The 221016-nt window shown below is 58.1% G+C and overlaps 5 protein-coding genes, 1 long non-coding RNA gene and 1 other non-coding gene across 20 annotated transcripts; 4 read left to right on the top strand and 3 right to left on the bottom strand.

Moving 5' to 3' along the window:
- Positions 1–5550: 5550 nt before the first annotated feature.
- LOC118519890 (uncharacterized) lies at positions 5551–6317 on the bottom strand. Its single transcript, XR_004909385.2, has 2 exons — positions 6254–6317; positions 5551–5907 (listed from the first exon to the last, which is right to left on the bottom strand). It is a non-coding gene; the product is annotated as an uncharacterized LOC118519890 (long non-coding RNA).
- A 1046-nt stretch (positions 6318–7363) lies between these two features.
- CIB2 (calcium and integrin binding family member 2) lies at positions 7364–24387 on the top strand. Of its 8 annotated transcripts, none has more exons than XM_036067618.2 (7): positions 7371–7667; positions 8054–8380; positions 11990–12024; positions 19788–19899; positions 21369–21516; positions 23379–23574; positions 23740–24387. In XM_036067618.2, exons 4-7 carry the CDS (start codon positions 19831–19833, stop codon positions 23759–23761), a joined length of 435 nt encoding a protein of 144 aa, XP_035923511.1. In that variant the 5' UTR covers positions 7371–7667; positions 8054–8380; positions 11990–12024; positions 19788–19830; the 3' UTR covers positions 23762–24387. The 8 variants fall into 8 exon arrangements, with proteins under 8 accessions (XP_035923507.1, XP_077934913.1, XP_035923515.1 ...); XM_036067616.2 differs by having other exon boundaries at positions 8054–8229; XM_078078787.1 differs by lacking the exon at positions 8054–8380 and having other exon boundaries at positions 7368–7667.
- A 106-nt stretch (positions 24388–24493) lies between these two features.
- Positions 24494–39517, bottom strand: SH2D7 (SH2 domain containing 7). Its single transcript, XM_078078767.1, has 8 exons — positions 39511–39517; positions 34738–34900; positions 32536–32625; positions 29794–29959; positions 28858–29061; positions 26994–27680; positions 25654–25733; positions 24494–25286 (listed from the first exon to the last, which is right to left on the bottom strand). Exons 1-7 carry the CDS (start codon positions 39515–39517, stop codon positions 25683–25685), a joined length of 1368 nt encoding a protein of 455 aa, XP_077934893.1. The 3' UTR covers positions 24494–25286; positions 25654–25682.
- A 3833-nt stretch (positions 39518–43350) lies between these two features.
- Positions 43351–109299, top strand: TBC1D2B (TBC1 domain family member 2B). 4 transcript variants are annotated; one of them, XM_036067595.2, is made up of 13 exons: positions 43351–43698; positions 58467–58620; positions 68821–68986; positions 83772–83935; positions 86420–86652; positions 87241–87630; positions 91551–91661; positions 92558–92742; positions 94968–95462; positions 97631–97748; positions 103027–103212; positions 103379–103500; positions 106617–109299. In XM_036067595.2, the coding sequence occupies exons 1-13, from the start codon at positions 43369–43371 to the stop codon at positions 106810–106812; spliced, it is 2850 nt and encodes a 949-aa protein (XP_035923488.1). In that variant the 5' UTR covers positions 43351–43368; the 3' UTR covers positions 106813–109299. The 4 variants fall into 4 exon arrangements, with proteins under 4 accessions (XP_035923488.1, XP_077934916.1, XP_077934915.1 ...); XM_078078790.1 differs by having other exon boundaries at positions 86471–86652; XM_078078789.1 differs by having other exon boundaries at positions 43351–43665.
- Positions 109300–111287: 1988 nt separating this feature from the next.
- ADAMTS7 (ADAM metallopeptidase with thrombospondin type 1 motif 7) lies at positions 111288–156228 on the bottom strand. The gene is made up of 24 exons (XM_078078792.1): positions 155992–156228; positions 148864–149219; positions 147113–147278; positions 145957–146153; positions 140996–141079; positions 140575–140699; positions 139469–139618; positions 138185–138328; positions 128634–128778; positions 127877–127969; positions 127398–127543; positions 126093–126262; positions 125797–125930; positions 124809–124929; positions 123674–123918; positions 123313–123454; positions 121395–121521; positions 120834–121047; positions 119163–120527; positions 118140–118292; positions 117586–117759; positions 117348–117494; positions 116256–116418; positions 111288–111664 (listed from the first exon to the last, which is right to left on the bottom strand). The coding sequence occupies exons 1-24, from the start codon at positions 156116–156118 to the stop codon at positions 111507–111509; spliced, it is 5046 nt and encodes a 1681-aa protein (XP_077934918.1). The 5' UTR covers positions 156119–156228; the 3' UTR covers positions 111288–111506.
- Positions 156229–179504: 23276 nt separating this feature from the next.
- TRNAK-CUU (transfer RNA lysine (anticodon CUU)) lies at positions 179505–179577 on the top strand. The gene has a single exon. It is a non-coding gene; the product is annotated as a tRNA-Lys (tRNA).
- Positions 179578–184418: 4841 nt separating this feature from the next.
- On the top strand, positions 184419–207112 carry MORF4L1 (mortality factor 4 like 1). Of its 4 annotated transcripts, XM_036068679.2 has the most exons (13): positions 185062–185214; positions 190212–190258; positions 191894–191961; positions 195049–195165; positions 196214–196300; positions 196724–196804; positions 200690–200715; positions 201189–201277; positions 202459–202560; positions 203927–204015; positions 204520–204692; positions 205165–205249; positions 206854–207112. In XM_036068679.2, exons 1-13 carry the CDS (start codon positions 185175–185177, stop codon positions 206936–206938), a joined length of 1089 nt encoding a protein of 362 aa, XP_035924572.1. In that variant the 5' UTR covers positions 185062–185174; the 3' UTR covers positions 206939–207112. The 4 variants fall into 4 exon arrangements, with proteins under 4 accessions (XP_077934920.1, XP_035924572.1, XP_035924574.1 ...); XM_078078794.1 differs by lacking the exons at positions 185062–185214; positions 195049–195165 and adding an exon at positions 184419–184437; XM_036068681.2 differs by lacking the exon at positions 195049–195165.
- Positions 207113–221016: the final 13904 nt, after the last annotated feature.

Here is a 221016-nt window from a genome sequence, read left to right on the forward strand (position 1 = left end):
CCTCGTCCGGGGGGGGTGTCCGGGGAAGCCTCGTCCCGGGGGACCCGGGGGCCGCGGCGACTTAGAGTAGGCCTCCCCTGCCCGCCGTGCAAGGTGATGGTTAGGTGAGAAATGACGCCCAAGGCCTTCGTGAGATAAAACAACCAACCGCAGCAACGCCTGGCTGTCGTTGGGTCTGGCCGTCGGGCCTTGAAGGGTCCACAGACCCTCTCCCTCCGTCCCCTCCAGGCGCGCCCTGCCCTGTCCCCACCAGCCCTCCTCTCCTCTGACAGGACCACCCTGGCTCCCGAACTCCCGGCTCTCTCTCGCGGTCACCTCTCACCAATGTATATTTTCAGCCATATTCCTGCCCCTCCTTCCAGCCCCACAGTCCTGGAGCGCCAGCCAAGTAGGACTGCTGGCCAGCCCCCAAATGCTTCCCATGTTTGACTCGCGCCACAGTCGTGCCATTCCCTCTGCCTGACTGCCCTTTCATCCCCTTCCCACCTGCTGAAATTCCAGCCACCTGTTAAGACAGCTGGGGTGTTGGTTCCTTCGGGGAAACCCCCAAGACCTGCCCACCTATCCCTGCTCCCTACTCAGAGCTCCCCAGCACTTGATTCCCACCTCCCCTGGGGAACCTTACGTTCTTTCCTGCTGTGTACCTTTGAGATCTTCCTCCAGCTGTCTTTGCTTCTGGAACAGAAACCAGCATGTTTTCTGCTCAGTGACTATAAAACGAAGACCGAGTGACTTTCTCCAATCTCTGTTGAATCTCCACAATAACCCCATGAGGAAACTGAGGTACAGCGGGATGCAGTGGTGCTGCATTATACTGGGAAACATAACTACTGAGAGGTCATCGGTTCAACAAGGCCTCCCAAGAGGAGGAGTCCTATCAGGTGCACTGTGAGGAGGAGAAACGAGTAAGCCCCAGCCCTACCATCCAGGTCTACTGAGGGAGAAACCCAGACACTGAGACAGTGATGGGTGTTTGAAGGGTTGTGAACAGGGTGGGGATGGTTGGGGAAGATGCCACTGTGAAGATGGAATTTAAAGCAGTCCTTGGAGAGCTAAGAAGTCAGCAGCCTGAGATGGGGTCAGGAGAAGGGACCAGTGCCAGCAAAGACTTGGAGGCAAGAACGTCAAATTTTCAGAAGCCCGGGTGCTGAGGACTGAAACAGACCTCGGAGGTTTCCCAGTCCAGCTCCCACAACAAGGTGCTCCATGCCTCCTGAGCATCTGCAGGGACATCGGGGAGACAAAAAGCTGCCTCAGCCCCAGCTGGGAGCTGTTCCCTGGACCAGGCCACAGGCTCCAGAACCCCTCGGACATTCTTGAGCTCCTCCAACATGCAGGTCACTCGCCTCTGGACACGCCCCTGTGTCCTGTCCTTGCACTTTGTAGCATCCAGAGATGCCATTAACAGTGTTTGCCACTCAGGAGAAGGATCTAGAAGGTGTGCCCTTGTTTAGGACTACAGCACTACCCAATCCAAGTATGTTTTATTCTAGACAATGTTTTTAATTGAGACAGCATTCTTAATAAATCAGCAAAATACACATACCAAATGCTTCTTTTTACTTTTTATAAAAAGAGCACAAATTTATTTCAATAGGGTTTCCCTAATTTATTTTCCTAAATATTAGAACTTTAGTAAGTAAATGGGCAAGGGACCTGAACAATCAGTTCACAGCCAAAGAAACACAAACTTTTAAAATGTCCAACGTAGGGGCCCCTGGGAGGCTCAGTCGGTTAAGTATCCGACTCTTGATTTCAGCTCAGGTCTTGATCTCAGGGTCATGAGCTCAGGCCTGCACTGGAATTTAACATAACATATCTGGGCAGGAAACATGACATCAGGGCTCCAAGCCGACAGCCAAGAAAGAATTCTTAAGACGGTCTTTGGTGCAAAATGGTGGTTTTATTAAAGCACAGGGACAGGACCCCTGGGCAGAAAGAGCTGCTGCCCCGGGATTGTGAGGGGTGACTGATAATATACTATGGGGTTGGGGAGGTAAGGAAAAGGGAGGTTTCAAAAGAACTTTGATATGCTAAAGAGGACCTACAGGATACTGGAGGCCTTGCATTGTCAAGTTTAGGTGGTTTTTCTCCTCTAGCGAGGTATTAACATTACGATAGTTGGGAGATTCCTGGAAGAAAATCACACAGGTCCCACGCAGGTGGGGGGAGGTTGCAGGGGGTCAGCTTGTGCTTTGTCTTCAGCCGGCCTTCTGCTCCCTTATCAGTCTCTTCTGTGCTCTGCTATGACTGCTTTCTATATGTGAGCAAAAGCTAGCAGGGAACCTGCTCCCCGACTCAGTCTCCCGCTCAGTGAACTCCAACTCCAGTCTCCCTGTTGCTCAAGTCAGAAGACTTGAGGGTCAGCTCTATTTTTACAAGTGATCTAGAATTAGATACTTCCCACCTGCACTGCTCCCTCCCTGGTCTAAAGTCCTCTCTGGGCAGAAAATGCCAAACTTCTGATCATGGCTGCTGGCTTTCTCATGACCAGATCCCCTCCAGGAGCCCACCTGGGGGTCACCTCATTAGAATGAAGGACGCTCCTGTCAGGAGGATACAAAGGGTTCAGGGGCCCTGTGTCAGAACCAGGGGCAAAGCTGTTATATTGTCTTTAAACATTTCAGTTGAAATAATGTGATGTGTTAAGGGCTTGAACCCATCACTACAGAAACCCATAACTACAGAAAACTACAGCCCATGGACAAGCTTTGGCCCAATGCCTCCTTTTGGACAGCTAAGAATTGTTTTTACACTTACACTTTTAAATGGCTCATAAAAATCAAAAGATAATGCTTTGAGGGGCGTCAATTATATAAAATTCAGGTTGCAGCGCTGATACGTAACGACTAGCTGGAACACAGCCAAGCCCACGTGCCTGGTATGGCAGCTTTCAGAGCAGAGGCAGGTGGAGCACAGACCGTGATGGGGTGTCCTGCAGAGCTGAAACTCTCCCATCTGGCCCGAACAGAGAAAGCTTGCTGAACCACAGAGTGATGGTGTTCAGACATTTTAGTCTTAAGACTATTTCTCACTCTTAAAATTTGAGGCCCCGAACTTTGTTAATACAGATTATTCATGTTTATCCTAAGTTAAAATTGCAAATGACCCCTATGGCTGTGTTAAAATGTGTGTTGTTTTTTTTTTAAAGATTTTTATTTATTTATTTAACAGAGATAGAGAGCACAAGTAGGCAGAGCGGCAGACAGAGGGAGAGGGAGAAGCAGGCCTCCCGCTGAGCAGGGAGCCCGATGTGGGGCTCGATCCCAGGACCCTGGGATCATGACCTGAGCCGACGGCAGCCGCTTAACCGACTGAGCCACCCAGGCGCCCCTTAAAATGTGTTTTAAATAACTATAACAATAACACCACTATATGTTAGCTGAGTTCAAGTATATTTTCAAAGACAATAAACATTTAGTGAGAAGAGTGTCAGTCCTGGAGACTCCACTCTGCACTCCTGAGAATTATATTTTTTATTATGGAGATAATACTGTGGACCTCACAGACCCTCTGAAAGGGTCCCGGGGACCGTGCTTGGAGAAGGGCTGCCTGAGGCAGTGAGGACTCTCCGCAGAAGCCCACACTCCAGAGGCTCTTCCTCCAAAGCCTCCACGGCGGGAGAGCATCTGGGCAGCAGGGGATCTGCTCGTGAGCACACAGATGCTCCAGTGGCGGAGTTCCCGCACATGAGGTGCCGCCCAAGGGCCTCTGCTCTTGCACGGACAGCGCACGAGGCTCGGTGGGCCCTGGGTCTTAGATGTCCGTCTGGCCTCAGGTTCAAGCTGCTGAGGACGCCATCATCTGATCCCGAATTGCAGGCTGGCTGGATCTCGTTCCTCAAATATTGTTGCTTCTGCTTTGGACTAAATCTTTGAACAAGGAAGCTTGTGACAACACCTAAAAGGACAGGTCTTCAGCCCTCCGTGTGCTCACAGAGCAGGTTCTGTGATTGCAGAGGACCTCCTTGCTAGTAAGTGATGGTCCATGGCCCACAGTCCAGTCTGCTTGCAATGACCCCCCCAATAGCAAGATTTGTGCATGTACCACTCACCACTGGAGATAACTCAGATCTACAGCAAAATTGAACCCAGTGGTAAATGACCTGCCTTGGTCATTTCCTGACAGACATCCCCCAGTGATCCAGGAGAGCTGAGGGGCTTGGGCCAAAGTGATGGGGGTACAGTGCTAGAGGCAGGGGCACTCTGGCTAGAGCAGCCTATGCTGATGGGTGAGTATGGGGTGAGGGAAGGAGGGGGTCACGCCTCCGAGGATTTTAAAGGCACCTGGAAGGGTGGATGGGATGGTTTGCAGGGGAGGCTGAGCCTCCTCCCTCAACAACAGGACTGTCCCCATTGGCTTGGTCCCATTCTAGGCCACTGGGAACTTGGCACATCCAGAATGGCTTTTGGGGGAGGGCCCAGAACAGGCCCACAGGGGCCACTCAGGGAGAAGGTGGGCTCACCTTTTTTGCTTTGTACTAAAGGGCTTGGTCACTTGACCCTCCAGGAGCAGTGACTTGATTCAACGTGTGAACAAGTCCAGAAAATGTATTCTTTTAAGAAATGTTGATTCAGTGTTTACCAAGACCTTGTCCTAGACCCTGGGGATAGAGCCCAATAGGATGTGGTGCGCCCTCCTGAGCCCTAGCGTTTAGAGGACATAACACCTGCCCCCTTCAAAAGAGATAGCCCCAGACGGTATGTTCACTCATCCACAAATATGAAGATCTGTGTGTAAAATGCTGGAGATTACAGGAAAATGAGCAGACAGACTGTCCAATGCTAGGGATGGAGATTTAGTGGGCGGTTGCAGGGGACCCAGTAACTGCTCACAGATTCCAGCAGCTCTTGGGGAGAGGCCAAGATGACCAGTGCGCTGGGAACAGAGATAAGACTTCAGGGAGGAATGAGGTTTGGATTGCCCCTAAGATCGAGAAGAGTCAGGGCGCCTGGGTGGCTCAGTTGGTTAAGCGACTGCCTTCGGCTCGGGTCATGATCCTGGAGTCCCGGGATCGAGTCCCACATCGGGCTCCCTGCTCAGCAGGGGGTCTGCTTCTCCCTCTGCCCTCTTCCCTCTTGTGCTCTCTGTCTCTCATTCTCTCTCTCTCAAATAAATAAATAAAATCTTTAAAAAAAAAAAAAAAAAAAAGATCGAGAAGAGTCAGATAAGGTAGGACATTCCAGGAGGGACCCTGACGCTGGTAAAAGTCACGAGAGATAGGGCAGTGAAGGACAAAGGACAGGTCTGCAGGGAGCATCTCTACTTTAGAAGATGTCCCGCCTTGGCCTCGGGCCCAGGACACTCCATCTCCACCATAAAGATCCCCTCAGACTCTAAGTCTTAGAAGAACTTCTTGCAGATCAAGGACATTTCGTCACAAAGAATAATAGCTAGTCAAGGAGGAAGGACGGGAAAAGGAAAGAGATTAACGTTTTATTGTATTCACTCAGACCCTTTACCTCCTATCAAGTTCACTCCTTGGGTTTTCCGTAGCATTGATCCCTCCTGTTTTCCTTCCAAATTTTAAAATAAACTTTATGGACTGAGTCAGAAATGAAAAAGCTAACGTTTAATGAGTGCTCACAAGTGTCAGGCACCACTGTGGGATCCTCACCTCGAACACCGGAGAGAATCTCACACACGCTCTGGGCTCTAAAATGTCACCTTCTCTGAATTTCTGCTCACATACCCTGCAGCCTTTCCACCGTGGAGGCCATCACACGTGTCCAATACACGTGAAGGCTGCCCAGCAATCCCGACTTCTGAATTGCTTCCCGCCCTTCTCACAGCAACGGATTATGCCTCATGACTCTTGGGATTTGAACAGGGCAGCTTGTCTGCTTAGCCCATGGTTGCTGTTCTCACCTGAAAGTGGCAAGATGTTGAGAAACCCCAAACAGGAACCTCAGGTATAAAAGGAAAATGTAAAAACATCAGGGATTCTGTCAAAGAGGGAGGGACCCGGGCTCCCAGCGGAACCCCTAACCTCCAGCAGTGATTCTCAAAGTGGCGTCCAGGGCCAGCAGCACCTGGGACCTTGTTAGCCCCCCACATTCTGGGCCACCCCAGACCTACTAAATCAGAAACCCTGGGAGTGGAGCCTCCCAAGTGGTTAAAGAAACAAACCACCTATTTTAAAGCGTAACGTCCTGAGCTCATGGAAGTCCAGGTGCGGCACAGCCCAGGTCCTGCCACTTCCCCGCGGTGGGACCCGGGGCGAATGACCGACCGGCTCAGCCTGTTTGCTCACCTGTACAATGCGGAGAATACCAGTAGAATCAGCTGTGCGGGTTAGCAATAACACATGTTTGGGCTGGACCCCTGAAAGGACTTAGCGGTGACTTTATTTGCTGCGGGCTCTGGCATTTGCTTCCAAGTCCCAGAAAACTTCCTGGCCTTTGTCCCACTTCTCTGGACACCGTAAGTCCTATAAATCCTCCCCAGCCGCACGTGTGTACCCAGGGATGCAAAGAAAGGCCAGCCAATCCTGCCGCCTCCCTAAGAGACCCGGAGGGCCCGAGATGCCCTGCCCAGGCAGTGGCCAGAGGCCGGATGGGTCTCCAGCTCATTGACCCCTCCTGTGCCCCGGAGGGCCGGCCCTGGGTCGCGCCGCGAGACCTGGATGCCGGTACCCAGGCCAGGGCTCGCCTTGCGGACGCCCCCCGCCCGGGTGAAGGGGCGCCAGGCTTACTGGCCCCTCCCTACCCCTGCGCCGCGGAGTCTTCCGGGCCGCCCGGCCGGAAGTCTTGGCCCCTCCCGGCCTGAGGTCCTGGCCCCGCCCCGCTGGTGGTCCAGGCCCCCCGGCCGGAAGTCTCCGCTCCTCCCGGCCTGAGGTCCTGGCCCCGCCCCGCTGGTGGTCCAGGCCCCCCCGGCCGGAAGTCTTGGCCCCTCCCGGCCTGAGGTCCTGGCCCCGCCCCGCTGGTGGTCCAGGCCCCCCGGCCGGAAGTCTTGTCTCCTCCCGGCCTGAGGTCCTGGCCCCGCCCCGCTGGTGGTCCAGGCCCCGCCCATCTGGTGGTCCAGGCCCCGCCCGGCCGGAAGTCTTGGCTCCTCCCGGCCTGAGGTCCTGGCCCCGCCCCGCTGGTGGCCCAGGCCCCGCCCATCTGGTGGTCCAGGCCCCGCCCGGCCGGAAGTCTTGGCTCCTCCCGGCCTGAGGTCCTGGCCCCGCCCCGCTGGTTGTCCAGGCCCTGCCCATCTGGTGGTCCAGGCCCCGCCCGGCCGGAAGTCTTGGCTGCTCCCGGCCTGAGGTCCTGGCCCCGCCCCGCTGGTGGCCCAGGCCCCGCCCATCCGGTGGTCCAGGCCCCGCCCGGCCGGTAGTCTTGGCTCCTCCCGGCCTGAGGTTCTGGCCCCGCCCCGCTGGTGGTCCTGGCACCATCCGGCCGGAAGTCCCGGTCGCGCCCGGCCGGAGGAGGGAAGAGGCCGGGCAGCACCTCCCGCGGCGGGAAGGGGCTGCCCCTGACGGGGTGGGTGCGCCGCACCTCGGGGCGGGGTCGCGCGGCCTCCCCCCGCCCGGCTCCCGGTCGCGCTCCCGCCTCCGGGTGGCCGCGGGGCTGCGGGGCGGGTCCGGGTGCCGCGAGCTCGGGCTCCGGCGCCCGGGCGACAGCGCAGCGGCCGCTATGGGCAACAAGCAGACCATCTTCACGGAGGAGCAGCTGGACAACTACCAGGTGAGCCGGCGCCCGCCCTCCCCTGCTTTCCGCGCCGCGTGCCGGCTGCAGACCCTGCCCCTGCCTTCAGCTCGAAGCGTGACCTTGGGCCTCAGTTTCCCCACCCTTGCGTTGAGAGCGCTTTCCAGTGGGGAGATACTCGCCGGCGCGCCTCACCCGCCTTCAGGCTCCTTGCTCTCGGCCCCAGGCTGGACGCGACCCCCTCCCCAGCCACCTGCCCCAGCGCCCACCTCGGCACGGAGTTGGCGGGTCATTAAACGCCGGCTGGAGGGAGGGTCCCCTATCCCAGAAAGCAGCCCAGGAGAGTGGGGTCCTGTCTGGGTCGGGAGTGAGGTGCATCCCCCCCAAATGCAGTTCTAAGTTGGGGGTGTCTTGTTTATCCGTAGGGGTCTCTCCCTCTGGCCCCAGCATGGAAATACTTGGAGCAAGGAGGAGGCCAGAGACCAGTCCACATCTCCTGGTCCCTGAGTCCCCCAGCAGCCACCCCCTAAGACCCTTCTAGGACCTCCTGCCTCCAGAGCCACGAAACTGTCCAGACCAGAGGTCCAAAGCCCTCCCGCCGGTGGGTGCAGGCCACGGGTGCAGGGTGAAGCCCCAGGCCAGGCCCGCGGGGGCTCTGGCCCGCCTCCCAGGCTCCTGCCCTGCCCTGTGCACTGCAGCCACCCCCGACTGTCTACAGCAACCTGGACGTTCTTCCTCCTCCAAGGCCCGAGGTGATGCCTGTCCCCCCACTCCCCCGGGCAGGGCGCCCTGATTGTGCTGTGGGAGCCACGAGGCCGCCGGCTGCCTTCCCCAGTAGTTATTTTGGTAACGGGCTGGACATGGGAGCCCTCTGATGTGGGCAGACGTAAAATACAGGCCCCTTCTCAGAAACCCTGACTGTCATTAATAGTTGTCAGCTCCACGTGAGGCCCTGAGAAGGCGCAGGGAGCCACAGTCACGGGGCACCTGCTGTGGTCCCAGGCTCTGGAACGGGGGCCCTCACAGTGGGGTGGTTTTCAGCCCCATTTCACAGAGGAGTAAACAAAGGCTGAGGCGCCAGTCAGGGCTCAAGCCCAAGGCTCTCTGCATTTGTTTGGGGGCGCGGCCTGTGTGTGCTCTTGGTCTTGGGGGCCGGCCAGCCTTCTGAGAGGCCAGCAGTGTGGCGTGCTCTAGGGGAGGGCCCCTAGTGGGCCAGGGAACAACAGGAGGGAATGGGGGGCTTTTGCTTTGCAAGGATCGGAGACAGTGGAGCCCTCGAGCGGGCCTAGAAGGAGGCATTCCAGGGGACCACGTGGGCACAGGCAAACAGGTAGACCATGCTCAGAAGTGAAGAGTGGCCCCGTGGGGCTGGGAGCCTGGGTTTCCACTCAGACCAGCCCGGCATTGGGTTACGCTTCGGGGCCAGGCCCAGGGTTGGGTTGTGATCCTCCCGCCAGAGCCAGGCAGACTGGGAGAAATGAGAGCTGAAGAGACCTGAGAGCCCCAGTCCCCCTCCCTCTGCTGTCCAGCCAGTCAGGGCCCCAGTTACAGCCACCTACCCCCCCCCCCGCCCCCATCCACAGGAAACCTGAGAGCCCCAGTCCTCCTCCCTCTGCTGTCCAGCCAGCTCCTGGCCAGCCAGGGCCCCGGTTACAGCCTCCTCCCCTTTCCCCCTCCCCCCTCCACAGGTGCCAATGGTTCCCAAGTTCATGTTTCTCTCCAGACTTCTCTGCCTTCCTGATCAATCGATCCACCTCCCAGACCCCTCCATCTGCAGAGCAGGGCTCCCTGCCTTCCCCAGAACCCACCACTGCTGCTCTGGCCCTGCTCTGCTCGTGCTCAGGCAGCCCACATTTTCAGCTATGAGCAAGTCCCGTAACTCACTTGGGGACTCCCCTCTTCTATCTCCACCTAAGGATCCAAAGCAAGACAAGAATTTGGGAATGTGACTAAAAACACCAGCAGGCTCCTCAGAACCCTGAGAAGCTTTTAAGGTTCCTGCCATATTCATCCCCCATGAGCTACTTTTCTGCAATGAGCTCTAGGCAAATAAGTCAACAGCAGAAAAAGCAAACCATCAGTTGATGAGCAGGTTCACAGCAGCTTTGTTGGTGCTCAGAGAGAGGAGAGACATTAGGTGAGGCAGGGTCAGCGTCTTCACGGACACCTTCTGCAGCCTGTGGGAGGTTTATGTGCAGAGGCCTGGCTCCTCGGGCCACCTGCGCATATTGAGCATCGCGGTGTGCGAGGTATCGCGATACACAACAGCAGCAGGACGTGGTCGTGTGCCGTGCTCACGGGTGGACTCTGTTCACAGCCAGCGGACCATGGGCAAGAAGCACAGAGGCCTGGCTTGCAGTCAGCCCTTCTGGGCTGTACGTGCAGCTAAGAGCAAGCTACCAGTGTCACTGACCTCAGTTTTCCCATCTATAGAATGGGGAGATACTGCGTGCCCCCTCCCCTCCATAGGCTAGTGATGAGGACTGAACAAAATTGGATAATCAGAGCCCCCACAGACCAGGCCTGGTCGAGGTGTGGTTCTCAGCCTGGGCTGTACGTTGCAGTCATCAGAGTAGCTTTGAAAACTCTGATGCCTGGCTCCAGACTCAGGGATTCTGCTTTAATGGATCTGGTTCGTGCTGGTGCTGGGGCTGCTGGGGCTGGGGCTGCTGGTAGAGGGCACAGGAGGTTTAAACAGCTCCCCAGGTGATTCTGCCCTAGAGCCGAGGCCCTCACCTTAGCAAGCATCGGCATCACTGGAGGTGGTAGATCTAAAGACACAGATTCCTGGCCCCCACCCCCAGAGTTTGTGATGCAGTAGGTCTGGAGTGGAGCCTGAGAATCGGGTGCTGCCCGTCCAGGAACCACGCCTTGAGGACCATTGACGTGGACAGATGTAAGTGGTTTTGATAAGGGACGAGGGTCATGTGAGAAACTTGTGTATCTTTGCTTGTAGGACCCTTGGTCAGGACCCAGATACTTTTCAACCCAGGGCAGAGGAGAGAGGAGAGGAAGCGAGGATAGGCCAGGAGGACAGAGAGCAGAAGCCAGGGCCTCTCCCCATTGGTGGTGATGCTGACACCCCCACCAGGCTGGGTGGGAGACCCTGGCCCTTCTGCTGAGCACCTTCAGGCCATAGAGCCAGCCCTGGGGCCGAGGGAGCTCTGTACCGGGAAGACTCAGCTGGGCCGCCTTTGGGGCCTGCTCCAGGGATCTGGGGACTTGAGGAAATCAGTCCGCACAATTGCCACCTGAGTCTTAGGCCTGTAGGGCAGAGCGTTCTCTGTCCATGCTGGGGGGGGAGGTGGGGCAGAGGAGCTATGGCCTACAGCAAAGCCTAGCCCTCCAGGAGAAGCCCCTAGGTTTCTAGAAGGCCAAGGCCACGTGAGGGCTCTTAGTCCAACCCCTGGGTAGCAGCATGTGGCTCAGAAGGACAGACTGACTACATGGGGCCGGCTCCCCCTCCTCAGGTCTCCCACAGGTGCCCAGTGGGACCCTGCTCAGTGTGCGGTCCAGCTGCCCCGGTGCCCGGTGGCTTCAGGTCCTGTCCAGGGCAGCAGCCGCAAGCGCTCGTCAGGGCCGGCTCTGCTCATGCCCCAGGAGGCTCGGGCTCTGCAGAGCCTAAGGTGCCGCCTGCTCTCACGGGGCAGCAGTGGGCAAAGGCAGAGGGGCCAGGCAGCAGGGATGAGAACAAAAGCCTTCCGCTGCTGGGATCTTTTCACCTCCATACTTCCCACCGTGGCCTTGCATCCAGACAAGGGCAGGACATCTGAGATGAGTTTATGACTGGGCGACCTTAGGACGTGCATGCTGGCCCCACCCTGAGAAACACCTGCCTGGGGGTCCCTAGCAGCCTCCGCCCTTCCTCTGGCCAGATGCCACCAGTCCCTCCCTGCCCGCCTGCCCCACACTCCTAGCCTCCAGGGCCTCCCTGTGTGACCTCATCTGTGCGTGAGGCTTCAGAGGCCGGGTAGATGCAGGTGTTCCCCAGCCTGTGGACCTGGGGCTCTCCGTCTCTGCGCACAGCCACCCGCACACACAGCCCCCAGAGCCACCCGGCTCGCAGTGTGGATGGCACGCCCCTGCAGCTGAGGCCCTGCAGCCCTTGTCCCTCAGGGCAGTCTGCAGTGGCATCCACCTCTGACCTCTCCATCTGCCCGTAAATGCCCTCCCCAACGCCATGCACACAGTCCCCAGCCAGGTCAGAAGCTTCAGGAAGCAGCGGCTCTTGGCCAGGGGCGGGGCGGGGCGATGGGGGAGCGGGGGCGGGGGGCGGGGCAGGAGTGAGCCTTCTGTGAGGTCCCCAGGGAGAAAGGAGCCAGGGACTTGTAAGGGACTGTGTGTGTGTTTTCCCTTTGCAGGACTGCACCTTCTTCAATAAGAAGGACATCCTCAAGTAAGTGTGGCTTCTGTTCACCCTTTGGAGCTGGGACGGGGGCAGGGGCTGGGACCCCCGCCTGGGCTGTGTGAGCCAGCTGGAACTGAGGAAGAGCATCTGCGAGCGCAGGCCGCCGTGAACTTGAGAACGTGCCCCCCCCCCCCCGAAGCCCACATCCCTCTGCCAGGAATTGGGCCTCTCCGTCCTGGGCGCCAGGCGCTGTGGTGGGTGGTTTCAGACACTCATTTAATCCTCACTGTGACCTTGTAACAGGAGAATCCTTTTATCCCCACTTTGCAGGTGGGGCTTAGCAGTTGGCCAGAGTCATGGAAGACCTGGCCTCTGACTGCAGGCCCCTTGCTATCACCGTGTCCTCGGATCTGTCAGACTAGGGGCTCCCTGTCTGATAGACTAGCGGGCCCTCAGGGCCCTCTGGCTCCAGCTCCAATGCCCTCCTGCTCCTGGGAGGTCAGAAGTCAAGGCCATGGCCTGCATGCCCACGCCACCCCTGAGCTGCCCACCAGGTGCTCTTCCCTTTCCAGGACAACCCCTTTCTTTGGGCTTTGATGGAAGAGATGAAGGGTTGGCAGCTTAGAGCCCCAGGACCAGACAGTGGGCCAGGAAACCTGGCCCCAGCTCCCAGGTGGCATTAAAAGCCAGCAGGGTCACAGGACTGCTTTCCCTGGAGGTCGATGGGCAGGCTGGGGTAGAGCCTGGAACAGCTTCCCGGGCCTGCTGTGCTTTGTCACTGTCCTGACCACTCTGTTCAGACGGGCAGTGTCCTTTCTCCTCTGCCCAGGCTGCTCTTCCAGCCTGTCCGTTGGGTAGCTGGGGACACCCACATCCACCACCCTGGAGAGGCAGGGTGGGGGGCACAGGCCCCAGGCTGTGGCATCTGCAGACCAGGGCTGCTCCCACTTGCCAGCTCTGTGGCCTTGGGCAAGCTGGGAGCCTCGCCGAGCCTCCGTCTCTCCTGTAAAGTGGGGACCATGATGCATGCCTCGCCGCGTGGCTGACAGGCAGGAACACCAGGGAGTGGTGTTTGGAACACGGGATTTGGTCTGTGGCTTGAGTGATGCGTGGGGTGGGGTCCCCATCTGGACAGGACGGCACTCAGAACTGCAACAGCAGCCGTTGCCGGTGGCATCGCTGTGGCACGTCTTGGCACGGACCCTCCCGGAAGCCTCGTCGCATCGGTTCTCTGTGTGGGGAGCCCCCACCGCCGCAGTGGCCACACCCGGGCTAAGCTTCGGAGGCCCATGCCTGTTTCCGCTCTGGCAGCAAGAGCTTGTCCCCCCCGCCTGGCATCCGCTTCTCCACCTCCTCCACCCACCACATTCCTGCACCCCGTTCATGCCCACCGCCACCTGCTCCGTGAGCGCCCCCCAACCCCACCAGCCCCACACTCCTGCTGCTGCTCTCCCGGCGTCCTGCGGGCTCAGGTGCCCGGCTCCCTGCGAAGTTGCAGTCGGCCAGGACCCAGGTTCCCCGCGCTGTCACTGGGTGCAGTATGTTAGCCCCCAGTGAGCGCCGGAAGATCGCATGGCTGAGGACCCATTGAGTTGCCCTGAGAGAACGTTCCCGGCTCGGAGCTGCAGGGCCAAGGACACAGGCCTGCTTCACTCCACCCCCACTTCCAGTGGTCTTCCTGGGAGCAGCGAGGCTGCCCGTGGGGACAGGGTGGTACAAAGGCCAGGCCAGGGATTAGACTAAACCTGGTATGTCTTTGGGGGTGTCCCTTGTCCCTTGGCAGATGGGGGGACCTCCCTACCCACAGCCCTGGGCTGCCCAAATCTGAGCCCTCTGAACCCTTCAGCAGCCCAGCCGCTGTAGCTCCACCCAAGCCCAGACCGGGCCTGGGGTGCAAATGGGGAGAGGACCCCCCCTCACCCTCCGGCAGCTGGATGGCCCTTCCTGATGCAGCTTGCTCTGGTTAATTCAGCTCTGCCACAGTGTTCGCACTCACTGGGGTGTTTGCACTCACTGGGTGTTCGCACACACTGGGGTGTTCGCACTCACTGGGGTGTTCGCGCTCACTGGGGCATTTGCACTCACTGGGTGTTCACACTAGGTGTTCACACTGGTGTGTTTGCACTCACTGGGTGTTTGCACTCACTGGGTGTTCACACTGGTGTGTTTGCACTCACTGGGGTGTTCGCACTCACTGGGTGTTCACACTCACTGGGTGTTCACACTGGGGTGTTTGCACTCACTGGGGTGTTCGCACTCACTGGGTGTTCACATTCACTGGGATGTTCGCATTCACTGTGTGTTCACACTCACTGGGGTGTTCGCACTCACTGCGTGTTCGCACACACTGGGTGTTCACACTCACTGGATGTTTGCACTGTGTTCACACTGGGTGTTTGCACTCACTGCGTATTCACACTCACTGGGGTGTTCACACTCACTGGGTGTTCGCACTCACTGCATGTTCACACTCACCGGGGTGTTCACACTCACTGCGTGTTCGTACTCACTGGCTGTTCACACTCACTGCATGTTCACACTCACCGGGGTGTTCACACTCACTGTATGTTCACACTCACTGGAGTGTTTGCACTGTGTGTTCACACTCACCGGGGTATTTGCACTCACTGTGTGTTCGCACTCACTGCGTGTTCACACTCACTGCATGTTCACGCTCACTGGGTGTTCGCACTCACAGTGCTTCCTCTGCAGAGTGGTCTTGTCAGGAGGAAGACCTCTATGCCGGGAGCCCTGGGGTCTGCTGGGGGGCACTGTGGAGATGGCAGTGCTCCCTGGAGCGGTCGCCCCCCGCCCCGGGCCCCTGTGGCTGGGAGGGCCAGGGCGACCGTGGTGGTCAGCACAACACAGGGCTGCCTGTGGCCTTGTGGCCCACCCGCGTGCCCGCAGGAAGGGTGGTGAGACCAGGCAGCGCATGGGATTAATGTCTCTGGAGAAAGCACGATAGCTCTGTTCCGGTTTTGACCCCTTCACTTTTGTCCAGCCTTCTCTCTGGGCCCCAGCAAGGGCCAGCAGGACGTACCAGGGCCCACCTACCCTTGCCAGGGGGGCCCTCTCCACTGGTCAAATCTCAGGGCCAGGCAGGGCACCTGAAGCCAGAGCCCAGAGAGGGCAAGGAGCAAGGACCAGCTCAGCAGTGCGCACAGCAGGTCAGCAGCAGAGCTAGGCCCCAGAGCCAGGGCCCCTCCCAAGGACCTTCCAGTGCCGCTCCCCCCGGGCCCGCCACACCTGCTGAGCTGCACCCCAAGTACTGACCAGATGGCGGGGAGGTAACCTGAGGAGCAGTGGTTCTTTGCAGCCTGGGGCCCAGCCCTCTGGCAGCCATGGCTCATAGATAACCTCTGGGCAGGTCCCGCCCCGGCCCCCGCCCCCGGTGGACCCAGGGCACAGCTCTCCCACCCCCACACTGAGCCTGAGCGGGCAGCGCCCCCCCCCCCAGCTCTCTTCCTACAGGTGTGAGGATGTGCTCTGACTCCCCTCTGCCCCAGTGAGCCTGTCTCCCCAGTACGGGGTGCCCCGGGGTGCTCGCCTGCACGTGACTTTATTGTGCCATGGCTTCTCCGCCTTGGACAGACCCTGTATGGTCTGCCTTAGTTACTTAGATGTTCTATGTTCTGTGACACATGACGGCACAGGGAAGTTCGAAAACAGAGCCAGTCAAGGGAAGAGAAAACACGAGCTGTAATGCCGCCCCTCGGAGATCATAACCATGACCCTTTCTGTGGATAGAACCTTGTGCCGTCTGTCAGACCAGTATTGTTCCTTCGTGTGTGTTTATCAAAAATTCGTACCGTGTTGCTTTATAATTTGCTTAAAATTGCTCTTCCTTAGGCAAACTGTAATAACAGGTGAGAAGAATGATCTCGCCACGTCCTTAGTTCATGTAGTTGGACACCAGGTGTTCACGCCGCCCTTAGAGTTAGTGCTGCAGCGAGTGGAACCCACAGCTCTGGGACCATTTCTTTCTTTTTTTTTTTTTAAGATTTTATTTGACAGAGACAGCGAGAGAAGGAACACAAGCAGGGGGAGTGGGAGAGGGAGAAGCAGGCTTCCCGCTGAGCAGGGAGCCCGATGTGGGGCTCGATCCCAGGACCCCGGGATCATGACCTGAGCTGAAGGCAGACGCTTAACGACTGAGCCACCCAGGTGCCCCTGGGATCATTTCTTTGGGATGCATTTCCAACAGGTTTCTGGATCAAAGGGATAGACATATTTAAGGCTTTAGATTTTTACTGCTGACGCCCCCCCACCCTGCCCGCGTCCGCACCGCCAGCCGCCCCGTCACACTGGCTGGTGTATCATTGTCTTCTGTCCCCCGATTGTGCACTGACGGTCCCAGTCGGGCCACACGCGCTGTAAATAATGGAGCCCCCGTCGGTGGGGTCGCTCCCAGGTCCTGTGGGGACTGCTCCAGCGGCTCGTTGCCTTGGGCGGATCCAGCTTCTTGCAGTGTTTTAATTTGTACATTTTGGCAACTACAGTTTGGATTACTGTTTTAATTTAATCATTGTTACGCGCAAGCTGGGCCCAAATGTGGACCGCCAACCAGTGCGCGACTTCCAGAAGAATCCGTTCCTCCCGGTGATTTCCAGTGCCCTGTCACGGACCACCCTCCCTCACACGTGCGCCTGTCTGTGCCCCAAGGTGACCTGCTGTGCCTTCCAGCTGTTCCCACACCCGAGGGGCCGACACCCCAGAGGCTCTGGCTTCAGGGCCGTCCCCACTCTCCTGCCTTTATTCTGCCACGCGGACTTCTGAGTCAGGTCGGCAAGTTCTCAAATGAACCCGTTGCAGGTTGCGGTGAAGGTTGTGTTCATTGTGCACAAAAGTGAAGCCGTGGTTGTCACCACTCCGGGATTCCAATCAGGAAGATAGCGGCACTTACCCCACCCCCTGAACGCTTCCTGTCCGTTTACACACTTGGAGTTTATTTTATACTTTGTTGTTTTGGGGCGTCTTGGTGGCGGATGCTGGTACATAGAAAACTATCTGGTGCAGAAGGGCTGCTGAGCCCTTTCTCATCCAGATGGTTTTTAAACTGCTTAAGCTTAGTTTTGGCGAACAGTTTGCCCCCTCCTTTCCAGCATTTCCCTACGCCGCCTGTTTCCCTCGCTGGCACGGTGACCAGCACTCCCGGGCGTCCCGCGTTTCTGGGGTCTCTGGTAGGCGCGTTTAAGTGTGCTGCTGGGTGTGGGTGTGGGATATGCAGCCTTTTGCTTCCGTTCTACTAAGGATTTTAGGCTTTATGACCGATAAAAATTAATACTTTAAAAATGCGTATTTCTGTTAATAAATACTCCAAAAATGCAAGCAGTCGGGCAGTGGGTGAAGGAGGAAGTGTCAGCCAGCCCCTCTCCTCACTCCTGTCTGCCCCCACCTGCGGGCGCCGTGCTTTGGGCGCCATGGCGTGCATGCTTTGGGGGGGGTTTTCCTGTGTTCGTACAACCATCCAGTCATAAGTGCAGCTACCAAGTTAATAAAAATATTTTTTTACCTATTGATACGACGTGTAGTCACAGATTCCCGAACATCCTCGTATTCCTAGTGGAAATCCTGCGTGGTCTGAATGCGTTCATCTTCCGGTACCGTTGGACCTGACGTACCCGTGTCGTATGAGCTGCTGGCACCTGTGTGTGTAGGTGCTGCCGGTCCGTTTTGGATGCTGCCCGTTGGGTTCAGCCGGCAGGGTTCTTGCTAACTTTCTGAAATAAGCGGGCAGGCTCTTACCTGTCTGCCCCGTGCACTGGGGTCAGCCCTGCTCCCAGGCCTGAGGGCGGGACCGACGGCGGGACCGACGGCCTCCGTGAACTCAGCGGGGCCCTGCGCTGGGAGGGGGTAGCAGGGACGCAGTTCCTTGTTTGGAGTTTCTCCCACAGTGATTCAGACTTCCAAATTCTCTTCAAGTTTTCCTAAAAAGAAAAAAAAAAATGGTCATGTCAGTTGGTCCTAGAGTCAGGGCAGAAGTTGGCCTCCCCACCCCAGGGACACGCCAACCTGCCAGCCCTACGCCCCTCTCCCCAGCCCCCCTGGCGGGGTGCCCCTGACGGGCAGGCAGCTGAGGGCCGGGTCGCTTTCGTAGCACCACCCTCTTGGACCCCACACGTGAGGACAGTAGGGGGGAAGGGAAGTTGACTCGCCCGTGGGTCAGCCCACCAGTGAGCGAGGTGCGGGCTCAGCCGCCACCTGACTTGACCCCACGGGACCTTGGAGGGGTCGGGCGATGCCCAGGAGCACGCAGCATAGGTCGGGGGGGGGGGCAGTGTAACAGTTGGAGGTTGAACACACCCATCAAGGACACGACACCGGTTGCATAAATTGTGATATGGAAGCCCGGTTCTGGTTCTGTGTTTGGGGACAGTAACGCAGAAAGCGAGAGCAAAGAACGCCCTTGACTGCCCCCTGGTGGGGAGTCCGGCTTGGTCCCGTCACCCCGCGCTCTGTTCACCCGCTCCCGCCCAGGGCACGGGCTTCCGCTTGTTTCCCCTCCAGCTCTGTTTCTAAGCCACGGAGCTTTCTTGTGATTTCAGGACGTTTACGGGAATCTGTGGCCGACAGAGCGTGCTCGCGGCACTTTGGCACTTTGCTCTGAGCCAGGTGTCCATGGGCTGGGAGGAGGGGCCAAATGGTTGGAACCCGGAGAGTCTTGGGTTCGAGTCCCAGCCCCACCGCTCACTGGCTGGTGTGCTGGGGCAGGCACTTAACCCTCGGAGCCTCAGTTTCCTCCCCTGAGACAGTGGAGAGGGTGACACCCGCGTCTCAGGGTGGTGTGGGGGTGACACCGAGTCGCCCACACGGGGCACTGGCCCAGAGCGGGGCACAGGTGAGCACTCAGTAGACGGGTCTCTTGTCACCTGCGTGAGCCAGGCACGTACCTCCACGCTCCGCTGGAGAGGGCTGGGTGGCTGTGCTGACGGGCCTGCCACAGGGTCGGCCACTTGCAAGAAGACCAGGCTCTGGCGGAGCAGGGCAGGTGGGGCCCGGAGCTCTGGGTCCACTTTGAGGCCATCCCCGACAGTCCTGGGCCTCACCTGGGGCCTCACCTTGGGCCAGGAACCCGCCTCAGCCCCTGCTCCGTGCCCCTCCTAAGTTGAACTTGTCTGGGGCTGGGAGTTGGCGCTCTTGTCTGGGCTGTTAGGGGTGTGGTCCCAGGGACACGGGCAGAAGAGGCCTGGATAGCCGGGACGGCTGGGCGCCCAGAGAGGTGGGAGGGGCTGGGGACGGGCCCAGGGCCCAGGGGCCGTTCACAGGGGCTTCCTGTGGGTGTGAGTGGGGGCGGGGGGGACAGGGCAGCAGACGGCCCCGGGCTTCGGCAGCCTTAGGCCTGGGCGGAGTGGTGAAGAGCTCCTGCTCTGGACTCCAGGCCTTCGCTCCCGCCACCGACCCCGATGGCTGTAGTAGGGTGGTCCTAGACAAATGGCTCCTAGCCTCCTCAGGCCCCGGTTTGCTGAGCTGTGTATCTGCGCCCCCACGGGGAGCATTAAATGAGGTGACATGCCTAGCACATAGAAGGCCCTTACGGGAGCCCAAAGGGGGACACAAAAGGTCTGGTTGCAGACCCCTGCAGGTGGGGGCCGGCCTGGTGGGGGTGGTGCGAAGGGCCAGGACGCGACCTGCTTATCAGCACGGGGTCCGGGCAGAAGCGGCCTCCCTCACAGGTCCCACACCCTGTGGGCAGAGCAAGGGCCCGTTGGGGGGGTGCTGGGTAGGAGGCCGGGGTGCAGGTGGGGCGGCATCGGCAGCTGGGGGCTCCGGGGCTGCACCCCCTCCACCCTTCCCCTCTGCCTCCCTCGCAGGCTCCACGCACGATTCTACGAGCTGGCCCCCAACCTCGTCCCCATGGACTACAGGAAGAGTCCCATCGTCCACGTGCCCATGAGCCTCATCATCCAGATGCCGGAGCTCCGGGTACGAGAGAGGCCGCTGCTGCCGGGCAGGTGGGCTGGGGGGCTGGCAGCAGACGCCCCCAGACGCGGGTTGAGGCCGGCTCCACCCTCCGAGGCTCACTGAGCCTGTCTGTGCCTGCTCGCTCCCCTGAGCTCTCTGAACACGTGAGCTGCGCCGCGGGGGCTGCCTGGGGGGCTGTGCTCGCCCGCTCGCCCCTTTGTGGAATGGCCAGTCGGCTCTGCGTGGCGGAACTTGTCTGCTTTTTTTTTTTAAGATTTTATTTATTTACTTGAGAGGGAGAGAGCGAGTCAGGGGGAGGAGCAGAGGGAGAGGGACAAGCAGATGCTGAGCACGGAGCCCGACGTGGGGCTCGATCTTACGACCCTGAGATCATGATCCGAGCCAAGTCCAAGAGTCCCACACTGAACCGACCGAGCCCCCCAGGCGCCCGCTTGTGTCTGCCTTTTCAGATGATTCTCTGTCTCCGCCTTGTCTGGCTTTCGCCTGTCACCTCAGGCCATCCCCACCAGCCCTTCTCAGACCTGCCGATCTTGTCAGAATGCCGCTCGGGGTCAGCAGGTCTGGGTGGGAGGGGCCGAGATTGTTTTCCAGCTGACGCTGCTGGACCTCACAGCACATGTATGTTCGACAGGAAAGTTTCCCTTCATGAGTTCCTTGCCCACAATGCGTCCAGTGCCCGCCAGGGGTAAGGAAGACCGGCGTTCGGGGCACAACTGCATCCCGCTGTGGGACTTGGCCAGGAGCCTTTCGCCAGGCCTTGGATGTGTGACTCGGGGTCAGGGCACCACGTGGCGTCCTTTCGGGCCCATGTCCCGGCTTGACCTCCATCCCCAGGGACAGTGAGGCCCAGGCTTAGCCCTGGCACGTGCCCGCCAGCCTAGAGAAGGGCCTGAGCTGTGGCCTGGAGGTCGATGCAGGGGCATGGGGCCCTCTGGCAGTCGCCACGCAGGTGGTTTCTGAGCCTTCTTGGCTCGGCACGGAGTGGGGGTGGCCAAGTCCAGTTGGGGTGGGGACTCTAGGAAGAGTGAGCCCTGAGAGACCTGGGACGAGAGGACGGAGTCGGGGGTGCAGCTCCCGGAGCAGGAGGCCCCGAGCGGGCTGATGATGGCCTGGGCTCTGACTGGCCCTCCGAGTCTTGCTGCTTGTCCCGGCCCCTTTCTCCAAGCCTTGGGGGCCCCACTTCTGCCTCCCACGACCCTGGCCTGACCTGGCTTAGCCCAGGGCTGCCCATGCATCCCTCTGGGCAGCAGGGTGGCGCCAGCTCTGCTCGTAACCGGGGAGCCCCGCGCCCGGCCTTGCGCCCCCCAGCCGTCCCCTCCCCACCCGCCCCAGCCAGGCAGGCCCAGCTCTCATTCCCGCTGCGCGGGCCGCCGTGGGGGCTCAGAGGGCTTAGCTCACTCGTCCGAGGCCTCTGTCCCGTGCTCTCGGTCACCCGGCACCCACACCACCGCTGTGGCTGTTTCCTGCAGGAGAACCCCTTCAAGGAAAGGATCGTGGAGGCTTTTTCTGAGGACGGCCAGGGGAACCTCACCTTCAACGACTTCGTGGACATGTTCTCTGTGCTGTGCGAGTCGGCTCCCCGGGAGCTCAAGGCAAACTATGCCTTCAAGATCTACGGTAGGGGCCTGGAGGGCACCTGCGGGGGGTCCTGGGAGTGGGGGGGTCCGTGGACACCACAGTGGGGGTGGGCGTGCCCCGTGGAGAGAGCAGCAAGGAGGTGCCAGGCTTCCACGGGGTGAGACACCAGCGCTGTGAGCCCAGGGGGGTTGCAGGTCAGGCTGCGAGGAGCCAGCCGAGGAGCTTGGACCGGGTGCCCGGGGCTCCGGGGGGGCAGGGCAGTTCCGGGTCTGGACGCGTGAGCCAGAGGCCGGGGGCTGGAGAGGGCGCCTGGGCCGGGCAGCAGGGCTCCCAGGGCCACGGTCACGCCGGCCCCAGAGGAGAGAACTCCACGCGGCTGGCCTGCCCTCCCATGGGGACACCGAGTTCCAGGGAGAGCCGGGCCGGTGCTAGCAGAAGAGCCACGCAGACCTGCTTGTCCCAGCACCTCTGACCAGCCCGTGGCTGCGGGCCTCTCCAGCTGTTTCATTTTGTAGCGGCCATGCCCCTTTCGGAGGCCTGGTCTGGGCGCACGCGGCACCCCCTTGTGCGTGTGCATCAGGGATGGTGGCAGTGGGCCCACCGTCCATGACCTGCGCCCCACTGCACCCATCACCCTCCAGCCTCGGACCCCTGGCATCGCGCGTGGGGCATCGCGCGTGGGGCATCGCGCGTGGGGCATCGCGCGTGGGGCATCGCGCGTGGAGCAGGCTGTCGTCTGCAGCGAGGGGCGTGGGGGCAGGCGGGGACAGGTATGGGGGCACCCAGGCTCCCTGCTGCCCCAGCTGTGGAACAGCGGGAAAGGCAACTGGGACACGGGGTTTGGTGCTGGGGAGAGTCGCGGCCTGACTCGCAGCAAGGGTCACCCCCTTCCTGGGCCTCAGCTCCTTCCCATCAAAGGGGCCCAGGAATCCAGCCGGCCAGTCAGCCGGCACATCTCCGCAAAGCGTCCTGGCACCCCTGCGGGGGTGGAGGTCAGTCCCACCGGGCCTGTCCCAGAGGCAACCGCGGGCCGGTGCCGAGGTGGGCCGTGCGGGTACCTGCCAAGGGGCTGGCTCTGGGGTCCAGCCCCGACCAGGGGTGTCCCTTCGGGTCACGTGCCTCTGCAGGACCCTGTTTCTTCATCCGTGTATGAACCTGGACCTACTGCTCGGCTTGTGTAGGCGGTGCCGCGAGGCAGAGCGCGTGCCGTTCGGCCGGCCGCCACGCTCTCCATCACTCCCGCGCGTGCCGGGGTGTGGCCCGCCGTGGGGGCTCGGCGGTGGGGGGCGGAGGGCTGAAAGCCCCCCGGAGGTGGTGTTTGATCTGAAACTTGGAGGACGAATGGGCATTTGCTGGCCCGACGGGTGGGAGGGGCGGAGATCTGGGAGCTGAGCTGCAAGCAGTGGGCAGCGTGTTGTGTCACCGCCGCGAGCCGTGTGGCCGTGCTTCAGGCAGTGTGGTGCCTTCTGCCAAGTGGGATCAGACCACGCAGCTGCTCTGTGCACGGAGACCGGCCTGGGCCTCCTTCCCAGGGCTTCCGAGTCTCCTGACCACCGCCGCGCCTGGCGGGGGGCTGCGAGTGCAGTTGAGAGAACGTGGCCGTGGGGGGTGAGCGCTTAGTGGCAAACAGGCCCGGTCAGCATCCTGGCTCCCCCTCCGAGCAGCCCTCTGACCTTGATTCAGTGGCTTGGCCTCCTGGGCCTGTTTCCTCCACTCCAGAGGGAACATAGGGCCCACCGCGGGCTGTGGCCAGGAGGGCCAGGTTTGGACCTGTGACCATCATGGGGTCTTACGGGGGTGAGTGTTGGCTCATCAGATGTGCTATTCATCCTGGGCCGGGGCACCGGGGGCAGGATGTCAGGGGGAGCCCCGGCCTGAGCACCCCCTGTCCCCGCCCGCAGACTTCAACACGGACAACTTCATCTGTAAGGAGGACCTGGAGCGCACGCTGGCGCGGCTCACCAAGTCGGAGCTGGACGAGGACGAGGTGGTGCTCGTGTGTGAAAAGGTCATCGAGGAGGCCGACCTGGACGGCGACGGCAAACTGGGCTTCGCGGACTTTGAGGACATGATTGCCAAGGCCCCCGACTTCCTCAGGTGCGGCCCCGCGGCTGGGGCTGGGCTCCCTGGGGACAGCTGGGCCCACCGCCTGCCCTCCCTGCCAGAGGAGGTCAGCTGTGTCCTCCGCGTCCTCCTAGGGGACTGTGCCCTGGGCTGGGGGCCAGTGGGCTTTCTGCTGAGGGGCCCTTCTTCTCTTTCCAGCACCTTCCACATCCGGATATGAGGACACTGGCGAGGGCGCAGGGGCCCTGAGGCCAACCATCTGGGTCTGCTGTCTACACGAGTGTGACCTCTGAGCTGTCCAGAAAAGAGGCTGCGGCCTCTGGGGTTAGACCCACCAACATTTTCTTGGCCCTTTCAGCAAAAAATCCTTAACCAGGGAAGGCGGGTGTGGGGAGCAGGGCCCTTCCCAGGCCCCGCCACAGGCCCTCCCTCTGTGCCGCCGAGCCCCCCAGACCGCAGTCCTCTCCCTGTCAGAGACGGCCCCACTGGGAGGGGAAGGCAGAGACCTCACGGGGCAGGGGATACGGACGTGTCCCAAGTGCTGGGCAGGCGTCCTGATGGCCCAGGGCAAAGTGAAAAGGGAAAGAGGACAAGGTTTCACGAGCTATGCAGTCTTTCTCCAAAACCCACAGCTGGGCTGCCCCCCAGCCCCACCTGGTCCCCTTCGCCCCCGACCCCCCCCAATGTGAAGCTGTGTGCACAGTGGGCCAAGGGCTCTGTCCCTGTCCCTGGCTCTGAGGCCTGGGCACCACACCCCCTGCCCCCCCAAGATGTGGAATTCTCACTGGTGCGTGCTGTCCACACATTTGTGAATTCCCAGTAGTAAAGCACTTGGACGTCCCCGTGCTCTGTCTGCTGACATTAGGACGTGCTCAATGGTCCCTTGCTCTTGCTCCTTGAAATCCCATCACTAGTGGGTCACCTCTGGGTCACCTCTGGGTCAAGCGTCGCCTTCCTGTTTTGGGCACTAACGTTTATTTCGATGCTTATGCTTTTAAGAGGGAGACACATTGGCACCCCGAATCTCCAGGTGAGCCCCACAGGGGACGTTAGGTGAGAACCGTGCCCATTTCCCTCATGACAGTGGTGATTGTGGTGAGAATCTACGGAGCACTAGGCCCGAGTCAGACACGGGGCTGCTCGCCCTGCTCTCAGTCCTACGAGGCCCCTGGGAGGCAGGCGCTCTCCCTCGCTCTTCAGGGGGAGGCTGCTAGGGGAGATGCCCCCACAGGTGTGAGCCGGGCCAGGGGACAGGGCGGGAGGGGTGGGGGCCCCGGCGCTCTCTGGGGACGCTCAGTCTGTGTTGCACCTCCAGTGCTGGAGGCCCGGGCGGGAGCCGCACGCCAGCTGCTCCCCCAGCCACAGGTGGGGACGCGCGGGGAAGAGGGGAAGTGGGACCAAGCAGGAAGGACCCTGGGGGACGGGAATCCAGGGAGAGCGGACACGTGAGTGCCCGTGTCCAGAGCTGCTGTGTGGGCCTCATGGGAGCGGTCTGAGAGCTGCCCCTCGGGGCAAGACTGGCGGAGGCAGAGGGCAGGGAGAGTGACCTGGTCATACAGCGATGGGCAGTCCGTGCCCACCGGCTGGCCCCAGAAACGCCCCGGAGTGCGTCCCAGGCGGACCCCAGGCAGCCAGGCTTGGGGTGTGTGCTCAGGCGCTGACCGTGACCCCAGGCGGCTCGCTCCTCTGTGGGCCTTGGTCTCCCCGTCTGCCGCGCAGAGGGGCTGGATGAGGGCCTGGCCAGCCTGTGTGGCAAAGCTGTGATAAGGCAGGGGGCAGAGGAGGGCCAAGGGGCCTGCTCCTGGGAGCCCCGCGCCTCCGGGCAGGAACTCTTGCCTCAGAGGTCTCTGCCCCCCGCGGTTGGGAGGGCCGCCCGGTCGGGAGATGACTCAGGTCTCAGTCCGCCCTAGCCCGGCGTCGGCCATGTGCTCCGTAGGTGACCAGGGAGCCCAGGCCTCAGAAGTTCGTCTTGGGGATGGGGGTGCTGACCCTGCCTGTGGTCAGTCCCCCGCCCCTCCAGCCCTGACCCCCACCCCCCCGGGGGAGAGTGAGGGGCACTGGGGAAGCAGGGGTGCCTTCATGGGGGGCACAGCCGGGTCCCAGGAAGCCCACCGGTGAGCTGCTGGGAGGAAGCCCGGCGCTCAGGACTTGTGCTTCTTGTCAGTGAAGAAGATCCTCCGGAACTTGTCAGGCTGCAAAGAGGGAGGACATACTGGAGCCTGGAGGCTCTGGACAGAGAGAGGCCCAGCATTGGTTGGAGGCTGGGGCCCATGCCCGGAAAGGCCAGCTTGGAGTATTGCTGGTTGTTCACGAGCCTCACGGTGCCAGAAGTTCCACGTCCAGCCCCCCCACCCCCACCCCATTCTGAATGAAGGACCTGACTCTTCTGAGAAGGCTAACGGGAGGAGGCCGAAGGGGTGGAGAAGCAAGCCCCAGCCCCTCCTTCCCTCACTGGAGGGCCCCAGGGTCCCCTAACTCCCAGAGCTCTCTGGTGCAGCAGGGCCCTAGGCGGGTGGGAGTGGGCTGGTCCCTGGCGGCGTCGGACCAGAGAGGATGTGGGGCTTTGCAGCCGGGGCATGTGGCTTCGGGGTTCTGCGAGGGCCTGCCTTCGGGCGGGGCCTCTGGTCCCAGGAGAGCCAGGACCTCAGTGGCTGCACCACACCGGGTAAACGCCCCGTCCTGGGATGTGCGGGAAGGCCTTTCAGCTGGGAACTTGGGTTTCACTGCCCAGACCTCGAGAGGGTCTGCATGTGCCGAGATCCGAGGCCATCCCCATGGAGAACGGACCCTCCCTGCTCACTGGCTCAGGGTGCAGGCAGAGTGTGCTGGGGCTGAGGGTGCCTGGGCCCCGTGGGAGCCCCTGACCACCTCCCTCCGCCCTCCTGACCTCCACTTCTCCTGTCCTCCCTCCTGTCAGAGACCCCCCGAAATGGCAGCTCTGTTCAGTGTCTCTGGGCGGTGTCCTGAGCACAGGAGCATGTCTAGTGTTGCCCTTTGGGCAGACTCTTAGCGATGAAGAAAGGGAGGTCCTGGTCAGTTGCTAAATGAGAATACGGGATGCCCAGTGAAATCTGAATTTCAGATAAATGAGGAGTAATCGCAGTATTTGGGACACACTCTTGGGGAGAGTTGTTGCCAGGGAAACTGGGGGGTGGCTGAGCCATGACGAGGGCCAGGGCAAGTATGGCCTGGAGCCAGGGTCCCTTGTCCACCTGTCACAGTGGCCAGGAGAGGGCAGGAAAACCTGGTCTGCAGAGAAAGCCCCCAGAAGGGCCTAGAAGCCCCTACCTTACATCCAAGCTGAGCAACAGCCCCTCCCACCACCTCCAAGCATATGTTACTTCTGGAAAATTCTGGGCCCCTCGGGACAGCAGCAGTGACCTGGCCTGCTTGTGCATGAGGGCCACTGATCCCTCCTACCAGCGGCCACCCCCGCCCACTGTGGAGCCCACCTTGTGTGTCCGTCCAGTCTCCTTGCTCCTGGCTGCTGGGGTTTGTTCATAGGTGTTCCTGGGCTCGGGGAGCTCCGGGGCCCCTGAGAGCCTCTCATAGCTGTGGTCTGTGGGTCCTGGCGGCTTGCTAGATGGAGGACTGGTCCCGGGACCCGAGGGCCTGGCTGGGCCCCCCCAGCGCACTGGGACCTCCGCATAGGCACTGCCTTCTTGGTCTGGCACGTCCCTGGGCTCTGATGGGGGACCTGCTGTCTGCAGGAACTCAGAAGTGTCTGCAGAGCTGCCCTGGGAGCAGGGCTGAGCCCTGTGGCTCAGCTTCAGAGACCCCTGGCTCCAGGGGGCAGCCGAGGATCCCAGGGCCTCAGAAGCAGCGGGCAGGAGGTGGCCCCAGGGCATGGGAGGCCCCGTAGGACCCTGCTCGGGGCTCACCTCAGAGAGGGCAGGCCCTGGGCCATCAGGCCTGTTCTGGCCTCCAGCCGAGAGTGTCCTCCGCGGCTCCTTGCCTGGGGACCTGGGCTGGCTGCCAGCTGGGGCTGGCCCGGGCCTGCCGGATGCCTCTGCGCCCAGGCCCAGCCGTGCCTGGTTCACCTTCCTCAGGTCTGAGTAGATGGTGTTGCTGGAGCTTCCGAAGGACTCGCTCAGAGCGGAGGCGCTCCTCTCAGGGAGGGGAGGCACCCTGACGGGGACCTGGGGAGACAGAGGCAGAACCTCCAGAAGGCCCCCCCGTCGCTAAGATGCCCTCAGGTAAACACAGGCTCTCGGCACGCCGCGGCCCCGTCGTGGCTCTGTTTACCTCACTGTCGCGTGTGAGGGTCCCCGCCAGGCCCCACGCTCCCCGAGTCTAGTCTGTCCTTGGCATTCGAGGCCAGCGGGAACCACCCAAGCTCATCCTGCTCTGTCCTCCCTCCAGAGTGGTCCACTGGCCCCTCAGGGCCCCCCGAGCCCACCCGCTCACGGCCCCCCTTCAGAATAGGCCATCGCCCCCAGGCTGTCATTTCTGTGTTATTCCCTAAACGTCTGCTGGGCACCAGCTGCGTGCCAGACACTGTCCTGCGTGGCGAGGACTCGATGGGCCGCAAGGCCAACTCTGGACGTCTCCCTTCTAACCTGGGACCTGGGCAACAGACCAGTCTGCTGCATGGGTTCGTGTGCCTACAGACCCACGATAGCATGTCACAAGATGGTGAACGGTCCGGTGGTGATCGGTACCATGAAGAGGAGCAAAGCAGGGCAACGGGACAGACAGAATGACAGGTGGGGAGGGGTCTTTCCTGCAGCCTTGGTGGCCCTTCTGGAGAGATGACACGCAAGCAGAGAAAGGAGTACGAGCCGCTAGCTGGTAGGAAGAGCATTGCAGCAAAGACACAGCAAGTGCAAAGGCCCTGGGGTGGGAGCAAGGTTGGTGTGTTCTGGGAAGATGACAGTGAGGCTGGAGAAGAGTGAGCAGAGGGGAGGTAGCAGGGCCCCTGGTGAGGCCCCCCGTGGACCCCGGGGAAGGCCTCAGGTTGTTTCTAAACGTGAGGAGAGGCCTCGGCCTGCTGTGATCTACTGTATAGGAGGAAAATCTCTCTGAGCCCCTCCCAGGAGGTGCCGTGGACGGAAAATATCAACTCACAGGCCCCCCCCCCACCATAGTTTAGAGCAATTTCAGGCATTTCTTACCCATTTTCTCATTCAAGCCTCAGAGGAACCGTAGGAATGGTAAACTGAGGCACACAGCTGGAAAGGCCCAGCGGGGGCTAGAGCACACCCAGCTGGCCAGACGCAGGCCCTGGGGTGGGTGAGCCCGCACCTTTCTGGGCCTGGTGCTCCCACCCCGCAGCCTGGCGCGGCCCCGACCCGAGGGGCCCAGAATGCTGCTCACCGCCTCCTCAGAGAAGCTGCAGGAACTCGCATCCGGACTCTTCTTGGTGTGGAGGGAGGGGACCTGCGACTTCAGGCAGGGCCAGGGGCTGGCAGCCTTGTCTGGGGCCACCAGGGGCGATGCTGAGGCAGGTGGATTTTCCAGGCCCAGACTGGTGTGCTGGAGGCCCAGGGAGATGGCATCATATAGATCGTTGTCCTCCGGCTGGGGGCGGGGGGTGGGTGCACAGTGGGTGTGTGGTCATGCACCCCACTCTGGCCTCCATGGCCTGCCAGTGACGGCCGGCCAGGGACCCACACACGCCCCCCAGGTCCCCGACCCCAGGGAAGGGCCCACACACGCCCGCCACGTCCCCGACCCCAGGGAAGGGCCCACACACGCCCCCCACGTCCCCGACCCCAGGGAAGGGCCCACACACGCCCCCCACGTCCCCGACCCCAGGGAAGGGCCCACACACGCCCCCCAGGTCCCCGACCCCAGGGAAGGGCCCACACACGCCCCCCAGGTCCCCGACCCCAGGGAAGGGCCCACACACGCCCCCCAGGTCCCCGACCCCAGGGAAGGGCCCACACACGCCCCCCAGGTCCCCGACCCCAGGGAAGGGCCCACACACGCCCCCCAGGTCCCCGACCCCAGGGAAGGGCCCACACACGCCCCCCAGGTCCCTGACCCCAGCGAAGGGCCGACACAGGCCCCCCACGTCCCCGACCCCAGGGAAGGGCCCACACACGCCCCCCAGGTCCCCGACCCCAGGGAAGGGCCCACACACGCCCCCCAGGTCCCCGACCCCAGCGAAGGGCCGACACGTGCTGCCTCAGTCTCCCCTCTTCAAATAGGGACCATGACCCCGCACAGAGTGCCCGGATGGCAGTCGTGTGCCCGAGCGGCCTCGGCACCCTGCCCCACCCCCGCACACGGGAGAACAGGGGTGCCTACCCGAGGGCAGGCAGCAGACAGGATCTCCCCAAAGGGCTCAAACTGCACCTCCTGGTAATGACGCACGAGGTCAGCCAGGGTGTCGTGGCTGCAGGTGTCTCCCGAGACCAGGTAGCGCCGGTCCCGCTGCTGGTTGATGACAAAGTGCCGACAGCGGTCACTGCCCCTGCAACACAAGCCGGTGTGGCCGTGGGCGGTCCTGCTCGCCCGCCCGTGCAGCCCTGCTCCGGGTGTTCCTCTGTTACGGGGCCTGAAGCTCCCGAGCCCAGCCCGGCACAGCCCAGCCTCGTGCGGGGTCGGGAGCCGGGGGTGGCTTTCAAGTCACCCGCCCCCAGCCCCAGGGAAGTCCCTAACCTGCCCCAGTGGGGCGAGGGAGGCACCCAGCGGGCCGCCAAATTCAGAGGGGCACCACAAAACTCGGCAACGAAAATAACCAGCAGGGCAGTATTTTAGAAAATCAAAATCAATTACCCAAACGTCCATGATGAACAAAATACCAACATCTTAAACCACAAGGAGGTCCAACCCTGCACTTACTCGGCGCCCCTCGGCCCGCCCTAAACGCCTGGAGTTCCAGCCCCGCCCGCAGCCCGCGGGTAAACCCCTGCCCTCCCGGGGTCCTGTCCTCCTCCACCGACCAACAACCTTTCTGCACCAGAGCGCCCGCGGCCCGAGTGTGGTGCGCGCAGGGACGGGGTCCCGCAGAGGCGCCCTCCCGGGAGCCACCCCCAGGCGAAGCAGGCGCGTTTCCCGCGCCGGAGACTCCCGCCCGCCCCCGTGCGGCTGTGGACGTCACATGATGGAATCACAGTTTCCGTGTCTGGCTTCCCTCAGCGCAGCTTTGACATTGATTCGTGTCTGCGCACAGTGAGCTCCCGACCCCGATGGGTAGAATCCACTGAAGGAAGACATCCACGATTCGCCCTCTTTGTTGCTGGACGTTTAGGTCATTTCCAGATCTGGGCTGCTAGAAATAAAGCTGCCGTGGACATCCCGGCACGCGTTTGCGGCGACCGGCCGTGCACATCTCTGATGGGAACAGACCAGGAGTAGCACCGGGGCTCGGGGTTTGCCTCTGTTTAGCTCGGAAGATTCTGGCAAATCGTTTTCTGAAATCGTTGTGAGGTAGGAGCCTTCCAGGTGTCCCCACATCCCCACCAACTCCTCGGTATCCTCTGTCTTCCCATTCTCGCCACGCATTGCGGGTTGCATTTGTATTTCACCGATTACTAATGCTGCTGAACACCAAACCATTGTTGCCCTTTGGTCAGATCCTTTTATGAAGTGGCTGTTCGAGTCTTTCCCCTTTATTGATCATGTCGTCTCTGTCTTAGTGATTTGCGGGAGCTCTTCGTATATTCTGGCAGGAGCCCTTTGTTAGATACATGTATTACAATACAAAACTTCTCCCAAGACTCTGGTTTGTCCTTTTATTCACTCACTGGTATCTTTTGATTAACAAAAAGTCTTAATTTTAAAGAAATCCAGTGTATCCACCTTCTCTTTTATGGTTAGTAGGTTTGTGTCTTTAGAAGTCTTCGTCTTTCTCGAAGCCTTGAAAATTTTTCCTGTTTTCTTTTAGAAATGTCCTGCTTTGCTCTTCTCACTCGTGTCTATGATCCTTCTAGAATTAATTCATTTTTTCTGTATGATGTGAGGTGGGGGTCATTGTTTTCCATCTGGATATCCGATTGCTCCCACGCCCCTTACTGGGAAGACCTGCCTTTCTGCACGGAACGGCTGTGAAGCAGGTAACCACACGTGTGGGTTGTGTCTGGGCCCCATGGTGCTCCACGGGCCCATCTACCCACCAGGCACCTCTGAGCAATTTTGTAAGTTGGCATTCCACCTAAGACCATGTTTGGAAAGAAGGGCCCTCATGCTAAAAAGACATTTGGAAGCTGCTGAGCTCACATATTTCAAAGTGCTTAGCAGGGTACCTGGCACATAGAATAACAATGACCATTTTAATAGTGACTGATGTTTATTTGGTCCTTATAATGTTCCAGCCACTGTGCCAAGCACTTTTCAATGTATAAACCCATCCAACCCATTCAGCAATCCTACGACGTCGGTACTACGAGGGTCCCGTCCTACAGGTGAAGTGACAGAGGCACAGGGAAGCCCATGCTCGAGGTCAGGACTTGAACTGGGGTGGTCTGAGCAGGAGGTAACTTTGAATCTGATCTGAGTCTTCTGAGGTTTGCCCGGGAGCCCTGGCCTCACCTCCTGACGGGAAGGGGCTTCTCCCTTCCTCCGCCTTCCCCAGCCCAGCCTCCTCTCCAGCCCGGGCCTGATGTCACCACCTCGGCTTCATCCTGGCCGTCCTGCCCCCTGTCCTGTACTGTAGCCTCCCCATTTCACGGGTCCCCACGGGCCTCACACGTCCTGCCTCTGTCTTTAGGTCCTCCGTCCACAGCCCGCTTGAAGGACCCTGACCAAATGGCCCTCCCCGGCCTACAGAAGTCGCCCCACACTCCTGTGCAGGCACTCCCTCCCCAGGAACCTGCTGTCCCCAGCCTCTGGCAGCTCCCCCAGGGCCCCCAGCCCACCCCCTCTGAAGGCTGGGGCTGCGTCCCGTGGCCAGTGCTGCTCAGGAACCGTGCGCTGAGCATGGGATGGATGGAGGCGGGGTGGGGGAGCCAGCGCCCAGGGAAAGCCAGGCCGTTCGGGCTGCGGGGGCGCCTGTCTCATCTGCGAGGCGGGCTGCGGGGGGGCCTCACAGACGGCTCCCTCCCCTACCTGTAGGACAGGATGTAGCTGGTGGTCCGGTCGCTGAGGCGGATGAGGAAGGAGCCGAGAGCTTTGTCCCCAAGCAGCTGCTCCGTCTGCCTGGGCAGAGGACATACAGTTAGCGGGGGGCCCGTGCCCATGTGGCAGCAGGAGCGGGCCGACTCCGACCCGCCTCGGAGTCCCTGCTGGCCGCGCCCTTGGGTGCCAGACCCAGCGCGCAGATCTGCAGCCCTCCACGGGGGCCTCTCTCAGACCCGCGGCTGCGATTGGTCCGTGTGCGCTCGGTCCGGCAAACTCGGGACTCAGGCTCGGGCTGGGTCGGAGTCCCGAGGCTCCACGTGCACCACCCTCCACCGCAGCTCACCGGCCCGCACAACAGCCACTGACCCCCCCGAGCGTCTGTAATAAGAAGGAATCCCTACAGCCAGAGAGGTTTAGGTTTGGGGAGGTCCCCGCCTCAGGGCCAGCACCGTACAGGCTGTGCACCACACAAGAGTTTCTTCCGGGAGGAGGTGCTGCTTTGTCTGGAGCCCGAGCACAAGAGCAGCTCCTAGGCTCTCATCCCCTACATGTCCCTTCCAGCCCGAGGCAGCTACGGATACTTCTGAACGGTGCCAAGTACTTTGGAGACGTGGAGGGAAATTGCGGCCCCCTTCTGGTTCGGCACCGCTGGCTCGCCAAGCACTCACTGAGCGCCTGCTCCGTGCACGTCAGCGGCAGATTTTGCACAGCCCCGTACTACGTGGAAGTGCGGAGCCCCTCATTCAAAAAGTAAGGATTTCAAGACGGGGACAGCAGAGCCATAAACTGAGCGCGGCCAGTCCCGGTTCACGGCCGGCGCCGAGCCGGGGGCGCCGGGCTGGGGGTCCTGCTCCCTCGTCTCGTGCTCTGGCCGCTCGCAGGTCCAGCGCCATCCAAGCGCCGGCTCCCACATCGCAGCCTCTATCGCGGGGGAGCGCACGGCCGGCCGGCCCGGGGCGATCCCACTCAAAGCAGCTCTCACCCTCCCCATGAATAGTGTCCGGTTTGGACGACAGAGGTGATGGCCCTCCGGTCGCTCGTCCGGTTCTCGGGCGGGTCCCGCCGCACGGGCGCCTGCACTCGTCTCTCTTCTAGGCCTTCGCTCAGCGTGGGGGCCGGTGCGTCGCCCAGCCTGCCCACAGGAGCGGCCACGAGAGAGCGAGGCGCCCCGCAGTCTGCTCCCTGCCTAGCCCGGGGCGGCAGCGGGGGCCAGTCTTCTGCCGGGGTCCCCAGACCATTCTCTCGGCCCCCAGGGCCCCCGCGGGGCACGTGGACGGGGCAGCCTTACTGGCGAGTAACGAATCCGTGAAACCAGGGGGGCAGGGCTCCGTCCTGCAGGATGAGGGGCGCCTGCGTCCGCATGAACCACGTCAGGGCCAACTCCCGCAGCTTGGCAAGCGCCTGGCTGTCCCCCGCCTCCTCGGGCCCCCTCCGCAGGCTGCCCTCCATGCTGGCCAGCGCTAAATGGAAGCAGAGGGCAGACCACTCACACGCCTCTATATCTGTGTGCGCCCTGCTCATTTGCCTGAGTCCGTGCCCGCCCCAACCCCCGGCCGCCAAGCCCACAGAAGCCCTATTGTCACCTCTCCTTCCTGACTCTGGGGCGGACACCTTGTGTGGCTGGAGACGCTGGGGGGAGGGTCCTATTAGCAGCCGGGTTGGGGGGGCTGGATAGGGCAGGAGACCCTGGACTTCCTGGCCCCTTTCCCCCAACCCCCAGCCTCCGCCACAGCTGGAGACCAGGCCCTGGCTAAGGTCCTCAGCCCAGCTGCCATTAGCAAAGCAGCGGGGTTAAATTCTATTTGTCCTCGTGGACGCCACTTGTATTTTGGTAAAGTTCTGTGCTAATTAATCTCCTTCCACTCCAGATGGATTGAGTGCCTACTGTGTGTCCCGTGCCCTGGGCTGTGGGAATCACGGACACAGACGATTGGTAAGTCCATGTACAGAACTTGGTGTCAAGGGGGAGGGAGAAGAGGGCGTGGCTCCCATCACTTAGACAGGGGTGGTGTCAGGGGTTAGGGGTCGAGGGGGGTCTGGCCCAGGAGGCCAGACTGGAGCAGGCAGGTGCCCGGGGAGAAGCGATGCTGCTCGCCTGCAGAGGGATGAGGTGGGTCTTTGCTAGAGATCCGGGAGAACAACCCAGAATTCGGTGGAGCTGATAAAGACACACACCGTATTCCTACTCACGAGTATTTTGAGAGCCCTCTTCCAGTGTACTTGATCTCCGCCGGAACGCCCCGTATTTTATTGTGTGCAATTCCAAGAAGTCCGTGGGCGTCACCAGACCCCAGAGGGGGAGCTGGGGAAGCTGGGGTCTGACGCAGAGTCGGTCTGCTGCCAGACTGAGGTCCTGCACATATTCAAATGCAAAGAAATGTGTTTTTATGATTTTCCATGAGGCACTCTCTCCCCACGTCCCTTTCAGGCACTGCTCTCCGAGGGCAGAACCTGGTCATTTGCATAGGAAGACAAAGGCGTTTTGTGCTAGAGGGGCCAGGCTGAGGATGCCGGGTGGGGCCAGCAGCCCGGAGTCTGTGTCTGTGCTCAGAGAACGGGTGAGGCCCAGGTCTGGGACATCAGGGCCTCCTACAGGAGGGTGGCCCCCAACAGCGCCGCCCACCGCGCCGCTCGGTCCCCACCGTGGTCACCTGGGGGGACACTGGTGGGGTGGCCGTGCCCCTTTGATTCCCCTCCCCGGGGCGCCCTGGCCCCCGTTGGCTGGCTCTGCGGTAGGTCCTAAACCTCACCACCTCTCCGTGCCCTCGTCTATACAAACGGAGGGGAGAAACCGCCCTGGCGGGGTTTGGGGCGTCAGAAGCCCGTGCAGGCGGTCGGGCAGCTACAAGAAACCTCAGCCCCGCTCCAGGTCCCCGGCGGCTGGGGAGTCTTCCGAAGCCAAGTGTGTCTGTCGGATCGACACCTCCTCGTGCTGGGTCCTCCTCCCCAAGTCATGCTCCTCCTGTGGGACCCACGCGGGGCAGCGGGCCATCCCACAGGGGCTCCCGCCTGAGGGCGCCCCACCCCCGAGGTCTGTCCAGCCACCCTGACCGGGGACCCGGCCCCAGCCCCCCGCGCCTCCTTTCCTGAACCCATGCGGTGGCAGTGGGAGGCCAACGTGGCCTCTTCAGCGAATTCCAGTGCTTGTCGTTGTTTGTGGACACGATGTTTTCACACCTTTCGTCGTTCTGTTCGTGGGCGGGGATTTGCTCCCTGGAGAACGAGCGAGCCGACTTCTTTTCTCTCACGTCGTCTGCCTCATTCTCTCCTCTGTCCTGTGCCTAGGACAGTGCTTGGTTCAGTTAGATGCTCAACAGGCACATTTAATTTAACTTAAATTATTTACTTACTTAGGTTTTATTTAAATTCAAGTTAGTTAACATACAGTGTACTATTAGTTTCAGGGGTAGAGTTTAGCGATTCATCACTTGCATGAAACACCCAGCGCTCATTCAATAGGCATATTTTAAATTATTATTCAGATAGATGATACACCCACATGGTGCTTAAAAATAAAAAATATAAAAAAGTATCCGTAACAATATTTTCCGTCCAAGCATTAAATCCCACACACCCAGGTCCTTGTCACTCCACGGGGACCCACAGCCGCTCCTTCCCTGAATGTCCTTCCTGGGTTTCTCTATGCACAACCAAGTCCAAACGTATATTCTCATTCGAAGGGCGGAATACTATACGGTGTTCTGTACTTGCACAGTGTCTCACTTTGTAAAACAATCCATCCTGGAGCTCTGCCCGTAGGAGGACGCCTGGGGCGCCGTGCGGGCCGTGGCAAAGGTACCTTCCCGCCATGGCTGCACCGTGGGCTTTGTGACCAGCCCCCCGTGGGAGGTCACTGAGTCGTTCCTAATGTTCCCCTATTTCCAACAACGTGGCAGTGGATGGCCTCACACGCACGCGACCGTGCACAAGCGCGAGATCACCCACAGAACACGGTCCCCCAAGTGGGAGCCCTGCACTCAAAGGGTGCTTGCGTCTGTGGTTTTGATAGATGTTGCCAAATTGCCTTCCTTTGGGGTTGGATCCAATTGCGCTCAGTAAATATTGGAGGAGTAGGCGGATGGATGGGCAATATTTTCAAGCTCAGTCATTTTGGGGCCTCCCGTTTGCAAGAAAAACCAGGGGAGGGGCTGACATTGGTCGGGAGAGGTCACCAGTTTCGCTATGACTGTTTTGGCCCCTAAGTGCTGCTGAGCAAGTTTGTTTCTGCATAGCTGCTGGGGTGCAGGGGGTTCCCGGGAGACGCCCTCGGGCCTCCCACCCCGTGCACCCAGCTCTGTTGTGGCCACAGGACCGCGGCCAGGTCCTGGGAACTCGATGAGGGCCTGCAAGAATGTGTTGGACCCGAGCGAGGAAACACCCCCCAACTCACACCAGTGTGGGCTCCAAAATCCAAAAAGAGAAAACTATAAAATCACTATGAGTAAGTGCGTATGCACATGTCTATACAATGGAATATTGCATCAACTTTATTGAGCATTCATAAAAGATTCATCACATCTGAAAATGGTTTGGAGGTCAGATGGTTCCCCCCCCCGCAGGACCCCCAAGGGTCGCAAGAAAACTGCCAAGAAATTATCACCAACCGCCAATTAAATGAATTCTCAAAGCCAAATCATTCCAAAGCAAAATCATAAAAATAATATTTTCCCGGGGCTCCTGGGTGGTTCAGTTGGTTAAGCGACTGCCTTCGGCTCAGGTCATGATCCTGGAGTCCCGGGATCGAGTCCCGCATCGGGCTACGTGCTCAGCAGGGAGTCTGCTTCTCCCTCTCCCGCTCCCCCCTCTTGTGCTCTCTCTCTCTCACTCTCTCTCTCTCTCAAATAAATAAATAAAATCTTTAAAAAAAAAAAAATTTTCCCAAAAGTTCAAAGCAAAAAAATGTATATATATGCACACATTTTTAATAATGTAAAATGGGACTGTCATTTCAGAATTATATATATTCGATATGAAGTGAAATGGGGTCTCCAAAGAGTGTCTTGGACCTACCATGGTCTTAAAAACACCGCCAGCCCCACCTGCTCCACGGAGCACCCCTGCCCGGGGCCAGTGGGCTCCCGAGCACCGTGGAGGGAAGGGAAACCACCTGTCAGACCAGCGGGCCTCCCCGTCCGCCACCTCTCAGTCTTAGTGTCAAGAACAAGTGAACTTCTCCATAGATTATCTGGCCTCAGCAGTGACTAGTTCTGAGTCCGGGCAAAACTGAAAGCCCGCAGTGTTGCAGGACATGTGCTCGTGAGGCCGGAAGGACGGGCAGCCATGGAGAGGTCAGCTTCGGGCACACTGGGAAGATCGGGGTCAAAGACCGTACGTTAAGAACCCTGTTCTACAGCTTCTCGGAGGCCAGATGGCTGCCCCGGGCCTGGCGCACCCGACAGCCTGCACGGTGGCCCGGGGTGCCCCCCAGCCCCGACAGCCAGGAGCATGGACCCGACCACGGCAGGTCCGCGATGATGCGCCAGGCACTTCAAATACACTCCATTTCCTCTCATCCTCATCCCCAGCACAGTGGTGTGACTGCGCCCGCGTGTCCCCACCGCAGAGACGGGAAACAGACTCAGGGCTGGAAAAGGCCCGGCCTGCCTCAGACCAAGCAGGACGCGGTGGCAGGGCCTCCCCACGGGCGTGTGGCACCGTGGCTTCGCTCCTTCCATTCCCCCGGCTAGGGGCGCCTTTCCCTGCTACGCAAATTCTGTACCTACCTTCCAAATGCACCGAATCAAACTTAGTAGCTATTTAGCCATATATTCAAACTTCAAAATACAAAAGAAACTCCAAAACAGACTCCGAATGGGGCCAGGGCTGGGTGCCAGGCAGGTGAGGGCTGCACAGGAGTTCGGGGGAGCCCCAGGGCCCAGGGAGCGGGTGAGGCCTGGGCCCCGGAGCAGGCAGCGGGCCCGCAGCTGCAGAGGCCCTGGGTCCTTTCCGCTCCCCGTGCTGCTCCTCAGCCGGGCACTCTGCCCAGTACAGCAGCCCACCTGCCTTGAGGGCTCCCCTCCCCGGGCCCCCTGCCCTCAGGTTCCTGCCCCTCCGCAGCTCCCCTGCGAGGCCCGTCTGGGCGCTGGGGGCGTTTCAACTCACTGTGTGGAGAGGGGCTGTGCTAATGGCAGAGTTGGGGCAGCATCCTGGCTGGGCGAGGGGGTCTCAAAAGGAGCAAAGGAGGGGAGCAAAGGAGTTCTCTTGCTGAGTGTCCTCACGTCCCGAGCCCTCCTTCGGGGGTCTCCCCCCTCCAGCTCTGCTCCCCTCATTACTCGGCCTGCGTCAGCACCCCTTACGCTCCTTTTGAGGCAGGTGGGCTGCTGTACTGGGCACAGTGCCCGGCTGAGGAGCAGCACGGGGAGCGGAAAGGACCCAGGGCCTCTGCAGCCGCGGGCCCGCTGCCTGCCCCGGGGCCCAGGCCTCACCCGCTCCCTGGGCCCTGGGGCTCCCCCGAACTCCTGTGCAGCCCTCACTCGCCTGGCACCCAGCCCTGCCCACCCTCTGTGCTCCGTCAGTTCCCTGGGGCAGCCTCTGCCTGTCCGAGCCCTGGAGCCCTGGCCCCCGGGGCTGGGAGGGTGGCCAGCACTCAGGTGACCTCCCTCTAGGAAAGGCAACCACAAGGTGTGGAGATTTGCCTGCACGTTTGGTAGGGAAATGAGGCTTTCTGGAAGCCAGAGTCTGCAAATCCAGGCCGAGAGGGTCTGTGGGGGTGGGGGTGGGGTGGGGTGCTCCTGTCTCTGCAGCTGCCCCGCCTGCCCAGGCCGCTTCCCGCAGCGGGGGCCAGGCCTGGGCCCTCCTGAGACTCAGCGGCACAGAGCCCAGACTCACACAGCCCCTCTCTTCCCTTGGCCCCCTCCCACGACCCCGTCAGGGCAGGAGGCGCGGCGCAGGGCTGTGTGGACGTGCGCGTGGAGGGCCCTCTCCCTGCAGTTGCTGGTGGGGCCTCCCCGTGGGGCTGCTCACTGGGCATCGCAGCCTCAGCTCTGACGTCAGCCCGGCTCCCCGTTCCCTCTCCGGCACCGCACCCTGAACTCCAACCCCCTCCCATCCAGGCCAACTTCCTCTGCACGTGCTCCGGGGTCAGCAAGGCCCTCCCAAGATCCCCGTGTCCCTGAGCTCCGGATCCTGTGCTCTCTGCCTCATGCACAGGAGGGATCCATCCGTGCCATCTGGCCGGGGCGGGGGCGGGGGGCTGTGGTTAGGGCCGCTTCCCAGCAGGACCCAGGGAAGACAGAGACGTGTGACCCCCCAGGGGGAATGCTTGCACTGACCATAGAGCCCAGGATGGAAGAGAGCCCCAAAGGGAGGGATCGGTTGGCTGTAACGCTTGAAACACTCAAGAGGCTGGAAAGAGGAGCCTCCACTGAGCCCAGGAGCTGCAGGAAGAAGGCCCCCAGGCCTTACAGCCGGGCCTCGCCTGGCCGCCCATCCCCTCGCCGTACAGGCGGGAAGCAGCAGCCCAGAGAGGGCACAGACACGTGTGAGGACACGCGGCACAGCCGGTGGTGAGGTCCCTCCTCTCTGGAGTCCCCGCAGGACTGCGGGCTCCTCCTTTGTCAGGATGGCGACCCGGCCGGCTCGTCTCCCTGGGGTCTGAGAAGGGTAGAGGCTGTGCGTGGCCGGGCCTCTCACCCCATCCCTCTTGGGGGAAACTGGCCCAGGATGAGTCACTGGCTCTGTGTCCCTGGGGCTTGCCCGGAGGCTGGCCACGTGGGAGCAAGCTCACTGCCCAAATTTCCCCTTTCGGGTAAACAGTAGCCACTTCCTCCCGGGTTGGCCACTTCCTTCTGGTCACTGGGCTCCAAGAGGCTAGAGGGGGCAGACCCAGTAGCCCCAAGCAGGCCTGTCCTAGACACGGCGGGGGTGGGGGGCTACACAGGCTGCGTAAAGCTGGCCCCTGACCACGGGACGCGGACATTCAGCTCGGAGACTTGGGGACCAGCAGAGTGTCCATGAGCCACGGAAGAAGGGCCATGAGGGAGGACCCAGGAGCCGGCAGAGTTCCGGTGTAGGAGGGCCCTGAGCCGGGGGTCTGGCTGGAAAGGAACTGAAGCTGCATTTGTTCAGCATTTTACATAATCGACTAAACTTGTCCGAATGGAGGGTGGGGGAAGGGCAGCAGGGGACGAGAGAAAGCGCCATCCTGCAGCCCCTTGAGGGCATGGCCCTCGGGACCCAGGCATGACACAATGCAGGGTTTGTTCCGGGAAAACCAGCGGCCTGGACTGGCCTTGAGGGAGTGGGCAGGGCTGGCAGCCTGGGAGATGTCTGGGGGGTCGGGACGGGGGCGGGGTCTGTCCTGGAGGCTCAGGCCCCTTCTGCTCGGCGGGACTGGGGGGACAGGGACTTGGATGACAGGTTGTGGCCACTTTGACCGGCTCACTGGGGTCTCAGGGCCTGCGGCTGAGCAGCCTGCTCAGAGGGCCGCATTCTGCGCCTGGCCAGGCGGTCTGTTCCTTAGCTGCTGTAGGCCCGGCGCCCCTCTCTGCCAGCTCGCAAGGGGCCGACAGGGTGTCTGTAGCCTAAGACAGATACACTCGGGCTCCGAAGCCTGAGAAAAAGCAAAATCTACATTAATACGCATTTAATTAGATGTCAAGTGTAACATTATGTCAATGTCATAGTAATCATAAAAACCTCACTCCCTTTAGGGGCGCCCGGCTGGCTCAGTCAGTAGAGCGTGCGACTCTTGACCTTGGGGTCATGAGTTCGAGCCCCACGTTGGGCGTACAGGTCACTTAAAAATAAATAAACTTTAAAAAGAAATGTCAGTCCCTTTGAAAACAATGCGTAGGCTGGATTTCTCTCACTCGGCCAGGGTGCCCACACAGACCTGACGATTGCCAAGAAACTGTCAGCCAAACATAAATTAAAATGAATTCCTCACAGTCAGATAATATCAGGATCATAATTCTAGAAATGCCTTCAAACAGTTTTAGAGCAATGTTTACCATAGGATGTGGGGCATTTTAACATGTTGGATAGGATGTGGGGTGTGGCCCCGGCCCAAGGAGGACGGCGGCAGAGGTGGCCTCCTCCTCTGCCAGGAGGGGTGGGGGACGGAGAGCCAGCTCCGGTGCAGGAGGGTCAGGCTGGGGGCCCAGCTTGTCTGTCGAGAAGCACAGACATCAGCCATGGAGGGACAGGGACGGTAGTGGTCCTTTGTCCAGTCCCATCTGCCCAGGCTGGGGGCTCAGCCCTGTGCCTTCCTGACACTTAGCAGATCTTGGTCTCTGCAAGGTGGACCGGGCTCAGTTCTGTCCTCTGGGACCACAGGCCTCAGCCACCCCCACTTTTGAACAACTGGCTGACAGAGCCAAGGACAGTGGGCTGTCCCCTGCTCCTCCCTGGCCTCCAGTGCGCATCTGGCACAGAGCTTCGGCTACACGGATCCAGTGCTCCCAGCTGTTCCCCTTTCCACGGGATTTCCCAGTCACATCCCACCCTGGCTGCCTCACCCCGCAAGCCCATTAGTCACTGCCCCTGTCACCCACAGGGCGAGGCCCAAATCGACCTCGGTTCCCTCTCTCCTGAGGGCGGCCCACCCCACTCCTGCAGGCGCTCTCAGGCCTCCCCTGTGTGGGGGCTGGTCCCCTGCTGGATCGCCCCTCTCAGAAGCTGCCGGCTGAGGACGACATCTGTGTTAACTGTACGGGACTGGTAGGGACCGCCTGCCGAGCACGTTCACGAGCACTGCTCCTGGAAGTCTCCCGAGAACAATGGCGTGAGTGGTATGATCCCCAGTCCACGGGTGACGAGGCTGAGGCTCAGAGAGGTCCAATGACCTGCCCAAGGTCACAGCTGTGGTGCGTGGCAGAGCTCGGGGACAAATCCCATCCACCTGGCTCCAGAGCCCACCCTCCACACCGTGTGTTTGGTGCTCAAAGAGCACCGGGACCCGAGGGTGGGGGCACCCTCGCTGTGCCCACCCGCGGGACTGCTGGTGGCCACGGGAGGGGGTGCCCGAGGGGCAGCTGAGGCAGGGCCCGTGTGCGGCGGGCTGGCTGGCGTGTCTGAAGTCGGCAGACTCCTGGGGTGGCCTGTCCCTCCCAGAAGGCTCTTTCCAGCTTTCACGAGCCGTGTGAGAACAGGCGGAAGGAGGACCGGCTCTCTGCTCTGATGTGGCCCTTGCAGAAACAAAGCTAGAACCTTCTTTCCTGCTTTCCTTCCGTGCAGGTGTAGTGGACACGCGGTGTCACTCAGTTCCAGGTGTCCGACGCAGCGGTCGGCAGGCCCAGCTCCCGCCGCTCCCCCGCTCCGCGGACCTCCGCACCGCGCCCCTGCAGGCCCCGACCTCCCGCCGCCCCACCTGCCCACCGCCAAGGTCCACTTTCTCCTCGCACTGAAGGCCCTGCTTCCGCTGTGCCGGTGTGTCTGTCTTCCCTAGTCCACGCACAGGTGAAATCGTGCGGGCTCCGTCCTTCTCCGGCGGACTTCGCTCAGCACCCCGGCCTTGGGCCCACGTGGCCGCGTCGGGCTCGGTCCCGTCCTTCCCCGCGCTTCCTCTTTCGGGCGACGGCCAGTTTCGCACGGTCGTGGCCGCTGCTGGGCCGCCCGCCGTCTGTGGCGGGTCCTTGCGTCCCTCGAGGAGGGGCGCCCCGCGCAGGTGCTGCGGGCCCTGGGCTGCAGGTGCGCCAAGCGCGAGCTTCCCGCCCGCTCGGGCCGTGACCGCGGGACTACAAGTCCCAGGCTGCCTTGCGCGCCCGCGGGCCGTGCGCAGCGGCGGGGCGGGGCGGGGCGGGGCGGGGCGCGCGGGGGCGGCGCGGGGGCGCGCGGGCGGGGGCGCGCAGGGCCGGGGCGGCGGCGGCGGCGGCGGCGGCGATGCCGGGGCCCGGGGCGCGGGCCGAGGAGGAGGAGCGGGAGGGCGCGGCGGCGGGCCCGGCGCGGGAGCCGGCGCGGCTGTGCGGCTACCTGCAGAAGCTGTCGGGCAAGGGCCCGCTGCGCGGCTACCGCAGCCGCTGGTTCGTGTTCGACGCGCGCCGCTGCTACCTCTACTACTTCAAGAGCCCGCAGGACGCGCTGCCCCTCGGCCACCTGGACATCGCGGACGCCTGCTTCAGCTACCACGGTCCCGACGAGGCGGCCGAGGCCGGCGCCGAGCCGCCCGCGCACTTCCAGGTGCACAGCGCGGGCGCCGTCACGGTGCTCAAGGTGGGGAGCCCGCACCTGGCGCCCCTCCCCGCCTCTCCCCCGCCGCCGCCCTGCCGGCCCCCTGTCCCCGCGCGCCTCCCGCCTCGGGCCGGCGCACCGGGCCTGTCCCCCCCCGGGGCTGCGGGCTGAGCGCTGCCGGCCCCCTCCTCCGCCCCTCACCTGGGCTCCCCCCCGCGCAGCCGTCCCGGCCGTTGGCGCCTGCGGGCTTCTGGACCTGCCTAGGTTACGGCCCCTTCGTGCTTCCGCTGCCGCTTCTGTAACGGGGCGGGGGGGGCGGCCGCGGACCCCTGGTGGGGGTGGGTCGGAGGGGGCAGGGCCTTCCCCGGTGATGCCCTGCAGCCGGGGCCCTGGGGCAGGGGCGCTCAGCGAGGGTCGCACAGCCTGCAAGTGGCCAGGCCTGGTCCCTGGCTCCTCACTTTGCTGGGAGACGTGGGAGGGGGTTCCTTCAGCCGGTTCTGCCTTGCCCGTGCCAGGCTTCCTGCACCTGTGGCGAGAAGCCCCGCGGGGAAGATCGGTGGAGAGTCCTGGTGCTGGTGCCCGCGGGCCTCCCCTGGCCTGGGGGTCCCCCTCTCCCCGGGGCCCTCGGGGCCCTCATGCTGGAGCTCACACCTCTCTCCCGGCCTGGCTCCCTGCCTGGGGGCTCTGAGCCCCCACCCTCAGTCCTCAGGCTGGGCTCCCCCCCGGGCAGAGGGCTGGGCTGGCCTGTTCGAGCGCTCTCCCGGACCAAGTGCAGAGCAGGGTGGGCTGTGCCTGCTTCCCGGGCCGGGCGAGCCCAGCACTGTTCCCGGGCCTCCAGAGCACGCAGCAGCTGGGGCTGCTGCCCGAGGTCACCTCAGAGCCATGTCAGCTCAGCTGCTGCCATTCAGGCAGGCTGATTCCTGGGTGCTTTCCGGCCCCTCCGCGCCGTCTGAGTGGGTGCAGACAGCCTGCTTCTGCAGGGGAAGCCAAGCAGGGTTGCAGTACGACTCCGGCTGACTTGGAGACCGTTTGTATAAGCTTGGGAATGACTCCAGGGACCTGTGCCAGGAACGGGCTTGTCCTCACTGTGCATGCGGGCAGTCTGTGTCAGATGGATTTCCTGTCGAATTGTTTGTTAACAAAGAAAGCGGAGCATCCTGTTTCAGGTTTTCTCAGCTGACTTTGGAGCCCTCGGTCCGTTTTCTCATGGAGAGAAATGTGAGTCATGGAGGTTCGTCCCTCCATGGGGCTTGGAGGCTCAGGTGAAGACGGTGGCCGCAGAGCCGAGTGGCCTGAACTCGCGTGGGTGTGCCACGCACGTGTGTTGGGCAGCGAGGCCCCCTGTGTGTCCCAGCCCCCTCTGGTCTAGTGGGACGCTCACCTTCCTCCTTAGGGGGTTGTGAGCATTCTGGAAATGTGGTGGGGACGTCTGGCAGAGCGTAGGCCCTGCGTGGCAGCCGTACGAAATGACGAGTAGCATCTGGGGCCAGGTGTGCGGCATGTCCGTGTAAAGGAATGTTCATACAGCAGTGAGCGTGAAGAGGAGACAGCTGAAGCGTGAGCTCGCATAAAACGGGGCAAGAAGATGGTCCAGAGCGATTGCGTACGGACAGCACTGTTGATGGAAGGTTATGGAGCTCACGCGGCTGTCTGCCGTGTCGTGAGTGCCGAGCGGCGGGGGGTGATGAGGCCTGGATTCGGGACGGCCTTGCTGCGTGGGAAGATGAGGCCGGCGTCCAGTGTGTTTGCAAGTGTTTATTTCCAGGACTGGGTGGTGGGTGCCCCAGGGCGCTTTATAGCATTCTGTCCATCTTGTTCTATGTTCAGAATATTTTTAAAAAAAGGAAATCACTTTTCATGTGGATTCCTGACTGAGGAATATGGAAAGTTGACTAGTCGCTGAGGGTCTGCTTTACAGAAACAGTGGGAATGGGAACACAGGCAAGGCTTCCCAAAAGAAGGGAGTGGTGGAGACGTGGGCTTCCGGAGTAGGGGCACGCCTTGAGAAGGATGGTGTAGGGGATTCCTTTTGAGCTGTGGGAGTAAAACTTTCGTGGTGGTAAGGGGGGGATCAGCCGTTTATCTTCCTTGTCACCCGTCAGGGCCTGGAAGCGTCCTCGGCCAGCGGGGAGCCCCTGATTTGCAGGGAGGATCTTAGGCTACTGAGGACTAAGCCCTGCTCAGGCTTCAGCTGGTTGCATATCATTCTACAGATACCATCTCCCTGGACAGATGACTTAGAAAGAAAAGAAAAATCAGCAATTTGCTTGTTGCATTATCATGTGTTTCTTGTTTTAAAGCGTCTTTTCAGCCCTCCCTGGCAAAGCTGTGGTTTTGTTGGGCTTTTTCGAAATGTTTTACTGCTTGAGTCTTAATGAAAACTGATATTGGAATTTCTTGCTAAGCTTCTCTGTTGCTGAACTCAGGGATCTGGTCCAGCGCCTTGTTTTACAGACGAGGGAACAGAGGCCAGAGAGGGGCTGGGATTTGCCGGAGATCGGGAAGCTAGACTGAGACCCCCTCTGAAAGTCGACACTCCGGGAATAGCGAGTGTCCGAGATGCAGAGTGTGTAATTGTGTTAGGACGTCAGTGCTTTGGGATGAGATAAGGTGTAGCGCTTTTCCCTTTACTGCATTTGATTTCTGTCCTTTTCACGTCGTGAGAAAGCAGCAGGGGCATTTTACATTTGGAAGCTGCTACGGCCATCAGGCAGAGGCCAGTGGTGCCGGGGCGGGTGAGGAGAGTGTGCTGCTCACCGGGCTTTCCGGGGCTGTGAGGAGCAGGGGACAGCTCTGGAGGGAGGCCAGCGTGTGACTGATGGGGGGGCGGGTAAAGCGTGAGCGGGAACCAGCCTCCTCTGCCGGGCCTCTGCAGGCCCTGGAACAAGGGGCAGCGTCCGCCTGTCAAGGACCAATTCTCCGCCCTCCACCCCTTTCTTGGGGCCGTTTGGTGCTCAAATGGACAAGGGGTCGGTTTCTGAGTCACACGTAACTACCCAGTCATGAACCCACTTTCCTGGGAAGGATGCACATTCTCTGGTGTTGAAACTGCTCGCAGCTTAATGACAAACATTTGTCAGCCTGGGTAGTCATCGTGTGTCCCACGCAGAAGAGACGCTGGGAACTCTGCCTTCCTGGCGCCACTAAGCTGTCCTGCCCGAGGGCATCCACTCGGGTCTCAAAGTGTTACTTAGATCTTTGGTCCAGACTTCGCTTTTCAGGGTTTGTCAGGGCGGCCCAGCTAGGACACTCCTTAAAGGCAGGTATGGTGTCCTAATATCCCGTTATTCTAGAAATGACTCTCTGGGGGAGGGGTTTAGATTAGGAACTGTCATTTCTCTTAGAGATTGAGGCAGTCGGGTCTGAATGACACTGGAGTGGGTGGTGTTGGCCTACTTCCTGTCGGGTGTGGGCCTCAGCTGGGCTTAACCATAACCCCCAGTGGCTAGACCATAACCCCCAGTGGCTTGCCCAGTCCTGCCGCCTGGCGCGGTGCTCCTTATGGTGTGGTCCGCACCCCGCTCCTGAAGTTTGCATCCTGACCTTCTGAGCGGTGCCCGTGGGTATGTGTGCAGTGAGAGCACACAGGGTGGTCGCCCAGCAAGCACTGGTTTGGGGAGGGCTTCGGCCCTCTGGGAGGGTGAGCCAGATCCCCCAGTGTATCCAGTGACGCTCTCCCTTGCGGCATGCTGTGAGCGCCCACTGAATACGACAGGCATGAGCTACGCAGAGAGGGTGCGGCCCACCCAGAGCACAGCCAGTCCTGATTTTCGGGCTCTGGTGTTTCACGCCCCTGGCTGGACACCCCTGTAGCCGTGGGTGAGTGTTTTAAGTCCAGGGCCGCATGGAAAATATTTTAGGTCTTGCCACCACACCGTGTGACTCCTCTGCTGTCATGATCCAGAAACAGCCATAAAATGAGTGTAACAGTGTTTCTGTAATTTTTACTTATGGACTACGAAATTTGAATTTCATGTGATTTTCACGTGTCACAAAATACTGTTCTTTCAATTTTTTTTTCAACCATTTAAAAGCATAAAAACCATTCCTGGCGTGTAGGCGTATACACAGGCGATGGGCTGGATATGGCCCGGGACTGTGGTTCAGGGACTCACATGTTTCGGGGGGCCTGGGGCCCCTCTCACCCTCTCACCCTGCGCTTAGGCACTGGGCGTGCAGGCCGAACGACATGAGCCAGTTCCTGCCTGGCGGGGCTTTCGGTAACGTGGGGAGACAGACGGTCACAGCAACGGGCGCCGTGCAGCGTGGGAGGAACGAGGTGTGAGCATGTGTGACGGGGGACCCGATCTAGTTCGCAGGGGAGGGCTGGGAGAGACTTGCAGAGGTGTGAAGGTTGGGTTGGTGTTGACCACAGGGGAGAGGGGGAGGGGGCCTGGCGGGAGCAGAGGTGCGTAGGCGGGAGTGCTGGTCGCGTGTGGGGCTCTGGGAGTTCCAGGGGGCAGCCAGGGAGAAGGGGGCACAGCCTTTGGAGGGGGAGGCCTTTGGGGCCAGAGTGCAGGGATCAGCAGAGTTTTCAGTGGGGGTTGAGGGTTTTTTTTTCTCTCTTCCAAATGGGTGGGTGGGTCACGCCCAGTACTCGCATCTAACCGCCTGGAGGACTGTCCAGCCTGTGTATGAAGGGTTGACGTATGTATGTGACAGCCTGGCAGAAAGGTTTCAAAGGAAACAAACGTGAAGGTAAAGATACTGTGGCCTCTTGCTTCTTAGGCAGCACGGTTTCGGGGGGAGCGGGGTCTGGGAGGCCGCCTGGGGGGGCTTGTGTGTGGGGCCTGCCCTGCGGGGTGGACTGCCCATCCCAGAACATTCCTCGTGACCACCTTCACCAGACGCTTGCCTCTTCCACCCGCTTTGCTCAAATGCACGTTGCCAACTTCCTTCCCCTTTGGAGGCAACCGTTTCTTAAGAAATGGGGGGAGCCACATGCATTTGGGGTTGAGGTGTGAACACCACCTGCCACCTCCCTGAGGCTCCTGAGGGCTGGACAGGTGTCCTTGTTCAGGTGCCTTTACCCATCAGCCACTGGGGTACAGCCTTGCTGCGCGGTCAGAAGTCAGACCATAACCTTCCTTCCAAGAACAGAAGAGATCCCGTTATTCTAGAAATGACTCTCTGGGGGAGGGGTTTAGATTAGGAACTGTCATTTCTCTTAGAGATTGAGGCAGTCGGGTCTGAATGACCCTGGAGTGGGTGGTGTTGGCCTCCTTCCTGTCGGGTGTGGGCCTCGGCTGGGCTTGCTTGCTGTCCCAGAGGGAGCGCAGTATGGGTTCGGGAATTAGGGAGCCGCGGGGCTCCTAACCCGCCACCTGCTGCGCACCCCCCGACGCGGCAGAGATGCTCCCTGGGGAGCCCGCGGATCCCACACTTGCCCCATAAGCAGTGGCCCACCAGGCCACTCAGGAAACCCACGTACACAGGCCGCCCCCTGAAGTGGGTCCAGTCCTGTCCGGGTATGTGAGCGGGTCCAGCGAGGGCGCACGCAGCCCGAGGACAGATTGTCTGCAGCTCAGCGCTGCGTCCCCGGCGCGTAGGGGACGGTCAGGCAGGTAGTCGGCGCTCGGGGCACCCTGGCCGGCTGACCGAACGCTCCTGTTGCACAGAGGAGGTTCCCGGTGTCTGTTCATCCATTAGCACCTGCCACCGTGTAAGCGTTACGCTTTTTCTGCAGATACAGCAGTAATTTTCCCACTCGCTTAAGAAACTGCAGCACAAAGACTTTAAAAATACATCAGCACCTGATGGCTCTGGAGAACCTTTGCAGGAAATCGTATTTGTCTGTCGCCGTCAGTGTGGGGCGTGAATATCTGAGGCCTGCCCGCGTCCTGACCCTGGGGGAGGTGTGGCATATTTCCACAGTGATGAAGGAGGGAGGCCTGTATGTAAAGGACTGATTTGGACGTGGCCCGGGGCCAGAAGGCTGTGGTCGGTGTGATCGTTGCAGAATTGGAGAGGCCTGCGTGGTGACTGTCCAAAGTGCTCCCTGGAGAAGGCGGGCTGGGGAGCGGTCAGGTTTGGGTGGAACCGTAGCTGCTCAAAGACTGAGAGCCTCGTGCGCCCGCGGACATGTCCCCGGTCAGACGGGAGTCCGTGTCTTCATTCGCTGACCTTTCTCAGGTTGACCGCGTGGGGGACCTGGACCCTGGTGGGGAGGGGTCCCAAGCTGCGTCCTTGGGACTGTTCTCCGGGGCCAGCCTCCGGGAAGGAGCGCGTTCTCGTGCAGTGTGCCCCTCGGACGAGAACCTGTCTGAGTGTCGGGTGGCAGGCCTGGCGGTGGACGGGGCGGGCAGGCCCTGCCATCGGAGATGTCGATCTTGGATTAGAGGGGTTATTTCGTTTCCCCTGCAGCTCTGTGATGTCCAGGGAAGACTGCTGGCAGACAGGTTGGCCTGACTGTCCTGGGCACGGTGCGACCAGTCAGCCCTTCGCCTGGCCAGTTCTGTGGCGTGAGGCCCTGGCGGGCACCCGGCGGGAGTCAGCCATTGCCTCTGGCCTCGGGGAGCTTGCCCAGCCTGTTCTGGGCTGTGACTGGGGCGTTGTCGTTAAGCGGCTCGGTGACTTGGAGGGAGTCCTTACGCGCTTTTGCTCCAGGGGTCACTGCCCCCGAGTCGGAACTGGAGGGGCCGTGACCCAGGGCGCCAGCACAAGGGAACAGGCCTTCAGTGGGGTGGTGGTGGATACGCGAACCGTGTGTCCTGTTCACCCAGCAGCTCGGTGATGTTTGCTTTGTGTTCCCGCTCTAGGCCGTGGGTAGGCAGTCCGGCTCATGCGGGGTCAGTGGTGGATAGGCACCTAAACTGGGCATTTGCCCGTTTTCTGCTGCAGTGTAGCTTCAAGATGGCGAGTCGCGTGGGGATTGGACGTGAGCGGTGTAGACGGTCTGCTTCCAGGAGGGGTTGGCTTAGCGGGAAGCGCGCATCCCGTCGGGAGCCTTCTCTCAGGCGGCATGTGCCAGAGGGGGACAGGCCCCCGGCAGCTGGGGTGTCCCGTGAGCTGTGCCCGCTCGCCCGGCGTCCGGGTTCACACTGCGCCCACACACTTCCTGTCCCGGGCGACGTGCTGACAGAGCGCTCGCGGCTGGCTGCCGTTCGGAGGAAGCGTGCTGTTCAGAGCCGTGGTTCTCAGCTGTAGGAGAAAGGCCTGTGGAGAATGCACACGGCGGGCTCGCCCCAGCGACCCTGATGCGGTCGGTAGGCGGGGTGTGCCCCGGGGAGCGGCACGCTTACCAGCCCGACCCTCCGGCCGCAGGTGTGCATGCCTGCTTCTGGGAGCCACCGCTGCCCTGGACCGTGAGCGACCGCTCCCTCCGCGGCGAGCACAGAGGGCCTGTCCGGGGACGGCCTTCTGTGTGGACTGGAAATAGCTCGGCCGCGTGGGCGGAGGCCAGGGGGGCGTGAGCCCCTTGTCCTTGGGCCAACGCTCTGTGGTTTCTGTCTGTGTATCTGCTTTGCATTCTGAGTTTCTACAGCACTGGTTTGGGGCTTGTCACCCTCTCCCCGATCCCCCGAGGCCCTGAGGTTTGCGTCTCCCGCGCCGGCCGCACGGTCCTGGGCGGCACCGCGTGCTGGTGCCCCTCCAGGGCCGTTGGTGGGCATCCTGGGGGTATTTCCGGGAGAGCGTCGTCATGGCCACCCCCGCGTAGCTGGTCAGGACTTGGAGGGCCCCCAGATTTCGCCCAGCCAAGGGTGAATTACAGAATGACGCCGAGGACCTGTTCCTGAGACGCCAGCTCGGCCCGAGAGACGGTTGGAGACCAGGTGCCCCCCAGACACCCCGCAGACTCGCTTGAAGGGCAGCGGATCTCTGCGGCCACACTCCCCTGCCCCCGGTCTCTGGCTCGTGGAGTCTGGGACCCCAGTTCCTAAACCTTCATACGAAGTCCTTCCTGTGTCCTGCGTCTGAGTAAAACGCATCACGCGGGAGCAGGGCAGCGTCGCGTGGTGTGTGGGAACCGTCAGGGCGGGGGGTCGGGGTGCGGACCGTCCCGCGGCTGCTGCAGCTTTTATTCCCCCGAGCTCACAGGGCCCTGGCTCTCCCCGACTGTTCAACAGCAGGGCTGATAGGGAGCCACGGGAATGCAGCCGGGGTTTGCCGGGGGCCACGTGCCCCCGTTGTGTCGCCGGGCTTACGCACTTCCTGCAGGGAGAGGAGAGCCAGAGTCACCCGATTCTGTCACCTGGCCCAGCCCCCCACACCCCTTGTCTTTGGGGCCCCTTTCCTGCGAACGTGCTTCACCTTGTTCTGTGTCTGGATCCCCTCCTCCCCGTCCTCACCTTTGCTTGCTGGTCTCTGTGACATCCGTTAATGCTGGGAAGGTGTCAGGACAGATGAGTTTGTGTCAGCGTATTTGCTTTTAAAAAGAGGGTGCTTGAGTGATAAATGGGAGCCCCCCCACCGACTTCCGCCTCCCGCACGCGTGGCGGGTGGGGCACCTCCCCTGGGGTCTGGGTTCTTGCTCAGCCTTTGGAAAGGATTGAGATTACAATTGTGTAACTATTTTGATAGAGTATATGAAAATGCCGATTTTAAGATAGTTTGAAAAGAGAAGAGGTAAGAGCTCGTGGCACCCGCCGGAGGAACGGAGCGCTGTGCGGATGCTCCCCACTCTGCCGGGCCTGGAGGTCCTGCCTGGGTTCCCTTCCCGGCATCTGCCGCTGGCTCAGACACAGGACTTCCCGTCTGTTTCGTTGGTTCGGGGCCAGATCTCATGAGATTCTTTCCAGGCTCGTGATTTTGAAACATTCAAAAGAAAATTTGGAACCTAAAGTTATTTATCAGATCTGCTTGTGGTCTGTTTTTCATCAGAGTGTTGTATCCTCAGGCTGCTTACGATATTCTTGTGCTTTTATTGCTTAGATGCGTCTTGGGAATCCAGATGTCCTCCTTCAGATTTAAGAAACAAAATTCCGTGCCCATGAGCAGCCATCGCGTCCTGTTAAGCAGCGCGCCGAGTGAGGTGCGCACGGAGCCCGCCCCGCGTGCACCCTCCTTTCTGTAACCCTGCTGTGAACGTGGTCGTGCTGTTCTTCGTAGACGTGGGGGCCGGGCCTCTGGGGAGGAGCCCAGAGCCTGGACGACTGGAGTGCTGTCCTCACACGGCAGGATCGGGTTGGGGGTGTTTGGACTGGGCAGCGAGGGGGAGTTTGCAGGCGGTTGCTGGTGCGGCAGGGGCTGTGGAGGCTGAGCCGGCCTCCGTGTGCGCGCGAGCACGCGTGTGGGGGCGCGGGCGCGGCGGGGCCCAGAGCATGCGGGTCGCACGGCCGCGGACGCCGTCAGGGAGCCTGGGAGCCTGGGGCGCGCGTGGCTTCGCTGCGTCTGGAGGGGGACGCCGAGGGCGGCAGGCCCGTCAGCTTGCTGCTGTGGGGCCCGAGGGGGTGTGCCGGGAGAACCCCAGGGAGCGCGAGTGGAGAGACGGGCGGGGTCCTCGCCTTGGTGGCTGGCGACTCCTGCGGGCTGGAGCACGGCTTCCCTGCCGTCTGTCTGTGAGAAATGTCTTCAGCGCGGGATCGTGGGGCCCCCGTGGACCACGGCGGCGCTCTCTGACCCGGCGCAGCGGTGTGCACCCCGCGGTGTGTCCCGAGGGCCGCCGGCACTGGCGGGGAGACCAGCGGTCCTCGCCGAGGACCCCGCACGCCCACAGGGGCTCACGGTCAGCCTCCTGGCGCTCAAGGAAAACCGTGCGGAGCTTGAGTCCTGCGGGGATGCGGGAAGACGGGCGTGCGCCCCTCCCGCCTCCTCCGTGTGACAGCAAGGAACCCAGACCCCGGTCTGAATCTCCACGGAGCCACTCCGGCCGTGAGGTCGCAGGTGATGGTGGAGACGCGATCGCCGCGCCCAGGGGGACGCGCCCTGTGAGCTGACTTGACCCTCGGAGCCGCGGCTGCAGGTCTGTTGCTGTTGTCACTCATGCCCTCCCGGGGGCATCGGACCCCCGCTCACGGCACCCGGGGCGTGAGCCCAGACGTCCGGCTCCCAGCCCCGGTGCCTACCCCGGGGCACGCGGGTACCGCCGTCTGGGCGGTCGTGCGCTTCCGGTGACGGTGTGTGCCCGCGTTCAGTCCGCCGCCACCCGTGGTGATGGCACCCTGCTGGGGCCTGGCGCTGCTGCGGGCGTGGGGACGCGTCACAGCCGGTGTTCGTGCTCGGTTGTGTGAAGGGAAGCGGACGGGTGTCTGGGGACGGGAGAATGTTTGGAAGGACTGCCCGCGAAGTGTGCATGACGTCATGTCTGGTGACGGGCTTGCGGTCAGTTTCTCTTTTTTCTGCCTTTTGCAGAGTTTGCACAGCAAACGTAGTTGTTACTATTGTTTGAAATAAAAGTCTACAATATGCTGTGGCATTTGTTAAGGAAGGTGAGCGGGAGCTCCCAGGCAGGCAGGGGTCCTCGGCGAGTGCGGGCTGCGTGCACCTCCGCCCCCGGCAGGTCGTTTGCTCTCTGTCTCCGTTTGTCATTTGTCATTTCGTTCTGCGTGGTGTGGTGGAGTTTTTGGACAGACAGACATTTTCTCTACTGCCTTGCTTTTTGGGATTAGAAAGGTCTTTCCGTTCCGAGAGAATAGGACTGTGTGCAGTAGCAACTTCCCCTTTGTTTCTGGGGAGAATAATCAGCCCCGTGAAACCCACACCTCCTGCCCGGAGCCGGCTCCCGGGGGGCCGCGTGCGGGAAACAGCCCTCGAAGGTCAGGCCGTCTGGCCTTCAGTCTGGGGCTCAGCCTCGGAAGAGCGCTTGGCCTTGCCAGGTGCACGCGGCCCTGGAGCTCATCTCTCTGCTGGAAGCTTCTGTGTGGATTGCGTCTGCCGCACGGCGGGTTTAAAGTCCAGAGTCAGACCCGCTTGCGCACCTTTGAAAAGCGCGGAAATCTACACGGCTGTTGTGGGATGCAGAAGAGACAGAAACTTAATTATGTAGGCATTTTCTTTGGGCGCTTTAAATGATCTTTATGCACATTCAAATCTGGAATCAAATTTGAATTCATTTTATTTTTATTTTTATTTTTTTTAAGATTTTATTTATTTGCGAGAGAGAGAACGAGAGACAGAGAGCATGAGAGGGAGTGAGAGGGAGGAGGGTCAGAGGGAGAAGCAGACTCCCTGCCGAGCAGGGAGCCCGATGTGGGACTCGATCCCGGGACTCCAGGATCATGACCTGAGCCGAAGGCAGTTGCTTAACCAACTGAGCCACCCAGGCGCCCCAAATTTGAATTCATTTTAATGCAAATTTCTAACCAGTTGTCCTAAGGCCATTGTTTAATAATGACTACTTCTCCTGATCTCGTTTGGGATGCTGCATTTGACTCGGCTCAGCTCTGGACTCCCCGCCCGCACACCGGGCCGGTCGCGCCTTCCTCACGGCCTCCCTGCTCGGAAGGGCAGAGCCCCACGCCTCCTTTGTTTTGTCCAGAGCTCTTGAAGGTTAAAGTTTAGATGAGTTTTCCTTTAGAATGTTGACTGGATTTTTGGAAAGTTTCCGTAACGTACAAGGGTTTCTTAGGCCAGGCATTTTGTATTTTGGTTGTAATTAGGAATGTGTTTCTAGCTGTTTATTGCTGTTGGAAAGGAAACCGTTTGCTCACTGGGTGTGGCTGAGGCAAGAATCGACCCGGTCTCACCCAGTTCTGTGTCCCCGGTGTGGACGGCGGCTCTTGGCCTAAGTTAGGCGCTTGGTAAATATTTGCCAAGCGAACGGACAAACATTTTTGTGTATGTGGCATTTTTCCCTTTTCCTTCTTTTGGATTACTTCAGATAGATGCCCAGGAATGACGTTGCGTCGAAGGGGACGAGCTTTGTGCGGCTTCTACCGTGTGCTGAGGTTCCGTGGGTGGAGGTTCCTTCCCCCAGGGCTGGAGACCCCGGGGTGCAGAGCTTGGCCCAGGGGGTCGCGTGGTGGGAATGTGGGTAGGGGACAGCGCCCAACTCCCGTGATGCTGCTCGGTCACTGCACCAGCCCCTCCCCCAGGAACACGCCCACCTGCTGGGAGTGGGCCCGGAATGAACTCACTTGTGACCAGATGACCTTATTACAGGACTTTTCTGCGCCCCGGGGAGAGAGCCAGGCTTGGGGGAATGTCCAGGGGAAGGGCAGGGGCTGGGGCGCTTCTCCCCAGGTGTGGGCTTCTGGGTTTGGGGCCAGTGGAGGTCTGGGGACCGAGTCTGTGGGAGCAGCTGGGGCACCGTGCGGTTCTTCTCAGCCACTGAGGACTCAAGTCCACGTCCGCCTGGATGTGGGCGGCCTGGTTTTCATTCTCTGGCCTGACCTGACATGGCACCTAAATGCAGCGGGTGTCTCAGATCAGTGCAAGTCTGTCCCCTGGTCTGCAGCTCGGATGGCTGGGTAGGGACAACCAGAATAGCTTTCTGAGATGCTCTGTGTGGCTCTGTTGGGACTGGGATTAGCAGTCTTGGGGCAGTGGGAGCAGCTAGACACGAGGGGAGAGTCGGATACCTGAATGCGTCAGGCATCTTGGACGGCGTTGAGAGCAGCAGGTCTGACGTCTGCCTTCAGGGAACTCAGGCTAATGAGGGGCACATGAGGCGTGTCCCTCCCTCCGTGGGAAACTGACCTGGGGTACGCGGTGTCATCCTGCTCAGAGGATAGAGAGAACATGGCAGGCTCAGGTCAGAGAAACCTCCTCTGGAGGTAACATTTGCATTGGGCTTTGAAGGATGTATAGGAGTTGGGGAGACAGTGTTCAGGGAGACCTAGGATACGGCCGTCGCGAGTCTTCAGACGGCAGATACTGGCACCTGGCCTCTTGCTGGACACTTACCTCCCACAGGCACCTGCTGAGCTGAGCCTTGCTTCTGCCCCTTCCAGCATGATTGGAGTGCCCATCTGGCTCTCCAGAATTTGGGATTAGAGCATTGTAAATTGGGGGTAGGGGGCAGATCCTGTCTCCCAGTCCTGCTGCCCATCCATCTGGCTGGCAGGTGCCGGGCAGATACGGTGTGGTGGTGATAGGCTTCAGCTGGGCTGGGGCTCAGTGGAGGGCACTCCTGGTGATGGGCTCATGGAGGTGTTCCATGATGTCAGATTGCTTGAGGGTCCTACTTGCCCCGTTGGAGAAGGGCAGAGGGGGTATTGAAACTGTGAGCCATCAGCCAGACTAGCCGGACTCGTCGTTGGTCCCTAAAGAGCGTTGGCATCTCCACGGTTAAAGGACGGAGAAGTCACCTTGAGTCCTACAGTCCTGTGGGAGGGGAGAAGTGGAGGCTGCCCCACACCCCAGGAACCTGATGCCCTTGGCCTCCGCTTCGATCCCCAAGGCCGCTTCCCACCCGGTCGCCTTCCCACCAACCCTGGCTCCCAAAATGGACTGCATTTATCATCACAGTCTAGAGTAGGACAGTTGAGACACACACAGTATGAACCATGATATACCTGCTTTAAGCTTTCTTTTTTTTTTTTTTTTTTAAGATTTTATTTGTCAGAGAGAGCGCGCGAGCACAAGCAGGGGGAGCAGCAGGCCAGAGGTGGAAGCAGGTTCCCCGTTGAGCAGAGAGCCCGATGCGGGGCTCGATCCCAGGACCCTGGGATCATGACCTGAGCCAGAGGCAGATGCTTAACGACTGAGCCACCCAGGTGCCCCCGTGCTTTAAGTTTTCAAGTGTAGGTGAGATAATGCGATGCATCCGGAGTATTCCGTCGTGTGGCGCCCGCCGCATTTCCCATGCTCTGTGGCCTCGTGTGTCCAATGGAGGCTGTGCTGTGCTGGGCAGATCTGGAGGAACTTTCCGTGTTGAACCCAGACTGAACCCGGGGCGACCGAGAGCCTCGTTAGTGATTGTGATCTAATCAGGTCGGGGCGAGGTCGGCTCTCAGCTCCGCCCCCCCTCCGTGCAGAGCTGCCGAGGGAACACACGGAGGCTGGCTGGACGTCCACTGATGGGCCGCCTGGCGCGGTGGGTGCCGCCCTGCCTCGCAGTCCCTGCGTGTCTGTCCAGGGGTCTCGGCTCGGACAGCGCGAGCCCCGGAGCCTTTCACTAGCTGCTTGGGATCGACGTCGACAAGCTTTCAGCGCTTTCCGGATTTTTAAAAAGGGAAGGAACCCCAGTTAATCATTGCCTCAAGGCGGTTTTCCCTGCTGTATTGACCAGATTTCTGTAACATGAATAATAGGTCAGACATTGAAAGCATGTGACTTTAATGTTTGTTTTTGCCCGGGGAATTTAGTGAGAGAGGATCACGAGGTTGCTAACTGTTCCCCAGCCAGATTTCCCGCTTTAAACCGAGGATTCCCGTTCAAGCAGATCTGTCGCGGTGCCCGCCATGCGGGGGCAGTGGGAGAGGTTCTCGACAGGGCCCACTGCCCGGCACCCTTCCCGGCACTTGGTGTTGTCAGTTTTAAAAAGTTTTACCCATCCGACGCGCTCTCTGGTTTCCAGCCTGCCGTGTCTGTTGGTGCCCTCCCAGAGGCTAACAGGTGGAAATACGGTTATTTGACGCGGCGCGGCCGGGACGCCACCCTAGACTGAGCGAGGCGTGAGCTCTCTATCTCTAGATGGGCATCGTGCGTGTGCCGCGTGCAGGGTCAGCGAGAACATCAGCCGTCCTGAAACCGTCTGCGGACGGTGTTCTGTGGTCCTGGAATTCCAGGTCCCACAGGCAGGAGGATTTCTCCTCGGGGCTGAATTCCCGCTGTCCTTGCTGTTTGCTCCGCCCGCTTGCATGAGCAGCGGCTGCCTGTCCCGATGGTGAAGTCTGACCTGTGCTTCCCACCAGCGCCGTCCACGGGGCAGGGTGCTTCCGCCCGTCCCGCGTGTGGCCGTAACGCTCTCTCTGCTTCCGTCTCTGCAGGCCCCTAACCGTCAGCTCATGACCTACTGGCTGCAGGAGCTCCAGCAGAGGCGGTGGGAGTACTGCAGCGGTCTGGACATGGTGAAGTGGGACAGCAGGGCCTCCCCGACCCCGGGGGATTGCTCTAAGGGTCTTGTAGCCAGAGATAACTCAGGTAAGTCACAGGTGGGGGGACCCGCGTCCGTTCCTCGTGCACAGCCGTTTGCCACGGCAGGTCAGCTGGATGGATGTTCCGAACCAAAGTAGTGATGATCCCTTTCCAAAGGTGGCGTTCCGTACTTTCCGGGGGCTTCCATGTACGGAGTCGTATTCAAGCCTGATGATGACCCCTATGTTGCCTGCATGTGCCCCCCCCTTAAGGTGACGCACCCGCCCCCCCGCCGATACGTTCACAGACGTTTGTACGCGCTTTGTTCTCAAAGCCTGTGCTCCCGACATCTCCCCAAGGAGACTTTAACCGATTCCATTTTATTCTAGGTTTTTGTGGCATTTCAACAACTCTTGCTAATTCCCAGACAGTCTCAGTGTAGAGATAATGGGGCTTTTTGTTTGAATATTGAGACCGTGAAACGCCACGGCGTCCTCATGACGGGTTCTGTTGAGCAGCACTTGCTTGCTGACCGTCCGTGCCGGGGCTCCTGCCTTCCTCACGGGAGAGGGCAGGCCACGGAGGCCTGAAGCCAAGCGTGACAGGTGCACACGCCAGGGTCCAGCCAGGGAGGGCTGGTTCTCTCGCCTACAAAGAGGTGAGGTCTGCACTTCCTGACGCCCGTGGGACCTTCTGCTCCTCAGAGCATGGGCTCCGTCAAGTTCCCTGCAAGCCACAGCCTCCTTGTTCCAGAAGCAGATGCCCCCAGAGCCCCACCCCTGCAGGCCCCTGCTGCCCTGCCCACTGTGTGCTCGACAGCCACAGCAGGGTCTGCGGCCAGACCCCGCGGTCAGTGACATGGTCACACCTGTCCACACGCACTCCCGTGAGGTCCTCACGTCGTTCTCAGGGGCGCCCACACCCTGAGGGCACCAAGAGCCGAGGGGGCACCTCTGTGTTCCGTGCACAGTTCCTCTGGGTGTTTGAAAGCCGCTCTCCTAGGGGTTTTGACCAGAAGCAGCTCCGTGACCCTGCTGGTGCCTCAGGGGTGGGGCTCACACCGTCTGTCTGTTCCTTTAGTCTTAAAGTTTAGTGGTTTATAATCTCCATGCCCAACGTGGGGTTCAGCCTCGAGATGGAGGGGTACACACTCTAGCGACCAAGCCAGCGTGACGCCCTGGTTCCTTTATTCTGAGGACGGAGTACGTCTGACAGACCCAGGGCGCTAGACCGAAGGGTGTTTGTAACTCAGATTTGTATTAAAAATAAAGCTTTCCTCGTCTTCTGACCTCGTTGCCCCTTGTTCGGGGCATTCTCATTTTCGTCCCACGCTGTCGCGCCAGCACCCGCGGCCCTGACATCGCGAGAATGAACAGCTCTGGTGGGCAGGTGGTTGTGCGTCCTGGGAGGAAGCTCCATCGGCCGAAGCGGCCCTGGGGCCCCGAGCTGAAAGTACGTACTACCACCTGGGCCGCCAGCAAGTCTGCCGAGCCCTGCTCCACTGCCCCGGCACGTCTGTCTGTCTGAGCCGCGGTCTGCTCATCAGCGGGATGGAGAGCATGCCCTGCTCCAGTGTGTGGTCTGGGCGGTGGGATCTAAGGACCGAGAAGTCACAGTCCGTGCTCTTGAGGAGCGGGTGAGGGGCCCAGGCCGGTGCAGGCAGCTGTGAGAGGCAGTCTGAGGAGCGCGGCGCAGCGTGAGCCCGGCCGGCCTCGGGGTGCAGAAGGAGGTCCAGCGGGAGCGAGAGGCCAGAGAGGAGGCTGGATGGATGGTCAGGGGCCAGACCTGGGGGTGCATCACCAGACAAGGGAGAGCAGGGTGAGCGACGGCTGGGACGTGCTGAGTGCTGGGGAAGGCACCGGTCAGCGGGATGGGGCTGGGATGGGGCTGGGATGGGGCTGGAAGCCGTGGTGGCCACAGCTCTGGCAGGGAGGGTGGTGGAAGGAGGTGGGCGGGGGGGGCAGGGGCGAGGTGGAAGGGCTGGAGGATTTGGAGGTGGGTCAGGTGGGAGGGAGGGGAGGCCCGGCAGGGGGCTGGAACGCGAACCACCTGTCCACCCCTCGCAGTGCTGTCATGAGGGGCAGATGGGCGACTGCATTACGTGTAAAAGTACATTGAAATTCGGAGTTGGTGAGGATTACATTCAGCTGCGGTCGGCGGGAACCTGACTCACAGGGATGTGTTTGTCTCGTGAGGCGCCGTTCGCGGTCCGTAGTGGGTCAGCTTTCCCAGTCCGCTGCTGCCGGGGCCACGGGGGTCGGAAAGGAGGCGGCTCTCCCCGGAGCCCTCGGTCTTGCCCTCGGTCTTGCCTCCTTCGCGGGGGGGGGGGGGGGGGTGCCGTGTGGCCGTCCCCGAGCCGGGGAGGGAGCGGGGAGGCAGGGTTCTGAGCTGAGCGCACGGCCACCGTCCACAGCAGCGTCTGTGAGGAAGGAAGGGCTGCGGGGAGCCCTGGAGCAGCGCCGTCACCCGCTGGCCTACGGAACATTCCTTCTCCAGAGTTCACGTTCTCCGCATAGGAATCTGTTGTCCCGTGACTGGGATTTGCAGCTTGACATTCGTCAGGCTGCACAGGAGGAATGGCTTGGCTGTGTCTGTCTGCTCCGCCCGCCTGCACCCCGCAGCCCGGCCCCCGCGGGAGCACTGTGCCGCACGCACGCGGACCCCGCACGTCCCCGCCTGGCTGCACCCCGCGGGAGCGCTGTGCCGCACGCACACGGACCCCGCACGTCCCCGCCTGGCTGCACCCCGCGGGAGCGCTGTGCCAGATGCACACGGACCCCGCACGTCCCCGCCTGGCTGTACCCCGCAGGAGCGCTGTGCCGCACGCACACGGACCCCGCACGTCCCCGCCTGGCTGTACCCCGCAGGAGCGCTGTGCCGCACGCACACGGACCCCGCACGTCCCCGCCTGGCTGTACCCCGCAGGAGCGCTGTGCCGCACGCACACGGACTCTGCACGTCCCCGCCTGGCTGCACCCCGCGGGAGCGCTGTGCCGCACGCACACGGACTCTGCACGTCCCCTCCTGGCTGCACCCTGCGGGAGCGCTGTGCCGCACGCACACGGACTCTGCACGTCCCCGCGCCTGCATGGTAAAGACTTAGCTTCCACACAAAGGAATACTTGGCGAAGACCAAGTGCAGGCTCAGAGCCCTTCCCCGCTGCGGGCACGAGGCAGCCAGAGCACAGGAAGCGAGCACAGGAGGCTGGCGGCCCCGCTCCAGGAGCTGCACGCAGTTCGTTTTGCTGAGCTCACTTCCCATGTAGGCTGATAAGCAACCAGCCGGGGATGACAACACCTTGTCTCTGAGACTTCCTGTGAGTCGGGGACCGTGGAAGCACTCCCGGTCACGGGTCTCGAGGGCCCAAGTACCCGTCAGAGCACGGCAGTTGCTTCCTGCAGAAAATGGCAGGACCGTTGGAGGGGAGACCACACACGTCCTTCTCGGTCGGGCGGGCGGGGCGGCCGCTGCTCCTTTCGGCCCCACGGTCTGTGCAGGGACTGCGGCTGGCAGAGGGAAGGCCCACATGGGGCCGGATGCAGACCCAGCCCGGCAGGCTGCGGCGGATCCACGGACTCGTCTCACCTGTCACCTGGTGAGCTGATCAGAGGGGCTGTGCTTCTCTCTGTGACCCCATTTGTAAAGTACTGCAAATGCTACGTGTTGTTCGGAAGTGTACGTCACGGTGACTCGCGCGTGGTGCCCAAGGGGCAGCCGGTCCCAGTGGGGAGAGCTCACGGGACTTGGGTACCCACCGTTCTCCCATGTGTGAACAGGATGTCCTCTGAGGCTCCTTGTGGCCTCACATCAGGCCGGGGAAGTGTGTGAGGATGGCTTCTAGTTGTACGTGGGAGGGGCCTCCTTGGAGCCCGGCTGTGGGCGGGGGAGGGGGTGTGTGTGTGTGTGTGTGTGTGTGTGCGGGTGAGCTGGGTGGGTGATGCTGAGGGCGGAGGGGGTGCAGGTGAGCTGGGTGGGTGTTTGTGAGGGCGGAGGGGGTGCGGGTGAGCTGGGTGGGTGTTGGTGAGGACGGAGGGGGTGCGGGTGAGCTGGGTGGGTGTTTGTGAGGGCGGAGGAGGTGCGGGTGAGCTGGGTGGGTGTTTGTGAGGGCGGAGGGGGTGCGGGTGAGCTGGGTGGGTGATGCTGTGGGCGGAGGGGGTGCGGGTGAGCTGGGTGGGTGATGCTGAGGGCGGAGGGGGTGCAGGTGAGCTGGGTGGGTGATGCTGAGGGCGGAGGGGGTGCAGGTGAGCTGGGTGGGTGATGCTGAGGGCGGAGGGGGTGCGGGTGAGCTGGGTGGGTGTTTGTGAGGGCGGAGGGGGTGCGGGTGAGCTGGGTGGGTGATGCTGAGGGCGGAGGGGGTGCGGGTGAGCTGGGTGGGTGTTGGTGAGGACGGAGGGGGTGCAGGTGAGCTGGGTGGGTGTTGGTGAGGGCGGAGGGGGTGCAGGTGAGCTGGGTGGGTGTTGGTGAGGGCGGAGGGGGTGCAGGTGAGCTGGGTGGGTGTTGGTGAGGGCGGAGGGGGTGCAGGTGAGCTGGGTGGGTGATGCTGAGGGCGGAGGGGGTGCAGGTGAGCTGGGTGGGTGATGCTGAGGGCGGAGGGGGTGCGGGTGAGCTGGGTGGGTGATGCTGAGGGCGGAGGGGGTGCAGGTGAGCTGGGTGGGTGATGCTGAGGGCGGAGGGGGTGCAGGTGAGCTGGGTGGGTGATGCTGAGGGCGGAGGGGGTGCGGGTGAGCTGGGTGGGTGTTGGTGAGGGCGGAGGGGGTGCAGGTGAGCTGGGTGGGTGATGCTGAGGGCGGAGGGGGTGCAGGTGAGCTGGGTGGGTGATGCTGAGGGCGGAGGGGGTGCGGGTGAGCTGGGTGGGTGATGCTGAGGGCGGAGGGGGTGCAGGTGAGCTGGGTGGGTGTTGGTGAGGACGGAGGGGGTGCGGGTGAGCTGGGTGGGTGTTGGTGAGGACGGAGGGGGTGCGGGTGAGCTGGGTGGGTGTTGGTGAGGGCGGAGGGGGTGCGGGTGAGCTGGGTGGGTGTTGGTGAGGGCGGAGGGGGTGCGGGTGAGCTGGGTGGGTGTTGGTGAGGGCGGAGGGGGTGCGGGTGAGCTGGGTGGGTGTTGGTGAGGGCGGAGGGGGTGCGGGTGAGCTGGGTGGGTGTTTGTGAGGGCGGAGGGGGTGCGGGTGAGCTGGGTGGGTGATGCTGTGGGCGGAGGGGGTGCGGGTGAGCTGGGTGGGTGATGCTGAGGGCGGAGGGGGTGCAGGTGAGCTGGGTGGGTGATGCTGAGGGCGGAGGGGGTGCAGGTGAGCTGGGTGGGTGATGCTGAGGGCGGAGGGGGTGCGGGTGAGCTGGGTGGGTGTTTGTGAGGGCGGAGGGGGTGCGGGTGAGCTGGGTGGGTGATGCTGAGGGCGGAGGGGGTGCGGGTGAGCTGGGTGGGTGTTGGTGAGGACGGAGGGGGTGCAGGTGAGCTGGGTGGGTGTTGGTGAGGGCGGAGGGGGTGCAGGTGAGCTGGGTGGGTGTTGGTGAGGGCGGAGGGGGTGCAGGTGAGCTGGGTGGGTGTTGGTGAGGGCGGAGGGGGTGCAGGTGAGCTGGGTGGGTGATGCTGAGGGCGGAGGGGGTGCAGGTGAGCTGGGTGGGTGATGCTGAGGGCGGAGGGGGTGCGGGTGAGCTGGGTGGGTGATGCTGAGGGCGGAGGGGGTGCAGGTGAGCTGGGTGGGTGATGCTGAGGGCGGAGGGGGTGCAGGTGAGCTGGGTGGGTGATGCTGAGGGCGGAGGGGGTGCGGGTGAGCTGGGTGGGTGTTGGTGAGGGCGGAGGGGGTGCAGGTGAGCTGGGTGGGTGATGCTGAGGGCGGAGGGGGTGCAGGTGAGCTGGGTGGGTGATGCTGAGGGCGGAGGGGGTGCGGGTGAGCTGGGTGGGTGATGCTGAGGGCGGAGGGGGTGCAGGTGAGCTGGGTGGGTGTTGGTGAGGACGGAGGGGGTGCGGGTGAGCTGGGTGGGTGTTGGTGAGGACGGAGGGGGTGCGGGTGAGCTGGGTGGGTGTTGGTGAGGGCGGAGGGGGTGCGGGTGAGCTGGGTGGGTGTTGGTGAGGGCGGAGGGGGTGCGGGTGAGCTGGGTGGGTGTTGGTGAGGGCGGAGGGGGTGCGGGTGAGCTGGGTGGGTGTTGGTGAGGGCGGAGGGGGTGCGGGTGAGCTGGGTGGGTGTTGGTGAGGGCGGAGGGGGTGCGGGTGAGCTGGGTGGGTGTTGGTGAGGGCGGAGGGGGTGCGGGTGAGCTGGGTGGGTGTTGGTGAGGGCGGAGGGGGTGCGGGTGAGCTGGGTGGGTGTTGGTGAGGGCGGAGGGGGTGCGGGTGAGCTGGGTGGGTGTTGGTGAGGGCGGAGGGGGTGCGGGTGAGCTGGGTGGGTGTTGGTGAGGACGGAGGGGGTGCGGGTGAGCTGGGTGGGTGATGCTGAGGGCGGAGGGGGTGCAGGTGAGCTGGGTGGGTGTTGGTGAGGGCGGAGGGGGTGCGGGTGAGCTGGGTGGGTGTTGGTGAGGGCGGAGGGGGTGCAGGTGAGCTGGGTGGGTGTTTGTGAGGGCGGAGGGGGTGCAGGTGAGCTGGGTGGGTGTTGGTGAGGGCGGAGGGGGTGCGGGTGAGCTGGGTGGGTGATGCTGAGGGCGGAGGGGGTGCGGGTGAGCTGGGTGGGTGTTTGTGAGGGCGGAGGGGGTGCAGGTGAGCTGGGTGGGTGATGCTGAGGGCGGAGGGGGTGCAGGTGAGCTGGGTGGGTGTTTGTGAGGGCGGAGGGGGTGCAGGTGAGCTGGGTGGGTGTTGGTGAGGACGGAGGGGGTGCGGGTGAGCTGGGTGGGTGTTGCTGAGGGCGGAGGGGGTGCAGGTGAGCTGGGTGGGTGTTGGTGAGGACGGAGGGGGTGCGGGTGAGCTGGGTGGGTGTTGCTGAGGGCGGAGGGGGTGCAGGTGAGCTGGGTGGGTGTTGGTGAGGACGGAGGGGGTGCGGGTGAGCTGGGTGGGTGTTGGTGAGGGCGGAGGGGGTGCGGGTGAGCTGGGTGGGTGTTTGTGAGGGCGGAGGGGGTGCAGGTGAGCTGGGTGGGTGATGCTGAGGGCGGAGGGGGTGCAGGTGAGCTGGGTGGGTGTTTGTGAGGGCGGAGGGGGTGCGGGTGAGCTGGGTGGGTGTTGGTGAGGGCGGAGGGGGTGCAGGTGAGCTGGGTGGGTGTTGGTGAGGACGGAGGGGGTGCGGGTGAGCTGGGTGGGTGTTGGTGAGGGCGGAGGGGGTGCGGGTGAGCTGGGTGGGTGATGCTGAGGGCGGAGGGGTGCAGGTGAGCTGGGTGGGTGTTTGTGAGGGCGGAGGGGGTGCAGGTGAGCTGGGTGGGTGTTGGTGAGGGCGGAGGGGGTGCAGGTGAGCTGGGTGGGTGTTGGTGAGGGCGGAGGGGTGCAGGTGAGCCTGGTGCGCGTTGGTGCGGAGGCTGGGGTCTGGGCAGATTGCAGAAGGTGGGGAGGTGTCACAGGCAGGAGAGGGAAGTCATCTGCCAATTGTGGGCCCCACCCGACTCCGGGGTCTCTCAAAGGGAGGTGGCAGGGGAGGTAGTTCACAAGGGAGACCCATGAGCCCTGCGGGGAAGTATAGGGCCTCCTGCCCCGGCTCCCCGTCGCTCCGTCTTCTGTTCGTCCGTGGTCTGGTTCCCCAGTGCGTATGAGCCCCTCTTCTCTGCTAGCTGCTGGTCACAAGGCTTACACCCATGGCGGGAGCAGCCGGGCAGGATGCGTGGGCTGGCCTGCTGGGGGCCTGGAGAGCCCCTCCTTTTTGGTGCTTGGGCATGCACTCTGCCCTCGCTTAGGAGATTCTCGTCCAGCTCTGATCGCTCCTCCACCATCTGGGTTAAAACTCACTCTGATAAAGGGGAAAGAAACGTTTTCCTGCTAAGCTCGCTCTGTCCAGCTCCCACAGAGACGTGTTCCGTGCCGCCTGTGAAAGGGCCTTCTCCCGTGGTTTTCCCCCTTTCGTGGACGGCCCAGCGTCCTGGCCGGGTCGAGGCAGCAGGAGAGGACGGGGAGCCTTGCTGTCGGGACGCGTCGGAGTTGCGGCATTTGAAAATGTTGGAAAGGAGCAGAGAGCATCTGAATGCCAGCAGGCTTAGCACAGACGGTCTCCAGACCGAGGCTGGCGGGTCCCGTGGCTCCCAGCAGGACCGCAGGGAAACCCTGCTGTGACCTAGTTTGTGTCCCCGTCCAGGCGGCTCCTGAATGCGAATGTGCGGACGCGGGAGGAGACGCCAGCTGCTCTGCTTCTAATTAAGGAACGGTCACGCAGTCATTTAAAAACCGAAGACAAGGCAAAATGACAGTAATAGCAAAACTGGGGAATTGCTGCTTTTTCACATGGAGTAATAACTTTCGGAGACGGTGTGTTCTGGCAGCACTCTCCCTGGCCCCTGGTTCTCTGTCTCCAGCAGGCCCCTGCACCTCGCCGTCCTCAGGAAGGATTTGCAGCCCGGCCCAGGGTAGCCACAGGGCCTGGGATTTTCTGGGCAGGAGGTGCTTCGCAAGAGTGGTTGACAGTCAGCGTCCACAGTGGGGCCGCCACTTACCTTGTCCCCAGCCCCACAGAAGCTCTCGAGAGGCTGGCCCACGTGCAGCAGGCAGGAGCCCCGGGCCCCGTGTCCTGGCCGGGCCTGTGGAGCTTCGCCATGAGCTTTGCGAGGACCAGCCCTCGAGAAGCCCGAGCTTGGCCGCCTGTCCTCGCAGGGATGGTCACGGCACTTGCCGTGCGGGGTCTGTCTTCCGAGGGCCGGGGGGCTGGACCCGGTTCCCAGTGTTTGACCTTGTTTTTTGTTTATCGGGACTCTTTCCAAGTGAAATCTCAGGAGCTGCAGTCTGAAGGAGGGGAGAGGAGCTGCTGTGGTTGGAGCCGTGGGTAGGGTCCTCCCTCCGCTCCCTCTGAGGTCCCAGGCTCCGGGTTCCAGGGGCTCCCTGCTTCTGTGTGACCTTCTGTTACTTTACGTGTCCTTCCTAGATGTGTGTTCTCGTGGTTGGCCGTATGCCGTGCTCACCATGGGGTGGTAATTCGAACCAAGAATCGGGAATCGGATCTTCTCTCTCCCAGCGCCCCTTCTGCTTCTCCCACTCAGGACCCCGCTCTGGGCCGCAGCCGAGCTCCCCCCGACGGACACGGCCCTCACCTCTTCCCATCACACGGGGTGTGCTTTCCCCGCGGGTTCTCAGAGCCCCTCCCACGCTACCTGGTCACTTGGTGCCCCACCTCCGCTGCAAGAGCCCGTGGTTGGGGTTGGTTCCCCTGCTGGCGCTTGGGGCCCTCCGCAGACACCGTCCTGAGCCGCTCGGATCCAGCGCTTCTCCCACAAGAAGTCGAGTTTTCCTCGGTGTCCGTGCTCAGCAGGCCATTCTGATTTTGCTTCACAGGGAGAGTAAGGGTCGATGCGGCCAGAGTAGGGGCGCTTTGTGAAAGGGACGCGTAGGGCAGGCTGGCCTCTATAGACATCCCCTGCCCTCAGGGAGAGGATACCTCTGTGGAGAGTACGAAGTATTTGCAGTTGGGGACATTTTTTCCAAATGTTAAAAGAAGTTCTTATTATGGGGAGTTTTATGCAAAGAAAGAACCTGTAATATTACCCCACGTTTCCTGGGTGATTTCCAAAATTACTATCTCATGGACCCATCTGGTGTCCCAGACACCCCTACCCACTTAATGTTATTTTGAAGCAAATATTATTTGTTAAATAACCAAATATTCTTATTTTAAAGCAAATCCTATACGTCAACCGTTTCAATGTTCAGTATTTCAAAAGCTTACATTTTCAAGCTATTCTGAGATGTGATCGCGCTTTAGCACCAGCGTTTGCCTTTTCTGAGCTGCTCCTCTGGGTCGTGCGAAGTTGCTTCCTCGGGTCACCACTGCTGATGTTAGCAAATGTGTGCAGAATACTCCTATTCGCCCGTTTTCTTAGAGGCAGAGTGTTCGTATGATCTGATCTGCACTTTGCTTTTCTACGTAATGATCCCAGGAGTCGTCCCTTATCAGCACAGGCGAGTGGACCTTGGCCACAGCTTCCTGCCGCTTTGCTCAACTGCGAAACTGCGCGCAGGGGACCCCGGCCCCTCGCGGCCCCGGGGCCTTTGAAGCACCTCACAAACATGGAGGTGCTTTAGGTGAAAACAGTCGCAGAATGCTGACGCGACCATGGGTCCTGTCCCGTGGCCGATAGCGCGCGGGTCCGTGTCTCACGTAGGACGTAGAGTTCCACATGGACGCGTTGAGGACTGACCTTTGTTTGCCTGTCTTTCAGATGTAATTTGCTCACATCCGGATGCTTCTGCAGAGAAAGCCAGGAATGTCCTCGCTGTGGAAGCCACCCCCGGAGAGCTGGTAGGAGAGGCAGCAGCTCACCAGCCGGCCCCTGGGCACCCAAATTCCATTAATTTCTCTTTCAAACAGTGGGGCACTGAGCTCAAGTGAGTCTTTGGAAAGCAACGTATGAAACTGAACATAGGTTATTTCTGATAACGTGTTACAATTTTGTGCATGAAATTCTGCAAGCACCTTACATCTGTCGCTGACAAGGTCCTTTCAGGTGCTGGGTTATTTCTTTAGCCCGTGTAGAGGGTCTGTTGCACGCTTCGTCCTGAGCCAGACGTGCTCACACCCGGGGTTTGTTTTCACTCGCTTGACTCTGTGAGCGAGGTCATACGGAAGACATGCTGCAGAAACAGAAACTGGCCCGGGAAGAGTCCTTGTCCGAGGTCACAAGACTCCCAGGCTGCGGAGCCGGAGCGTCTTCCCAGGGGGCCAGTCCCCTTCCCGGGCCCCCGGGGCTGAGTGTGTGTGTGTGTGTGTGTGCGTGTAAGAAATACTTGGTTGAGATATAATTCGCGTACCATACTGTTCACCCACTTACAATGTGCAGTTCGGTGGTTTTTAGTACACACAGCCAAAGAGCCATCACCGCAGCCAATTTTAGGACACTCTCATCCCCCGAACAGGAACCCTAGTACCCACTAGCAACCCCTTCCCGCTTCCTGGCCACCCTCGGCGACCGCTGATGCACGTTCTGTCTCCGTGGCTTTGCCTGTCCGGCGTGGTTCTGGTGAGTGCCCCCGGAGACGAGCCTGGCTATTGCTTGCGGGCCCCTCCCGCGCCAGAGCCTCGGTCAGGCCCTCGTGTCCATTCTGTGGGCAGACCACAGTGTGTGTGTCCCTTCTGCCCTCGACGGCCATGCTCTTAGGATGGTGCTGCTGCGAACACTGGGTACGGGTTCTGTGGGGCGTGTTTTCATCTCTCTTGGGTCGCGCTAGGGGTGGCCCTGCCAGGCCAGACGGTAACTCTGGGTGTGACCTTCTGGGGATGCACTGCGTCCACACCAGCATGGGTCAGGTTGCGGTCCCCCGTCTTTCCGGTCCTCACCATCCCCCCGGTGAAGTGGAGTCTCGTAGTCGGGATTTGCATTTCCCTAGTGACTAATAATATGAGCGACTTCATGTGCGGATTGCCATTTATAGATCTCTGCAGAGACCTCCCCTGAGATCCTTTGTCCACTTTTTAATTGCATTGTCCTTTTTTTTCTTTTAATGTCTTGAAGGTATTCACAGGCTGACATGCATGGAAGTATCTTGTTCTTTTATTTTTTATTTTTCTTTAGAGAGGGAGGTGGGGGGCCGGCAGGGAGGGGCAGAGGGAGAGGGAGAATCTCAAGCAGACGCCACACCCAGCAGTGAGTCTCACACGGGGCTCGATCCCATGACCCTGAGATCATGACCTGAGCCGAAACCAACAGTCAGATGCTTAACCAGCTGAGCCACCAGGATCCCCCCCAATTGTCTTTTTTTAATACTTAATTTTTTAGAGCAGTTTTAGGTTTACGATAAATTGAGTGGAAAATAGAGGTTTTTTTTTATACATCCCTTTCCGCACAAGTGTGTATCCCACCCCCATGATCACCGGAGTGGTATATTTTTTACCGAGGATCAGCCTGCACTGATGCATTGTACTGACCCAAGGTCCGTCATGTGTGTTAGGGTCACACTTGCTGTTGTGCATCCTGTGGATCTGGACACAGGTATGATGACGTGTGTCCGTCTATTACAGTATCACGTGGAGGATTTTTCATGGCCCTTAAAATCTTCCATGCTCTGCTTATTTGTCTCACTCCCACCCCCAGCCCCACCACTGGCCGTCACTGATCTGTTCATTGTCTCCATAGTTTCGCTTTTTCCAGAATGTCCATTTTGTTGGAATCATAGAATATTGGCCTTTTCACGTGGATTTCTTTCACTTGGTAATATGCATGTAAGGTTCCTCCATGTCTTTTCAGCCTGACAGCTCATCTGCTTTTAGTGCTGAATGATATTCCATTGTCTAGATATAGACAGTTTATTAATCCATTCACTCACCGAAGGACATCTTTGTTGCTTCCAAGCTTGGCAATTATGAACAAAGCTGCTGTAGACATCCATGTGCAGGTTTTTGTGTGGACATAAGTTCTCAACTCCTTTGGGTAAATGCCAAGGAGCATGACGGCTGGATTGTATGTAAGAGTATGCACACTTTTGTAAGAAACCGCCAAACTGTCTTCCAAAGTGGCCACACCATGTTTCATTCCAGCCATCAGTGAATGAGCTCCGCATCCTCACCAGCATGTGGTGTTCTTGGTGTTCCAGGTTTCGGCCATTCTTCTCGATGTGTGGTGGTGGCTCACTGATGTTTTAATTTGCATTTCCCTGATGACATATGACACAGAGCATCTTTTTGTATGCTTATTTGGCATCCTGTATCTTCTCTGGTGGGGTGCCTGTTAAAGTCTTTGGCCCACTTTTTTTTTTTTTTAGTTTCTTTCTTTAAATTCAATCTACATATAATATATTAGTTTGAGACGTAGAGTTCAGTGATTCATCAGTCTTATATAACACCCAGTCTTTGGACCACTTTTTAACTGGGTTATTTTCTTATTGGTGAGTTTTAAGAGTTCTTTATATATTTTGGATAATAGTTCTTTGTCAGATGTGTCTTTTGCAAATATTTTATTCCAGTCTGTGGCTTGTCTTCAAATTCTTTTGATATTGTCTTTCCAGAGCAGAAGGTTTTACTTGCAATGAAGTCCAGTTGATCATTATTTCTTCCATGAACTGTGTCTTTGGTGTTGTATCTAAAAAGGCATCATGACACCCAAGGTCATCTAGGTCTTCTCCTATGTTATCTTCTGGGAGTTTTAGATGTTTTGCATTTTACATTTTGGTCTATGGACCATTTTGAGTTGATTGTTGTGAAGAGTGCAAGGTCTGTGTCTAGATTCATGATTTTGCATGTGGATGTCCAGTTGTTCTGGTACCATATGTTGAAGAGACTGTCTTTGCTCCTTTGTCGAAGATCAGTGGACTGTATTTATGGGGGTTTATCTCTGAGTTCTCTTTTCTTTTCCACTGATGTATTTGTTCTTTCTCCAACACCACCTTGTCTTAATTACTGTAGCTTTATACTAAGTCTTGAAGTCAAGTATGTCATCCTCCAGCTTTGTTCTTCTCTTTCAATATCATGTTGGCTATTTTGGGTCTTTTGCCTCTCCATATAAACTTTAGAAATAGCTTGTCGATATCTACAAAATAACTTGCTGGGATTTCGATTGGGATTGCATTGAATCTATAGATCAATTTTGGAGAACTGATATCTTGACAATATTAAGTCTTCCTACCCACGAACATGGAATACCTCTCCATTATTTTGTTCCTCTTTGATTTCAGTCATCAGTTTTGTAGTATTCCTCACATAAAGATTCACATCTAAGTGTTTCATTTTCAAGGGTGCTAATGTAAATAATACTGTGTTTTTAATTTCAAATTCCACTTGTTCATTGTCTGTATATAGGAAAACAATCGGCTTTTGTATATTAATCTTGTATCCTGCAACGTCACTATAACTGCTTATTAATTTCAGGAGATTTTGCTCATTCTTTCAGAGTTTTTACACAGATGATCATGTCATCTTGAACAAAGACAGTTTTGTCTTTCTTCCCAATTTATATGCTTTTTATTTCTTTTTCTTGCCTTATTACATTAGCAAGGATTTCTGGTATAGTGTTGAAAAGGAGTGGTAAGAGGGAATATCCTTGCCCTGTACCTCATCTTAGTGGGACAGCTTTGAGTTTCTTACTATTAAATATGATGTTGGCTGTAGGATTTTTGTAGATAGTCTTTATCAAGTTGAGAAAGTTCCCTCTATTCCTAGTTTACTGAGAGTTTTTATCATGAACGGGAGTTGCATTTTGTCAAATGCTTTTTCTGCATCTATTGATATGAACCTATTATGTGATTTATTTTTAGTATTTTGATGTGATGGATTACATTAATAGATTTTCAAATGTTGAGTGAGTCTTGCATTGCTGGGATAAATCCCACTTGGTTGTAAAGTATAATTCTTTTTATATATTGTTGGATTTGATTTGCTAATATTTTGTTGAGGATTTTTGCATCTGTGCTCATGAGAGACGTTGGTCTGTATTTAATGTCTTTTTGTGATTTTGGTATTAGGGGAATCCTGGCCTCATAGGTGAGTTAGGAAGTATTCTCTCTGCTTCTATCCTCTGAAAGGGATTGGACAGGATTGGTATAATTTCTTCCTTAAATGCTAGGTAGAATTCACCAGTGGACCCATCATCTGGGCCTGGTGCTTTCTGTTTTGGAAGGTTATTACTGATTCAGTATTTTTAATAGATATAGGACTACTCAGATCTTTTTTTTCCTTGTGTGAATTTTAGCAGATTGTGTCTTTCAAGGAATTGGTCCATTTCATCTAAGTTCTCCACATTTATGTTATAGTATTTCTTTATTATCCTTTTAATTTCTATGGGATGTGTAATGATGTCCCATTTCATTTCTGATATTAGTACTTTGTGTTTTCTCTTTTTTTCTTATCCTGATAGAGGCTTATTAAATTGATGTTTTCAAAGGACCAGCTTTGGTTTCATTGATTTTTTTTTCTATTAATTTCATGTTGACAGTTTCGTTGGTTTTCGCTCTAATTATTATTTCTTTTTTTTTTCTACTTATTTTAGGATTTAATTTGTCCTTTTTTTAGTTTCTTAAGATGGAAATATAGATTATTGATTTTAGATCTTTCTTCCATTCTACAGTGTGTATTCAGTGCTATACACTTCCCTCTGAGCACTGCTTTGGCTGCATCCCACAACCTTTGATAAGTTGCATTATCATTTTCATTTAGTTTAAAACATTCTAAAATTTCTCTTGAGATTTCTTCTTTGACCTGTGTGGTTTTTTTAGAAGTGTGTTGTTTATTCATGTATTTTGGGATTTTTGTTATGTTTCTGTTACTGATTTCTAATTCAATCCCACTGTGGTCTGAAGGCAGACATAGGATTTCTGTTTTATGAAATTTGTTGGGCTGTGTTTTGTGGCCTGGAACGTGGTCTGTCTTGGTGAATGTTCCACACGAGCTCGAGAGGAATGTGCATTCTGCTGTCGTTGGACAAAGTTGTCTTCACATCAGTGATATCCAGTTGATTGATGGTGGTTGAGGTCAGCTAAGTCCTTACTGATTTTCTGCCTGCTGGGTCCTTTCATTTCTGACTGAGGGTGTTAAAGTCTCAAACTATGGTGGTTGGTTCTCTTTGTCCCATGGTTTTATCGACACTTTGTTGTTAGGGTGTATAAGTTGAGGATTGCTGTGTTCTTGGAGGATTGATCTTCTCTCATTATGAAATGCTTTCTTTATCCCTCATGACTTCCCTTCCTTTGAGGTCTGCTCTGAGATTTGTACAGCTGCTCCTGCTTTCTTTTGATTAGTGTTGTTGCACAGCGTATTTCTCTCCTTTTATGTTTCATCTATGTGTGCGTGTATTTAAAGTGGGTTCCTGGAGGCAACATGCCCTTAGGTCCTGACAACCTCTGTCTTAACTGGTGCGTGTGGGCCTTTGACATTCGCGGTGATTCTTGGTGCAGTTGGATTAATGTGTTTGTTACTGTTTTTCGTTTGTTGCCCTTTTCTTTGTTCCTGGTTTTTGTCTCCCACTCTTTTTCTGCCTTGTGTGCTTTTATTTTATTTTATTTTTTAAGTAATCTCTACGCCCAGCATGGGGCTCAAAGTCACGACCCTGTGATAAGAGTCACGTGCTCCAGTGGTGGAGCCAGCTGGGCGTCCCTGTCTCTGTGGTTTTCATCGAGCATTTTATACGGTTTCATTTTCTCTCCTTCCTTAGTATATCAGTTATACTTCCTTTTTAGCTTTTTTTTTTTTTTTTGCGCTTGCTCTGGAGTTTGCAACACACATTTACTGCTAATCCAAGTTCACTTTAAAATCACACTGTGCTGCCCCACAGGTGGGAGGGTTCCTCATAACAGCAAAGCCGTCCCAGCTCCTGCCCCCGTCACTTTGTTGGGAGAAGGGGGTACATGGGGGTGTGTGTCGTGGGCGTGTGGGGTACACGGGGCATATACACACGGTGCGCACGCAGAAGCAAACATCGTTGGCGTTATTATTTGGAACAAGCTGTTGTAAGTTAGATCAGTCAGAATGAGAAGAGTAAAGGTCTGTATTTTACTCTCCCTGTCCCGTCTTCCGGGCTCTTCCTTTCTTCTTTCTTGCTGGGTCTGAGTTTCTGATCTGTATCGTTTTCTTTCGTGCTGAAGAACGCAGCATTTTTTTGCAGGTCTACAAGCAGCAAGCGCCCTCACTGTTTATCTGAGAAAGCCTGTTTCTCCTTCGCTCTTGAAGGCTAATTTCGCAGCGTACAGAGTTCCAGCGTGGTGGTTTCCTCTCCGGACGTTGGGCTTCTCCCTCCACTCACATCTTGCTTGCATGGTTGCTGAGAAGACATCGATGCAGGTCTTATCTTTGTTCCTCTGCGGGTCACGCATTTGATTTCTTGGACTTCTCTCTGGATTTATTCTTTATCTGTGATTTTTCTGTAATTTGGGAAGGGTGTGCCAAGGTAAGGGATTTTTGGCCTCTGTTCTGCTTGGTGCTCCCCGAGCTTCGTGGAACTGTGGCTGGATGCCTGACATGAATTTGGGGAAATAACCCTCCTTGATTCAAATGTTTATCCTTCTCTTGTCTCTCGAGGATTCTATGGGCATGTCCTGTAGCTCACAGAGTCTTTGCTCAGCCGTGTCCGTTCTACTGACAAGCCCAACAGGGGCACTTTTCATTTCTCTTGGGGTGTTTTTTTGTCTTTTTTTTTTGGTTCTTTCTTGGGGGTCTCCGTCTCTCTGTTTGTGTCACACATCTGACCTTGCGTGCTGGACGCTTTATCCCTTAGAGCCCTTAGCATGTTAATCAGAGTTGTTTTAATTTCCTACTCTGAGGATTCCAGCGTCCCTGCCTTGTCTGGTTCTGGTGCCGCTCGCGCACTCCACATCACGTTGGTTTGCTTTGTCCCTTTTTCTTTTCTTTCTTTTTTTTTTTGAAGATTTTATTTATTTGACAGAGAGACACAGCGAGAGAGGGAACACAAGCAGGGGGAGAGGAAGAGGGAGAAGCGGGCTTCCCGCTGAGCAGGGAGCCTGATGCGGGGCTCGACCCCAGGACCCTGGGATCATGACCTGACCCGAAGGCAGACGCTTAACGACTGAGCCACCCAGGCACCCCAACTTTGTCCCTTTTTCTTGATAGCTGGACAGGACGTACCAGGGAAAAGGAAGGTTGCAGGCCGGCCTCTAGGGGGGTGGTGGTGAGGTGTGGAGGGAGGTGTTCTGTGGTCTTGTGACAGGCGATCCCTGGCCACTGTATGTGGACCCACAAGGGTTTCTCTGTCTTTTCCCCCGTAGGTGGCCAGGATGGCAAGGGGGGCCAGAGCTGGGGGTCCCCGGGCCCCGGTCAGTGAGGCTCTGGCTAACCAGGTTCCCCTGAGGGCAAGCCTTGTCAAGAGCAGAGTGCTCTGGAGAATTTAAAACTGGTTGCTTCCTGTCTCCCTGCCAGAAGCCCGAGGGGACTTTTCCCCACATTCTCTGGCGGAACCAGGCTGAGCTCCTGGAGGTAAACCTCACAGCACCTTGGGGGCCCCTGGGACCCAGTGCCCCGGGTCTGCTGCCCTCAGAGGGGTCTGCACGAGCCTCCAGAGACCGCCGGTCACAGTTCGGGGTCCCGCCCCGCACGGGTGCGCTGCGGAGTCTCCCCTGCAGGAAGCTGGGCCTCCCGCGCTCGCCTGCCTGTCTCTCACGTCTTGGGGGCAGCGTTTGCCCCGCGTCCCCGTCCCTCGTGGATCCGGGAAGGTGTTGACTTTTCTGTAGTTCCGCGCTCTCCTTTCCATTGGGACGTAGCGGCCCCTTCCAAGCTCCTCAGGCAGGACGGGAATCGGGCCGCCCCGCTGCCTTCTTGCGGCCGAGCTGGGGGAGTTCTCGGAGTCGCGGTGTTTCTGCTCCTCTTCGAGGTAGCCGCAGAGCCCGGGGGACTCGGCTCAGCGTGGCTGTGCTGGGGGACGCAGCTGGGGCTCCCTGCTTTCCCGCTGGGCCACCGGCTGCGTGCGGTTGGCCAGCCGCTCCCACAGGGTTTTGGGGTGGGGGCAGCCACAGGAACCACGCACACGCGGGGACACATTCTTTCCCACAGCGGCCCCATTCTCCCTTTACCTTTCTGGCTGGATTCAGTATAACAAAGAAACTCATTCTCCCCGTGTTGTCAGTGGTGAAAATACAGCCGCGGTGTGCAGGGAAGCTGAATGGGGTGTGGCGGGGCACCCCACCCGTGGGAGACTCACCCCTGCTCGTCTGGCCATCCGCTCTCCACATGCTGCTCTCTGCCCGGGCCGTCCCCCATGTCGAAGCATCACTGGTCCTCCTCCACCTGTGGGCGTCTCCTTGGTCTGACTGTGGTCCTGTCAGCCCGTGTCCCCGTATTCTGACCCCGGAGCCACGGTGTGCGGCCATGGGACCCTTGCTCCCCCGGGACCTTCACACACTGGGCATCCTCCCACGGGGCCCCCGGCCGCCAGCACGTCCGGCTCGTCCAGCTCCCGGGCAGGTGCGGGGGAGGAGCTCTGTGCTCCTGGAGATGCTGGGGAGCCGCTGGGACGCTGTCTGTCCGTGCAACAGGCTACGTAGCAGAGGCTTAGAGCAGGAAGGTGACTTGCTCAAGGTCCTAGCAGACGTGCGGCAGAGCGGCGAGGCACCTGGGGTCCCTTGGTTGGAGCCCGAGGCTCCCCCACTCCCCACCCCCATCCATCATAAGAACGTACTTGGGGAACTGTCGATGTGCCAGATTTTCATGTCGTTCTGTCAGCAAAACAGTAAGCCCGTGTGGATGAAGAGGAATTGTTTTTTCTGTGAAAAATAAGTTGAGCACTTGGGGGAAATTTGATAAAAGTGAGTCCCTAAAGAATTGCCCCTGGGATGTGGGCGACATGCTTGGGGAAGAGTTGTTAACAACCTAGAGACTCTGTACGTAGATTATTTCACAACCCTAAGTCCAGGGTCCACTTTTAAAAGAAGCAAAACAGGTTTGGACAAATGAGATGATGTCCCGTGTGGGTGCAGTTGACCCAGGAGAGATGCCAGGGAACGGGGTCAGCAGCCCGGACTCAAGGACCGGGCCTCGGCCCACACGGGTACCTGTAGAGGCTCCCACGTTTGTGTTCAGTTCCTTTGGGATGGTTTCCTGCTTTCACCAACCTTTCCATTAAGGTCCCTTCAGGTGAGAGAATCGTTCTCCCGAGAAGCTCAGGCTGGCCCGCGTGTGCGGGAAAGGCTCAGGGCTGGGGCCAGGTGTGCATGGGCAAGGCAGGGGAAGCGTGCACCCGGGCACACGGTAAACACATGCCCCGGGGCGTGTGCAGGGTGTGGGCCAGACGGGTGTGTGTGTGAGGAGCGTGCAGGCCGCCATGAGCAGCGCCCTGTGGCTCCGCGGGCCTGGAGGCTGGGCCCGCCGATGGGTGCTGAGCTCTGCGTTCTGCGTGACCGGCAGCTCCCGGTCCAGCTCTCCCTCCATGCAGGGCTGGTCCCGCCCCGGCCACTGCTCTGTGCACCCAGCCCTGCTGCTTGGGAGCTGTGTGTGCTGGGCCAGTGACCGAACCTCTCTGAGCTCTGTGTTCTCCGTTAGTAAACTGGTGTGTGTGTGCATGTGTGTGTAAACGCCCTCTCGCTGGTGGGTGTGAGGGCTGAGGTCATGAACAGGAGCTGCCCACCTCTGTGTCTGCCGCTCGTGAGCCGGACCTGCTGATGTGGCTGCTGAGACCATGGGTGCGGTGGATCTTCCCATCGGGGAGACGGCGGCAGTGGACCCCAAGCCAGCTGGGAGCGCCTGCCCATCCTGCCAGGCCTGCCCTTGACCCTTTGGTCTTGCTTCCCTCTTGCCTCTCAGGCCCGGTGGGAATGGTTACTTGTGCGTGCGGCCGACCATCCTGGGGGGGCTGTTTCGGTCTCGCTGGCTGGGACCATGCACCCAGACGTTTGGTGAACCCGGGGAGGCCGCACCCGGAGCTGTGACGTGTTCATTTGGGGTCGTCTTTGCAGACACAGCTCTGTCCACGCAGGAAAGATGAGGTGCCAAAGCCTCAGCGCAGGACTTGGAAAAATTTTTAAAAGCTCTTTGTGATGAATGTTAAGGTGTAGGGTGCACTGTTTGCGGGGGGGGGGGCCGATAGCCCCTGGGGCGTGCGGGGCCTGCTCAGCACGCCCATCCGGCAGTTCTCTTGACCTCGGCTGGCCCCACGCTCCGTGTCCGGGGCCACGCATCACAAGGGCCACCGCGGCGGGAGGCCACGCCCACCCACGGAGACCACTGCGGACCGTTAGGCCTGGCTGGAAAGTGCGGTTGGTCACCTGGCGTGCATGGGGCACACTCAGAGGACGTCAGTGCGTCGTCCAGGCTGCCAAGAGTGTGACTGACCCTTGCTGCCTGTTGTATTCGGAGTTGGGGGCTGGGAGGGGGACCCTGTCTGCATCGTCTGCCGGTCCTGGACCCTCCTGTCGCAGGGACCCCACTCCCAGTGACCCAGATCTGTTCTTCCCAGTACTGCAAGCCTTTCAGAGGCTGCTCATCGCTGTCGGCTGGAGGCCGTGCTCTGACCCTGGCCTCGAGGTCCCGCGGGCTCAGCCATGTCGCAGGCATGCTCGGCCTCGCTCAGCTCTTCGGACACTGTCTTCCCCCCGGGCCCTGCCTCAGGCCGTCCCTCTGCTGGGCGGGTTGTCTCTCCTGGGGAGGCCCGGCCTTGCTCTGCCCCCACCCTGAGCTGATCCACAGCCGTCCTACCGCTGGTGCTCGTTAGGTTTCTCTGCGTCCTGGCCTGTGGCCCCACCTCCCACGTGTCCCCGTGTGTCCCCAGCACTTCGTGCAGCACCGGGCACGTGCCGGGTGGCTCAGCGTACGCAGGGAGGGACTCACAAGGGAAGGCCCTGCACCTGCCGTGCCCCGTGGGAGCGGCCCTCAGTGCCCATCTGCACCTGTGCTGTGCGGTCCCTGCCCAGAAACCCACAGCAGATAGTAGGCTCTTACATATAAACGTGTGCTGCTTGGAAGCACATGAGACCCAGACAGAAATACCATAGGATGTCAGTGTTCATCTGGTAAGATAGTATTTTCTCTGCCGGTGCACGGACGGCATGCTCGACACGACCCTCAGGATTGATGTTGGGAGTCCTTGACTCGACTTCGTGGCCTGCTGGGATCGCCGCCCACACTTGAGAAGCACGCTCTGGAGGACCGCCCCGGCCGTGCAGCCTGGCATCGTCCTAATCACCTGTGTGCCCTCCCGTGCCCTCCACGCAGGATGGGGCCGAGGGTGCCCGCAGACCACAGCTGGCCGCTCGCTGCCATCGGGGGGGGGCGGGGGGGGGCCCCACGCATAAGGCCGTGGGGTGCCGTTGAGGGCGGAGCCAGTGGTCACTGCCCCCCGCCCCGGGTGCACGGAGATGTGGAGGGGGAGGCTCTGCAGGACGGCGGGTTTTGACTTAGGTCTTGAAGCGCGTGCGAGGTGGTGGCCGTGAGAACAGGGTTTCCCGAGTCCCCAGGTCTGTGTGCCAGGAGCCCAGGCACTGAGCGGAGGTGGAGCAGGGGGCGGGGGCCCGGGGTGGGGGCCCAGGGTCTGTCTGTCGGGCGTGGGGCACCAGCCCGGCTGCCCCTGCCTGGAGGTTCACCGCTGAGATGATTTCCACTCCGATGGGGTTTTTGAGGTGGGACACGCTGTCGTAGATGTTGCTGTACGTGTCTCGAAGCGGAAGGATGGTGCACTCGTTTGTCCACGTGCGGTGGATGGGCAGTGGTAGAGGGCCTTTGTGACCACGTTCCCACGTCATTCTAGCGGCGGTGAAACCGCTTTAACCATAGACATGAGGTTCCAGACTTGCGTGCCGGCCGGGGCTTACGCAGGGTCGAGGAAGGGTCTCCCGCGGCCACAGGGCTCCGTTTGCTCCGGCTGCTACAGCAAATTACCCCAAACGAGAGCCTGAAAGCAGCACAAATTCATTCTCCCACACTTGGAGCCAGAAGTCCAAAATCAGTGCCTGGGGCTACGGTCCGGGTGTCGGCCGGCTGGTCGCTCCCGGAGCCCCGGGGGGCCCGTGTGGCCACCTCCCGCTCCTGGTGGCTGTGGCGGCCCCGGGGCTGTGGCATGGCTCCCTGTCGTGAGGACGCCGTGAGGCTCCCCGTCTCCAGGCCCCTCGTCTCATCTACAGGCCCCTTCCGGTTATTTCTGCTTTTTATCACTTCCGAGAATGTTTCCTGATGGGCTTGTCTATCCCAAGAACTGATCTGTTATCGGGGGTGGGGGGCCTCCCCTCTGCTGGGGACGTGGCCTGTGTCTGTCGGACGCGTTGGGCGTCGTAGATGTAGGTGGAGAAATTGATCTGAAATGCGTACATTTGGAAACAGCTGTTGTGAATTACATCGATTGCGGGCGTTCACAGACAGTTGGGGCTGAGCACACAGCCCTCCGGGTGCTGGCGGCCGCCTGGGCGCCTCTCACGGTGCATTTCGGTCCCTTACTGAACCAAAGAGCAGCACCTGGGGGACACAGAAGGCCGGTCACAGTGGGGTCTTGGAAGAGCGAGCTCTGTCCGAGAAGGGCCCCGGGTCTCCGCCGGGAGGCCCCGTTTACACGGCCGTGAGCTCAGTGGTGCGCGCAGGCCGGGTGCCCGGGTGCCACCGGAGCGGGCAGGATGCGTGGTTTGAGGAGGGCGTGCTCCGCGGCTTCCCTGACGCAGTCACAGGAGATCTGAGCCAGGGACGGGCTCTCTGGTGCTTCGGCTTACGGAGCTTGTGCTCCGAGCCTGGTCCTGTTTCCTCCTCACCCGGGCTTGGCGCGGGGTGCCTCCCCGCAGAGCAGAGGGCGAGCTCGGTTGTGCACGCAGCCTCGCCACGGAGCAGAAACGGGGAATGTCCTGAGTTGTGCAAAGAGCCATTCTGTTCCGGCAGCGTCCACGCCGCCCTTCCGCCCTGCGGCTCCTTCCTGCACTCACCCCGTTAAGAACCTGGGCCGAGGGCTGTTAACCGCTCCAGGCCGCGGTGCCACGCGTGAGGGACGGCCACTGAAGCCGCCGTGGGTGCCGTGTGCCCGCGCGCAGCCACCTCACGAGCCAGCGTGTCAAAGAAGGGAGCGAAGTGCGTCAGGCGCGTGTGGGCATGTCCGTGTTCTTCCTGCACAGCCGTGTAAGCCTCGGAAAACGTCCTTGCTGGGTGACAGCGGGCATCGGCGAGGACACGCTAGCTGCCGGGGCCAGAGCCTTACGGGACAAGCAGCACGTGGACGGTGCCGGCCCCCTCGCGGTCCCGAGAAAAGGCACTGAGAGCTCACGTGGTGGTTGTAAGTGCCGGGCCCCGGGGACTCACGCTGCCGGGATGCAGCGGCGGGAACGTCACGGGATTGCTGGTTTCCCTGCGGTCTTCGGTCTGAGCGCTTCAGTGCGGTTCGAACCAGGCAAAAACCATCTGCTTGGCAAACCACCAGCGTTGAGAAATGACCGTTGTCCGTGAGGCTGTGCTCGGTCTGCCTCCCACGGACCTGCGCCCCGCTCCGTCCCCGCTCCGCATCCACCTCAGGGAACCCCACACGACGCACGTTTCTCCCCGCTCTTCGTTTCAGCCACGTCCCCAAGGTGTAATTTACCTGCAGGAAACTCACGCGTGTTCCGTGTACAGGCTGATGAATGTCCGAAGCCGAACGTGGTCATATAAACGCCTCTGTAACCGAGACACCGGGCGTTCCCGTCCCCCCGCGGCCGACTGCTCCCCTCGCCCCGGCCCCGGCCGCCGCTGGCCCGGCCTCTGTGGCTGTCGCTTTGTGAACGTGGCCGTGCTGTGTGTGGTCCTTCATGGTTGTCGCCTAGAGAATCATCTTCGTGGCCCCTCTGGGCTGACGAGTGTTTCATGGCTCTTTCCCTTTGCTGAATAGCGTGCGGTGTGCGTGGACGTGTCCCAGCTGGGCCACCCACTCCCACTCGGGACACGTTTGTGGCTGTGAGGAATCAGGCCCTGTGACTGTCCACGTGCAGGCCCCGCGTGCACACGCGTGTTCTCATTCCTGTGGGTGAACCCCGGGCCGTGCAGGCTCAGCTGCGTGGGCCGCCGCGCGGTCTGTGCGTCCTGTCCCTGCCGCCGCCTGCACGCCCGCCTCCTCACCCTGCCCTTCACGGAGGCGGCAGGCCCCCGCGTCCGGCGTTCATAGTCTCGCCACAACGTGCACGCACGGCCTCGGTGACCACTGTTCCCGCAAAGGTTTGAAACACTGTCAGGTTGCACACATCATTGTCCCATTTTCTTTCTTCATTCAGCGGCGGATGCGGAGCGGGGGACGGAGCGGGGCGCAGTCCACTGCACGGGGGCTGTGGCTGGCGTGTTCACAGGGCAGGACTGTGTCTCGGGCTCGGTGGCTCCCGTGCTGGAGTCCTGGCCGGCGCACGGTGGGCTCTGGTGACGTGTGAATGGACAGATTCCCTTACATGGCGCCGTGGTGCCTGATCAGTCACACCTGTTCCCCCATCGACGGCTGCTCGGCCGCCACGTTCACCTGGGTCCCGCGTGAACGGCACGGCGGTGGGCACTCTCCTCCATGTCTCGTGCCCATACCCGGGAGGTCGTTTGGGACACGCAGGGTCTTGGGGTGGGGCCCCCTCCACCTGAACTGGTGTTGCCGATGGCCCCCCGTGTGACTCCCGCCCGCAGCGCGAACCAGCGTCCCTCTCCACTCCCTCCCTGACATTCGACGTTTGATGTTACCGTGTCTGTTAATTTTTGCTAGTCCTGTATATGTGAAGTTATGTTTTATTTTACAGCGTTTTAAATAACTCGTTTCGTTTCTCCTAACAGAAATTCAATGTCATCTTTCCGTCCTGGGAGAGGACATGGCGACAGTCGGAAGAGTGTGTTTTATACCAATGAAGAGTGGGAGCTCTTAGACCCAAACCCTAAGGACCTGGAGGAGTCCATGGCGCAGGAGGAGAGGAAGAAGCCGGCCCCCGAAGGAAACAAAGGTACGGACGTGGTTCCTGCCGCCGTCCTGCTGTCCGCGGTCCCCGCGGTACCAGGCTTTTTCTGGAAGCAGGAGGCGTGGGGGATGAACCCAGAGGGCGTGTGAGATGAGGCGTTACAAGAAACGACCGTCCAGCCCGTGGCTCATAAGCTTTTTCGGGAGATAGAGCATCTAGAAGTCACAGTGCTCTTCACAGATATATAGATTTTTGAAAAACCCTTCTATTTAGAGAAATCGGGAACGTATGTAAAGTAGAACGTGCAGGGTCATGGATTCCGGTGTAGCCTCAAGCAGCTCCCACGGTTTCAAACTTAGGGCCGCTCTCTTCCTCCAGGCCTCCACGCCTTCCTGCGTTCCGTGTCGGTGGGGTTGTTTTAAAGTAGATTCTAGACATCGATCCATTACATCTGAATTTTTTATTTCGTACGTATCTCTAGGAGATAACAACTCACGTTAAAACCTCATGGCGGCTTCGTTATTCTACCTAGAAACAGCGGCAATAAATCTAATAATCGAAGCCCCCTCTGGTTCCGTGGCTGTGTGCTCACGCCCCGCTCACGTGAGCGCTGATAAGGTCTGCAGGCGGGTTTCCTTGCTCATCTGCATTGGCCTCTTTGCCTCTGAAAAGCTCCCCGTCCTTGTCTTCCCTTTTACTTGGCGTGAGTGTGGCCAAGACGGTCTCTGCGCTGAGGATTTCCCACGCTCTGGAGTCCGGGTCCCTTCTTGCTCCTCGTGTGCCCCGTGCGTGGTCATGGCGAAGGCCTGCCCAGATGCAGGGCTGACTTAATCAGACGAGGACGCTCTGTGTCAGGGCCTGGGGCTGTGTGCCCTCTGGCACTAGGGCTGGAATCACGTCGTGTCTGGTCCCCGCTGGTTTTGGGGAGGATCAGGGTTCAGGAGTCGTCAGCCCGACCCCATCTGTATGGCCACTCCTGATGCTCGTCTGGGGATCCATGAGGGAGTATTGATGTTTTAATGTAAAAGGACAGTAATTTTGAAATTCTGCCTTGTGCTCGATTGGAGCACGGGCTGATAGGAGGAGGCAGGATCGTAGGAAATCTATCAGGAGGGCAAGTACTTACTAAAGGAAGTACTTCTGTCCCCCGGGAGGAGGGCCTTGACTGGCTCTGCAGGGGAGCTTGCCTGCGTTCTCAGGGCTGTAGCGTGGGACCCGCAGTCCCACGTGACGCGGGTCTGGCATGCTGCACTCCCTGGTGAGGGCCCGTGGGAGCGCCTCCTGAGCAAGGGGCACTTGGGTTCTGGAGGAGGAACTGCGAGCTCGGTCAGGAAGGAAGGGTCTGCGAGGCTGAGCGGCTCGCGTGGGCCGGAAACTCCCTGGGCCAGACAACGCAGCCCCCCGTGGGGTCTGCGGACTCTGATAGCGTGGGGTCGTGGACCCTTCCTGTACCAGCCACGAGCGTCAGCCCCCCAGCTTGTCCCTGTCACGCAGGGGGCGCGAACTGCTCTCCCTTCTCTCTGTTCCCCCGCGTTTAAGTGCACAGAGTCCCCCTGCATCCGTCAGAAATGTGAAGGTGATGGGTTTTCACAGTGAACGTAGCCACGTAGGCAGCACTTACTTCAAGAAACAGGACGGGGCCAGCCCTGTCCCCCGGCCCCGCCAGTCACGCCCCCCTCCCAGGGCAGCCACTGTCCCCACTTAAGAGCTGGGAGTCACCTGTTCTCCAGCTTCATGGAATCCATATACTGTGTTCTAGTTCCCGTTGCCTCCTCATAGTTTGAGTATAAATCTGAATCCATCCGTATTAACATTTATTTGGACCCATCAGTATTTTAAAGTCCCATTTTTAAGGAAGAGAATGTAGTCATGCTTTGAAACACTTGTTCACAGTGAAGAAGACGTACGTTTAGGGCGGGGCTTGGTTTTGTTTTCTTACTGAGAACAGATGAGCGAAGGGAGCCAAGGGTCCCTGTGTCTGTGAGTCCCGCCCGGGAGCCTGCTGTCTGACTGCAGGCCGCGCCCCGGGGAAGAGGCTCCGTGTTTCTGGGACGCTGTGGGCACTTGGAACCACTGTGCTCTTCCTCGGCCTGTGTCTCTGTCCCCTTTGGTCCTGAAAGTGGCCGAAATGGGAAATTGGGGAAGAGACCTGAGCTTCTGGAAAAGAGACGGCATCCCAGACGAGTCTTGAGCGAGGTGTCCTGCGGCCTTGTCCTAAATTCCTCATGTGTTCCAGCACACTCTGCCCATTTTCCCGCGTCCTAAGGCAGACGTTGAGCAATCACATCCTGAACGTTTTCTTGAAAAGGGACCACGTGACGAGTCTCATAAGGAAGGATCCAGGGCGGGGGGATCATCTTTGAGTCGGGGCTCGGTTTTCGTCAAGAGCGAGCCAGGGCCCAGAGGCGTCCCCACTCCTGCCCGTGCTCTCTGTGCGGTGAATGCAGAACTTCCCCGAGGATGGCGGGTGGGAGTTTCCAGAAGGATGACTTGTCCTGCACTTAGAAAACAAGTTTTGTTTTTATGTAGGAGTAACTGGCTCAGGATTTCCCTTTGATTTTGGACGTATTCCCTACAAAGGAAAGCGCCCTTTGAAAGACATGATCGGATCGTACAAAAACCGCCACGTCAGCGGTGACCCTTCGGCGGAGGGGGCACAGAGTGCTGGCGCCGTCAGCAAGCCCACGTCCGAGATGCAGCTGCAGGTCCAGAGCCAGCAGGAAGAGCTGGACCGGCTGAAGAAAGACCTGTCCAGCCAGAAGGTAACCGTCCTTCTCACCCGCGTGCGACCCCCTGCAGCCAGCCGGCCGCGGGAGCACAGCCGGGGCCTCTGGGTGTCTTCGTCCCCAGAAGGGCTTTTCCCCGAAGCTTTGATGGAGGCGCCCGCGCCCCACTAGGTCACTTCTTCAGGGACGTTTGGATCTCCAGGGGGCGTGGGGACGCCGCCAGTGGGTCAGGGGAGGGTCTCGGCCACTGTGCCCACTCCCACCCCAGCGCGGCATCGGCCGAGTCCATGAACAGGAGGGAAAGGAGTTCCCACGTGGTGTCCATTTCCCTCTGAGACCGAGGACGCCCCGTCGCTGGGCAGGTCGGAGCTGACGTTGGGGCTCCTGTTCTGCGCACGGATGTGCGTGTGACGGGCCTGCGGCGGACGGCACCGTGCGCATCCACGGTTTCCTGCTTCCTAGCATTGTTCTCTGCAGACGGGCTTGACGGAGTGCATGTTTCTTCCTCTCGCCTCCGAGACCCTGCAGGGGGAAGTCGGTGTGCGCGTGTCTCGGCCCCCGCGCTGCCCCGGGTCGTGTCGTCACCGTCTCTGCTTCTCTCCTCCCCGCCTCCCCCTGCGGCAGGAGTTGGTGCGGTTGCTGCAGCACACGGTCCGGTCCTCCCAGTACGACAAGTACTTCGCCAGCAGCCGGCTGTCTGCGGGCGTCCCGAAGGACACGCTTGACCTTCTGCACCGCAAGGACGACCAGATCCTGGGCCTCAGCGGCCAGCTGGAGCGGCTCTCCCTGGAGAGAGAGAGTTTGCAGCAGGAAGCCAGGACGCTCAAGAGCAAGGTGGGCGAGCTCAGCGAGCAGCTGGGGATGCTGGTGGAGACCATCCAGGCCAAGGACGAGGTCATCATGAAGCTCTCGCGCCAGCTCAGCGAGGGCGCGGACCACACCCCCTCTGCTGCAGGGGTGCCCGGCTCCCCCACGCCCCCCAGCAGGGAGCACCTGGAGCTGGACAGGCTGAAAGTAAGTGGGGCGTGGGCTCGGCGGGGTGCAGACAGCGTTGCAGGCGGCCCCTCGATGCGTCCAGGGCTCCGGGCCTCGGCAGACGGAGCAGATGTAGCAGGACTTGTAGGCAAACTGTGGGTAGTTCGCTAAGAAGCGTCCTTGGAAAACCAAAGTGTGAGTCCAGCGATGCCGTTGCTCAGAGTGGTTCTGGAACTTTCCCTCCCTTGCTCTCAGGCAGCTGAGACTCCCCTTTCTGCTCTGCACCCCTAGAGCTTTGTTACCCCACGTAGCCCAGGGGGCCCCGTTTGCCCCCGCGCATGAGTGTCCGGGCCAGCACCGCACGCACGGCCTGCCTCAGCCCCCTGGGGGTAGGGGGAGCCGAGGGAGCATCGTTCCCAACGGCTGGTTTGGGGTTGGCTCCCAGGCAGGCTTGCTCAGAGTCGGGGCCCCTGCGCCCAGGCTGGGAGGGTCCTGGCGCTGAGGACAGGGGCTGCTTCCTGAACTCATGACTGTCCGGGTTGTAACTGAGGTGGGGAAGGGCCATGCCGCTGGCCATGAGGCCGCAGAGAGGCGCTGAGTGTGGCCCAGCCCACCCCAGGCGGGTCTGTGCCCCAGGCCCCACCCAGCCCTAACATGCTCCTCGCCCGGCTGCCCTCTTTGCGTAAATACCTGGGCACCAGGGGTGTTTGGCTCCCAAGGGCAGGTTATCCTTGAAGGCAAAGATTTGCCACGTGGAGATGATTAGTAAGCACCAGCTGCGTGCCCAGCAGTAGCTCTCCGGCTTGTCAGTGGGGAACTGAGTAGGGGGCGGGGCGTCTCAGAGTTTGGAACAGAGGTGAACACTGGGCTGACGGCAGCATCGTCGGGACGTGCACGTGGCCTCCGTAGTCTACGACCAGTTCTCAGTGACGCGTGTGCACGTGTGAGTCCAGAAGGGTGACAGCAACGAAGCTCCCCACCCCATTCCTCTGTGATTCGACCACAAACACAGCGGTGGTTGCACAAACCGTCGTGGTTGGTGTGGCTGGTAAGACTCAGCTCTGCTCGCATTCGCAGTCGAGAGGGCGCCCGACCTGGACGTCACCGCATCGGCGATGCGCGTTTGACTGCGGCTTACTTAACGTCAGCTGAAACTGGTATTTGGCGAGCATGCCTGTTTTGCGGTGTTTGTTTGCAGGCCTCGTGAGCGAGCTCGGCGGGGACGCGTGGGAGCTGAACCAGGGCGTGTGCGGGAGCGAGCGGCTTGTCTCTGGTCCACGCAGCTCCCTGTGGAGACAGCAGATAGACTCGATCAGGATTAGACTTCCCCTCCTTATTCACCCTTTAGATCTTGTGGCAAGATGGGTAGGGTGGTTTTGAATCATTTGGTGATTTCATGACTGTTTTCCTCCAACATTTCTCAACAGTTTTTAAGGTCTGTGGCTCTGAAATCCCGCCGTGGTCAGGTGACGTGGGACAGAGCTCATGGAGGAGGTGGCTGTTCAGGGCCCGGCGCGTGGCTGTGGGCTCCAAGTGGGCCGGCCGGCCGCCCCGAGGTTTCTGTCGCCGCCAGCACCAGACGCCCGCTCCCACCACAGGCTCGCGCGGCGGCTCCGCGGGAATTGAAAGCAGGCTCGCGGGCGGGGGCTGCAGACGGAGTGGGGTTTTGCCGCGTGTCCTCGCTGCCGCCCACTTCCCGCAGCTGCACGGTTTCCATACTGATTTCTTGCCTTGACCCTGAATTCAGAACACCCCCGCGGGGGGACACTGTGTTACTGGGGGGGGGGTCTCGTCCGTCACTGTCACGACCCACTTTCTCCGACTCTGGTCAGCGTGTGTGGCCTGTTTGGAATTTGCTGACACTTCTCGTTGGCTCCGGGACAGGGTCACTTTCTGTTTCTGGGGTATTTTGAGGAAGGAACACACATTGGTCGTAGGATTTTACCAGCTTAAGTACTTTACTGTTTTTGTACTTCCTTCCCGGCCTTTCCGTGGCTCTGTGATTCTTCCTTGCTTGGCGTAGGTGGCCCTCTGCTTCACTGGGCACGGTCGGGGCTGCCGTCGGGGCGCCGTCCCCACCTACCTGTGCGGCTGGTCTTCCTGAGACTTGCTCTCTGGCGCGGGCCTCCACGCCGGCAGCTTTTCCTCGTCTGGACTCTGGGTGCGCTCAGCCGCGTGCCAGGCTTTGCGCTGTGCTGGGAGCGCAAGGCCTCTCCAGGAGTGCCCGGCATGGTTAGCACGAAACACCGCGTCACGACCATAGGGAGCACGGGGAGAAGCTCAGGCCCACCCGACTTTGCTGCTCGCGAACCCCACCTGGGGGTCGGGACCCTTCCTGCCCCAGTGTGTTCATGTGTGAACCAGCCCTCCCGTTGCAGGGTCTCACGGGGTCTGGCGGGGTCTGGCGGGGGTCTCACGGGGTCTCGCGGGGGTCTCATGAGGTCTAGCGCTTGTAGGGGCTCCACTTGCGTGCTCGTCGTCGCCAGCCTAGGGAGACCCCTCACGATGAGCAGTCACATGGAACATAACGGGAGGAGGACCCGCTTGCTCTGCTCTCCCGCCATCACCCAGCCGCCCGCGCCCCCCACCCTCCTTCCGTCGGCCTGCTTCTCGTTACGTGTGTTGGCGCTGCCAGAGAGCTTTCAGTCGCCGGGAGAGGGGAGGACGGAGAGCGGGGGGTCCAGGCTGCCGTGGGGCTGGGCTTGGGTGTGTCGCAGGCCTGTCGTGACGTGCAGTCCTGCTGACACAGGAGGCGTGAGCGTGTCCGTTGGGCGCGGTCAGCGGCCCAGAGCCTGGTGGCCGGGCTCTCAGGGGAGACACGCGGATGGCGGCCCGAGGGCTCTCACTCGCGGAGCCGTCAGGAGTCTCACGCGGACCCTGTAGCCGTAGCGCAAGCTTCACAAGTGTTAGCGACCGAAGGGGCCGTGGAAACGTTACAGTCCCTCTACGTTTTAGGGTGATTGTGGGCCCCCGTCCCCACGGTGGCGTCCAGCCTGGAGACGGGGACGTGTCTCGAGGAACGGCCGTGGCCTCCGTCCCGTGAGGGGTGGACGCTCCCGGCCGGTCCAGGAATTGCCCGGTGACCCGGGGGCCAGCGCAGCCCCGGGAACCCCACAGAGCGGGGGGTGCACGTGGGTAGAGGACTGCGCTTGGCCGCCGAGTGCGTTTGTCCCAGACGCTTGCCCTCCTCGCGGGCTTTCACGGGCCGCAGCCGATCGTGTCCCCGCACTTGGCAGAACTTGTCTCCGGCCCGTGAGGCCGTCCTGCGTCACATGGCAGGTGCAGCAGACATTAACAGCTGGTGAATTTTAGGTAAATGGCGTATCCAGTTCCTTGTACTTTTCTGTCAGCTTTTCCAGAGTTCGAAATGTTGGTTTTTTTTTTTTTAAGATTATACTTATTTATTAGAGAGACAGTGAGAGAGGGAACACAGCAGGGGGAGGGGGAGAGGGAGAAGCAGGCTTCCCGCGGAGCAGGGAGCCCGATGCGGGGCTCAATCCCAGGACCCTGGGACCATGACCTGAGCCGAAGGCAGACGCTTAACGACTGAGCCGCTGTTTCAACACACAAACGGGAGGAACGTGCTTCCTGGAGCGCGTTGTCCGTTACAGGTGGCGGGTGGGGTTCTGTAGTCGAGCGCCGTGTGTGCGCGAGGCCTTCGCTCCACCCTGAGTGACTGACGGCGAGAACCCCCAGAAGACGTGTTGTTTCTCGAGCTACAGAAGAAACGATCACGAGGGTTTGTGCCACATCAGTGAGTGCGGGGACGTGACACTGCGCAGCGTGAGGATGTAATTCTGCGTGTTCCTTCAGCGCCCCAAGGCTGGCGGCGGAGACCATCAGGAAGTGTCCGGCGGTCGGTTCTTGAAGCTCGCGCTAACTTGGGCTCTTTGCGGAGACGGTGATATATTAACAGAGAGAGAGACCGGTGTGAACTGATGGCTTTTTTTCCCCAACAGGATAACCTACAGGGGTACAAAACCCAGAATAAGTTCCTAAATAAGGAGATTTTGGAGCTCTCAGCACTGCGGAGAAACGCGGAAAGGAGGGAGCGAGACCTGATGGCCAAGGTGGGTCAGGGTGCGGCTCTGTTTCCTGGTGGCCGGGGACGCCGAAGCCTTTAGAAGTGGGCACATCGTAAACCAGCCCTGCCCCCACACTGGGGGCGTGAGGTCACTGAACCCAAAACACAGGGTGCAGAGCGCTGCGTACTCAGTGCTGCCGTGTCTGAGACGGAAGCGGGTAGAGGTGCCCCGATGTGTCGTCATCCGCACGCATCACGGGGTTTACGGAAAACCGTTCACTCTGACACTCAGGTTCCCCAAACGAAGGGTGTTTGGATTATGATCTTGTTCCGTTGAGTTGTATGGACCGGTTTCCCCTCCATAAACGGGGACACTGGGAACCCGTCGGCTGCCTGTCTGTCGGCATTGTGGCTGGAACGGCAGCACCGGCACGGCTGCCGTCACCCGGTGGTGTCCGATGGCGCTCACGGTCCCCGCTGTGTGTGCTCCGTGTTCCCCTGGAACCCAGCTCCCCGCGTCCTCCCGGACCTGCGTCCGCGTGGCCCCAGGGTGTGTCTGATGAGGCGGCAGACGGGAGCTGGTCCCGGGGCACGGCGTCCTGGGAAATGTCAGTGCCGCGTGGGCGCCTGCTCACAGCCCACGTGCCGGGTGACACTCAGCGTGACCGCAGGGACGGCCACGCGGTCCTGTTCCTGCCGCTGCCTTCAGCCATGAGGGAGTGATGTGGGTGTCGCTGGGCCAGCGCCCCGGCAGGAGGGGGCCCGGGGCAGCCACTGCGGACGCGGCAGGTGGCCTGGGGCGACGTGAATCTGCTGTCCTGCGTACGGTCCCCGCTCACCTCCCCGTAGCCGGGGCTTGTCGTTCGTCGGCTGCTCGAGGCGCCGAGGGCTGCCGATGCTGCGTCCCGGTTGGGACGGAGGTGACCTCCCTGTTCTCTATAGTATTCCAGCCTGGAAGCCAAGTTGTGCCAAATAGAAAGCAAGTACCTGATCCTGCTGCAAGAGATGAAGACGCCAGTTTGCTCGGAAGAACAGGGGCCTTCTCGCGACGTCATAGCTCAGCTGCTGGAGGACGCCCTGCAGGTCGAGGGCCCGGAGCAGGCGTTCGTGAAGCCTCACCTTGTCAGGTAAGGGCACCGGCGACTGTCGTGGGCGGTGGGACCCGTTTCAACGACGGTTGTCGCTCACAGAGGACAGGATGCAAGTGCGTGTCCCATTGCACGCCCATCATAAGAACGGATGCTCTCGGCGTTCTTGCCATCATAAGCGTGTGGCAGAGCCAGGCTCAGGCCAGGTCGTTGAGTCCAGGACCTCCCTCTCGAGCGCGTCGGGGTCCACGGTTCCAGCCTCAGCTCCAGTCCTGCTGGGAGCCAGTCCCCCAGAGAGTAGGAGCCCCGTCCTGGGACACAGCTGCTCCCACTGTGGTTCAAGAGCAGAGGGGCCCCCGCGTGGGGAGAAGGCTTGGCTAGCCTGGCACAGTGGCTCAGCGCCCCCCGAGGGTCTGACCCACGCCGCGGATGCACACACTCCAGCAGGACCTGCCGTGTCAGCTTGCAGCACGTGAGCCTCGCCCCTGTTGAAGAGCGCTCCCTGAGGCCCGCGTGCCAGGAGCTGCGGCAAGGGCCCTACCCGCTGGCACATGTTGAGCGCTCCGTGGACGGGGAGGGACGCACAGCCCCCGAGTCGTGGGGACAGGACCCCCATCCTGGGCGGCTGGCTTCCACGCTGCGCTCTCCGCAGGGCTGCGGGGCTGAGGGCTGCTCGTGAGGGCCTGTCTTCCTCCCGCGGGCACCTCTGGGCTCGTTCTGTTCATGTTGTTTCCAAACCTCGTGTGTAAGCAGAACGACGACTGTGCGTATCGATTTCTGACTCATTGTGGAAAATTTCAAGCCCGCAGAGTAGAGTCACGTGACGCCCCCCCAGGCGACCCTTGTGTAATTGCTGTCAGTCTGGTTGCACCTTCTCCTCCCCGCCCCCAGGGATTTTTCTGGAATACTTCACAGCAAATGCCAGACATCGTGTCCTCCCGTCTTACGATGCTTCAGTGTGCGTTTCTAAGTCCTCACTGGAGACACCTTCTAAGACACGAATCCCACCGTACTCGCAACCTTTCAGCGTTACCTCCTGAAATCTTCCAGGTGGATCCGTGTGGCCCCCGAGCTGCGTTTCGCGGGCCTCATGCCCCCTTCACTGTCGGAGGCACCCAAACCTCGGTGTCTCTGCTCCTTTCCCTCATGGTGGACACGCAGGGTCCTTCCACGTCCCCTTGTGACAGATGAGGCACGGTGAACATAGGGATTTGTGCTTCCACGTGCCCGTGGGGGGGCTTCTCCAGGGTGTAGACGAGAAGCGGGATCCCCGGCCTGCAGGGAACACGTCTCTCCAGCCCCAGTAGGCTGGCACAGGTCCCACCCTCGGCAGCAGGTGCAAAAGGCCCTGTGTCGGTCTGACCTCACAGGTCGTCACAGACGTGGCCGCTTACACACCACCCGTGTGCTGTGTGAGCTTGTGCGGGCCGGCTGGCCGGCGGGCCTCCCTGGATATTCCAGGTGTCACGGGCACCGTGTGTCCTCACGCACTCGAGCTGTTCCCTGGGGTTGTAGAGCGAGGGCTCTGTTTCCACACCGGCAGTTGGGGTGGTCTTCCCTGCTTCTGGAGGCCAGAGGCCTCCTCCTCCCTTCCTCAGCCAGCAGCAGGGGCTCCGTGGTCCACACGCCGTGGTCCACACACCCGTGGTCTGCACGCCCGTGGTCCACACGCCCGCGGTCCTGCCCTGCTTCTCCACCATGAAGGGCCCTGTGTGTCCGCTGGCCCCCGACGGTCCGGGGTAGCCTCCCTGTCCCAGCTGAGTCTGCGTGACGCCATACGATGTGGCCAGCCACAGGTGTGAGGAGCCATGGCTGGACGTCCTTGGGGCCACAGTCCTGCCTCCCACACCCACGTTGTCTTCGTTCCTAACGTCTACGCAAATACTCTTTCCCTCGCCTTTCCACGTTTTAAAATGACGTTTTCGAAACACGGAAGTTACGTACACAGATGCGTTTGATGTGTAAACACACGTTCACGTGGCCAGTTTACCAGGCGCATTTCTTCCGTGGTTTTTACACGTGGGGCTTTAAATCATCTGGAATCTATTTTTATTCTAGTATCAAGAGATGGAATTTCATTTCCTCCCACTGAGCTAGCCACTCGTCCTGCCCCGCCTGTTGAGAAGTTTCTTCTTCCCTCACCGAGCTCCAGCGCCTGGTCCCAGATCAAAGGGCCACGTATGCGTGGGCCAACGTGTTTTTCTGTTTGGTTGGTGTTTTTGTCAGAATCCTGTCATTCAATTTTCCTTTGTTTTTCTCAACAGTGAGTATGATATCTATGGATTTAAGACCGTCCCAGAGGATGACGAGGAGGAGAAGCTGGTGGCCAAGGTCCGAGCGCTGGACCTGAAGACCCTGTATCTCACAGAAAACCAGGAGGTGTCCACCGGCGTCAAGTGGGAAAACTACTTTGCGAGCACGATGAACAGGGAGATGGTGTGCTCCCCGGAGCTGAAGAACCTGATCCGGGCAGGCATCCCCCACGAGCACCGTTCCAAGGTGTGGAAATGGTGCGTGGACCTCCACACCAGGAAGTTCAAGGACAGCACCGAGCCTGGGTACTTCCAGACGCTGCTCCGGAAGGCGCTGGAGAAACAGAACCCGGCCTCCAAGCAGATCGAGCTGGACCTGTTGCGGACTCTGCCCACCAACAAGCATTACTCCTGCCCCACCTCAGAGGGCATCCAGAAGCTCCGCAACGTCCTGCTGGCCTTCTCCTGGAGGAACCCGGATATCGGCTACTGCCAGGGTCTGAACAGGTGAGTCTGAGCAGGTGGGTGCCCGGCCTGGCCGCGCCCCTGTCTGCCTGACCGTCCCCTCCCCTCCTGCCTAGCTGAGGAAGGCCAGCATCGTTGGGCAGGGCTGCCGTCAGCTAGGCTTAATTATGCGACGTCCCCTGTTCTGGAGTAATTGAGAGAAACAGACATGCTTTCAGAACGTATCAAGAACGCCAAACGGGCGCCTGGCTGGCTTTCGGGGGAGCGCGCGACTGTTGATCTCGGGGTTGTGAGTTTGAGCCCCACGTTGAGTGTAGAGACTACTTAAAAGTAAAATCTTTAAAAACACCACCACCACCATCAAATGTTATCTGAAACAACTAGGTTTTTTCATTTTGATTTCTTACTACTCTTGTCATGTTCCGGTTTTGACCAGAAGTTTGATGCCATTATAATTATAACTTTATATAATTTGGTGTTTATAACGCACGAGGCGGACAGTGGTGGCTGCTCCTTGTTTATACCGGATCTTCGGGAATCAGGGAGCTGTCCCACCCGGCTCTGCAGCTGGCCGGACCCGGGCCCTTTTGGACCCGAGTCTTTCTGCAGGTGTCATGAGCGCTTCCGTAGACGGGGGACGCTGGACAGCCTGTCACCTTTCGTGATGACCCAGGCTGCTCATTCGGAGCCGAGCCAGGGGGACGAGGCCCCAGGAGGCCCCGGGGTCTGTGCGGCACGGACTGCGCGTGGCTGCTTGGTGCCCACGTGTCAGGCCCACGCGCCTCCTGCTCATGCTGGTGTTGCACGTGTCCACTTAGGTTCTCTCCGTGCAGGGAGCGTGGGCCACCAGGCTGTTAGCGGTTCGGACAAAGAAGGAAGAAGCTCTGTGCGCACTCTTTAGGGATTTTCCCAGGAGCCCAATTGCTTGCCTTGAGTTTTGAATGCTGAGGTTTATTCTGGTGGCTCGGGGGCCTTTTAAATCCTCCTCCACCAGCTACAGACCTCCAGGAAGGGCCGTCTGTTTGCATCTGAAATGCGTGTTGCAGGAAGGAAGGGTTTCGGGTGGAATGTCCAAACCACGCTTCTGGGAAGTCACCCGCCTCCGTGGTGCTGAGGATGGGGCAGCCCCTCTGAGCCCCGGAAGTGAGAGGGATTGGGCTGCCCCTCCACGGCCCCCATTAAAAAAACAAAAAGCAAACCTGTCAATAGGATGCTGCCGAACGAAGCAGTCTTGTTTTGCTTAAATCCACAATTCACATTGAATACTCAGTCTAAAAATTTCCAGAAGCCGAACACTTCTAAAGCCCAAAAGATCTGGCGGGCACCTGTGCATGCCTGTTTGGGGGGACACTAGCACCCCGTTTATCTGGCATGGTCACGGAACCTGTTCTTCCCCACAAAAGTAAGACTTTCAGAAGATGAAAGCTTTCCACCTGCATCCCCATCACCTTTAGGGCCTCTTACTTTTAACCATTTTACTGGATTTATTTTTTTTCCAAATATTTTATGTGTATGTCCTGAAAACTCAGAACTGCCTAAGGGGAGCCAAGCCTGGGATCCCGGGACAGGTCACCTCTTGATTGGTGACCCCGTCTCGGCCGGGCCCGGGTTTCCGATATGAACACCCGAACAGTGGAAGCCACACCTCCCTCCCCCCACGTGCCCGCTGGGGAGACGGTTCCTCCCGAGAGCCCCTCAGAGCGGTTGTTTGTAAACCATCTTTATTCTTCGTGTCTTACACTCACCCCTGGGTTTTTGTGCTTGGAAGGATTAACTGCATTAACTACGCCTTTTTTTTTTTTTCTCTTTAACAAGGCTGATTGATCGTTGGGAAGGAATTTCATCACCTTTTAACAAAAAACAAATGAAAAGATTGGGGGGAATAGTAGCTTTGCTTCTTGAACTTGAGAAAACGCCTCCCTTGGGGCTTCTGGCTGGCTCAGTGGGTAGGACGTGCAAGTCTTGATCTTGGGGTTGTGAGTTCGAGCCCCACGTTGGGTGTGGAGACTACTAAAAAAAAGAAAAGAAAGAAAGAAGGAAGATGGCTCAGTCGCCTAGGAACACTTACTGGTCGTCGTTTATCGGGGACCGGAGAAGCTGTGGCCGCGAGAACTAAGGGCGCACCGCGGGCGCCACTGTCCGGACCGGCCGCGTGGCCGGGTCACAGGCTGCAGGGCGCTGGTGCTCACCTCGCTGTCGTTTGCGTGCAGGTTGGTGGCCGTGGCTCTTCTGTACCTGGAGCAGGAAGACGCTTTCTGGTGTCTCGTTACCATAGTGGAGGTGTTCATGCCGCGGGACTATTACACAAAGACGCTGCTGGGGTCCCAGGTACGTGTAGACATACTGCGCCTCGGTCAGCAACGTGGGGAGTTCGAGCTGAGACAGGACCGAACTCAGCCTTGGGGGGTTCCTGCTCACAGCCTCAGCCACTGAGCCCTGTGGCGGGTGCAAAACAGGGCATGCCGCAGACCCTCGGCCGGGCTGAGCGTGAGCCGGCGGGGCGGGCTGGCGGTTACGCGCTGTGAGGAGTGGACCAACCCCGCAGCCCTGCTGTTCATGGTGACTGTTCCGCTGTCCCCCCGCCCCCAGGCTCTGCTGTCCTTCCCCTGGGCTCTGCTGTCACCCCCGGGTCCCCTCCCCCGGGCTTCGCTGTCCCCCCCCCCCGCCCGGGCTCAGCTGTTTCTCCACCCCCCCCTCCCCCCGGGCTCAGCTGCTCCCCGGACACAGCTGTCTGCAGGGGCAGCTAAGTTGCGGTCCAGGAATGTCTGGGAACCTGGTGTGTCGGCTCAGGTTCTCCAAGAAGCTGAGCCAGGGCAGGAGTCGACGAGCCGGAGATTTCTGAGGGGAGGCACCTGCGAAGGACGAGGGGTGGGAACGGGGAGGCTGGGGAACCCCCAGACCAGGGAAAGGAAGGAGGCGTGGGTGGGACGGATCTCTGAGGCCGTTTTGGCCAGGCCGACGGGGAGTGCGCAAGCTGGGGCGGCGTGTTGCAGGCACGCGTCTCGTGGGAACGGGCCATGTCGGGACCTGCCGCGGTCACTTCCTGGCTGGGAGCAGCCGGAGGTAGTGCTGGACCCAGAGGGACAGCCTGGGGGCCACAGTCACCTCCCCAGCAGGAGACGTGAGGGCACAGCTCACGTCCGCTGCACCTGGAGCCCGAAGCCAGGGCCGGGCAGGGCGATGTGGGCGGGGAGAGCCCGGGGTTGTCCCCACGTGGGCAGTCCTGGCTCTGGACCAACCCCTTGGGCCCAGGCCAGGGCTCCCCTGGGCCAGGCTGGGGCCGCTGCCCAGCTGGCAACCCTGCTCATGGGCCTGACCCTCCCGGCCTTGCGGCTGCCGGTGTAAACCCAACAAGGGACCAGCAGGGGGCAGGAGGGAAGTGCAGGTAGTTCTCGGCCCATCACGGGCACTGCCTGCCCACGGCCTTGACTCCTCCCTGGCCAGCTCCTGTCTGGCAGGCCCCCCATGCTGGGGGAACCTCCCTGCTCCAGCCTGGGGCGGCTTCCTGCCCTCACCTCTGGGCCACCTCACCACCAGCCACGTGGCTTCTCGGCTCTTCTGTCCTCATGTGACCAGTCCCTGCACAAAATCCCTCTGTCTTACACATTTAGGGTGGCGTCTGTTTGCCTGCCTGGGCCCTGAGTTCTGCTGTGTATTTGCATCTCTCGTCATGGCCTCCGTTACCGCCTGCCCCCCGCCCACCACGCCCCAGCCTGGACTCGTCCTCATGCCTCTCCCTCTGCGGCCCTGTGATCACTGCCACCTGCCTGGCGGCTCGAGTACCTGCTTCCCCACTGACCCCCATCAGGGCAGCGCCGCTTCTGCATCACCGCGCTGCCTCCCCATGTCACTCATGGGGTCCCCTGCTGGAAGCACAGACTGCCCCAGGACAGAACACTTGCTCCCGGTCGCGCCCTGTTCTCCGTGTGGAGCTAACCCCCTCCGCAGGTCACTGTCCCCCGCTTGCCTCCCTAGAGAGCTTCTGCCCGGCCCGGGCTCTGAGCGCCCCGTCCTCTGTGCCCCACGCCGCCCCGAGCCCACTGCCATTCCTGCCGCTCTGGGGACGGGGAGCCTGCTTGTCCCGCAGCTGGTCAGCGGCCATGACGTTCCTTCCAGGATCACCAGCCGCCGCGTGGCGAGTGGCTGAGCGTCGTGCGCGCTCCGACCAGGACAGGGAGAGCTGACACTCGGCACCAGCCCAGCCCGTACCGGCGGCTGCCCAAAACCATCCCAGTGAAGGCATCATTGTCCCCGTTGTACTCGGGGAAAACTGGGGGTCGGAGACACGAAGCAGCTCTCCTGAGGTGCCCCTACCATGGGCCCGGGCCGGGGGCTGGGCTCTGGGCCGTGTCCCAGCATCACGGGTGCCAAATGATCCCAGGACAGGCTCAGCTGGTCTCCCCGTAACCACGTCACTTTGCTACATTACCTAGAGGCTCTTCTTGTCAGAATATTCTGTAAACTAGGAAATGAGCCGTGGGAAGAGGCAGCAGTCACTGTCTGGTGGGAGTGAGGAGGCCAGTAAATTAAATTCTGTGTGTCACGGACACCTGGGAGCTAAGAGCTTTACAGACTCACGATCTCAGATGACTGTGTTTCAGAGTAAGAAGAATGAGGTCTTCATCCATCTTAAATCCACTGAACCAGGCCCTCCCGCCTACGAGCCGTGGAGCTTGGCCGCCTCACTCCACGTCCCCGCGCCTCAGCTTCCCCAGCTGGAAGACCAGCATCACACTCCCCTCGTACGAGTGCTCCAGTTTGAAATTAGGTGCATTACGAGCTTATCCTAATGCTTGGATCGTAAAAACTCAATAAAACGCAGAAGGGGAAAGCCTATTTTAAGCATGTGGGTTTAAGATAAAATTTGCATCACATTGTCACATAAACACAATTGTAAAGTCCGAGGAGATAGTTTTCTCCCTGACAGTAAATGTCGTGGCTGCTCACGAAGGAGCGGTTATTAGGGAATACGAGATGTTCGGAAGAAAATGAAAATCCTGCGTTATTCTACCCACACTCGAGACCACAGTTGGCATTTTGACATCTTTCCTTTTTGCCTTTTTTCCCCCAAATACATTTTAGGTATTCACGTTGGGGGCAAGACGTGTCCTAGCTGGTTCACACGCTAGCTCGAGCGTCTTCCCATGTCATTCTGTGCTTTTTCACTGCCGTGTTTGGTGGCCGTCACTCTCCATCGGGTGAATGCATGTGACGAGTGTTCTCTCCTGCGGTGGGCTCCGTGTAAGGCCGCACTGGGGCTGGGGCAGCCATGTGTGGCCAGCCCCCAGCCCCGTGCTTCATGAATCCCTGTCGAACTGCTGCCACGGGCCAGATGCTCGCAGCCTCTCCGTCTGTTCATCAGCTGAGTCCACGTTGTGTGCCAGGACCTTGGTGGGCACTGAGGATACTGTCCTCCCACGTCCTCCTGACCTCGGCGGGGTGGGGGCTGAACAGAGGCCCGAGGGTCGTTCCCAGCAGGCTGCTCCACGCCGGGCCTCCTGAACCAGGCACCACCGGCCACCTGATTGGGAGGGCCCAGGGCATGGCTCTACTCCCGCTTTGGGGTCAGCTTGCTTGCCCTTCCTCTGCAGAAGGAATCCCGCTGCTGTCCCTCGTCCTGCGGCCCGCCGTCCATCCCCCTTGCCTGTGCACAGTCCCTACATCTCTCCAGCACTGGCCGGAGCCAGGTGGAGAGCGTGTGCGGTTCAGGGGCTGTCGGACGTCCAGGCACCTCCTCTAGTGGGTGATGCTGACCCCACCTGGTGACAGGAGCGGGGTTCCCGGGGAGACGGACCCCGGGGATGTGTGCCCTGCCGGACGGTCGTCCGGCTTGCCCTGTGGGACTTTGTGCAGCTTTCCTGGGGGGCGCGGTGCGGGGGGAAGGGGGCGGCTGGGGACGCTTTAAAGGCGGCTTATGTGCTTTTGTCTGTTGGGTTTTTAAGGAATATTCATTATAATTCATTTCAACCAGTTTACATCTTTGAAACTTTGTTTCTTGCTCTAGTCAGAAGGCAAATTAGCTAAAATGTACGTTTCCAACATGATTCCTGTATTTTGTTGTCTTTTACGCACTGAGAAGAATTTAACTCTTTAGAACCATTTTTTTGTAAAAAACAATGTTTTTAGCATTTTGTTATTTTGCCTTTTAAATTTTACAATTTCAACCAGTAATGCCTACTTGAGTCTAACCACGCCCTTTAAAAAAAAAATACCTTTTTGTTTGTTAAGGCTTCTATGATAAAGAAAAAGCAAAACTTCCAAAAAGGAGGAACTGTGGGCTTTTTTAAAGTTTAAGATTTTCCTAAAAAAAAAACCTTTTTAAAATGTCATTTTAGGGGGCGCCTGGGTGGCTCAGTCGTTAAGCGTCTGCCTTCGGCTCAGGTCATGATCCCGGGGTCCTGGGATCGAGCCCCGCATCGGGCTCCCTGCTTGGCGGGAAGCCTGCTTCTCCCTCTCCCACTCCCCCTGCTTGTGTTCCCTCTCTCTCGCGCTCTCTCTCTCTGTCAAATAAATAAATATAATCTTAAAAAATAAATAAATAAAATGTCATTTTAGGGGCGCCTGGGGTGGCTCAGTCGGTTGAGCTCTGACTCTTGATCTCAGCTCAGGTCATGATCCCAGGGTCATGAGTTCGAGCCCCGTGTTGGGCTCCACGCTGGGTGTGGAGGTTACTTTTAAAAAGTGTGGTTTTAGCGTGTGTATGTAGATTGTTTCCAGTTATCTCAGACTTCCGGTAACCCCAAGAATCAGTGCACTCTTCATCGCAGCTTGGCTGGTGTGCAGTTGAGAGCTGGTGCCGGTTTCTCTGGGATCGACTCCGAGGAGCCGTGCGGGGGCCCCGCGCTTTCCGGGCGCGTCTGGGCTGCTCTCCGGGTGGTTCTCCCGACGTGGCTCCGGCAGCGCGTGGCTTCCTGTGTGGTGGTCTCGGGGCTCACGGAGCGTTGGGGGCTCCTGACGAGGGTCATACCGTCCCCGCATGGCGGGCTCTTCCTCGCTGGTGTTCCGCACGCGTGGCGTGCTGTCCTCAGCGGCCCTGGCTGGCACCCGTCCGGCCCCGGGAGCGCTACCAACACCCCTCACCGGGGCCCTGAGCACAGCTGACCCAACAGGCCAGGCATCTGGCTCCCCCGCGCGGCTTTTCGCTCCTCCGGGGAAGCAGAGGGACGCCTGTGCCCAGCAGAGCACCGTGGCCGATGTGGGCAGGAGGGCCAGAGCTCCTCGTTGGATGGTGGTTTGCACGTGGCTTGTGGTACCCCCAGGGCAGCCGTGAGAGAGCGGGGAAATGTGCCCCAGGCCACGCCGTGGGTAGGAGGTGGGGCCGCACCGTGGACCCTGGAGGTCACGCCCTCGCGCTCCCACACCCGGGAGGCGTCTGCGGGACAGACGTGGTGATGTCGCACCTGCTCTTGGGCCCAGGACTCGGCTTCCGCCCCCCGTAGCCCTGGATTGCGAGTGGGCAGCTAGGCCGACTCTTCCCCAGCTCTTTGTAGCCTCTTCTTGGGCGGCGCGAGGGCAGGAGTGCGCTTCCGGCCGAGGCGCTCCAGGCGTGCGGGACAGCAGGCCCGCGGCGCACCGACCCCACGCCCTCCCCTCTGCTCCCCTGCAGGTGGACCAGCGGGTGTTCAGAGACCTCATGAGCGAGAAGCTGCCTCGGCTGCACATGCACCTGGAACAGTACAGCGTCGACTACACCCTCATCACGTTCAACTGGTTTCTGGTGGTGTTTGTGGACAGCGTCGTCAGCGACATCCTCTTCAAGATCTGGGACTCTTTCCTTTACGAGGGACCAAAGGTGGGTCCGCTCGCTGGGTGACTGGGCACGCTGCGGGTGGCAAGTGGCCAGCTCACCGGGGACGTGGTGGGCCGCCGTGGGAGGGCCTGGGGCGCGGGAGGCCGCTGCCCGGGCAGCCCCGAGCGGAGGGCCTCTCTGCTGACGGACGTCCCCGTGCTGCCCGCAGGTCATTTTCCGGTTTGCCCTGGCGCTTTTCAAATACAAGGAGGAGGAGATCCTGAAGCTGCAGGACTCGATGTCCATATTCAAGTATCTCCGCTACTTCACTCGCACGATCCTCGACGCCAGGTGAGTCCTCAGGTGGGGGGTTCCAGCTGCCCCTGCTCCACGGAGAGCAGCCTTCCCGGGTGTATGGTGTGCGAGCGAGGGGTGGGAGAGGCTCTGGACACCCGGTGGCCTCCACCGATGAGGGGGAACCAGGATGGAGGACGGCTTGTCCTTGATCCAACCAACGTGCGTCCCACAGGCCGGTTTGTTTGTGTTCAGCAAGTGTTTCCTGAGCTTTTCCGGCGTGGCAGGCCATCCACCAGGCACTGAGGGTGACGGGGGAGGGACAGGCCCTGACGGGAAGAACCCGAGGGGAGATGGATGGCCTGATGGGCTGGGTGCTGCCGTTGGGGAAGCCTGGGACGGGGCAGGTGGGGGGCGAGGCGGGGTGAGCGGCGCTGGGTGGGGGCACCTGGGAGAGGGTGTCCTGGGCCCAGGGAGCTGGAGCAGCAGTGGGGACGTGAGACGCAGTGTGTCCGGGGCCGTGGAAGTGGCTCGGCCGGGACGGCCGGGCGGGAGCAGAGCGGGACTGGGCCTCATCGCTGGGGTGTCGGGAAGACAAGAGGAGGGCTGGTAGCGGGGAGGACGCCAGGGGGTCGGGGTGGCCTGGGGCGGGGTGCGAGGTGCCCCCAGAGAGGGAGGAGGGGCAAACTGGAGGGCAGGAGAGGAAGTGGACCTGGGAAGACCCAGGACTTTGGGCCGGGCACCGTGTGTGGGGGGAGCATCTCCGTGCCCCCCCACAGGCCACACGGTGTCGCCTGTTCCGGGCCATTGTCTTGCATGTGCCCTGACGGCGGATGGCGGCTGTTCTGGCCACGCTCCCACGGGGGCTCCAACGGACCTGCCGCTGGTTGGGCAGAGGAGGAACATCTGGGGCTTATATATGCTTTCAAACTTTTTTTTTTTATATATATTTTATTTATTTATTTGAGAGTGAGCACAAGCAGGGAAGAGGGAGAAGCAGACTCCCCGCTGAGCAGGGAGCCTGATGCGAGACTCGATCCCAGGACCCTGGGATCATGACCTGAGCCAAAGGCAGACACTTAACCCACTGAGCCACCAGGCGCCCCACTTTCAAACTCTTTGGGCTATAGCTCATAGGAAGGCTGCTTTGTCTCAGACCTGGGATGCCCGTCCTGAGGTGTGTAGAAATGAAACAATTTGTTGAAATGTTTGTGGTTCTTGCTAAAGGTCTGTGTTAGATATTGAGGTTTTTGATTCCCTTTCGGTTATGAAATGCTTGTTGCGACTCTGCACGCGGACTTCTCCATCCACTGATGTGTCACAAACTGCTTCCAACCCCCGGGGCCCCTGGTAAGCGGACAGGCGCCCCTCTCCTGGGCTGGCCCGTGAGACGCCCAGGGCAGCATCCAGGCCTCCGAGCTGCAGGGCGCCAGTGTGGGGGCGAGCCCGGCCGCGGGCGGGACGTGGGGCAGGAGCTGCGCTGAGGCCCCCGGGGGACGGGACGCTGGGAGCAGAGGGGGCTGACGGAGGCCACACCTGACTCCCAGAAGTCATCGCTATCTTTAGGGCCTCCCGCTTGGGAAGTGGATTGTAGGGCATATTCAGGCGTCCTGAGGTGCCTGCACCAGTGACCTGAGCGTCACCACGTGGAGCCTGAGGGTAACGTTGGCCAGTGAGAGTCTGGGGTGAACCTCCAGGGCGTCCGCCGACCTCGCACGAGGTCAAGGTTGAGAAGGGCTTGGAAGCGGGGATGTGGGCGCGGCCGGCCCCTTGTCAGCGGCTCTGGGGCAGCTGCCCGGCCGTTGGCTTCAGGAAGTCAGGGTCCACCCTGGGACCCGGGTTTGCAGACGCGTGATGGCCCAGACCCCAGGGTTTTAATAAGCTCCCCAGACCGGTGGTTCCGGGTAAGTAAGCGCTTCTGTGAGGAAGGAGGGAGAGGCTGTGGAGTTGGCACGTGTTCAGGGCATGTCGGGTTAACAGGATTAAACCAGTCTCGAGTCAGGGCTCCTGGGTATTCAGCCTTAGCCGACCACAGGACGCCCGCTGGGGCTCCTGACCAGGCCTGCAGGGCAGCGTCCTGCTGTGCTCGCGGGGTGACCGGCCGCGCAGCACCGGCCCACCGAGGACTTCGGGGCTTTCTGTGTTTGCCTCGTGCCGCGAAGTGGGGGCTGGACGCCCGGTCTCGGGGGGCACGCAGCCTGGGGCTAACAGCTGTGGGAAGGGGCCGGGCGCAGGGGCCCTGGGTCCTGGGTCCTGGCTGGCACTTCCACTCTGCTCGGGCCGGCCCTGTTCTCCCGCACGCCCGTGTTCTAGAACACTCCGGGATGCGGCCTCTGAAGCTGGCCTCTCCGACCTTCGCCCTCCTGCGGGAGAATGCTTTGGAGTCAGGCTGCGTGTGGGTGTGTGAGAAGTCGCCGGCCGACGTCAGGCCAGGTGGCAGCCCCAGCTGCCGGCAGGGGGCCCCGGGCAGTGCTTGTACCATCACAGCTGCTCCTGGGGCTGGAGGGAAGAGAAGCCGCCGGGCCGGCCGAATCGGGGGGCAGGCCCCTTGGTGCTGGAGGAACCCACTTCTGTTTTCACCCCCCGGCGGCCACGGCTGACCCAGTTAGTGCTGGAACCCCTAGCCAGGCCTCGGGGCACGTCCTGGCTGTTTTTGTTAAACTGCTGGTCAGAGACCAGGGCAAGTTAGCGGGGTCGGTGCATGGACCTGCGGCCGGTGGGAAACCCATCGAGTGCCCATCCGTCTCTAGACCACGTCCAGCCCTTGTGCGGCGGGCTGGGTGACCGTTCCCGCCAGGTGGACTCCTTGCCCGTCAGTCCCAGGAAGCCTGAACCAGCCTCCTGCTGGTCCCGCTCAGGCACACCGGCCCTCGGTCGCCCAGCACATGCCAGGCGCTGTTCTGTCCTCACGGGGGCCGCGCTGGTAACCCCACACCCCAGGAGGTGGCACTGCGGTCCTCTCAACATACAGGGAATCAGAAGCCAGAAAGGGAAGGACCCTCACCCCACCCGCCCCACGACACAGTGAGCGTGGGCCTCCACCCAGGCGGTGGCTCAGGGCCAGCCCCGTAGCCTCTGCATGAAGGGCGCTGGCCTCCAGCTGACACACGTGCCCCAGGCCCCGTCCCATGTCCTGCCCTGCTGACCTCTGTCCCCATCCTCTGTCCCGCCAGGAAGCTGATCAGTATCTCCTTCGGGGACCTGAACCCGTTCCCCCTGCGTCAGATCCGGAACCGGCGCGCCTACCACTTGGAGAAGGTGCGGCTGGAGCTCACGGAGCTGGAGGCCATCCGCGAGGACTTCCTGCGTGAGCGGGACACCAGCCCCGATAAGGGCGAGCTGGTCAGCGATGAAGAGGAGGATACCTGAGTGCCCCCCACCCCATGACACTGCTCTTGTCTTCACAACCAAAGCGTGCCAAAAGGATACACGTCAGAGGGGCCTCTGCTCATCAGAAAGCCCGAATGTAATGCCTGTGGTCTCTGGAAGTCTGCTGGGCGGACGTCCATGGCCACACTGCACTTCCTCATTTCCACGCGGGCCGGGGTCTGCTCCGTGTACAGCCATCTCCGGGCCGTGGCGGGTGGTGTCCGTGTCCCGCGTGACCCGTGCACCCCCAGGGGAACCGGCTGGCTGTCGTCGAGCCTGTTGACAGCATCTGTCTGGGTTCTGTGGTTGGCTTGCACCCTGGCGTCTCCCCGTGTCGCCCCCTAGCCAGAGCGTGGCTGCTTTGGGTGGCGTGAGGTGAGCGAAGCAAGTGCATCTGTGTTCGGGAACAGCCTGGAGAAATCCCACACCTTCCGTGCCAGGCGAACCACCGGCCGTGCCCCATCTCTGGACTAGCCTGGGGAGGGCCTGGCCCTCCGGACACCCCCGCTCCCCGGCGCACTGCCGGGCTGCCCCGCCCCCAGCCCACGCTCCGCCTGGCGCGGCTCCGTGAGGCTCTGTGCTCTCTGCTCTCTGGGGAGGGACTCGTGGAATCACTGCGCAGGGATGAGAGTCCACAGAAGCCGTGGGCCGCCGTCCTGCGAAGCAGGCCCACCTCGGGGGCAGGCCTTGGTGGAGGAGACAGAGGAAGCTCCTGGGGACGCCTTACAGGGCCGCGGTGCGGGTGCAGGGTGACGCCGTCGGCCAGGGCCCGGGGCCTCCCCCACCTGCTGGGACGGCGGGGAGGCCGGCTGCCGTGCCTTTGCTTGGGACAGAGCTTTGGTGAGCTGTCCCATTCGGGGTCCCTCCCCAGGGCTGCCCAGAGGCATCCGCGTCCTGGCAGCCGGCCTCCCCCTCCCTGGGGTCAGCGTGGTCCTGGCTGTAGGGTCACCACCGCCTCCAGCAGGCCAGGCTGCCCACGCCGTTCTGCGGACTGGGAGCGCTCTTTTCGAAGCTCTGCTGAGAGGCTCTGCGCAGGGAAGGTTAACTTTGCTTCATCGCTCCGCGGACCATCCCTGCTCCACGTGTGGACGCGAGAGTTTCCTGGCACAGCGTTATCCAAATAGGAAAGAAACCATTGCACACGGGATTTTTACACTACCTGGAGAAAGTGGAAGTAACCCCCAGCTGAAACGCATCAGACGCAGCCGAAGCGCTGAAGGAGTCCCCTGAGGAAGTGCATTTTCTAAGGACAGATGTTCCGTCTCGGTCCGTGTTTATCGGTGTCCCGGCTGGGCTGGCGTCCCCGCATACCGCACCGCGTCAGCTTTTGTGTTGTGAGGTTGGTTAGCCTGATTTCTCAGATGGCAGAGGCGGCGGGGGGGTGGGTGGCTGCTGGAGGGCGGCCTTAGCGCGCGGCCTCACTGCCCTCCGCGGACCCCTCACCGGCTGGGGGACAGCAGTGAGGAGGCGCGGTAGGGTCAGGCTCTAGCTTCCAAGCTGACTTCCCCGGAACTGCCACATCCTGGGGTGAAAATGCTGCCTTTTGGAATAGGCTGGTTATGTCGGTTTTGCCCCAAAAAAGATGTATCTTAAAAGCACCTGGATCGGGCCCAGGCGCCTGCTGGGTGTGGCTGGAGCTGTGGTTTCGGGGAGCGGCCAGCCGCGCCGTGTTGGTGTCCGCAGGCGGCTGTCCGTGCCCGGGCACTGGCCGTGAGAGCAGCGCGGTCGTGGGGGGCGTGGACGGGGGACACTTTCCCGGAGGCCGCCCGGTCTCTGGGTGTGCAGAGGGCGGCAGGGGTGCTTGGCCCGGCCCAGAGCGGGCAGGGTGCCGAGCGGCAGGCCGCGCCCACAGCCAAGGGCAGCTACCAGCTCGCACGGGGACGGGTTTTGTGTCTTACGGGCTGAACATCTGTTAATACTTTTGTATATTTTTCACTACAGTTTATATTTTTATAGACTATTTTTATCAAGGGTTTTTCAATTATGTACATCTATTTTATATAACGAGTTCTTTGTGCGCAACTGTGTGTGATCGCGAGAACCCGAGCGGCCTGGGTCGCTCCTGGCTCCCGGGCCATCCGTGGCCCCCGGGCCTGCCTCCCGCGGCCTGTGGTCACGCGCACCGCCGTCCCGCAGCAGCCGGGGCCCCGGGGCTGGAACGCGTCTGCCTTCCTCCCACACTGTGTCCATATAGGAAGTATTCTAGGCGAATCGCCAGTGCATTTTTTTTTTTTAAACTGTTTGTATTCTTGCACAGATCCCCACCCTGGCCTTGTGCGGGGCTGTCCTCCTGCACGTGCCCTGGGCAGATGGGCCCCGCACGGGGCAGCCCCTGCAGGCGGGAGGCTGGCTGCCACCTCAGGGGGCTGCGTGGGGGACAGTGGCTGGTGACTTCCCCTGATGTCACTGCGGCTTCTCGGCTTCTCTGAGTTAAATTCTGGAACAGTCTTTATACTAAAAAGCCAAATAAACTACTAATTTGTATAATGTTCTGGTTTGAGATGCCATTACAGTTGCTCATGACAGGGCTCACCCCCAGGGCTCAGAGGGGTACAGGACTTCGGGGGGGGGGGCTCCGAACTGCCAGACAGCTCTTTTTAGGTCCACGTTCTTGGTTTGCCCTGGGGTGTGTGGGACAGGATGCCTCCGTCGACCGTGCAGCCCTGGGAGCCGAAGTCAAGCCGCAGGTGAATGCGGGGGCACCGAGGTGAGCGCTTTGGGGTCCCGGGCCTCAGCCAGGAGCTGCAGCAGCTCCCCCCGCCCCACCCCAGCTGCAGCGTGCCCTGAGTCATGGGCTGTTTGCCTCCTGTCTGGGCTGACCGCTCCAGCCCAGCTGCCACTGGGGACACCATCCCCCTCACCCCCCGTCGTCGGAAAAACACACGAGAATGATTAAGACCAAATGTCTTTCCATGGTGTGGGGGAGGGGGCTCCAGGGAGGATTCCCAGGGCGAGCAGATAAGGATCTGCTGAGCCCGTCTCCTCCTGGGACAGACTCGGTGAGGCTGGGGGGTGCCTGAGGTCACAGCAGTGGTGAGCCAGGACTGGGACCCACATGCTCGGCGTGGGTCAGGGCCCAGACACAGAGGCCCCGTTCCTTGGAAGGGTTGCCGCCGTGGACAGCACGAGCCCTGGGAAGCTGTTACGGAGTGTGGGTCCCCAGGGCCTCCTCGGGCCACGGAGCTGTTGCAAACACAGGAAGGAAGTCTGATGCCCCTGCACCCCCCGACGGCGCAGTGATCCTGGGACTCTTACAAGCCCCGGTGACTCGCTTTCCTGAGTGACCTCAGCCCCGCCTGCCTCTGCGTGAGCCACCGTGGGGCCTGCCTGGAGCCGTCTTCCTGCCAGGTCAGAGGGCTCAGCGCCGGGTGAGAGGGGACCTCCAGGACAGCGTGGCCAGGGCCTCGGGCCCCAGGCCAGACCCACGCAGAGCCCTGGGCTTCTCAGGCCCCGTGGAGCGTGTTACTGAAAGGGGTTTGGTGTGTGAGCGAGAATGGGAAGCCGGAGAGCAGCTCTGCCTTCCATCCCTTCCAGGTAGGGACCGGCCCGGGGACAGATGCTTGCGGATGGCTTTAGCCTCTGCCGTGTTTTCCTGTTCTCAGTCCCCAGGGTGCGACTTTCAGTGATGCCCTCCCACCGAGCCACAAGTAGACACATGGCCCTCATCCCACTACACAGCTCAAGAACCACCATGCACATTACAGGCTGTGTTCCCTGCAGGTGTCCACGGGGTGGGGGCCTGGGCCTCTCTGACCCTCCGTGTCCCCCATTTGGAGAAGGGGGATTCCACCTTCCAGGACTAGCACTGGGGAGCAGGCTCTAAAAGACATGGCCACTTCCCAGAGGAGGGGCTGGGCCTGGCAGGGTCATGGCTAGCCTGGCTGGAGCCCAGGACCCTCTTGGAGCGCCTCCTGCCCAGCTGCTGCCCACTGTGTTCACCGGTCTGGTTCCATGGACGTAGGTTTGGCAGGAAGGACGGGTCTGTGATGGGCAGGGCCTAGGTCGCACCTGGGCCTGGCAGGGGGACAGGAACCAGCTGCCACCAGCCCAGCCATCTCTGAACACGGAGTTGGGAAGGGACAAGTGGGGGCCGGGAAGGGGGTGGCCGTCCGCGCCTACCTGCACCCCATCACCCCTGTGGGTCACCAGCTCCACTGATCCTCCTCCCCTTTGGTGCAGGTGAGCTAACGGGGTGCTGGAGCCCTCAGCGCCATCCCCGTGGGGGAGTCCCTGCTGGAGGCAAGGGCCTTGGTGCCCGAGGTGGGGTGTGACCCAGTCACCACGAAACCACAGGTCTCAGGCCCTGGAGTGGGGATGTGGGGGGTGCAGAAGGAGCGTGGCTGGGACCAGCACTCCCCCGCCCCTCATCTGCAGCCCGCTGAGGACAGCGGACTCCTCCTCGAGGAGCATGTGAGGAGGATGGAGGGCAGGAGATCGGGTCTGAAATTCTCCCAATGCAAGAGGAAACCAAGCTGCACGTTGAAACTGTAGGTGCTCATTTATGTATAATAATAATAAAGGTTATGTAAACCGTTGAAATAAAAAAATACGTTTTTTTGGGGGGAGGGGGCCCCAGCCCGCCACCAGCAGGCCAGGTTAGCACCTTCGGGGTGCAGCCCGCGGTCGGGCGTGAGGTCCGTGTGTCCGGGTGGGGGGGTCGGCGGACCCGTGCAGCCTGGCCCAGCTGGGGTGGCTCAGCGGCGGGCGATGCGCTGATGGCCGCGGGAGGGGGCTCCGTGGCCCAGAGGGGGGCAGGAGCGGCAGCACTGGGTGTGGACGGCAGGCAACTGGCATCGGCCCAGCAGGCGCAGGGTCTCACAGAAGCCGAAGGGCAGGCGGTCCTGCTCACAGCCTGCGGCAGGGCGGTGGGGGGGGGGCCTCAGGATGGAGCCTACACCTGCACCCCCCGCACCTGCACCCCCCGCACCTGCACCCCCAGCACCTGCACCCCCAGCACCTGCACCCCCCCGCACCTGCACCCCCCCGCACCTGCACCCCCCGCACCTGCACCCCCCACCTGCACCCCCCGCACCTGCACCCCCCCGCACCTGCACCCCCACACACCTGCACCCCCAGCACCTGCACCCCCAGCACCTGCACACTCCCCGCACCTGCACCCCCAGCACCTGCACCCCCAGCACCTGCACCCCCAGCACCTGCACCCCCCGCACCTGCACCCCCAGCACCTGCACCCCCCGCACCTGCAACCCCGCACCTGCACCCCCAGCACCTGCACCCCCCGCACCTGCACCCCCAGCACCTGCACCCCCAGCACCTGCACCCCCACACCTGCACCCCCCACCTGCACCCCCCACCTGCACCCCCCGCACCTGCACCCCCCGCACCTGCAACCCCGCACCTGCACCCCCAGCACCTGCATCCCCCGCACCTGCACCCCCAGCACCTGCACCCCCAGCACCTGCACCCCCAGCACCTGCACCCCCAGCACCTGCACCCCCCCCGCACCTGCACCCCCACACACCTGCACCCCCACACACCTGCACCCCCAGCACCTGCACACTCCCCGCAACTGCACCCCCCAGCACCTGCACCCCCCCGCACCTGCACCCCCCGCACCTGCACCCCCCGCACCTGCACCCCCAGCACCTGCACCCCCAGCACCTGCACCCCCCCCGCACCTGCACCCCCACACACCTGCACCCCCACACACCTGCACCCCCAGCACCTGCACACTCCCCGCACCTGCACCCCCAGCACCTGCACCCCCAGCACCTGCACCCCCAGCACCTGCACCCCCCCCGCACCTGCACCCCCCGCACCTGCACCCCCCGCACCTGCACCCCCCGCACCTGCACCCCCAGCACCTGCACCCCCACACCTGCACCCCCCCGCAGCTGCACCCCCCAGCACCTGCACCCCCCGCAACTGCACCCCCCAGCACCTGCACCCCCACACACCTGCACCCCCACACACCTGCACCCCCAGCACCTGCACACTCCCCGCACCTGCACCCCCAGCACCTGCACCCCCAGCACCTGCACCCCCAGCACCTGCACCCCCCCCGCACCTGCACCCCCCGCACCTGCACCCCCCCGCACCTGCACCCCCCGCACCTGCACCCCCCAGCACCTGCACCCCCCAGCACCTGCACCCCCACACCTGCACCCCCAGCACCTGCACCCCCAGCACCTGCACCCCCCACCTGCACCCCCCGCACCTGCACCCCCAGCACCTGCACCCCCCCCGCACCTGCACCCCCACACACCTGCACCCCCACACACCTGCACCCCCAGCACCTGCACACTCCCCGCACCTGCACCCCCAGCACCTGCACCCCCAGCACCTGCACCCCCAGCACCTGCACCCCCCCCGCACCTGCACCCCCCGCACCTGCACCCCCCCGCACCTGCACCCCCCGCACCTGCACCCCCCGCACCTGCACCCCCAGCACCTGCACCCCCACACCTGCACCCCCCCGCAGCTGCACCCCCCAGCACCTGCACCCCCCGCAACTGCACCCCCCAGCACCTGCACCCCCACACACCTGCACCCCCACACACCTGCACCCCCAGCACCTGCACACTCCCCGCACCTGCACCCCCAGCACCTGCACCCCCAGCACCTGCACCCCCAGCACCTGCACCCCCCCCGCACCTGCACCCCCCGCACCTGCACCCCCCCGCACCTGCACCCCCCGCACCTGCACCCCCCAGCACCTGCACCCCCCAGCACCTGCACCCCCACACCTGCACCCCCAGCACCTGCACCCCCAGCACCTGCACCCCCACACCTGCACCCCCCCGCAGCTGCACCCCCCAGCACCTGCACCCCCAGCACCTGCACCCCCCAGCACCTGCACCCCCCGCACCTGCACCCCCAGCACCTGCACCCCCAGCACCTGCACCCCCAGCACCTGCACCCCCAGCACCTGCACCCCCCGCAGCTGCACCCCCCAGCACCTGCACCCCCAGCACCTGCACCCCCCAGCACCTGCACCCCCCGCACCTGCACCCCCAGCACCTGCACCCCCAGCACCTGCACCCCCAGCACCTGCACCCCCCAGCACCTGCACCCCCAGCACCTGCACCCCCCCGCACCTGCACCCCCAGCACCTGCACCCCCAGCACCTGCACCCCCAGCACCTGCACCCCCCCAGCACCTGCACCCCCAGCACCTGCACCCCCCCAGCACCTGCACCCCCAGCACCTGCACCCCCAGCACCTGCACCCCCCCGCACCTGCACCCCCCGCAGCTGCACCCCCCAGCACCTGCACCCCCCCGCACCTGCACCCCCCGCACCTGCTCCCCCCCGCACCTGCACCCCCCCACACCTGCACCCCCCACCTGCACCCCCCCAGCACCTGCACCCCCCGCACCTGCACCCCCCCGCACCTGCACCCCCAGCACTCTCCCCCAGCACTCTCCCCCCGCACCTGCACCCCACAGGGGGCTCCCCGCCACCCCAGGGCCTCAGGTCCCCAGCTGTGGCTAGCCTTGTCCCACCTGCCCACCCAGGTCTCTGGGGAACCAGCCTGGCTGCACTCTGCTTTCCAGAGGAAAGGCGTGGGGACCCCCACCCCTGACCACCTCAAGTGCTCACGAGAAGCCAAAGAGCCTGCCACCCCTCCCATGCCTGCTGACCCTCGTGCCCCCGACAGGTCCTGGTGTCAACGGAGGCCCCCTGTGCCTCCTGCCCACCTGCAGTGGAATCGGCCCCCTGACCCTGACACCTGTCCTGCCAGGTCTCCCTGACCCCCTGCAGCCACCTGGGTTGGACTCAGCCTCAGCTTCCGGGTCACAGAGTCCCATCGGGCCGGGCCCCGAGGCCCAGGGAGAGCAGGTGGGACCCGGGGCCCTGCGGCCTGAGTACAACCCAGGCCTCCTGAGGAGGGACGGACGAAGGCTGCAGGCGACGCGCGTCCAAGGCTGAGGCTTGGCTGGCCCTCCCGCCTTGTGCTTATCGGCGCTATTTGGGGAAGCGCTTCGCTTCCCGCCGCCTGGCCGTGCTCCCGCTGCCGCGGCCAGCCCCCAGCCGCCCAGCAGACGTCCCGGCAGGAGGAGGGGCGGGCGGTGGACGGCCGCGGGCCTGGGACATCCCCCTGGGCCCAGCAGAGGGGGGAGGCCACAGCTCTGAGCTGCACATCTGCGGGCCTACATCCTGTCCGCACGGTGTGACCTCACGCAAGCTTCTTAACCCTGGGCCGGGGGGGCGGGGGGGGCCAGTTCCCTCCTCTGTCCGTACCCCCCACCTCCGCAAGCGGATGTGGGTCATGCTAGGTCAGCTGCTCACCGTGGTGACCGCACACCCTGGACTTTCCAGGCTTTCTAAATGTCTTGCCACGCAGCCCCACAAACCATCAAAACATCCTGGGGCTCCAGGATCTTGGCATCCAAGTCACCTCCCCGCACCGGCCTCCACCCCGAACGCCTGACTGGGGACGGCTGGTGGTTCGGCCACCTAACCCCCCCCCAGGCCCCTGCCTGCGGTCCACCCGACCCCCCGGAGACCTGACCTCAGTTCCCAGCAGACGCCACAGCCGCCCGAGCCCCCACGGCCCTGAGCCCAGCGTGAGGGGCAGTGAGGAGCCGTGGCCGGCCTCCACGTGGAGGCAGGTGCTGTGGAGGCTGCGGCCGGGAGATCTGACGGGCGGGGCCCTGGGGCCGTGGGATTGCAGGAGGCCCGGGCAGCACGGCGTGGCAGCCGCTACTCTGGGCCTGGACCGGGGCTGCCCAGAGCCAGCCACTGTCGAGAAGGCAGGTGGGGGGGTCCCCGAGGCGCTGACGGCCAGTCCAAGGACCGCAGGCCGTCCTCGGGGCAGGGGGCAGCGGCTGAGAGGCACAGAAGCTGCTGGGGCCTCCCTACTGACTCAGGGGGCCCTGGGCTCTCTTCCTGACCTCACAGCGGCTGACCGCGTCGACGCAGTGACCACCTTCCCCCCAGCACCTCGCTTCTGCTCTCCCCGCCCCTCCCCAGGCTCCGGAAGGGGAGGCCCAGACAGGGAAACGGCCAAGGCCACCCAGCTGGGAGGGGGCCCAGGTGTGAGTGCAGGGCCAGCTTCCCGTGCTCAGCACGGCCGGGGAGGCGTGCGCGCCTGGGTCCACGGCCACCTCTGGCTCGGGCGCTTCCTCCAGGAGGACACAGCTGGCCGGAAGCAGCCAGTGGGACCCTGGCACGGAGGCCGTTTCCTGCGGCCGCAGTGCACGCTCCGCGCACCCCTCCTCCAGCCGGCATGGGGGCCGGGGGCTCACCCCGGCGTGGCCTCGCTCGGCGGGTCACGGAGACCCAGCGGGAAGAGGAGCTTGCTCGAGGTCACACAGCAACCTGGGGGCACGTCCACTGCCTCCCCCCTTCCTGCGCCACAGAGGGGTGCCCACGGGCCGCCGTGGGGCTGGGCCTCACAGTCCTCGGTGGCCGACAGTTCGAGGATCCCGTGGCCGCCGCCCGCCCCGCCCCGACCGCCCGCACGGCGGCGCGGACTCACGTGGCGCCTCGATGAGCTCACAGTCCTGGGAGCCGCACGGCCGGGAGCTCTCGGGCCAGGCCTCGTGGCTGCACTGCTCGCTGTCTCCCTCGGGCAGCCCCGTCTGGGTGTTGACGCACCGGACCAGGCGCCGCTGCACGCCCCCGCCGCAGGGGGCTGAGCACTGTGCGGAGGGGGGAGGGGGGAGGGGAGGGTCCACAGGAGCTGCACCTGCCCAGAGGCCCAGGTGCGCCAGCAAGGGTGGGGAGGCCGCCAGCCCCTGACGCGGGGCCGGGGGCCGCCAAGGGGAGGTGGCGGCAAGTTCCTCCACCAGGACCCTGCATCCCGAGTCAGGCTTTATCATCGATCAGGATGGGATGTTGTAAAAAGCCCGAAAAATAGGTGTAATCTCTGGCACGGTGCCAGGCCGTGGGCGAAGTGTCTACTGCCCTGCTCCGTGTACCCCGCACACCCATTTCCCCGGGTGAGAACACAGCGCCCAGAGCCGCTCAGCAGCCGGGGCGCAACCGCGGAGCTCCAGCAGGCCCGGCAGGAGGGCGTCCTGCGCCTCGCTCGCCACACCAGCCTCTGCTCCGCTCCCTAAACACTCAGGTCCTTCCTTCCTGCCCCAGGACTTCCCACTTGCTGTCCCTGGCACCTCTGCTCCCAACCAGAGTCCCGCAGGCCTCACCCCTGCACCATCAGAACACCTTCCCTGAGCCTCTGCTTCCAACCACTGAGTCCCGCAGGCCTCACCCCTGCACCATCAGAACACCTTCCCTGAGCCTCTGCTTCCAACCACTGAGTCCCGCAGGCCTCACCCCTGCACCATCAGAACACCTTCCCTGAGCCTCTGCTTCCAACCGCTGAGTCCTGCAGGCCTCACCCCTGCCCCCCCCACCCAGGGCCTTCCCCGACATCCCAGCACCTGCCTGTTTCCTTTCGTCCCTATCTCCCCAGCAGGCCGGAGCTTGGGCAGGGTGGGGACCTCGTCTGGCCGGCCCCCGCACTTGCAGCGACCAGAGAGCCTGGCACAGGGCACAGGACGATTCCCTCTTGAGGGAGCGGAGGGCTGAGCGGTGGGCCCCATCCCTCATCCGCAGGCTGGCTCACCTGGCTCCAGGGCCCCACCACCCACTGCGTACAGGGGTGCGTGTTGCAGGGCCGCGTACTGTTGGGTTTCAGCGCCTCCTCACAGAGGCCCGGCTCCGGGCAGGTCACCAGACGGTGCTGCTCGCCCCCACCGCAAGCCTCAGAGCACTGGAAGGGTGGGATGGGCAGGGAGAGGGGTCGGGGCACGGCCAGGGTCTGAGGACACCCCCCACCCCCTCCCGGGGCCCCCAGGCCTCACCTCCCTCCAGGAAGAGATGTACCAGCTGAGGCAGGGCTGCACCCCGCAGGGACGGCGGGCGGGTGGCATGGCAGGCCCCGGCTGGCAGTGGAAGGGCCGCAGCGGCCGGAGGTCCTGTGTGTCCACGCACTGCACGTCCCGCACGGAGGACCCTCCCCCACAGCTGCGGGAGCACTGCAGGCCAGGCGCACGGTGTGAGCAGACCCCACACGCGCACGGCCCCGCGAGGGGTGGCTGGGCAGCAGCAAACGGACCCCTGCCACCCCCCCACCCGGGAGAACCAGCCAGCCTCGGGCCGCAGATGCGGGGCCAGGGGCAGCCACCGCAGGGGACAGGTGGGCAGGGAGGAACGAGGGAGCGGCGGGGACGATGAAATCCCGGGCAGGGGGGAGGGCAGGTACAGAGAAAAGGACGCAGCCAGCAGCCAAGGGGCTCACGGCAGGGAGAGGTGAGGACGCAGCGGGACGAGCCCAAGGACAGCGGCACAGAGCCCCCCCCCCAGCCTGCACTGGGGGCCGGGCGGGCCCGGCTTGCACCCCGAGGCCCCCACGCACCTTACTCCAGTTGCCCGTGTGCCAGGCGGCGCAGGGCCTCAGACGGCAGCGGCGGGCGGGTTGGGGCCGGCTGGCGGGCACGCAGTCCTCCTCCCGGCCCGAGCTGCAGTGCACGGGCCTCCACACGGCACCCAGCCCGCAGGTGGTGGAGCACTGGGGGCCGGGGCACAGGCGTGAGGGCAGGTACGTCCCCGCAACCCCCAGCCCCACGGCCAGGTGCTGCCCATCGAGGGGCGGGGACCCCGCTGGAGCCAGAATGGCTTCCCCATCTGCAGAATGGGCTCCTCCGCCCCCCTCCCAAGGAGACAGAGGACAAAAACTCAAACACCTCCGTGAGCATCTGTCCCTGCTCACGGGACACAGGCGGCAGCCCAGCTGTCCTGCCCAGACTCGCTGCTCCCCACAATCAGCTAGGAAGGGAGTCTGGGTCCCTCGCTGAGTTCCTGCCTGTCCCTCCCCACCCCAGAATGAGGGGTCTGAACACAACTTCCCCAGGGACAACGCGGGGGCGCCGGTCAGTCTCTGTCCGTCAAGTTCAGACCCTCGCTGGCCCCTGACTGGGGGGGGACCTGCTGATGATGGGGGGTAGGGGGGAGGCCAGGCAACAAGGGCCTGAGCAGCCCCTGGAAGAGCCAGGCTGAGCCGGGGGGAGTCCGCTGGGCTGGGGGGCCACAGAAGCGGCTTCCCCACCAGCACAGCTGTCCGGGGGAGGGCCCTGCCCGGGAGCACGCAAGCCAGAGTAGGAAGGACGTGGCTCCTGGCTGCCCCGTTTGTGCCCGCCCCGCCTTCCCGGCAGCCCCCTGTGCTGCTCAGGCATGGGGACCCCAGAGACCGGCAGATGGGCCCTCGCCCCACCTTACTGCTCAGATGGGAACCTGAGGCTGACAGGGCAGAATGCCCTAGGGGCACATGGAGGGCAATAGGACTGATTTGGGGTCACGGGCTGCCAGTTCCCGAATCCCAGAATCCCCACGTGTCTGGGAGGCAGGGCCCGTCTCCGGATGAGGACACCCAGCCCCTTACCTCACTCCAGCTGCCCACCTCCCAGGTGGCATTCCCAGCAGGTGGCAGGTCCTTGGCCAGGCCGGGCTCCAGAGGCTGGGCCTCGGGGACTCTGCTGCTGTTGGCTGAACCATCCCGAGCTGGTGTGGGCAGCGGCGCGGGGCTCGGGGGCACCTCCGAGCCGGGGGCTCCCGGCCAGCCCACAGGTCCTGGGCCCGGTTCCCGAAACATGTGCTCGAGGCCAGGGGGGCCCGTCTGAAGGAAGGTTCCTGGCATGGCCACGGTCTGCAGGTCCCACGGGGCTGCAGGGGTGGGAGTGCCCAGTTCCGGGGGGCTGTCCCCACCCCAGGTCACTGGCAGAGCAGCTGGGGGAGGAGGGGGGGAAGGAGCTCCCCCGACTGGGGGCCACAGCTCAGTGTCCACAGGGCCCAGGCCACCTTCCAGAGCAGGTTCCCAGGCCACATTCCCCGCCGTCCACGGATCTCCTGCGTCAGGACTGGGGGGGGCACGGCTGGTGCTGAGGGAGGGCAAAGGGGGCGACGTGGGGCGGGGTCCTTGAGGCAGGCCGGTTGCTCTGCGGTCTAAGGCTTCCTCCTCGTCCTGAGAGAGCTCGTTGGCCCCCTGCCAGCGCGGAGGGGGCGGCCGGCTCTGGCTGGTTCCCCCTCCCGGGAGCCTGTTTTGGCTCCCAGGGGCAGCAGGTGTCTCCATGCCCCCGACTGAAGCAGGGGACCAGGGCCAGCTGGGGAGCCCCAAGTCTGGGGCCCCGGCAGGGGCGTCTTCCTCTGGTAAGAAATTGACCAGGGGGTTCCCAGGGGCCTGCTCCGAGGGCAGGGCCGGAGAGAGGCCAGCCCGGCTGGGCCAAGGGGCAGGGGACCCGTCTCCCAGGGCCACCTCCTTTTCAGTGCCAGGAGGCTCTGAGGCTGGCAGGGGGGTGCCTGTGGGGGGCTCAGCAGGGCTGCTCAGGGGTGGGGGCGTCCAGTCCCCTGCGCCCGGCAGGTCTGGGTCGGGCTCCTCGAAGGGCCCGTAGGACAGGTCCTCGTGGAAGTTAATGAAATTGTAGTCGTAGTAGAAATCGTCAACAAACACGGGCCCCGGCGGGCCCAGCTCCGGGTCCTCCTCGATGGCATTGCCCATGCCGGCCAGCTCAGGTGACGAGGGGGGCAGAGGCTGCGGGGCCAGGCGCGGGGGGATGAAGTCGACCTCGTTGAAGAGCTCGCGGCTGGGGGAGCCGCTGCCTGAGCCCTCGGGGTCCAGGGCGCGGGGACAGGGCGGCAGAGAGCAGGCTGCCCTGCGGGCCGGCCGCTGGGCCTCCTCACAGGGGACGCCGGTGTTGTTGGTGCAGAGGACACTTCGGTGCTGAGTGGCCTCCCCGCACGTCGCCGAGCACTGCGGAGGAGAGCAGGTGAGGGGCGCAGACCAGGACAGGCTGGGCCGAGTGGGTTCCCTGGCCCTGCCGATGTCGGACGAGAGGCCTCCGCCAGCCGTCTCCCCGTGCAGCTCCAGACCGTGGCAGTGGTGGCTCCCAGGGCGCCCCAGCCTCCCCCCACCGTGGTCCCCGGCAGTAGGGGCTCTCTGAACACTGCCTCCACCTCCCCATAGCCCAAGACCGATGGCGGAGCCGGGGGCGCGGAGGGGGTGGAGGGGGCGGGGGGCGGGGGGCGGGGGGCGGGCCCCTCCCGTCCTGACGCTCACCTGAGACCAGTTCCCCACGGCCCAGGTGGCCGGACAGGGCACATCGCGGTTGCAAGGGGTTTCGGCGGGGGGCCGGGGGAGGTGGGCGCAGGCGGGGGGCTCCAGGGCGCTCTGCTCATCCAGCCCCACGCTGCGGACGCAGAGCACGGCGCGGCGGGAGAGGCCCCCAGGCCCACAGGAGCTAGAGCACGGCCGCCACTCCCCTGTCCACCACCTGCGGGGCACACAAGCCGCGTCAGCGCCGGGCTGGCCAGACTGCCGGGCACTCGGGGGCGCGGCGGGGTCAGGGCTAAGCCGCAGTCCCCCGTGTCCCTGCCAGCCTCACTCCTGGGGCAGCTGGGCAAGTCCCGAGCACATCCGAGAACCCAAGCACACGCGCCCTGGGACGCCCCAGGCTGGTGCTGGCTGCCGGGGCGCGGGGGACGCAGGTCCAGGCTGGGGCGGGGGCAGGCAGGGCCTGGGGCTTCGGCCTTGGAAAGAGAGGCCCTGCCGTGCTCCATCTGCCCCTCTGTGGGCCCCGGAGTCAGGAGCCTGGGGGCGCAGCGATCAGGGTGGGCTCACCGGGCCGGGCAAGGCTCCTCGCTGCACTTCCTCTGGTGGTCATCGGGCCGGCCCAGGGGGTCACAGTGTCTCTCGTCCACGGGCCCCGCCTGTCGCTCGGTGCAGTGCACGCTCTGCCTCTGCATCCCTGGGGGACGCGGGGGCTCAGCCTGGGCCTGGCACCTAGGGTGCCCCCTGCCCAAGCTGCGCTGCACCCCAACACAAGGCCACACCCACTCTGCTAGAAGCTCCCAGAGCAAGGCCTCCCCGCCCCCTCCTCGCTGTCCTCCCGGCCTTCACCTCTGGCCCTGGAGCAGCAGAGTGCAGGCTCGGGGCACGGGGCCAGCCCCTGGCTTCCCAGCTGGGAGGCCTTGGGCAGCTCACTGGGCCTCTCTGAACCTCAGTGTCTTCGTCTGTAACAGTGATACCTCCCTCGAAGCCGCCAGGGAGTGAGGCCACCATGGGGTCATGCAAATCCAGCCTCAGCCTGAGCGCCACCCCTCCCAGCAGCGTCCGTGCTCAAACAGGGGGGCAGCGGGGAAACTCGTCAGACCCCCTCCCCCCCCAGCAGACATCCCTCTCCAGCCCCGGAGCCCAGGCGACCTGTGTCACTGTTCCCCTCCCCCGCCACCGCCTGCCTCTGGGCCTTTGCACAGCTATGCTCCGCACCTTCCCCATGTACCCCCACCCCGTCTCCAGCTCTGCCTTCACCCCTGCTTCCCTCACAGCCCCGAAGAGTGGATCTCCTCCACCTGAGCCTCCCATCTCCTATCCACTCTTCCCTCCCCGCTAACAGAATTCGGGTTCTGTGCGGGGTAACCACGGGCCCTGCGGAAAACACCCCCCACTGTAGTGTCTGTGCACCGAGGGAGGTCTGGGACACAGTCCCTCTAGGGAAAAGAGGGCACAAGTTCCCCCAGGGGTCAGCCCCTGGCCCCTTCTTCTTCCTGCCTGGACCAACGGAGGCCAGGAGGGGGCCATCTCGACAGGTGTGAGGGGGACTCAGTGATGGGAGCAAGGTCCTGGGTCCCTAAGGGCCATCCTGCCAGCTTGGATTCTTACTGCTGGGGGCAAACAGCCCCGGGCTGCGCCAGCCAGCGCGGGCCAGGAGCCGCACCCGCAGCTCAGCACGCCCCTCACCCATCCACCTGTGGGGCCCCCCCTCGTGGAAAGACAACTCCCGAACCTCTAGTTTGTCCAGATTTGCTTTCGCGTTTGTAAATTTAGAGATGCGTATATGGCACAGGATATTTTAACAGCTTTTGAAGATTTCTGCCAAGGTTCGGGGGGGGGGTTTCCATCCTATCATCATACGAGCATTTTCGGGAACATTCAGGTGTCTGTCCCAGATTCCTGATGCCGAGCTCCCTGGACACTGAGGGGCGGGGGGGCGCCTGACGGAGAGTTAGTGAAGTCCTCATGCGTGTCCTACAGGCCACTGGGCGCAGAGGCTCAGAGGTGGGGTGGGGACAAGCCTGTCGTCCTGGCTCCGTCCTCCCTGAGCGGGAGGCTCTGGGCCTCCCAGGGAGGAGGCTCCGCAGCCCGTCCGCAGCACGAGCTGGAGGAGGCAAGGAGCCCGTGCCCACAGGGGCCTCGGGTCGGGCTCTGGGAGCACAAAGGGGTCAGTTCTCCGGTGAGGAGCCGAGACACAGGTGTGAGGCCAGCTGGCGCCTCTCTGGGGGCAGAACGCCAGCCACCGAGACCCAGCGAGCACCCCCCGTGTGCCAGGCACGGTGCTGGCCGCGTCCCTGCCCGTGGACCTGAGAGACACGGCTCTCGGCAGCCCCACTCTAGACCCGGGGCCACGGGGGTCCGGAGGGGCCACACTCCAAGCTCACGGTGGCTCCCCAACCAGCAGTGAGCTGGAGGAGGGCGCCGGACACCACCGCCCAGACATACAGGCCCCAGTGGGCAGCGGCTGTGCCCACCCCACCCTCACCTGTGCCACAGGTCACCGTGCACTGGGTCCAGGGCCCATAGCTCCAGGAGAACTCGGGCGGCTCGACCGGGCCGGGGCCGTCTGCCTCCCTGTGGATGGTGTACTCGTAGCGCACCCCGGGGTTGCTCTCCTGGAACAGCAGCTGGGGGGGGGGCAGGCGGATGGAGGCCCCGTGAGCACAAGGTGTCCCCTCCACCCACCCAGAGCAGCCATCCCCCAAGGAGCCGACCCAGCCCCCTCCGGCACCTGGGGCTGCACTGGGGCAGAGGCCCCGGGACTGTGTCCTGCCGTGGGACGGGGGGCTGCCGGATCCCTCAGGCCCCGCCCCTGCTCCCCAACCCGAGCCCCGGGAAGCGGGCACCTGGATCCAGACAGGCTCGTCGGTGGGACCGGGGGACGTGAGGTTCTCCCAGTTGCCGGTGCGCGCGTACGTGAAGGTGGTGCCCGCCACCTGGTAGTCCCCGTTCCACTGGATGGTCCAGCCCCCGTTCAGGAAGTACTTCTCGGGATCCTCACTGCGCAGGGCCAGGAAGTTGGCGGCCTCAGCCACCTCCTCGATGCGGATCTCGCGGGCGCCGGCCGGGATCAGCCCCACGTCCACGTAGCCTGTGGGCCGGGGTGGGGCAGAGGGTAAGGGGGTTGGCTGTCCCCTTCTACCCCAGGCGGCTGATGGCAGATTCCACCATGAGGTCAAGATTCTGAGCTCCCCAAAAGGTAGAGGCTTCCCCCATCCTAGGTCACCTAAACCTCAGAAGGGCTCCTCAAATCCTGCCACCATGACCCATGCCTCTTTACCCCTCTCCTGGAGACCCGGGCTGGTGTCCATGTCACCAGCCTGGTCCCTTCCCCTGGGACGCCGACGTCGCGGCCAGCCTCTCTGTCCTTTCACGGACTCCACGCACTTTACCCTAGGACGCGGGTACTGTTGTCACCCCATCTGACAGATGGGGAGACTGAGGCCCAGGGAGACGAAGTCACTTGCCCGGCTGGGCTCCAGGGGCTGAGCGTCCTGGCAGCCCCACCTCACGGTGCCCGGACAGAGACGCACCTCCACCTCTTCCCGCCCAGCGCAAGGCCCCCCCACCTCTCCCGAGTCTCTCATGACGCAGCTAACCGGCCACCGGACCTCCCCAGGTCAGGACCTCCTTCCGCAGTGCTCTCAGCCCCCGTCAGACGGTGAGCTCCTCACCTACCACACAGTCACCACTCAAGCCATGTATGCGAAACAGACCCGCGGGCGTGGGAGTGGGCCTGGGGGCCTCTGAAGCCTCCCAAGAAGGGAGTGGCCCTCTGCAAGGGCTGGGGCCACCCATAATCACCCCCGATCGGCCCACCCGAGGTCCCCGGGCAGGAGGACGCCCCCTGCGACGTCTCCGCATCGGGGCCAAGGTGCCCCGACACCTGCCAGGACCAGGCTGGGTGGCCCGGGCGGGAGCCCCGGGGGCCAGGCGGGGCCACCAAGTTAAGAGCACCCCCGCCAGGGCCCCAGCCCGTACCCAGGCCCTCAGACTCCTCGAAGGTCCCGCTCACGGTGTGGCAAGTAGAGCCGTTGCCATGGCACACGCCACAGCGATCCTCGACCGCGCCGGAGTCAATCTCGAAGTCACAGCCCACGTTCTGGAACACACGGGAGGCAGGGCCCAGCTGCCGGGGTCCGCCAGGGCAGGGAGGGGAGGGCTCCGGGCGGGCTGCGGGCTCTCGCTGCAGGCCTGCCCCCAGGCATGCCCTCTGACCTCAGGCGGCCCCTCCGCCTCTCCGAGCATGCTTCCCCCCCACCCCCCGCGTGAATCGGGGCGGCCCGTCTGGCCGTAAAGCCACGCTGGGGGAGGGGGGTTGTGAGGCGCAAGAGGGCAAGTTTTGTGAAGAGGGACAGCATGCAGGGGCATGGGTATGGCAGGGGCGCCCGCCAGGGTGGACAGGAGTCTCCCAGAAAAGGGATCCTCCCTGCTGCTTCCCGACACCCCAGGGACTGCAAGTGGGGGAGAGTGGCTGGGGACACGGGCCGGGAGGAGAGGCCACCACTGATGCTAGAAATAAGAGCACGTGTTGCCAGCAAACACACACGCACTCGGCCAGAGCCTGAGCCCCGCGGTCCCCGCAGTGACCTCGCTGAACCCCGCAACACGGATGCAGGACTGGCCCGCCTTTCCAGGACAGAGGGAACCGCGGCCTGGGGTCATGGACGCAGCAGGACGCTGAGCCACGCCTGGGCGCCGGTCTCCTGGCGGGGGCTGTGCAGTGCAGGCCGAGGCTCAGGGGCTTGGACAGTGGGCAGGGAGTGGGGGAGAGGGTCCGTGGGGCAGAGGCTGGGGTGTGAGGCCCGCCTGTGCGGAGCTCCAGCGCCAGGAGGGGCGGGGGTCTCTGCTGACGGGACGGCAGAGCTGGGAAGCCCGCGGGACAGCCTGGGGAGGGGGGGGGCCGGAGGGGAGCCGGGGGGGGCCCGGGGCGGCCGGCGCGGGAGACCATCCCCCGGCTCGGGCACACCTTGCAGATGCCGTTGATGCAAAGGTCGTGGCCGGGCTGGCCCTGGTAGCAGGGGGTGCCGTCGATCACGGCATCCCGCAGCTTCTCGGCGAAGTACTCGTTGGAGGGCCGGCAGTGCAGCTCACAGGGGTTCACTGGGGGCCCAAGCAGGGGAGCCGTGAGGGACAAGCGGGGCGGCGGTCAGGGAGGCCCCCGGGCTGCACGCTGGGGAGCGGGGGGCCCCGGGCCGGGGTGGGTAACCTCAGGCCCAGGCCCCGCCCCGGGGGCTGCCGAGTCCCAGGGGCGACAGGACTCACCGTCATTGACCACAGGCACCCACGTATGCAGCTGGCCCTTGTAAAGCATGGCGTCAAAGTGGCTGCACTGGACGTGGCGGAAGGAGGGGCGGCCGGGGGGGCAGGCCTGTAGGTTGCACAGGCGGAAACGCCGCCGCTCGCCCACACAGTACTTGCCCTTGTACTTGGGCCTGTGGGGAGAGCCGGGTGGGGCCGAGTGAGCGCACAGTGAGCGCCGACTGCGTCCTGGGTCCAGGAGCAGGCCCTCGGACCGGAGACTCCAACGCCCACCTGCCCTCTGGCTCTGGCGCACACCCTCTCCCTGCGTGTGAGGACTTACGGGTGGTGGCCTCAGGAAGCAGGCTCTGCCCCCACCCTGCAGTGTAGCCCTGTCTGGGCTCTAGTCTGCTCGCCTGTAAAACGGGGACGGGGCTGCCCCTGCAGAGCGCTGTTGGGAGCCTGTGACGAGCCCCCGGGGATGGGGCTGGCACCGCCCAAGGGGAGACCCAGGGTCCCGAGAACCCCACGTGTCTGCAGGCTCGTTCCTGGTGGCAGCCCCCCAGCCTGGCCTGGCTGAGAGGTGCACCCGCAAGCACAGCACCTGAACCCCACCCTCACGTGGGCAGGGTGCCTGCCCCCAACCCAGCCCAGGCCACAGACTGCCGAGCACAGGGCCCTAGATGGCGCTGGCTCTGAGTCCCGCACCTGCCAGGGCAGCCTCACGAAGAGGGCTCGTCCGAAGGCGCCAGGGACTCCTCGGTCTGCACTACCTCTGGCTCAGCATCTCCTGAACCTTCAGATCACCCTTTTTAGGTGGGGAAACTGAGGCCCAGCCTTGCAGTCACTTGCCCCAGGGCACACAGCTGTCCCCTCTCGTCTCAGACCCACAGGTACATCCAGTGCCAATAAGTGAGTCTTTACTAAGTCCCTTCCACTGACTAGTTGCGGGTTTTCATGCTTTAGCTCTGCTGGGGGGATCCCTGCAGTCACCCCAGAGTATGGTTTCCCTGGAAACTGAGACCTGGAGGAGGGGTGGAGAGGGAATTTGAACCCTGATCCACCTAAGGTCCGGGGTCTAAGCTCCTGCCTCCCTCCAGCCAGTTCCTGAGCTGCTGGGCCTTGCTGTTCCCCTCTCTGCAGTGGGGCCAGCCCCGGGGACTCCGCCTGCCTCCGGGATGCCCCTCCGAGTGACCCAAGGCGGCCCTGGATACTCTGGGCATGGTCTCTATGGGGACACTTCGGAGCACAAGAGGCTGGGACAGAGCCAGACTCTCCACGGTGGTGCCCAATCCCACCCGTCCCCGGTGCCCCCAGACCCACACTCACACGGGCTGCGTGCACTGCCGCTCGGCACTCTGCACACCCAGGCCACAGCTCCGCGAGCAGACGGACCAGGCGCTCCAGCCCGACCAGCCGCCGTCCACAGCCTCCGGCCGGAAGCCGATGGGAACACACTCCCCGTTCAGACACCACTAAGACAGACGGGGGTGGAAATGCCACCCAGTCCCACCAGTCATCCCTGCCCCGGGGGGACCGAGGAGTCAGGAGGCCCCCTCCTAGTCACCCAAGACCCAGACCCCGGGGGGGCAGAGCAGGGCATAAAACGGAGCCCCTGTGCTGACTTTCTGCACAGGCCGGCTGCACCACGTCCGCTCCACAGACGCGCAGAGGGCCGGAGGGGCTGGGGCTCTGCCAGCAGCCCGAGTCCGTCCGCACCAGGCAGCCTCCAGAGCGCGGGCCCACAGGAGCCAGGCCTCTCCCCACCCACCCACCCACCCCTGCAGCAGGGGCTGCGGCGCCCCTACCTTGCTCTCCCCACACCTGGTACCATCCACAGCTGCGTCCAGCTTGGAGTGACAGGTGGTCCCCACGGAGCACCAAAGAGTGTGGCACACGTTCTGCAAGGAGGACGACACGGGCCATACTCTCACCCCCCCACCCCCCCGGGGCCTCTGGGGGGTGGGGGTGGGGTGGGGCTGCAGATGGGACTCTCAGCGGGCCCCTCCCATCTTCCCCCAACCATGTGGTGCTGGGGGTGCCCAGCCCTGGCGCCTGCCGCTCAGAGCGTGTCCAGCCCCGCCCACACCTCAGCCCCGCCCACTCCTACGAGCCCTGCCCACACCTCAGCCCCGCCCACACCTCAGCCCCGCCCACCCCTACAAGCCCTGCCCGTCTCCCATCCCCGCCCACTCTCAGACCGGCTCCACCCACACCTCTCCCAGCCCCGCCCACTTGCCTAAAAACACACCCACCCACCCCCACAAGCCTGGGGACTCCCTAACAGGGCGATGGCCTTCCCTTCAGGCGCTCTCCCCCAGGTCCATGCAGCATAGGTTTTGTTTGGCCTTTTATAACCCGGCCCTGGGAGGTGAGGGGCTCGCCCAGAGCCAGAGTCGGCAAAGGGTCCACCCGGAAACCGGACCTGGGTCTCTGGCTGCCCAGGCCACAGCGGATGCCACAGGCCATGCTGGCTCCCAGGCACCACGTATGGGACGAGCCCAGGCCAGCGGGCGCTGCAGGCTGGGGAGGCGGCCCCCCGCCCCACACGCACCCCACACTCACATCCATGTCGTCACAGAAGGCAGAGTAGGCCCCATATTGGAGGCGGCACTGGTGGCCCACGTCGTAGAGGACCCCGGGCGGCACGGAGGGGAAGTCGATGACATCCTTGCTGGGAGAGTCATCCAAGCACAGGCCCCACCCTCGGCTGCAGAGACCACACAGGACAGGGCAAGGGGGGCAGCCTGAGAGACCCACTGGGGCGGCCTCGGAGGGGAGGGCACAGAGCACTAAACCGTAGGAAGACCGCAGCCCACCCCCCACCTAGCATTTGGGGCACTCCCGCTTGTCCCCTTCACCTCCAGGCACTCTGGCCGGCCAAACAACGCCCCTCCCCGGGGTCACGCATCTGCACAAGCCGCTCCCTCCACCCGCAATGCTCTGCACACTCCACCGCAAAAACTCTCCCGGAGACGGAAGCCTCCCCTACCGCCCAGCTGGCCCCTGGCCCTGCCCTGAGTTCCCACAGCCTCCACCCCGGCATGGGGCCGGCGCCACCTCACTCAGGGATCTGGAGAGCATCACCTCACAGCCGCGACAGCAGCCAGCCTCTGTGGGCCCCCCCCCGGGCTGAGATCTAGGGTCTCTGTGGGGGACAAGAGCCCAGGAGGGCCGGACACAGCCCTGCCTGCCCTCCGCCAGACCGACCAGGCAGTGCAGGGAGCGCGGACGCAGACGGGCCCAGCGGAGGGCGTCCCAGGCCCCGCGTGGGCCCACCGCTGCCAGCGTCTCTCTCCACGGGCCCCTCGTGCACAGCTACTGCCTCTGGGGGCCCGTGTCCATCCCACTGCCCTGGCCAGGCCCCACATGTTGACCAAGCAGCCCAGGGCTCACTGCTGTCCTGCAGGAGTTGGAAAAGTGTCCGGGGACCTTCCTCAGGGCAGCAGGAACTGGAGAGAGCTGAGGCTGGGGGCGACAGGTAGTTGGCCCAGGCAGCAAGGACACCCAGCCAGGCAGGGTAGGGGGAGGCAGAAACCCTCCAGTTTTCCAGTCTGGGGTGCTTGAGGGTGGCTGGTAGCAGGTGGGGGGGCCAGATGAGAAGGGCAGAGGCGATGGGTGCTGGGGTCTGACAGGGAGGCGCAGAGGAGACACCACAGGACGGGGACAGGCTGGGAGAAAATGGGAGCAGGCCAGCACATGGGCCAGTGCGGGGCGTCAGCCTCTGGGATCCTGGAGTTCCGATTTCAGAGGGGAGCTTGGGGCCCAGGGCAGCATGGGTGTCTGTGGGGCTTCCTGAGGCCCCCAGCACCACCCAGAGCTCAGGGAACACAGCCTCTGAGACTAGACTCCTGCTGAGGGCCCTGGGGACCCCTCCCCCCAAATCACCTGGACCGCCTATGCTAGTGGAAACCAGACCCTCTAAAATGGGTGTTGGCAAATAAGCAGCTATGGGACCCAGCCCTCTGCCCCCGAGTGATCATAGGCCAGGTCCCCGGTTGCTCCTCAAACACCCGTTCCCTCTCCGTACACACGCAGGGCCCAAGGCAGAGCGTCACTCGCCCTGGGTCACACCCGGGCACCAGAGGTCAGGATCTGATGCCAGGCCCCAGCGGCCAGTGGCCACGCAGATGCACTTGCTGGGCGGCCCCAGTGCAGGACTCCTCCCCTCCACCTATAAGCCTGACCTCAAATACTTCACCCCAATGTAAGTTCAAAACCATGGCAGCTGAGCCCTGGCAGAGAGAAAGACGCGTTCTGACCGCTGGCCTGGCCCGTGGGGCAAAGTGTTAGCTGGGGGGGAGGGTGGGGGGCAGCCTGGCCCTGGGGCTCCTTCTTTCCTGCAATTCAAGACAGGGGCTAGAAGGGCTCGCCCACCCTCGGACTCAGACCAGGCTGGGAGCTCCTCCAGCTCTGGGTCCCACAGGCCTCCGTGCCACCCCAGCAGCCCCAGGGCCACTTCTGGCCTTTGTCAGCTGGCTGAAACTTGCCATGTGTCACGTCCTGTGGGCGGGCAGCTGGAGGGACAGCAGCCTATCTGATCCAGCCTATATGCGCGTGAGAGGTCGGGGGCACTGGGGGACCCGCGCAGGACCCGCCACTAGAATCAGGGCCATATCCAGGCCCAAGTGCTGATGGGGAGTCAGCACCCCACGTTCTACTCTCTGCCAGGCGGCCTTGGGCCCTCCCTCCCGCTCCCTGGGGGACCTCGTCACCGGAGGCTGAGGCTGCCTGCGGGATCCCAAGCTGTGGAGGAATCCCAAGCAGCATCTCCTCGGGAAAGTCACACAGGCAGCGGCAGGCAGCCCTTCCTTCCTCCGGCCCGGCTCTCCGCCAGGCTCCTCACACTGCTGACCCCCACCCAGAGCTCCCTGCAGGGGCCCAGGAGCCTCCGGCCTCGTAGGGAAAGCCAGGTGGCCTGTGCATGCCTCTGAGACTCCCCCAAGCCCAGGGAACACCTGACCCCACTGGGCACCGTCTCTGCGTCCTGCTCATTCTGTCCTGACCCTGTTTGGGTGGAGCCCGTCCTACCCCCAGCAGGGAGATGGAGGGCGAGGGGCTATAGGACAGACTGGCACCACACCTCCCACCTGAGGCCCCCCTCTCCTTCCCCCTTTCCTGGGCCCCAGAGCACCCTCCGCTGCAGGCCTGCCTCTCTCTGGCCTTTGCCCTCACGCAACCCCTCTCGGTGCCCCCCCCACCTCCCCCCCCCCCCCGTGGAAGGCCCCCCGGGCCCCCCCACCCCCCCACCCCCCGCCGGCTCAGGCTCTGGTCTGATCTTCCCGCCCTCGCCCCAGGCCCCGAGCCAAGGCCCTCATGCATTCCAGCGGCTGCAAGAGCACAGAGACTGTGTGTGTGTGTGTGTGTGTCCTGGAGGCAGGGTGCTGGGTGGCTCCCTGGGTGGGGACAGCTGGGAACAGGCCCTGGGGGTGTTGCGGGGTGGCTCATCTTCCCCCCAATTCCCTTCTTCTCTGCCCCCATCTGGGGTAGGAGACACGCCCTTGGGATTTTTCCAGGCCTGCTCTACTTGCCCAGGCTACTGCGCTGGTTCAGATCCATCTCATCCGCCGCTTAGAAGTAGTGATAACAGGCACTCAGCACTGAATGCGAACCATGTGGTCGGCGACAGGCTGGACACTCACAGCCACCCAGGAGGCAGGCCCGTCAGGAGCCCCATGGAACGTGTCTGCCAACACGGGCAAAAGCCAGGGCCAGAGTCCAGGCCCTAACCATCACCCACAACTCCTCTCTGCCTCCGCCCTCCACCCCCCAGCCGTCCCTCCACCATCAGAGGCCAGAGTCCCTGCTCACACCCGCAGGGGACATGCTCATGTCCCCACTTAAACCCACAGTGAGGGACTCCTAGAAAAACATGGCAGACCGAGCTCCACACCCTCCCAGAACCCCACTACAATGACAGAAGAATAAACAAGGACACAGGGAAAGGGGGGAGGTGATGAGGACAGATGACAAACGTCAGCAAAATTCTGGAAGCTGGAAAGCAGATGGTCAATTGGTAGCTGAGCTAGTGGGGCAGTAAGAGTTGAAAGCCAAGTCCTACAGGGAGAAACCACCCAGAAGCAGAACCCTAGAAAGGCTCAGGCTTAGGGCCCAGGGAGCCATGGAGGCCAGGGTGCCAGGAGGACAGGAGACATCAGACCCCACCTCTGCTCCCCAACCCTGTGTGGCCAGGTGATGGCCACCTCCCTGCCTACGGAGAGCCAGGGGTCACTCTCCGAAGAGGGTGAGCCAGGGGACCTGGCCTAGGGACACCTACAGAGGGGCCTACAGAGAAGGGGACAAATATAAGTCTACACAGGGAAGGGTGGGAAGCCCCCAAGCCCCTTCCCCACCTGGGTGCCAGGCTTCCCTCCCAGGGCAAGATGAGAGTATCTCCGGGGAAACAGAACACTCCAGAAAGGACCCTAGATGCTGGTAGCTGAAGATAGATAGCGTGTCCAAAGACATAGCCCAGTCCCAGCCAGTCCCCTGGCACAGACTCCAAAAAACCTGCCCGAGCCACAGGCCTCCCAACTGGTGTCCCAGCGCTGCCTCCTGCGCATGACGGGAAGCCGAACTGGTTTAAAACCTTTAAGGAAAGGGGGCGCCTGGGGGGCTCAGTCAGTTCAGCATCTGCCTTTGGCTCAGGTCATGATCCCAGGGTCCTGGGATCGAGCCCCAAATCAGGGCTCCCCACTCAGTGGGGAGTCTGCTTCTCCCTCTCTCTCTGCCCCTCTCCCCCACTTGTGCTCTCTCTCTCACTCTGTCTCTCTCTTAAATAAAAATCTTTAAAAAATAATAATCCTCAAAAAACCTCTTGAACGGGTCCCTGGGTGGCTCAGTCGGTTAAGCACCTTGCCTCCAGCTTGGGTCATGATCCCGGGGGCCTGGGATGGAACCCCACGTTGGGGTCCCTGCTCAGCGGGGAGCCTGCTTCTCCCTCTGCCTTGCCCCTCCACCTGCTCATGCTCTCTTTCCCTCACTCAAATAAATAAATAAAATCTTAAAATATAAATAAAAGTAAATTAAGGAAAAAAAGATATTGCAGGGAGAGAACATAAAAGTTTAACACATATAAGGAATAACCTGAGGAAGAGAAGAGAGAAAACCACGACTGTGGAAACATGATAATAAAAAGGAGTATTTAGTGAATAAGGAAGTTCAGAAAGTTAAAAGTATAGTAGAAAAAACTTAATAGAAGGGTGAACATAAGGATGTCATCCAGAAAATAGAGATAAAAGCCAGTAAAAACAAACAAACAAACACAAAAAAAAACAAAGTAAGAACGTGAGAGAACAGCTGAATGTTGAGAGTTTCAGAAGGAAAAAATAGAAATTATCGAATGACACAAGAACATGTTCAGGAAGGACAGGAGTTTTTAGAGAAAAAGAACAAACAAAATCCCAAACTAGCAGAAGGAAGGAAAGAATAATGATCAGAACAGAAATAAATGAAATAGAAACTAAAAAAAAACAGATCATTGAAACCAGGAGCTGGTTCTTTGAAAAGATCAACAAAATTGATAAATCGTTAGCTGGACTCATCAAAACAATGAGAGAGAGAGAAAGAGAGTAGAGAAAGGACTCAAACAAAATCAGAGATGAAAGATGAGAAATAACTGATACCACAGAAATACAAAGGATTATAATTATGAAAAACTGTATATCAACACATTGAACAACACGGAAGAGATGGATAAATTCCTAGAAATATATAACTTCCCAAAAAGAAATCAGAAAGTAATAGAAAATTTAAACAGACCAATCACCAGCAATGAAACTGAATCAATAATCAAAAACTCCCAACAAACAAAAGTCCAGGATCAGATGACTTCACAGGTGAAATCTGCCAAACATTTAAAGAAGGGTTAACAACTATTCTTCTCAAACTATTCCAAAAAATAGAAAAGAAGGAAACTTCCAAATTCATTCTATGAGGCCAGCATTACCCTGATACCAAACCAGACAAAGACCCCACTAAAAAAGAGAATTATAGGCCAATATCCCTCATGAACATAGATGCAAAAATTCTCAATAAAATACCATCAATCTGGATCCAACAATACATTTAAAAAATCATTCACCATAATCAAGTGGGGTTTATTCCTGGGTTACAAGGTTCACAAAATCAATGCAATATATCATATGAATAAGAGAAAAGATAAAAACCATATGATCCTTTCAAAAGACACAGAAAAACCATTTGACAAAGTACAACATCCATTCATGATAAAAACCCTCAACAAAGTGGATTCAGATTAGAGGGATGATACCTCAACATAATACCACATATGAAAAATCCACAGCCAACATCATGCTCAATGAAAAAACACTGAGAGCTTTTCCACTAAGATCAGGAAGAAGACAAAAATGTCCATTCTTTTTTTTTTTTAATTTTATTGTATTTATTTATTTGAGAGAGAGAGACAGAGTGAGCACAAGAGGGGGTACGGTCAGAGAAGCAGACTCCATGCCAAGCAGGGAGCCCAACACGGGACTCGATCCCAGGACCCCGGGATCATGACCTGAGCCGAAGGCAGTCACTTAACCCACTGAGCCACCCAGGCGCCCAAAAATGTCTGTTCTTGACACTTTTACAAAACATAGTATTGAAAGTCCTAGCCACAGCAATCAGACAAGAAAAATGAATAAATAAAAGGCATCCAAATAGGCAAGGAAGAAGTAAAACTTTCACTATTTGCAGATGATGTGATACGATATATAGAAAACCCTCAAGACTCCACCAAAAAACTAAATCTCAGGATATAAACTCAACATACAGAAATCCATTGCATCTCTATACACTAATAGTGAAGCAGCAAAAGAGAAACTAAGAAAACAATCCCATTTACAGTCATACCAAAAATAATAAAGTACCTAGGAATAAACTTAACCAAAGAGGAAAAAGATCTGCACTCTGAAAACTATAAAATATTGATGAAGAAAATTGAAGATGACACAAATGGAAAAACACTCCATACTCATGGATTAGAAGAACAAAAATTACTGAAATGTCCATACTACTTAAAGCAATCTACAGATTTAATGCAATCCTGATCAAAACACCAACAGGATTTTTCACAGAGTTAGAAAAAACAATTTGCATGGAACCACAAAAGTCCCCAAACAGCCAAAGCAAGCTTGAAAGAGAAAAGCAAAGCTGGAGGCATCACAATTCCGGACTTCATGATATATTACAAAGCTGTAGGAATCAAAACACTATGTTTCCGGCACAAAAACCGACACATAGATCAATGGAACAGGACAAAAAGCCCAGAAACAAACCCACAATTATATGGCCAATTAATCTTTGACAAAGGAGGTAAGAATATGCAATGGAAAAAAGACAGTATCTTTAATCAATGGTGCTGGGAAAATGGGACAGCCACATGCAGAAGATTGAAACTGGACCACTTTCTTACACCATACACAAAAATAAACTGAAAATGGATTAAGGACCTAAACATGAGACATGAAACCATAAAAATCCTAGAAGAGAACATAGGCAGTAATTTCTCTGACATCGGCCTCAGCAACTTTTTTCTAGATATGTCTCCTGAGGTAAGGGAAACAAAAGCAAAAATAATAAACTATTGGGACTACATCAAAATATAAAGTTTCTGCACCATGAAGGAAATAATCAACAAAACTAAAAGGCGACCTACGGAATGGGAGAAGATATTTACAAACAACACATCCAATTAAGGGTTAGTATCCAAGATACATAAAGAACTGATACAACCCAACACCCAAAACAAATAATCCAACTAAAAATGGGCAGAAGACAGGAACAAACATTTCTCCAAAGAAGACATCAAGATGGCCAACAGACACATGAAAAGATGCTCAACATCACTCATCATTAGGGAAATGCAATTCACAACGACAATGAGAGATCATCTCACACCTGTCATGATGGCTAAAATTAACAAGTCAGGAAACAACGGATGTTGGCAAGGATGTGGAGAAAGGGGAACCCTATTGCACTATTGATGGGAATGCAAACTGGTGCAGCCGCTCTGGAAAACAGTATGGAGGTTCCTTAAAAAGTTAAATATAGAGCTACCCTATGATCCAGCAAATGCACTACTAGGTATTTAGCCAAAGCATACAAAAATACTAATATGAAGGGGTACATGCACCCCTATGTTTATTGCATTATATACAATGGCCAAGATATGGAAGCAGCCCAAGTGCCCATCGATAGATGAATGGATAAAGATGTGGTGTATATACAATCGAATATTACTCAGACATCAAAAAGAATGAAATCTTGCTATTTGCAATGACATGGATGGGATTAGAGGGTATTATGCTCAGCGAAATAAGTCAGTCAGAGAAAGACAAATACCGTATGACTTCACTCATATGTGGAATTTAAGAAACAAAACAGATGAACAAAGGGGGGGAAAAGAGAGAGAGGCAAACCAGACACGGGTGACCCTACTGGTCCCCAGAGCAGAGGTGGGGGAGACAGGTGATGAGTGCCAGGTGGTGTATGGAAGTGTCGAATCACTGAACTGTACACCTGAAATTAATATTACACTGCACGTCAACTATACTGGAATTAAAGTAAAACAAAAAAAGAAAAGCGTCCACCAAATACCCTCCAAAATAAAAACAGATCAAGGCACATGATTGCAAAATTTCCAATCACCGAAAGAGAGAGAAAAAGAGAAAGAAAAGCTTCCAGACGTTTTAGGAGGCCAGAGACAGAGGCCTGGGAATGAGACTGGAATGGGACTTCTCGGCGGCAATTTTAGGAGCTAGAGGACAATGGGAAAAAGCCTTTGAAACGCTGAGGGAGAGTGACTTCCGGCTCGAAGTTGATTATCAAATCCAACTACCAACCCGGTGTGAGGGTAGAATAAAGACGCTTTTGAACAAGCAAACGCCTCCCCCCTCCACGCACCTTTTCTCAGAAAGCTACTTGAGGATGTGCTCCACCAAAACAAAGAGGCACCGCCTCTAAAATCGGTAGCGGGATGACCCCACAGGCCAGTGTTAGGACAGGCCTAGAAAGCCCCCAGTCTACACTGGGACAGGAGACAGGAGGGGATGTGCGGCGGCCCCCAGAGCCTTCTCCCTCCAGACTTTGCTTACTGGCTAGCAAGCCGAAGGTGGGGAGTGTGGGCAGAATGCACACATGTTAAGAAGGGAAATAAATCCCAGCAAGTTACTCTTGTGCAGGTTTCCATTGTTCTGGTAAACAGCTATGAAATACGCATTGTGGCATTTCAGTGACTCACATAGGAGTTCAGTGCTCTTACACCTGCAGTTATAGGGGCGCTGAACAAGATAAAGGCCAACGGTAAAACGTGTGCTAATAATTTAAATTTTTCTTTGCGTAGAACATTAGATAGCAAATAAAAAACACTGTAACAAATTAAGAGGATGTGAAAGAAAGGAAAAACTTAAGTTTTGGTACCTTCAATGGCATGTTTTCCCTGGACTCTGCTGGCCATGTGGCCAGTCCTGTGCCCTGTCTGGTTTCCTTCCCATCCCAAACCCAAGGTTTGCATCCCCATCCTGGACCCATAATCCCTGAGGCCTCACTCGGTGCCCGCCTTCCCGACAGCCCTCAGCTCCCTTGTGTCTCAGCCCCCGCTACTCTATGGGAACACCACTCCTCTCTCTCCCTTCTGCGTGTCAGCTCTTACTGGCTCTCAGAGACACAGCTCAGATGGCCTCTCCTGCCAGCCCAGGGGGACCTGCTCCCAGCTCCACCTGCTACCTTCCGTGCTTCCCTCTACCTGCTGGACCCCAGATCCACCTGCTGGCCCCCAGCTCCACCTGCTGGACCCCAGCTTCACCTGCTGGCCCCCAGCTCCACCTGCTGGACCCCAGCTTCACCTGCTGGCCCCCAGATCCACCTGCTGGACCCCAGCTTCACCTGCTGGCCCCAACTCCACCTGCTACCTTCCGTGCTTCCCTCTACCTGCTGGCCCCCAGCTCCACCTGCTGGACCCCAGCTCCACCTGCTGGCCCCCAGATCCACCTGCTGGCCCCCAGATTCACCTGTTGGCCCCAGCTCCACCTGCTGCCCTCCGTGCTTCCCTCCATCTGGCACCAGAATGCCACTCCAGCAGCCCCCCTCCCACCCAGGGCAGGGCTTACTCCAGGAACCTGGTGATGTACTCGCGGCTGCAGCGGGACCAGGTGAGGGGGGCGGTGTCATACAGGAGCTGTGGAGACATGATGAAAGGCCGTTTCCCAACGGGCTCGCAGTCATTGCCGCTTCCGTCATGCTGAATGCCAAAGCTGTGTGAGAACACAGGCCGCAGGGGCGGGTGAGCCGCGGGATGCTGCCAGCCCACCCCTTCCCGCCGGCCTGCACAGCACGAATCCACCAAACCACTGTGTGGCCTCAGGCAGGTCAACCCCTCCAGGAGCCTCCACCTCCCTGACCTAACATGTGGGTGGGACTGCTGTGCTCCCTGAGCCCTCCTCCCAGGGCACCTGCCTGAGCCTCGTGGGCACCTGCAGGGGCCGGCCAGGGGGCACGGCGGGGCCAGCAGCCCCTGCTCCCTCCCTGGCACCCAGCATGGTCTGACACGGGTCCTCGGCCCAAGGCTGTGCACCGGAGTGAAGGGCGTCTGAGCCGCCCTATCACAGAAAAGTTCGCAAGATGCCATCCTCGGGAAGGAGACGAGAAAAATTCTATTTGCTTGGCACTTACAATGTGCCAAGTGCCGTGCTATGGCCTTGCAGAAACCCTATCTTGCTCAGTCCTCAGAACTGCCCAGGGGGGCTCAGAGAGGCTCAGGAACTGGCCGAGGGGACACAGCCAGGGAATGGCAGATTCGGGGCAGCTTGCTCGCTCTACCACCACGGGCAGCTTCGAGACCCTGCATGCGTGGCTGTCACTCAAGGAGCCCAGAGCACGTAAACCATGACCCCCCAAACCTCTGAGTGGCAGACCCGGCTGTGGGCCACCCTCATCAGAGCCTGGCGGGCTGAGGTGCTGCCCCATCGGCCAGCCGAACAGCCTGGAGCCTCATGCAGGCAGGCCAGCTGGAGGGAGCCGTGAGCATCACTGAATCCAGACCCCTCGACCAACAGGGAGCACACAAAGGTCCAGAGAGGGCAGGGCACTTGCCTGGGGTCACAGAGCAATCGGGAATACAGGTGTGGCGGGACCAAGAGTCAAAATGCAAGCACGGAGAGCGCTGTGGAGGGACCGCTCAAGACCCGTGCTGACCTTCTGGCCACGTCAACCCCATTTCACACAAGACTCTCCCCGACCAGCCCCAGGGGTACCCAGGTGGGCCTCTCCCCACTGGACAGGAGAGCAGCCTGGCTGTGGGGACAGTGCAGGGACAGCGTGTGGCCAGGCCAGGGCGAACTCCCTTCGCTGGGACCCGGTGCCCCCAGTGGCAGGAGCGGCAGCGGCAGGAGTACCTGTGTCCAAGCTCATGGGCCACGGTGAAGGCCAGGGGCAGGCCCGTGTCCTCGTTGATGTTACAGCTGCGGTGTGGCTGGCACATGCCCGCCACGTGGGACAGGCCCAGCGTCTCGCAGGGCCGGTTCATGGCCGCACACAGGTCCTTCCTGCACGTGCAGAAAGAAGCGGGCCTCAGGCTGAACTGGCCCGGTGCCAGGCCCACCTGGGCCCAGAGCGAGCGAGGAGGGAGGCCGTCCCCTCCCACCCAGACAGCCCACTGGCACCGCGGCCACGCGGGGGGCAGGGCCCTCACGCACACGGGACACCCGTTCAGGTGGAGGGGGGAGCCCCGAGCAGCATTTTGGTTCCTGTCCCAGGGAGGGTGCCGAGAGGCGCTGCGGGGGCCCGGCAGAGGGAGAAGGGCCACTGACCGCCTCCCATAGACCTGCGCTTGTCCGAGGTCGGGGAGGGGGCCGGCGGCCGAGCGACGGCCTTGGGCTGTCCAACGCGGGCACGGGGGCTCCTTCTAACGACCTGCCCCGTGTCCAGACCGCGGGGTGGACATGGAACTCACACGTGTGATAAAAGTGCGTAAAGCACACGCACACACAAATACCGGCTGGGGTAAAGCGGGGCAAGGGTGAGCGGGTCTGGACTGGACCAGGGTCCGTGTCCAGGTCGTGGGCTCGCGCTCTATGAGGCACCAGGGAAAACGGGCGCGGGCGTGGGCGTGAGCACCGGGGGGAAACGGGCGTGGGCGTGAGCACCGGGGGGAAGCGGGCGCGGGCGTGAGCACCGGGGAAACGGGCGCGGGTGTGAGCACCGGGGGGAAAGGGGCACGGGTGTGAGCACCGGGGGGAAAGGGGCACGGGTGTGAGCACCGGGGGGAAAGGGGCACGGACGTGAGCACCGGGGGGAAACGGGCGCGGGCGCGGGCGTGAGCACCGGGGAATGACACAAGTGTATGGTGTCCCTGCTGTCTCTGATCGTTCTAGAACCCTTGATCATTTCAGTATAGAAAGCTCTCCCCAAGCGCTGACGGAATCCCGTCCCCAGCCCCCATCCTGAGGCCCCGGAGCAGCCCCCCCAGCCTCAGCCTTGCACCCCCCACCGCCGGCGGCACCTGGTGAGCAGGATGGCGGTGTCGTGGTGCAGCGGGTGGGCGTCCCCCTTCATGTTGATGCTCTTCTGCCACTTGCAGAAGCTCCTCAGAGTGTTGTCTGCATGGTGCGTGATCTTCAGGTCTTCCTGGGGCAGACAGAGTAGTCACTGGCGCCTCCCCCGAGCCCCGAAGGGTCAGGCCCCGTCCTCCCCCACACGGACACGGGACACAGAGGCCCGGGAGGGCAGCGGGAGAACAGCCAGTCTGTGGGCCCTGGTCCAGCTCCAGTCTGACCACCTCTCCCGCAGGTACATCCCGGGGGGAGCGGAGAGAGGGCCGGCCAGGGGCGAAGGGGGCACTGCCCGGGGAAGGAGGCTCGCGGTGCCCTTCCACACGGGGCAGCTCAGGGCAGGGGCCAGCGTGAGGCCACGTGACCTCTCACCTCCTCATCCTCCAGCAGGACCAGGCGCACGATGGTGATGTGGATGGGGTTCCCGATGCTGGGGTGGTGAAACAGGCCGGCCACCTGTCCGAGAGATGGGCTTGGGCTGTCACCCTGGAGGGAGGGTGGAGACAGCCACCTCTGACCCGCCCAGAGGCGTGCACACCCACATTCACACGCAGGCTGCACACTCAGTGCATCCACGCGTCCCCAACCGGCAACAACGTCGTCTGCACGTAACACCTTCCCAGGCCCAGGCCGCTCCTGAGCACCAGCTTGGGATCGGCTTCCCTGGCTCACAGCTCAAATACTGGCTTCTCGGCCCGTCCCAGCGCCCTGGCTTGCCTACTGTCTTGAGCTGAGACAGCCCTGCAGCCTCCTCCTGCCCCAGGGACGCCAAGACCAGCACCCCAGGAGAGAGCCCTCCCACGAGGCAGGAGACCTGGGCAGGGCCTACAGAGGGGGTGGGGGCAGGAGTCTCCCCACTGCCCTGCTAGCCCATGGGGCAGGTGTGCACGTGTCTCCGAGGCCCCGTGGCTACACAGGAGCCCCCACTCAGTCCTGGGACAGAAGGCCACCCCAAAGACTGCAGGTGCATCGAGGTGCAGGGAAAGGGGAGGGGAAAGCTAGCTTCTCCCTGAGGGCTCCCTCAGAACAAGAAAGAGGCCAGCCCACGACCGGGGCAGGCGTCAGGTTCTCGGCAGGCGGAGATAGCAGGAGCCTGTCCTGCCTAGTTATGAGCTGGCTTCTAGTGATTCCATCAAGAAAAATATTCAACTGGAATGGATACAACACAGACTTCAAAAGGGCACCGTAGGCCCTGATAACAGGGACGAATTGCACTTTGAGACCCAAGGTCAGGAACGGGGGAGACAGCAGTGCTGCCGTGGGCCCCGTCCACCTCCGCGCACGGGCCGGAGCCCCGGGGGCCCCTGTGCGCCGCCTCCTCCCCCACGGCAACCCATTCTGTCCCCTCCCGCTTCCCCGCGTCCACCTCCAAGGCCACCGCCCAGGCCGAGGGACGAGCACCTCCTGCGTGCCCGGCAGTGGAGGTCGCTCCGCGGTGCCCCCACGTACCCTGCCCACCTACAGCCTCGCAGCCACCTGCCGCCCCATCACACTGTGCCCTTGCTTAAAGCAGTAAGCAGGTCTTCCCATCCACAGGGAGGGGACCAAGTCCCAGTCCTGACCCACACGCTGACCGCCTCTCTTGTCCCCACTCCCTGGTTCCGACCACTCTGGCTGGCTCTCAGAATCCCCTGAGCGTCCCTACCGCAGGGCCTTTGCAGATGCTGTGCCCTCAGCCTGGAATACCCTTCCTCTCATCTTTGCCCAGTTACATCCTCCCCTCCCTGCAGCGCTCAACCCTCCAGCACGTCTTCCGGGGAGCCTTCCTTCCAGCCGACGATCCCAAAGCACCATGAACTTGTCCTTCCCAGCAGCCCCTCTGCTGATCTGCGTATTCTTCAGGATGATGGTTTGACTACCGTCACTCTCCTTGGCCAGACCCAAGCTCCACGCAGGCTGTGTCCGTGTGGGCTCCCTCCAACAGCCCAGCAACGGGCACTCAAGAAATATCTGCTGAATGAATGAATCTGGGGCACTCACTAAGTATTTTCAATACATTATCTCATTTTTAAAGTAGCGGAAAATGAGAAAGATTAAAAGAACAAGTCTTTCCTAGATGACAGACGGGTGGATTTGGCAGTAGGTCCCAGCAAAGTGGCTCTGGAGGGTGAGAAGCCCCCGAGTTTCTGCTAAGACCTGTCCCGACAACTGGCCCCCCTATCCAGAGTTAGGGCTGGGGGCAGCTCCATGCATGCCCCTTAGCATGTGGAACGCCTCTGTCCCCAAGAAGCATGAAGGCAAAGCAGACACTGGAGGTTTTGGAGGGAGGCGGTGTCGTAACTGGCCGACCCACTCAACAGTGTCTGCCAATGGCCTGAGGTCAGCGTGGGTGCTTCAACTGGATAAACGATCCCCAGGGAGCCCAGCCCTCCTCTGCTGCAGGCCTGGACAGCACGCCCCGGTGCGCAGTACTGTGGAAGGTCTGGGGGTTACAGGTGACCACAAGCTTCCCGTGAGCCGAAGGACAACACACGCTGCTCATAAAGGGCCGGTGACCTCAGACAGTGTGAACAGAATCAGGGGTGCAAAACGGGGCAGGCGGGGAACTTGTCTTGTGATGCCCAGTGCAGACCCAGCTGAGCTCCCAGACTCAGATCTGGGTCTGTCGCAAAGAGGACACCAACAAACCGGGGCCTGCCGGAGGCCCTCAGAGTGAGGCTGCCCTGCGGGTGGCTGTGGGGCTGGAGGGCAGCAAAGGACACACACCAAGCTCCTGTACGGAGCATCCTACCTGCAATATCCCGTTTGATCGTCTTACCTCTAAGGTAGGTGTAACTATCCCCATTTACGGTTGGAGCAACTGAGGCTCCAAGAGCTAGGGTCAGAACCCGGTTTGACCCAAAGCCGCTGCTCTTACTCCTTAATTTTGGAAAATGCCATCTGTGTAGTTTTAGGGATTCTCATTGCATTTTAGCTCTGAAGGCTCTGAGAAGTCCTGCAGTAAACAAGTCTGTGTTCCATTTTGTTAACCCCTGTTGCCAAACTTCTTCAACGGGAGCATCTTTTTTCACAGAATACTTATTAGCATCCCTTGGAATAAGTCCTCCCTGGAACATTCTTTGAGAAATGTTACAATGAGGCAGTTTCCCATGCATGGGATCCTGTCTTACATCAGTGTTCAATGAACAAGCATCTGCTGCAGAGGGACAAAGGGGGTGAGCTCTCCCCATCTCCACCACTCTGTTCCCCCACCCTTCTAGCAACTCTGGCCACCACAGCCTCCCGGCTGCCCATCTCTGGGCACAGAGGACAGAGTGGGGCTTTGGAGGCAGACAGATCTGAGCTCCAGCTCGGCCACTAACCAGCTGTGTGACTATGAACAAGTCCCTAGGCCTCTCTGAACCTTTGTTCCCTCCCCTATAAAATGGGGGTGAGGCTGAGGCAAGGCAGTCACTGTGGGACCCTTCTCAGAAGGGCTGCAGCCCTTCTCAGAGGCTGTCCGCATGCCCCCCCATGTCCCTGCCACCCCCTGCCGCCTCCCCAGGTGTCTGGCACTGTGAGGCTCCTAGGGGCCCCCCTCTGTCCTGACCAGTGCTGGACTTGCCAGCTCAGAAAAGCCTGATATGGTCCAGACAGGTGAGGAGAGCCCAGACCCCTCCTCCAGGATGGGGCTCACAGAGAGAAGGCAATCGTCCTGTGCGCCTCGACAGGGAGGCAGGAAGGGTCCAGGCCCCAGGCCAAATGGCTGACCTGTCCCCTGGGGGACGCCCTGCAGTATCCCGTTTGATCGTCTTACCTCTAAGGTAGGTGTAACTATCCCCATTTACGGTTGGAGCAACTGAGGCTCCAAGAGCTAGGGTCAGAACCCGGTTTGACCCAAAGCCCCTGCTCTTACTCCTTAATTTTGGAAAATGCCATCTGTGTAGTTTTAGGGATTCTCATTGCATTTTAGCTCTGAAGGCTCTGAGAAGTCCTGCAGTAAACAAGTCTGTGTTCCATTTTGTTAACCCCTGTTGCCAAACTTCTTCAACGGGAGCCCTGGGGGAGCCCGGAGGGCTCAGCACCTGGCCTACAGGGAACACCTAGGAAAGGTGAGGGGAAATGAACGGCCAGGGGCTCCAGCCAAGCTCCTGGGCCTCTGTCAGGCTGAGCCCTGAGACGGGAGGATGACCCTGTGGCCTCAGAACCTGGCCTTGCTCGTCCTGCCCACCCCCAGGGGCCAGGCCCTGCTGTCCAACAGTCTCCCCAAACCCTGGCCTGCAGGGGGTCCCCTTGCTGGGCAGGCGGGGCCACACGGAGGCTTGGCGGGGCTCTGAGGTCTCCCGGGCCAGGCAGGGGTGGTGGCTCTTACCCGTAAGGAGCAGGGAGCCTGGGGATGGCCACATCAGGCAGCAACCGGCCCAGAGCTGAGCTTGCTGGTGAGGCTGGGGCAGTGGGGGCGTGGGGGCGTGGGGGCCACGGATGGAGGCCCCTTCTGTGCCGGAGCCCCTGCCTCCCTGCTAGAAGTGGGCGGCCAGACTGGATGTCTCAGGGGTGCAGGAGGCGGGCGCGGGGGAAGCAGCCGACTGGCCCCGGCACACGGAGCACACAGCCTCCCTCACCCAGGACAGCGGGGCCATGCGGGGCCATGCGGCGCCTGCGTGCTGGGCGGCCCACTACGGCCGGGCCCAGATCTTTCCTGTCACGGGGCGGCCGCAGGGAGGGAGCGGCGAGCACGGCAGGCAGTTCCGGAATCACCAGCCCCAGCCGGCCACAGGGCACCAGGGAGACAGGACGCCTGGGCTCCCACCGGCTCTGCCCTGCCTCGCTCGCTTGACCCGAGCGAGGCACTCACCCCCTCACGGCCTACTTCTCTCAACCGGCACGTGGGGCCCAGGTCAGTGGGACCGGCCCCACTACTATCATCGTGCCCGGTTCACAGAGGAGCAAACTGAGGCCCCGTCGGGTCACGTGTCGCCTGAGGTCAGCAGCTGGTGGACTGCAAAACCGGACAGACCCTTCAAACTCTCCCGAACGCTGGTGTCGCAGGCAGGGGCCGCTCTGACCCGTGTCCCCGGGGCCCACAAGTCCCGGCACAAAGGAGGAAGGTTTGCTTCGACCAGCGTGAGTGCACAACCCGACTACGGCTCCCCCAGGTAGGCGTGGGACCGTGGCTGTACCCCCCGCCCGCCCACCGCCGCCCCACCGCTCTGCCCGGCAGCTCCCCGCGAGGGCCAGCAGAGCCCACGAAGGCCCTGCCGCTGCCCCGGCTCTCTCCTGGTGACTCCGCGCCCCGCCCGCCCCGCCCGGTCTCCAGCCTGGACATCGTGCTCCTGCCCAGGCCTGGGGTCCAGCCCGCTCACCGTCCGCGCCAGCACGGCCACCTCACCCACCGCCGCCCCGCGCGGCCTCACCATGTTCATGATGGTCAGCACGTAGCTCTCGACCTGCGGCTGCCCGTGGTACTCCACCATTTTGGCGTCGGCGACCACCAGGGTCTCCACCCACTTCTCTCTGCTGACCGAGCGCTGCTGGAGTCGCCGTGGGCGCGGCCGCCGCCGCCGGTGCCGTTGCTCCCAGCGCTCCCGCCACACCTCCAGCTCCGCGGACGCTGTGGGCCCCGGGGGGTGGGGGTCAGCGGCCGGCGGGGCGCGGCTCCAGGGCTCTGGGGCCAGAGCAGGCGGCCTGGACTCCCACCGTGGCTCTGCCCCAGGCCCGTGCCGTGCGACCCTGCCCCGGCCACGTCCCCCCTCTGACCCTGAGCATCCCCGGCTGTAAATAGGAATCAGCCAGACAGCTCAGAAGGTGCCCTCGGGCCGCAACGGAAGGGTAGATGCGAACACAGCAAGGAGCTGCGGGCCCCCACCTCCCCGTGTTGCTCCCTGCCCGCGGGGGTTGGTGGGTGCCAGCACAGGGGGACCCCAGGGCCCAACCCCCCCTCCTGGGAGGCCGTCCCCACTGGAGACCTGCTCCCCTGCCCCAGGCATCTAGGAAGCCGGGAAGACTGAGGCCCCAAGTGTGAGTCTGGATGCCTGTTCCGCTGAATGGAGGCTCTGAGCTGTGGCAGCCGCCGAGGCTGGCATGCTGGCCGAGCCGTCCCCAGAGCCGGGCAGCCCGTGCTGGGCTGCTCCTTACCTGGACTGGCCAGCGATGTGGCCGCCGGGCGAGGAGGTGCCGGCTCCCCAGTAACAGAGGTCAGCTATTGTGGGCTAGGCCCAGAGTGGGGAAGGGAGGGGGGCTCCCGGCTGGCTGCCCTGACGGGCCTGGCCACTCGCGGAAGAATGGCTGACAGGTGCAGCAGGCAGTGAGCGGGGAGGGGAGGCAGGTGAGGTGGGCGTGAGAGGGTCAGCCCAGGGCCTCGGCTGGGGCAGGCCCGGCAGGCAGAGGCCTCAGGCCCGTGGCCCATTTGGAAGGTAGCGGCAGGCTACGGTGATGGGTCTGTCCGTCTGTCTGCATCCCTTTGGTTCGAGGGGAGCTGAGCATGGGGGTGTGGACAGGAGAGGCTTCTGGAAAGGAGCTCGATGCCTCCGGCCCGGCCCCTCCCCCAGAGCTGGCTGCAGAGGCGCATACCTTGTACCCCACAGGTGCCTGGAGCCCCGGAGTCACCCAGCGCTGCTTCCCTCTCAGGCGCTTGGCGCTTGTAGACCACGTGGGGCTGGGCGTGGCCGGGCCGGGCCGGGACACCGTCTAGGGGCTCGATGAAGTAGTCCTCGTTGGAGAGCTGGAACACACCTTTCTGAGAAAGAGCCAGGGTCACAGGAGAGGGCCAGCACTGGGCGCCCTGCCCACCCGTCCCCGAGGCCCATCCTGCCCAGCTGAGCCCACGCTGCTCCCAGCACCCGACTGACCCCGAATGCACGCGCTTTCCTCCCTCCGGGCCTCTGACTCTGTACCCTCTGCCTGCCTTCCCTGCCATTTCACACAGCCCAAGGCTGAGCTCAGAGGCCACCCGTCTCAGGAGGACGCTGCCCCCCCACCCCGTCAGGAGCAGGAAACGGGGCCACGCTAAATCTAAGACGGCATCTTCCGCGCAGTCCCGGATGGCCGTCTTGAGTCAGGCAGCCGGCATCCAGACCCTTCTCCCTCTTCTTGGCATCCCAGCCGTTATGTCCTCTCGCAACTGGCCTGCATCCCAATCTCGCCGAGGTGATGAATCACTCCCAGGGCCGCTCTGCCCACACCCAAGCCACAGGGATGCCCACTGTCACCAGGACATCCTATGCCCTGGTCCCAGGGCCTGCCAGAGCAGGGAGGCAGGCAGGGGTGTCTCAGGCACACCCACCAGCATTCAGAGAGGCCGGGGGCGGGGGGCCTGGGAAGCGTCTTTGGGCAGCCCAGCACCTCCAGAGGAAGCCCAGGCCTCCAACAGGAAGACGGGTTTTATCTCCCCTGCAGCTCCGTCCTTGGCCCCACGTCTGCCCTTGGGCTGTGCAGGGCCGAGAACCCCGAACACCAGAAAGTGCACCACCGGAGACTGGGTTCGAGTGCGGAACTGGGTGGCCCCAGGCAAAGTGCCCCTCCGAGCCTGTCTCATCATCTGTAAATGGGATTGGCACCCACAGGCTCAGCTGCCGCAGAGAATCAACAAGATGAACGGGATGGAGGAGGACAGGCCCAGGCTCTCCGAGGTCTAGATGACCTGCAGCTGTGATGCGGGCCGTCTGTCATTAGGCCCTGTCCTGCTACAGCCCATGGACTTCCTGAGCACTCTGAGCTGAGGGCCCTGCTAGGAACGGTGGACGGCTGAAAATGCACACACGTCCCCCCACTCTTCCCACACCCCACCCGCACCTCCCAGAGTGGGGAGGGCAGAGCCGGTCACCCAGCCGGGAGCAGAAGGGGTCCCTGTGCCGCCGGAGTGGGAGCCGCTCCAACCCAGCACCCAAACGGAGGGAGGCACCTGGCGCGGCGAGCCCCAGCCAGCATCACCTCCACCGGGGGCAGGGCGGTGGGGCCTCATCTCCCGGGAGGAGAGGTAACGGGGGGCTGCCTGACCCCGAGAAGAACAGCCTAGAGGGATCCGTGGGGCGACACAGAACCGAGGCTCCCAGGGAAGGCCTGCACTGTTAGGAGTTACCCGGTCTACACAGTGATTCTCAGAGTCGGCTCTCTGCACCCGCAGCTTCCACACTGGGAAAGGGTCAGAAACGCGGGCTTGAGACCCACCCCGGCCCACCCAGCACACTGTTGTTCACAAGGCCTGCGGGTGCTTCCGGCTCGAGTTCAAGCCTGAGGGCCGCCATCCTGGGGGACAGCACCCCCACCATACAGGCGCGAACAGCGCCCCGGCGAGCCCGACGCGGGGGCAGGGGCGCACTCACCAGCCCGTCGCAGGCGCTGATGGCCGCCAGGCCGCCCTCCAGCTCGGGGTCCTGCACCTCGCCGAGCAGGTGGCAGGCGGGCGCGCGGGCGCGGATGTGCGTGCGCCCCAGGCCGCCGCGCCGCCGGGTCTCGCTCACGAAGCCGGGCGCCAGCAGGTGCGCGTTGGCCGTCAGGTTGAAGCGCAGCTCGCGCCCGCGGTACTGCAGCTCGTAGAAGGCGGGCGCGGCGCGGCGTGCGGACACGTCCCGCTTGTGCAGCGCGCGCGGCCACAGCTCGTAGGACAGGAAGGAGCCCCCCGCGTCCACGCGCACCGGGTGCACGATGTCCAGCGCCGCGCTGCCGTCCACGCCGCGCCCTGCGGGGAGAAAGCCGGCGGCGACCGGCGCGTGAAGGGGCCGCGGAGGAGTCCGAGGCCCAGGTGCCCCCCCAGCCCGCTCCTCTGCGCGGGTCACCCCGATAACCTCCAGCCGCCCCCACCCCGCGCCCGCCCCTAGGCTGCTCGCAGCACAGCGGCCTGAGGGAGTCATCCCAAACTGACCGACCGAGCCCCCCCGGCCCCCAACCCTGCCGTGGCAGGGCTCTGGCAATGGCCAAGGAGGCCCCGGGGAGAGTGACTTCTTATCTCATCTCTGCTACACCTGCTCGAGTTCCTGCCACTCGGCCCTCTGGCCTCACACCTGCCCCCGCCTCGCGAAGCTGCGTGGCTCTCCCCTGCAGGTGGAACCCACTTCGCTTCCCCGGGCTGCGCAGCCGCGGGACGAAACCGTCACCTCCTTCCCGTCCTGCTCAGAGGGCTCGCTGAAGCCTCCCCCGACCACTTTATTTTCAAACGGCAGCTCCCTGTCCCTCTTCCCTGCTTTATTTGCAGTTGGCAGAATCCCTGTCGCCGTCCTCATGGAGTTCCCAGTAACACCAGACTCTTAACCTTTTTTGCCATGGACCCCTTCTCAGAATAACGTTTTTGGATGCATACGATAAAATGCAAGCGAGTGCCAAGGAAACGGATTATATTGAAATACAGTCATCCAAATAATTTTGGAAGTGCGATATGGACTCAAGCGCTCCTTTATGAATGCATGAAGCAAGATCGAAGGGCAAATCTAACAACTACAGTAATTTTGCAGTAGTGATGAGCATCAATCTTATCTGAGACAGAAAAATATGTTGGTTTTCTGGCTCGGTAACCAAGTCAGGTGCTGCGAATGCTACTGTAGTTTGGTACTAATATGCATAATTAAAGGAAATGCTAACTTAGAGGTAAAAAACTTAAAGATGTGGTATCTTCCCATCGGAGTTCGTGGATCCTCTAAATTTTGCCCATGTCCCTGGGGCTGGGGATTCCGGACGATGACACCTGCGGTGAAGTCTGCAGGCAGCTTCTGAAGAAAGCAAAGGGAGGTTCAGAGACGTGCACAACTGGCCCAGAGCCACACAGCGAGAGGAACAGAGCTGAGACTGGGCTCCAAGTCTCCCACATGGCTTCAGTCTCTTTAGGAACATTGTTCTGCGTCCTCAGCAGTCCGTCCCTTGCTGGGCCTGTTTCCCCATCGCAGCCATAAAGGACTTGCCCTACATCAAGTTTTTCAAACTTCTGTAGCTACCAGACCTGGTCTTCAAAAGAAATCTTGTGTGGACACATAGACACATCAGAGCAGCGCCGCTGAGGGGGCCAGAGATCCTGGGGCTGATGCTCGCATCCTGTTCCCTCTCTGCCGTCCCCAGCCTCTGAGGAGCAGTTAGGAAACTGGCCTGTCTGATGTTTCTCTCAGCCTGAGGTCCTGCCCTGACCAACTGGGTGTATGCCCAGCTCTCCGGAATCCCGGCTGCCCAGGACAATGACCCCTCGGGCCATAGGAATGCCTGGACGCCCTGCAAGTATCCCGCCAGGGTCCTATCTGTGGCTGCCTGCTGGGGCCGAGAGGGCAGCCAAGACCAGCCCGAAGCTCCATCCTGGCCAGGCTGCAGAAACCAACTCGCCCGTCTCCTGCCAAACCACATGCAGAGAGCCCTGTACACACCAGTGGTGTGCACCCCCCACCCCCGAGGACATGCCCCAGTGTCCACAGCTGCCCAGTGGGCAGCCCGCAGGGTGCTGTCCAAGAGCACGGTCAATTGAGAGGCAGACGGGCAGGGTCACTCCGTGAGGTTCCAGGCAAAGCTTCCCTCTCCGAGTCTCCGGAGGACATGAGTGCAAGGACTTTCCAGACTTCTCGGGTAAGAATTTGTTAAAACCAAATTAAACCAAATTCCCAGGCCCCATCCCAGACCCGCTGAATCAACGTCTCCAGGAAATGGGACTGGGAAGCTGCGTTTTTTACCAAGATCCCCAGGGGACTGTGGTCATCAGGGAAGTCCGGAAATCCTCCATGGGGAGTGAACTTGGTCGGAGGTCAGCGGTACCTGGAGAGCTCTGAAAGGCTGCAGGGGCTCAGGACCCCGGCCACAGATGGATTCCATAGCCCCGGGGCTCTGGGGCCCCAGAATCTGTATGTTCCTAAGCCTCGCAGGGACTCTGACGTGACCGTTTCCGAGGCTGACCTTTGGAAGCCAGCGGGCTGGCTGGTTTGAGGAGACTCCTCGCTCTGACGTCCTCGTGAGGGCATTCGGGGTTATGGCACTGCGTGCAGACTTGGTTTTGTCAGTTCATTGATCTTGTTTGTTCATTTTGGCTCGCACAAATATTGAAAAAAATATTTAATCGGTTGCCTATGTTTAAAAATGACATGATCTTGTCCAAAAATGTCAATTTCCAACTTTCCTTGAAAAGTCTTATCATCCATCCATGTCAGGCCTCAATTCCCACCTCGCAGAAGTACCTGGCATGGAGCAGGGAGCCCCCTTGGAGAGGGTCCGTACCCCCCGCCCATCCCCACTGCCCCCTATTGTGTTCCCAACTGTCCTTAAATGCAGGCTGCCCTTTGGCCTCTTGTTACGCTGTCTTTCAATGACTAAAGCACCGAACTTCTGGGCGCCTGGGTGGCTCAGTTGGTTAAGCAACTGCCTTCGGCTCAGGTCATGATCCTGGAGTCCCAGGATCGAGTCCCACGTCGGGCTCCCCGCTCGGCGGGGAGTCTGCTTCTCCCTCTGACCCTCTCCCCTCTCATGCTCTCTCTCACTCTCTCTCTCTCCAATAAATAAAATCTTAAAAAAAAAAAAAAAATAAAGCACCGAACTTCTAACAGAAATGGGGGAACAAGAGATGGGCCACCCACCACGTTTGTTCACACGCAACACTTTCCTGGTGCATGGCATTTGCTGGGTCACCCCTGGCTACTAATTGTGAGGGAGCGTTAGGTGCGTCAAAGTCCGGGAAAATGTATGAGACACCGTCCTTCCCCTCAACATCGAGAAAGGGGTGTAGGGCCCTCCTGACGCTCACGCCTGGCCCAGTGCTGAGCGGCCCTGGAGAGGGGAGGGGACACCGCCTGGATGGTCAGAGGTGAAGAAAAGCCTCATCAGACAGGGTGGCGTGAGGTCCTCTGACCCTGGAATGTCCCGGAGCGGACGCCGCATGATGGGCCCGGGAGATAATGCACGTGCCGGCAACAGAAGGCGGTGAGCTTGCCCACGCACGCGTCTTGTAAAATGAGACCGTGGACTGACAAAATAAGGCCCTGTCAGGAACACGGGCTTAGAACACAGAAGGGTTCGGGTCCCAGCTCGGCCACTCCATAGCTGTGCGGCCCGGGCAGTCCCTTCATCATGGTGCTGAGCCTCGGTCTCCCCGCCCGCACGGAGAACCCAGGGCCGTGATCGGAAGGAGCAGCACGGGACAAAGAGGCGGGAACGAGACCGCAGCTGCATCCCAAGGCTCCGTTTTTAAGCATTATTCCCAGCAGTGCCCCGGGCACGGGCAATCCCCCCAAGGCTGCTAGAGCCAGTTGAGGGTAAGGGTGTGCGGGTGCCGACCGGCCCGAAGCACCCGGGGTCCTGAGGAACCAGAGCTGTGCGGCCCGCTCCTGGGCAAGAGCAGTGTGCTCAGTGCATCGGGCGGAGGCGGGGTACAAACGTGATGGGGGAATCTGAATCACGGGGGAGAAGTGGCCCCAAGAACTCCAAACAAGTGTCCCTGGGGAGGGATCCACGTCCCTCGGGATGTGCGGTCCTGCTGAGCATCCCTGCTGTAGACCTTGGGCAAACATCACAAGACAGAAATTCAAAGTGGGTTATAAAGAAGCAGCCTATTCGGTTCAGAAATGTGACCGAAAGGCAGATAAAAGGCACGAGGATGCGTGTACTCTCCAGACAGCCCGGTATGAATCTGAGCTCTGCCACCCGCAGCTGTTAGCCCATGGGTAAGTTACTGAACCACTCAGAATCTGTTTCTCCACCTGTAAAATGGGTACGATCGTCACCACACCTGCTCCCTTCGGCTGTGTGAGTTGAATGAGCTCCCATGTAGGGGCTGACAACAGGAGACAGCACTGAGCAATTGGGAGCTAAGTTAAAAGAGAAAATTAGCAAGAGAGGTTCTAAAGTATACTCCACGATTTCTTAAAAGCCTGTTTTATCTCTTTGCCTAATGGCTTAAAAAACCGCTTTTTAATAAAAAAAAAAAAAGAAAAAGAAAGACTTATAGGAAGTTATCACTCTGCAATAACTTTTATGTTCTTGTTTTGCTCTGCACTAATCTTTTTTGTAACTTATATTGTTTTGCCATTAAAATATTTTATAAAGGGAATCGGGGCGCCTGAGTGGCTCAGTCAGTTAAGCGTCTCCCTTGGGTTCAGGTCATGATCTCGGGGTCCTGGGATCAAGCCCTGTGTCGGGCTCCCTGCTCAGCGGGGAGTCGGCTTCTCCCTCTCCCTCTGCCTCTGCCCCTCTCCCCTGCTCGTGCTCTCTCTCACGCGCACTCTCTCTCAAATAAATAAATAAGATCTTTTAAAAGATAAATAAAATATCTCATAAAGGGGGCCGAGTGAGTTACGAGGCAGGCGCCCCTCCACTGTCTCCTAGAGCTGACCCCTGGCAGACTCTCACCCCCGGAACTGTGGGCTCCAGGCTCTGTGGGTGCCGCAGGGCAGAACGAGAGTGCGGCTTCGAGTGCCAGGCAGCAAGACTCCCAGGTCAGGAGCTCTGTTCCAACGGACTGAGCCCGGCCACACCGGGTGTTAAATACTTGGAATTTCATCCCTACGTGACAGAACTGTCACTTAGCCGCTTCTACCAGAGAAATGCCAACGTGTTTACGCTCCCCTCCCTATCAGAAACCAGAGTTACAGTCCAGCCCTTCAAACGACCTGACCCCACGCTCATGCCAAAGAGGAAAAAATAACCAGAGTGTGCGAGTGTGCGAGAGACAGGTGCCGCCCTCCTCTGGTCAGCCTGTGTGTGCCCGGCATGCACACAGGGCTCACACATGCCATTCAGCAATTAGGGTGGGGCATTACTGGGCCCCAGTCCCATCAACCCCAACAAGTCCCTTGATTAGTCACAGGAGAAAAACTCATAATACACTTTCCTAAAAGTGAGTCCAAGATATGCCCTTTTGGTCTCAAAGAAGGTAGTGTTGAGTGGGTAGAGCCCCTGGTCGAGGACTCCCGGGGCAGCCCCACAGAAAATGACAGACAGCTCAGCAGCTGGGGCTCAGGCATCCTGAGTGGGGGCAGGTGGGGGTCCCACACTGTGTACCTGTGGGGATACCAGAACAGACATGCCCCCCGGGCGTGCGGGCAGATTAGATGGGAGAGGGTACCTGCCCTGTTTCCACTGCCAAATGGCAGGTCCTAGCCACAGGACTCCCCAAGGTCTCCCTAGTCTCACTGGGTCTCTGTGGGTCACTCTACCCTGTGCTAAGCAACTGACATTCAGCATCTGGATCCTCACAAGCACCCTGCGGGGGAAAATACCATTCTCCCCACTTAACTACAGCCCTGGAGGGGCAGGGGGTTGGCCAAGCTCCTACACGGGTCTGGCCTGCAGTGGAAGTGGAGAGGGTCCTGACCCCCCATTCCTCCCACCACTGCCAGGGGGCCTGGACCCAAGTCCGGGCTCAGGGACAGTTCCCTGGAGCAACCACTTCCTGCTGCCTCATCTCCACCACCTGGTCAGTCCTCATAGACCCTGCTCTGGGCAGTGGGACACCAGGATTCACGCCGTAACTAAGGGGCCCAACCTGGCAGGGTACGCTGTCCGAGCCTGTCCCCTGGATCCTGAAAGAACTTTCTATCACCTGCCTTGCAAGGCTGTTGCAGAGATGATGAGAAATAAGAACGCATTAAATATTTGCTCCTCTCCATCCTGTCCACACTGCTGCTAGAGGGAACCTCCCTAAAACCCCGCATCCATGAGCTACTCCCCTCAATGGCTCCCCCAAACCTCTGAGATCTGGTTTAAATGCCTCCTACGCTACGGCCTCGGATGCTTTTCTAATCAGTCCCCGCACTGGGGAGGCAGGAGTCCCCCTCCCCAGCACGCAGGCCTAATGCGGCCCACGCCCTGCCACAGGGACGCCCCCACCCCCTCCAGCCCACCCGGAGCTCATCCATCCCCCGTCCCTCCTGGCTCTGGCCTCTCCTCCCCGACAAAGCCTTCCTGACCGCTTCGCCCGCATGGCTCTCCCGGCTATCCGACCGGCCCCCATCAGATCAGGGGATCCTGGCCGCGGGGCCTGGGGTCTCCTAGACCCTCAGCTCCTAAACTCCCAGGCCGGCTACCTCGGACGCGCCTGGAGCTCCGCGGCCAAGGAAGGAGCTGGCCGCCGGCCAGAGGCTCGTCGGAGGCCGGCCGGGCGGGGCAGGGAGAGCCGAGCCCAGGATCGGGAGAAGCTCCCCTCCGCTGCGCTCGGGCTTCTGCACACTCGGGGGAAGGGAGGCAGGAAGTGCTAGGGGCGCGCGAGTCGCGCCCCCGCGCCGCCGACCGCCCGCCGCAGCCCGGAGCTGTGACCCCGCGCCCCCGCCCGCTGCTCCGCGGACCAGGCGCCGACGAGGCTCGACACCGAGCCCCGGGCGCGCGGACCAGAACCGGAGGGGCCCCGCGCCGTACGCCCGAGGGCCGAGGGGCTGCCTCCAGGCACAGGCAGGGGGCCGCCGGGTGCGCGGCTTCGCCCCCGGCCCTACCCGGTCCCAAGCCCGCGGGGGACGCGGGGGGCGCGCGGGGCCGGCCGGCGGGGAGGGGCGGCCACCCACCTGGTGCGGGTCCGGGGTCGCCGGGCGCCAGGGCGCAGAGCAGCAGGATCAGGGGGCGCAGCCGCGGCGCGGGGCTGCGGGGGCTGCGGGCGCTGCGGGCGCTGCGGGCGCTCGGGCGGCCGGGCATGGCCAGGGCGGGCGGCGCCGGGGTCGGGGGGAGAACCCCGCGCGCGGGCTCTCGTCCGTCCCGTCCGCTCGCTGTCCGGTCCGGGTCCGGCTCAGGACATGCCCGGCCTGCGCGCAGCTCCGGCGTCGGGACCCGGCCCGCGGCAACAAAGGCTGCAGGGCCCGCCCCCTCGGCGGCGCAGGAGGCTCCAGGGACCGAGAGCCCGACGGCGAGGAAGAAAGAAAGAAAGAAAGAAAGAGCGAGGAGAGGAGTGAGGGAGGGCGGGAGGGGGCCGCGCGGCCAAGCCGCGCCGCCCCGCCCCTCCCGCGGCCCCGCCCCTCCCGGCCCGGCCCCGCCCCCGCAGCCCCGCGGGCCCCGCCGGCCGCTGTTTGGGGGCGGGCCCGGGCCGGACGCGCGCGGCGCCCCCCGACGGCCCCGACCGCCCGCCCGGCCGGGGCGCCCTCTGGCGGCGGAGCCGAGCCGGGCCTCGGGCCGCGACCCTCCAAGCCCCCCTAGAAGCCGGAATTTCCGGAATGTCGGCCTTCCCCGAACAGGCCGGGCCCCCTAGGAAAAGGGGTCCGGAGGCCTCCCGGGGACCCCCAGGTGGACTCTGCTCCAAAACCGGCTCAGGAGAGAGGCCTGGCCGGGGGGCGGCGGCTCCCACGCGAGGCGGGTCCCGCAGCCCTAGTGTCCAGTCTCCGTCCTGCGGGGCCGTTGGGTTAGCGCCGGCCGAAGCGGGGTCCCGCGGGCGCGGGCCGGCCATCTGTCCTCGGTGGCCGCCGCGCGTCCTCCTGTGCTCGCAGGAGCCCGCTCCCAGGACACTCCTGCCTTCGCTCACCCTGGCCCTGCGCAGCGACCTCCTCGAGTTCCCGGGCTCGGCAGTGGTCAGCTTCCCGCCGCTGCCCTCTGAGGCCCACACACCTCCTCGCTGAGACCTCCCCGGCACTGTCCCTCATTCCTGGAAGCTCGCTCCCGGCTCCTGCTGTCCCCCTGGGACTCAGGGAGCCCTGGCCACTGAGTTCCTTGACGTCCTCATTTCCAGAGACCTTTCATCCCACCTCTGCCACCAGCCCCCGTGGCCACAGCCTAGGCTGTGTCACCCCCAACTGCCCCACGTCTGAAACCTGGGGACCAGGTGCCCTTCAGACCTGACCCGGCGACTTTCCCACCCTCCCCCGACCACCCTCCTCATCCTGTTGTGTGTGTTCTTCCTCTGGTCCCGCGTCACCTTCTTCCTCTGCCCACCTACCAGCCCCTCCTAGCTACATTCACTGCTCGACCCCTAGCTCCCACCCAGCCACCTTCCATCCCCCCCTCACCCCCAATGCAGGGACAATGCACGCACATCCAGCCACACGCCCCCCACCCGGTGCACCAAGCATCTGTGACGGGCACCCAGCGGTTTGAGACAAAGGCTTCCACCCTGCCCCTCTGCTCCCCTTCTCAGTCCCCCTTCTCCAGGGCGTGTCTGGACCTCTCCCCTCCTGTTGGTTCCCCAGGCTCACCCCTCCTCCAGCCTCCGTTTTGGTGCCTGAGCCCCTGGACCCTGCTCAGTCCTCATCTTGACCTGCCCTAAGCATTCTAGAGATGCCCCCCACCCCATTCCAGCACTCCACCCTCCTTGGCCTGCCCCATCGCCTCCTCACCCTGCAGATGTAGCGAACGACATGGACACAGTGTCCGTTGTCAGGGGCCCTCACTCCGGAAGAGGACCCCAGACCACGGGCACAGTGACAGACATTGAAACAAGACCCACGGCTGAGAGGGGCTGCAGGGGAATAAAGCTGAGAGACTGGAGGGGTGGTCAGGGAAGGCACCTGAAGACGGGCCCTTTGAGTGGAGCCACCGGAGTGATGAGGGCCAGCCATGTGCTGTGAAGGCAAAAGGTGGGCGTAGACCTGGTACACCCGAGATTTGTCCTTGCAGACGCTGAACGTGTCAGCGCTCACGGGCAGCCTCCCTTCCCCTTCTCAGGGCTCCCAGAGCACCCGTTGCCCCCCCAGGCATGGCATCCATCACACAGAGGGCCGGTGGTCTGCTCGTGGGTCTGCGAGGCCCACCCACCGTGAGATGCAGCGTCGGGTCTTACTTGCCTTCGTGATCCAGCCCCCAGCACAGTACACCCAAGAGACGAAGAGGATCGGGCACGGGGACACACAGCCCTCCCCGGCCAACTCCACGACCTGCGAGCCTCGCGCCTGTGGCCAGCCACCAAGGCTCACACCAATTCGAGGCCTCTCGGAGAGAGTGTGTGTTTTCAGGCCCACCTGCTTCCGCTGCAGTCCCGGGTCCTGACCTTTATCCTGTGTGCACCTCCTCACAAACCAGGCTGGACAGCTCGGGGTACAAAGGCACGATGAGCTCCGTCCTGCCCTCGGGACGTGCATAATCACCCAACCAGAAAAACAAGGCCAACTCCAAATTTGGGGAGCAAAGAGTACATTTTGAACAAAGCAAGAGAGATGATACTTCAGCATGTTTGATGTAATTGTTCAGAACGTCCAATTAGAGTCCCCCTCCCAAACCTTGACAGATTATTTTGTGTTTTAAATGATCACTGTGCCACGTAGCCCAACACCCCCAGTGAGATTTAACTTAGCTAAAACATGATCAGAAATTCACCAAACTAAATCAGAAACTAGAAGTATTCTGCTTCTATACATCCATGCGTATGTTGATAGGTTGCTTAAAAGGTAGCGAGCAGAACAGAGCGTTGTCTATTTAAGATTACAAACGAATAGGTAACAGTGACAAAACGAGGCACACAATTTTTTAAAATTTAATAAAAACTCTGGGCCTCAACCGTCGTATCCGACTAACAGAGACGCTGATCCCCACTCCCCACTTCACGGGTTTTCTTGGGCAGTCGTTCTCAGCCAGGGGTGATTTCACCTCCGTGGAATTTTGCAATGTCTGGAGACATTTTTGGTTGTCACAGCCAAGGGGGAGGTGCCACGGGCATCCGGTGGGTAGAGGCCAGGGATGTCGCCGAACCTCCCACAGTGCACGGGCAGCCCCACCGCAAGGGATTGCCCAGGGCGAACATCTCTAGTGCCTGGGTTGAAAATCTCTGGTTAGTGGAATAAATCGTTTGAAGACATGTGTGGCAAACCAAAAGCCTTATGTTCTAGTGTTTGGTTTTACTTTGCGTTTTTTGGGTCAGGCAAGCACAGAGTAAACATACTTTACACGCAGTGAAAAGTAACTCTTCCTCCCAAAGCGGGTCGTCCCTGGCCCCTCGGTGCTCCTCCCCAGGGGCCGTTTCTGCCTCAGGCTCTCACGAATCCTCCCAGGACAGCACACATCCGCTCTATCTGAACCTGGCTTTTTTCACTTAACAGCGTAGCTTGGACATGGCTCTACATCCTTGCTTGTGGATCCGTCACAGCATTTAATGGCTTCTTAGCATGGGGTGCACACAGCGGATCGTGAACTGCAAGAGGGGAGGAAAGCTTTGTTTTACCCACTGATGTATTCTAAGCAGCAGGCTCTCGCTGTGACCATCCTCCGTGCACGAGGGTGAGTACATCGGTGGGATCAGGTCCAGCACCGGGCTTGCTGTCCCGGGCATGTGTGTTTGTAACTTGGACAGAGAGATAGGTATTTGCCAAATCAAAGGCACTTTTTTGGTGGGTCTCTCCCACCCCAGTACATTGCAAGAGTTGCAGAAGTAATTCTAAATGCCGGTGTAGGGGGCAGATTGCTAAACAAGGATGCCCTAAAAGCCCCCTCCGTGGGACAGGCACTGGGTGTTCTCAATTTATCACCATCTCTGAAGCACAGCACCTTCCCTGCCAACTACCCGGGCCTTGGGAGGGTGGCCTGCCCCATGCCGAGAGGGACAACAGCACGGGAGTCCCGGCGGCTATCCACCTGCAGAGTTCTGAGCCATCGGCCGGCCGCTGCCTGGCCAGCAGCCCCCTGGGCAGTGAGAACGGTAATTAGACAGAGGTCAAATGTGACATCGAATATGCACCGAGTCCCATGTGCTGGCCCAACGCCCCACCTGCAACGTCTCAAGTGTCCTGCTCCCAAGGTGAAGTAGAGGTCATCACTATCCTCTGTGTACCGGTGGAGAACTGCAGTGCCCACAGGCCATGTCATCTGCCACAGGCCCCAGATGTGGGGGTGTCGGGGCCCGGCCGGGCCTGCCTGCGGCACCTGGGTCCCTGGCCGCTGCGCGCCCTGTCCCCCCAGATGGACAGTTTGGACTGCTGTCATCAAAGGGGCCATTGTGTTGCATCTCCTCCTTCTGGAGCTGTTTCCTCGGGCAGCTAGATGCCTGGGAAATAGGCCCCTTCCCCTTCACCAGGGATTCGCAGAGGCTTCCGTTCACGAGCGTCTGGCAAGTGCCAGGGGCCAGGGGCCAGGCTGAGTCCAGAGGGACCCTGGTGATGGCGCCACTGTTCCCTGCAGTCCCTCTGGCCTCCACCCAAGCCCAGCAGCCCCCAGAGGACCGGGCCTGGTCTCACGGGCCGGCACCCACCAGGACTGTGGGAGGAGACTGTTGCCTGCAATTCCAAGCAGCTCTGCATGTGAGCCACACACCCAGCCTGAGCCTGGCACGAACCTGGCCCCCCTGGGCCCGCTCCCGCCTCTCGCGGCCCGTGCACTCCAGCCGCTCATCACCTCCGCTGCTTTCCTTCTCTGTCCTGCCATCCCTTCAGCAATGGGTGTCCCATATCCCTGTGTCTGGAAATAATTTGAAAACTTCTTAGGCTTTTCTGTTGCATTTACTGAGAGCCTGGGACTCTTTCTGCTCATTTATCCTTCAACATTTTTTCCCATGAATTTTATTAACTTTTGTAAAGAAAATACTTGTTTCAACATTTAAAAACCAGAATCTCAGAGCTCCTGGCTGGCTCAGTCGGGGGAGCATGTGACTGGATCTCGGGGTCATGAGTTCGAGCCCCACGCTGCGTGTAAAGATTACTTAACAATAAAATCTTTAAAAGAAGAAGAAAAGGAAAACAGAATCTTTGCTGGTAATAAAATCCTGGATAAAATAGATTACATGGGCTGTTTTTCTTTTTCTTTTTTTAATCAATAGATTGTTTCTCGCCTTGATTCACCCGACGAAAACTCACATGTGTTGCCTGCAGTGGAGCTGAGTTGAATGAAAACAGCACGAGCCTTATTATGAAATTACTCTCACCAACATTAAAAATGGACCTGGTTATATAATTTGGGGGTTGGGAAGAATACTTTAAAGATGAAATCAACAGCAAAATCTGTAGGGGAAAAAAAGTTAATAGATGTGCCTACATCAAAAGCAAAACTTCTTCCTATTACAATGCTCCAAAAATCCAACATCCGAAAACCAGGAGACCTGGAAAGATCAGAGGGAACAGAGAAGACCATCAAGCAAAGAGGATGCATCTCAGACGGAAGCACCGAAATTTCCAGATTGGAAGAGTTTACTGGCATCCAGCACAATGGAGAAAAAGCAAACAGATCCACACAGGAACACAGCCTCCCTGCATCTTTACGGGCCAACACTCAGGTACTCGGGCACTTGAGAAAAGTCACGCCGGGAGTTTCCAGAGCAGGGGTAATGGTCACAAAGACCGTGGTCGGAAATGCACAGGATTCTCTCCAGTAACTCCATGAGCAAGAGGCCAGCAGAGCCCTGCCTTCAAAGTTCCCAGGAAAATGGTTTCTGACGTGGAGTTCAGATCTTGGACTCTCGATCCTGTTGCTAGGATATGAAACATAATGAAAGAGATAACCCCAAATCTGAGTGCAAGGGAGTGGGGGCGTTGCTCCTCTGAAAAGTGGGCGAATGTTCTGGGAAGCCCCTGGAGAACTGTCTGTAACCGTAGTGGATCACACAGGAGGCTTGGGGAAGGCCAACACCTGGAGATCCGGCCGCCAGGTGCCCTGGCCACCGGGCCTGTGGACAGCAGGTCCCCTGTGTACCCTGCATGGGCCCTGCACCCCCCCAGTCCCACCACCCCGTTTACAGCTGCTCGCTCCTGGTAGAATCCGAGTCCTTTTATTCCTGAGCTAACATTGGCTCCTGTACATGGCAGATGCTTTACCGTAATTTTCTAGTTAACCCTCAAGCAGCCTGCGAGGTGAGAGTTAATATCCAGTTCGCAGGCGAGAGAAATAGACTTATGTCACTGGCATGAGGTCACACAGTAACTGACAGAGCAGGACCCAGATCGGATCTGCGTGCACCCCAGTGCCAGGCTCCAACCGTCTCACCTCCCTGGCCGCACACTCCGAGTTCCGAGAACACACACCGGGTGAGGCTCATCCTCACGGGGGAGGAAGGGAGCGCCGGTCCACGCACACATGAAGCACTTGGCCCCTGTCAAATTTGCAAAAGTGTTTGTCTTTTGGTGTTTAATTTGCATATATATCCAAGTAATACTTAAAGAGTCAAATGGTGCTCCACGGAAGCTGGAAAGCCTCCGAACCCGCCCCGACCTCCCCACCACACATGCCCATGGCAGGTTCCCTGGGGGGAGGGGATGCAGCTCCAAGGGGGCTCCTGAGCCAGGCCTGTCCCCGCCGTGGCCCCGCTGTCCCCTGTCTGCTTCCCGGACCCTGCGAATCCTGGGGGCTGTCCAGGACCGCTGGGCACATCCTCTCTGCGATCTTCCCAGCACCACAGAGCATGGCGCTCCGGGAGGGCCCGGGCGGCCTTGGCAGGGACTGTGAGGCAGGAGCCCAGAACAGCGCAGCCTGGTGACTCAGCCACCTGTGATCTCTCTGTGGGGGAATTATCCCACCGGGGAAAACACTGGCCACATCACTGGTGAAAAATGATCTATGGAAGTGTTATTTTTCCACTGTCCTAACAATAGCCAAGAGATTGTTTTTAGAAAAGAAAACTAAATGTCTCCAACCTGCAACCCTATCCCAGCCATGACTGCTTCCTCTTGGGTGGGTCCCGAGTGCAGGTCCTTGGAGATGCCATCAGACAGAGCCACATGGGGTAGACGGGAGGCACCTCAGTTCCCTCCGGTGTCAATGGGGCCCTGCCCCCCACCTCACAGGGGGCCATAGGGGTTGGAGGAGCCGATTCTTGTGACAGTCCTGGCCCTGGGCCTAGACACAGGGGGTGCTCAGCCAAGGAGAGGGACAGCGTCCCCTCCCCCCGCCTCAGCACTGCCCCCTCCCCTGGCTCCATGTGCCCTCCCGCCTTCTCTAGGCCATCCCCCCCATCCTAGTGAATGCACTTTCCAGCCCATGTCCCCCACTGCCCCTCCAGCTCTGCCTGCCTGGGGCCCACAGGGGGTCTCCTCACAACCAGGGCCCACCCCACAAGGTGTGCTCACAAATGCTGAGTCCTGCAGGCCCAGCTCAGAGCTCGGCCCTCCCGCTCTGCCCCACGACCTCTGCCCCCAGCACTGTGTGTCCCCCACTCATTTCCTCCTTCTCTGTGCTCCCCTATGCCCCTTGAGCTCCTGGGGTAGGACTGATGCTGGTCCAGCTCTGTCTCCATCACAACGGTCCCCAAATGCTGGGCCTAGAATAGAATGGGCAATGTCCTGCAGGCTTTCACGCCACGGTCCTTCACCAACCCCCTCCAGGTGTCATGCTTTGCTTCTTGATGTGGGTGCTGGTTTCATGGGTGTGTTTGGTCTGTGAAAATCCATCATCTATACACTTATGACACATGGGCATGTGTGTGGATATTACATTTTACTTAAAAGGTTTTTTTAAATCCTAGGGTGATGAGAGGGAGACTTGAGGTGGGGTGGAGTTGGGGATATAGGTAGAGTGGTCAGGGAGGACTTCTTGGAGGAGGCAACATTTGATCTGAGACCTGTGGGGTAAGAAGGAGCCAGTCTTGGAGCAAACTGGGGAAAGCATTCCAAGCAGAGGGTCTGGCAAGTGCAAAGACCCCCGAGGCAAACAAAGGTTTGGTGCTCTGGAGGGAGGCCCAGGCCCCGTAGGTGGATCCCAGTGCTGAGTGGGTGGGGTTAGAGGACTGACTGGTCAGAGAGCAGGCACCAATCAGGCAGGGCCTGTGGCCAGGTGAGGAGTGAGGATCTTACTCTAAATGGGACAGGAGGTCATGGAGGGTTTTGGTCAGGGGCGTGCTGTGATCTGACTCTCCTTCTGAACGTGGAGGACCTGGGCTGAAACACCCAACAAGTCATACATGAATGAACGAAGACAGCGGGTGCACAGAGAGCTCTTAGAGTATGAGAACTTAGAGACCATTTTACGGAGAAGGAAGCAGGGACTAGAGAGGACTTGCCCCAAGTCACACAGCACGTTAGTGGCCAGAGCACAGAGACTAAAACACAGGCCACCTGATACACAGTGACACCTGCCACCAGAGGAAGACTTCCCTAGGCCTCAGGGTTGAAAGTATGCTCTAATTTTGTAAACTTGCTGTCAGATTACTAGTTCATCCAGGGTCCGGCCCAGACTAGAGCTGAGTAATTGAGTTAATTTCCCCCTTTCTGATCACTGGGCAGGGAATCCCACGTGTTGCTGATTCTCCTTCTCCTGGGCAAGGGAGGCAGAGGCCTGGGAGCAGGCCTGGCTGTGGGGACTGATGGCAGGCAGGAGACGTGGGGAAGGCCTGGCCTCTGGGGACCACGGCCCAGCACCTGGTGGCATGCCCTGCCATTGTTCCTGATGAAGGCAGGAAAGAAGGAAAGAGCTAGGGCCAGTGGGGGACTGTCCACCACAGAGAGGAACCTGGGAACAATGGGAAGAAGGAGGAGGAGGAGGGGGGGAGGGGGAGGGGGAGGAGGAGGGGGAGGAGGAGGGGGAGGAGGAGGGGGAGGAGGAGGAGGGGGAAGGGGAGGAGGAGGGAGGAAGGGGAGGGGGCGGAGGAGGGGGAGGGGAGGGGAGGAAGGGAAGAAGGAGCAAGCCTCCACAGCAGCCAGAGCCAAGGCCTTTCCCCCATTTGCCGGGCTAACTCTCCCATGACCCCGGCAAGGGGTTATCATCATCTTCCTTTACAGATAGGCGAGGTTAATGGGTCAGCCCCAGCACACATGGCTGGTAAGTGACATAAAGGGGACTATGGTCTCCTCCTCCCCTGGGGGCCCTCCTGTCCTTCAGCCATCCCACGTTCCTGGAGATTCACCGTCTGTCGTATTTCCCTGTTGTTTTATCTGCCGCCCGTGCCCTCGCACGAGCTCGTCTACCGTCTTACCCCCAGCAGGAGACACGGTGCCCGAGCGCGGCTGCACCCCGGTGCCCAGCAGAGTGCCGGCTGCCCACGAGGTGTGCACCAACTACCCGGGGACCCAAGAAGGGGGCAGTTGAGGGAAGGCTTTTCGGAGGGGTGGCATTCGAGTCGCGGCCCGGGTGCTGAGGAGGAGCCAGGCGCGGGGAGATCCGAGGCAGGTCGGCCCGTGCGCCTGCAGGAAAGCGAGGCAGGTGCCCGGAGGTCGGAGGCAAGGTGCAGGCGGTGGGCGGGAAGACGCCGGCGCACGCCGGACTCGCTCGGGGCACCTGCACAGACACCGGGCCTCAGCCTCTACCCCGGACCTCCGGGCTACGGCGCTCGCCTCTGGGTGTTGTTGTAAAGCCCCTGTTGAGGGTCCGTCTCGGTCACGAGGCCTTGTCGGCCACAGCAGGGAATCCAATTTCATTCCAACTGCGCGAGGAAGCCGCTGGAGGGCGTTAGGCCAAGGGAGCACTGCGAGCAGCGCAGAGCCGCCTCCTCTGAGAAGGCTTCCAGGCTTTCCCTGGCTGGGGCCCTCCTCCGAGCACGCTCAGCAGGGCGCCGCCCGCGGGTCACCGTCGGCTTCTCCTCCCCGGGCTGCCCCCGGCTCAGTCGCCTCTCAGTGTCCAGCCCAGGTGCGGCAGCCCTGCCGGCCTTGGGAACGAGGTCCCGGACACGTGAGCAGGCCAAAACGGGGTCGGGGACGAGGGGTGCCCACCGCTGCCGCGCGGGGGAAGCACCTTTATCAGGAGACGGGGCTTCGAGGGCGCGGGGCTGGAGGCGCAGGGCCCGGCCTCGCGCAGCGGGACGCGGGCACCCGCTTGACCGTTCCCTTGCCCGGAGGCCCCGAGCCCGAGGAATCTCGGAGAGGCGGCCAATAGAAGCACGGCCTGGAGGCCCTGGGGCGGGGCTCGGCTGCGGCCGGCCAATCAACTCTCCGAACGTGCTGCCGCGCGGCGCCGCAGGCCCGCCTCCCCCGGCCCCAGGGCGCGGCGGGCGCAGCGGGCCCTAGAGCGGGAGGAGGGGGCGCGGACCCCAGAGGGGGCGGAGCGGACGGAGGGGGCGGGCAGAGGGGGGGAACACCGGAGTGGGCGGGGCGGAAGGAGGGGGCGGGAAGAGCGGGCGGGGCGAACCCCGGAGCCGGCGGATGGGGCGCGGACGCGGGAGCGGGCGGAGTGGGCGGAGCGAACCCCGAAGCGGGCGGAGCGGGCCCCGGAGCGGGCGGAGGGGGCGCGGACCCCAGAGTGAGCGTAGCGGACGGAGGGGGCGGGCAGAGGGGGTGGAGTGGGCGGAGCGGGCCCTGGAGTGGGCGGACGGAGCGGACGGAGGGAGCGGGCAGAGGGGGTGGAGTGGGCGGAGCGGGCCCTGGAGTGGGCGGACGGAGCGGACGGAGGGGGCGGGCAGAGGGGGTGGAGTGGGCGGAGCGGGCCCTGGAGTGGGCGGACGGAGCGGACGGAGGGGGCGGGCAGAGGGGGTGGAGTGGGCGGAGCGGGCCCTGGAGTGGGCGGACGGAGCGGACGGAGGGAGCGGGCAGAGGGGGTGGAGTGGGCGGAGCGGGCCCTGGAGTGGGCGGACGGAGCGGACGGAGGGGGCGGGCAGAGGGGGTGGAGTGGGCGGAGCGGGCCCTGGAGTGGGCGGACGGAGCGGACGGAGGGAGCGGGCAGAGGGGGCGGAGCGGGGCGGATCCCGGAGTGGGTGCGGCGGGCGCAGCTGGCCCTGGAGGGGGCGCGGACCCCAGAGGGGGCGGGGCGGGTGCAGTGGGAGGGGTCCCCGCCGTCTAGGCAGCTCAGGGCGGCGGACCGAGCGTGCCCAGCCGGGCCCCGCAACCGCGACGGCCCGCAGGTGGCGGGGCGGGCGCGGCGCTGGCTCTGCGCGCTCTCGGCGGGCGCCCCCTCCACCGTCCCGGCCGTGCGTACCGCGGGGCGGGCCCTGGCGCCGCTCCAGCCGCGTGCTGCCCGACCGCGTGCCCCTCGGCCTCGTGGCCACCGCCTGCAGGAGGTGCGGACGCTGCCCGTCTACGCCGTGAGCCGCTGCTGGAGTGCGCAGGGCAGACGGAGCTGGCTCCGCCGCCGGCTTGGTCAGCACCTCCATAACGTGGGGGCTCCGCCGGGCCGCCGGCAGTCCGAGCGCCGGTAGCACGCAGGCTGGGGCAGGGGCAACAGCAGCAGGTGCCCAGCGTGGCCCGCGGCAGCTCGAAGGCGGCGGCGAACACCTGCGGACGGCGGACGGCGGAGGGCCGGCCAGCGGGCCCGGGGCGGGGAAGCGCGGCGGGCACAGGCGTCCGCCCCCCACGCTGGCCCGGCGGGCGGAAGCAGGCGGCAGCCCCGGGAAGACGTCGCTGGCGCGGGTGGAGGGCGTGTGAGCGTCCGCGCCCCCACAGTGCCGTGCGGGGGAGAGGCGTGAGGACACCGTCAGGCTCCAGACGTCCCCCCAGATGGACGACGGTGTGAAGCCGTCAACCGGCGCTGGGAGTAGGGAGAGTGGGTGGCCGGAAGAGCACCATCAGCGTGCCCGGGTGGCCCACTGTCCCGGCGCCGCTGCGAAGTCCCTCCCCGGCCCCCCGCCAAGACGGCAGCTCGCTTCCCTGCTCCCGGACCCTGAGCCGCCCAGCCGGTCCCTGGCACTTTGTCTCTGCTCCTCAGGCGCTCTGTCCTTCCCGTCCAGGCGCCCCCTCCGGTTCCCTCCCGGGAGGCCTCCAGGTGCCGGGAGCGCAGCAGAAGGGTTCTAGACCCTGCCTCGATGCCCGCCCGCTCCCTGCGGAAGCTTCTGGGGCCCTCTGCTCGTGTGCCCGAGCCCTTTCTCTGCCTCTGTTTTGGCTCTTGGTCTCTCTGCGCCGCCGGCACCCCTGCAGTGTATCTGAGCGCCACGCGTGGTCTTCCTTCCCCAGGTGCTGGCGGGCAGGAGCGCGCAGAGCAGGAGGGCCGGCCCGGGAGCGGGAGGAGGCCGTCCCTGTGGGCCATGTCTTCAAGCTGACAGCCGTACTTGAAAGCACGTGCTTTGAGGACCGAGCCCCCAACCAGGCCAGCTAAGTGGGCCCCCAGGCCCTGGGGGCGCAGCCTTATTTGGAAACAGGGTCCCTGCAGGTTGATGGGGTTAAGGTTGGGCTTGGTCCTAAATCCCACGGCCGGTGTCCTCATAAGAAGGCCCCATGAAGACAGAGATGCACAGGGCCGAGAGGAGCAATGAAGATGGAAGCAGAGCTGGGACATCACCCAAGCACTGCGGGCATCGTCAGGAGCTGGAGGTGGTGGGAGGGCTCTTCCCCAGGGAGCGCTCCCTGCCCGCACCCCTGTCTCAGACCTGTGACCTCCAGACCTGAGAGAAGAGAGCACTGTTGTCCTGAGCCGCCCACTTGTGCTGGTTTGTGCGGCCGGCAGCGCTGGGGGGCTAACCCAGATGTCCTGTGGGCCGGCCTCCTGGCTGACGTCCGCGCCCCCACGCCTTCCTGCCAGCAACCTGCGGCCCAGCGGCTGGGCAGGTAGGATGTGTGGGACTGAGCCACAGGATCGAACCAGGAACCACACTGGAGGTTCGGGCTCAGGGAAACACCGGTACAGTGGTGGCCGCGGGCCACGGAGGCTCTGAGCCTAGGGCAGGTCATGTGACCTACAGGGGCCTCCACCTCCCTCGCCTGGAAGCGAGTCCTAGCGGTCCACTTACTAGTGTTTTCATTCTCCTCGTGGGGATCAACTCACATCCAGCAGACGTTTCCTGCAGGCTGGCTGTGTGTCAGGCCCTGCGCCAGCCGGGGGGACAAGGACGCGCATACGCATGCACACACACACACACACACACACACACGCTATTTATGCCCAGAGATTGTCAGATGGGATTTGAAAAACAACCCCACAGTCTAGCTCTATTCTGTTTGCACAGACTCACCTAATCACAAGGGCACAAACAGGCCGCAAGCTAAAAGGATGGGGACTGGGAAACCTGAGCCGGAGCGAACAGGGATGGTGGGGCTTTGCTAACGTCAGAGGAAGGCGTCCACGGGCGTGAAGGCATCGTGACGGGGAGAGCAGCTCAGGGTAGGACAATACGAAGTAACAGTTCTCCAGCAAGATGCTTGGAAATGTTCAGCTTATATTCACAAAATGGAAGAGCCTCAAATTATGTAATGCAAAAAAGACCAACACAATTATCTGAGCAAAGGACAAATCCTTGATCGTGGTGGCAGGTTTTTAACACACCTCTCAGTAACCGAGAGCTCAGCAGATTAAAAATCAGGGTACAGAAAATCTCAACGACGCCATTAACAAGCTCGATCAAAGGGATAAGTGTAAAACCCTGCAGCCGACAGAGAATACACATTCCTTCAGGTGTTCAGGGAATTAACTGTGTAAAAATTGACCATGAACAGCCACAGAAGAACTTAAACAGAACTAATGAACTCCCGTTATGCAGATCTCCAGCCTCTGATCACAGTCCAATAACAATAATGAAACAAAATCCCACATGTTGGAGAAAAACCTTATAAATGATGCAAAAAATAAACCACAATGGAAATTAGGACACATTCAAAACTGAATAATGGAAATGCTGCCAGCTAACATGTCCTGAGTGTCTGCTGTGAGTCAGGCCTGTTCTAGATGCTTCTTACCTCCGCATCCCCATTTCCCAGGTGAGAGAAACGAGGTAAGGCCTGGCTGAGAAAATCGTGCGGGGTTCCCGGGAGGCTAAGTGGCAGAGCCAGAAGCCAGAGCTGGCCTGGATGGAGGTCAAGTTCAGAACTCCATGTCAAAACCCACCGGAGAGGAAGTGGCTGCTAGACCAGTCCTACCCGCGGGAGAGGCAACCAGGTGGCAGGTGCCCCGTCAGGTGCTGTCATTCCGCCTTGGGGGCCTCACCCACCGCCCCCTGCAGCTCCTTAGTAGGAGCTCCATCCCCCACATTATTCCACCCGCACTAGGCCCTGCCTGGCCTTTCCCACCTCTCCTCCCGGCTCACTCAGTGCCTCCTGACCCCCCTCCCAGCCCCATCCTTCCCCGACATCAAGGCCCAACTCAAAGGAGCCGTTCTGGAGCCCTCCCACCGTGTGGGGTTCCCCGGGGCCATAAACTGCAAAGCTGATGTTGCCACCCCTCTGGGTCCCTGCTGCCTGGCGGTGCTCCCGCAAACTTCTCCAAGGACATATTCTGAAGGGCTCTGCATTCACTTGGGAGGGAAGCGTTCCTAAAGCCTTGAGTTTTATCTTCAAAATTCATCCAGTTTGCAGTCTGTTCCGTGTTTATTTTATAATAAAATCATCTTCATCCTCAAGTGACAGACTTAGAAAATGCTCCAAATATCCACTGTGTAGCACTGTAGAGAACCCCGTGTGAGAAGCAGGCCCAAATCCCCTGCCTCCACATGGGCTCCCTGTCCAGCCTTCTCTGGACCCAGACCCTGCCCAGACCCGCTCCTGCCGTTCCCTCTGCCTGGGGGGCCGGCCCTGCAACATGGGGGGACCCAGACCCTGCCCAGACCCGCTCCTGCCGTTCCCTCTGCCTGGGGGGGCCAGCCCCACGACATGGGGGGACCCAGACCCTGCCCAGACCCGCTCCTGCCGTTCCCTCTGCCTGGGGGGGCCAGCCCCATGACATGGGGGGACCCAGACCCTGCACAGACCCGCTCCTGCTGTTGCCTCTGCCTGGGGGGCAGGCCCCACGACATGGGGGGTCTGCCTGTGCTCCCACCACCCTCACTCATTCTGTGCCGTGATGCTCCGTTGTCCTGGCTGCCAGGTCCCTGGACTCTCAGCTTCCTGGTCTGAACCCCCTTTCCCTTCCCTGCCTGCCCTCTGTCAACGCGTCTTCAGCTACCTCTTCTAAAGCGCTCAGGGACCACAGACAGTGGGTTGGGCCTGACAAATGTCATGCACGTCCCTGGTTTATGCACTGATAAGTCACACCGTCCAGCCGCCCAATGTTTCGGCTTCCCCCACGTCCTGGGGACCTGGAGGGCACCTGCCACAGGGTGTCCGTGGTTTGCTCCCTTGTGGCCTGACACCCCCCCTGGGCTGAGCAGGAGCCTCCTGAAGCCAGGGACCCACCTCCCTGCTCTGGGTGTCGGGCCAGGAGGGCGTTGAAGACTCCGGCTGAACAGCAAATGAGCACGGCCCCACCCTGACCTTTCCACCTAAGTTTCTCAGCTCTTAAGTCGCTGGTTAAAGTGCCAAGTAAACAGGGATCCCACTTTCAACTCCCTGGGGGTGGATGGGATCCATTTCAAATGTGGCTGTTGTGCTGAGCTTGCATAATCACCTCCTAGCTCACACACTAGATGAATGTGGGGGGGCGCTCCTGCAGGGGGTCCAACTGACTCCATGGGTTATCACAGCTGATGCTCCGCACAGTTGATGAACCGCGGAGGTTCGAGCCAAGCCCCTGCTTTAGAGATGGGGAGACTGAGGCCCGGGGAGGGGAACCCCACCACAGCCTCTCTCCCTCAGTCTGACGAGGTCCCAGGAGGAAGGCAGGCCAGCCCTGAGGGGTGAGCAACCACGCTGTTGGCCTGAGGCTGGTTTTCTGGCACCTGGGACCTGTTGTGCGGCATGTGGGCAAACCCAGGTGGGGGTCCCCCTGCCCCCCCCGGGTCACGGTTTCTCTCTCCTCCCCATCTATAAGGTCTCCCAGACAAGTTCTAGGGGGGGAATGAAACAGGCAGACCTACCTGAGGCCCAGCCTGTCACCTGGACCCTCCAGGCCCCACCGGGCAGTGGGCGGGCTGGTGGCCGGAGCTGCCCCGAGGCTCTGATGCTGCCCAGGCCCTGCCTTGCTGGGCGCACGTCCCCCAGATCTCTAGCGCGGCCAGTCTCCGACTGACTCGCTCTCTTGTACAAAAGAGTTTAAAAGCTCTCTTGGAGCTGCTGAACTTCAATCTCCATAAACATTTCTTTTGATAAATGCCAGGATCCACGTGGTGGGTGTTTTGAGAGACTGTTTAGCCACGTGCTGGCACGTTAGGGAGACCCAGACAGCTCTGTCCCTGATTCTCTGTGTAACCTTGAGCAAATCCCCACACCTTTTTTTTTTTTTTTAAAGATTTTATTTATTTATTTGACAGAGAGACACAGCGAGAGAGGGAACACAAGCAGGGGGAGTGGGAGAGGGAGAAGCAGGCTCCCCGCGGAGCAGGGAGCCCGATGTGGGGCTCGATCCCAGGACCCTGGGATCATGACCTGAGCCGAAGGCAGACGCTTAACTGACTGAGCCACCCAGGTGCCCCTCAGATTTTTTTTAAAGATTTTATTTATTTATTTGAGAGAGACAGGGAGTGCATGAGCAGGGGCAGAGGGAGAAGCAGACCCCCCACTGAGCAGGGAGCCTGACATGGGGCTCGATCCCAGGATCCTGAGATCATGACCTGAGCCGAAGGCAGATGCTCAACGGACTGAGCCGCCCAGGCGCCCCAAGAATCCTTTCTATGACTGAAGAATATCCCATTGTGTGTGTATATTGTGTTTCGTGTATCTACGGACCTGTTGGGAGACAACTGATGTGGCTGTTGTGAATAATGTCGTGGAACATTGGTGAACCGGCATCTGTTCACGTCTCAGAGATTGTAAAATGGCCTGGTGGGGACCTGTTTCCTCCTTTGTAAAATGAGCAACTGGGTGACTTCCTGCTCTAAGAGTCTGTGAAATGTATGGGCTTCCAAAAAAACTAAGGGGGAGGTGAGGGTGAGGTCAAAGGTCATCCGACCCTCCGGAAGGACAGGGCTTGTCAGGGGCCCAGGGCGCTGTGCGCGCAGTCCTCCCGGAGGACACACGGTGGACACGGCTGCAGCCCTGGGGACAGGGGCTGGACCTGGAGGGGATGTCTTGGGTGGAGCAGTGCGGGGCATCTGCTCTCAGCCTTGGCAGGACCCCCAGCCCTCAGCTGACCCCCACCGCGCCTGGGATGGCAGGGGGGCAGGGAGGCCTGGCCCCACCACCCAACCCGTCCTGGGGGGTCCAGGGACTGAATGAGCCCAGGGCAGAGGGTGGAGACCGGCAGCCTGCGGGTTGGACGTCGCCCACGGGCGGGTTTTGTTCGGGGGCTTGGTGCTGGCCGCCCGGGAGCCTGGGTGGCTCAGTGGGTTGAGCGCTGGGCTGTTGACTTTGGCTCAGGTCCTAGTCCCGGGGTCCCGGGGTCCCACTCGGGGCTCAGCGGGGAGCCAGCCAGAGGCCAGCGCCCGCTGCCCCTCCCCCGCCGCCCCTCCCCCGCGCATGCGCACAGGCGCTCCTCGCTAAAATTAAAAAAAAAAAACCCTTAGTTGCCAACATTTAAAAAATCAGGAGTTTTTAGTTAAAATCCAGATTTGTGATCCCTTTTTAACTACAGTCAGAAGAGCTGGTGGGCTGGCCCGCGGGCCCTTCGGATCCAGCCTCACAAGCGTCCATCCCCGGCCCCTCGTCTGCCTGCCCCGCGGTGCCCGTTCAGCTCTCCTTAAATCCCTTGTCAGCCCGCCTTCCTGAGCTCCAGAAAGTGAAAGGTCAGAAGTGGGGTGCTGGGGCGGGCTGCCTCATCCATGTTCCAGCTCTATTATTCATTAGCTGTGTGCCCTTGGGCAAGTGACTCAACCACTCTGTGCCCCAGTGCCCTTATCCCTAGGATGGTAACACAACACTTTCCTCCCAGGGCGGTTGTGCTGCTTCGGTGGGTACACACACACACACACACACACACACACACACACACAGCGCTTAGGCAAGTGGCCGGGTCGTGGGCAATGAGAAGGGGCACGAGAGCAAGTGGCCGCGAGGGTGCTGAGCCCCGGCCCGCAGCACAGACGAGCGGGAGGCCCAGCCCTGCTCTTGTTAGCTGTGTGGTCTCCCACAGGCCACGCATCCAGCCAGGCTGACGGTGCTTCTGGTCCTCGGAGACCCCACGAACCCCACAGTCATTACCGTGAAGTGCCGCTGAACGCTCTTGGCGCGGGTCCTCAGCACTCCCCAGCCCCGCGGCCCACCCCTTGCAGAGCTGGCCAGTGGACACTGATCCCACAGGCTGGGAGACTGAGCTGAAAAGAACAAAGAGGCTCTGCTGGGCTCACAATGGCACCATTGTGAGCACACGGGGCTCACAGTTTCCTTTCTGTCCTCAACCTGCACAGATGCCCTGGAGGGCCCGGGTGGGAAGGCGTGGGAGCCCTCCCAGAGTTCTGCCTGCTGTCCCGGAGGCCAGAGAGGAGGCACAGCCCGCAGGACCCTGGTGTGTGTGGGGGTCTCCTTGTTATGCAGATGAAAAATCTGGGGCCCAGAGTGGGAGAGATACTTGCCTGACATCACGGAGCAAATGGGGGGGTTTGCAGAAGCAGGAGGCCCCTCTGCTCCAGGCCTTACCTCCCCCGGGGCTGTTAGAGACTTAGACTTTAGCCATTTGACCTTTTATCCAAATGAAGTTGTATATTCTGTCACTAAACACACTGACAAGATGTAAAAAAGTAAACATTTATCTTGCAACTTAAATATTTAGAATATACCTAAACTCGTATCCTGTTTTGGCATTTTTCCGCTTCTTTTTAAAATAATAGCTTATTGAGATATAATTTACATACTATAAAATTCATTTTTTTGTTCCTTAGAGGGAAGGGGCTGAGGGAGAGGGAGAGAAAGAACCCCAAGCAGGCCCCAGACCTGAACACTGGGTACAGGTTTTGTGGGGACATGTTTTCGTTTCCCTTGGGTCCATGCTAGGGGTGGCCCTGCCGGGCTAGAGGGTAACTCTGGGCGTGACCTTCTGGGGACCTGCCTGCCATTCTCCAGCTCCGCGGCCGGGTTCCATTCCCGCCAAGCATGTAGGAGGGTCCCTGTTCCTGTCCTTCCTCACCAATGCTCTTGGCATCTATCGGCTTCCCGACAGCCTTCAGGGAGTTTGGCAGCAGCGTGGCCCTGCCTGACCGCCAGGCCACCCCGCCCCACCCCCACGATGCCCAGGGGTGGCCTTGGGCTGCTCCTTCCCTACGGCAAGCCTGTCTCCTTGATATGAATGAGATCATTGGTGGAGAGCACCTGGCAGGTGGGGGGCACCAGGGGCGGGAAACCAGGTCCTCGTCCTGCCAGACCCACAGCCCAGTGAGGCAGTCAAGTGCCCTGCGGCACACATGTCCGTTCGTGCAGGCTTCTCTGAAGTCCAGCGGGCAGTTTGCAAACCGCAGGCTGTAAGGGTGCCCAGTGGGCATTTGAACCCAGCTGGCCTCAGGCCAATGCCCATGGGCTTACTCTCTGCACACTGGACCGAGGGACAGCGTTGAGTCAGAAGGGAGTGTGGTCGACCGTGGGTGTGCAAAGAAGAGTGTGTTTGCCATCTGGGAAGCAGTAACGCCTTCCTGGGGAAGGGCCTCCTGACCTCGGTCTTCTAGGATGGAGCTGGGAAGGGAGACTGGGAAGTGAAACACCAGGCCCAGGAGAAGGGCACTTGGCCTCCTGGAGGCCTGCAGACGCATGGCTCTGCTCTTCCCAGCTCAGCGTGGCTGCAGCCGCAGGCAGGGGGTGGGGGCGGGCGGGGGCGAGGTGGGCGTTGAGGCCGAGAGGCGAAGCAAGACCCATCAAGACCAGACAGGTCTGATTACGGGGTTCAGACTTCGGACTTCATCCCGAGGCAGTGGACAGCCCTGGAGAGGTTTAGGGGAAAGATCCGAAAGATGGTGCTGGCTTCAGAGGTCTCCCCCAGATCACCGAGGAGTCTGGTTTAGCTGCGGCTGGTACCCAGAGGGGAGAGGGGAGGAGGCCAGACTGGTTCTCATCTCAGCCGTTTCCATGGTGACACTAGAAGATGGTAGGGTTCCTTTGAATGAAATACCCCTACTGAGATTTCAAGTGTGTTTGTGTTTCAGGCTGGCCTGGATCCTGTCTTGGAACAGAGAAGGTGAACGGAGAGGGGGAGGGGCAGGAGATGCTGGGGTCAGGTGGTGTGGGGCAGAGGGGCCCCGTCGTGCTGCCGGCCTGTGCAACCTTAGCCCCCCATCCTCCATCCCTCCATCCTCGCCCCCAGGCCTCCCAGGACCAGCACCTAATGGTAGTCAGGTCATGCCTCTTGGGAAGAAGAGCTTTTCTCCTTGTACTCAGGGAGCTTCTATGGAGACCAGCACTTTCATTCTGGGGCCTGGGCGGTCACTAGTTCATGAGCTCCTTAGGGACCTCCTGAAGCCCTTTCTCACTCCCCCTACCCTCATATTTTGCAGCTGAAAAATAGAAGTCCGCATTTGGGAAATGGTTTGCACGAAGGCTAAACATTGCAGAAGACCTGCCTCAAAAAACTAAACTTAGAATTACCCTAGGACCCAGCAATTCCATTTTGGGATGTATGCCCAAAGGAGTTGAAAGCAGGGATTCCAACAGGTATTTGTACACCAACATTCAGAGAGAAGGTGAAGTAACGCAGATGTCCATTGACAGACGAAGAGATAAACACAAGGGGGCACATGCACACGCTGGACTATCACTCAGCCTTAAACAGGAAGGACATTCTCACACCTGCTACAACATGGATGAACCTTGAAGACAATATGCTTGGTGAAATAGGCCATCACAAAAGGACAAGTACCGTGTAATTCCACTTGTATGAGGTACCTAGAGGGGTCGAATGGCAGGTCCCAGGGGCTGGGGGAGGCAGAGGGGGACCTAGTGTCTAATGGGCACAGAGCGTCAGTTTGGGACAATGAAAGAGTTCTGGGGACAGATGATGGTGATGGTTACCCGACTACATGAATGCACTTAATGCCCCTGAGCTGTACGCTTCAAAATGGTTAAAACAGGGAATTTTATGTATTGTGTTATTTCATCACAATTTTGAAAACAAGAAACACGCATACACAACTTCCAAAGGAACAAAGATCCAGGTATCTTTGGTCCCAGAACAGTTCTTTCTGAATAACAGGCTCTATTGAGCTGTATCATTTTGGTCCTGGTACCCCAGGAATTAGTTTGGTTTAAACAGCTTAATATCGAGGGTACTATGAGCTCCACAACAATCAGCTTTCCTCCTTTGCCGGGACTGCTAGGAAGGTGTGGACCAGATTTGCAGTCCTCTTATACTTGAGAAGAACCCAGCACTTCTGGGCTCTCATTTCTGTCAGCCTAATTGTAGAGTAACGTAATGTTCATTCTCCAGTCATACCTTTGTTTTACTTTCTTTTTTCTTTCTCATCTATTTTTTTTAAATAACCTTTTTTATGATTATACAAGTATATATATGCATTTTAGGGAGCTAGAGAATAAAGACAAACAACAATTCAAAAAGTAAAACTTGGGATTCCTATTACCCAAGTGTCACCATTAATATCTTACTACGTGGCCTTCTTTTCCTAAGAGGAGAGATTACATTTTGCCTGCAATCTCCTTCTTTCAATCAGCCACCTCCATTTTTCTCCTATAGTGAATTTTCAGCTCATCTGATATTCAAAATATACTCACTTCTCCCCATGGATCCCCAAATCTGATTGATAGCTGGTTTATCCAGAACAGTGTCCGATCCAGGATCACCTATCTCATCTGCCTGGTATGGCCCTTGGGCCCCTTCATCTAGCAGAAGTCATTTCTAGGAATACAATACTCAATGAAGACCCTGGGCCAGTTGTCCTGCAGGTTTCCCATCTTCTGATTTTGTGTTACTGCTTCCGAGTGGTGTCATTTGTCTGGTTCATCATGCCTCTTCACTTCCTGTGAACTGGAATTAATAGCTAATGGCTGGCAAATACACACAAAACATTTTTGGATAGAATAAATAATTACCCCTGATCCTGTGTACTTCAAATTGCATTCCTACCAGAGACACATGCTCTTGTTGAGGATTTAGTAAAGCCACTAGCAAAACTCAGATGAATTTCTCAGGATGGTGACAGCCAATCTGTCCATTCTTCCATTCAACTGCCCCTCCTGCATCTAGGGAGTAACATGGGTCCTGTTACTTTGATCGTTGTGTATATCCAGTTCCCACCAACTATTAATGTAATGGTTTAACTACAATTTGATCATCCTTGTTTCTAAAGGTTTGTGAAATTATGCTTTTACTCATCCTACATGTGTGTTTTTTGGTTTTTTGTTTTTCCTATGAAGTAGAGCGCTCCCTCATCAATGGGAACTAGGTGGTGATGAGAACTACAGTTCCTACTAGAAAAGCAAAGTAAGTCTTTGATTTTTCAGTTTTAGTGGGGAGAGGCTTGAAATAGTGTCCCTTCCCACACTGAGGTGTTATCAGTCTATAGGATAAAGGTCTTCTTCACCTTTTAAATCTGTAGGAAAAAAACACCATATGGCATTTTCAATTAATTTCTGAGACTGCTTAGTTTTTCCATAACCGTCTACTGTGTGAACAATATGGCATGGCTTAGTTGCAAAATCCCATACAACCTCAGAAAAATTCCAGAAACCTCAAGCGCACACGGGCCCCCAGAGGCCAACTAGCTCTACTATTGTGCCTTGGGCTCTGAGCTTTTCTGCAGGATGTGCGTCCACGCAGGTGTCCAGCACCTCCCCTGCCCCCCGCATCGGGGGCGAACACCTGCCCCGGGGGTCTCTGGGAGGGCCTGGAGCAGGTGTCCGGCGCTTCCTAGGTCCCCCTGCATGGCGGGCGAGAGTCTCGCCCCGGGGCCTCCAGGATGGACGCGAGCAGGTGTCCCGCACCTCTTAGGCCCCCCCGCATGGGGCAGGCGAGCACCTGCCCCGGGGGCCTCCAGGATGGACGCGAGCAGGTGTCCCGCACCTCTTAGGCCCCCCCGCATGGGGCGGGCGAGCACCTGCCCCGGGGGTCTCCGGGATGGACGCGAGCAGGTGTCCCGCACCTCTTAGGCCCCCCCGCATGGGGCGGGCGAGCACCTGCCCCGGGGGTCTCCGGGATGGACGCGAGCAGGTGTCCCGCACCTCTTAGGCCCCCCCGCATGGGGCGGGCGAGCACCTGCCCCGGGGGTCTCCGGGATGGACGCGAGCAGGTGTCCCGCACCTCTTAGGCCCCCCCGCATGGGGCGGGCGAGCACCTGCCCCGGGGTCTCCGGGATGGACGCGAGCAGGTGTCCCGCACCTCCGCGGCCCCCGCCCCACGCCCACTCCCGTCTCCAGGCCGCAGTGGGGGTCGCCTGTGTGGCCGGCCTTCCCTCTGACCACTAGAGGGCCGTCTGCACATTTTATCAGACAATGAAAGTTTGTGTGCGCAGAATCAGGAATGAACCGCAATGTTGAGAGTAGTGAAAAACTCTACCCCCAAAATATGAAAAATAAAACTAATGAGAAACATAAATCTCGAGCAGGTTAAAATAATCTTACGCCTTTGAAAGGCTCCAGAAAAGAGGCGGCTTCCGCCTGCCCGGCTAGCTCAGTCGGTAGAGCATGGGACTCTTAATCCCAGGGTCGTGGGTTCGAGCCCCACGTTGGGCGGCTGCGGTTTTGCTTTTCTAAAGAGCCCTCGGACTCACCAGTGTGTTTTCATCCACGGTGCTCACTGCCACCTGCAGCTTCTCGTTTTCAAACAATGCAACACGTGAAAAACTGCCAAGACTTAACCGGTTTAAAGGGGGACAATCAGGCTGGGGAACAATTTCATCCTCTGAGCACACAGCTCACGGTTACGTGGGGCAGAGAAACCCTTGTCGCAGCGCGCTCTGTGTGAGGGCCAGTGACTCGGATGTCAGGGATAAGAGGACTGAACATTAATGAGGGGTGGGGTCCTGCCAAAACGTCTGAAATGTGTATTTTTAATTAATATTTAATTTATAATTCTTAATATTTAATTGAATGCTGTGCAGTATTGATTAGTTTGGAGCTCAGCAGTGACTCGAGGGGTTTATTATGCATATTGATTTCCTGTCCTTAGATTCACTTGCTTTCTGCCCTTGGGAAGGGCCCTGGTTATCGGGGGCTGTTTAAAGCCCCCCACCCCCCAAGGACGGTTTCAGTGATCAGCTAATGGGGTAGCTGTTGTGAACAGACCGTTAGGACTATTTTAACGTTTTTTCCCCCTAAGTTAGTGATTCAAACTGAACATTTTTCCATCTGCCATTTGGGAGTCTCAAAAGACCTTTTCCTGCATAGGTTTTCCTAAAAGAACCCAATTTCTTAGGGGCAAAACGTGGCTTTTATGTTGACAACTGCAAATGTTTTCCTTATCTTAGATACTTTCCATCCTTCCTAGCAACCCCCAAACATTCTCCACAGCCACCGGATGCTGTTATCATCAATTCAAGATACAATGTCAGACTCTGGAAGAAACACATGGAAAATTTCAGCATCAGAAATGAAGCTCGCTGAATACCTCTATTATTACAGTAGTTAAAAAATCTTTAGGTGATGCGGGTGATGTAGCATTTTTCAAAAGGCAAAAATCCCATCCGTCAGAGAAGAGGTAAACTGGTAAATTGACAAGAAGTCAATGAAGATATCACCCAGCTATTGATTTATTGATTTTTCATTCCAGTATAGTTAACATACAGTGTTATATTAATTTCAGGTGTACTGCACAGTGATTCAGTAATTCTGGACATTACCCAGTGCTCATCACCGTAAGTACACTCTTTTCCCCAGAAGTATTCATCATGCATCCATTATATTTATTTATTTATTTATTTATTTATTTATTAAAGATTTTATTTATTTATTTGACAGAGAGAGAGAAAGAGTGAGCACAAGCGGGGAGAGCGGCAGGCAGAGGGAGAGGGAGAAGCAGACTCCCCACTGAGCAGGGAGTCCGATGCGATGCGGGGCTCAATCCCAGGACCCTGGGACCATGACCTGAGCCGAAGGCAGACGCTTAACCGACTGAGCCACCCAGGCACCCCCATGCATCCATTTTAAATTGAACACTGTGTTAGTTGAATTGCACTCCCATAAGATGCATGTGTTGAAGCCCTATTCCCCGGGACCCCAGAAGGCAGCTTTATTTGGAAATAGGGGTTTTGTAGATGTAATTAATCAAAATGAGTTCATACTGGAGTAGAAAGGGCTCTCAACCCAGTACGACTGGTGTCTTTATAAAAAGAGGGAATCTGGACACAGATACACACCCAGAAATGCACATTTTGGACACAAGAGAGAAGGCCATGTGAGGATGTAGGCAGAGGGTGGAGTGTTTCCACAAGGCAGGGACGCCAAGCATTACCAGTAGAGCTAGAAGGAGAGTCCCAGAGCAGGTTCTCCCTCCCGGGCTCAGGAGGAAGCAGCCCTGCCCACACCCTGATCTCAGACTTCTGGCTTCCAGAACTGTGAGACAGTAAATTCCTGTTGTTAAGCCACCCACTCGTGGCACCTTGTGATGGTAGCCCCAGGACACTAATTTAATCAGCATTCTATTAGGAGGTGATTTTGATTTAAAATTTATTTTTTAATGCTCTGTATTAAGTAATTACCATTCATCTCATTTCATTTCATTTTAAAAACGTTAGGAAAAGCGATGGTTTGATTGGATGCAAACGTTCAGCTCCAGGGAGGGAGTTAGGGTCACAGTTCCATCAGAAGTAACATTTAAAAATGAGCTTGATCTCAAAGGATGTTTTTTTCTTGTTGCTGGCTGGTGATTTATTATGTTGACTGATGATTGATTACTATTTTTGCTAAAAGAATATATTCAAAGATATGCCAAATCAAACACACTTTACTCTCCCATGGAACTCGTATTACAAGACTTGGCATTCAATTATTCTATTAATGATTCATTTTAAGAAAGTACGCTAATTCTCTGTGGTTCAGTTTCTTTGACAAGCAAAGGGCAAGAAAAAGAGATAACTTACAAATGAAATGCAAAGAAATGAGTGAACTGTGTTTGGATCCTGATTTGAACCACCCACTCGTAAAAACACATGTATGACCACAATCTGGAGAATCTATTTGCTGACTGGATACTTGAAGATACTAAGAAGTTATTTATTTTTAAATGTAATAACAGCATTGTATTTTAAAAAAGAGCACTGTGTGTTATAAATAAGTGATGAATCACTTGTGGTGAGCACTGGGTGTTGTAAATAAGTGATGAATCACTGAATTCTATTCCTGAAACTAATATTACACTGTATGTTAACTAACTGGGATTTAAATAAAAATTTGGAGAAAGAAAAAAAATAAAAAAGAGATGTGTACTCACTTGTTTATGATGGAAATAGATCCCATATCTGGGATTTGTGTTACGGATTTTGGTGGAGAGAGGAATGGTTGGTAGCAACGAAACAAGATTAATAACTGTAGAGGCTGAGTGATGCATACATCATCGTAGTACCCCCTCCACTTTTGTATGTATGTTTAAATCTCCATAAATTTAAATACTATTTGATTATGCAAAAACAAAATTGTCTAACCTCCTTAGCCCAGTGATCAGATTTAGCATCACTGATGAGATGCACAGACATCCTGAGTCTCCTGATGTGACCCAGATGAGAAGTACATAGCATCACCTATAAGATATTCTTGTCAAAAACACACTCAACTTAGATCTAATCAAGGCTTTAGACCTAACTTTAAGCTTATGGAAAGTATAAGGAGAAGAGACGTGAGTTAAGTAAGGCCGTGAGTAAACAATCAGACAAATCCAGAACGTCAGACATTCAAAAAGGCTCAGGTTCTTCAGAAAGCAAATGTCATGAACACACACTAATACCTTTAAAAATAAAGTGTGTATGTGGGTGGACTGTTTTGTGCAGGGGGCCCCCTCCCACCCTGCAGCAGTCTGGTGAGGTCATCGAGCTCTTTTCAGAATGATTTCAAATGTACAAAACAAAAACACATAGGATGATAAAGGAAAACAATTCTACTGAAATAAAGTTATCAAAATATCTTAAAATATGGTAATGTGCAGGCTCCATTTCTAATGCATTAAATAACAAGATCTAGCAGCAGGTCTAATAAGTACAGTAATTTCAAAATCATGATGAATGTAAATGGTAGCTTGGAGATATATACAAGAACGGTCGTGTGACATGAAAACATCCAGTTTATATTGTGGCAAAGCCACAGGTGTTGCTGATATTGTAGTTTGTTTCTTTCATTTATAATGTAAGGACAGGCTAAATTTCACTTTGAGTGTGGTGAAAATAAAGACATAATTTTTTACCTTTGAATTGTATCCATGGATTCCTACCGTAAGAACTTCTGGCCTAGATTTAAAAAAGATTTAAGAGATTTAACAACCAAATGCAAAATGTCATTTAATGGACTCAGTTTTGAAAAAAAAAAAAAAAAAGCAACAAATATACAAATATTTTAGGAGCCGGTGAGGAAATATGGAATGGGAATTAAATGATTTTAGGGAATCACAGTTAATTGTGTTGTGTGTGATAATGGTATTGTTTTATTTAAGAGAACACCTTTCTGTGTTGGAAGTACATACTAAGGAAAGCAGGCATGTGTTATTCTTTCTAGTTGTCTGTATTTTTTTTTTTTTAAGATTTTATTTATTTGACAGAGAGACACAGTGAGAGAGGGAACACAAGCAGGCTTCCCGCCAGAGAGCCTGATGCGGGGCTCGGGGCTGATCCCAGGACTCTGGATCAACGACCTGAGCCGAAGGCAGATGACTGAGCCACCCAGGCGCCCCGTATGTTTTGTTTTGCTTTGTTTTTGAGAGAGAGAGCAAGCGCCCGGGGGCGGGAGGCGGCACAGAGGGCCGCCTGAAGGGAGACTCTTGGGCAGGCTCCACACCAGCGCCCGGGGCGGGATTGGGGAATCCATCCCAGGACCCTGAAATTAGATTATGACTTGAGCCCAAATCAAGAGTTAGACGCTTAACCGACTGCCCCACCCAGGCGCCCCCAAATAAAGTGACTTTTAAAGATATTTTTATTGAAGTGCATTACTTGTGACTGTACAATGTGATGAATTTTTACAAGTGCCTTACTCGTAAAGTGCATTACTCATAACCATACAACCTGATGACCCTTTACACACGTGAACCCCGCGTAACCACACCGGAGCGCACCCCTCCAGGCAGCCCCCTCCCACCCCGGGTAAGCACCACCCCGAGTTCTGGGGGAGAGTGTGCCCGCGGTCTGGGTTCCCGTCCACAGACCACCAGGCTGTGGGGACCGACGAGAGCGGGGTCGGCAAGGCTGTGGGAACACAGGCTCTCTTAAGCTGCTGCTTGCAGGGCAAACTGATGAAGCCTTTCCCAAGGCTGTTGAACAGGCCCCAGCCTCTGACTCAGTAATTCCACATCTGGGGCCCCAAATAATAAAAACAACGTGTAACGGTTTAGGTCGAAGGGCGTGGGTTTCTGACGGCGCAGCCCTGAAGAGAACTGAGACCCCATCGGTTAAGGTCTGTGTCCCGGGGGACGTGGTGAGCCCGTGAGCATGGGAGGTGGACGCAGACGTGACTGCAGGGCTGTGTCCCGGCGGGGACGTGTCCGCGCGGAGGCCGGCGAGGCACAGGAGGGAGATGACGGGGTCCCCGCACCTGTGCCCCGTGTTTTACGCTGCTGAGTGGCGGCCTCAGGAACGAGCAGGGGGGTGGCAGAATCACAACACAGAAGGCAGGGTGGGTGCCGGGGGCGGGCAGCGGACACGGGTGGGTCCGCGGCCACCGCCGTCGGGGGGGCGGACGAGGGGCTGCGGCGGGAGCGGGGCGCCCATAGCCGCCACCCCCACACCCCACCCCCGGTCACTAGGACGCGGGCGGCACGGAGGAGCGCCGCGCGGGCTCGCAGGGACCCTCGCCCCCGCGTGTGCTCCAGGGGTGCGGACCGCCGGGCGGGGCCCGGCCCCCCCGCGCTCTCGGGCCGGCCGCCCCTCCCCCGCCCCGCGGAACTACCGGTCCCGGCGTGCCCCGGGGCGGCGCGGGCGCAGCGGCGCGTGCGCGGCGGGCGGCCGTTGGCTGGGGCGGCGGCTGCGCGGTCGCGGCGCGGTGAGGTCTGCGGGCGCTGGCAAATCGGGCCCAGGATGTAGAGCTGGCGGTGCCTGACGGCGCGTCTGACGCGGAGCTGGGTGGGGTAGAGAGTAGGGGGCGGTAGTCGGGGGTGGTGGGAGAAGGAGGAGGCGGCGGCGAATCACTTATAAATGGCGCCGAAGCAGGACCCGAAGCCCAAATTCCAGGAGGGTGAGTCCGGGCCGTCAGGGAGAGGCGGCGGACGGCGCGGGGGCGGGCGGGCAGCGGCCGGGGGCGGCGGGGGCCGGGGGGCGCCGCAGGCCGCGCCCGGGGGCGGCGGGCAGGGGCTTTGTGAGGAAGGCGCATTGCGGCGGCGGCGGGCGGCGGCGGGTTTGGCCGCGGGCGAGGGTGCGGCGCGGGCGGGGAGCTCGGGGAGCGCCGGGCGCCCCGGGGAAGGCGGGCGCGGGGGGCCGCCCATTGTGGGGAGGTGGCGGGCGCGCCATGGCGGCGGCGGGGAGCTGATGTGGCGTGGGGGAGGGGTGGCCGCGCGGTGTGGGGGGGGCGGCCGCCAGGCCCGGGACAGCCCCACGGCCGGCCCCCGCCCTCCTCGGCTCGAGGGGAGGGGGGCGCCCGGCGGGGTGCGGCCTGGCGGGGGGCGGCGTGGCGGGGCCCCCGCGCGGGAGGAGCGCGCTGCTGCGAAATGGCCGCTGTGCGGCGGCCGCGCCATCATGGCCGCCGGCGCCCGGCTCGGGTCGCGCGCGCAGCGCCCCCTCCTGGCGGCCGCGCAGGGGCTTTGTGCGGCCGGCGTCCGCGGGCGTCCTGGGGGCGGGCGGGCGCGTTCTGGCGGCGCGGCCTCGGTGTGCTCCGTGCGCCCGCCCGCCCCGAGCCCGCCGGCGGCGCTGCTGGCCGGGCGGGCGCTCGAGGCCCGGCGGACGGCGGGAGCCGGCCCCTCACGGTGAGCGCGTCTGTCGTCGGGTGGAGGCCGCATCGTGGGCTGGGAGGGGCGGAGAGTGTTGGAGCGGAGCGGGGACGCGGCCGCACCTCGCTGTGTGCCGGGGTCACTGGGGAGTCGCGGACCCCGACCCCCCGCGGAGGTGGCGGCGGGCTCGGCCCCGCTCTCCGCCGCGCGGACGGCTCAGGGCCGCCGCGCGTGGGTTCGCCTGTTGTGTCGCCCGGTGGTTCAGGTCAGTGCGTGCGGTTCGGATCTGTGGACTTGGAGAAGGGCTGCTGCTGGAACAGATGAAATCAGGCGTTCCGGTTATGAGTCCCCGCGCGGTCCTAGCCGTGCGCTGCGGGAGGCGCGCTCACGTGCTCACGCGCCCTGTTGCTTGAGAGGCCTGGCGGGGCTGGATCCGCGCCGTGTGGGCTGGGCGGGCGGAGCGGGTCCCCGGGACGGGACGTCATGGCGCTGGCACGCGGGCTCGGTGGGGCTTCCTCCGGTGCCGCGCGCTGCCGGTCTGTGTGAGACCGTCCTGAGCCAGCGGGGGGGCAGTGAGCGGGGAACCGCCGGGGGGCCCGTGTGCCGCCGGCGCGGTCAGTCCGCGGGAGGAGGAACCGCGTTCCCGGAAGCGAGGTTGGCGCTGCTCGCGGGGCGCCCTGCCGTCACTTCGCAGCTGGGCGTCCACTGTGGGCGCCGGGGCGCGCGGCCGCGGTCAGAGCAGAGGAGGCCTTGGAGGGAAGCAGTCGCGCCAGAACACTGCAGAAGTGGCCTTACGTCATCGGGGAAGTGCGACCGAAACCGTTTTGTTCAGGGTTCCATTGAACGTGGACGTGTTCTCATTTAATAATGGCCCAGCGTGTGTTAGGTCAGCACTTCCTAAGCGCTGGGGCTGTTTTGTACTGGACTTGATCCTCCCTTTGAAATGCTGTTCGAGCAGAGAGGAGGGAAAACCGTTGAACTGTTGGGCAGTGAGCCCGTTGTCGGAGGGAATGCCTTTCTGCCTCGTCAGGAATGGACCAGCCGGTAGCTTTTGAGTGCCCCCACTGAGTACGGGCCGGTGGGGGGCTGGAATCTCATCGGCCGTGAGTTTGAGAGCACTGGACAGAACTGCCTTGGTCATGACACTGGGAGGATTAGGAGCGGAGCAGGGCGTTACAGGCCGCATCTGAGAACCATGCTTTGCTCTTTTCCCCCGTTACGGGTCCTTCTCTCCACTTTCATGACAAGTAGGCTGCAGGCATTTGTCGTTCTGGCTCATGTGCCTCCAGCTCTGTGTGTATTCGTCAGGAGAGTAAGGGTCAGGTAGCTAGGATGGAGGTCACGAGGGCCTTAGTCTCAGTGTAGTTGTTTTTGGCAGCAGCCAGGAGAGGGAGGAATGAGGCCATTTTCAGGGTGTCTTTATTATTTATTTTTAAGCAGGCTCCATGGCCAGCATGGAGCCCACAGTGGGGCTCGGTCTCATGACGCTGAAATCATGACCTGAGCTGAGGTCAAGAGTTGGACGCTTAACCAGCTGAGCCACCCCGGCGCCCTTCAGGGTGTCTCTGAACTGTACCTGGGGAGTGAAGTTAGGAGACACAGGGGTGATCTTTGGTGCTGCTGGTAAGCCCTGTGCCTTACTTACATCCCCACGTTCTCAGCCATGGTGTTCAGTGACGGTTCCAGCCTCGCGCTCTCCTGAGCTCTAGACGTGGTACCCAACTGCTTACTAGATGATTCCATTTTGGGTGTGCTGTAGCCGCTGCTGTAACATAGTCCACAACTGGTTGAAGCCCCCTCCCTCCATTTCCTGTTCTGGTTAATGCTCCCTCCAGCCTGGTCAGTTTAAAACTTACTGCTTCTGCTCAGTCGTCCTTTACTTCTCACTGCTTTTGGTTCAGACCTGTTTCTCTTACCGTGGACTGCTGGGAGAAGTCCTTGGCTGGTCTCCCTATTTGCAGTCTCCACTTGAAGTTCTGCATAGGCCCAACAACCTCTAGCAGGTTCTTCAGAGGGGACCACTGCACAAGAATTACATAGAGAACTTTGATCAAAGTAAAATTCCTGGGGCTGCTCGGGGAGGGTCTAATATGTCTCTGGTGAAGCTTGAAAATCTGCAGTTTTAAAAACTGCAAGAGACTCTTGGTCAGATTTGGGAATCCTTCTTACAGGATAAAGTCCAGACTTCGTAACATGACACGTAAGGCACTCTATGATCTGTGTAACTTTGATTTCTACTTTTATATGTTTATCCTGTGCTCCAGTGATGGCGAATTATTTATGTTTAAATGGTAGGTAGTCTGATAGTGTCACCTTGTCATGTTTCTATGCTTTTGTACCAGTTGTTTCCCTAGTAGCTCATCATTCACTCCTATTGCATATGAAGATAACATAGGAAATCCAGTAGATTGTGCGAAACTACTTGCTTACATATCAGTGTCCCTTTTTCTAATGGTGCACAAGTAGGTATGTGAAAGACTGGGTATAAATATGTTGAAAGTGAATATATAGATTTGGTTTAGATAACTTAATGTTGAAGGTTTGTAAGTTGTCAGTTTTTTTAAAAGTAGCAGTAATTTTTTAAAATGGTGAAAACCTTTATTGCCCTATAATTTTTGAAGAGTTGAGCTGGGGTGCCTGGGTGACTCAGTGGGTTAAGCATCTGACTTTGGCTCAGGTCAAGATTTCAGGTTTCTGGGATCAGCCCCCTTCAGGCTCCTCGCTCATTGCTTGAGCAGCTCTCCGCTCAGGGGGGATTCTGCCTCTCCCTCTCCCTCTGCCCCTACTGTTTGTGTGTGCGCGCGGCTCTCAGTAAAAAATGTTGAGCTAGGGGCGCGTGGGTGGCTCATTCGTTAAGCGTCTGCCTTCAGCTCTGGTCATGATCTCAGGGTCCTGGGGTCGAGCCCTGCGTTGGGTTCCCTGCTCGGTGGGGAAGCCTGCTTCTCCCTCTCCCACTCCCCCTGCTTGTGTTTCCTCTCTTGCTGTGTCTCTCTCTGTCAAAAAAATAAAATCTTAAAAAATGTTGAGCTAGTAGGTCACTTTAATAATTTTAGAGCTGAAAGAGCGATCTGTGGTGGAGTACTTTTGTTAACCTTTGGGTCTGATGAAATCCAAGGGGACTGAAAATAAGTGCAAGAAATTCATTTCTACGATAATCAAATGTAGTCTTCAGGTACTGCCAGGAATTAACAGCCTGTTTTGTCTGAGGAGCTGAGTTGGCTTCCAGGTCTTAATCCCTTATATTTAGTTATTCGTGCAAGTCTTAATTTTAAGTTCGACATAGAGTGTGATTTCCAAAAGTTGGAATTCTTTTTTTTTTTTTTTTTTTAAGATTTTTTTTTTTTTAATTTATTTGAGAGAGAGAGAATGAGAGAGAGCAAGCACATGAGAGGGGGGAGGGTCAGAGGGAGAAGCAGACTCCCTGCCGAGCAGGGAGCCCGATGCGGGACTCGATCCAGGGACTCCAGGATCATGACCTGAGCCGAAGGCAGTCGCTTAACCAACTGAGCCACCCAGGCGCCCCAAAAGTTGGAATTCTTACTTTACTTGACCAGTAAAAGGTTTGGAAGCAGAAATAATAGGGAGAGCATAAGGTCCTAAATATGGAAATATTTTAGGGGCACCTGGGTGACTCAGTTGGTTAAGTGTCCGACTCTTTTTTTTTTTTTGTAAAGGATTTATTTATTTATTTGACAGAGAGACAGACAGCTAGAGAGGGAACACAAGCCAGGAGAATGGGAGAGGGAGAAGCAGGCTCCCCGCTGTACAGGGAGCCTGATGCGGGGCTCGATCCCAGGACCCTGGGACCATGAAGTGTCCGACTCTTGATTGCAGGTCAGGTCCTGATCTCAGGCTCCTGGTATGGAGCCTGGCATTAGGCTCTGCACTTAGTGGGGAGTCTGCTTGAAGATTCTCTCTTTGCCCCCCCACCCCCCGGTGGCGCATGTGCGTGCGTTCTCTCTCAAATAAATTTTAAAAAAAGGAAATATTTTAAAAATTGTCTTCTGAGATACACATTGAAAAACCCAAATCCTTCCAGAAGGTAGATATTGTAGAATTTTATTGGCTTAACAGGTGATAGATGATTTGATGGTCTAAATGGATTGACATTCTAATCAATTGTTTTTTTGCTGTTTACATTGCATACTGAGCTGCTTTTGTTGCAGGGTACTATTGAGGTTTGATCCGAGGTATTAATCTGGTTTTGCGAGGAATACATGCGAGTACAGATGTGATGGCTCTCACATGTGACCCTTAGATATGAAGAGAAATTACAATTAACTTGATATTTCTTTTTTTACTTTTACAGGTGAACGAGTGCTGTGCTTTCATGGGCCTCTTCTTTATGAAGCAAAGGTATGAAACCTGTTTTCTTTTGAGAAGTTAGCTGAAATGACTGATTAGATGATTCTTGAGCATCAGATTTCAGTGGTTGGTAGGAAGAGAGTTAGTTGCCTTTTTCACAGATTGGTAGTCCATAGCGTCCGTCATCTTCTCTTACTTGCCGAGTGGGTCACATACAGCATTGCCACCTTGCCATTCACCTTACGACCTGCTGAAGGCCCAGCAGCTGGAAGGAGCATTTGAGGGGAAAGGTAAAAGACTGGTTGGTTGTGGGAGCAAGTTGTATATGTAGTTAGTGACTTGTGAGAAATACTGCCAAAGTCAGTTTTGGGTGTGAATATAGTATGCTGAGTAAGCCCTGAGCTAACTTGACTACATTAAAGATCAAAGTGAACGTTAAAAATGTGAGGACATTTAACTTTATCTGTTGGTTTGTCTGTCAGAGTTTGAATGCTAGGGGCTTCCTTTCCCCTGTATGGGGTGTGCTCCTGTTGTCAGAACTGATTGTACATTTAGCCAGAGGTAAATGAGATGATAAATTCCCCAGTAAAAAGTGTTTTTAGTATTTCTGGGAACTTTTAGCGCAAATATGTAAGGTGTAACTTTTTAACGCTTGTAATTTTTAAAAACGGTATACAAAACAATACAGCATTTAGTTAAATACAATTCCTACAGCATTCTTGGTGAGTATATGCGTGAAAATGGTCTTAACAGTCTTGAAGTGCCCGTGTGACCAAATAATAACCATTTTCACTATTTTTCAGTTGTTTTGAATACATAGATTAGATACGTGTTTTTCAAGTTCTAAAATGACTGAATTTGGATTTATGGAGAATCTGTTAACCTTATGTGTATGTACATCTCTCAATGATGTCATACTAACACAGCTTGTAAGTAAGTTGTGAGTTCTGTTGATCATTTATATTCCTGAAAATTATTTTTGTTGTGTCAACTCCGCTAACCTGACAGGTTTTTTTTTTTCCTGTGGCAGCAGAAACTCCAGTGAACAATTTTTAAATGGCTGTTGGAATAGCTTAAACTATCCTGGTTCTCTTGGTTTGCCCAAGATAAAGACTTTGGATAGTGATCACTTGTCATAGTTGATAACTTCCTCTAATCATGCATTCTAATTGTTAGGCCACTTTTAAGAAGAACATAAAATGTTTTTCATGTATAACTTGGCCAGTTGCTAATACTCTGCAGCAAAACAGTTTATTGCCTTCCATAAGTTAATGACACTTTTTAATGGTACGGTATAAATAATTTTCTTTAGCTGAATTTGTTTTTGAAATATGTAATGGCTTCTGACTGGTAGAAAGTGCAAACATGGCTTCCATTAGCTGTTCTTGGAGAGCTAATAATCGCGCCCACTGATTTAAGGCTCATGGTGACCTCTTATGATGGGTTTTCTGCTTTGCTGGACTAGCTCCAGCAGATGGTGACTTTGAGGCAGTTTTATGACTGTTGATGTATGTGAATGAGAAGCTTGAACACTCTTCTTTGTGACCGTCACATTGTGTCGTGCTCGTTTTGGCCACCGGAGTTTGAGTGGAGTGTCTTAAATTAAGATTGTATACCTGAAAAGCATACAGGTGGTCATCTTTTTCAAAACCTATTTCTGAGTGAATTTTTTCTTTTTTATTTCAGTGTGTAAAGGTTGCCATAAAGGACAAGCAAGTGAAATACTTTATACATTACAGTGGTTGGAATAAAAAGTGAGTATTAGTATTAGATCTTTAAAAATAATGTTTTATTTCTAACAAGGTAGCTTGTGTCACGTGTGTCACAAACCCATGCCTCTTAATTCTTGTACGGTTTTAACGTATTCTGTGTATCAAAGCAAGGGTGAAACATTTGTAGTACGGAGAAAGTAGTAGAAACTAGGGTACATAGCCATTATATTTTAAATTCTTTGGATTATTTCTCGTGCTCTAGTATAATGTCTAATAATTGTTAGTCAACCAACTACTTTTTTTCTTGGTTTAGTACATTTTAGGACAGCTTTAGTTTTTTGCCTTAGCACAAACTCAGCTACTATATATGTTATTGCAAACAGTTACACTCAGAGCTAGTTGGATTTTTCTGCCTAAAAAAGGAGAAAGGATGAGCGTGTTTGATTAGGAAGTAATGACCAACTTATGTTCTGAACTTTGGTAACATAAATGTTGGCAGAGAGTGATTTCATGTGTTCACTTTTTAGAATATGGTTTAATACGGATAGAAGAATTTAATTACAGAACCTAATTTTTCACCTGGAAGAGTTAAACTTTTTTTTTTTTTTTAAAGGAGTGGTGTATTGATCCATTGCCAGGAGTGGACAGTGGTCATAGATTGAACATATTCTAGAATATCTAGCCAGTGGAGTTCTCTTTTTCAGTGATGACTCTTTCTCCTTGGGACCCACAAATATCATGTCTAATAATTTATTCATTTTTGGTGCTTGAAATAGAAGTGCCTATAATTTTTACTGTGAGAGGTTTTAAATTACTTTCATTAGTGGTGTTTTGTCGTTCAAAGATTGCCAGAAAGTAGTTCTTCCGGGGTTGTTTGCTAGCAACTTTTAAGGCTTTGTGTCTCCTGAGCTGTGCTCTGGTGTCTGGTTCCCCACGTGAGCAAGCCATCTGATTGGATGAGCACTCTAGTGTTATGGAAGAAGGTATTCTCTGACTCTCACTGGCCCTGTGATTTTGGTCTTGTTTAGGTGACCCAGTTTTATTTTTTAGAAAAATTTTTCACAAAGTGCTTTTAGCTAAGAAATATCAGACCCTGGGGCGCCTGGGTGGCTTAGTCATTAAGCATCTGCCTTCGGATCAGGTCATGAACCCAGGGTCCTGGGATAAAGCCCCACATCAGGCTCCGTCCTCCGCGGGAAGCCTGCTTCTCCCTCTCCCACTCCGCCGCTTGTGTTTCCTCTCTCGCTGTGTTTCTCTCAAATAAATGAATAAAATCTTAAAAAAAAAAAGAAATACCAGACCCTTCACTTTTCTTCCATTAGTATACTTGTAGAAAGGTGGACATCTAAAATGTGTAAAAGCACATTCCTTGTGATTTTTGTCCCCCATTTAAACTATTTCTCATAATGACAGATAGGATTTTAAATATTGAGAAATTGGGAAAACCATAGGGAAAACTATCCTTTTGTCTTTTACAAATAAACTATGATGTTAAATGTGATTTCTAGTATCTAAATTATTTCTAATATCCAGGAAAGTTCATCGTATGGCTCCTGGTGTGTATTGTAGATTTCCCTATTTAAACTGTATTTCAGTCTTGTATTAGATTTATTGTACATGCGGATACTCTGTCAGTATTGGGTAAAGTTGAGAGCATTACGATACAATAAGAATCTCCATTCTCTACAGGTAATAAAATATCTCATTTGTGCATATCATGTGTGGGAAAATTAACGTCCATCCAGGAAATCAAAAAAAAAAAAGAGCAAATTCATGATATAGGATTGCTTCCCTCCCCATTTACTCTTGTAAATAAATGTTTTATGATTTCATCTTAATAGCTGTGAACACACAGGTTTTGTGCTTAACTCTTTTATGTGCAATATTTTGTTTAAAATTACAGGTAGATGTGTACAGCTTAAAGACTTGGGTTTTGAGTGGCATTTGTAGCTTATAAGAAATTATGAAAGTGTCAAATGCTTGTATTTCCTGATTTTACGACTTCAAAATAACGTTTTTTCCTTTGTTAGAATTCAGTAACACAAGTAAAATGATAGGCTGCATAGATTTGTTTTCAGCTACTTTTATATACTGATTCCTTGGAAAAAATTTAAAAATGGCACTAAACATTGGAGATCTTTAATATCTTTTAGATGTATTGAGGATATTAATGAACAAAGATGTATTTTTTGTAGGTGATTTGGGATGTAGATCAATATACGTAATTTTGAAAAATTTGATCTTAGTATTTAGAGAAGGCTTTAAATAAACCCCATTTTGAAATGGGGAAGAGTTACTCAGATGCCCAGCAGGTGTGTTATGTTTATATTTAGTACTGTGTAAGTAATGGCACAGATCACTGTGATGTTGCAATTTATTGACAAGCTACCTTTACAAAATTCTGAACTTATGCTTGTGACCTGTGAAAATTTCTGAACGTCTGGCCTTCAGTTACTACCCTAGTAGTGATGTTCCTCAGAGCAAAAGATATTTCATCTTCCTGTGGTTCAGCAAGGGTTTTCAGCTTCTGACACATAAAGGAAACTCTGGAATTGATTTGGTTTTTGTTATTTTTTAATTAAAAAAAATTTTTTTAAGTAAATACTATGCCCAGTGTGGGGCTTGAACTCACGACCCGGAGATCACGAGTCACATGCCCTACTGACTGAGCCATCTGGGCACCCCTTGATTTGGTTTTTAGATCAAAGTGCTTATGTAGATGTATTTTATATCAGAGTGGGAAGGGATTTGCAGGGATCTAAAATGGAGCTTTGTGGTAAATAAAAATTGGACAGCTCCCCTTAATTTAGAGAGAATGGGAATAGGTACCAGTAGATGTATAAATAAAAATAAGATTCTCATTTTGAAAATGGTTTGTAAGGTATCTTACTTTTAGAAAGTCATACAACAAAAGCCCAATCTCGAAATTGGAGTTTTTTAAACTTTAGTAAATATATAAATATTTTCAAAAGCACAACAGATAATATATTTCTAAATTTTCAAAATCCTTATTGGAACTTGTTGACACAGACATTCAAATATTCCATTTGTAAATAAATCTTAATAAAGCTTAAGCTAAATTCTGCACCTAGTTACTGAGATTACTTTGTACTATGCTGTCTGTATCAGAAGTGCTGTGAGGCCCAGGCGCTCTGAAAAAACTTTGAAGACACGTGAGGATATTGTAGCCCTTTTTCCTGTTCCTGAAGGAGCTCCCTCAGTACACCACCCCCTCCTGACCTCTAGGTAAATGCATGTTTTAAAGTTTTCTCTAGGAAATCATGTTGAGGATTGCTTTTTAATTATTTATTCTCCTTTTGGCTATCTTATGTAAGAGGTCAGAGGTGGGAAATCATTAAATGAAAGATTTTGCTTTGAGGATACATCTAATTGTGTCACTAAAGGAGCTCCCTCAGCAGGAGAAAAGAATCACTTTGCATGAATAGTTCAGCATTCCCTAAGAAATATCTTGTTTTTGTTTTCCCCTCTGGAGAAAAACCACATCAGAAATCTTGAAGGAGCTTTTCTAAGGGCCAGAATGCTTAAGCAACTAGATATTTTTAGAGTGGTTGGTTCTACCTTTTGATGTTTAAAAAGCCATCTCTCTGGTTACGTCTTGGAAGTGCATTCATGAGTGAGTGAGTGAAGGTTGAGGATGATGTAGTCTGATAAACCATCTGATAATGGTTTGATCTACAGTCTTAGCTGAGTTGGTCTGGATGTTGTTTGTTTGAGTGTGGTAGACCTAATCATGTTCCTGACCTACCTTGAGTGTATTTTATGTCAGACTCCTGACTATTTTACATGTATTATTTAATTTTTGTAACAATTCTGTAAAGGTAGGTATAGTTAACACTCATTTTACAGGTGATGAAAATCATGCACAGCTAGTTCTGTAACTTTGCTATTAATTTACACAGTATTAGCTTTTGATGGACTCTTTCATTTTTTTTGGAAATTAAAATTCTTTAAGATCTCTTTATTCTGTAAGGGTAGTTGCTTAGGGACTCTCTAAGTGCCATGCTCTTAAGTCATTTGAAGAAAGGATTTGAATAATCTGTTTTTATAATCTGGCAGTTAAGATTTGGAATGCTGCTTTTGAGGATATGAAATGTTTACTTCCTTTATAGAACAGATTTTCATTTTAGTTGAGAATGGATTTGTAGTCCTACTAAATTTTTGTCAGAGAAATCCGAAGTCTTGCCTCTTAGATCTCTAAAAAGTAATTGGTGGACAAAGTCTGAATAGTGGTAAAAATAATTTTGAATGATAATTTAACTTTTGTCTTTTTCAGTTGGGATGAATGGGTTCCAGAAAGCAGAGTACTCAAATACGTGGATACCAATTTGCAGAAACAGCGAGAACTCCAAAAAGCCAATCAGTAAGTTTGTTTTGCAGCGTGAATAGGAGGAGAAATGTCTATAAATTAATTTTGGGAAATGGAATGAATACTAGAATCATATTGGCTCCCCACCTACAAAGTGATTCTTGGTACCTGTTAGCTGCTGTGTTGGGGCTTTAAACTTCAATCAGAGAAGCCTTTCCTAGAAAAAGGAAGTAGATACTGGTCATTTCTTGAGTCTGTCCATAGAGTCAGACAGAAGACAGCAGGCTGTTGTTGAAAAGTCCTGTAGTTGCAAACTCACTGTGATCCCCTTACCTCCTAGGCTCTGTGGGAGTTAGACTTGGGAAGGGGGTGTGGGACCTCAGTTTGAATATAAATTTCAAATGGAATCAAGCTGGCACAATTTATTTTTCCACATAAGTACTCATTTAATGACAACCATTGAAATTATTTTTGAAGGGAGCAGTATGCAGAGGGGAAGATGAGAGGGGCTGCCCCCGGAAAGAAGACATCTGGTCTGCAACAGAAAAATGTTGAAGTGTAAGAAGCTCTATCTTTGTTTTAATTTTGTATATTGTTTTATAAGTGAAATTCAAACTCAGTACTCACTATGTATTAGGATTTATTGAAAATGGAAACTGGAACATTTTAACTTGAAAAATGCCAATGAGAATCCCGTTCTCAAGTGTTGGGTTGTTGAAAATACGTAATAATTACATATTAATTCCTTAATTTCCCTTAGCAGGTTTTCTGTACCACCTCGCCCCCTTTTTTATTATGGTGAAAAATACGTAACATAAAATTCACCATTGAACTCATTTTTAAGTGTGTAATTCAGTGGTATTGAGTACATCCAGAACCCTTTTTAAGGTGTGTTTGTGTATGTATTTTCTTTTACAAATAGAGTATTATCAGTAGAACACAAGTCTTAAGATATTTTTTGGGCAGATTTGCTCTTTTGTTTAACTCTTCTTTTGAAACCCGTGGTAAGAATGTGTGAGATGTTAAAGTTTCAAATTACCCACCACCCCGGTGCGGGGTGGGGGGCATTTCTTGTCGTTAACTCTTAAGATTTAGAACATCTTGGTAATAAAACCTATGTGTGGAAGTCATGCACACATGACAGATCAAAAACTTTTATTAGAAGATCATTTTATTTTTTGTGACTTGATTATTTTCATTTAAAAACAGGTAGTTTAGGGGTGCCTGGCTGGCTCGATTGGTTGGGCAGCTGCCTTCGGCTCGGGTCGTGAATCCTGGAGTCCCAGGATTGAGTCCTGCGTCGGGCTCCCTGCTCAGTGGGGAGTCTGCTTCTCCCTCTGACCCCCCCCCCCACCTCCTGCTCTCTCATTCTCTCTCGCGCTCTCTCGTGAATAAATAAAATCTTAAAAAACAAACAAACAAAAAAGGTAGGTTAGGGGGCGCCTGGGTGGCTTAGGTACAGTCTACCTTTGGCTCAGGTCATGATCCCAGGGTCCTGGGATTGAGTCCTGCATCGGGCTCCCTGCTCAGGGGCAGTCTGCTTCTCCCTCTCTCTCTGCCTTTCCCCTTGCCTTTGCTCTCTCACTCTCAAATAAAATCTTTAAAATAAAAAAAGATCTAAAAACAGGTAGTTTAATAAGTGGTCATGTTCTTGTCAAAGGATCAAAAGTAACAGTGTTCTAAAATAGGATTTATTGACGAGAAGTTTGTATGTTTTTCCTCAGAATTACATCGTATTGCTTTAGAGTTGGTGGTCTGCCTTTACTACCTAAACATGAGATGTTAGTCATGAAGGGAACTAGGCAGTGGAAGGTTGACCTTTGTCGAGCTGATATTTGATAGCCAAGGGGTGGGTGTGCCACTGAGGGCGGCCCGTAGCTTTCATTAAAAAGCATTAACAAATTATGCTGTTCTTTGGAAAACTGCCATGTAGTAGTAGTCATTAGGATTTTAATAGCAAGTGAGTCTTAAAAGTCAGCAACTTTCTCATATGGGAGAATATGATGGATTTTTATCGATAAAATATTTTTGATTTAATGTTAATCCTTTCTCGTGTTAAAAGTTGGTGTAGAAAATTAGTCTAGTAGTAGGCTTAAAAATTAGTTGTATTTGAATATAAAGTGTTGTACGATTTGAACTACAAAAATAATGGCTCAGTAAGTATGAAGTAAAACTTTAAAACTCAATTTTCCCTTCCTGGAGAGTGGGGTCCTCTTCAAATTTATTGGCTCCTTGGTCTTTTGATGAGGGATCTTGGGTCTTTTGGGTCTTCTTGTCATTAGGTAGGATAAGATATGTTTTAGGCTCACCTGGTACATTTTCTGCCCTAAGACATGGAACTTCCTTTTTTCTCCAAGAGCCTTTATTAATGGGAGAGATGACATTTTGTGGAGATCATAATCTGAGTGGTTAGAGAAAACATCAAGTAATTTTTTTTTTAATATATTTTATTTATTTATTTGACAGAGACACAGCGAGAGAGGGAACACAAGCAGGGGGAGTGGGAGAGGGAGAAGCAGGCTTCCCGCCGAGCAGGGAGCCTGATGCGGGGCTCGATCCCAGGACCCTGGGATCATGACCTGAGCCGAAGGCAGACGCTTAACCCACTGAGCCACCCAGGCATCCCACATCAAGTAATTTTAAATACTGCTTTTTCCTGGTAGAATAGTATGGATATTTTAAAGTAAAAATAGTAATTAAACGAAGCAGTATTTTTTTCCCCATTTCTTTCATTTTGAATCGAGGTTTGGATGTAATTTTTAATGTTTAGTTTTATCCTACTCGATCTTTAGGGTTTAGTAAGTGTTCTTTCTCTGAATATGCATAAACACAAATGCATTTGGTTAGAAAATAGAACCAGGTTTACCTTGGCTTTGTTGACATTTTGGTCCTTAAGTTTGGGTGCTCATCTTTCTAAACTGGTAGTGAATACATGTGATGTTAGCACTTCGGCTTCAAAAGGCTGTGCTTCGTTCATTATTTAGTGGAGTGGCTTTTTTTTTTTTTTAACATTTTATTTACTTAGCACAAGCAGGGGGAGCAGCAGAGGGAGAGGGAAAAGCAGGCTCCCTGCTGAGCGAGGATCCAATGCAGGACTCCATCCCAGGACCCTGGGATCATGACCTGAGCCAAAGGCAGACACTTAACCGACAGAGCCATCCAGGTGTCCCTGGAATGGCTTTTCTTAAGAATGACTTAGGATTTCAGTTATTCTTTAAATTGAATCTAACAGCTGATGTTTTGACTATATAATACTTAGTCATAGGGCTTAGAGAAAGGAACACAGACAACACCAGGCAATTTATTGTAGGAAATCTGTTGCCTAGTTTGAGAAACTAGCTTGCTTGTTTAATTAATATAAGTAAGAAGGTTGAAGCAAGAAGTCTGTGAGTCTTTACTGCTGTGATTCATTGAAGTATAGTTTATAGATTTCAGAGTTAGGGTCAGCTGTCAGTGTTTTTTCTTTAATTTTGTGGTATAGAATGAGTGGGTAAGGAATACGTGTCAGGGCTCTAGGTTTCTCTTGGTCCCCACCTGTTTTTAACACGTATAAGTAAAAGTTCATGGTTTAATCTGACCCAGAAATACTGTCCAACAGGTACTTGTGTTCCAGAAGTTAAACTTGGAGAAACAGGAAAAATCTTGTACATTCAGATGGCCAGATTTTTGTACTCATCCCTAAACATAAGTTAATTTGAGTTGTAAAATGAATCTCATGCTCTAAATTAGATCAGTACAATTAATAAGATTTATAAATGTTTTTTTTAAAGCAGTAGAAGAGTCAGCCTACTCTGGTGTTCTGGTTTGGTCCCACCAGATGTAGCCCATAGTCGTGGGCTTTGCACATGATTTTCTTGTATTCTCTAAGTATTTGTGTATGAAATTAAAATGAATAATTTACTGTTTGCTAGTTTGTAAATATACATGAGTTAAGTTGCAGTTAGAGATGATGACCAAGAGGAAGGAGACATTAGCTTTGTTCTGTGTAGGGGAAGAAAAGAGTATTAGGTGTAGAAAAGGATGGAATATCCAGTTGAGAGAAGTACAGGGAGACAGACAGTGGCCCCTGAGGGTGGAGCACACACATGTCCCATCAGGTTCTCGGACTGAGCTGATGGGGTTGCTTGAACCTTGGAAGTTTGTTTGGGTAGAACTAATAATGTAAGATTCTTATAAACTGTATAACATATGCTGTAAACTTGTAAATCAATAATATCATGGAAGTCTCCCAGCGTGGTTTTGGTTTAGTTTTGTGTTATATGGAGGGAGGTGTGAATTTAGCCAACTATCAGTGAAAATTCTTGTCTGAGCAGGAAACTAATTCACAGCCTGGTCTTATCATCCAAGGCAGTATTTCTTTATGAACTTAACTCTGGTAAAAGGGAACTTTTATTAGCAGTAATCACTTATTATTCTTTCCCTTTTCTTCCCTTCTCCTTTTAGGAAAACCAAAAAGAACAAACAGAAAAGTAAGAATATTAAATTTGTTTTAAAAGTATTTTATCTTTATAGCATTTACATTTTGAAATTAGTATTAAGTGTTAAAATTTACAGAGTTTTTAGAGTAAGCATATGTTTGTTGGTCATGTCAAAGATGAATCACAGCAACATTCTACAGAATCCAGTGTATAGCAGTATAGTACTTGGGTAGTAGAGGCCCAGCTCGGATACTGTTTTTACCATGGGGAAACCTGTGTCATGTTTAGTCTTAATGATTGAGAAGATAATATTTTTTAATAAATGTAAGATCTTGTAAATGTTGCCTTATGCTAAGTGTTTGGTAGAACTTTATATTTTTGGTAGGACTATGATTCTTTACGGTAGATTTGAGTAACTCCTGTGTAATGGGAAAATGAAAACAGTGGGGGTGTCATGAGACTGTTTTCCTTACGAGTTTCTCCTATGTGAAGCTGAAAATCTCCCTTCTCCTGAATCTGTGCAGCACCTGGAAATGGGGACGGTGGCAGCACCAGCGAGACCCCTCCGCCTCCTCGCAAGAAAAGGGCCCGCGTGGATCCCACTGTGGAGAATGTGAGTATCTCCTCAACTTTATGAATCGCATTTTAGTATTTGTAGTTTGTGCAATAAAACAGAACTTGAGTCTCGAAAACATTGTTAATTTGGTTAACTGCTGAAATGAAAATACTCCTCTTCTTGGATAAAGGGTTTTTTTTAATACATCTTTATTTATTTCACTTGTAGCTCTGAGTATGTCCCTGCTATGTATGTCCTCCCCAGCTCCTCATCAGATGCTTGTTTCCAAGCTCTGTTGATGCACAGAACTTACTGTCTCAGTGGTGTCCCACTGTGCAGACTGCCAGGTCCCGTTACCTGGTTTAGTGTGTCCCACGATGACTGAACAGACCCATAAAAAACCACAAAAGCTTTATCCGTTCCACATAATGTGTGTGTGTGTATGAGTTTAGAATTTCTCTAAGTGATAAAATGTCTTATTTCTAATTTCCAAAGTTAATGAATTTGGAAGTGGGTTTTCTTTTTTTTAATATCTTACTTATTTGAGAGAGAATGAGAGAGAGAGCACAAGATGGAGGAGGGTCAGAGGGAGAAGCAGACTCCCTGCTGAGCAGGGAGCCCTATGCACGGGAATCGATCCTGGCTCTCCAGGATCATGACCTGAGCCGAAGGCAGTCACTTAACCAGCTGAGCCACCCAGGCGCCCTGGAAGTAGGGTTTTAATTTAATTTTAATGTACTGGAAGTTTATATTTTTGAAGCCGAGATTAGAAAACTTAGAGTGCTGTGTTCTGAGAATTGGCAACTTTGGGCAGTGATTAAAGACTTCGTTAGGAGTCAGGACATTTAATTTTATGTATTAAAGAAGTAATTTCAAGGTAGTCATACTTGGAACGGTCCTTGGATATCAAAAATAAATATGAAAATACCGTTAGAGTGCACCAAGTCTGAGTGCTCATTTGCAGAAGAAAAGAAAATGTGCTGAAGAATTTGTGCCTTCACACGAAAAGGCACTGAATAGACCAATTATCTATGAAGACCAGATTCTTTTCTCCCATAGCTTAGCTGTAGGGGTTTTTCGTGTGCGAATTTTTGAATGTCAACTCTGGCAGTCCATTTGAGTACTTAAAGAATTAATTTATGTCTTTAGTGCCTTTAAAGATTGAGTAAAGCCCTGAATTTTAGTTGTTGTTTAGTGAGAAAAGGTGGGTTTTTAATGCCATTCCCTTTTCTGTCCAGGAGGAAACATTCATGAACAGAGTTGAAGTGAAAGTGAAGATTCCTGAAGAGCTAAAACCATGGCTTGTCGATGATTGGGACTTAATTACCCGACAAAAACAGGTACCTTGAAAGCGACACAGTCATCTATAGATGTTCTAGGTAGTGTGAAACAAAGTTTTAAGGAAAAAATTGTATAGACTTGACTATTGAAGGGGTGTGACTGATGAGTGTTATTTAATTTTTTTAAGATTTTATTTATTTTTTGACAGAGACACAGCGAGAGAGGGAACACAGGCAGGGGGAGTGGGAGAGGGAGAAGCAGGCTTCCCTCCGAGCAGGGAGCCTGATGCAGGGGCTCGATCCCAGGACACTGGGATCAGGACCTGAGCCAAAGGCAGACGCTTAACCGACTGAGCCACCCAGGCGCCCCTGATGAGTATTATTTTAATTCAGAGACTGAACACTGTGATCATCAGAAGGCCTCACTTGTAGAGGACTAAAACAAAGTACATATATAAAAGTCCCATGAGTTTATAGTGAGAAAAGGTGGAGAGAACTCCATTTTGGAGGTTGCTAGGATAGGAAATCATTCTGAAAGTTGATAAGGACAAAGAAGCATGTGTTTCCTGTTCTACTGTCATTGAAAATGGGACATCCTCACATAATGTTGCTACTAGTGGTCTGTAACAGGAAGCGCACAGTAGTTCCTGCAAGGTATTCGTGGCCTCCAAAAGAACCTGAATCTCGTCCAGCTCCAAGTCTGATGACTGGTGTAAAGGAAATAGGGCATGATGAGGTACATGTGTGACATCACAGGGTGCAGCCATCAAAACCAGAATGAGGACCTTATCAGACGATGAACCAAGTTCTTAGAACAGATGGCATGGGCAGGAATGGGGGCGTATAGACTACGTGGGGGTCAGGAGACTTCAGAGACCTCAGTCCTAGACGCTGTGTGGAACTCATTTGGTTCTTGATTTGGTTCTGGTGCTGAACTGCTGGATTCAAACCTTGACCTTACCAGTTACTGAGGACTCAGCCTTTTTGTGTTTTGGTAGGTTCCTACCTCCCACTACTGATGTGAGGATGAAAAGAGATTTCATGTATGCTTCCAACAGGGTCTGGCACATGATCCACATACAGTAAATAATGTCAGTGTCAGGGAGGTATATTTCTACATTTCTGTGTGGTGCATTCCATAGATCGTGAGTAGAAGGAACGTGTGTCCAGCAGATGACTGGTCTTTAGAGCTGTGCTGTCCAATATGGCAGCCTCTAGTCAACATTTGGCTATGTACTGAGATTACTAAACTAAAATTTTTATTAGTTCCTCAGCCACATTAGCTATGTTGTAAGTGCTGAACAGCGCCATTTCCTATTTCGTAACTGTTAGGTGGTCTTTTATTGCATTAAAGGTTTTCCAGTGTAATTTTTCTTTAAAAAAAAAAAAAAATACTGTGGTATTCGTTTGTTTTTTGTTTTCATAGCTCTTTTATCTTCCTGCCAAGAAGAATGTGGATTCCATTCTAGAGGATTATGCAAATTACAAGAAATCTCGAGGAAACACAGATAATAAGTAAGAACATATAAATCTTTTAAGTATACACAAAGATATTTTTCTTTTAAGTATTCTTATTTTCAAGTAAATCCTCTGAAACATCCACTTACTCTTAGTGCCATCAGAAACCAGCAAAATAGAATTTCATTGGTTTGACATGGAGTTTGGCTGGCAAACTTTTTTTTTAAAGGGCCAGACAGTAAATATTTTAGGTAAAATTGAAGCTATTATGTGTAAGTGCATATATAACCATTTAAAATACAGTTGTTTGAGAATTTTTCTAAAAAAACCATTCTTAGCCTGAGGGCTGTAGTTAGCTTACCACTGGTTTATTTTTGGAATTGATTTTTCTTGTTCTTTTGTTTAAATCCCTTTAAAAAAAAATGTGTTCATTAAAAGTTCATTGCCATTAGTTCAGCCTTCAGTTCAAGTCCCTTGCTCTTAATTGATTGAATTAATCTCCATTTCTCAATTCTTTTCAGTGACTTGCTTTGAAAGTAAATATTTTTGTCTTTGTATCAGGGAGTATGCTGTTAATGAGGTTGTGGCAGGAATAAAGGAATACTTCAATGTGATGTTGGGCACTCAGCTACTCTACAAATTTGAGAGACCACAGTATGCGGAGATTTTAGCGGATCACCCGGATGCACCCATGTCCCAGGTGTATGGAGCACCACATCTACTGAGATTATTTGGTAATGTCCTATTTAGAAAAAAATTATTTTTTATCCTTTGGTTTTTTATTTCTTTATCTTATTTTTTAAGATTTTATTTGAGAGCGAGAACGAGCGGTGGGGTGGGGGGAGCAGACTCCCCACTGAGCAGGGAGCCCGATGTGGGACTTGATCCAAGGACCCTGGGATCATGACCTGAGCCAGAGGCAGACGCTTAACCAGCTGAGCCCCTCAGGCATCCCTGTCCTTTGGGTTTTTAATATTTTTTGTCTTTACTAATTGACATCAAGGGGTAACAGAAAATAACATTATAGAACATTCCATTTTGAATTTTCTACCTAAAATGTTAAATATCAAGTCTGTTTAAAAGTAGAGTTTCTAAAATCACATATCTTAAAGGAATCAGTGATTGCATTTGCTGCTCACATAACAAAAATAGTGCTTCTAGTGCTATCCCGTACGTAACTTTGACTACATTATTTTGTTTACACAGTACGAATCGGAGCGATGTTGGCCTATACTCCTCTGGATGAGAAAAGCCTTGCATTGTTGCTAAATTATCTTCATGATTTCCTAAAGTAAGTTTAAAGGTGTGCTTGAAATTACAAACATGGATTAACACAGCGTACCGAGAATCACTGATCCATCGGCATTATAGATAGAAGACAGACGAGAACAGAGCAGTGTGCGGACGGAGGAGAGACGTCAGTGGAACAGCATGAGTGCAGGTGTTGATTGCCGCAGATGCCGGGGTGGCGCCTGACGGGATCAGCTGGCTAGTCTTTGGAAGGAAACCAAATCTGATCCACACTTCCTGTCACAGACCAAGATTCTAGATTAATCCGAAGTATAAATCTAAAATAGAAACTATTAAGATAATGATGGAAAAATGGTAGTATTTTCATTATTTTTAGAGAAAGGTCTTAAATAAATAATAGAGGGAATAATCATCTTGACTGTGTAAAATTAAAATTCTGTGATTAAAAATTAGTAACACAGAAAGAAATAGTAACAGAAGAGTTGTGATCACGGTGAGCAAAGCAGTGACAATCAGCATGGTGGGTTTGCACAGCGGCGGCAGCTCGGTGGCCTACCGAGATGGTGCAGGGTTCCCATGGTCAGGGGGTCTCTGTCGCGCTGGCCGAGATGAACCGGACTGCAGAATCGGGGGAAAGGGCGGTCTGGTTTCCGCAGCTTTGTGGAGGGCGTTTTGGCAAATGCCTGTTGGAAGTTCAGATGTGCTTCCCTCGGACCAGACCGTTAACCTCTCTGGGGACTGACCCCGTAGATATGTTGAGGTGCACAAAGATTTCCAAGTGCATGAAGGTGTAAAATACACGTATATAGTAATGAATTCTCAGTAGCCAAGCCGCTGTTAAAGGATGTAGCTGTAAACATCCTGTCGAGAAAGCTGTCCATGTTGCGGCAACTGAAAACAGCCAAGTTGCAGGAAAAGTAGGTGCGTGAGTCCCCTCATTTGTGGAGAAACGTTTGTACTCTTTGGAAAAGATCTAGAAAAGTGTGGATCCTACCAAATGGTGGATTAGTTCCTGGGCGCCCTTCTGGGAGGGAAGGTTGAAGTGGTCCGTTTCTACTTTATCTATTTCTGTATTTGAATTTTCTTAGCGTGTTACCATGTGTCTTATAATCTCAAAACTGCAACACATGCCTGGGAATGTGTGCGGCATTCTAGTCCTTGCTCTCCTGGTGATGAGGAGAGGTCCTCTCTCTGCCTGGATTTTTTTTTTTTTAATGAACTCAAAGTGTTGTACCGCTGAACACTTCAGTTCAGGACCCTTTGATTTTTAATGGTGTTCGTTAATTTCTGAATCTGTATCTCATACATTGAGTTTCAAAGAGCTAAAGAAAACACTAGATGTTCCTTTAGGATGCAACATCTGTTTCCTAAAAACAGTCCCAGCTCTCAAGTTGGTATTCTGAAGACAGCTATTCTTTACTGTTCGGAAATGAGGGAGTGGCTCTGGACTTCTTCGTTCTTTATGCATCACTGACTGGTGTGTATGGCCCTGTGTATCTGAATTGTAATGACAGGGTTTTACCGTGAAGTTGCCTTTATTTTAGTATGTTTTCAGAGAAACTGTTTTGTGCAGCATCTGTGCCTTGATTTAGATCAAGGTAGGATTCTCCTTCATCTTTATAATGACTGATATTTTGTTTTCAGATACCTGGCAAAGAATTCGGCAACCTTGTTTAGTGCCAGCGATTATGAAGTGGCTCCTCCTGAGTACCATCGGAAGGCCGTGTGAGGCGAGGTGCCGGCCCTCACTTCGTTTGGATCTCTGTAAACACATTTTTGTTTAGTCCTTCTCTTGTACAAATGATGTACTTTGAAAATGTTAGTGTATAACAGAGTTGATGTTTGTTTTCTGTTTGATCTTAAACAGAGAAAATAAAAGGGGTTACCGCTCCTTTTTTCTTTTCTTTTTTTTTTTCATTTCAAAGTTGCTACCAGTGTATTCAGTGACGGACAACGGAGAGACATACTGTAGACTGTTCTATTGCCTAGTCGACAAAGCTGCTTTGAATGCTGGTGGTTCTATTCCTTTGACACTACGCACTTTTATAATATGTGTTAATGCTCTATGACAAATGCTCTGATTCCTAGTGCCAAAGGTTCAATTCAGTGTATATAACTGAACACGCTCATCCGTTTGTGCTTTTTTTTTTTTTTTAATGGTGCTTAAAGTAAAGAGCCCATCCTTTGCAGGCCATCCATGTTGTTTCTTAGGCATTTTATCTATGCTCAGATTGTTGAAGAATGGTGGCTTGTTTCATGGTTTTTGTATTTGTGTCTAATGCACGTTTTAACATAATAGACGCAATGCATTGTGTAGCTACAGTTTTCTGGAGAAGTCAATCTTTTAGGAATTGTTTTTCAGATCTTCAATAAATTTTTTCTTTAAATTTCAAAGAGCAATGTGCTTGTGTGGATGCATTATAAAACCTTTTCGTATCTAGACAGTGATTTTTCAGGTAGGTGTTTAATTTTCTGCTTGGCCTTTATGGAAGCAGGTGGGTGGCTTTAGCATCAGCCTCTAATCCACGAAGCTTTGGCAGTTTGTTCTTGAGTCGTGGCTAAGCAGTTGGAGATCCACAGGACTATTTCTCTGCTTTTCCTAGATGACTTCTCTACCTGTGTGACATCTCGTTGTCTAATTACTTGAAAGTGTTTACACCAACATGGTCACAATGCGTGATACCGGGTTTTCTTAAGTATTCATTAACCTCTCCCCCCCCCATTACGAATAGGGTGTTGACAGGTTTGCTTGATGATACTAAAGGCAGTAATCGTCTCTGGGCAGTAAATGTACTAAGTAGTGGTGAGTATGTTCATTCAGTAGTGATCTTGGTGTGGCTCCAGAATGGGATGCGCAGTAATGAGAGTAGCTGGAGTAAGACATAGGATGGTCCTGAATGGACGGTTCTAGTTCATTGTAAACATCAATGCTAAAATCTTTAATCAAGGTACAATTGATAGAAAACATTAGTTTTATATGTAAAACGTAATGATTTTGTATTTATATTTATTGTGAAGTGATGACCACAGTAAGTCTAGTTAACGTCCATCATGATAGGTGGTTATATCAAGTTTTTAAAAACATTGTGTTCTAGTACATTTTTTAATTTTTTTTTAAAGATTTTATTTATTTGACAGAGCGAGAGAGGGAACACAAGCAGGGTGAGTGAGAGAGGGAGAAGCAGGCTTCCCGCAGAGCAGGGAGCCCGATGAAGGGCTCGATCCCAGGATCCTGGGATCATGACCTGAGCCGAAGGCAGACGCTTAACGACTGAGCCCCCCAGGCGCCCCTCTGATATATTTTTTTTTAAAGATTTATTTATTTCAGAGAGAGTGTGTGCGAGCTGGTACGAGGAGCAGAGAGGGAAGCAGAGGGAGAGAGAATCCCAAGCAAACTCCCCACTGAGCGTGGAGCCCGACACAGGGCTCAATCTCAAGGCCCTGAGATCAGGACTTGAGCCAAAACCAAGAGTCGGACGCTTAACCAACTGAGCCCCCGAGGCGCCCCAGTAATACATCTTTTTAAACCTAGGTCTTTGTTGGGGTGCCTGGGTGGCTCAGTTGTTAAGCGTCTGCCTTCGGCTCAGGTCATGATCCCTGGGTCCTGGGATCGGCCCCGCATCGGGCTCCCTGCTCGGCGGGAAGCCTGCTTCTCCCTCTCCCACTCCCCCTGCTTGTGTTCCCTCTCTCGCTGTGTCTCTCTCTGTCAAATAAATAAAATCTTTAAAAACAAAACAAAAAAACCCCGATAACCTAGGTCTTTGTTTCCAAATACCTGCACTTCGCAGTGTTTATTGCAGGAAGCAGTTTGGTTGGGAGTCCCAGCCATGTTTGACACTCGGGGATCAGCATACAGATGTACTGCAGTCTAGGATTTTTGGTCTTAAATTTATTCCTTGAACTAGTGATTGAACCACCTGAAAGGCAAGGGCTGGAAGGGCAGGAGGCAGCCTTGTTCCTGACGAGGGTGCCGTGAGACTAGCAGTCCTGGCGCTCCGCTGCCCATGTCCCGCCCTCGTACCTGCTGCAGTTCAGCTAGGGCAGGACTGTTGAAAGGTGGGGCGTCACTTCCTGAAGCTATTTTCAGACCGCTGGTAAGTGGCAGATTTTACGTCCTGCTTGAGCGCGGTCCTGGAACGTGATGGCCATGTCTCTGGAGACCTCGCTTGGTGGGGTGATGGGCTCGGGTCAGGGCGGTGTGACCGCATCCCCAGCACCCAGTGCACCAGTGTGCTGGCACCTCGTTCACATGGTGGTCCTCTTTAATTAGTTGTGCTATTGCTCAGGTTTTGAGATTGCTTGCTCAAAATCGAGATACTTTGCTCATCCTTAGGCTCCCTGCCCTGCCATTTTTTGCCATTCCTGAGCATGCCTCTTGGGCGGCTCTGTCGCTGCCCTCTGTCCGTGGACTTCTGTTCACGGTAGCGGCTGGTGTCTGCAGTGTCTGTCGCCGGGTGTGTGGTTCAGCTCCACGTAGCACAGCCCCGGCCACGGGCCAGCCTCTGGCCACACAGACCCTGTTCTGTGACTGTTGGCATTTACCGGCCTCGTGGTGTCCGCCGTGGGGCGTCCCTGCCCCCTCACACTGGTCCACGGTCCCACTGTTGCCAGTATTTAAGACAGTCCTGCTGCTTCCCTCCTAAAAGTGAATGCTTTCCTGTCTGAGAGTTTGTAACCCAACCTGACTGCACTTCGTAACCCAGACCCAGCTCTGGAAGGGACACCACCTCACTCACCGTTCTGTGCTTGAGTGTGTCTACCCTAAATCTAGTTGACACACAGATACTACGTATAAAACACCCTCAATAATAGCTAAAGAGAAGAAGAATTGTACAGAAGAGAAAAGGAACGTGGTGATTCAGACAGCCTCCCACTGGGGGTTCTTAGAGCCTGAGTGGGACTATGAAGCTCTGCTTGAAGGCACCGGGGTCCGGGGTCCGCAGGAGGACAGGCCTAGGGCTTGTGAGCCCGTGTGCAGTGCTGCTGGTGCCCTGCCCGGTGTTTGCCCAGGTCAGGGCGCTGGGGCCTGATTGGCTGACCTGTGTTTTGACAGTCTCCACTTGGGCGGAGGATGTGAATTCAAGTCGGGGGCTGCCGAGAACTTAGGACCCCACCTTCACTTAAGGTTACGAGTGAAGGAGACCTAATTGTTTATACAATAAATGTGAATAAAGTGTTCAGCACCTCATTATGTGAGATAATGAAGAACAAAACATCAAGAGAAGATTTGAGAAACAGACTCGGGGTAGAGGCTGTTAGATTCAGCGCACTTCTCCCACAGAACCAGCACCCTGAGCCAGCCCCTGAGAAGAGTCGTTGAGACGTGGGAGGGACTAAGGCACTTTAACTCTACTTAGCATATCCAGAGAGAGAAGAGCTGAGATGGAGAATTCCAGCAGAGAACTGAAGAGAACCAGGTCCAGAGCCAGGACCTCCAGTAGCTGCAGTGGGAACTCTGTGAGTGTGATGAGAAGCAGATCGAGAGACCCGGGGGGCAGGAGGGGGATGGCTGCCGTTGGGGTACACCACGTGATGATTCGCATGGTGGCGTGGGGCTGTGGTGGGGCGGCACCTTCACGGACCTGCTGAAGGAATAGCGTCCGAAGATTGAAGAGCCTCAAGCATGACCAAAACCCATTTGAACCTCTGTCCTTAAAACTCGTAGACGACTTAGCCTCCCAATGAAAGCTGATCTGTGCAGACGATGGCAGCCAGGAGACTGGGGTGTTCACAGTGATGGCAGAAAACCTCAACCGGCAACATCCTTGAAGAAACAAAAACTTTCTGACAAAGCCAGAAGAATATGTCGGAAAACTTACCAGCAACCCAAACGGGAGAGAATCCCAGCGTATTCAGTGAAGGAAGTTGGGCTTGGGTGAAGCAGCGAAGGCCAGGCAAGGTGATGAAGACAGGTGAGGTCGTACCACTGAGCAAAGCTGCACAACCACTGTCTTGTCCAGTCGCTAGGTAAACTCCAGCCCCATGATGACCGCAACCTGGAGGTTCTCACATCGTTGAGGGAGAAGGCGAGGGTCAGGAAGGCATGTCGTGGAATCTAGAGTGCCCAGGAGAATGGATTGATTCAAAAAATGAAAATCAGAATAAGGAGTAAGGTGGTCTGTCCGGACCCAAATGTACTAATAATTCTAAGTGGCTAAATGCTTCTTAAAAGGTGGTCGTGCTGGTGAAAGGAGCAAAAGCCGATGATAGGCTGTTACGAGGGACACAGCTAACATCCAGGGTGATGATTAAGGAAGAGGGGTAGGTGTTGGCCTGAGATAAGGCCGTTACTGCTTACGACAGAAGCCATGTTTTCTAAGGCTTGGAGGGCTTGTGGGGCTCAGCTGGGCAGTTCTGATGGTCCTGCCTGGGGTCGCGAGCCAGATGGGAGGTGCCGCCTTGGTGGGGTGTCCTGACCTTGCCGTCCAGATGAAGGCCCACTTGGAGCAGTCTGGAGCAGGAGGCCTGGCACACAGGGGCTCTCTCTATCGAGTGAGGCCCAGACCTGCTCCGATGCGTTTACTCACCAACCCAGAAAGTGGTTCTCCTTTGGTTCCCATGGAGGACTCCAAAAAGCTTTTGTTGACATCGATTGTATGTGTTGATATTTACCGACTTAGAAATTAAATGGAGAACTTTAAAAAATAAATATTCATGAAAAAAAGTTACCGTCATTAGCATATTTCTAATTAAAAAAATTATTCCCCAAAGGAAATTTAGCAAAAAAAATGGCATTTTTTTTCCGCAATAGCCAAACTGTGGAAAGAGCCGAGACGCCCTTCAACAGATGAATGGATAAGGAAGATGTGGTCCATATATACAATGGAATATTACTCAGCCATCAGAAAGGATGAATACCCAACTTTTACATCAACATGGATGGGACTGGAGGAGATTATGCTAAGTGAAATAAGTCAAGCAGAGAAAGTCAATTATATGGTTTCACTTATTTGTGGAACATAAGGAATAACATGGAAGACATTAGGAGAAGGAAGGGGAAAATGTGGGGGGGAATTGGAGGGAGAGATGAACCATGAGAGACTATGGACCTGAGAAACAAACAGGGTTTTAGAGGGGAGTGGGGTGGGGGGATGGGTTAGCCCGGTGATGGGTATTAAGGAGGGCACGTACTGCATGGAGCACTGGGTGTTATACGAAAACAATGGATTGTGGATCACCACATCAAGATCTAATGATGTATGGTGACTAACATAACATAATAAAATTTTTTTAAAAAATTGCATTGTTTTTACACTTGTAAATACTACATGACTCATTCTCAGTTGTCCCGCGTTCAGTCGGTTGTAGTCGTACCTTGTTTTGGCTGAGGCATGTGAGGAAAATCCAGTCTCACGTGGAGAAGGGGGCGTTTTAATAGTTGTCTCAGGTAATTATGGATATTCTTCGAGACTACACCAAAGCTAAACAGCTGGTCGTTTTCTTTTTAATTGGCCATTTGAATTTCTTCTTTAAAAAACTTTATTATTGAAGTATAGTTAACATGTCCTATTTAGTTTTAGGCGTACAGTGTAGTGAACTGACTGTTCTAGACTTGACTCTGTGCTCACCACGGTAAGTCACCACCTGCCACCAGACCACGTCACTACGTCACCACAGTAGGATTGACTGTATTCACTAGGCTGTACTTTTCATCCCCGTGACGCACTTACTTTGTAATGTCTTGGTCCCTTCCCCCTATTAGGTCTGTCTCCCTCCGCCGCACCACCCGCACTCTGCCCCTTCTGGCAACCTCCAGTTCATTCTCTGTAGTTATCTGTGTGCTTATTCGTTTTGTTTTTTAGATTCCACATGTAAGTGAAATTACGTGGTATTTGTCCTTCTCTGCCTTATTTCACTCAGCATAATCCCCTCTAGGTCCATCCATGTCACAAATGACAAGATTTCATTCGTTTTGGTGGCTGAGTAATATTCCATTGTATATATCTCCCACATCTTTATCCATTCATCTGTCAGTGGACATCTGGGCGTTTCCATGATTTTGGCTATTGTTGATAATGCTGCTACAAACATCAGGGTGCATGTATCTTTTCTAATTAGTGTTCTCATTTTTGGGGGTAAATACCCAGTAGTGCAATTGCTGGGCCGTAGGGTAGCTCTATTTTTAACTTTCTGAGGACCCTCCATACTGTTCTCCAGAGCGCCTGCCCCAGTTTGCATTCCCACCAACAGTGCGGGAGGGTTCCCCTTTCTCCGCATCCTCGCCGACACCCGATGTTTTCGGTGCTGTTGATTTTAGCCATTCTGACAGGTGTGAGGTGGTATCTCACTGTGGTTTTGATTTGCATTTCCCTGATGATGAGTGATGTTGAGCATCTTTTCATGTGTCTGTTCTCCTTTAGAGAAGTGTCTATTCTGGTCCTGTGCTGGTTTTTTAAAACAGATTATCTTTTAGGTGTTGAGTTGTATTATGCATTCTTCATATATTTTGGATATTAACTCCTGATACATCATTTGTAAATATCTTCTCCTGTTTGTAGGTTGCTTTTTTATTTTGTTAATGGTTCCCTTCACTGTGCAAAAGCTTTTTATTCTGGTGCAGTCCAGTAGTTTATTTTTGCTTTTTTTCTCTTGCCTGAGGAGACCTATTTTTAAATATGTTGCTAAGACTGATGTCCAAGAGGTTACTGCCTATGTTCTCTTCTAGGATTTCTATGATTTTAAGTCTCACATGTAGGTCTTTAATCCATTTTGAATCTATTTTTGTGTAAGAAAGTGGTCCAGTTTCATTGTTCTGCATGTGGCTGTCCAGTTTTCCCAGTACCATGTGTTGAAGAGACGGTCTTTTCCCCACTGCATGTTCTTTCCTGCTTTGTCGAAGATTAATTGACCATACGATCATGGGTTCATTTCTGGCCTTTCTGTTCTGTTCCGTTGATCAGTGTGTCTACTTTTGTGCCAGTCCCATACTCTTCTGATTTGTAGTAGATCTTGAAATCTGGGCTTGTGATATGTCCAGTTTTGTTCTTTCTCAAGATTGCGTTGGCTATTTTGAGGTCTTCAGTGGTTCCATACAAATTTTAGGATTATTGATTCTAGTTCTGTAAAAAAAACAACAGGTGCTAATTTTCTGAAGGTTAATTGCAAAGTGGAATATGAAACCCTAAGATTTTTTTACTCTTACTCCATTAAAATCCTTTCGTCTCTGAATGGATACCGTGCTCATGCATGGTTTTGTAACAGTGTAATGGTCCTTTGGAAAGTGTTGGTTTCCTGAGTCACGCACATTTTCCAAATGTTAAACAGCTCTTCGTACCACATGGAAGGTTGGTACCAGCGTTTCTGGGGAGAGGGCTGCAGCTGGGCCTCTGTGAATAGCTCCAGAGTGGGGATGTTTGGGCCCATGAGAGTTCACAGGGGGCATCTGTGTGCCCCCCGGCATCTAGCCACCTTCAAGCCTTCTCAGCTGATGCTGAATGGGACAGAGGTGAGCCATGCCTTCCACGTCCTGCCCAACCTGCAGATTTGTGAGCAAAGAAAATGTTCCAGATAATTCGGGCGACTAAGTTTTGGTGTGATGTGCCACACAGGGGTAAGTAACTGCCCCTCCTGACCTGCCATCCAGCCGCCCGTGACAGCATGGTCAATTTGGGTCCTTCTGCCATATAGGGGAAACCTGTTTGTCCTCGCTGGATAGACGTACATTGTGGATACCTAGAGATGGATTTGCCTTCCCCGCAATCCTCTGGCCAGCGCGGTCATCTGTGGACTCAGAAATCTTGATTCGCTGTCAAGGCGTTCTGCACCACATTGCTTCCAACACCGCCATCGGCCCGCGGGTGTGGTCGGATGTGCTGGCCGGGACAGGCTCCACATGAAAGGACTGAGCGGTCCCCCCGTGGTGGCGGCCCCCCGAGAATACACACTGGAAACTCTGCAGAAGAGTGGCCTCTCTCACACACCACATGCAGAATGTTCGCTTCCCAGCCCTGCAACTTCAGGCTCTGCTGGTTTGGAGAGCACGTTATGCATGAGAGCCTGGGCTGTGGGAAGCAGAAGCCGGACGCTTGCGTGAGGGACTTGTGCGGAGGCGCCGTCTCTGAGCGAGCGGGGGACTCTCTCTGCTTTGAAGCTAATCTGTTGCAGTAACTTTTGTTTTTTTTAGATTGATTGATTTATTTTAGAGAGTGTGAGCAGGAGGGGCAGAGCCAGAGGGAGATAGCATCTCAGGCAGACGCCCTACTGAGCTCAGAGCCTGACGCGAGGCTCCCTCCCACGGCCCTGAGATGATGACCTGAGCTGAAACCGAGAGTCGGACCCTTAACTGACTGAGCCACCCAGGCGCCCCTGCAGTAACCTTTCTCTCTGAATCTGAAACGGAATTCCTCAAAGGGGCGGCCGAGTGATCGCAAAGAAGGCTTGGGGTCTATGGATAGTGAGTCGGTTTATTCCAGGCTCCAGGGCCCAGTCTGAGAAATGAGCTTGCTTATTTGGTTGTTCCTTTATTTCAGAGTATTTGTCACATGCCCGCTTCGTGCCAGGCTGTGGCCCCACCTAACAAAACCAGAGAGGAGAGTGGGAGAGGGACCTTACTGGAAGACACCCCCACCCCAGTCTGCAGTGCAAGGGCGTGAAGTTCTGCAAGAGCCTGAGGAGACTCGTGTTCCTTGGGAGGTCAGGGTGGGCTTCCCTGAGGAGGTGCTGCTGGGGCTGAGATCTGGCGCATTAAGAAGGGCTAGCGTGCAGAGTGAACAGCCTGCGTCCTGGCCCTGGGGCAGGAGGGAGCGGGAACGCCAGAAGGACTGAAATCCAGTGGGCGCAGTGGGGCTGAAGGAGCCGGGCTGGGGGTGCAGGACAGGAGCTGCTGGGGATGACTCGAGGGGTTCAGGTGAGCAGAGGTAGGGAGGGCTCATGATAGGACTTGCATCTTGAGCAGCTGCGCCTCCAGGAGCAGGGGTGGTTGGGGGGCATATGGGGGGGCTGGCGTAGTCACACGTGTGAGTTTAGTGGAGATGGAGGGGTGGGGTGTGGGGGGGCTGGCATCACATGTTTGGTGGAGATGGAGGGGTGGGGTGTGGGGGAGCTGGCGTAGTCACACGTGTGAGTTTAGTGGAGATGGAGGGGTGGGGTGTGGGGGGGCTGGCATCACATGTTTGGTGGAGATGGGGTGGGGTGTGGGGGGCTGGTGTAGTCACACATGTGAGTTTGGTGGAGGTGGAGGGTGCGGTGTGGGGGGCTGACATAGTCACACGTGTCCGTTTGGTGAGGTGGGGGGTGGGGCGGCTACGCGTAGTGGCCGCCTGTGGAGGGAGGGAGTGGGGACGAGGGGAGAGGTGTCAGGGTGAGCAGGTTGGGGCTGGGAGCCCCTCGGCTCCCTCTCCTGGAACGGGTCCGGGCCCCGCCCTGACAAAGGTGCTGTTTGCGGCAGAGTCCGCGAGAGGTAGCAGAACCCCGCGTGGTGCTTCCAGGGACCCCGTGGGTTGCGTTTGGTGCCCCTGGTGCCCTGGCGGTCCGCGTGGCAGTGGTGCAGTGTGGGGCGTCTCGGGGGGGGCTGCAAGTGGAGGGACCTCCTGGTGAACGCTTCCCGGGCAGTCGCTCCCCCCACTCTGAACCTCAGTCTCTCCTTCCGGGGAACGGGGGCTGCTGAGTGCCTCCACATACCCCAGTGCCCGGGTGTGGGCAGATGAATAATGAACGTCCCACGGTCGGGGAGAGGCCGAGGCAGCTCTGGAAGGTTCTCTGCTGCGGGAGTTAGCTCAGTGGGGGACGGGCTCCCCAGGCGCCCCGCTGGTGCAGCAGGGCCTCACCGTCCCAGGTCACGTGTCCAGCCCCCGCCGTGCCCCCCACCCCCACCACCGGGGGGTCACGAGAGCCGGGGCTTCTCTCGGTCTCCCGAAAGGGCTGGTGACGTGTGTGGGAGGCCAGGGCCGCTTTCCACCTTCGAGACTGGGCTGTCGCGGGCAAGGGGGCGCGCCCAGCCCCGGAGACCGCCACGTGGGGCTCCCGCCACGCTCACTGTCGGGCTGTGAGAATCTTCCTCCACGTTTTATGCCACAGGAAGGTTCCAGAATAGCAGGATGAGCACTGGCTGTCATCGCTGCCCGTGGATACTGCGGCCACGTGTGTGCTGTCCACGCACCACCTTACCCCTCCTGCTCTGCATCCCCCGGAAGTCAGTACGAACGTGAGTGCCTCTTCAGCCATGTCCGCGCCAGCGGCTGTCTCAGAAAACGGGCCCGGGGCGGTGGCGGGGCCGCGGGCGGGCGACGCCATGAAGAGGAGCTCACAGTCTGGCACGTGGGCCCCGGTGGCCTGTGAGACGGGCCAGGGTCACACGTCCAGTGGTCGGCGTCCGGGGCGGAAGGTTTGGGCTGGTGTGGAGCAGGGGTGCTGAGGGCTGCTCCCTCCCTGCCGCCTCCCTCTGCCTTACGGAGGGGGACCCCCCAGGACCCCCCAGGACCCGAATGCCTCCCGTCCCCCAGGAGTGGCCGGGTGCACGCAGATGATCGTGTCGGCGCTGTCTTTAACAAGTCCTTGCCAGGTGTTGGAGGGCGGCCTCCCCCCTTCCTGGTTCCTCCTCCGTGAAGCGGCGAAGCGAGTTGCCCCCTGCCCCACCTGCTCGTGCCCCCCGACTCACTTCCGCGAAACCCAGACCACTTCCTTCTGAGTTGTCTCCTCGCGGAAGTGGCGAGAAGGCCACGGCGTAGAGGCCTGGTGCGGCCAGAGGCTCCTGGGGCCCTCCCGTGCCCGCACACCCGGCCGGGCCACCAGCGATACGGGAGGTGTATCAGTCCCATGACCCAGACGGCCGTGAATGCTTCCCCACACTCACTCACAGTGGGGGTGCAGGTCCTTCCAGAACTTTCCTTGGGGATGCCGCTGGGGCCGGGCGGGGAGAAGCCTGCACCGGGGGTACAGCCCTCGTGTACGTCGGGCAAGCGCGGAAAGCTGACCGGTGCTGCTGGCGTTGAGAAGCCGCTCGGGGGTCCCAGCGCCCTCGGGGGAGAGTCTGGTGGGGGAATCCTCGAGAGCGAAACCAAAGTCAAACGGTCTTTGTCAGTAATGCCTGTCTCTATCGTGACACTTGAAATGTTGAGAATAATTAGGGGCGCCTGGCCGACGTGGTTGGTGGCACCTGCAACAGTTGGTCTCAGGGCTGTGAGTTTGAGCCCCACGTCGGGCATAGAGATTATGTAAAAAATCTTTAAAAAAAAGTAGGAATTGAAAATGGGGAAGGAGAAGCAAGAGACGGGGTGGATGGTTTCAGAAGTAGAGGCGATGAGCTTCACGAGGCAGCTCTGAGCGGGGTGTGCGGGCGGGGCTGCTGGACGAACCTCTGCGGGGCTTGTGGGGAGGGGGAGGGCTGTGCCCATGTGGGGCCGTGGGGCTTGAGTCACCCCGTGGGACCTGCGCTTTCAGTCCCTCCTGCAGATGCTCCTCCAGGTTTCACCTCCATGAGCGAGGAGTGTTGCCCCCTCGTGACCACTCCTGCCCAGCCCTCAGGAACTGTGGAGTTCGGTCCTCAAAGTCAGATGCAACCACGGGTCTCCCCAGAGCCCAGGGCCAGGCCCACTCCGGGGACACCTGCACTGGGTCATGCCGGCACCCCAAAATGCCCTAAAACGACACCCCCCCCCTCATTCCCAATTCCTTGGGGCTTCGCTCGGCCCTTCCTGGGGTGGGATCTGCCCCAGGAGCCCTTAGATTCTGAACTGGGGTCAGCCGCCAGGGCCTCTTCCCTTCCTCTCTGGGGGTCCCCTTCTCTCTGCCACGAGCCTGCTTCAGGGCCACCCAGACCAGCAGGCTGTCCCTGAGCCTGTCCTCTGGCCCCCCGTCACCCGGGAGGGAGGGCACCGTGAGGCATACTGTGTCCCCCTTCCCAGCACAGCTGCACGACGTAGGGGCGTGGGGGGCCACGCAGGCGTTTCCAGAATTACATCTTTGCAGCCTAGACGTACCTATTCTCAACGTTAGAGTACTTCCTTGAAAAGAGCTGAAACAGCTACCAAGGGCTGTAAGGAGAAAATAGGAAGAATCCTTCAATATTACCCTCCAGACACGGCCCTGGACCAGCCAGGGTCCCGGCAAGACAAAGGGAGGAGGCCCGGCCGGATGGTGGCAGCTGCTGGCCCGGGGCCTGGCCGGGCACGTTCCAATGACTCGGACGGACTTCGGATGTTTAAGGATTGTAAGGACGGTGAATCCTCCGGAGGAGCAGCGGAGCCGCAGGGCCGGCAACAGCATGGGAGCCTGGCCCTGCCGCCTCCTGGTTTTGCGGTCTGGGGCACGTTGCTTAACCAGTCTGTTCCTCAGTTTCCCCGTTAAAGATGGGGTCACGACAGCATCCCACTCACAGGGTCAGGCCGGGACACCGGCAGCTGAGCGCGTCAGGGCGCTGAGCTGAGGGAAGCTGCCCAGGTCCCGCAAGGGAGGGCCCACCTCCGCCTCGTCATGGGCCACCCGTCAGCTGGTCTGGGGCCCTCAGAGCCCTGCGGGGGCTGCGGGGGAGAGCGTCCTGGGCCTCCCCCGCCTCCCCCGCCACGCTTGGCCCTCATCCCCCACGGTGGCCATGCCCTGGGGTCCTCTGGCCCCGACCTCCTCCATCAGTCCCTGCGGACGGACGGACGCAGCCTCCAGCCCAGTCTCTCGTGTGTTGACGAGCTCTGTTTGCCCGTCTGTGCTGTTGGGAGCTAAGACAATTACTAAATGTTTAAACTCCGTTCGGAGTTGAAAACTGTCACTGGATGAAGTGACTGCTGCAGGGAGTCAGGGAGGCCTTGCGCTCCGCTCGTCGGTGCGGAACCCGAGCGCGGGGTCTCCTGCTGTTGCTAGGAGCACCCTGGGGTTGCTGTCCCCCCACAAGAGTGCGCTGCCTCACTTAAGTCTTAGTTTGTAAGGCGCGAGGAACGTAGTTCCAAGGGATAACCGGGGGATAACGTATTAGTTGGCGCAATCATCGGCATCTGGCCTCTCGGCTCTCGTGGAGTTAACGAAACGTGATCGGGTTTTGGGGCGGTCGGGCTCCTGCCCTGCTGCTCTCGCAGAAGCACAGTGGTCTAGGCTGTGCTCTCAATGGTCGGGACTCCCCCAGCGTCATCTCGAGACCTGATCCCGGATGTGAGGGTGTTAGGGGGCCTGTGCGGTGCTCGGGGGTGCACTGCGGCCCACAGGGCAGCAGGACGTGGGCCCTCGCCCACCGAGCTGTCCCCAGGACGCTGAGCAGTGCACGTCTGTGGTATTTGTAGCAACAGCCCCAGCGGACGAGCAGCCTGTGTATTTGGAAGCTCTTGAGCGATGCTGCACCATCTTTAAGAAGAAAAGTCACCTTGACCTTGAAATTACAGGCCGTATGTCAAAGGGGAGGGGAGAGCGGGCTGTCCCCTCCCCTCTTCCTGCGTTCTGTGCTCGGCGCCAGCAGCTTGCAGAGACTCTCCCCGAGCTGCTGTGACCCCATGGGGAAGGGTGTCGTTCCCACTTCTGGGGTTCAGAGTGGGACCCAGGTCTGAACCCCTGCGCTGTCATGTCGTATTATGTAAGCATTGGGGTCATGCTGTCACCTGCAAAGTGAGGATGACAGTGAACCCCCCGTGGGGTGGTTGTAAGTGTTTGCAGGTCATACGTGTGAAAGAGCGCCGGACGGAAGCCGTGGGTCCGCGTTCGCTTGTCTGCCCGAGGTGATCGAGTACACGGCTGAGCTGGGATTGGAGCCCGGGTAACCCGAGACCCACGCCGCGGCCTGCCGTCCTTGTTGGGTGACGGCCGGAGGGAGCAGGCCCCGCACGCTGTCCTGAACGCCGGCCGTTCCTGGCAGCGGGCGGGGGTGGGAGCTCCGTCTCCGGGCCTTTCCCC

The sequence above is a fragment of the Halichoerus grypus genome, chromosome 8 (assembly GCF_964656455.1).
Source record: "Halichoerus grypus chromosome 8, mHalGry1.hap1.1, whole genome shotgun sequence".
Classification (NCBI taxonomy): domain Eukaryota; kingdom Metazoa; phylum Chordata; class Mammalia; order Carnivora; family Phocidae; genus Halichoerus; species Halichoerus grypus.

Bases quoted from the DNA above. Each gene is read 5' to 3' on its own strand.
- ADAMTS7 (XM_078078792.1), bottom strand. From the start codon at position 156,118: ATGCCCGGCCGCCCGAGCGCCCGCAGCGCCCGCAGCGCCCGCAGCCCC. The intron at 147,279-148,863 runs GTGAGTGCGCCC...GCTCTTTCTCAG, and splicing joins TCAGCGCCTGCGACGGGCTG to AAAGGTGTGTTCCAGCTCTC. The intron at 127,970-128,633 runs GTGAGTGTGGGG...TCCTCCTTGCAG, and splicing joins CCTTCTGTGACGACATGGAT to AACGTGTGCCACACTCTTTG.
- CIB2 (XM_078078787.1), top strand. From the start codon at position 7,617: ATGGGCAACAAGCAGACCATCTTCACGGAGGAGCAGCTGGACAACTAC. The intron at 21,517-23,378 runs GTAGGGGCCTGG...CCCCGCCCGCAG, and splicing joins CTATGCCTTCAAGATCTACG to ACTTCAACACGGACAACTTC. The intron at 23,575-23,739 runs GTGCGGCCCCGC...TTCTCTTTCCAG, and splicing joins AAGGCCCCCGACTTCCTCAG to CACCTTCCACATCCGGATAT.
- TBC1D2B (XM_036067595.2), top strand. From the start codon at position 43,369: ATGCCGGGGCCCGGGGCGCGGGCCGAGGAGGAGGAGCGGGAGGGCGCG. The intron at 92,743-94,967 runs GTAAGGGCACCG...TTTTCTCAACAG, and splicing joins GTGAAGCCTCACCTTGTCAG to TGAGTATGATATCTATGGAT. The intron at 97,749-103,026 runs GTACGTGTAGAC...GCTCCCCTGCAG, and splicing joins AGACGCTGCTGGGGTCCCAG to GTGGACCAGCGGGTGTTCAG.
- SH2D7 (XM_078078767.1), bottom strand. The intron at 32,626-34,737 runs GTGAGTAGGAAT...TCCTCTGCCCAG, and splicing joins AGAGGGCTCTCAAAATACTC to GCAGACGGAGCAGCTGCTTG. The intron at 27,681-28,857 runs GTGAGCAGCATT...CTGTCTCCCCAG, and splicing joins GCAGCTTCTCTGAGGAGGCG to GTCCCCGTCAGGGTGCCTCC.
- MORF4L1 (XM_036068679.2), top strand. From the start codon at position 185,175: ATGGCGCCGAAGCAGGACCCGAAGCCCAAATTCCAGGAGG. The intron at 191,962-195,048 runs GTGAGTATTAGT...TGTCTGTATCAG, and splicing joins TACAGTGGTTGGAATAAAAA to AAGTGCTGTGAGGCCCAGGC. The intron at 195,166-196,213 runs GTAAATGCATGT...TGTCTTTTTCAG, and splicing joins CACCCCCTCCTGACCTCTAG to TTGGGATGAATGGGTTCCAG.